General features: G+C 30.3%; 38 protein-coding genes and 1 long non-coding RNA gene across 48 annotated transcripts; 18 read left to right on the top strand and 21 right to left on the bottom strand.

The window, feature by feature from the left end:
- Nucleotides 1–1,029: 1,029 nt before the first annotated feature.
- On the bottom strand, nucleotides 1,030–4,419 carry LOC124927581 (ranBP2-type zinc finger protein At1g67325-like). Its single transcript, XM_047468026.1, has 10 exons — nucleotides 4,255–4,419; nucleotides 3,976–4,021; nucleotides 3,389–3,504; nucleotides 3,038–3,308; nucleotides 2,792–2,862; nucleotides 2,362–2,407; nucleotides 2,155–2,264; nucleotides 1,956–1,980; nucleotides 1,729–1,877; nucleotides 1,030–1,505 (listed from the first exon to the last, which is right to left on the bottom strand). The coding sequence occupies exons 1-10, from the start codon at nucleotides 4,261–4,263 to the stop codon at nucleotides 1,503–1,505; spliced, it is 846 nt and encodes a 281-aa protein (XP_047323982.1). The 5' UTR covers nucleotides 4,264–4,419; the 3' UTR covers nucleotides 1,030–1,502.
- A 1,983-nt stretch (nucleotides 4,420–6,402) lies between these two features.
- On the top strand, nucleotides 6,403–7,071 carry LOC124927994 (chaperone protein DnaJ). The gene has a single exon (XM_047468508.1). It carries the CDS (start codon nucleotides 6,600–6,602, stop codon nucleotides 6,903–6,905), a length of 306 nt encoding a protein of 101 aa, XP_047324464.1. The 5' UTR covers nucleotides 6,403–6,599; the 3' UTR covers nucleotides 6,906–7,071.
- A 2,217-nt stretch (nucleotides 7,072–9,288) lies between these two features.
- LOC124924067 (chlorophyll a-b binding protein, chloroplastic) lies at nucleotides 9,289–10,748 on the bottom strand. Its single transcript, XM_047464116.1, has 5 exons — nucleotides 10,595–10,748; nucleotides 10,298–10,492; nucleotides 10,174–10,211; nucleotides 9,587–10,101; nucleotides 9,289–9,497 (listed from the first exon to the last, which is right to left on the bottom strand). The coding sequence occupies exons 1-5, from the start codon at nucleotides 10,648–10,650 to the stop codon at nucleotides 9,480–9,482; spliced, it is 822 nt and encodes a 273-aa protein (XP_047320072.1). The 5' UTR covers nucleotides 10,651–10,748; the 3' UTR covers nucleotides 9,289–9,479.
- Nucleotides 10,749–24,374: 13,626 nt separating this feature from the next.
- LOC124926877 (F-box protein At1g67340) lies at nucleotides 24,375–26,007 on the top strand. Its single transcript, XM_047467187.1, has 3 exons — nucleotides 24,375–24,638; nucleotides 24,725–24,887; nucleotides 25,012–26,007. Exons 1-3 carry the CDS (start codon nucleotides 24,430–24,432, stop codon nucleotides 25,750–25,752), a joined length of 1,113 nt encoding a protein of 370 aa, XP_047323143.1. The 5' UTR covers nucleotides 24,375–24,429; the 3' UTR covers nucleotides 25,753–26,007.
- A 1,715-nt stretch (nucleotides 26,008–27,722) lies between these two features.
- On the top strand, nucleotides 27,723–29,072 carry LOC124926550. Its single transcript, XM_047466799.1, has 3 exons — nucleotides 27,723–27,815; nucleotides 27,891–28,175; nucleotides 28,782–29,072. Coding segments are annotated over exons 2-3 (276 nt in total). The 5' UTR covers nucleotides 27,723–27,815; nucleotides 27,891–27,901; the 3' UTR covers nucleotides 28,784–29,072.
- Nucleotides 29,073–29,831: 759 nt separating this feature from the next.
- Nucleotides 29,832–31,086, bottom strand: LOC124926224 (REF/SRPP-like protein At1g67360). The gene is made up of 3 exons (XM_047466416.1): nucleotides 30,967–31,086; nucleotides 30,641–30,878; nucleotides 29,832–30,496 (listed from the first exon to the last, which is right to left on the bottom strand). The coding sequence occupies exons 2-3, from the start codon at nucleotides 30,866–30,868 to the stop codon at nucleotides 30,026–30,028; spliced, it is 699 nt and encodes a 232-aa protein (XP_047322372.1). The 5' UTR covers nucleotides 30,869–30,878; nucleotides 30,967–31,086; the 3' UTR covers nucleotides 29,832–30,025.
- A 579-nt stretch (nucleotides 31,087–31,665) lies between these two features.
- Nucleotides 31,666–38,381, bottom strand: LOC124926222 (CTD small phosphatase-like protein 3). Of its 2 annotated transcripts, none has more exons than XM_047466415.1 (8): nucleotides 38,165–38,381; nucleotides 37,195–37,375; nucleotides 35,356–35,498; nucleotides 34,669–34,765; nucleotides 34,435–34,566; nucleotides 33,983–34,249; nucleotides 32,954–33,291; nucleotides 31,666–32,149 (listed from the first exon to the last, which is right to left on the bottom strand). In XM_047466415.1, the coding sequence occupies exons 2-8, from the start codon at nucleotides 37,349–37,351 to the stop codon at nucleotides 31,934–31,936; spliced, it is 1,350 nt and encodes a 449-aa protein (XP_047322371.1). In that variant the 5' UTR covers nucleotides 37,352–37,375; nucleotides 38,165–38,381; the 3' UTR covers nucleotides 31,666–31,933. The 2 variants fall into 2 exon arrangements, with proteins under 2 accessions (XP_047322371.1, XP_047322370.1); XM_047466414.1 differs by having other exon boundaries at nucleotides 33,983–34,255; nucleotides 38,165–38,380.
- Nucleotides 38,382–43,155: 4,774 nt separating this feature from the next.
- LOC124927060 (ELMO domain-containing protein A) lies at nucleotides 43,156–45,153 on the bottom strand. Its single transcript, XM_047467400.1, has 8 exons — nucleotides 45,013–45,153; nucleotides 44,651–44,719; nucleotides 44,454–44,569; nucleotides 44,296–44,350; nucleotides 44,081–44,201; nucleotides 43,875–43,922; nucleotides 43,636–43,730; nucleotides 43,156–43,540 (listed from the first exon to the last, which is right to left on the bottom strand). The coding sequence occupies exons 1-8, from the start codon at nucleotides 45,133–45,135 to the stop codon at nucleotides 43,442–43,444; spliced, it is 726 nt and encodes a 241-aa protein (XP_047323356.1). The 5' UTR covers nucleotides 45,136–45,153; the 3' UTR covers nucleotides 43,156–43,441.
- Nucleotides 45,154–52,263: 7,110 nt separating this feature from the next.
- Nucleotides 52,264–60,010, top strand: LOC124927408 (endoplasmic reticulum metallopeptidase 1). The gene is made up of 21 exons (XM_047467813.1): nucleotides 52,264–52,577; nucleotides 53,016–53,101; nucleotides 53,197–53,298; nucleotides 53,557–53,663; nucleotides 53,751–53,851; nucleotides 54,844–54,931; nucleotides 55,026–55,114; nucleotides 55,404–55,543; nucleotides 55,646–55,811; nucleotides 55,914–56,049; nucleotides 56,141–56,237; nucleotides 57,103–57,232; nucleotides 57,469–57,528; nucleotides 57,634–57,752; nucleotides 57,867–57,991; nucleotides 58,089–58,313; nucleotides 58,399–58,559; nucleotides 58,680–58,843; nucleotides 58,976–59,058; nucleotides 59,315–59,400; nucleotides 59,646–60,010. The coding sequence occupies exons 1-21, from the start codon at nucleotides 52,365–52,367 to the stop codon at nucleotides 59,787–59,789; spliced, it is 2,622 nt and encodes an 873-aa protein (XP_047323769.1). The 5' UTR covers nucleotides 52,264–52,364; the 3' UTR covers nucleotides 59,790–60,010.
- A 505-nt stretch (nucleotides 60,011–60,515) lies between these two features.
- On the top strand, nucleotides 60,516–62,415 carry LOC124925860 (60S ribosomal protein L17-2-like). The gene is made up of 7 exons (XM_047465978.1): nucleotides 60,516–60,687; nucleotides 60,775–60,811; nucleotides 60,987–61,027; nucleotides 61,442–61,672; nucleotides 61,825–61,927; nucleotides 62,026–62,093; nucleotides 62,173–62,415. Exons 1-7 carry the CDS (start codon nucleotides 60,685–60,687, stop codon nucleotides 62,239–62,241), a joined length of 552 nt encoding a protein of 183 aa, XP_047321934.1. The 5' UTR covers nucleotides 60,516–60,684; the 3' UTR covers nucleotides 62,242–62,415.
- A 61-nt stretch (nucleotides 62,416–62,476) lies between these two features.
- Nucleotides 62,477–63,712, bottom strand: LOC124925859. 2 transcript variants are annotated; one of them, XM_047465976.1, is made up of 3 exons: nucleotides 63,378–63,712; nucleotides 63,168–63,251; nucleotides 62,477–63,109 (listed from the first exon to the last, which is right to left on the bottom strand). In XM_047465976.1, exons 1-3 carry the CDS (start codon nucleotides 63,589–63,591, stop codon nucleotides 62,736–62,738), a joined length of 672 nt encoding a protein of 223 aa, XP_047321932.1. In that variant the 5' UTR covers nucleotides 63,592–63,712; the 3' UTR covers nucleotides 62,477–62,735. The 2 variants fall into 2 exon arrangements, with proteins under 2 accessions (XP_047321932.1, XP_047321933.1); XM_047465977.1 differs by having other exon boundaries at nucleotides 62,477–63,103.
- Nucleotides 63,713–69,272: 5,560 nt separating this feature from the next.
- LOC124927852 (receptor protein kinase-like protein ZAR1) lies at nucleotides 69,273–71,907 on the bottom strand. Its single transcript, XM_047468339.1, has 2 exons — nucleotides 70,243–71,907; nucleotides 69,273–70,168 (listed from the first exon to the last, which is right to left on the bottom strand). Exons 1-2 carry the CDS (start codon nucleotides 71,723–71,725, stop codon nucleotides 69,582–69,584), a joined length of 2,070 nt encoding a protein of 689 aa, XP_047324295.1. The 5' UTR covers nucleotides 71,726–71,907; the 3' UTR covers nucleotides 69,273–69,581.
- An 11,512-nt stretch (nucleotides 71,908–83,419) lies between these two features.
- Nucleotides 83,420–87,462, top strand: LOC124927861 (U-box domain-containing protein 45). Of its 3 annotated transcripts, XM_047468350.1 has the most exons (6): nucleotides 83,420–83,661; nucleotides 84,213–84,309; nucleotides 84,409–84,594; nucleotides 84,672–85,945; nucleotides 86,048–86,835; nucleotides 87,325–87,462. In XM_047468350.1, exons 2-6 carry the CDS (start codon nucleotides 84,250–84,252, stop codon nucleotides 87,333–87,335), a joined length of 2,319 nt encoding a protein of 772 aa, XP_047324306.1. In that variant the 5' UTR covers nucleotides 83,420–83,661; nucleotides 84,213–84,249; the 3' UTR covers nucleotides 87,336–87,462. The 3 variants fall into 3 exon arrangements, with proteins under 3 accessions (XP_047324306.1, XP_047324304.1, XP_047324305.1); XM_047468348.1 differs by lacking the exon at nucleotides 87,325–87,462 and having other exon boundaries at nucleotides 86,048–87,013; XM_047468349.1 differs by lacking the exon at nucleotides 87,325–87,462 and having other exon boundaries at nucleotides 84,205–84,309; nucleotides 86,048–87,013.
- On the bottom strand, nucleotides 86,976–88,822 carry LOC124927862 (AAA-ATPase At3g50940-like). Its single transcript, XM_047468351.1, has 2 exons — nucleotides 87,719–88,822; nucleotides 86,976–87,654 (listed from the first exon to the last, which is right to left on the bottom strand). Exons 1-2 carry the CDS (start codon nucleotides 88,772–88,774, stop codon nucleotides 87,154–87,156), a joined length of 1,557 nt encoding a protein of 518 aa, XP_047324307.1. The 5' UTR covers nucleotides 88,775–88,822; the 3' UTR covers nucleotides 86,976–87,153.
- A 1,394-nt stretch (nucleotides 88,823–90,216) lies between these two features.
- On the bottom strand, nucleotides 90,217–91,846 carry LOC124925150 (AAA-ATPase At3g50940-like). The gene is made up of 2 exons (XM_047465121.1): nucleotides 90,811–91,846; nucleotides 90,217–90,738 (listed from the first exon to the last, which is right to left on the bottom strand). The coding sequence occupies exons 1-2, from the start codon at nucleotides 91,810–91,812 to the stop codon at nucleotides 90,217–90,219; spliced, it is 1,524 nt and encodes a 507-aa protein (XP_047321077.1). The 5' UTR covers nucleotides 91,813–91,846.
- Nucleotides 91,847–98,342: 6,496 nt separating this feature from the next.
- Nucleotides 98,343–105,139, bottom strand: LOC124927759 (AAA-ATPase At3g50940-like). Its single transcript, XM_047468225.1, has 3 exons — nucleotides 104,546–105,139; nucleotides 99,227–99,745; nucleotides 98,343–99,162 (listed from the first exon to the last, which is right to left on the bottom strand). The coding sequence occupies exons 1-3, from the start codon at nucleotides 105,080–105,082 to the stop codon at nucleotides 98,665–98,667; spliced, it is 1,554 nt and encodes a 517-aa protein (XP_047324181.1). The 5' UTR covers nucleotides 105,083–105,139; the 3' UTR covers nucleotides 98,343–98,664.
- Nucleotides 105,140–107,956: 2,817 nt separating this feature from the next.
- On the bottom strand, nucleotides 107,957–109,793 carry LOC124927760 (AAA-ATPase At3g50940-like). The gene is made up of 2 exons (XM_047468226.1): nucleotides 108,652–109,793; nucleotides 107,957–108,579 (listed from the first exon to the last, which is right to left on the bottom strand). The coding sequence occupies exons 1-2, from the start codon at nucleotides 109,648–109,650 to the stop codon at nucleotides 108,067–108,069; spliced, it is 1,512 nt and encodes a 503-aa protein (XP_047324182.1). The 5' UTR covers nucleotides 109,651–109,793; the 3' UTR covers nucleotides 107,957–108,066.
- Nucleotides 109,794–109,954: 161 nt separating this feature from the next.
- LOC124927741 lies at nucleotides 109,955–113,697 on the bottom strand. 3 transcript variants are annotated; one of them, XM_047468204.1, is made up of 7 exons: nucleotides 113,575–113,697; nucleotides 112,582–113,490; nucleotides 111,778–112,514; nucleotides 111,441–111,699; nucleotides 110,983–111,366; nucleotides 110,675–110,875; nucleotides 109,955–110,572 (listed from the first exon to the last, which is right to left on the bottom strand). In XM_047468204.1, exons 2-7 carry the CDS (start codon nucleotides 113,227–113,229, stop codon nucleotides 110,132–110,134), a joined length of 2,670 nt encoding a protein of 889 aa, XP_047324160.1. In that variant the 5' UTR covers nucleotides 113,230–113,490; nucleotides 113,575–113,697; the 3' UTR covers nucleotides 109,955–110,131. The 3 variants fall into 3 exon arrangements, with proteins under 3 accessions (XP_047324160.1, XP_047324159.1, XP_047324161.1); XM_047468203.1 differs by lacking the exon at nucleotides 113,575–113,697 and having other exon boundaries at nucleotides 112,582–113,505; XM_047468205.1 differs by lacking the exon at nucleotides 113,575–113,697 and having other exon boundaries at nucleotides 111,778–112,502; nucleotides 112,582–113,505.
- Nucleotides 113,698–114,534: 837 nt separating this feature from the next.
- Nucleotides 114,535–120,565, bottom strand: LOC124927519. 2 transcript variants are annotated; one of them, XM_047467947.1, is made up of 6 exons: nucleotides 119,547–120,565; nucleotides 119,290–119,398; nucleotides 118,283–118,403; nucleotides 117,396–118,139; nucleotides 115,463–117,158; nucleotides 114,535–115,276 (listed from the first exon to the last, which is right to left on the bottom strand). In XM_047467947.1, exons 1-6 carry the CDS (start codon nucleotides 119,740–119,742, stop codon nucleotides 114,822–114,824), a joined length of 3,321 nt encoding a protein of 1,106 aa, XP_047323903.1. In that variant the 5' UTR covers nucleotides 119,743–120,565; the 3' UTR covers nucleotides 114,535–114,821. The 2 variants fall into 2 exon arrangements, with proteins under 2 accessions (XP_047323903.1, XP_047323904.1); XM_047467948.1 differs by having other exon boundaries at nucleotides 114,535–115,273.
- A 6,163-nt stretch (nucleotides 120,566–126,728) lies between these two features.
- Nucleotides 126,729–127,550, top strand: LOC124927616 (TLC domain-containing protein At5g14285-like). Its single transcript, XM_047468064.1, has one exon. The coding sequence runs from the start codon at nucleotides 126,817–126,819 to the stop codon at nucleotides 127,546–127,548; it is 732 nt and encodes a 243-aa protein (XP_047324020.1). The 5' UTR covers nucleotides 126,729–126,816; the 3' UTR covers nucleotides 127,549–127,550.
- A 3,460-nt stretch (nucleotides 127,551–131,010) lies between these two features.
- On the bottom strand, nucleotides 131,011–132,178 carry LOC124926324. Its single transcript, XM_047466525.1, has one exon. The coding sequence runs from the start codon at nucleotides 131,964–131,966 to the stop codon at nucleotides 131,181–131,183; it is 786 nt and encodes a 261-aa protein (XP_047322481.1). The 5' UTR covers nucleotides 131,967–132,178; the 3' UTR covers nucleotides 131,011–131,180.
- An 861-nt stretch (nucleotides 132,179–133,039) lies between these two features.
- Nucleotides 133,040–133,841, bottom strand: LOC124927311 (photosystem II core complex proteins psbY, chloroplastic). Its single transcript, XM_047467709.1, has one exon. It carries the CDS (start codon nucleotides 133,750–133,752, stop codon nucleotides 133,147–133,149), a length of 606 nt encoding a protein of 201 aa, XP_047323665.1. The 5' UTR covers nucleotides 133,753–133,841; the 3' UTR covers nucleotides 133,040–133,146.
- Nucleotides 133,842–146,696: 12,855 nt separating this feature from the next.
- On the top strand, nucleotides 146,697–149,282 carry LOC124925149 (protein terminal ear1 homolog). The gene is made up of 5 exons (XM_047465120.1): nucleotides 146,697–147,456; nucleotides 147,552–148,134; nucleotides 148,433–148,609; nucleotides 148,689–148,830; nucleotides 148,971–149,282. The coding sequence occupies exons 1-5, from the start codon at nucleotides 146,724–146,726 to the stop codon at nucleotides 149,280–149,282; spliced, it is 1,947 nt and encodes a 648-aa protein (XP_047321076.1). The 5' UTR covers nucleotides 146,697–146,723.
- Nucleotides 149,283–160,195: 10,913 nt separating this feature from the next.
- Nucleotides 160,196–161,832, top strand: LOC124926383 (GDSL esterase/lipase At3g27950-like). The gene is made up of 4 exons (XM_047466595.1): nucleotides 160,196–160,553; nucleotides 160,638–161,005; nucleotides 161,069–161,339; nucleotides 161,411–161,832. The coding sequence occupies exons 1-4, from the start codon at nucleotides 160,220–160,222 to the stop codon at nucleotides 161,737–161,739; spliced, it is 1,302 nt and encodes a 433-aa protein (XP_047322551.1). The 5' UTR covers nucleotides 160,196–160,219; the 3' UTR covers nucleotides 161,740–161,832.
- Nucleotides 161,833–171,523: 9,691 nt separating this feature from the next.
- LOC124925526 lies at nucleotides 171,524–174,999 on the top strand. The gene is made up of 15 exons (XM_047465551.1): nucleotides 171,524–171,865; nucleotides 172,303–172,427; nucleotides 172,523–172,619; nucleotides 172,723–172,848; nucleotides 173,021–173,125; nucleotides 173,232–173,315; nucleotides 173,403–173,518; nucleotides 173,598–173,699; nucleotides 173,778–173,894; nucleotides 173,970–174,026; nucleotides 174,111–174,177; nucleotides 174,297–174,350; nucleotides 174,452–174,526; nucleotides 174,619–174,654; nucleotides 174,737–174,999. Exons 2-15 carry the CDS (start codon nucleotides 172,339–172,341, stop codon nucleotides 174,851–174,853), a joined length of 1,242 nt encoding a protein of 413 aa, XP_047321507.1. The 5' UTR covers nucleotides 171,524–171,865; nucleotides 172,303–172,338; the 3' UTR covers nucleotides 174,854–174,999.
- Nucleotides 175,000–176,721: 1,722 nt separating this feature from the next.
- Nucleotides 176,722–177,636, top strand: LOC124925148. The gene has a single exon (XM_047465119.1). The coding sequence runs from the start codon at nucleotides 176,722–176,724 to the stop codon at nucleotides 177,634–177,636; it is 915 nt and encodes a 304-aa protein (XP_047321075.1).
- Nucleotides 177,637–179,160: 1,524 nt separating this feature from the next.
- LOC124928123 lies at nucleotides 179,161–182,510 on the bottom strand. 2 transcript variants are annotated; one of them, XM_047468653.1, is made up of 5 exons: nucleotides 182,252–182,502; nucleotides 181,853–182,168; nucleotides 181,216–181,342; nucleotides 180,167–180,800; nucleotides 179,161–179,409 (listed from the first exon to the last, which is right to left on the bottom strand). In XM_047468653.1, the coding sequence occupies exons 1-3, from the start codon at nucleotides 182,415–182,417 to the stop codon at nucleotides 181,339–181,341; spliced, it is 486 nt and encodes a 161-aa protein (XP_047324609.1). In that variant the 5' UTR covers nucleotides 182,418–182,502; the 3' UTR covers nucleotides 179,161–179,409; nucleotides 180,167–180,800; nucleotides 181,216–181,338. The 2 variants fall into 2 exon arrangements, with proteins under 2 accessions (XP_047324609.1, XP_047324608.1); XM_047468652.1 differs by lacking the exons at nucleotides 179,161–179,409; nucleotides 180,167–180,800; nucleotides 181,216–181,342 and having other exon boundaries at nucleotides 181,482–182,168; nucleotides 182,252–182,510.
- Nucleotides 182,511–188,603: 6,093 nt separating this feature from the next.
- Nucleotides 188,604–192,246, bottom strand: LOC124926314 (protein DETOXIFICATION 30-like). The gene is made up of 8 exons (XM_047466512.1): nucleotides 191,904–192,246; nucleotides 191,278–191,819; nucleotides 189,741–189,827; nucleotides 189,573–189,629; nucleotides 189,268–189,506; nucleotides 189,063–189,181; nucleotides 188,857–188,943; nucleotides 188,604–188,768 (listed from the first exon to the last, which is right to left on the bottom strand). The coding sequence occupies exons 1-8, from the start codon at nucleotides 192,189–192,191 to the stop codon at nucleotides 188,688–188,690; spliced, it is 1,500 nt and encodes a 499-aa protein (XP_047322468.1). The 5' UTR covers nucleotides 192,192–192,246; the 3' UTR covers nucleotides 188,604–188,687.
- Nucleotides 192,247–198,610: 6,364 nt separating this feature from the next.
- Nucleotides 198,611–201,048, bottom strand: LOC124926838 (lipase-like). The gene is made up of 7 exons (XM_047467149.1): nucleotides 200,498–201,048; nucleotides 200,308–200,402; nucleotides 200,117–200,220; nucleotides 199,916–200,016; nucleotides 199,280–199,821; nucleotides 199,064–199,195; nucleotides 198,611–198,973 (listed from the first exon to the last, which is right to left on the bottom strand). The coding sequence occupies exons 1-7, from the start codon at nucleotides 200,741–200,743 to the stop codon at nucleotides 198,817–198,819; spliced, it is 1,377 nt and encodes a 458-aa protein (XP_047323105.1). The 5' UTR covers nucleotides 200,744–201,048; the 3' UTR covers nucleotides 198,611–198,816.
- Nucleotides 201,049–208,459: 7,411 nt separating this feature from the next.
- On the bottom strand, nucleotides 208,460–218,944 carry LOC124925147 (F-box/kelch-repeat protein At1g23390-like). The gene is made up of 4 exons (XM_047465118.1): nucleotides 217,812–218,944; nucleotides 209,002–209,053; nucleotides 208,599–208,683; nucleotides 208,460–208,494 (listed from the first exon to the last, which is right to left on the bottom strand). The coding sequence occupies exons 1-4, from the start codon at nucleotides 218,942–218,944 to the stop codon at nucleotides 208,460–208,462; spliced, it is 1,305 nt and encodes a 434-aa protein (XP_047321074.1).
- A 2,903-nt stretch (nucleotides 218,945–221,847) lies between these two features.
- On the top strand, nucleotides 221,848–222,493 carry LOC124926711 (ubiquitin-40S ribosomal protein S27a). The gene has a single exon (XM_047466992.1). The coding sequence runs from the start codon at nucleotides 221,900–221,902 to the stop codon at nucleotides 222,368–222,370; it is 471 nt and encodes a 156-aa protein (XP_047322948.1). The 5' UTR covers nucleotides 221,848–221,899; the 3' UTR covers nucleotides 222,371–222,493.
- A 393-nt stretch (nucleotides 222,494–222,886) lies between these two features.
- Nucleotides 222,887–224,695, bottom strand: LOC124927250 (RNA-binding protein 48). Its single transcript, XM_047467638.1, has 7 exons — nucleotides 224,529–224,695; nucleotides 224,040–224,174; nucleotides 223,872–223,955; nucleotides 223,717–223,797; nucleotides 223,486–223,625; nucleotides 223,184–223,410; nucleotides 222,887–223,084 (listed from the first exon to the last, which is right to left on the bottom strand). Exons 2-7 carry the CDS (start codon nucleotides 224,099–224,101, stop codon nucleotides 223,007–223,009), a joined length of 672 nt encoding a protein of 223 aa, XP_047323594.1. The 5' UTR covers nucleotides 224,102–224,174; nucleotides 224,529–224,695; the 3' UTR covers nucleotides 222,887–223,006.
- A 1,352-nt stretch (nucleotides 224,696–226,047) lies between these two features.
- Nucleotides 226,048–228,594, top strand: LOC124923952 (probable polygalacturonase At1g80170). The gene is made up of 8 exons (XM_047463963.1): nucleotides 226,048–226,526; nucleotides 226,608–226,736; nucleotides 226,836–227,006; nucleotides 227,097–227,117; nucleotides 227,207–227,414; nucleotides 227,484–227,565; nucleotides 227,726–227,951; nucleotides 228,030–228,594. Exons 1-8 carry the CDS (start codon nucleotides 226,095–226,097, stop codon nucleotides 228,339–228,341), a joined length of 1,581 nt encoding a protein of 526 aa, XP_047319919.1. The 5' UTR covers nucleotides 226,048–226,094; the 3' UTR covers nucleotides 228,342–228,594.
- On the bottom strand, nucleotides 227,953–233,973 carry LOC124923953. Its single transcript, XR_007098282.1, has 3 exons — nucleotides 233,767–233,973; nucleotides 230,147–230,243; nucleotides 227,953–229,327 (listed from the first exon to the last, which is right to left on the bottom strand). It is a non-coding gene; the product is annotated as an uncharacterized LOC124923953 (long non-coding RNA).
- Nucleotides 231,110–233,526, top strand: LOC124923950 (polygalacturonase At1g48100-like). The gene is made up of 7 exons (XM_047463962.1): nucleotides 231,110–231,581; nucleotides 231,684–231,815; nucleotides 231,899–232,126; nucleotides 232,203–232,247; nucleotides 232,344–232,551; nucleotides 232,649–232,839; nucleotides 232,917–233,526. The coding sequence occupies exons 1-7, from the start codon at nucleotides 231,195–231,197 to the stop codon at nucleotides 233,307–233,309; spliced, it is 1,584 nt and encodes a 527-aa protein (XP_047319918.1). The 5' UTR covers nucleotides 231,110–231,194; the 3' UTR covers nucleotides 233,310–233,526.
- A 1,689-nt stretch (nucleotides 233,974–235,662) lies between the features above and the next one.
- LOC124927208 (transcription factor ABORTED MICROSPORES-like) lies at nucleotides 235,663–238,377 on the top strand. The gene is made up of 8 exons (XM_047467579.1): nucleotides 235,663–235,977; nucleotides 236,062–236,244; nucleotides 236,323–236,407; nucleotides 236,662–236,730; nucleotides 236,807–237,220; nucleotides 237,297–237,509; nucleotides 237,806–237,982; nucleotides 238,073–238,377. The coding sequence occupies exons 1-8, from the start codon at nucleotides 235,856–235,858 to the stop codon at nucleotides 238,142–238,144; spliced, it is 1,335 nt and encodes a 444-aa protein (XP_047323535.1). The 5' UTR covers nucleotides 235,663–235,855; the 3' UTR covers nucleotides 238,145–238,377.
- A 378-nt stretch (nucleotides 238,378–238,755) lies between these two features.
- On the top strand, nucleotides 238,756–240,457 carry LOC124926048 (2-methylene-furan-3-one reductase). Its single transcript, XM_047466209.1, has 4 exons — nucleotides 238,756–239,249; nucleotides 239,352–239,675; nucleotides 239,758–239,917; nucleotides 240,004–240,457. The coding sequence occupies exons 1-4, from the start codon at nucleotides 238,830–238,832 to the stop codon at nucleotides 240,270–240,272; spliced, it is 1,173 nt and encodes a 390-aa protein (XP_047322165.1). The 5' UTR covers nucleotides 238,756–238,829; the 3' UTR covers nucleotides 240,273–240,457.
- Nucleotides 240,458–240,840: 383 nt separating this feature from the next.
- Nucleotides 240,841–245,412, top strand: LOC124927238 (carbonic anhydrase 2-like). Of its 2 annotated transcripts, none has more exons than XM_047467623.1 (9): nucleotides 240,841–241,025; nucleotides 243,403–243,470; nucleotides 243,788–243,928; nucleotides 244,002–244,050; nucleotides 244,340–244,456; nucleotides 244,558–244,611; nucleotides 244,727–244,812; nucleotides 244,887–244,992; nucleotides 245,070–245,412. In XM_047467623.1, the coding sequence occupies exons 1-9, from the start codon at nucleotides 240,969–240,971 to the stop codon at nucleotides 245,232–245,234; spliced, it is 843 nt and encodes a 280-aa protein (XP_047323579.1). In that variant the 5' UTR covers nucleotides 240,841–240,968; the 3' UTR covers nucleotides 245,235–245,412. The 2 variants fall into 2 exon arrangements, with proteins under 2 accessions (XP_047323579.1, XP_047323580.1); XM_047467624.1 differs by lacking the exon at nucleotides 240,841–241,025 and adding an exon at nucleotides 243,125–243,189.
- A 4,743-nt stretch (nucleotides 245,413–250,155) lies between these two features.
- LOC124926333 (spermidine synthase 1-like) lies at nucleotides 250,156–252,745 on the top strand. The gene is made up of 9 exons (XM_047466536.1): nucleotides 250,156–250,439; nucleotides 250,860–250,936; nucleotides 251,024–251,146; nucleotides 251,243–251,347; nucleotides 251,463–251,535; nucleotides 251,607–251,678; nucleotides 251,959–252,154; nucleotides 252,247–252,364; nucleotides 252,453–252,745. The coding sequence occupies exons 1-9, from the start codon at nucleotides 250,229–250,231 to the stop codon at nucleotides 252,516–252,518; spliced, it is 1,041 nt and encodes a 346-aa protein (XP_047322492.1). The 5' UTR covers nucleotides 250,156–250,228; the 3' UTR covers nucleotides 252,519–252,745.
- Nucleotides 252,746–267,355: the final 14,610 nt, after the last annotated feature.

The following is a 267,355-nucleotide window of genomic DNA, read 5'->3' as shown; positions in this document are numbered from 1 at the left end:
ACAATCATGAGTCTACGTTGCTCTCCTCCATATCTTATGACTAGCCCATGAGCTTTAGTAATTATGACTCGGTTCTTTTGACAAGTCTTTACTTTAAATAGTCTATATCTATCTAAAAATGATGATTATTATTATTTATTGTCTATTTTTATGAATATTAAATACTTTTATTTTTTTTAATCTAACAATAAAATCTCACTGATATTCTTCAGAACTTTTTATTTTATTATTAATTTGATATTTCTTTTACAATTATTCAATTCTATTTCATTAAATCACTTAATTTACCAACAAAATACTCATATTTTAATTTTATTAAATTTAAACTCATACTACAAACTTCTCTATTTTTTATCAAATAATTTTTCAATAAAAATCAAACAAGCTCAAATGTGTTTTCTTTTCATAAAGACTTGGATCAAGCATATTTTTATTCAACAATTCACTTTTAACTTTTGATTCCAAAATAAACTCATGATAAAAAAACTCAAATAATTCAACAATAAAATCAGTCTTACTTAACTTTTAAAAAGATTGGAAAAAAATCTATTAATTTGATGTCTTATCAGAAGAAAAGGGAAAACATTATATGAGTTTGAATAGAAAGATGAGAAGAGACTTGTAATAGTAATGACTAATAATGATTATGTTTGTTGAAAACTAAGGCAAGGAATTATTCATTTTCTCCAACTAGGAAAGAGAAGCTTCTTCGGAGTGGGTAATCAATAATTGCTCATCATGATCATCATCAATGATACCACAGTATGCTTTTCTTTTGAATTATAAGACCACTATAATTTCATTTCAAAATGGAGTCCAATCCCATTACAAAGCTTGCTTGAATTATTAACCTTTTTAACATATGAAACATATTGAAAGAAAGCCTTACTTAGATATAAAGAACAACATGGTTTAACCATCATCACAGTGATGTGTCTGCATTTCACAGGTTTGTCAGATGAAGAAGCTGATCAGGAATACAAACAGCAGCAGCTTGTGTAGTTAACAACTTAAATGCAAAGCAGATAAAAGACAAGGTAAAGATTGTTGTTGTTCACTTAATGGACCAGCACTAAACCCTTACTTAGACATTTATTTGTTACAGTCTACATAATATAAACAATCAAAAATGAAAGAAGTTTTCACAAAGATGTCCTAATTAAGGTTTAAGACCAAAAATGCAGAATAGATGATAGACCTTGTATTCTAAGACTGGACCCAGAACCCACGAAAAACAAATGATCAAGTAAAATAGACTCTAAAACAGATACCATTCAAGAACCTACTGAAACATCTAGCCAGACAGACACCTGGTTAGACACACTGCATCAAAACAATAGTTCACATAGACCAAACACCATTCAAGTTGAAACAACTGGACACAAATAACGAGAAGATGGATTACTGGACAACCGCTGCGACTTTACTGACTTTGACAACCTTACTGAGCAATGCTGGACGACAGACCTGAACCTTCTGAACCCCCCAAACATTCCTAGTACTCACTGGAACAGTAGACAGTGCTAAATCAATATAAATGCAGAAAAAAAATAAGTAATGCAGCATTTAAACAGCAAGTTGTGAACTGTATATTATTATAATGACTAAATATGGGAGAGATAAGTAAAACTCAGTTTGTGGATTTTCGGAGCACATATAACTCACTAAAATTTTTAATGGCGCTTTCCAGCAATGAATGAATGATAGTAAACTAACCACATAACTTACCTGGCCATTTCCATCACTTCCTGAAAGAGATTCCTTTTCCTCAGAGGCTCTCTCAGCACCACAGTTCTGTCTGTTACATTTGGTTCTAAAAGGAAAATTGATATTATTGCATTTGTCACATTTCCAGCTTCCCTCAGGCATCTTCTGTTCTGGAATTGTAAAGTTCGTCATTAGTATCATGTTTAAAGAAAATGCAGGCAAACCAGTTGAGGATTCAAGAAACTCACTAGAATTTCTATCAGATTTAGCAGCCTGTATTTTAAAGATGAAGTGGATCAGTCATAGAACCAAAAAGTGCCATAAACATTGCAAATTAGGGAAATAGATATTCAAATAAAGAAGAAATTTCATGCAATTGTCTAAGAAGTGAATGACAGAAAACATTTGGTATAGTAGAAAATCCTCCAACACAGTAAGTATCCAAACCTGAGATCCAGGCTTTGCAGTATTGCACTTCCTCATATTACAAACAGTTCTAAAAGAGAAGTTCACATTGCCACACTTGGGACATTCCCAGTCATTATCACGGGTAGCATCTGAAAGAATGTAGATCAAGAAAAGAACACATATAAGTACAATGAAGTTTCATTTATTTTGAATACAAAAGCAGCAAATTAGGTACAACAACATCACCTTTCTTATGATGCATATCATCTGGATAAAGTAAAGGCCTTGGACCCTAAACAAAGAACAATTTGTGTATCAATGGACAACTAAAGGAAAATCTTACTGAAAAGTACCCTAAACAGTAAAAGCAGAAGGTGTCACAGATGGGGAAACTTCCAAAACATACGTCTTTTTAGTCATCATAAATTGCAACTAAAATCAATTTGACATTACTGCATACAAGTACGGATAAATGCTATGAAGTGAAAATAAGTGCACAAGGCCCAGTTCAAAACGCTTTATGGAGCTAGAGCTGGGCAAGAAAACATCGAGACTATATAATTTGTTGATGTTTTCTCGTCGAGCTCCAGAAAGTGTTTCCAAATGGGCCAATAAATGCAAATGACAAATGCATGGAAAATAATACAAATTACCAGAAGATGAAATATTGGCATACCATTCCAACAGGGCCCATGGGCATACCCAGGCTATATCGATCTATCAGAGGTGGTAGTCCATACATCCCACCTGAAATGGTTATGGCCATTAATAATGACAGATTAATGGGAAGGAAGCACATCAATAACCAGAGGGGAGTTTATTACAGCCCATATTTTGTACCTAAACATAGTTTATTACAAAATTCCTTTGGAGCAGGTTTCCCCCCTAGAAACTATCATAAGAGAAGACAAAACACAATTACCATTTGCAATCATGGAACCCCTAGAGTACAGTGAGGGCCCCGATAAAGGCAAAGGCCTATAGGGGCTGCCTCCAGAAAAACGATCTCCGTAGTTGTAAGGATATGCTGAACCTCCAGCAAAGGGAATATCATAAAGAGGCAGTGGAGAACCAGTGTACATTGAAGATCCATAAGGTGGCACACCCACATACATTGAAGGAGCTGCACCAATTCCTGCATAAGGACTCGACGGAGAGAAGTGTGGAGCTTGCATAGGCTTAGCCGCAGATTTCTGAAAAAGATGATGATTAGTTGATACTACGATGGAGGAAGTTAAGAAAAAATGAAAAAAAATACAATAGCACGTATTACTAAGTTGTGGTCAGCTGGCCTAGACTGGGTGCAATTGCGCATATTGCATGTTGTCCTAAATGAGAAATTGACATTCCCACAGCTGGGACAGGTCCAGTCATCTTCCCTGCGTCCACCTATAACCATGATAAAATTATTAATTTCTCTACTAGTGACAAATCGACAAATCAACAAAACAAAGTAATAACTAAGCCGTCAGCATTTAGAACCACAGATACAGCTTCAGTTTTGTTTAAGCCAAAAGATGAAGAGGACATGGATTATCATCAAAGATATATTGACATGATGGGTTAATTTTAGTGTTCCAAAATTCAACAGTGTCGGCAAAGAGACTTGCTGGTTCATATTTAGAAACACAACCATTACCACTCTTGGAATGAAGAACCACTGCAGAGATTCCAAGGAACTAAACATAACTGAACTCCCAAAAACTATTTGTGGGGCATAAGCAATAGATGTCAACTCTGGTCTGCTTGTGGGGGTTGGGGCATCAGTCATAAAATGTAACTTGATAACAATAATTTCAATAACCTATGCTGACATTCGGTAGGGTGCAGACATAAGAATCAAATATTAGTAAAACATACCATCAGTCCTAGCTCGCTTAGTTGCAGAGGAATTCCTATTATCAACCTGAAATCAATTATATGAACATATAATTCATGTGTTTGCAAATACAACTGACATCAAATGAATAGCAAGCGATCAGGTCAATCAGACGCTTAATATAAACTACTAAAAAATCGTGTTTTTGAATGAATTAGATTCACCTCGTATCTATCAATCAATCAAACAGTAAATCAACGACCTGAGTAAATACCCAAATAACAAATTGAGAAAGGGATAGAGATTATAGTCGGTCTAACCTGAGACATGGCGAAAGAGCTGATATTTTGTTGAAAGATAGAGAGAGAGATATCTACGAATTATAGATTTTGATTCGGCTGTTTAGGTTTTCGATCGAACAGATAGATAAAGTTGGATCGCTGGAAACGAAAATATAGAAGAACAACGATGGTTATCTCCTTTCCAACTTGTCATACAATTTAGGCATCATTCATTTCCCATTATTTTTCCGTCAAAATTTACTTTTAATTTAGTTAATTAAATAAAATAAAATAAAATAAATTCAAATGCTAATTTATTAGAATAAAAAAAGAGATAAAGTTTAATTCTAATTTCCGATCTCATTAATTCTTTTTAAATTAGAATAATTTTAATAAAATATTATTTCTATCTTATTAAGACCTTGTTTAATGAAGTTTTTTTCTATAGATTTTTTTCTTAAATATCTTATTTGATAAATATTTTTAAAAAACTAGTTTTTGGGTTAAAATATTCTTATATTTTGATTTTCACTTTTTTTTTTGAGTTAATAAAGAATGATTTTAGTATTTAATAGATAAAAAGTAATTAGATTATAAAATGATGGAGGAATGGACGGTTGAATTTGAAGTAAAAAATATGAAAAAAAGAAGAAAAAAAAATCTAGTGAGTTTTTTTTTTTTTTTAATTACTAATTATATTTACTTATCTATCTATATATATATATATATATATATAATGATGCTTAATTTTTAAAGTGTCCCCGGGTCGTCGAGAACTTTGGTTAATTTGAATACTTGGGTCGGATTGTGGGTTGACCCACCTTTAAATTTAAAACGGTTAAAAACAAAATTAAAAATGCTAGAGGTATGTTTTGAATTTGCAACATAACAAAACAAATATAACTCTTTAACCAATTAGGCTATAAAGACTTTATATTTTAAATTCAACACCAAATTTGATAAACGCGAGACGTTTTAATATTAATATAAGTTCAACTTTTTAACTAACTAATTTATATATATATAATGATGCTTAATTTTTAAAGTGTTCGGATTGCCGGGTCGAGAGCTATGGTTAATTTGGATACTTGAGTCGGATTGTGGGTTGACCCGCCTTTAAATTTAAAACGGTTAAAAATAAAATAAAAAATGCTAGAGGTATGTTTCGAACTTGCAACCTAACAAAAACAAGTACAACCTTTTACCAACTAGACTACTAATACTTTATATTTTAAATTCAACACCAAATTTGATGAACACGGCACGTTTTAACATTAATATAATATATATATATATATAAAATATGATGTTGAGTAAGTGGATATTTGAGTCGGATTGTGGGTTAACCCACCCATAAACTTAAAACGATTAAAAATAAAATTGAAAATGTTATCCGTAATTTTTTTTAACGATTTTTTATATTATTAATCCTGGGCTAAATACTAGTTCTCAATTATGTTATTAGTTGTTTAGTATGTTGGACATCCACCAAAAGCACACCCCACTCTATCCAGCATTTATCTAGAATATAAAAAAAATCTTATAAATTTCCCAATTGCCCAACTATCATATATTAAACTTACATAAATAACACTAGTTGGGCTTACCCACTCTTTGTCCCTAATTATACATGGGTTTCAAATAAAATAAGTAAAAATTATTCAAATAAATAAAAAAGAAAAAATTATTCAAATAACTGAATATAAAACATAATATATTATTTTTAATTATTTTATTAACTTAATATTCATCTCATCAACTAATTACATATATTTTATTATAGAGCATGATAGACAAAGATTGTGAACAAAACAAGACAATGAATACTTGACTTGTAATTTGTGTATGGGAGAAATAAAAAATATATTTAAAAGGGTATTTTTCCAAAAAAAATAAAAATAAAAATTATCTTCTACACATGAAAATATTCTGGATAAAAAAAAATTACTTTTCAAATTCGTGGTGTTAATTTCGTTTTGAATCATTGATTTTTTTATATATTATAATTAGAAGAAGTCGGTATTTTTGATATTTTCAAACAAACAAAGTGTTTTGGTGAGTGGCATGTTAGTTGCCTCAAAAGAGAAATCCAAATGGACTGGGTCCACTTTTGGCTGGCTGGCTGGCGGCTGCTCCACAGACCTCTATCACACAAAAATCCCAATTTTCAAATAATCCATCACCAAGATCTCTGTAGAGAATTCTTGTGGAGAAGAGAGAAAGAAAGATTGAATACAAGCCTACGTGCACGCCGCAACAACCACTCCTTTGCTTATTCCTTCTCACAATTCACAATTCACAAAAAAATCTACTGCTGAAACGAAAACGAAAACTACAATCTTTTCCTTAGCCTCGCCTCCCCCTATCCTACCTTTAATTCCGAAATGGTTCCTGTGGTCTTGACCCAGCTGGCGACGGGTCTAAGCGTGTTAGCCGGTGCGGCCTTGGTCAAGTCTGTTATCGACCGGAACCCCATGGCCGGCGGACCAGGTCAATTCCCAAGGTGCCCGAGTTGTAATGGAACAGGCCGCATCCCCTGTATGTGTAATCGCTGGTCCGACAGTGACGTTGGGTGCCGAGCTTGCTCTGGATCAGGTCGAATGCCTTGCAATAGCTGCGGAGGAACTGGGACAGGCCGACCGATTCCGGTTCAGCTCGCTGTTCGTCCTTCTCCAAATCGACCTTCTTAACTCATCTTGATATGTATTCCACATCTATACATGTAACAATTCTATCTCTCTTTCTCTTATAAATATATCCACGATACCCCTTATAAAGAAAGCTTGTCGTTTGTAATCCAATTTCATTTGTATTAATTACTGTAATCAAGAAGAAACACCCATAGCTTAGTATTAACATCTAATGGGTACTCGAATTCCAAGTTCGATTGCATTATTATCCCATCCCATCTGTATATCAATTCACTTAGCCCCAGATTGTATTTTACTGAGAGTTGTTGGAGTCCGCTTTGATGGATAGGTTCACAGCTAAACTAAACCAGCAACATAGTTTAGGATACCATGTCTAACAAGTCTAATTGGTTATTGGAAACTACACAGAATTCTTTGCAGAAAGTAATTTCATCTGGTCTTGATTGTATATGAATTTGGATTGGGATAGGACTTAGAAATTGCCAATGAATACGTGGATACAGATTCAAATAAGTTTGATAGATATCTTTCAAGACTACCTTTTCAGCCCTAATAGTCCAATCCTTCCATTTGGAGCAGCAATTCTATTGTGAGGCGTATATGTATCTGAGCCGGACTAAGTTCAGATACACCGTGTTTTACATGAACAAAATCAGGTGTTTCCAAATCAAGCATTGAACATTGTTTCCTCTTTGATTCAATTGCTTGAGACACTTATAAAATCCAAGACTTGTATTATGATGTTTCAGACTGTTTAGCTTTTGGTTATGTTGTTGTATGTTATTTCAATGTACTGCAGACTCTCCTCTACTAAGCTCAAATGATTTCTTCTTTTAAGTAACAATTTATTTCATTTTTATGATTTTTACTACCTATTTGAGCCTCGTGGGAATACACTAGATAAATTTCAAGTTATTTACTAGGAGTGAATCAGAATATACATTTTCTAGTCGTAAACAGAAGTTAAAAGATATTGAATATTTGATATATGTGAGAGTACGATACAGAATCAAAAGCCCTTCACATTTAAGTTATTTTAATAGTTTACTGTACAAGAGTTGGATATAATCAATAATTTGGTAATATTAGAATTTGATTATCTTGACTACATTGCAAGTCATATACTTGGTGTTATTGGAAGATGAAAACTTAGTGACATTAGATTCAAACGTGAATTAATGGTGGAATTGGGAGAAGATAACATTGGAAGATAGCGACATAATGACTTTGAAAATGGATAATGTTTAAGATCTTGTTCTAGATTTCTCTACTGAATCCCATCTATAAGACCGAGTGTCTCAAAAGCAAGCTTATCGGTGTCAAAAAGGCTCAACAGCTTGGGTGATATTGAAGCAATAACTTAAGGTAGGGAGAAAACAATGGCCTTAAAACTTCAATCATAGTGGAAAGATGTGACTGTATATGAGTTGATATTTTGTGTAGCACATGAAGCAAATAATTAATTTAAACAAGCACAGAAAGCATTTTCAAGAAGTTATGGAGACTAGCAATAGAGGCTCAAAAGACAATTCAAAAAATTCTTAACAAGTGAAGAAAAATGAGAATGCGGTCACTTCGAAAGACAATACACAAAAAAAAAAAAAATCGTATCTTGGTAGCGATGCAGCAACATGACAAAAAGTTAAAGACATGTCTGTGAAGTTGAACTCAAACATCAGTTCTAGCATCATTCTTCTTATCGAGATATACAAAGGAGCCATTGTTGTCCGAACTCAGAACTGAGAACTTCCGAGAAGTAACAAAAAGTTGATTACGAATGTTTTATGTCCTTAGTGTTTCATATAATCTCCTAAATATTTGACAACGATGATGGAAGTTGCAAAACATGTCAAAACAAAGAAAATTATTATAGCGACTGCTGAAATGAAGAACAGACCTTTTCATCTCATGTTTACAATAAAAAGTGATGTGCACTAAAGGTTGAGAAATGAGAATGAAGATTTGGGATCTGGGTTGATGAATCCATCCAACAAACAAAATTCTTCCATCTCCCAGATGTTAGGTGTGATGAAAAACCTAATTGGGATTGAAAGGGGAAAAAGTTGAAAGACTTGAGATCAAAACAATTTGTTGATCTCCAACACAAGACTTTCTCTCAAATGAAAAATCTGATTTAGGAAGTCCTCCAAGAAAGTATATGGTTGCTTAGTGACATCTATGATGACTCAACTTTAAAACATGAACACATAATGAATTTTGGAGAAGATTACATTGGAAGATTGTGACATTATGTTACTACTTTATGATCTAGTAGTGTTCTAGGTTTCTCTATTTTGACATTCTTTTGCATTGGTCAGTTAGTAATTAATGTGCTGGAGTTGATCCTGTTTTTACATCCATTTTGTTGCAGTTGAATTTTGTTTTGACAACATTAATTAATTCGAACAATCAAATACAAGGGTCTAGAAACTCTTACTGTTGTTATAATTAGCTGCAAATATATTCCATATTTAGAGGTATTTGTACAATGCATGCTCTTCCTACAGCAGACGAAGAAAAAAAACAACAATATATAACGTGTGCCAATTACAAACACCAAATTTGTCAAACAATCGACGAATTTCCAGCACAATAAGCACGCCAGATTCCACATCACTTAGGGCTGAATGTCTGCAACCACAGATAAATTCAATTTGAGTTAAATGTCTGGTTTTGTTTGTTGGATTTTGAAAAAAGAAAGAAGAAAAACTTGAACTTACAGCAAAGATGGTGGCGTGACCAGGATCAGCAAGGTGAGCAAAAAGGTTATCAATGGGTCCAGTTCCAGTATAGATAGCTTGGAACCAGGCCCCCATAACAGCCAACATGGCTAACCGTCCGTTCTTGATCTCCTTAGTCCTCAACTCCTTGATTTTCTTAGGAGAACCACTTCCCCAGCCTAGAGGATCGAACCAAAGCCCACCCGGGTAACCAACATCTGTTCCGGTAAGCTTGTTGGTGGGGAATATTGGGTCAGTGTTAACACTTCCAGGCTTGATGATGTCAGCCCATCTTCTCCCTTCGGCCCATCCGATGAAAATGAGCTCGACAATGAACAAGGTTGTCTTGTCAGTAAAGTATTCCTGCTCACCGGCTGTATACCATGAAGGAGTGTTGAGGATGCCAATCTTGGTTAAGAATTCTGGAATGAAGATTCCAGCAGCCCCCAACATTGCCCATCTGCTGTGAACTATCTCAGCCTGATGCATCCATCTCAACGTTTCAGGGTCAGATCCTGTTAATTTTGAAAATGGTTAATCATTAGATAATCATTTTTTTTATTAAATGCAATTGTTATTCATCTTACCAAGACCCAATGGATCAAATCCAAAATCTCCAGGTAGGCTGCATGTAGAGAACAGAGGGAATTGAGAAAGAATGAACATATATATATGAAGAATTAACAGAGGGTGGTTTGCAGTTAGTTAGACCTGCCGTCGAGCCATTCAGGTGGAGTGCTTCCGGGGAACCAGAGGGGTCGATCAGGGTCAGCAAGAGCGGAGACAGTGACTGATCGTGCTAATCCAGATGGTGTGGTCTTTTTGGTTATTCTAAGCTTTCTTGATCCACTACCACCAAGGAAAGAAGCCTTGGGAATTCCAACAATGGCTCCAGCCTTCTGAGAGCTGCAAGTAGGAGTAAATTCATTGATCAGAACTCAGAAGAGTTAGAAAGTAAGAAGAAATGAAAGAAAGAAAGAAAGAAGAGGGGAAGAAGTGGTTAGTTGCCTGGGTGAGGAGGAAAGGGCAATGGCTGAAGAAACACAGCAGGAAGAGGAAGCCATAGTGTTAATAAATTGTTTTCTTTGGTTTCAGATGTCTGCTGATTTCCTTGAAGAAATTGGTATTGTGGTGGTAATACACAAGGAAAAGAAGATGGAGGAGTTAAAGAATGGAATGGAAATATGGAATGGATCTTAATTCTTATCCTAGAGGATAGGAGAGAGGGTCTCTAATTGGTTGCAGGGATGCCACGTAAGCATGCAGAATCTAGTTGTAATTTTCATGCTTCACCGGAGGAAATGAAAAATCCAAGCTGGTGGTTCTCCTTTGCTTTAGACTTGAGGCCCTCTTGTGTCTTCATTTTGCCACTATTTTGGCATCAGGGTTAATAGTGTCATTTCACTTTCACTCTTTCTCTTTTTTGTTCAATTTTTTTTTTTTTTATTATGGGGGTCAATTAACAATAGTAACTAATAGATCTTAACCATTGATCAATGCCTCTTGTGGCTTCCATGCAAATATTTTCAAGATTATCTGTTTGAGTCTTTAGTTAGAAGTCATCTCTTAACGGTCAAAGCGAGTCTTTTCATTCCATTCTGAATTAAAGATGTTGACTAATCGGTTAACAGTCGACCGCTCTACCACTGAGCTACGGAGGAACAACGCCCGACTCGGTTATTGATAGATTGAAAAGATCTACCATTTTTTTGAAATCTTTTCTGATTCAATATCGGATCATATCAACAAAATCCATTTGGATGTAGATTTATTTCAATTTTTTCCCATAACAAATCAAGTTTAAACAATTAATTCATTGCCCAGCCCAACATATCATCATGAAACTAACACTATGGTTGGGCCATATGTTCTGGCCCAGGATCGGCTGAGCTGGATTGAAATTTTCTACATCTTGGCATATATATATATATATATGCTCTGTGAGATATTAGTAAAAATATTTTGAGTTTTGATTTGATTTTAAATAATACATGTGTGAAGACTTTACAGACATGAGTTTTTACGTTCAATACTTTGAAACTTTTGTATGCGATGATATTTGAAATTGCATCAATTTTATAGAAAGTTAATCAGTTAATTTGGTTAAAAATGTACTCGGAAAGTAGCTCAACTACGATCTTATTTCATTAGATACAAGTGATTATAGATATCATTGTATGTTCAAGAATACTCATTTTTTATATTTTGGCTATATTTTTAATTTGCTCTTATTTTCATGTAATACATTATCATAGAAAATATCTTGTTTCATATGGATGAACAATTTTGTCTTATATCAAATTGATAGTATTCATGTTTCTTGTCCAATTTTGTTTATTTATATATGTTTCATTCTTGTTATTTGATTAAGTTAAGTTATATTCATGATGTTTGAAATTTAAGAAATATTAAATTAAACTATTTAATAGTAAAAACGTTGGTAATGCAAAAACTAGTTGATAAAATTGTGTTGCTAAGTAATGAAACAGTGGCTAAAAGTGTGTTCAATACAAAATCAGATATTTAAAAGCGCTGACTGAACAATTGTGGCATTTAATGCGTCAGTATATAAGAGACGATCAATTCCTTATTACCGACGCTTAATAAAGCGCCGCTATCAAATATTTGTGCATTTGTTGAATTGTTTGAAATGAGTATTTTGAGTTCCAAATCTCATTTAGGCAAAATATGAGGCTCACCTTTTTATTATTATTATTATTATTATCCCGGTGTAAATTTCAAACTTATGACGGGAGGATCAGTTGTCTCTTTGGATGTCCCACAGAGAGTGAGTCATCATTTAAAATTAATGTATTTTAAAATTTTCTGTGAGATCCACATACATTTTTATGTGATTTTTTTTTTATACTTTTGAAAAGTGGCTCAGCCTTTAGGATATTCATTGAGACAGCATATCCACGCCTTACATATATGAATTTTTATATCAATTAATTTTTAACACAAAAAATTTATTACATTCCATTTCTATGACATTATGATTCTATATAATTTGAGTTTTCTCAATTTGATGAAGAAGTTGTTCCTTTAAAACCGTCATTTTTTTAATATAGGAGGCTAGCAAGACCCTTATATCAATGACACTTACTTCAATTTAAATTGTTCTAATTAAATTGTTCTAATGGAGAATCGAACTATTGATTTCTCTTAGAAAATCACCCTGTTCTAAAGCGATCACTCACAATTTAACATCTAAGACACTGTCTTGACATAAAGCATAATCATAAATTTAGAAAAAGACAATAAACATGAATTTTAACTATATATATGGTTTATCATGCAAAGAAATTGGAATAGTATACATATACTTGTCTGGTTATTCTAAAAATTTAGGAAGAGAACAAATTGAATAATTAACATTCAAAGTAAAAAACAATAATAGTAATAATAAAATAGCATATGTTGTTGCCAAGTCAACAAGCTAAGGACTAAAGAGTGCATAATCGACAAAAAAAAAAAAACATATAATTGACTTAAAAATGAGAAGTATATATATGATCATGATTAGGTCTTGGCTATTCATTCCATAGCACTACCACCAACATCAATAACATCCACTTTTGTTCTTATAAATGATTGCATTTTCCAAAATAACCAGCTCCACTCCTCTTCTCCTTACAAAGAATTTAAAAAAACATCCTCGTGATGAAACCAAAAGAACACAAATATAACTTTACCTCAAATATTGAATCAATAACCCCACTAAATTAATTGTTCCTTTATTCGACCAACATAATTATTCAATATGTCTTTGTTCATAATTAGAAGTCTCAAATTGTCTTTTATTTTGTTCTTTCCAAACAAACAATATGATCAAGTTAATTATAGTTCTTCTTTATAAAGGAAATATATACTGTTCTTGGACTATGTATATATACAACCCAAAGAAAGAACTTAAGTAATTGTTTTGGCATTAGCAATGGAAGTATTTGATATTATAATTAGGCTAACCCAAAATAATTGATTTATCCGGGACATGACCCGAGAATAATATTTTTCATGTAAGAATTTTGTTTTATACATACAAATGTGCTATTGATTTGCACATATTATACTAATTTGACATATTTATGTTTTTGTATTTAATTTTGTTTATTTTATATTTCATTCTTGTTATTTGATAATACAAATTGATGTTAGAAACTTATAGAATATCAAGATAAGCTACTTAAAAGTAAAAACGCTACTAATACAACAACCAACAGCTAAATATCGTCACTAAATATTGAAAATCAGTAGCTAAAAGTGTCGTCAATACTATAATCAGCGGCTATGAAGCTTGAAAATACAATATTGAGTGTTTCCCTACTAAGCGACGGTAAATTCTCATTTACCGGCGCATTAGTCCTCCTTCCTACCACTCTATATTAAGCGCCACTAAAAAGCTTAATCTAGCGTTTCTTTTCCCATAAATTTATGTTATATCCTGTTATTTGATATGAGCAGTGATATGGACAACTAAATTTAGAATGAAAGCAATGTCACAAATTTGACTTGTGTAGGAAAAAAATAAAAATAAAATACATACTAAAATAATAAATAAAAATGGCCATGTTAAGGATATTTGAATGGAGTGTAGACTGAAAATCAAATTAAAAAAAAAAATGTCTTGAACATGGCCATTTTTCCGATTTTTTTTTCCTGCACCACATATTGGATTTGTGGTATTTTTCGTTATAATTTCGTTGTCTAAATTATTTCTCATTTTGATATTAAGTCATTTGAGTTTTTTTGGATTTTTATGTCAGTAACTGTCATTCTAACTATTATCACTTATTTTATTTATAAATATCACTTTATATTTATTAAATTTAAATGTTAAATATAAAATAACATTTTAATAATTAAATCAATTAAAAATCCAAATAACCACTTTTTTTTATTAAACAAGATAACCAAGATTAAACAAGCTGTTAGTGATAGAAAAGATTGCGCATGCTCAATCTATCTATAAAGTAAGTGTATGCAAGAGGCCATGGGAGATAATTAATAAAACAAGTCAAGAAAAAAAGAAAAATAATTATAAACTGGGAACGTTAATTCTTTATCTTCCTAACTACTTTTGGACTTTCTAGAATGTCTAAATATGGATAATTTCATGTTAGTTAGCCGTCCACCCAAAAAATATACAGGATAAATTACCGGACCAAGAAAATTGGAGAACACAAACAAAAATTAATTATTAGTGTTGTCACTGGATCAGATAAATTCATCATGGATTAAATTGATTAATTAATCACCGCCCAAACTTCTTTCTTTATTATTTGTAAGATAAAAAATATCATTGATACAACATATATTGTTGCTCAAAGTTGTATATGTAAAGATTGATGTTATATATGATCTATTTTTTATTACAAAATTTAAGATTTAATTTCCATTTCGATGTCAATTATAATTAGCTTTGTGCAACAAATTAAAGATGAACTTATTAATTAATTGTTGACATCAATAATGTTATATTTGTGACGCATAAGCCTCTTTTAGGAGTTCAGTCATTCCACGAATGTTATTTGCGACATTAATTTAACAGCTTGGTTATATAAGGTGTAAGTCAAATTAATGTTGATGTATGGTTAGTTGATTGCAAGTGAAAATAAAAAATTATATTTTGAAAAAGTTAGAAAATCTTGTGTGAAAAGAAAAATATACAAAATTCATATTGATTTCAACTATACTAAAAATATGACATTCAATTTAACATTGATCCTGACTCTCATGAGTTTTGACTTTAGAGTATTGCTCTTTTGTCATCTCATATTTTGAACTTTAACTTAATTATGACAAATTATAAATAACTTAGCACATGTTTTCTTCGGAGACACTAGGTTGTGGTCTTACTCAGAATGCTGTAAAAAATTTGTCTCTACATAGAGGAAAGAAGTATCTAATTACCATAAACATATTATGATTAATATATATCCTTTTATTAAGTTCTTTTGACATGTTTAAATTTGATTTTGTTTCTTTATTTTTGGATGAACTTGATGTTGCTTTAATAGTTTTATTATGTTAAAGAAAGAGAAATAAATTGGTATGACAAAGGAACTTGTATTCTCATGGTCATGAGTTCGAGTTTTCACACTACTCTGAACTTATTTTCAAAAGAAAAATAAATAAAAGGAACAATTTGACTTATTTTATTAAAAATTGATTTTTTTGATAGTAGAGAATGGAAATTGTGCGTGTAGAGGCAGGTGAAGGCGTGCTTCCTATATAATAACAGTGAAAAGATAGCAAGTAATTACTTATTTAATTATATATATGGAATAATATTTTGCCAAAGTTGTTCATCTACACAGTGCATGCGTCCGGCCGGAGGAGGGAGACCCATGAAATTATAATTATAATTAATATTAATATTAGTTAATTAATTAGTCTCGTGACCTCATGATCGGTCGCGCCTGGGAACTTAATTATCTCATCATCAGATGATAAGATTATATATAATTAAGATTAATATATATATAGGTGGATGATATGATGATCATCATTATGAAATAACTATTAACTAATATATAATAATTAGATATATATTGTGCTGCATGGTAATTACTTGGTATATAAAATAAAATAAAAATGGGTTTAATTAGAAACTTAATAAGTTAATTTCAGTACTTCACTTGGCGTTTACGTAAAGAGTAAAAACATGGGCTTGTCTTAGACTTAGCAGACAATGAATTACCTCTCAATCTTATAACAACTAGCTAATTCACTTTTGATTAATTAACAAGGAACCCCTTACTTACTTTGTACTACCTTAACCAGCTCCCTCTCCCTCCCCCCCGACTCAATATTTCATCATTCCAGTACTTTCTCTCCATCTCTTAATTAATTACTCGATCTATTTTGCAAATTATAAACATATATAATCATGTAACCTTTATAACTTAACTATAATTAATTATAATAACACTTATAACCTAGCTTATAATTATTAATTTGTCACAACCCACTTGCCTTCTAATGTACGTACGTAGATGTGTCTATTTATTTGACCAAGTTTTTCATATCTTATAAATATAGTATTAATTAATTCTTCTCCATCACTTAATTATATATATATATATATATATATATATGACATTTTATCTATTAACCTGTCATGAGTATAATATTAATGTATATATTTAGATATATACCACTTAAATCAAATAACCATAATTTTGAAGGATATTAATTAAAAGTTTAGACTCATCTATCCTTGGTCATTATGGCATATTGATCATTTGCCTAATGCTATAAAAATTCCTCTTCATCAACTCGGATACAACATCTATGATAGGAAAGAAAGTGTTCGTTTTCCACCAGTTTGGGGTACTTTTAAGTGATTTTTTTTATTTTATTTTTAGATATATAATAGTTAAGTAGTTGCTTAATTTACTTGTGAGAGATCGAGTAAGTTTTAACCCTATTAGTATGTATATTTTAAGCCCTAGCTAGGCTTGAGACAAATAAATATATACTTGTTACATGAATTTAATACAAGTGGGTTAATCAGTAGAAATAATTTTTAATACAACTGGGTTAAGTTAAGTTAAGTTAATTTAACCTTAATTAAAACCAGATAAAAATTAATATTAGCACTGATACTGTCCTGGAACATTCCTTAATATATCAGGTAATTATATAAAGGATATGGGTAGCAGCAGCAGCAGCTAGCATGCATGCTGGGATGGTATATATAATTAGAATATATATATTATAAGTTGGAATTCATAAATTAAAACGGAAATAAACACATGGGCACTCATATATACCTTAAAAATGACTCCACATATAATTACATATTGAAACCTAAAAATTTGAAATGGGACCGGTTACGATCATCAAGTGCACATCCAATAAATAAATAAATAAAATAAATATTTCACTTCACCGGCACTCTCTCTCTCTCTCTCTCTCTACACGCCGAACGAGGTGCATGGGCCATGCATTCCAGGCCGGGCCAACCCAACCCGGCTGTATTATTTCTCACCTTTTGATGTATGAATGAATTGTCGTAGACGTAGTAGTAGTTAGTAGAGGCGGCATAACGTACACAATTAGCCAGATGCGTCAAGCAACCTAATTCCTTTCATTTATTTATATATCTTATTTATAATTAGTAATTCCTCCTCTTCCTCCATATATATCTTTATGGTTCGTTACGTTAAATCCTCCCACTCTCCCACGACCAAAATATATAAATATCATACATATATGTCTATTTTACAAGCAACTTATCTCAACAATTCCTTTATTTATTTAATATATACTAATTAATTAAAAAATAGATAAAGTCTGTATCTACGTGCCAACCACCATCATGATTCATGGTAGTACGTATATTATGTAATACATGTTCGATCGATCGAGCCATATATATTAAGGTTAATTAGACGCCGACATGACCTAAACACAGTTGATTATTGACAATGTCTTATATATATTATAATGTCGCTACCTTTTATTAGAGTAGTTATCATTCTGCCTAATCCGCCATCTCTATTAATTCTCACTCCTTTATTAACAACATATATTATTATATATAAATTCATTCTATTAATTGAGTTTCCGTCTTTTTCATCATCCATCTAGCTAGCTAGTGCTGGTCAATAAAGTCCAATTATTATTTCTTTTTCTTTTTATTATTTTCTTTTAAACATTATTGTCTTTTCATATATAATAATATAACTTATTAAGTTTAATTTTTTAGGATAAACTATATTAAACATTTTGAATGAATGAATCATATATACCCACTTAATAATGATTGAGTTATTTAATTTATATATAGATATTATTATTATTGGTACCATTTTCATTTTATATTAAAGAATAAACATCAAGCTACTTAAAAGAAGATCACAAAAACAAGTAAAACAACGCAAAAAGAAAAAATAAAGCATGATCATGTTTAATTTGAGAGATTTCGGCAAAAGAAAAATTAAAGCTTCAAATTGACTCTACCTCCGGCCTCAATTTGAAGCTGCAAGTTTTTTTTTTTTACCTTATGTAGTTTTGTCTAAATATTTCATCAAGGTTTTTGCAAAATTAATTTTGCAGAAAACAATCTACACATTTATTACAGGTTCAACAATATTTCGTGATCATAATATACGGGTCACACTTATTGATAAAAATATGGTTAAGATAATCACTCTAAAATAATATAGTTGGTGAAGTTTTGTTGTTAATGTAAAATATGTGATTTTTGTACCGATTTAACTTTACAAAAAAAAAAACATTTTAATAGATTTAATTAATTAGATGCAACTATTGAAAGTAAACCTATTAATATAAGCAGAGAACTTTTAATTAGTCTATAATTGGCGTGGAAAGCACATCAATTACAGAAAAATAAAACTTGAATACAAAATTAAATTATTTTCAAAAAAAAGGTCAAATGTTCAATTTAGTTGAGACGACAACAAGCAAATGATATCAACATAGTCTACAAAATTTAAATGACCGAAAAACTTATCTCTACTAGATTGAGATTCTGAAAATTAAGGACTCGTTTCAATATGAATTTGATTCTCTTATCACAATTTTGATCCGATTTTGGGACTTTCGTTCTGTTCCAAAAGATACATTACAATTCCATTTCTCTCACATTTCTTTCTCCGCATTTTTCTTTGGCGAGCTTACTACTTCGTCGTCTTACATTTTTTTTTTCCAATAATCCATAATCCTGTCCCAATGTTCCTGCACAAGTTTTGGATAGAATTTCTTAATTTTACAAACATTTAATGACACTACGATGGGATGTTGCATCTAATCAAACAACTTCTTCATCCATATCAAAAGAAAAACATTGTAATAGGCGTGCGCATAATGAAGTCTCCTAATTAAGGTTTCTCTTTTCACTTGATAGCTCTCTAATTAATATAATAACTTATTTAAAAATAAAAAATTGTATATATAATTAAGTAATTGAAATATATTGATAGCAAAATATTGCTACGACTAATTAATTGAATACAATTAAAATTTTGTGTTAATTAATAACTTAGTTATCATGTGTGACTTTTGAGATGAGTTAGTTGGGTTTGAACAAGTTACAATAAAAAAAAAATTATTCTAATTAAGGATCAGACTTCTTCCATATAAGGAGATTTAACTAAACACCATGAACAATATTATCTTGGTACGAGTAATAATATAAAAAAATCGTGAAAAAAAAATTACGGTAAAAATGTGAGCATTTTTAATTTTATTTTTAACCGTTTTAAGTTTATGAGCGAGTCAATCCACAATTCAAGTCAAATATTCATTTACCTTTCAAATATATATATATATATATATATATATATATATATATATATATATATATATATATATATTATTTTTGGGAGGGAAATTAAAAAAAAAATTAGCATCACACCCTACAGGCATGGTCCCGCTTAAACTCAAAATGCTTCCAAATTTACCTTTTAAAAACAATCAATTTATAAATATACGACAAAATAAAATAAATAACAAAAAGAAAAACATATAATAAAATCAATAATGAACAAAACATTACAAGAAAAAAATGAGTATCAATTATTTCTCATAGCAAGCAACTACATACCATAATCCAAAAAACAATGACCAAGTAAGTAATGAATGGTCAAAATTGCATTAAATAAGTAAATTTAGAAAGTAGGTTCTTCTATAATTTTCGAATGACAAGAGTTTCATACCGGTCAACTTGTGTATACAACTAATCCCTACTAAGATTAACTATGGAGATTAATATATCAACCAACTGTCATGATTCATTCCATTATAAATAATAACACTTTCAATTATATTTTAGGTAAGTCATTATTTAATTAATCAAAACCTTCTGTATACATATATATATACTTTTAGATCCTTCACTCCTTGTTGATTTATAATAGCATTACATTTTCAACATTCTTGATAGAAGCAAATGGGAGTATATTGTTTAGATCATTCTATAATTTACTATGACAAGAATTACCACACAAGTCATAATCCATTTCATTATAATTAGTACTTTCAATTATATTTTAGCAAATAAATAAATAAAAATAATAAAAGTTAATGTGTACGAAGATACTTAAAAAAAATAATAAAATTCAAATATATTTATTACACGTGTACTTTACCTTCATTCATTGTCGATTAACCATACATGTCAATTATATTCTCTGTAGAAAACCTTGATTTGGGTAATTAAGGGCATACATATACATTTTGAGGTTTTTGATAATTGAATTTTGTTTGTTTATGTAGGTATATATATTTATTAACTTTTTTTCAAACATATTAAACAATTTGACTTGTAATAGTTTTATTTTTGATGGCCAGTGTGACTTTACTTGTGACTATAAACAAACAAAAGCTTCTCGCCTTTTTTTTTTAAGAATGCTTCTCCTTTACTTTTTTTATTCAAAATAAACACTAGCTTGTCATTTTAACAATTGGTTAAGTTTAATTATAATTAAAATTATCCTACTAGAAAATTTGAAGTTAATTACATTATTAATAAAATTGTTTATAAGTTAGTTTTCTCAATAATTAATTTATAATTACTTAATTACAAGATGGGTCGGGTCAGAGTCAGACAACTTATTTAAAATGTTCTCTAACCTTTGCTAAATTTAAAAGGAAATATATATATTTGTAAAACCTTCCCCACTTTCTTGGGTCTAATAATTAAATCTTATTTTTTAATTTTAGTGCACCTGCCCACTTGAGAAGAAAAAAAAGTAGGGTAGCAAAAAAATAACTCTCGTTAAATGTATATATTATTTATTTATTTTTCTAAAAAAAATACAATATGGTTACTCCGATACTGGGACATCGCCAGGGCGGAGCCAAGTAAAAGTCGGCCCGGGCTGTAACCCGGGTTGTCTTAAACAACCTGTATGTGTTTTATCAATAACGACGGTAAATTATCATCGTTGTTGGTTATTTTCCGTCGCTGAGAGGCATTGGTGACAGCAAACTATAAAATTAGCCCGGATATATTTTTTTAATAAAAAATTAGCCGGGTAAGTTTCAAATCCTGGCTCCGCCCCTAGACATCACTCATCATTACTTGGAATAATCACGTCTTTTTATATTATTTATTATATGATACTAAGTTATTTTTATTTTAAAAAAAATAAGTTTCTATTACAAAATAATTAATTAATATAAACAATCTATTTTTATAGAGAACTTATTAATTTGTCTAATGAATTTGAATTCTCATATTCATAACTATTTATTAAAAAATAAAAAATAATAAAAACAATAAACAGTCCACTATTATTTGGTTATACAGTTGAGATGTGATTCATGATCATTAATGGAAGAAGTTACATGATAATAATAATAAAATTATTATTGATAAATTATTCATATTGTACATATAATTTTACACAATTGCCTTTTCTAGAATTTACATAAAATAATAAATAAAAATTTCAAAATAATATAAATTGACAAGAGTTAATGCTAACAGAGACTAAAGGTCACGAAAAGAATGTCGTTATTTCCAAAGAATACAAGCATGTTTGGATAATTGGAATTGAAATTTATATTGGAATTTTAATTCCAATTTGATGAGAATTAGCATTGAATTACACTTCAATTTTAATCTCAATTTTTATATTTGTAAAAAAGACTATAATAAAAAAAAATTAATATATATTATCTATTTTTATTAAAATTATTGATTTGAAATAATCAATTAGGATAACTTAAGGGTGAAGAGATTTTTTTTAGTTTTGATTTTCGTTAATAAAATAACGGTTCACCCTGTTAACTTTATATATTAAAAAAAATATCGGTTCGACATTTTAATTTTTAAAATTCAAATTAAACGTGTTAAATTTTAAATTAAAATATATATTAGTTCAAAATGTTAACTTACTAAATTAAAAAAAATATCGATTCGATATTTTAACATCCTAAATTTCAAAATCAAAATTATCGATTAAAAATTTTAATTGTGTTTTACATGATAAAATAATAAGTTATTTTCTTTAAAAAAAATTAAAATTACAATTCCGACCTAAAAAAATGAAATTGATAAATAAAAGTACACTAGATTGAATTCCATTAAAATTTTAATTTTAATTTTTAATATCAGAGGGACTACTAAATTTAAGAATTAAAATTGAACACTCTAATTCCAATTTCATTGTCAATTTCAAAATTACCAAACACACCCTTAAAAATATCTGTCTCATGTTCTTTTATAAACTATAAACGTCTTATTTTATATTTTGTATGGTTAAGATCACATAATCTTATGCTCAAATTTTATAATTCCTAATCAAAAGCTAAGTAACTAAATTTCCATAAAATAAAAAGAAAGAAAATCGTCAAACCTAAATATATTATATAATTGCTCTATTATAATAAAGATTAATATTATTACGTTTTTATCAAATTCATTCAGGAAAGTCGGTAAAATCAATTGGAAAATTAATCGTAGATTTTTGAGCTCGATAATTTATTAAGCGACGTTTTTGTATTTTTATCATTATTTTTATGTTTTTTACTTTTTTATTTTATCTATATGTCATGTTTGTATTATTGTGTTAATACATACTATTATTATTTTTCATTATGCGTAAATCATTTAAAAATTAAAAAAGAGAACAAAATAAAAAATAAAAAGTAGATATATTTTCTTAGGGGAACAAATTTTCTTCAATTACATGGATATATATTACACAAATGACAAGGGAAAAGGAAAATTCCGAGAAGGAGAGTGAAAAACAAAAGAACAAAAAAGAAAGATGAATATATCCTCCAAATGTTTTATTATCACATATTATTGTAAAATTATAATAAAATTATTTTATGTCAAATAAAATAAATATTTTTATTTTGAACTTCAATTTTTCAATATGTGATAATTTAGTTAGAGATTATAATAAATATTAGTTAATTTCCAAACATGCCGACTGTATTAAATAATAATTTATCTCCATTTCAACACATGCAATTTGAGAAAATCATATCATTTAAGTTGTACTCTATACTCTATAGTGTATATCATATAGATTTCCTGTTGACTTTAGAAATAACTTTACCCATCTTTTTAACACATAAATAGTAAGAAATTGTAATACAAATTAATTCTAAAAGCTAAAATAAACTCTTCATAAATTAAAGTACATAAAAAACAAATATGATTTTCTCAATTGTATTTTTGTTATACAAGATCATGTACTTCACCTTATAACTATGTTGTGGACAGTGGACTCATCATGAAGCACAATAACTCACATTATCATAAAAGACATATTAATCATATTTAAAATATTTAAGCGTCTTATTATTATATAAAGTAGCTACCCCGAATTGGACATTAATGCAATGGAGTAGACCTTTAATTAAATAAAAAATAGTAAATTATATATATGCACTAACAACAGAAGTTAGGAAATAAAAAGATTCCTCTAAATTAAAGAAGATGAACTCCGTTACGAAATATATATCTAGAATTATTGTTTAATAATTATATATATAGTTTGATGGTAAAATGAACATTTAGCGTTGGTTGCACCAAATAAATATTCCAATAGCATATATATTAGCAAAACAACAATAATAGAAAGATGGTAAACTAATATTCTTATTTGATCAATTATTTCAATTTCTATTTCTTCATCTTTAACTAAATTCCACGTCATTGCAATTTGGTCAGCGCCGTTGGACCAAAAGTGCAATACACATAGAAAATGGAGGGCTATTTTGGTATAAAAAAATAGTAGACTTCCCGAGGGCCTATTTATTCATTTTTCTCTGTATTCGCCTCCAATTGTCGCTTCTCTCTCTTGCTCAAACAGAATCAGGTTAGGTTAGTTATAACTTATAACTAATAAAGGATGAAAACCAGAAGCGGACTTCGATATCGAACGGAGGAGATGAATTGCGAACGGTTAATACTTAGAACGAAGAAGAGGATCAGAAGATTAGATATCGTTAGAAATGGCGATTGCTTCGAGAAATTGCCTGACGATCTCGTCCTTTCTATTCTCTGCAAACTTAGCGCCTCCGCTAAATCTCCTTCAGATTTCTTCAGCGCCTCTTTAACGTAGGTTTGATTTTGCTTTCATTTTTCGTTAATTTTGTTTTGAATCTGCATAAATATTGAATTCATACTTGTCTGAAATGAAACAGATGTAAGAGATTCAGAGATTTGGCTATGAATTCTGTTGTGCTTTCAAGAGCATCACCGAACATTGTAGCGGTTAGGGCGAAGATTTGGTGTGATTCTGCTCATCGATTTTTGAAGATCTGCGCAGACTCCGGCAATGTTGAAGCCTGCTATATGCTTGGCATGGTTAGTTAGTTACAGAGTATTTTAATATGAATTTAATAGTAAAATTGAGCTATATAAAGTTTATTATTATATTTACAGTGATCATTTGAAATTGATATTTGATGATATTATTATGCAAATGTAGATTCGATTTTATTGCTTGCAAAATCGAGGAACTGGAGCTTGTATGATGGCGAAAGCGGCGATGAGTTCTTACGCGCCGGCTCTATATTCCCTTGCGGTTATTCAGTTTAACGGAAGCGGTGGTTCAAAGAACGATAAGGATCTACGCGCCGGTGTAGCTCTATGTGCACGCGCCGCCTTCCTTGGTCACGTTGACGCTCTCCGTGAATTAGGACACTGTTTTCAAGACGGTTACGGGATTCGGAAAAATATTGTGGAGGGCCGTCGGTTTCTAGTCCAGGCCAACGCGCTTGAGTACGCGGCGGCGGCTTCGGCGAAGACAACGGTGCGGTTTCAGCTGACGCCGCCGTCTAATAACTCTGGTAGTTTCCCGCTTCTGAGCGATTTCGGATGTGACGTGCCGGCTCAAGAGGCACACCCGGCGAACCGGTTTCTGACAGAGTGGTTTGCGAATCGGGTTGGGAATGGTGGTGGTGATGAGGCGTGTTCGGTGCTCCGGTTATGTTCTCATGTGGGATGCGGTCGGCCGGAGACCCGACGGCATGAGTTCCGGCGGTGCTCCGTGTGTGGACGGGCGAATTATTGTTCTCGGGCTTGCCAGGCTATGGATTGGAAGATGCGACACAAGGTGGAGTGTGGACCGGCGGAATTTTGGGTTGAGGAGGAAGAGGACGATGGTGGTAACGGTAACGGGGAATTGGAGGAGGAGGAAGAGGAAGAAGAAGATGAAGTTGAAGAATAGGAAACAATTGACGGAGAGTTAAAAAGTTGACGGCGGCAGGTTTAAAGTGGTATGAGGTGGGTAAAAAATGGATTCACCTTACGGCCATATATTTGTATAGAGTGGATCGAAAGGGAAGGGAAAATACCTTAAAATTAAATCATGTGTAGGTGGTGGTGCTTTTCTCTCATGGTCATGGTTATTAGATAATAGATAGATATGTTGATTCATCAATTATGTATGTATGTATGTAGTTCAACTTATTTCAATGAAATACAGCCACTTTTTTCTATTCATAATATAAAAGTTAGAAAAAGAAAGTTGGAGAGAAAGTAATGTTCGGGACATAATGCTCTCGAACATGGTCATTAATGGACATCCCGAATATGGCCATTTTTGGAACAGAATGCTCCGAAAATTACTTTTTCATTTTAACTATTTTACATTTATAATTTTTTCTCTATAACTTTTTACATGATAAATTTAGTTTTTCAACCGTAATTTATTTTTTCTCGTGAGACTGTCAGGCAAGAGTTGTTAGTGAATTGTTGCCCTGAATATCGTTCTTCTATCTTTATTCTTATTCAAATAACATAAATTTGAGTGGGAGTACCCTGGACGAGTACTTGCATGCTACCCTGCCCTAATAATGGTTGGGAAAATGTTTGGTTGTTTTGTGGTTAGACTAGGGTTGTTAACAGCATTTAGGGTTTTCATTAAAAAAGATAACTTAATTTTAAGGATATTAGCTAGCTCAGCTTGTTTATTTAATATATAAAGCTTTGTTTGGTTGGTTTGAGATATATATATATATATATATATATATATATTTATTGGGATTAAATAAACTCCATAATAATGTAGTTTGGTGATAATTGTGAGGGAAAAAGACTAATATTAAAAGAAATAATAAAAATGAAATTGATTAGTTGAGGAGAGAATAAAAGGGTTGATGAGGATTATTAAATAATTACAAAAAAAAATAGAATTATATTTTTTTTATAAATGAAAAAAAGGAGGCCTAGTTGGGTTAAGAAGAAAAGAAATGTGCTTGGTGGTTGTTGATTTGTGGTGTTGTTTAGTAGTAGTAGTAGGAATAGTGGTCAAAAAAGGTGATAAATAGATGGTATACAGGGAAGGAAAGAAGGAAGGGGGGAAAAGACTAGTGGCAGCTTTCTTTCTTTCTTTCTTTCTCCTTTAGTGCTGAGTGGAAGACAGAAGGAGTTGAATCCTTTTTCTTTTTTCATAAATATAGTCTAATTGATATTTAATGAAAAATATATTGAATTATTCAAATAATTTATTACATATTTATTGAAAAAACCTCAAAAAAACTCTACTACATGTTTGTGTATTGGAGTAAGTAAAAAAAGGGTAGCTAAATATGGGGTTTAAATTGCTGCTAGCTGCTAGTTGAGTTGCTACCACGTTACTGTATATATTGAGGTGGTCAAGGTCAAATGATATATGATGAATCTTACATCTATTTATCTATCTAAACCTCCACTCCACTTCACTTTTCTTTTATATATTTATTTATTGGATTGAGTAAAATTCTACTAAAAGGGGGTGGTGGTAGTGTAGGGACTAGGGAATTCAATCTTTGAGGTAGGAGCCAACGTGTCATCGACCACCAAATCCTCCTTTTCATATAATGCCCTTTTCCCCCTTTTTCTCTCTTTTCTTCACTCTACTTTAAATTACACTTTACTTTAAATATAATAATAATATATTGCGTTACCTCCTCCCTTAAATTATATATAAAAAAAAATTATGATATATAAATACAAATAAATTTCTACATTTTTTTTTGTTTATTAAAGTTTTAAACAACTTTTGTTTAGATGTTTAGTATTGTTTATTGTAACAGAAACCGTTACAGGTCCATTTAAGGTTTGTTGGACCATATGTGGGCCGAAACTATCGTACTATATGGGCCTTACAAGCCAGCCCAACAAGATAGAATGGAAAGCCCAGCAACAAGATAAGATGGAAATGGGCCTTCACGCATAGAAGAAGACTATTACTCGTTGCTCGTTAATCACAGCAAGGAAGGGAGGGATCAATTCGAGGGCAAGATCGAGGTCTGGATTCTTTCTCCTTCTCTGATTTTCAATCTTCTTCTTCTTCTTCGTCTAATCAATCGATTTTCTTCTCAGGTACGATTAAGATGGGATTCATAATGGAGTTTGCGGAGAATTTGGTATTGAGACTGATGGAAGATCCTAAAGAAAGAGATCGTAAGTTCAGGGAACGTCTCTACGACCGCAAGGAGAAGTGCAAGAAGACAAAGGAGATGTGGAGCCTTCCTCTCCGTCCTTACGGATTCTGGAATTTGGAGCGCCATAACTCTCAGCTTTACTGGGATCCCCAAATCAGTCAGGTTCCTGGTCGCAGGGACCCTTATGATGAACTCCTTCAGGATAGCTCTTCCCCTTCCAAGTGTACGCTTCTTCTATCTCCCTCCCTCCCTCTCGGATTTGTATTATTAAAATCACATCAATAAATACAATTTGAAGCTGAATAAGAAGAAAAAAAAGCATTTTTTGTTTGCCCATTCCTAGTTTTCAGATGGGGCAATATAAGCACCTATAAAAAGATGAAGTGATCATGTCTGGATGCTAGTTAGTTACATTATCTATTTAGTTGAAAGCATTTGTTACTATCCATACTCATAGGGAGCAAAATAAAAATCTTTGCTTGGTTGGTTGGCTGGATAGATGTTTAAGAACTGTGATCAATGGTCATAATTTGACCTGTTATCATCATCATCATCATAGCGCTTCCTTCTCATGATTATCAAAATGCAGTGTGTACTTTATTATAATGAAGACTTTTGGTTAGTGTATATATTTTCAATGTGAAATGAAAATAATGTATGTTATACATTAGTCAGTTGCCCAAGGAGTATTGAGGAAAATGACACAACTAAAGTTAAAGAACAATGTTTGCACTTGCTGCCATTGTTGGTATTCCAAATGGAATTTGGCTAAAAGGTTAATGAATGTAAGCAGGATAATGAGGTTTTAATTGCATATTTACTTGTGCAGGATGCAGCAAAATCTAGCTCTTCTCTGAATTACAACGAAGAAGAAAGAATGACAGCAGCAGTCCCTTCAATTTGGTTTGATTTGGTTATATATGTAATTTGTCTACATGTTTGACATGCATCAAAATATTTGCTCAAATTGGAATAAAAACACTAGAGCTTGGAATTTATATTTTTATTATCATGTTTTTACCTTCCAAAACTCTCTACTTCTTTTGTAAGGTAAGGTCTGTTGTATCTGGATCTGGATCCAGATGAAAAACAATCAATAAATCTTCTTTGATTTTGTGTTTGAGTGAGTTTAGTATTTAAATATACACTCATCCATACATAGTCCAATGTCCATCAGATCACTACTTCCTTTCAGCTTCTCAACTCATTTTTCTATCATTTATATTTATCTTATGAATGAAATTCAGGTATAACTTAGCAGCAATGATTACAAAAAAAAGGGGATCATGTCTTGTTTTTGAACTGATGACACTTTAATCTTGTTGAGATGGTCCTCTTCATGGAACATCACCTTTAGTTATTTAGCAGTCTCAATGCATTCTATCAACTCTCTTGCACAAATTTGGAAATTCACTTTTAAATCTCAATCTACATTAGTAGTTTTGGATCCATCCTATCTCTTTAACTTTCAAAAGATACCTTTCTTAATTATGTCATTTTGAGAAAGAGTTAATTTAATGACACAATGTATTACTTGATTAAAGATCTTATTAAGTTCATTTAATAAGAATATGATATAAAATGGCTTAATTTTTTAAGGTTTTGTTTGAATAAGGGTTATTTAAATAACATTGTTTGGTTTGAATTTATTTAAAAAAATGGATTATTAGATGAAAAAATTTGAAGGGTATTAATTTTTCTATATACATTGAGTGAGGGTAAATGTGCATAAAAAATAACTTGAAATTATGTTCTTAGAATTAAGCTTTTTTTTTCTCTTTTTTTACATAATCTGTAAGTAGCATGAAATGAACCCATGTAGAGTCCCTTTTCATCTATTAGTAAAGTAATAATATGAGGCTAGCTAGCATACTAATAATATGGGAAATTAAAGTTTGCCTTAGCATCAAAATATACAGAGTGATTGAGCTAAACAAAACAAAACAAAAGAAAGGAAACTGAAGTAGAAAATCCACAGTAGTCCACACTTAGCAACCCCCATTATTTGTCACACTTAGCAAACTAGTGCTAATTACAATAGTAATAGTGGGGAATGAAATCATATTATATCTATTAATCTGCTTTGGTTCCACTTTTGTCACCATCATCATGAGGAGGAAGATCAGTTTCAGAAGAATTACCTTTCTGATCAGTTTCAAACTTCTTATAGGCATTAGCCATCTCATCAACAGGAACTAAAGGAAAATAAGCTATGGCTGCATAACCCTTTGAGGTCAAGCCAGTAAGAGTCTGGTTGTACTTGTCAGCACATACAGTGAGCACAGGAATAGCCTTGTGTGCAACTGCTTTACAAGGTTTTATAGTATTGGCTAAGTACCAGAATCTCACTGACCACCACACAAACAGCTCTTTGAACAACGCAGATGCATGTTCAATTCCTGCAGATGCTCCCCCAACCTGAACATCCTTCACTAGAACTTGGGCTTCTTCTGATGTCCTCTTTATCATATCTTTTCCTTGACTTACTACCTTCTTAGCTATTATTGGAGCATGTATGTTGAATTTGTTTACTGCCTCATCAACCTGAGGTTTTTATGCATAATCAAAACCAGTATATCTATCTATCTATCTAAAGAGAATCTGAAATCTAGGTTTTATTTGATTCCATGATTAAGAAACTATAATAAGGATGGATCTAAAGAAAGAAAGATCTGTGAATGTTTTTACCTTGTCGTCAAGGAAAACAAGAAATTGGGCAGGAAGGTCTTTGAATTTGTCGCGAACAGGGACGAGGACTGGCGTGACGGCGTTCTCCACTGTACCGACGGCCGATTTGAGTGGACCGGAGTTTTTCTTTGCGTAATCGTAGAGATTGGAGGCGCAGAGAAGAGTGTTGAGCGCGATAACTCTGACAAACCCTAGCCTCTTCAATTCTGGTTCATTTCTCTCATCCATATCTCGATCTCTGTTGATGAAAAACATAAACCGATGATTCAATGGAAAGGTAAAGAAGGATTGATGATGATGATGATCAAAGAAGAAGTAAAAGTAACCTTTAATTGTTTGAATCAATTCTTCTCGATGATGATGATTCTTCTTCTTCTTCTTGTATTCTATGAGAGCCGTGTTCAGTTATTCTTTCTTTCTAGCTCATTGATGAATGAATGAATAAAGCAAAGCATGTATATAAATAAATAATAAATAATATATTAAAAAATAACTAGATCTTACACGTGATGGACACGTGATCAGAGAAAGTGGGCCCCTATTACTTCATTCTTAAGGCGGAGAGATCTAGAGAAACCTAGACCCTTTCTTCGATTGACACGTGGACATTCATTCAACCGTCTTATTGATCAAATTGTCTTGTATTTCTTTTTCACACCCAACCCTACACTTAGCATAAACTATGAACCATCTATTTTATCTCGAAATTCTTTTTCTTTTTATTATATGTTATTAGGGATTTTAATTTTAAAATAAGAGCAAAGACTAGTTTAATTTGATTTATTAGTTCAATATTAAAAAAATATTATTCAGCTTATTTAATTCAGCTTTTATTGTAAGATTTCGTCATATTTTTTTGTTTCTTATGCCGACGTTATCTACCTAATTCAGACTACTTTTTCTGTAAGATATGCTTAATTATTTCATTTTATTATTCATATATATTTTTATTCGTTAAAATTAAAAATAATCATATGTCAAAGCTCATTATCACAATCAAATATAGAAACAGCAACATAAGCGAATAAAAAAAACAATCCAATAAATAAATAAACATTTTTTTTTTTAGGTTTAGAGATGAATTGTAAGGGGAAGTTCATACAATAGTAAAATCCGAGCAATGGTAATAATCCCCATCAAGATAAAAACTTGCAATACTACTACACCTTCATTCTGAAATATTACTATAACAAAAGACATCCACAAGCTAGAGAATGTTATGTCCTCCGACAAATCCCCTTATTCTACAACAGAATTAAATGAAATTTCCGAACTTTGTGAAAACCCCTAGGTTTACCTTTCAAATGGGTATCCACCGTTAGACTTGGAAGGACAAACAGCTGCAGCAATCCTTTCCCTAAGGTTGTACTTCTTTCCAATCAACGGACGAACATCTTCAACACCAACCAAACTCTCCAAAAACGGGAGAAGTAACAGAAGTTCTTGATCTGAACCGTCATCAAACCAGCTCTCTATGGGTATTCCATTGTCCACTTGAAATCCAAATGCCTTGAAATTAAAACACATACCATTAAGTATAAAACAATATGTTGCCAATATATGAATTTATTCAGATGCAAGTGTCATTCTACAGTTTCCTTTTTATGGAAATAAAACTTTCAACAAACAAATTATTTCTAAAATGTGTAAGTAATCACAACATTTGATTTCATCTGGCAAATTGCCCAATATGCCTCTAAATTTGTCCTAATGGTCTGTTTAAGATCTAATTTAAGACAGAATCGTTCTTAGAAATTATTTAAAATAAAGAATTAACACAAGAAAAACATCTCATTCAATAAAAATTAATTTGAAGTACAACGTTTTATCAGTTTGCTAAGATGGGGTAGAAAATATGTCAACATGAGAAAGTAGAGAGATTGTGAGAAATGTAATATAACTTATATAAGTATGCCTCATTTAGTAATTTTAATTACATGTGTTATAAAAAAATATCACCATTAAAACCCTATTAAAAGAATGTTTTAGATTTTTCTCAAAAAAGAAGAAGAAAAAGAATGTGTTGGGATTTTTCTCAAAAAACTAAGAAGAATTCATGTATTATAAGTTCAATAGAAGAAAAAATCACAGAATATTATTCCGTAAGCTCATGAGTTGAGAATTTCACTACAATATAGGGTCCTTTTGGCATAGCATATTTTGATTGTGATCCTATTTAACTCGATCACTACGAGCTTTCCCATACATACATATTCATCAATTATCAGAAAAATAGCATGAGTTGAATGAGGGAGGGTGCTAAAACAAAATGCAAGCAAATATTTAAAAAAAGTGCAATAAACAAACGCATACCTGAGGAGAGTTGTCAACGATAATAACTTTACTCAAGTCACGACCCAAAACAGATAGATCTTTAAGGTAATTCCCATCCACAAAAACACAAGAATCACGGTAAACACGGTGGCGTATTATCCTCCTCTTAGGATCCAGAATATTAAGAAGTTGTTCAGCATAAATGCTTTGACTAGCAGTAAATATAATGATCTCAAAAAGGCTGCCAACTCTTTCCATGAAGTCTTTGAGATGTGGACGGCATCGAACATAGATAGTGTGCTCTTTGAGGTTAAAATTCACAGGAAAGGTGAAATCTGCGCCCTCGCACGGTTCTAGAGTGGAATGCACTAATGTTTCTGTCAAATTGAGTTAGCAACACCATAGAATATGAGAACAAAATTGAGGACTTATTGTGGAAAATTAAACTGTACCATGCAATAGGCATAATAATGCTCAACTATCTGAATAGGAACTAAGATGGTTTACATGAATATTCTTGGTAAGCCCAGGCAAAAGATAAACAAACCTTATGCATTGAGCATATATTTGGAACTTGTTTGATCTTGGATTTTTAGCAAATAAGTTTGACATAAAAAGTGGTTAATTTGGGTAAAATGCCCAAAACACCTTTAGTTCTAAAATTTAAAATGTCATAGAAAATAAAGTACAGGATATTATGGTAGTTTAGTTGATGACGGGATACTGGTTCCACATCAAACAAACACTTGTTATGTGAATGTAGCCATGCACCAGAAAGAACATGCCTAATAAAGCTCAACTATCTGCATACACTTAATTACTTGAATATTCATGGGTGGGCATAGCTAAGAATTAAAAACAACTACATATATAACATGTGAATATACTTGGTAAGTGCATGTAAAGAGACAATCTAACAGTACTCTGTTTAAAGCAGACACAAGACCGATGAAAGTCAACTATAGCAACATAACGTGTTGCTTTCTTCTGACTCAAAAGCTCACAATTGGAAATCAACAATCAGAAAGAATGTATTCAAAACTTGAAAGACTTAGATAACGAACATACCATCCAAGTCCAAAACAAGAGTGGTAGAAGGGCAACTCCGTGTTTGCTTAGGTAGCAGCATAGGCCGAAAAGTTGGGACAACTAATGACAAGTCTGGCAAGTTTTTTATGAACAAGAATGGGTCAAAGTCATCATACTCTTCATTTTCATCGTTCTCCACACTAGCATCATTTGGCAAGTAATCTTGATCGTGCTCATCAATGCATTCCAACCTCGAATCTTGCATGGACAAGTATATGGTTGAAACTTCAGATGACATGTTGGCCCCTAAATCTGCATTAGACTATGTTTCAGACCATCATGGAATACTTAATACAAATAAAATATTAAACCACTTCTATTGCCCATATATATCTTCTTGCTTATTAATTGTTTGCAGCCATACCAAAGGTTTCATTTCTTTAACAACAAAAATAAAATAGTTTGCAGCTATATCCTGTCAACCACATTACCATGTGTTGTCGCCATCAATGCATCGTTGTGCTTGGTTATATTTTCTTCTGGTACCCCATTCATCATATGCAGGTCTGAGTTCTCTTTTATACACTCTCCATCCACGTTATGGAAGAACTGGAGGAAGTCAACTACATAAAAGATTGATTAGATCCACAAAAATGAAGACAGAAGAAAAAAAGGTACCAAAGACTATAATACACTATATGAACTTAAGAATATTTGGCATATACCTCCATTTGAAAATTGTCCGTGCAGGTTATTAGTAACATGATAAACAGGAGAAAATATAGTTTCTGTAATGCATTCAGCAGAACTTCCACCATTGCTCTGCAAAGTAAAAAATTATATAATCAGACATTGAACATTCAAAACAGAAATGAAGTGAAGAGAATTCTACAACATTATCAGCCTCCTATAGCAACCAATATGTTAGAACCCAATTGGTTAAGGTATGGGACTTTGATCCCACATCGAAAGTATGAAATTCTGTTGGGGTATTTAACAACTTTTGAGGTGTGGTTCTTCTAAGGGTTGTTACATAATTATGTAATAGGTCAACAACTATTAGGAAAACAGTTGAAATGCATACACAAATTGTAAAACATATTAGCATCTCCTCAAATCAGTGTCCTCATTGACATTAAGTAGTCAAACAAAAGGTTAAAAAGTTTCATTGCCTAATACCACAAGGCTTCGTAAATTATAAAATTTGTTGGAAGCCAAAATTTTCAATCATGAACAACTAAGACTTATTGAGAGATTCGTAAAACATTATACAGTATAAGAATAAATTAATGATATTGGACATTCTAGATTGGTAAGAGAAAGAAATTCATTTTTTTTCATATGCATATGATAGTAATAAACAAAATATACAAAGAGAAAATTATTCAATTCATTGACAATGCATAACATACATCTCGCTCAGCAACTGCGACATTGGTTGTATTCTGTCCCACACACATCATATTAATGTTATTGTCGCCATCCGGTGACCCATATAAGGTAGCCAAATTCGTTGCAGGAGTATGGTCCCCACTCTTTTTTGACAGAATTCCACCTAATTGGCAGGAGGAAAAAATCTATTTCAACAACTATTAGAAAGAGAAGAACCAAGGAGAATAGCACCTTCAATTAAAATTCTATTTCCTTGAAAATTCAAGCTGAAACTAAGTTTCATTTAACAATAAATTTAATGTTGTATATTATGACATAAAAATACAATTACTGAAAGGTATTTGAGTATGGTAGATTCTTCAGTGTCAATAAAACTAAAAGCAACAAATAAATGAGCTAATGATACAATACCCATTGTTATTGAAATTAAACAATTGCAAACATCCATCCATGTTTTTTTTGCTATCATCGTACTATACATCTCTAGACATTTTCACCTCTATTGCATCTTGTTCAAATTGATGAATTCTGTATAAAATATGTATGTACATATATAATAAGATAAGTAGGTCATGGAGTCTTTTTGACAGAACCCTCCTTAACATTGATGTCAGTGATACTTGAAATGGAGAACACAAAATTGGTAGAACTCAATCTTAATAGGAGAACTGGAGTTCCCAATGGGATAAAATGTCTAAGAAAAATTGGAATTCACAACTTTTGGCATGGTGTGGAGCTCAAGCATGTGTATAAGGATGGGAGTAAGTATACAGACACTATGGTCAAGTTAGTAATAAGCACTTGGATCAAGTAAATTGGTTGTGTATCTAATGAATTAAAAGAGTTGCTTATGGAACTTAGCTTGCATTTGAGTATATATGCAAGAAAAGAGGTTCAGACACTACTACAGTTTCTAACCACTTGAAAGAGATTTTAAATTGTCTTCGAACTCTTTTTTCAGCAATTTGTTTGGGAAGGAATTGTTTGTGTCCGGGTCAAGGCAAAAAACGGCCTATCTGCATTGAAGACCAATACACCAAAAGAGAGGAACTCCAGACCACTCTCTTCAAAGGAAAAGGCAAGTTTATGCCAAGAGAAAGCTTGGGCATCCTACCTCGCCAAGCATGACAAGATCCAATGTCTCTGCTTCAGCTGTACCTCTTTGATCAAGGCAAGAAGGGAATATAATGAATTTATTATATGGTAATTACTTTCCATTATTACACGCCTAACAGGACAGAAGAGAGACATTCTGAGGGATTCTATAGTTACCATGGAATGAATAAGTCATGGGGGCAAAAATATTGATGGAATGGGAACAGTTGTTAACAGAGCCATGACTGGCCAAGTGAGGGTGGTGAGACACACTTCTGGGTACAGAGTTTGAAGATTATCAATGATTTGTTCAGTGCAAGAATAAGTTTGAGCTGGGCTACTCATAATAGGTGAGAAAGGCCCTTACTCAATTGTTTCAGCTGTAGGAGAAGGACCTGCAACAGAAGAGACTGCACTTTTTGAAGAGATGGTGAGAATCAAGGAATGGGCAGCAATATATCTATCTTGTAAGTGAAAATACAAAATGAAGGTTCTATTAGGAAAAGTGGGACATAGGTCTTTTTTATCCCCAAAACATCAATGTCATGTAAAATAGCAAATCGGGGGTGGGGGGGGGGGGGGGGGGGTGTTGGTAGAGATATAGTTGGAGACAAGGATTTGAACTGTTGACATTATTCAACAATGAATTTTGAAACCACTGGATAATGTTTTGAATATAAAAATAGCAATCGCTAAAAGAAAAAACAATAGACAAATGGGTAATACCATCTACAAGCAGCAGTATGTGTTAACAATTAACTAACCATTTTTGGGCTTTCTTGCAGATGATGTGATCAAATCAGTAACTTTCTTCTCAGCAAGTTTTCCATTTTCTGATGGTTTCTTCTGATGTCTGGTAACCCTTGGACTAACGGGATCTCGAGCAGAAACTTTTGGTGCATTCTTTTTCCTAGTTTGCATTTCCGAGTTGGCAGAAAAATAAAACTGACAAAAAAATTGCTAGTTAACAAATATTGTTTGGCGAGACATGATAAGTATATCACATGTATGTAACAAACACACGAGAATTATTATTGCATTCCAGATTTCTAATATCACAGGAACAAGCTATAAAAAATTGACTAGGTCAAATTGATAAAGTTAATCTATCTATAGCATGACACATTCACTAAGTACGTTAGTTTAATCAAAAGCAGTTGTCATAGTCATGAACCTCATAAACTAACCAAGACAATCTTGAAAACTTACATCTCAACTAAAAGAGAAATCAAACTACTAATCTTGCTTGAATACATGTAACACAAAGCCAAACTGCAATGGGTTCAGACTGCAGAAGATCTTCAACTAAACAATGAAATGTCGAATCACAAACTAGATGGGTTTCCAAGTGACACTCAACTCACCAAGGAATCGAGGATTAACTCATTTTAGCTTTGAATTCAATACATTTTTTCTCATATAACCCAATCCTAATCATTCCATTCATCCTGAAACAAACAAGAATAGAGCCTAGACTACTACTTCAATCTTTGACCACACAGAAAAGTTTAGCAGACAATTTCCAAAGTTCTGGTAAACAAAGTGCAAGATATTCGAGTAGAAATGGCCAAAGATAAATCACGTAAGCAGTCCAGCTTAGATCGATCCATAACAGAAATCTATAGTTGAAAGAGTAAGCCCTAAAAACACAAACAAACACATCGTGAAGCCGATAATTGAAAAATAGCAGCAAGAAGTTCTAATTCGAGCTCGAATCAAGCTTGAAATGAATACCTCGGATAAAGATCGACCAGCAGAAAAACAGACAAACAAAGTTGAATCCGCTGCTTCAGCAAGTTGTGAAGAGAGCAAAATCAAGTAAGAAAGGATAGAGAATACACAGAGCAGAGCAGGGGAGTCTTTGAGCTACAGAAGTCTAGGGTTGAAACGGCGATTCAAAAATTTAGAGAAATGGGGATGTCGGAATTTTCCCTCCAACTATGCCAGAAATATTAAATCGAGAGGGAAATAAAGATACAGACAAAATATATATAATTATAATAATAATAATGTTTATCTGTAAGAAGAAAAATATTGGTTTGCGATTTTATCAGTATGGATCCGGATTGTATCGGCTCCCCCATCAGTCAAACTTTCTTTATTTCTTTTATTTTCTATTCTTATAATATTATCTATTTTTATTTTTTATTTAAGAATGTAAAATTATTTTGATATAAAAGAAGTATAATAAAATTATATATAAATTTTATACTTTTTGTTTGTATAAAGTATAAAACTATAGTTTATAAATAAAAATATATTTGGGTTAAAGTGATTATATTGTTTATTTATTATATAATTAGTGTTTTTAAATTATTAGTATATTTTGTAATTTTAGATAATATTGATCATTTACATTCTAAATAATTAATATATTTGATATAACATATAAAAGATAAATATAATATATTTTATAATTTTTTTTAAAAGAATTGTATTTTATTAGTTTGAATATTACTTGTAAATTTATAAATAACAGATAAAATAAAGTAATCATAATTTTATAAACATAATAGTAATAGTTATTATTAAAAATTTACATACTTTTTTATCAAAACTTTATATATAATAAAATTTGATTTCAAATTATTTAGATTCTCGCATCAATGCACAACTCAGTGCAAGTGAACTAGTCGGTAATTTACCTGTTAACATGCATACGAAATTTTGAGTAGGTCACTTAAATTGAAAAATAAAAAACTATTATAAAAGTCTTACACTAATGGCTTTTAAATTTTTAACACAAATTCTCTAAAACAAAAAACTTATTTCTTAAATATAACCTGAATATATTTTTTATTATGTTAATCTTACTTAGATTATGTACTTTTTTTTAAGACTTAAATTGTGTGTTATAAACTAAATAATAGTTACAAATTTTAAAACACATTTATTTAACATAAATATAGCAAAAACATAAAAACAAAATTATTATTTGAAATTAAAAAAAAAAAAACAAATCTCATGAGATGCAAAATACTTATAGTTAACAAATTATATCTCCAAGATTAACATTTATGAATTCAAATAAAAGTAATTTTGTATTTATTTAAAACCAAATTTATATTGGATCATGTAAAAATAATTATTATAACATGTATAATAAACTAATTACTCTATTATTCTTAACAATCTTATATGTTTGAATTTTAAACTTATTAATAAAAAGCATCTTGAATCTGATAAATTGTTAGTCACATATATCAATTAATTAAAACATTGTTTGGGTAGAATAAAAAATTAAGTCTTAAAACAATTTTTATATATATTTTTATAATTAATGATAAATATATTTTTATGTACTAGTTTAGGGTATTTATTTATGTAATTAAAAATTCATAATTATAGCTGGTTTTCTATCCAACACCTAAATATTTGTTAGTTTTCAAATGGCCAATTGACTTATTACAAACTGTGTTCTCGCTTAGGTTTATTTTAATTACTTATTTGTTATTATTAACTTTTTATAATAAATCTCAAATTATATACCCTAATGCCTTGGAGTTAACAAATATATATATATATATATATATATATATATATATATATATATATATATATATATATATATATTATATATATTTCAAAACAAATGTAACTTCAATCATCATGTTAAAAATATCATTGTGTTATAAATATCAAATAAATAACCCAAGACTAATTATTATATAAAAACACTATTCTAATATCCCAACAATGTTTATCCTTATATTTTTTTTTTTTTATAATGGACATCAAGTCATCTAATGCTTATTTGAGTGGAATCATTTAAAAACACTTTTTATTTTTATTTTTGAATTTTAATTTGTTTTCATATGCATAAATATCTTAACAAATATAATAAAAAATAAATTAATTAAAAATACTTATTTTTCATCGTTTATAATGCAACACTTCATGTTTACACACAAAAAAAAATAATAATTGAATAAATTGCATATGAAAACAGTAACACCTCCATTAATTGAAAATAGTAACAACATATTTTTTTTAGAGGTATGATAAACCCAACGAAGGGTTAGCGAAAGTAAGGCCACAAATCCTACATGGCATTGCCAGCTAAGAGAGAGAAAAAAAAAAACAAAATAAAAAAATTAAATATTTCAGTTTCCCCCTCTTTCTTCTTTCCTCTTTTTCTTCTTTCCTCTCTTTCTTATTTTCATTTATCACTTTCGGCGAACCCCGATTTCTTCTCTGGCGATTTTTCTCTCCGGCATCCCCGACTTCTTCTACTTTCTTCATCTTCTTTCGATCGAAAATGGTACTATCTTTTCAGGCTGGTGGTCCAGGTACATCTCCATACAAGACTTCAAAATCTCCCAGATCTCAAAAGACAAGGTAAATAACATTTTCTCTTTTAGAATCGTAGATCATTTTAAAGATTTGAAGATCGTTTAGCTTTTTGCGGTTAGGGTTAGGGATTTTAATGATTTTAATGATTTTAACGATAGAAAACTATGATTATTGTGTATTTGCTGCATTATGAGTCCGGAAATGGATGGTTTAGAGACCCGAAAGTATGATTGTATAATGTTTGGCTGTTATGGGTCCCAAAAATGTGATTTCGGGACCCGGAAGTATGATTATATAATGTTTGGCTGTTGTTATGGGTTTAGTTGCAGAACTAATTTCAATTAGGTTGTAAGAAAAACCATTTCTGGTCCCGAAATCACTCATTTCGGGTCCTGAAACCACTCATTTCGGGTCCCGAAACCACTAATTTCAAAAAAAAAAAAAAAAAAATTCCCGTTTCGGGTCCCGAAACTACTCATTTCGGGTCCCGAAACTAGCTTTTCTGGTCCCGAAACTAGCATTTTTTGTCCCGAAATCACCATTTTAGGGTGATTTCAAACTCCGAAATGGTTTCTATACGATCTTTTATGGCTATTTTATTTTTGTATAAACCAATAATCTTATTGTAATGTTAATTTGATTTGTAGGTCATGTATGAAGATCCAAATCTTCTTATTGATCAAGTTAATGAAGAAATGAGATTATTTGAGATCTCTCAAATTGTAGGTTGTATTTTAAATGTGATATAAATGACAGATTGTAACATTGTAAATAAATGTTTAATTATGTAAATTTCTAGTATAATAACATTATCTTCAATTATTTTTGATTTTCTAAGATTCATTATAATGTTTCAGATTAAAAAAAATTAAAAAAAAAAGTGTCCCAAAATCACTCATTTCTGGTCCCGAAACCACTCATTTCGGGTCCCGAAACCACTCATTTCCATAAAAAAAAAAAAAAAAATTTTTTTTTTTTGCCGTTTCGGGTCCCGAAACTACTCATTTCGGGTCCCGAAACCAGTTTTTCTGGTCCCGAAACCAGCATTTTTGGTCCCGAAATCACCATTTTAGGGTGATTTCAAACTCTGAAATGGTTTCTATACGATCTTTTATTGCTATTTTATTTTTTTATAAACCAATAGTCTTATTGTAATGTTAATTTGATTTGTAGGTCATGTATGAAGATCCAAATCTTCTTATTAATCAAGTTAATGAAAAATGAGATTATTTGAGATCTCTCAAATTGTAGGTTGTATTTTAAATGAGATATAAATGACAGATTGTAACATTGTAAATAAATGTTTAATTATGCAAATTTCTAGTATAATAACATTATCTTCAATTATTTTTTATTTTCTAAGATTCATTATAATGTTTCAGATTAAAAAAAATTAAAAAAAAGTGTCCCGAAATCACTCATTTCTGGTTCCGAAACCACTCATTTCGGGTCCCGAAACCACTCATTTCCAAAAAAAAAAAAAAAAAAAAATTTGCCGTTTCGGGTCCCGAAACTACTCATTTCGGGCCCCGAAACCAGCTTTTCTGGTCCCGAAACCAGCTTTTCTGGTCCCGAAACCAGTTTTTCTGGTCCCGAAACCAGCTTTTCTGGTCCCGAAACTAGCTTTTCTGGTCCCGAAACCAGCTTTTCTTGTCAATAATCTTATTGTAATGTATGAAGATCCAGATCTTTTAGAACTCTAATCTAAATCGATTCAGCAGCTAAACCATAAACGTTAAACATAAATATTGATATGACAATCATTTCGAACGGAAGATAAACGAAAGAAAGAAAAAAGACTTTATATTTCAATCGATCGGAAGATAAGAAGTCGATGAAACGTTTCAGTAAGATCGACAGTGGGTTGGGTTTTGGGAAATGGAAACGAAAAATAAAGAGAGAGATTGTCGTGGGGGTTTTGGTTTTGGGAAAAAATAAAACGTTTCATTAACAGAAGAAGTCTTACCATTTCGATCGATCGGAAGAGAAGTCGGTGAAAATGAAAGAAGAGAATCGCCGGTGGGTTTAGGAAAAATGAAACAAAAGAGAAAGAGAGAGAATGAAACAAAAGAGAGAGAAAGAATAAGATTTTGGTTTTGGGGGGAAATAGAAATATAGAAATAATAGGATTTTTGGTTTTTGGGGAAATAGAAAATTTTAATTTTTTAAAATTTTTTTTCTCTCTCCTAGCTGGCAAAGCCACGTAGGATTCCTTGCTTTCGCTATCTTGTCGTTGAGAATATCATTTCTCTTTTTTTTTATTTACGAAGTTAACCATTCTCGTGCATTATTCATTCTTAGTGGGAGTTACTAAAGACATTTATATATTGTGGACAAAACTCTTTCTGTGGTGGGGGGTAATAACATATTTCTATGATAATGTGTAGTAAATCATGATTATAAAAAAATGAACTAAAAACCACAAATGTTAAAAGGAGTAATAAATTAATTCTTACATGCAGCAGATCACTGAGAACTTAAAAAAAAAAAAAAATTGTATGAAAACAAGTATTTTTGTTTAATCAAACTAATTAGACCCTCTTCCTCTAGATAATTAGATCCTCTATTACTTCATTGTTCTAAATAATATACAGGGAAATTGGCCTGAGTTTGCTGATTTCTATTTCTACTTGCAGCCAGACTTTGAGAAGAAAGACTAAATTAAAGGCAAGTTCATGCTCCCCTTGTTGATCTAAACCAACCAATATCTACACGCAATTAACACAGAAGGCTATAGGAGGGCATGCCTTCAATCCTTATAACATTATCCATTAGAATTTCTTTTTCCAGCTGAGCTCGAGTACATTTCAGAATATCCTACCGAATAAAAGAACGTGTAAATCATTTTAACAACAATTATTATATTCTCAAGCCTGAATGAATACTTTATAAGACAATATTAATGCACTCACATTGAACTCCATATAGCTTGCATTTCTCTCCAGCCATTGCTTGTCCATGACCATGAAAGCTACACAATACAGTAGGTCAAAAGCCCACTCGTTTTCTGAAATATATTAATTCAAACCAAGTTTAGACCACCCACCAACCACAACATGTTATGTTGAAAAGCAATTGAACCTGACTGAACCCAACTACTGATGGCTAAACAATTAATTAGTACTGCCAATGTTTGAGTTTCTTTGCTTACCTGACAACATCTGCATGAAAACTGGCCTGACAAATGATCGGGGTTTTGCTGCAAATTTGGAAACTTATTACCATTAGCCTTCATGTACAATTTTGAATATAGTGAAAAGGCAGTCAGAAGGAGTAATGGATGAACTTTCTGTAATATTTTACTTGCTATATATGGAGAAAACATATATAGTCTTCAGAAAGTAGATTTATTCTTACTAGAATCTAGTTCAAGCATTTGCATGATCATAAATGTGATATTTACACCCGCAACAGCAAAAGGGTATTCCCATGTAGCTCGTTTGCCCCCCTGCTTTTTCAATACGTGCTGAAATGATATCTGCAGCAAATTTACACAAGAAATGCATCTCCTTCAAGGCTTCAACAAAGAAAATATGAAAAACAAAAACTCTTGGTACGTAAAAGGTACTTACTGGGAATGTCTTGGCAAAGAACACTAGGTTCTCCAGTGAAATGAATCCACCTCCTCTGTTATACGAGCAATATCATTATATACCAGATAATACATATTCTAGCGAGAATAAATAAACAGTTAGATAAGGACAGACAGAATAGAATCAAAGGAAGAGACCTGAAATCAGTAGACGGATCTTTGCCTTGCCAGCCCATTTCCTTCCACTGATCAGACACTAACCCATGGAGATCTTGGTCAGGATAAGTGGCAAACCATAAGGCCCTTAGTGCTTCCTGTAACCAGAAAATCTCATAAGTATTTAGTTCATGCAGGAATAACAAGAAAGTATCATATCATATATATAATATATGCACCTGGTGTTCAACTCTTGAGGCATCAAAACTAACTTTTGTGCGATGTTTGAGCCTTCTCATTCTTTCTTCCTGATCCACCATGCATATTTTGAGATTTATGACAAAATTATTAGCTTGTAGCAAATACAGTAACCGAACGACTATGAGTAAAAACTGAAATGTTAGGTCCGAAATTAGTCATACATGAATTAGTCAGAACTTGTTTGGATCATGACTGTTTTTAAATTTTAGTTTCTGGCATGTATAACTGTTCTTAACATGATAACAACCTAGCTAATTGCTGATATATATCAATAATAAGACTTCGCTTGCATATGCTTTAGTAATTTCTTGATATGTAACATTAACATATATATACTTGCCTTCTGTGGTGTCAAATTGATGCAAATTCGTTCAACAATTCCCTTACGCTTAAAGCAAACACAAGTGATACCTTTCCCCATCCACGTTGGTGCCACGCATGACGATTCATCTGGAACAACCATAAACCTTTTGCATTGAGCCTATAGATACATATAAGCAAAGCATTCAACTAATTTACTACGTACTTAATTTAATAACAAATGAATACAGAACTGTAACTGTTACATTAGAAATTTCAATAACTATATATAGAAACTGTTAGTAAACAAATAACGGATCCAATTGAATATGCTTGTACAAGAGAAATGTAATCCTGAACCTACTGAAGATCGATCGATCGAATAATTAGTGATCTGAACTGAATACAAAGGTTAACGAAAGAAATCTTATCAGAATTTTGTATTGCTCATAATGAAACAAAGCTTATACAATTACAAAGCAGTAGTGATTCAAACGATAGACACATATAGTAAGAAATTAACACTTGAGAAGCTGAGAAAACAATGAAATACCTGCAGCGGAAGTGGAAGAATGAGAGTATTGATCAGTGACTACAGTAGGATGGATCGCGAAGCATGTTGCTTCTTCTCTCATAGTCATGATTTCCAAACTGGATTAGATTAACCTTTCGATCCTCCTGCTGCTGCTAATGAAGATGATAATTCCATAAATAGAGAGAGAGAGAGAAGACATACCTCGTGAGCAGAGAGAGAAGCAGCTCGTCGTTTTCTTTTGGAATCGTTTATTAGTTGCAAAAGACGAAAATATCCCCCCACCGGTGCATGGCATTTGGCGGAGAATCGAAAGTTTGGAAAGACGGAAAAGCTATAGTTCTTTTTCTTTAAATAAGTATTTCATTAAATATCAAAACTTTTAATCCCAGTCATTTTTAATTATATTATTTGATTAGTTTATTAATTAATTTAAATAATCTATTCATTTTAAAATTAAGTGATAATTGTGTCAGAGTTTTATCCCGGATAATTTAAATTCAAAATTTTATTAATATTTTCTTTAAAATTTAAATTCAAATACATAAATAAATATTTTTTTTTTTGAATAATTCCATCCAAACATAATTTATGAATTTAACATATTTAACTAAAAGTGAGAATTAATTTGAGTCATTTTATTTTATATATAATATATCAAAGACTATAAAAAAATAGGCCCACTTTTTATTCATCACAGCATGCCGGCCGTCACTCCTAATATTGAATTGCTAGTGAACCCACAGAGGGAGCAGCACTGACTCTTATATATATTTTTAATGAGTCTCCTCTTAATCATATATAATTTAAATAATTTACTCACTACTAACTATTATTTATATATTGAATAATTGGCTAGTTAGACGTCACCAGTTTAATTACCTGATTAATTAGCATGTTTATTTTATTTTATTTTATTAAGTATGTTAGACACTTTATTTTTCATGGATCATCTTAAAAAAACTAAAAACTAAAAACTAAATGTTCATTTTATTATAAATATATTTTTGAAAGGTAAAAAAAAAAACAATAGAAAGATATTATCAAATTGTCTTATTTTTTGCAAGGGTGCTATTATAAAAAGATATATATATCTAATTGAACTTGCCCATAAAAAAACAAACTTACAATAATAAGAAACTAAATATAGCTTAAACTAAGATAATATGTATTCATTCCTTGAAATTTATAGATAGTCTACTCTAACATCTTCATATGCAATGAATATATCAGAAATTTAGGTGAACTTAAAAAATAATTGGAAAATTATAAATAAAATGAGTGGACCTATTTTTGTATAAATTATAAAAGGAAATAGTGAATTAAATTTAAAAAAAAATTTAAAAAAAAAATTATAAAATTTTGTCATTAATACCATAAAAATAATTTTTAATCTTTTTTTTTGGATTGGTCAAGCCTAATATTTATATGGATAGTGACCAATCTTTACATTTTTTATTATTATGAAACATATCGAATTAATGTTTCTAATACACAATTGTTTTAACGTGAAACAAATTATAATGAATTTTTGATATTTTATATTAAAATATCATTTTGATAGTCTTCCGTTTTAGATGACCTACCAAAAACCATAATCAATTTTAACTATGTATATTTTTTTCTCTATTCATTGTGTTGACTTACAACATTTTCTTTTTGTCAATCTTAATTATTAAATAATGTTTTAATTAAAATAAATAAATAGAAAAGGAAAAATAGAATCTAATTTACTTCGGTTTTTTCTATTCCTTACGGGCAAACAATGGATAATTTCCCATATTCAATTTTTTCCATTTTTGTTAGTTACCAATTTTAACATGTTTTCAATTTTTAAAAATAGAAGAAAAAAATTATATCATCTTCATAACACACAAATTCTTCACTTTAAACAAAATTATAACTTACTAATTTTATAAATGAATTGTTGTTCTCGAGAACTTACGAAATTAATAACCTATTGATAACATTATTTTTTTAATTTGTTTTCATTTAATGTCATGTTTTGTCGATGTGATTAAATGATTTTTATCAATTTTAATATACCTCAATATTTTTCAAAATAATAATAATAATAATTTTGTAAAACAATAGAAAATTTAACTCTAATGCAATCAATCATTATATTTAGTACTAAGGCATAAATATCACAAAATATAATAACTAAGAAAAAAGAAAAAAAACATAGAAAGATAAAATTTAGATGATTTGTTCGAAGCGTTTTTAATTGAAACGAGATTTATAATTGTGTGATGTCATGCTAGTTCCTTTTAATTTAAAAAATGTTTTCTTTCAAAAAAAAAAAAAAAAAAAAAACCTTCTATTCCTAAGCATAAATTTTTATAGCTGCCAAAATTTGTTTTGAAATTATTGTGTTTTTCATCAATTGCTGTTCAACTTCAAATTCTCCTCCTCTTCAGTTTAATATAAATAAAGTAATTTCATCTACCTAAGATTTAATTAATTATTGACAAAGTGTGTTATGTTTGCCCTTATTTATATCCATATCTAGCTATTTGATGAATTGAATTTGTAAATATCTAAAATCATGCACGTGGTGACCAATAAAGTGATTATCTTAATTAAATATGGATATAATATTATCACACCTTATCATCAAGTCTCCATTGCTTATTTTCTTGAACATTTCTTCATTGCTTTCTCCAATCCATTAAGAAAATGGTAGCTAGAGTACGTAACAATCACAATTTATTACAACAAACACTAACACATGACTTAGCAATTAATCTGGACACACGTCTCCTCCTCATTATCAATGACAAATAATTTGGTACACATCTACATCGACCTAACACGATTATAATCTTTAAGAAGATCTTAACTTACTGCGCATGTTTCATTATGCTTAATTAGTTTATGTATTGAGAGACATATGGACAATGACATATTACATATAATTAATTAGTAATAAATGACTCTCAAATAGGGGATAAGGGAACACTTAGATTCAGAGAAATGGTCCTCAAATATACATATACCGAATCTAATAGCTATTTTAAAGAACAACAACAAACAAGTGATCCATTAGAGGTTGTCTATCAGACCAAAATAATGATATAAGAGAAGGTGGTAGATATATCCATAACTAATTAATTATTTTGTGATAGAATAGTCGACGAGTGAAATTTAAATTAACATTGAAATTCGAATTTCAGTTTATTAAGAATTAATAGTGAATTACAATTTTATTTATTTTTTATTACAATTAAAAATGAAAAAACCAATTTAAGCTCAACGACAAATCATGACATAAAAATAAAAAATAACAGTACTTAAAAAGTTACCGAACTCGTAAATTCTCGAAAAAAATAATTAACTCTCCGACAAATTCTATTGGCTTCCCTAAACGAATCTCATAAAACATCATAATAATAATAGTATTATGAATGATACACATCAATTACGATCATTAAAAGTTCGACGATTTATCTCCAACTAGATAGTCCACCAAATAATAAATGTAATGGTAACTCAAATATGTAGGTCTGTCATATCAGCTGCATCAATCCAAACTTTTCAGCAACTACGTAAAGACTCGGGCATCACCCAATGAATCCCAATAATACTCCACAAAAGACCCCAAATACTAGTCACTCCTTGACAATGCAAAAATAAGTGATGTTTCGATTCAATCTCTTTTTGACACATACAACTAGCTATAATACAACATTTTTTCATGCATATATCATATGTTAGAATTCCACCATGAATAACACTCCATCAAAAGAACGAGATATTGGATGAAATATTTGACCTCCAAAGTTTTTCCCAATAAAAATGATATGGAATCATCTTAGTCGTCAATTTGTAACAATGTCTCAACATTGAATTACAATTCTATTTCTAAACAAAACTATAGAATTGTAATTCAATCACAATTGCTATATTTTTAAAAATATATGTATAATAAAAATAATTTTAATATATATTCTCTATTTTATTAAAATATTAGTATGACATAACCAATTAGGATATCTCGAGAAATTTGTAAGTTTTGATATTCATTAAAAAAAAAATATCGATTCAACACGTTAACTTTATATATTTAAAAAATATCGATTCAAAATTTTAACTTTCTAAATTCAAAACAAGATATTGTTTCAACGTGTTAATTTATTAATATATATATATATATTAGTCAAAATGTTAAATTATTAAATAAATAAATAAAAAAGACATTAGCTATATATTTTAATATCTTAAATTAAAAAAATAACTATTTTGAAAACTTTAATCGTGTTTTAAATGATAAAATAATAATTTATTTTATTTGAAAAAAACATAAAATTAATATAAAATTTAGAATTACAATTCCGAGTTAAAAACAGTGAAATTAAGAACTATAAAATTAGACTATGTTGAATTATATTGAAATTATAATTATAATTATAATTACAATTCTAATTTTTAATATTAGAAGGTCTACCAAATTTAAGAATTAAAATTGAACCTCTTAGTTTAATTTCAACTACAAATAAAATTCCAAAGTTACCAAACTAATATCTCAAAAATATATCAAGACTATTATACCCTTTTATATATATATATATATATATATATATATATATATATATATATATATATATATATATATATATATCAAATTGCAAAATTGAGGTTATTTATTAGAGGATATCGAGAATTCAGACATTTTCTTTCCAAATTCACAATTTGAGCCTTTAAGGGTTTTAAACACCGTTAACTTATTATTTATGTGATATTTATAAATAAATAAATAAATAAAATATTAATATCACTAATTTAACTACTTAATTTCGACAAATAAATAGTTTTACTCTCTCCATTCTTAGTTAACAACAAATGATGAAGAGTTATTTAAAATTTGTTTATCTGATCATTAATTTAAAATATAATTTTTTTTATATAATATCCTAATTTGAGTACACAAGTTTTGTGCTCAGCCATCAAACTAAACAATTTTTCTTCTTCTTCTATATAATCCAAATTATTTTATGATTTGGAAATCTTGCATCATTTCCTTTGTTTTTAGTTTTCTCCCTTAAATGAAATAAAAAATTGTTAGGAGATGCCCATGACCATGATTAGCTGGTAATGGTCACTATTTGTTTATCAAATTAAATTCACTATTTCTTATTGAGTTACATACACAATTACTTAAAAACGGAATATGTTAGAAGTGTTTCTTTTAAAATAGGTGCAATATAATAACCCAAGGTCATCATCAATTCTTGTATTCTTGACAATTAAAAAAAAAAACTATGCAATCAACATGAGAAGCTTAATCATAATTCATGAATTATGAAACTATTATAACAAGTTACTGCAATCATGGGATCTATTTAATATATAATATAGAAGAGAAGTGTGAATTAATTGATCTTATATCACCTAAAGACAATACAAGTGTCCTTCCCAATATCTTATGGCATACTGTGCCGTCGTCCTACCCTTGACAATGAATTTTATTCATTTTTAATAATTTGTCACATCATTATAACAAAGAAATCTGAAATAATTGCACATTCCTTCTTCCCTATTTATTTCCCACCTACTATCACATTTAAAGAAAACAAAAATATACAGAAACTATCAATCTTTATATAACATATCACTTCACTCCTTTGTCTTTCTATGACATCAAATATACCCTTATCTCAACAACCTTTCATAAATATTATGAATTTCTTATGAATCCAAACTGACCCTTGATACCGAAAATCAAAATATATTTGTTGATAAAGGAATTTTGATAAACATATATTTATTTTAAAATATCATTAAAAATAATTCAAATTAAATTAAGAGAATCACAATAATGAATCTAAGTGCTTATAATAAAAAGATGATTTTAATATTATTTTACATGTTTAGGGGCATATTTTTAACATATTGTTGTTTTTATATAAATTGAAGTAGAGAGTTAATTTTATAAATTATATATATATATATATATATATATATATATATTAATGATATACTTGGAACTTCTAATAAAATTAAGTGAATAATTGATGTAATTTCCATAATGTATAAGTTGTTTGACGAGATGTAATTTGAATCAAAATACCAAATTATTTATAAATATTAAATGATGGTAATTATGAAATTGGGATTCACGAATTTGAGATCTATTATTTTAAACCTATTAATTTCCGTTAATATATAATATATAATATTTATAAATAAATAAAATATACATATAATAAATTTAATTACCAAATTTCAACCAATCAAAAAATTTTAATACAAATTTTTAAAATTTAGTAATTGTTAAATAAATGACATAAATATTATATTTATTTATTGATAAATATCATGTATTTAATAAGCTAACAACATCTAAAATTGTTAAGAATGTTTATTTTTAAAATTTTATGAACAAGGATTACTAATAAGGTTCGAAAAAAGGGTTCAAAAATTATAATTGACCCCAATAAGTTCAAATTTAATAACCCGGTCAATATTGTCTTCACTAAGGTAGCTCATTGATAAAAATCGTCTTAAAATACCAAGTTTCACAAGTTTAATTTAATTTGAAAACGCTTTAAAGATAAGGTTCCTTAATTTATTAAATATATAAAAATTAATTATTTAACTTAAATAATTTAATGAGATTATTAGAAAAAAATAAAATAATTAAACTAAACCTATGTCAAACAAGCTCAGGCGAGCACATAACACGCGCTTCGACTCCAAGTCCCAACGACGGCCACTCAGCCGTAAAGGAAAATATATATGAAGTTTGAGCACGTTAAGGTATACGTATATAAATGTATGCATAGTTTGACCAACACACTTATGTATACTCGTCTATCTATCATCTAAGTATTCAAGCGGCTGAAGCTCAATATTCGCGAATGGCTTTCGGATTGAGCTCTGGAGACGGCTCCGGAGTCAAACTGTTGTCCGCCCTTGCAATTTTGTATGGATTCATATCTCTTCTCGTCTATTCTGTTCTTCACATGAACTTCATTACACCTCTCGGCATTGGTGCGCCTCCAGATCGATTTTCAGAAGCCAGGGCCATTCAACATGTTCGCGTTTTGTCCCAGGATATTGATGGCCGCCAGGTGAGTCACAATCGTCCATTTCTCATTTCATCTCATCTACTGCATATGTTGATGACGTTATAGCCAAAAACACTGTGCTGTACTATACTCTACAATGGAGAAAAATGTGCATTGTTGATTAGGTTCTTTTATTTTCAATCAGTATCATTTCACATAAAAAAATATAGTAATCAGTAGTAGTATAGTTTAGTTCATGTTCTTCTGATGCTGATTAGTTTTGTCCCTTTTTTGCTTGATTGGTGGTGTACAGAGTAGATCACAATGGTAAAAGATCAAAATTTATGACAGACAATAATAATACATGCCTATTGTTTCAGATCACATGCCATAAATGATATCAGAACTATTATAAATGCTGATTACATATGTTTCTTCTTGTTAAATAGATTTCAAAGTTTGCTTACTCTGTTGAAGTTTTAATAATGTTTTCCTTGGTAGGTAGGGAAACAAGGATACAAAGATGCTACTCAATATATTCTAACACAGTTACAAAATATGAAGGATCGAGCTGGGCCTAATATTAGGTTGTTAATGATGTCAAATCCTGTATTATCTACGATTCTACATAGAACTGAACTCCTTACAGGGAATAACTAATTTCTAAGCATCCACATTGCAGGGTTGAAGTTGAGGATACTATTATAAGTGGCTCTTTTAACATGATGTTTTTAGGACATAATTTGTCACTGGGGTATAGGAACCACACAAATATCATAATGAGGTAATTATGTAGTTATGTTGCCTTTTTGTTCTATCCTTTGAATAGATACATGTCAAGTAAGTTTTATACCCTGTAAATTAGACTTTTAAAATGACAATAGATTTAAGCATGTAATACTTTCATATAGAAATCTTCATTTAGTGACAAAAGCTTTATATAATCTTTAGTATGCAGTTATATACTGAATTTCTAGTGTTAATGTACTGGTAAATTTATAAGTGGTGACTGCAACCCTGAACTAATGCACTTACGTTACAGAATATCATCCATGGACGCACGAGACTCTGATGCATCAGTTCTTGTTAACGGCCATTTTGACAGCCCCCTTAGCTCTCCGGGTGCGGGTGACTGTGGCTCTTGTGTAGGTATGTTTCTAATAATCCTACATCTTCTTGCAGTGTCTCATTTGTCATGTATTAGTTGTCTGTGAAGTAAACCATTTTCTTTTGTAGCTGCAATGCTGGAAATGGTTAGACTTATTGTTGACTCTGGTTGGATTCCTCCTCGTCCTGTAATCTTTCTATTTAACGGAGCTGAAGAGCTTTACATGTTGGTAAGATAGGTCTATCCATCTTATCAGGATGGACACCTACCTACTATTTTCATCTATTATAGTTCAATGATATGTGATGAATGTGTTTTCATCTCTCATATCTCTGTTCATGTTTCTTCCCTTTTAATTGTTATAAGTTTCTCATCGATATTTAATGCATGACCTCCTTTTTCTGCATGAGTGCATAAATGGTGGGCCATATACCTCAATATCGACTTGTTAAACATGTGAATCTATAATAACCGGAGGATAGATATTGGGTTTTCGTGGGGTCGTGCTAGCTTCCTTCACTGAATTAAACCCTGGTTTTCAAAAAGAAGAAGAAAAGAGAATGGATTTTCTTGTTCTGTTCTTATGTGGGGAATAACATGCGCATACCATCTAACACTTGAGGAACTACTAGAAAGTCGGCATTTCAGTTTTGTAGGATGAAAAAAGAGAGTAGGATACTGTATGGGTGATGGATAACTACTATGTTGTGGCGTTTAGCTGGTGATGTTGGTTATCAAGAGCCCCATGCTACAATGTTAGTGTATTTTTAGTATTTTAGTTGGCTGAAGATTGTAATTAGACTGGTTATGGGCCTCGTATAAGATAGTTAGATAATATTGGTATAAATTGTAGAAGATTAGTATTGTAAAGGTGCGGAATAAAGTTGGAGTCTCTTTTTCTCATCCACTTCTTCTAGAGTTCATTACATTTTCTCTCTCAATTCGAGTAATTTTCGGGATTATTTGTATCACCCCACTCCATGATTTAGGCCTTCTTTTGGGTGAATGAGATTCTGGCCAAAATCACTTCTATGAAATGATATATTTTTGGCTTATATTTTGATTTATTATGAAGTTTCTGTTCAAAAGCACCTACTATACAGACACTTTGCATATATGTATATACATATTTCTCTGTTATGAATATTTTTACAACACTTCAGATTATAATCAAAATCCATATGAAATAACTCTTCATGTTTCCTAACCCCATTTTTTCAGGGTTCACATGGCTTTATAACAACACATAGATGGCGTCATACAATTGGAGCTTTTATTAATATTGAAGCATCAGGCACGAGTGGGCCTGGTAGGGGATCTATTTATGTATTTTGATATGAATACTAAGCCATGTACAGGAGTGGGGAATATCTTTCTTTTTTGATTTATTTCTCAACTAACAGATCTCATCTGCCAATCTGGACCTGGATCATGGCCTTCACTTGTCTATGCTCAGTCAGCTGTATATCCTATGGCTAATAGTGCAGCTCAGGTTATAAGTGAACACTTCTATTTATTTGCAAGCATTTTGTTGCAGTTCTTTACACACTTTGCTTTTATGTCATTTGTAATTGTTGAAACGGAATAAGTATTTATCGATATGGACCTTCATTACAATGAGAACTTGCTGCCTATATTTATGGGCGACATTAGGAACCCAAAATCAAATTGAATCATGATGTTATAATCAAATCCTATTTTAGGAATATAATTTTTACCTAAAATTCTATCAGTTGTAGTTATGCTTAATTGCTTTTCATTTACCATTTTACTGTCCACAGGATGTCTTCCCCGTTATTCCAGGTGATACAGATTACCGGATGTTTGCATATGATTATGGCCATATACCTGGACTCGATATGATCTTTCTCCTTGGTGGTTATTTTTATCATACATCCTTTGATACCGTGGAAAGACAATTGTATGCATTACAACCATGTTGGTACAATTAATTTTAGTTGAGCGTGTTGGACATATAATCCCTGCTTTCTATTTTTCTCTGATGTCTGCAAACTGTCAACAGACCTGGAAGTCTCCAAGCACGTGGAGAAAATTTATTCAGTGTTATTAAAGCTTTCACAGAGTCTTCCAAGTTAAGAAATGCGTTTGAGAGGGAATCTATCAATGTGGATGTTGAGGAATCTGATGATGAAAGAGCTATTTTCTTCGATTACTTATCCTGGTTCTTGGTATGCATGTATAAATTTGTGATTTTCCTCCCCATGTTTCATGTTATAAATAAAGTGATCTTAATGAGTGAGACATGCTGCTCTAATTTATGAATGTTGCAGATAATTTACTCCAAAAAGCAAGCTATGGTACTACATAGTATTCCTTTAGCCATCACATTCTTTATGCCTGTAATATTTCGCTTACCAAAATTTGGAGTACATATTTGGTTTGCAACAGTCTTTGACATCATGAAAGGTAGGGTGTGGATACATATATTTACTAAAGATGGATTCTTTTGTCAATTTATATCACCTTGTGTAATGTAATCGGTTTGCTTATTCTGCAGGAATATTTTTCCATGCAGTTGGGATCATACTAGCAGTTGTTTTCCCAATGTTATTTTCAATATTGAGTTTGTTTTTTACTGGCCATTCAATGAACTGGTAAAACAATTGATCTATTTTTTATTTATGTCTATTATAATTAATTAGCTTGACAGAATTGTGGGTGAACTTCACTATACCTCTAAAGGGTTGTTGGTTGTTTCTTTCTATTAGAGAAGGGGCAGAATTTTTAGAACAATGATTCAAACCTTTTCTGATCTCAATTCAACGAGTGTACAATTATTAAAATTGTTGCTGCAAAAAATAAATTATAGCACCTTCGTTCTAGTAATTCACTGCTAATGCACTTTCGTTCTAAAATTAGATGCATCTCTTAGTGAAGAAATGTATGTTTCTACAATGTTATATTTTGCACATGACACAACAATGTGGTAAGTTGTTAATGCAGGTGAGATTCTTTATAGGGCAATAAAGATATACTATACGAACCAAAACAACCACCAAATTATGGCTTATGACATACATGGTCTGATTGTGATTTGAACCTTGTAGAACACCATACTTAAGTTGAAAGTATTTATGGTTGTTACTAGGGTTGAAGTTAATCTATTGATTTTTAACCTATTTCTCATGAATAAGAAACAATCACTTTACAAAAAAAATTTGCTGATCTAAATGGAAGTCTATTTTTTTTAAATAACCAAACTGCGAAAGTTATCCTATCACAAGATAAAGACAAAAACTGCTATAGGTTAACATAATGAATTGACTTCACAATTTCATGGGGAAATAATAATAATAATAAATAAATAAATAAAAGTGGACTGGTGCTCACCTATGTTACAGACGCAAGTTGAACGTAGTAATATTAGCTTAGTTTGGATTGTGAGAGAGTTTGAAGGATACACATCTATGCAGAGGATTTACTTCTTATACCTATACTTATTTTGGAGATATATTGCAGGTTTGCTCATCCAATATTGGCTTTTGTGAGGTTTGTGCCCTGCTCAGTTATTGGTCTGTTGATTCCTAGAATTATTTGGAGAAGATTTCCCCTTTCTCAAGATGCTTCTGTTATCAAAGTTTCAAATGAGGTACATATTTTCACTAGGTGTCAAAACACTTGGAGAATTAGTTACCATGGCTTTAGATGGATTATATGTTCATCTTCAAACTGACATCTAGATATGTTTTGTTCGAAAAGATAAAAGGTCTCATTAAAAGAGTGTTGGAAAAAATGAAATGCATCACTTGGGACGTAGCTTTCTTATAAGGCCTATTTAGCTAATCTAAGCTTCCAAATTACATACAGTTCAAACAAATCTTGCAGGAACTTGCAGATGGAGCCTGGTTTTGGGGGGCATTTGGATTTTATGCTCTTGTGACCATGGTGTGTTTTCATTGGATGTCTCCCAATCAACATATATATGCGTGTGTGTTTATTTAACTGATTTACTGATTCTGTTTTGGGTGTATGTCATAATTTTAAAATTAGGCATATCTTTTGGCTGGATTCAACAGTGGGTTTATCACATTTTGTCTGTCAGTTTTCATGCTTCCTTCATGGTTATCCTTCTGCTTATCCATTAAGTTTTTGGGTCACCCTTCACTTAGGTATGGTTGCACCGACTCTTGGATTTATGTCATGAGTTGGATACACATTGATGACATATTTGTTGCGTGGTTAATTTATGACATAACATGTTTTATTTTTGTACTGATTTTCAGGTCAGTAGCTTTTTATGTGGTTCCTATGATTCCTTGTCTTACATATGCTGCCTACTTTGGGGCCTTTCTTGTGCAATTCTTAATCGAGAAGATGGGCATGATGGGTTCTCTACCACCTCCTTATGGTTTGTCTTCTATTTATGCAGGATTTTAGTCCTTTTGTACTCTAAATTTTCTTCTTCGGCAACATTAATTAAAACGCATTATAATTCATGTTTGCAGGGTATTTTATACCTGATGTCATCGTGGCTACAATTGTTGGTGTGGTGACCGGTTGGAGTGTGGGGCCTATAATGCCCGTTGTTGGGCGTTGGTTAGGCAAACCATCTATTATGAAGTTTTTACTGCATGTTAGCGTTCTTGCCTTAGCTGTATCATCACAGTTCTTTCCTTACAGCACAGATGCACCTAAAAGAGTTGTTTTCCAGCATGCAGTCCTAACTGAAGGTATCCATCATTTCATAGCATCCAAATGCTCTAAGTTAATGTACAATATTAGCCCCTCGAGCTTATCTTCAATTTGGATCAACAGATGGTAGTAGAATTGTTGATTCAAGCTATGAATTCGCTGTAGTCGATTCCAACTCCCTACTTTTTGTTCTCAAGCATGCACCTCTTGTGGCAAAGGAATTAGATATCAGTCAGAATTTATCTTTTGAATCAGCTCATTTTTCATATCAGGAGAACTGGATGGTATGTGAATGTTTTTTAAATCTTATTTTCCAAATATTGCTACTTGTTGCTTTTACAAATAATATTTCTTTCATTTCATCAAGTGAAAAAATTTGAAGTATAGGTCTTTTCAATCTGCAGGCAATTTATCCAATATCGTTCTTGTTTTCTAACTGTATGAAGTTCCCTGCAAGTAAATATGAAATAACAAAGCAGTACCCATATTTCCCCCACATTTCAAGTTATCAGACACAGGTGGTTTCTGACAAGGGACGTCGCAAGGTTTACTTAGAATTTTCCCTGGGGTGAGTTAGAATATATTATTTGTCTGGTTTTGATCTTCCTTATTTATTCACAAAACTCTTAAACACTCAAGTTAGCCAAAAGAAAAAGAATGTATTTTTTACTGTTTTTTCTTTCTTTTTGTCTTCTATCAGTTCTGTGAAGGAATTATGGGTTGCAGTCTTGAATATCACAGGTCCCTTGACTAATTGGTCTCTTGCAAACAATGAACTTCCAGGTGAGTGACGGATTTAGTTTCTTGTTGTCTGCTTAGCTTGTTTGATATAAGTTTTCTTTTTTCTAATTAAATTGTTTTTTTGGAAAAAGTGAATTATTTGGGTTAAATGACTAATATATTCAGTGTATTTAATATTTTAAAATGTTATATAATAAAATAAGGTATTTATTTTAGTTAATGATTTGAATGATTGTATTGATGATGAGATAATGAACTAAATCCAAGTACTTTTTGTGTGTTGGTAAATTATTTGCAGCTCCTGAAACATTCAAAGGCGGTCCACCTTCTTACATCTGTAGACTTAGTGGAGAAAGCAGTGATAATTGGACCTTTTGGTTGGAGGTAAACTTTCTGCCCTTCTTCTTCTTCTGGTTGGCGAAACACTATTTATGATAACATTGTTGAAATGCTTCAAGTAGAGGTCAGGTCAAACCATTAACCTTCTGCCTAGTAAACAAACATTCTTAACTATATATATTAATTTATACTACATTGGCTATTTATTTATGATAACACTACTAAATAGATTATCAGCATTTCTTTCATTTTCGATTTATGTCTATGCCCATGATTGTGGTTGATTTCAGGCCAGCAGCTCGGATGCCATAAGAGTTGATGTGGCGGTCTTAGATCAATACTTGGTTGAGCCGACGAGTAAATTGAAAGGCCTTTTCCCGGATTGGATGGATCTCACTACTTATACAAGCTTCATTTCAACCCACGTTTTCTAGATCTATTTATAAGTTATTCAGATTCCTCTATCAAATAGAATAAAAATTAGGAGCTGAAAAAAAATGGCTCTTTAGATTTTGCCTTCTCTTTTTGTTTTGCTTGGAAACTAGACAGGATCTCAATTGAAGTTGAATATACTTTTTTTTTTGGTTTCTTGATGAAATTGTGTGATGATCCTCTGGCTTGAGAATAATGAATTGAGTGTAATATAAACTTTGCATAATCATTATTTTTTATAAGAAAAAACATGTTATATAATAGTTTGAAGTGTTAAAAGGCTCGTCTAAAACAAATATATTATGATTGATACCAATTAATAACATCTTTTAAGTTAAATTGGATATTTCTCTCATACTATTATAAATGGCATAGAGTGATATTTGACTATAAATCACATTATAGATTTTTCATACATGTTTTGGAAGCAATGCAAGTTCTAACCCAAATATGAAAATTTTAAAAAATTTAGATTTTTAATAAGAAAGACTTCATCTCAATAAAAAGTAAAATAGCTTAAATTTAATTAATCTCTAAGATTTGATTTTCACTCATTTTAAATGAGGGACATATTAATTTAGTCGGTTAAAAAAAAAGAAAAAAGACCAAACCGGTTAATATTAATTAATTAAAATTTAAAATCTCATACATCATTTAAAAAAATATAGATATATTTTTTTTACCCCAAAATTTTACAATTGAACGGGCTAACATGTAAATGGGCCTAATAATGAACCTAAACTAGAAGCCCACCCCCAGCTGAAGAATTCCCGACTATTAGGGTTTTCAACTCGTGGTACATATATAACTAAAGCCCCTTCTTCTCTACAACTCTTCTCTTCTGCAAAAGAGGACGGACTAAATTTTCTTCATTGGATAATCACCACAGCAGAAGACATGGTAGCTTACTGTATAATTCATTCATCGTTATTTTGCTTTATATACGTATCATACGGCTGATCTATATCCTTTCTGTATGTTCTACAGGTGAAGTATTCCAAAGAACCGATCAATCCTACCAAGTGTAAGTACTTACTTGATTAACGATCCTATGTATTGGTCTACAGATCTTCTATCTCCAATCTAGGATATGAATCTTTGGTAGCTGGTTATTGGCCTATAATGTTAGCTCAATTTTTCATTTTTAGTGTATTAGCTTGACCTTATTCTCATTATGTTTCATGTCTATTTATATGCAGCCTGCAAGGCCAGGGGCGCCGATCTCAGAGTTCATTTCAAGGTATTTTGACAGCTTGATATTTTCTTGTTGTTTACTCTTACGAATCACGTATTTGATTTTATGCTTTGTACAATTTCTTTGTGATAAATGTGACCTAGTTCTGAGATAGTAATTGTTAAAAGAAAAAAATAGTTTCTCCTATTTAATGTGATTGAAGCTTGGCTATGGACAAAACCTGTAACTTAATGAAAAACAAGGGAAACCAATATGCCATGTTATTGTGTGAATTCCTTCTTAGTTGGTCGGCATATTACTTGTTATGATAGTTGCAATTACATGTACTTAAAAAACTACACTTTTAGCATGTCATATACTAAAGTTAGGTACTTGAATGAACTTGACATTTGTACTTTGTTCTTCTACAATTGTGCTTGTTTCAGTATATTTGATTTCGCTCTTATGTTATACAAACAGAACACAAGAGAAACCGCGCATGCTATTAGGAAGTTGCCTTTAGTCAAGGCAAAGAGGTACTTGGAGGATGTTCTTGCCCACAAGCAGGCCATTCCTTTCACTCGTTTCTGCAGAGGTGTTGGTCGTACTGCTCAGGCTAAGAACAGACACTCTAATGGCCAGGGTCGCTGGCCAGTCAAGTCTGCAAAATTCGTTCTTGATTTGCTAAAGAATGCTGAAAGTAATGCTGAGGTAAATACTATCTCATAGAGTTGTTCGATTTCCATTGGTCTTTAAGTTTGGTGAAGGAATCCAAATCATTACTAAATTACCAAACTTTATCTACAGCCTTTCATCCAATCAAACAAGCTCTAACCCATTTTTGTTAAATTTATTTTTCTCAGGTCAAAGGTTTGGATGTGGAAGCTCTTTTCATTTCTCACATTCAGGTGAATCAAGCCCAGAAGCAGAGACGCAGAACTTACCGTGCCCACGGAAGAATCAACCGTATGATATTCAAACCAACAATAGCCACGGAATTATTCTTGTTATATATAACATGTTCCAATAAGTCTTAATTTGTTTGTTTTTTCACATTGTGTCAGCTTATATGTCTTCTCCTTGCCACATTGAGTTGACTTTGTCTGAGAAGGAAGAGCCAGTGCAAAAAGAGGTAATTATTATTTTACTGATACAAAAGTTTTTATTTTTTTATATATATTTTTTATATTGTGCTCATTCTATGTTTGCAGCCTGAGACCCAGTTGGCTACCGGTAAATCCAAGAAATCTCAAGTTTTGCGCAGTGGAGCATCCTCTTAAGCAAGCCAGCCACAGCAAGGCCTATAAGAAAACATTAAAACCTGCTGCTGAGAAAAACTTGTACTAGTTGCTGCTTTTATTTTTATTTTTGTTTTGACTTTGTTTTGTTTACCCATTTTGACCCTGATAAGGATACTAGTTGATGAAATGTCTAAGTGATCGAACTTCTCTTTATTTGTTGTTTGCATTTTGAACGATTGTTTGAAAATTATAGTTATCTAATACAATTTAACATCAGCAGAAGAGTAAATGTATTTGTAAAAAAAGGTAGTGGCCCCAATTTGAAACAGTGGTATCCTGTCTTCAAATGGGTCCGGCTGCCTTAAGACATTTCACTTTCTATATGGCTGTCATAGATAGCTAAAAGAAAAAGGTTGCAATTCAACAACAAAGAAATAATTAGGCCTTTTTTCACATTGTTTTTCTTCCCTAAAAGCTAGAAAGTGGCCGTTTACAGTAAAAGAAAAATATGAAACTTGAGTTGTTCATTTCTCCTACAAAGTGAGCTGCTTCTGCCTTGGCAACTTACCACCACCAGCACCAGCCCTTCTTCTTCTGTCAGAAAGACTCATGTTTCTATTGAGGTTAGGAATGCAAGAAGAAAGGGAACGAGCCAGCTTCTGTCTCTCAGACTTGCTAATAGTCAGGGCATGTTTGATTCCACTTTTAAGAGATTGATCTCCCTTCTTGATATCATCAGTAGTGTCATCACTCAAACTCTCCACAAAGAAATCTGCAAGTTTCTTCTTATTCTTGTACTCAGCCGTAGAAGGAGTGCTAATTTGGGATTTATCCTCCTCATCAATCCCAACAACAGTTTCAGCAAATCCATTATTCTCATGGTCTGATGATGCAGCCAAATCTACATCTGATAAACAAGATTAGAAAGAAGCAAACATATAATAATGTTGTAAAAAACTTCTTACCACCACCATTGAAACTTAGATAATCTTCAGAGTCTTCGGAATCTAGACATTCTTGAGAATCAAAGAATATCTCATCCTTATAATCTGCAAATTAAAGCACATATTAATTATAAGAAGAAGAACCTACGTTCGTACCCTAAAGCCATGAACGTATATATGTATATGCAGAAGAAGAAGAAGATAGAGAATTGCATGAAATAGTTTGTTTACCCATGTTTTGAGAATGGATAGAATTTGGCGACGGCGACGGTTGAAGAGGCTTGAGGTTTTCAGTTACTGCGGGTGGCGATGGGTTGGTAATCCCCAGGAAGACATTATTATTATTATTATTATGGTCTTCTTCTTCTTGTTGTTGTTGTATGGATGATCCGATTCGACGGTGTTTAAGCGTTGATCCGGAACTAATGGAAACGCAAGAACCCATTATTGATGATGTTTTGGTAGGTACGATGATGATGATGATGATCCTCACATCACCATTTCATTAGTGTGTGTGTAACAGTTGTTGAGAGAGAAAGACTGGTTGCTACTTAAGAGGACTAACTGAAAACTTGAAAGGAAGGAAGCGCATTTTGATTTTGGTCTTCAAAGTGAAGTAATGTCGTTTCGCACTTCTTGTGGTCCCCACCCCCCTCACAGTTCTATTTTACTTTTTGCGGTCAAAATTCAAAAAGTTTAAATTTCCTAACCTCTTCCACATAGCTAATAAAAAAATAATATACATCTTAATTTTAATCTAACTGCCCTATTAATATAAAGATTACAATAATATTATAACCATATTATTATAAATCTCTACTACAGATTACAAAATAAATTGATTATATGTATACATCACAAATCTGAGTATAATTGAAAACCATCATTTTATATTTTTATAGCATTCTATGTATCTTATAATACAATACATGAGTATATTTTGAATATATATATATATATATATATATATATATATATATATATATAATCTTTTGAGGTTTAATTTTAGACAATTAAATCTTCAAAACGTGATTAATTAAACTATTTTTTTATTAATTTTAATGATAAAATATTATATCTATTTTAGTAAAAATTTTAAATAAATAAAAAGACATGAAAAAGAATGAAAGTTTGAGAAACCTAATTGCTCGAAGTACATTATCTACCTCAAATTCAGAGTTTGAATGTGCTTAAAAGAAGTTGGGATAATAATAAAAAATTAACGAGAAAATTTTAAATAAAACGATTGAATAAGTTTTATTATTTTTTTAATAATTAGATAAACAAACCGTGAATTATATTAAAAGATTTCAAGAAATTATAGGATAATAAAGATCCGTCCCTGCTCCGAATTACATCGTCTTAGATTTATTTAATGAATTTTAAAGGACATTCATACGAGATTATTATTGTTAGAATTTAAAGAGAAATATTATATTAAATGGTATATAAATTATATTATTTTTTGAAAAAAGTAAACCTTTATTAAAAAGAACGTAAAATGTGTTCAAACGTTATAAAAGAGAAGGAAAAACAAAATAATAAATAAGAAAACAATATACAAATTTTAAGTATCAATACGATCGAAAAATTCTCATCTTGTATAAGCCCTTTTTTTTCGGATTGAGGCGACGCGTGTAACATAAATCCTTTGAGACACTCGTATCCATAATTTTTCCCTTAAAAAACTCTTCTATTTCTTTCTTTACATATTGTCCACTATATGATGATGAGAATTGTTTCCAGTCATCTACGATTTTGTTACTAGAACACAATTCAATCCATTTAACCCAAAAGTCAACGACTTATGATGGTGTATCCCATTGAAATTGAAAGAGGTTTTGCAGAAGAGTCCACATACTCTTGACAAGATCATAATGAAGAAGAATGTGATCAATGAATTCTTCACTCTTCAAACAAATGTTGCATCTGCTAGCGAGATGAAATCATTTATTTTAGTTTGTTAAATGACAAGACTTCTTCATTGATAGCTTCCCAACCAAAAAACGAATTTTTGATGGAATTTTTTATATTCACACCTCTTTTTAAGGAAACCGGGATGAAGTTTTTTGAAGAGACACCTGATAAATGTAGCTAGTTTTAAAATTGGGAGATCCAGATAGAGAAAAATTGTCGTTAGTTTATAGGTCAATTGAAATGTTGGTAAGAGAATCTATGAGGAAATCTCGTCTCCCCTCCTCTTCAGTGGAAAGTCATATATTTAAAGAAATTCTCCAAACAATTTGGTTAGATGTGAGACGAAAACAATCTGTCACTTTAGCCTCATTTTTATTAGAGATCTCAAAAAGATCTCGATAAGAGTATGACAATTTTCTATTGGGATGTCACAAATCATTCCAAAAATCGATTTTCTTATTACCATCCGTAAAAATGAGAAGGGGCTGAGCTTCTCCCATGTTTTACAGATACAGCCCCATAAACTACTTTTTGGGAAGAACTAGGGTGGCATAATTAATGACGGACAACTTGATGAATCTAATATACCGAAAGAAGAGCGCGCCATTATGAGGCTAAATCGAGTCGATGGCCAATCAACTAATTCCATTGTAGTCTGATTTTGCTTATCTAGAAAGTCAAGGATCTCCAAGATGCTCAACCACATGGAGAGGATCTGAAGCTTACACCGGACCGCGACCTCTTTTAAGTAGGACTTTTGGGCAGTAGGGTTCTACCTATAAACTTTTTCCCAGAATGAGGCATCCATCGTTATCTCAAAGTCCGTACTTTGCGATAATTACTTTCTTCTAGAGATTTGTGTTTTCTTTGAAAAATCTCCACCACCATTTATAGATGAGTAAAGTGTTGAAGAGGGAGAAGTCATTGATTCCAAATCTGTCGTCAATAACGTTAAGCTTCGTTGTTTCTCATCTTACAAAATGAATGACTTTTGAGTTAGAGTTGACTCAGAGAAAATTTCTAATGATTGTATTTATTCTGCTAGGAGATGGTATATAAAATTATATATAATTTAGGTTTAATATATAATAATAATTTATTAAGTTTATAGATAAACTAATATAATAATAATATTATAATATTGTGATAATATATTATTATATATATTATAACATTATCTTCAAACTAAAATTGTGACAATTTGTGGTTGAAAATAAGATTGTGAAAATTTAATATTATGTTCTTCGAACTTAATAAACTTGTAAGTATTGATATCGATTCATCGACAAAATGACATTTGTCTTGACTAACGTATAAGGTAGAAGTCCACTACATAAACGGTTGGAGTGAAACAACTAAAAACGAAGTTAGTTGTGAGCGTTGTAATCTATCCTACAAGTGAATTAATTAAAAAAATCAGAAAATATGTAGAATTTCATCGAAACTAAATGTACTAAATGTTAGGTTAAACAATAGCTAAAAAAATAAATAAAGATATCCAATTATATCTTAGCTCAAGAAAATAAATATCAATAGGATAATCTATAAAGAGAAAATTACAAAAATATAATAATAAATATATTAGATTTTCCATTCATAACTAAAAAAAAATTATGACTTTGTGTGCTTAAAGAACAAAAATAATATTATATATATATTAGAATATAAACATATTGTAGTGAAGGATATTGTTTATGTTTAATATAAAATTCACTTTAACTTTTAGTTGAAAGTAAGAATCGAAAGAGTCACATTTGATTAATTAGAAATTATTCTTGCCACTTAACAACTTTATCACTACAATAAAAAAATTATTTTTTATTTTTAGAAAAATAATTTATAATTATTTCTTTAACAATATATAAAAATAGAAAAGACATAATCGTTTTAGTCGGAAAAATAAATGTATGCATCAATATATTTAAAATTTTCAAACAAAATTAATTAATACAGTGCCTCTAATCCATATATAGGATTAATCTTGGTTATGAACAGTCTGATTGACTTGATTTTGGAATTCATCAATATTATGAATTGGAGCCATTTTATCTCAACCACCCCTAACACTCACCCAGAACTTAAGACATTTTTGCATTTGAGTTTAATGCAAAAGGATTTGAAATGTTGTTATTATGAAAAAAGTGACAACTAAAAATGAAATATACCAAGAGGTGTTTCACAATTTCAAGGAAATGTACCAGGGTAGTATAATTAAGGGGATTTACCTCTAAATTTGAATTAATAACTAAATTATAATCATTATATATTTTGAAAACAAATTTTTTATTTATAATTAATTAGACCCAAACTAATTTCAATTTGAACTAATGAATAATGACATGGCTCATTGAGCCTAATACCTACAAGTACAACTAGCGTTGAATTTTTCCATATAACCAACAGTGGTACCGGTATATTGAAAATGATGGACCTAATATATCAGAAGGGCAAAAGTTCGATTCCTACGAACATAGTTTGGGTTGATCAAAACCTCAATCATATCTTAAACCCAAAATATTAATTTAGATAAGTTCAAGTTCGGTTAGAGTTATCTAAAATAATTTAATTCAATTCAATTCGTTCTTATTAATTTAAACTAACCATCTTTCAACTCTAATATATGCTCGTAATTTTCACAAAGTTGATCTAGTCGAACGAAAAAAATATTAATTATAGTCCACACGTACATAAATGACATATCATATTGAAGACCTTATGATTTATTAAATATTATTTAAATAATTCATATTCATTTCACCTATTATTTTTCAACTCATTTAATAATTAAATATTAAAATAATTTTAAACAAATCAAAATAATGTTAAACGGATAAAAAAGACATAATAATGTCTATTAGACAGAGCAAAAAATAAATTAAACGGACCGAAAATGTTATATTTGTCAAAAGTGTGTAAAATGAGTTAAAACGTGTTAAATGCATCAAAATATGTTAAACATATCAAAAACGTGTTAAACGAAATAAAACCAGTTACATACTTGTTAACACTAAAAAACGTATTAAGCAAGTCAAAAACGGGTCAAACAATTTAAACGAATCATATATTAGTTGAACGGGTTAAACACGTGTTGAATGAGGCAAAACAAATCAAATAATTATTAAACGGATCAAAATGTGTTAACTAGAACAAAATTTGTTAAATAAGTAAAAAAACGTAATAAACGTGTTAGAAATTAAAATTTAATTTGATATATCCAACTGACACTAACCCAACCCATATTATTCGTTAATATGGATTGACTAAATTTAATTTAAGTTAAATATGAGTTAAGTTACCCATTTACACTGTTACTAATACTCATAATTGTTCTTCTTTTTTAAAATAAAATAATATATATATATATTCCAATCTTTGGCCTCGACACTACCCTTATGTGTAGTTTGTTGATCCGGTTCCAAGTTTTTCAAGACTCGAAAGTTTGACAAGATGTTGAAGTTATTCTCTATTAGATGTTTTCGAACTAAATTATGAAATTTTAATTGTTAGTTATCTAGTGTTATTCACAAAAATTGAAACTTTGAAGTATTAAGAAAGTTTTGCAAGATGTTGAAGTTATTCTCCTTCAAAATCAAGGTTTGTTTTACATTTAGGAAGCAAAGCAAGTCATGTGTAAATTAATATCCAATGGTCGCTTTCAACATACCTTGCCCATGAAGGACATTTTCTCTATATTGTCTGTTTCTTCTTCTCTTTGAACACGTCAATGTTATTATAAGGAAGATAGCTAAGTTAGGATATCTCAATCATATCATATCATGTCCTCCCTCCAACGGCAAACCTGTTTCTGTTTTGTCTTCTTATTCCTTGAGACCAACAAAACTCCAAATTCATTCCTTAAAAACCCAATTGTTAATTTATTCTAGGATATTGTTATCAAACTTGAGATTAAAACATTATTAATTAAACACATGCTTTTTGTCTGCATTTAATAATGTGGTTGATGGTTTCACATATATATATAAATGAGATGGTCTTATTATGTGACAATACTATTGGCGACAGAAAATGGAGGAGATTGGAGGAAGAACACGAAGCTTCCGCTATGAAGATTATAACACCAGAAGGGTTTTCTTGAGAAGCTATCCTCTCAACTGGGGAGGAGATGAAAATCAGGATGACTATGAATATGATCATCATCAACAACACAAACAAGACGCAATCAAACACAATTACGATGATGATAAGAAAAAGAAGAAGAGGATGGTATCGATTCTCCAGTGGGGAGAAGGTAGAATTTTGGTCATGAAGAGATTCAAACAAAAGATCACATTCTACATTGTTGCCTGTCTCCCTGTTCTTGCTTTTAAGCCTCCTACTTCATTGATCTCAGCTTAAACAACTGCTTCAATATATAATGTACATCAACTGTTTTAAAGAAATAATGTAAATGTTGAATTTGGTTACTAGGAAACAAAAAGGAGGATACATTTTCAACTTAAATTATGAAACCTTTGTACAGAATCTTGTTTTTTAGACTCAAGGCAATTATTATTATTATTATGTTCCAGCCCTTCCAAGATTTTCTGAAACAGTCTTCATCCTAGGCCGAATTTCAGGGTCTATCTCCACACATTCAAGTGCTATATGGAACACAGAAAGTATCTCTTTTTTGGCATCAACTTCCGTAAGTAAAAATGGATCAACCATTTCTGATAATAAATTTTCACCTTCAAAACCTCTTCTCACCCATCTTATCAAATCTTGGACCTCTGTGGAAGTAGATGAACTTTCTGGCGATTTCCCTGTTAACAATTCAAGCAGCATAACTCCAAATGAATATACATCCCATTTTTGCGTGGCTTGTTTTCCAGTCCCAACCCGAGCCTCCGGTGCCTGGTAGGGATTCCACCGATCTTGCTGGGCTGCACCTGCACCCGTTATGTTAATAAGAGAGCCCAGTCCAAAGTCAGAAATGTATGGGTGGAATTCATTGTCTAGCAGAATGTTTGATGGTTTAATATCTCCATGAACAAACTTCCTTGGACTATATTCATGGAGGTATGTCAATCCTCGGGCTGTTCCCTTGGCGATTCCTAGCCTGCTTGACCACGAAAGGCTAAATGGCGGTTGAATACGAGTTCTTCCTGCAAGTGTTTCAGTTTCAATTTCAGTTTTTCTTTTCTTAAAGAGATAAACAAAACAAAAAAGTGTTGGTTACCATGAAGAGCAGAAGCTAAGTTGCCATTGGAGATGAAATCATTAATAAGAAGCTTTTCATGAGGAGACCAATAATAAGCTCTCAATTTCACTACATTCGGATGCTTTAATCTTCCTATCGTCTGAACTTCTGCTACAAACTCTTTGTATCTCTGTTCACCCCCTTCACCCAATCTTCTCACGGCCACCGGCATTCCATTTCCGAGAACAACTTTGTATACAATCCCCAATCCACTCTTACCCAGAACATATGCCGATGATCTCAATAACTCATCCAATTCAATTCTCAAACCCTTATCAATCGTTACAAGTTCAGCCTCCCGACCACCTTCAATTCTTCCACTCCCACTGCCACTGCCGCCGCCTTTCTCCAATTCCACTTCTGAAGCCGGATTCGGAAACCGACTGCATGGACAGAATGGGGATTTATTCTCATTTACACTCGAACTGCTACAAACATGGTTATCTTTCTTCTTCCAGTATAGATAGATTATAACCAGACCGATAAAACCCACTACGGCTGCATCAGCGGCTGCTATCAACACGATGGAGCCGGGACTCAGACGTCTCTTACTCGTAGTAGAACTGTTGTTTACGGTCTGATCAATTTCAGTACTGTTGATTTGGCAAGTTCTCTGCAAAGGAAACCCACATAGGAATGGATTATTGAGAAAAGCAATTGGACCCTGGTTTGAAAATGAACCCGTTTGAGGGATTTCGCCGCTGAGATTGTTGTTTTGGAAATTGAAACTGACTGTGAGGGGCAAATTACCCACGGATATGGGAATCATTCCGGATAAATGGTTGAAGGAGAGATTAAGTGTTCCTGAAAGAGATTTCAAATCTCCTATATCTCCCGGAATGAAACCGGTGATATTGTTAGATGATAGATCCAATTGAATCAAATTACTCAATTCCGAACAAATTCCGTCGGGAATTTGGCCGGTAAACTCATTCCGGGACAAGATTAGCCTCTGTAACTTCCGGCAACTGCCAAGATATTTGGGGATCTCGCCGGAAAGGAAGTTATTCGAGAAATCAATGTTCTGAATGAGACGGGGTTTACAGAGTGAGGGAGGAAGATGACCTGATAGATTATTACCGTATAAAAATACACTGTGGAGTGAAGAAGCGTTGAAGAGCTGGTCAGGAATTGAGCCATAGAAATGGTTGCCGTGAAGGTTGAGTCGGCGGAGATATGTCAGAGTTCCGAGCTCCGACGGAATATAACCTCGGAGCTTTTTGCCGGAAACAGCGATTCCGACAACTCGTAACTCAGAAAAACTTGAGATATTCATGCAGGAAATCCCGGTCCAGTGACACGGGTTACTGTCGCTCTCGTTCCAGTCAGATAAGGCATTGCCGCCGCCATCGTCAACAGCAGATTTCAATGAGAGGAGTGCGATACCGTCAGGGGTAAGGGAAAAGGCGGCCGTGAAGAAAAAGGAGAGTGGCAACAGAAAGGAAAATGTGGGCATCATCATTTTGGCCTCTGTTGTCTGAATGTGGGTTTTGGCTAGTGAAAAGAGGCAGAGATAAAACTATGGTAGAACATGATGACGGCGACGGCAACGGCGACGGCGGAGAGTGGCCATTATAGAGGAAGTTGAGGATTAGTATTTAAGAGGAGAAGAGGATGGAATGGGACCCATTCCCGCCAAAAAGGGTGTTCCGGGGAGTAGAAGAAAAGGAATGATTTTTTAGGTGAATACAACTTAATAATATATTCATTTCAATTTATTATAAAATCATCTAACATCTCATGTTAATACAAATAACTCTAACCATCAAATTATATGATCTAAGTTATTTGTGATGTGTTGTTATGATATGGAGTAATTTAATGTTATCCTCTTATTCGTTGTTTAATAAAGTTATCACGTTCATCATGTTTCATGTTTATTTTTATTGGAACTTGTTATGGAACTTTAATGTGTCTATTAAGATTTCATTATTTAGTTGGAGTGATATTTTAACCGATAACAAAATTAAGTGTAACATATTTATAATGGTGAGTTAATATTGAATGTCTTAAGGCGAGGAGACAGTTCAGTCCATAGTTAAGATTTAAAGCCTTTTTTTTGACTTTGATCGGGGTTGAATGAGTTATGTATAAATTCATGGGTAGTTATTGAGATGTTTCGGTGAGGCATCCAAATTAACTGGTCTAAAATTTTATGTATTTATTTTCGTTATTTTTTGGTGGATTATATAGTTGAAGCGGAACCGAAGAACTTTCGATAACTATAGACAACTGATGAGATAAATTCATAACGCTATCTGAGATGAGATCCGATAAGGACGTGAATTGAGCGGGTGATCTCATTGCTCTCTCGAAAGATCTTTTTCTTGGTGATTTTGTATTTTTATTTTTCTCGTTTTGTTTTTTAATTTTCTTTGCATTTTTCATGTAATGTTTTTGTCGTTGTTTAACGACACTTTAATTTTTATGGATCACTTTTTTAGTTACATAATTTGGAATATTTGGTTACAAACTTGATGTTATGTAACATATCATTACAAAATAATGTTAAATATACAATATGATGCTGTAAGTACATCATTGGCCCCTCTTTCCTAGTAGAGTGCATTGTTGTTTTGTTTGTATTATTAGTAAGAACTTTATATTATAAACATATAGCTAGGTATAATCTATAAAATAAAATAATGTTGAATCTGCTTGAAACTAAAGCAAATGACGAAGCAAATGACAGATACGATTAATTAATTTTAATCTCCTACAATGAATGAATGAATACTTTTAAAATAAAAAGGCAATTGTGCTCTAATTATTACTACACTTAATTAGCTTTTTCTCTTATAAAAGAATAAACGTGATGCTGTATTCTTTTGCTTCTACCTGATTTGAAACTTTAATACTGAGTATATATATATATATATATATATATATATATATATTTGAAAATGCTTATTATAACCATAAATTTGATTTAAATACTGTTTAGTAGACAGTAACATTAATCATTTTCAAAGTAGCCTAGATGCTAAAAAATACTTAGGAATGAGAAGATTTTATTTTGTTATAACTAAAAGAAGATACATACTTTTAAACCATGTTTATTCATTGTAAAATGTTAGCATGAATTTAGGTCTAATTTAAAAGCTTTCTACATTGTTAAAAATAGAAAGCTCTGAAATAAAGATGGACATTTGTCTTATATAGTAATAAAAATAGATAAAAAGATTCCCTCTTTTTTCGGCCATGCTTGTTTTTTTCTCTGAAATTGCAACTGTGACAGTTGAACCAACTTGCATAATATATAGTTATATTGTTGTTAATTAATAAGAAGACAAAAACCTTATCCTTGGAAAACTTGCACAATGAATTTATGCAAACCGGCCTATTTATTTCAGGCCTATTAACAGTTTGTTTGGGCCTTCATTCGTAGTCCACACGTTTCCTTTTTCTTCTTCTTACAAAAGCCCAACCCAATCTAAAATAAAAATGGTTTATAATCAAGAGACTGCCTAGTGCCTACCCAAACAATGTCAATGATATTGATATTTATAGTTTATTAGTTAGTAGTTTAAGATTTTAAGAATGAACTTAATATTTTAATTTAATTTGTTAAGATATTTGATAGATGGAACGTTGCTTTTGCAACATATACTATTTGTACAAAATTATTTTCAACATTTAGGTTTGTATATTTTGAGTAACTTCGATTATATAGATCAAAACATTTTATTCATAAAATTAGTAACTTGGACTCTTCCTAGGTATATATATAGTCGGCAACCTAAAATGCTTTTATTGACAATATATTATTATTATTATAATTAATTCTTTAGGGTAATTCAAGGGATAATAATAAGTGATTTAGAGACCAAATGTCACGATTCGATTCTCAAGTGAATCCGATGGTAGAGTATTATACCAAAACTTAAAATATATATATATATATATATATATATATATATATATATATATATATATATATATATATATATATATATATTATAAAACTTTTTAGATAAATTAGCCACTTTCTAGCTAGCTAGCTATAATTGAGTTGGGTGGCAAATTGGTACCATGTAATTAGTTCAAAAGTACTATATTTGGATCTAATCTCACTTCCTCATAATTAACTAAATATTTGGTAGGTGTTTAAGTTGACTACATCTCTTTTAATCAAGAAAAATCTATGTCGACACTAGATATTATAATAATAATAATAATAATATGGTTGTTATCAATTTCAAACCTCTGATTGACTTTTAAATAAAACTCTTATATGTAAATATAAATAAAAGTAGACTAATGTTAGGGACACTAACTATAAGGAAATTAAGAAAGTTGGAACTTGGAAGAAGCTTTATTAAAAGTTCTAATTAATTTGTTCACTTCCATAAGTTCAAATCAAACAAAAACAACCATGACGCTGCGTGAAGGATGACGAAGATCATTGGTCACCGTTTCGCCAATATTAAATCAACACATCTTAACCAAATGTTTTAAGTTCCATATCTTAATTAATTCTCCAATGTACGTACGTCTCTCCATAGAATATTTACAAAATCACTAGGTTATCTCCTATATATTATTCTACGAAAAGATCAAGTGTCCTGTATAATTAATAGTATTGATTAAATTAATCTTATATCTTTTTGTTTTTGTTTGATTTGCTATATATTAATTAACCCATATATGTTCTTTTATTTTTTTTTAAGAAAAAAAAGAAAAGAATGGGTTTGAAAGGGGCATATGAGTTGCACAATTAAAGCAAAGTTGGTCAATGGAAGACCAAAAAATAGAGGTGGAGCCCCAAAGCTTCATTATTGCAGCAAACATTTATAGGAATGCATGGCTGTGATTAGCTAGCTAGCTCTGATTTTTACCCTTTTTACTTGCCCCGTTTTTCTTTTTAATTTGAAAAAATAAAAATAAAACTTTCCCAAACCGTGTCACATGAATAATGAATAATCTTAGCTAGCTAGCTATAATTAATAGAATATAGACTATATATATATATAATATGGTATTGGTATATACTGTATAGCTCCCCCTCCATCGACGATCGATCGGTCCCTCCCCATGTTGTCGACAAACACAAATGGGAATAGAGAGAAAAGTCTAAATATTATTATTATTATTATTATTATTATTATGGTGATAAGCAATATAGGCGCCGCTACAAAAAAAAATGTATATATGATTATTATTATTATTATTATTATTATTTGACTTCCTTAATTTCCCCCATATTTTGGGATCTACACATTTAGGACTTGTTTGGTTTTAGTTACTTGGGATCGAATCTAATATATATACTAATTAAATTAACATACCTTAATTAAAGAGTGACACACAAACGTGCATAACAATGTTAATTGTTTAGGAACCAACAATAATGCCGACTATGTTGGAATCCTGTCAACTATCTCTTCAAAAAATTGTATTTAATTTATTGTTTTTTTAATATCCTTAAAAAAATCCAAGTTAAAAAAATATATAAAAATGGTGAAAATTTGAATTCATCGTTAATACATGGATTACTGCACTCTAACATTGAGATATATACTAGTCTATTAGAAAATTTGACAAATATATAAACAAAATAGTTTATATAAAATACTTAATAAAAATCAAAATTTCAATAAAAAAAATTAAATCACAATATGTAATATATCAATTATATATTGTTATATCTAGTAACTTTTATAATTTATTAGTCTCACTCTTATAAAAATATAAGGGTTCATATTTATTTTGATTTATCAATTTAAAACATCACAAAGCTCAAAATCTAATTATAATCATAAAAATAAACATAGTATCCCATTATTCGGCCATGAGCTAATTAATTAATTAATAATAAGACAATAGGGAATGGGGCATGTGAGCGTGAGTATACGTATTTTGCCACAACCACAAATAAGAGATGGAATATTCGCATGAAGGGATATGGAGACAACATCTATATATATATTATATATATAGCTACCCTTAATTAAAATAAAAATGAGATTCATTTCATTCTTGTCGCATGTAATAATATGTTATCTACAACCAATTCACAACGTATGTACACGAGCAGCTAAAATTTATTATTAAACAAGACAAGCTAATTTGTCTAATTCTTTGGAATTTTGTTTATGCACCTTTCACCCTTAGCTTGCATGTGGACGGATGAATTATTATTATTCAATGGTTCATTACAATATATATATACCTACATTGGACACTTGTAATATTATTTGTACATATTCACCATTGTTTGTCGTAAGGTAAGCCTGTTTTGTTTGTGCCAATTTCTTAATTGACTCTAATTCATGACATTTTATTAATAAAAAGTATATATAGAGACATGTGTTAATTTGAGAAATTACCAAAATACATTTTTTTATTTTTAAAAATTAAAAATATATTTCATTAATTTATTTAGTTACAAAAATTGTAAATAAACTTTGAAAGTCATCAAATAAAATAAAAATAGTTCATTACCAATTATGACATAATTTATTTATTTTAAAAAGATACTTAAAAAATACTCTCATCAGAATAAATTTAAAAGAAGGAAAATAATCCTCTCTTCTAACTTAGCGGCAACAAGATGTGGATCTCTCAACTTCTAACTTAGCGGCAACAAGATGTGGATCTCTCAAACCTCCTTGAGAGGTCCTGGGTTTGAGGCCGTTAGGCGGCAAATTCTGCATCCGGTTAAGTGTATTTGTGGATTATGTATTTAACCACTTGTGGCCACATTTTTTCCCTCTTCTAGCTTAGCGCGGCAATAAGAGGTGGATATTCCCGCCTCCTTAAGAGGTCCTGAGTTTGAACTCGGCAGGCGACAAATTATGCGCCTGATTAAATAATTAAGTATACGTAGCTAAAAAGAAGGAAAATAGATATCACATCCAATCTAGAGTAGTCAAGAAACCTCAAAACACACAGAAAACTGAGAAATTAGGAGACTATATGCATAGTCTTCTAACTAATTTAGTGCAAGATCGTTACAAATTTTATAAGTTTTCTAGCTCTCTCTAATTTGTCAATGCTTTTAATTTAATTATCGGCGTACTTATTTAAAAACAAGATATTGTTCGAGTAGCCGAAATACATAAATTAAAATTTTAACTAATTTCATATAATTACAATTGTATTACTCACTATATAAAATGCAGTTTTTATTTGGGTACTAAGAGAATAGACCCCCACTTGAACTTTGTGTGAAATAATATAATTTTTCTCTATGAATATTAAAATAAATTAACATTTGACTAAATAATGAGTATTTTTCCTATACAAATGGATTTAATTACTTAAGAGTAGTGGTAGCCACAACTTATTTTAATTATATAATATATATTGACATAAAGATTGAAAATTCAAGAAATTAAATGATTGGGATTCGTTCGTACTAATCTATCTTCTTAACCACTAATCTCAATTAGGTCAATCAATTGCCAAAGTTACTTTAATTCATCTTCCATGTGCAAAAATATCTCAGATCTCTCGCTCTTACCTTTTCAAAATTTACCGATCCTCTTTTACCGTACATTAATTAATTTTGAATGATAGATTGGAGTTGGTCCCTTTAGCTAGTCTATTTAATTATGTAGACATGTCATCGTAACAGCTAATTAATCATTATACTAATTCAAATATATATATTATAGATTTGAAGTAGGATTTTTACCACATAATTAAAAAAAAGTGTGTTATCATGCTTCTTAGTTAATTATGCTCCCCAGGACAGCGACATAACCATTAGCTGTCACCCGGTCGGACTATATATTTCCATTAATTGTTGCTACCTATCTACTTAATTATCATCATAAATAATCTTAGCTAGTATATATATCTTCATTAATTAATATATATCTATGTACAATTAAGTAAATAAACCATAACATGGACTATAGAAAATATCATAAAGAAATGAGACCCTCATTCTTTATAATTGCATATATATATATATATAGGAAATTAATTATATATAGCTTAAATATTAATTGGTATGTATTGTTTAATATGTATCGATCATTTTTAATTTAATTAAATTTGGTTACTGTTTAACTCTAATGGGTTTGACGAGGATAACAACTTGGAAATATATATTAATTAAAGTTTGTCTTCATGTACCAAAATGTCATCATTAAATCTGTTATCCTTTGTTTCAATGTAACGGTAAGATGAAGTAGTTTTTGAAAGACTTGTCATAAAAGAATATCCCTTATTAACTAACAATACTAAGAAGGTAAAATCTATGTGGGATAATTTATTTGAGTATGTGATATTTGTTCGGTTATATAGTAATTGAGTTATCTTTAATATGTTAAATATATATATATATATATAATTTAGTTGTGTAATAATCAATTTACTTTTGTAAAAGTGGTATTTTATCACATCAACTCACAATCTCATTTTTATTTAAAATAAGAATAAAGTTTTTCTTTTTAAGGTTAGGTAGAAATTATTTTTAGTCTTTTAAAAACTATTATTTACACTTAAACTATGATAAAATTTTTTTTAGGATAATGCTATTTTTATTTATTTAGTACTAAAAATATTGATATTAGAGTATATTATTTTTGTATGTAAAAAAATATATGAAAAATATTTTTTAACAAAAATAAATAAATTATGCTATCTAAGATTTTATTAATAATTAATGATTTTTTGCCAAATAATTTTTGTTTTGAAAAAGTAAAAAAAATCCAAATATTAGTTTTACGGGTACATGTGACAATGATTTATTTGGAATTTCTTTCAAATAAATCAATATCCCAGCTGTAGCCACATAGACATGTTTTTTTTCTTTCTTTCTAAAAAAAACAATAATTAAAGTTTCAAAATATTCTTGCTTGTTTTGATATATTTTAGATAAACTATTTTTCAATAAATTACATAAAATTAATAACATTTATTTTTACAGTAAACTTTTATTTATTTATTTCAAATGATTACCCTACTAGCTAAATCACAATTCAGACAAGGCCTAGCTAGCTAGAACAATATGAACCTCAAAAACAAATAAAAAAAAGGGTCATGGATTGAGACCGCAATTGGTGACACATTTGAAACTGGGATGAACTTAATAGAAATCATTAATTAAACTTATAATTAGTGGTTTATGAAACAAAATAAATAAATGTCCAGTACAATATTATCAGAAAGACAGGGTGTGTTGAAAGAGAAAGGAAGGATGGGACATCATTCAATTCTATAGATTTTTGCATGTGATGTGAAGAAGATGAGAAGCTTTCGATCTCAACTTTTCTATCTCTCTACTGGATCGACTTGTTTCATATACAATTATTATTTCGAAACAAAATGTTTTTTTTTTTTTTGAATTATTTGCATCATCATCGCTTATAAATATATCATCATCAAAAAATTTATATTTAAATAAAATCAAACAAGCCACTAAGGCCTCATTAAGGCATCTCACATCAATGTCATGGGTTCGTTCGTTCATTCTGGTGACAACTAATGAAGCCAGCCAGCCAGCCAGCCAGCTAGTCATATTTCCCCTATTTTGTTCCAACACTAATTGATATGTTTTATTATTGTCGACAAACTATTAATATTCGAATAACACCTCTTCCCTAATCAGAAAATAAATAAATATATAATTAATTAATTAGTTCTGATTAATAACTTTTAATTAATACTCCCCTCTCTTTATATATAGGTTATAAGCTAGCTGCATATATATTCTTAACCTCACTAATTAAGTATCAAATGATCAGCTCTTACTTAATAAATAAATATTTAATTCCCCTTAATTAAATCGTTGGAACTTGCAACTAATTTACTTTATATAAAATACAGTATCAATTGTTAGGGATTAAAAATATACAAATTCCAAGGTGCATGTATTAGTATGTACTCTACTGTGTTACCAAAAGTATTATAGTATTAAAGCTTATTTTATGGGAATTCTTTTTTTTTTTTTTTAAATAACTCCTCATTTCATAATTATCTACTTCTTTTCATCGTTTAGATTATTGACTAAATTACTTATTATTATTTTAGTCACAAAATCATGTTGCGTCACTTTAAAAGAAACTCCACGCGGTAAATCCAATTGTTGTTACTTTCTAAATTCTCCAAAAAGTGAGTAACAATATAGATTAGTTCTGCAAAGTTAAATCTTAAAAAGTTACTAAGTAAAAAATTAACAAATCTTTCATAGCATGTACTAGGTTAACTTGATTAAATTTTTTATTAATATAATATATATATATGTTTTTACTTTTACATGATTTTTTTACTTATAATGCTGAGTTAGGGATGCGAGAAACCTGACATTTCATAGCTAGTTTATATGTTAGCACATATGTGACGTGACAGTGAATGAAAAATATGTTAAATTATCGTTTTGTATTTAGGTTAAAAATATGACAAATATCTTACATGTATATTGTGTTTATGTTCGAGTTTTTCATAAGAATGAGTCGACGTATGAAATGCTCATAGACATGAGTACAAACTACAAACTCACGCCATAATGACATTGCAATATATTTTTATTTTTTTCTAAACAAATTAATTAATATTTGATATTGTGTTAGGCTCGTTTCATTCGTTATTGATTAATGTGATTCGACAAAAGTAATGTTTGGTCTAAAGTCCAATACAATATATATGTAGCAGGTGTGTTTATGTTTTCATAATCATTTGATCCTTACTAATGAGAAATTGATAACGTCGAAATACATTTTAGAACAATGAGAGATGTATAAACTACTTATTTAGTGATGACAACTACCATTGGAGAAAGATGAAGCATATGCATGTCAATGAAGCTATTGGTAAGAGAAATGAGCTTTGACTTTACCATTGATTTTGAGTTTTGATGTTTTATTGTGATTACATGAATAACATGTATTGTTTTCCTTTTTTGTTCTATTGGTGCTTTGGAGATTTCCCTCATTTTTTAAAATTAACCTAAGAAACCAAAATTAGATTTACATGTAACCATATCAATCACATTTTCCTTTTTGGAAACGCCTGTGGGTCTGCGTCTGGAGTTGAAACTGGGTCGGCTCAGAAAGTGTGTCCATTTCTTGGTTACAATTGGTATGAAAAAGTGTAACTAAAATTGATTTTTAATTTATAAATTTTATTTATATTAAATGTCAAAAACTTATAAAACAACACTCTTAAAATGATTTTCATGATTTGAAAATGAGAAACATACTTGAGCATCCAATGCCAAATTGGATACATACAATTGAATATAAAAGATTAGTGAAATCCCAGGCGAGCTATATAAATGTAAAATTGGGTAATGTTCTTTATTGAAAGCAAATGCCCACTTTTAACACTTTTAACACTTTGCAAATGACAAATGAAAACGACATTGAAAAGTTTCTTTCAATATCAAAATCTCATTTTAAAAAATGATAATTTGTGAAAAATGATAACATTACAAAGACTTAATAGAGAAATTTAAGGTAAAATAAAAATGTTTATTAATTAAGCAATATTTTATTTTGAATCCAATATCTTATATAAATTTTGCACTATTAAAAATATATGTTATAGTATATTCATGTCTATATATTTAGTTTGATAGTTTCTACACAAATTTATAATTCAAATTTTTGATCAACTTAAAATAACAAATGAAAACTAAACTTGCATTCATTTATAAACTTAAAATATAATTAATTATTTTGTTATAACAAATAATAATAATAATAATAGGGAAGAGTAAATCGTAGATGTTCCCGTGGACTACGGATCGATGTAAGCTATATATGTCTAACAAATCAACGGCCTACGAAGATCCGAGGCCAAAATATAACCACGTGGCTAATGCTGGTGCACCGATGACCAGACAGAATAGCCTTTCAGTCTCCGTACGGCTTCAATTGGAGACAACAGCTGCGGGGAAAATCTCACCCCGAGTCTCAAATTACCAAAAGACCCACCACCAGTTAATTAGATCTCAATTATTACCATATTGAAATTACTTTTTTTTTATTTTTTATCTAAAGGTACTATTTAATAAATTAAATCATTTCATTTGATAACTGTGAAAAATTGTCATTCTAATTCACCTAACACAATAGTAGAAGGATTACTTTATTTTATTATTATTATTTGGATTTATTATTAAAAATGATCGCCTTAAATTTGGAGATTTTTTAGTACAAATTAAATTTACACTTTTATTTTCTTTAATAAGACCTAATTTATTGTGTTTATATAGTACTCAAATTAATTAAGACGTACTTATCCAAAATAAAAATTTTAAGATTCATAAATAAAAAAGTTATAGTACTAAAGAATATATATATATATATATATATATATATATATATATATATATATATATATATAGAAGGATTACTTTATTTTATTATTATTGTTATTATTTGGATTTAAATTTGTAGAATTTTTTGTACAAATTAAATTTACATTTTTATTTCTTTAATAAGACCTAATTTATTGTGTTTATATAGTATTCAAATTAATTAAGATGTACTTATCCAAACATATAGGAATACAATAAATGTAATATTAATGAAATTTTTAAGATTCATAAACAAAAAATTTATAATACTAAAGAATTTATATATATATATATATATATATATTTAAAGTTTGTCGAAAACACTTTTAACCATTTAACTATATGCAACAAAAATTTTGCCACTAATGGGCTCGTACCTAAAACCTCATAGGCAGGAGATATCCAACTTTTATTGACTCTAGACTAAGAAAGAAAATACATTTATATTTATTAGGTATACAAAAGATGATATTAATTTAGAAAATAACCATAATTTTGAGATATTTTTTTATTTGTTACATCAGCAAGTTTTTGTTACAATCATTAGGATTGAAGTGTACATTTACACTTAAAAAAAATAAATAAATATTAGCACCCAATATTTATTATGTCTGAAAAAAGATAAAACCTTGGACATATAAATAAGATAAGATAGATAAAATTACTTGATGATGACCCTAAATGAGGTAATGTTTTATACTCTTGAGTGTCAAATTGGTAGGAGGGTTATTAATGTCATTTCGTTGACATTAATGACAGATCTACTAACAGACAAACGAGAAGGTCGGCAAATGTCGGCCAGTTAATCGGGGTTTAACAAAAAGGGGCGAGTATTTTAACATCGTCCACAAAACCTTGGTTCAATTTAAAAATCTTAATAATCATTTCTAATATTCCTTTCGCCATTTTAAGTGCAGATTTCTTGATTAAAAAAAGCTGCCTTCTTCTACATCTCGTTTCCCTCTCTAAAAGTTTCTTCCATTGCTGCGTGAAACTCGCTTTCTGGACACAACTCGATTCACAAGTCCAGACTGACCGTAGATTAGATGGCCGGCGGATCGAACGCAGATGCAAATGTTGTTTATAGCTCTTGATCAGTTGTTCGTTTAATGAAGCCCCCTAATTGGCTGACTCAGCCACTCACGGTATTTGTTTTCACTAGATACATGTTTATGTTTGTTTTCTTCTTCAAATAACTCATTTGAAGTTTCGCAAATTGGTTTTATTTTATTTGCTATTAGTGTGTGTCTGAGAGACAGAGAGAACATATACATTTGTAGCTTGATTTATGAATTGAGGTTGGATGTGGATTTGCATTGCGTTACGTGGATGTTTCTTAAGTTTATGTTTCATAACATATCTTCTAGAAATCTCCAGGATTGGATCTTGTGTTTTTTTATTTATTATTGTTATCTGTTTGTTGCGATTTCAGACATTGTTTGGTTGTAAACTTGAAATGGATCCTGTCTGTATGAACATAGAAGATTGTTGTATTTGATCTATATAACATTCATCGCTGGCTTGTTTTCCTTCCAATGCGTTTTAATGAAAAATTCACATGAATGAACAGGTTAGTTTAGGGCTAAATTGTAACTGATGAGAATTACTGGCTTTTTGAATCTCTTCATTTCTGTAATCTGTAATTTTAACTCTGACTGATTACTGTTTTTGTTTGTTTGTTTGTTGAGTTTTTCAGGAGATATATAAAGTTTAATTGCAGGTTTCTGTATTGAATGAAGAGGATGGATATGTCTGAAATTGAGGAGAATGTATTTGCAATTGGCGAACCAAAGGTACAAACATACATACATACAACACACGACAGCAAATGTGTTTTATGTTTTCTTTAAGGTTCTTATTACGTGTTGATAAATGAAAATCGTTGTTCGCAGTTGCACGGTGGGATGTGCAGGACACTATCCGTTATCTATTCCAAACTTCTTGGAATATTTCCTCTTCTAGAAGCAGCGCGTCCTAGGAGCACAACTGGAATCCAAGCACTGTGTTCTCTGCACATTGCCTTAGAGAAGACTAAAAACATTCTCCAACATTGCTCTGAATGTAGTAAACTTTACCTGGTAATGGTCTATTCTAGAACCATCCTTACCGTTCTTATTTGTTTTTGTCCAATGAATTTAGTTTTTCCATGATGCAGGCGATAACAGGGGATTCTGTTGTTCTGAAGTTTGACAAGGCAAGATGCGCCCTTGAAGACAGTTTAAGGCGGGTTCAAGATATAGTTCCAGAATCAATTGGTTGTCAGGTTTCGGATATTTCAAACGAACTAGAAGGAATTGCGTTTTTGCTTGATCCAGTTGAGAAGCAAATTGGCGACGACATAATTGGGTTACTCCAGCAAGGGAGGAAATTTGAAAGCAACGGAAATGACAATTATGATAACTGTGAGCTCGAATCATTTCACCAGGCTGCTACGAGGCTCGGTATAACCTCTTCTAGAGCAGCTCTTACGGAAAGAAGGGCTCTAAAGAAGCTGATCGAAAGAGCCCGCGTGGAAGAAGACAAGAGAAAAGAGTCTATCGTGGCTTATCTGTTGCACCTCATGAAAAAGTACTCCAAGCTATTCAGAAACGAATTCTCAGACGACAACGATTCTCAGGGGTCTACCCCTTGTTCGCCGACAACGGTTCAGGTCTCGTTTGGCGACGGCGGGCAAGCTTTTGAGCGGCAAATTTCGAAACTGAGTTCTTTCAATTTCAAACCAAATTTGAGGAAATCAGAACAAATGCCTCTTCCTCCAGAGGAATTGAGATGTCCAATATCACTGCAGCTTATGTATGATCCAGTCATAATAGCCTCTGGTCAAACATATGAAAGAATTTGTATAGAGAAATGGTTCAGTGATGGACATAATACATGTCCAAAGACACAACAACAGCTGTCACATCTTTGCTTGACTCCCAATTATTGTGTTAAAGGTCTGGTCGCCAGTTGGTGCGAACAGAACGGCATTCCTGTCCCTGACGGACCGCCAGAATCCCTCGATCTCAACTACTGGAGGCTGGTTTTATCGGAGAGCGAGTCCACGGTGAACTCTTCTTCTTGCAAGTCCAAGGGTATTAAAGTGGTTCCTTTGGAGGAGAGTTGTATACTCGAGGAGACTGAAGGAAACGAGGCTGAGGCTGATGATGTACCCGACCAAGAGGAGGATTATGAGGATCATTTGCTCAAGAGGTACGAGGATTTCCTGTTAATCTTGTGTAGACACGGAGATTTAAGGAAGAAATGCAGAGTCGCGGAACAGATAAGGCGCTTGCTCAAGGACGATGAGGAAGCGAGGATTCACATGGGCGCTAATGGCTTTGTTGAAGCGCTCATGCGGTTCTTGGAATTGGCCGTGCGTGAAAATAGTAGGATTGCGCAGGAAGTTGGCACTATGGCTCTTTTCAATCTTGCTGTTAACAATAACAGGTTTTTGTCGAGACTATCTCATCTTATTCACAAGTTTTTCAATAACCCAAAACAGAACAAGGACACATAACTTTATCTTCTGTTTTCATGTGTGTATAACAGAAACAAGGAAATGATGATGGCGGCAGGTGCGATTCAACTGCTGGAGGAGATGATCGAAAACTCCGTATCTCATTCCCCGGCTACTGCACTTTACTTAAACCTCTCCTGTCTGGACGAGGCTAAGCCCACGATCGGTTCGAGCAAAGCAGTTCCTTTCCTTGTGGGCATCCTCATAAACGAATCAGACCACCAATGCAAACTAGACGCTCTTCACGCCCTTTTCAACCTCTCTACGGTCCCTTCAAACACACCCAACCTTCTATTGGCCGGGATAATCGAGGGACTGCTCTCACTCATGAACGACTCAGTTGGGCGTGACTGGACAGAGAAGTGCATAGCCATCCTGGTGAACTTAGCTTCAAGCAGATCGGCTCGGGATGGCATGATAAGTTCCGCGGGACTGATTTCAGGGCTGGCCAGTGTTCTTGATGTTGGCGAGCCGGTTGAGCAGGAACAAGCTGCTGCTTGCCTACTGATTTTGTGCAATGGGAACGATAGGTGTAGTCAGATGGTTTTGCAGGAAGGGGTAATACCTTCTTTGGTGTCGATTTCTGTGAATGGGACTATGAGAGGTAAGCAAAAAGCGCAAAAGCTTTTGATGCTGTTTCGAGAACAGAGACAACGAGATCCTTCCCCGGTTGTGGGAATGAATGAGGAGGACGATGATGATACAACAGGGGAAGAAGAAGACATGGACTTGGCGACGGATGAGTCGAACAAGCCGAGACAGTTGAGCAAGTCGGTTTCGAGAAGGAAGCTTGGAAGGGCATGGAGTTATTGGTGGAAGAGTAAGAGCTTCTCTGTATACCAGTGTTGATTATTATTATTATTATAGTTATTTCTGTTGCCATTATTCATTAGCACATATTCATCTTCATTAGAGTAAATTTAACCAGAGAAGGAAGAAAGCTAGCTGTACAGCCCTTGTTTCATGCCAACCAGTTATTTCAGATTATTTTCAAATAACCCCCAAGTTTACATTTAAATTATCAAATTATTTTTTTTTATAATATTAAATAGTGGAATTCTTGACTGATTTATGATGTCGAGCAACCCTAATTCAAACACAAGGCATAAGTCATGTGTTTCAGTGGTAGTTGTTAATGCTATGTTTGTTCCTCAACCGTCTTGACCTCATCTCTTGTTTTCTTCACAATCTTGGGTTCGTCATCATCACCATCATCATCAGCTTGCTTCCTTTTTCCATTTTTACAGTTACTATCTTTTGCTTTTCCTTCATCAATGTCTGTCTTCTTTTTGTTCTTCTTCTTCTCCAGCAAAGCAATAACACCTTCCAGCACAATGTCAGCATCTTCGCTCCTCATGAGCTCTTCCGCTATCTCTGCAGGGGTTGCCTCGACTTCCATTATGAGCTCCTCGATCTGCACAAATCTCGGGTGGTGGGTTATTCCAAGATAGTTGGAACATAGGATTCTGAAGCTGCTAAAATTGCAATATGACATGTGAATGTGCTTGTCCATCCTGCCCGGTCTCAACAAGGCCGGGTCAAGTTTGTCTTTGTGATTGGTCGTGAACACAATTATCCTCTCATCTCCACAACTCGACCATAACCCGTCGATGAAATTCAGCAGTCCCGAAAGAGTCAGCTGCAAAAATATTTGAATTCATTAGATTAAATCTCACCTATTTGATTTCTATCAAATTACTCACCTGTTTATCCATAAAGCTGAGCCCTTTGACAGCTTGTGTGGTATTGACATCTTGTATGGCACAGAAAGATTGTCGTCTGGTATTGAATTCTTGTCTGGTATGGAATTCGGTGCTGCAATCAATGTCTTCAATGACTAAAATTGAACGATTCTCCGTCCTAATGATCAAGTTCTTGAAATCTGAATTCGATTGGAGGCTGGTGAGCTCCAAATCGTAAACGTCAAACTTGAGATAGTTAGCCATGGCTGCGATCAAGCTGGACTTGCCGGTTCCCGGTGGACCGTAAAGCAAATAACCACGTTTCCAAGCTTTACCGACTCTTGTATAGAATTCCCTTCTCTTGAGAAACCTATCCAGATCGTCCATAAGGTCCTTCTTGGTGGCGGGGTCCATTGCCATTGTTTCAAAAGTGGAAGGATGGTTCAGTTTGATTGCTCTAAAGTAGTTTCCAAGTTCGTGAAGCATAACCGTCTTCTTTTCTTGTTTCATGCACTTGGCCTTCTCCAGCAAGTGCGGAATGTACTTGGAAAGAATCTGGTGGTTAAACTTCTTGTGGAATTTGAGCTCCAGAGATCGCTTCTCCGATTTTTCACTAGAAAAGTTGCATTCATAGTTCAAGTTCTTACTTTCAACTTGCACTGAAGACAGTTCCCAGACGACATGAATTCCTTGGAAGGAATCCTCGATCTTTTCCCCCTTGAAGACAGAGAGTGAAGGCTCGTTCTCGTTGGGTCCCTTGAGGATCTTGACTCGAGCAATTGAAAGTGAAGTGGCGAGTTTAGATCTGAGGAAAAGCTCAGCGGCAGTAAAGATGTCATTTTTGGTAACCCCATCATGGGCGAATTCGTCAATGACGAGAGTTATGTGGGATTGGAGAGTTCCAGTAAGGGATTTGAGTTTGGAGAGTAGGTTGTGCTGAATCTCTTGGGGTATGATCTTGCCAGCCATGGATTGGACTTCGTTTATCACTGTTTTGGCAAGAAGGGCAGAGGCAGCAACGGTCGTGTATGCTGATATAAGCGTAGTGGCTGAGGGCAGGTTTTGGGCGGAAACCATGTTTTTTTGTTTGTTTGTTTGTGTAGGGTATTAACTGCAATTCGAAGATGAAGATGATGAACTTGGTATTATGTGTTTGGCCTCTGTTTTATAATACTGCTTCTTTGAAAAGAAGACATGTCTTGATGAGCAAGTTATCGGGCACCCAACAAAATGAAATGTACAAATTTATTTGACTTTTTGGTAATGGAATGTCTTTATTACTTTCCAGTTTTGTCACTACATTTTAAAATTGGTATAAAGTTATAAATTGGTACACTCTACTTGAAACTAATTACAAATTCATGCTTTGCATAAATTAGGTAAAATAAAGTTATAAACGGTATAGGTGAATTTCACCGAGATTCGTTAGAATGGGTGAAATATTCAATTTACCAAAATTTGACTTTTTAACTAATAATGTGAGAATAATGTTTTTACAAAACTCTTACCAAAATTTGACTCTTTAACTAAAAATGTGATAATAAAGTTTTTAGAAAACAGCAAAATTGTTAGATAGCATATTTATTTGTTGATTTTGAATAAATTTTATTTAAAATACAAATCCAACTAAATTATCATTTTAATCGATATAATAAGTTTATTATTTATTCAAATATAAAAATATTGTATTAATAAGTATAATATAAAAAAAAAATCACCAAAAAGGTCGATTCGATAAATGTGCTTAACATATTTTTTTTAAAGCTTAGGTTGAAGGTTTGTCGTAGATGGCTGTCTTATAAGATATAACAAGACCAAAAGAAAAACATTAAAAAAAATCACTGTGCAACGAACTTGACAAAGTTTTATGAATTATATGATCGGAATCAAAACAATATTGTATAAAGACACAATTAAAATAATCAATAGAATTTTTTTTCTAAAAATTTAGAAATATTTATCTTATTGTAATAATGAAAATGAATTTTTTTAAAGTTTATAGGATGATTGAAGGACAAAATAATCTAATTCTCTAATTATTAAGTCTTTTTAACTTGTATAAGAATTTATATATATTTAATATATATATATATATTTTTTTTCCAAAAAAAATTTATATATAAATAAATTAGTCTCGTAATCAATTAATTCCCTTAAATTATGAATTTTTTTATAAAATTAATTTTCATTTAAGTTAAGGCCCACTTAATTGATGGTTGAATTAAAATTTTAATTCAAATATATTAATTTATTTTTATACCAGCTAAATGTATTTTATAAATGAAATAATGTCCACTTGAATTAATGAAAACTAATAACAAATAATATTGTATTTTTTTATAATAAAATGTTTAAACTTTACCACTCTAATTTAATTCACATCATCATGGTATACAAGATGTATTCATTTAATATAAACATGCTGTTTTCCTACTTTTTCAATGTGACACAAACTCAATTAACTCTATCTTATTGTTGAGACTTACCCATTTAATTTATTCTTCAATTCTGATTTCCATTTAGTCCAAATTCCAACCGTTGTTAATGCTATGTTTGTTCCTCAACCGTTTGGACCTCCTCCTCCTCTTGTTTATCTTCACAATCATGGGTTCTTCATCATCATCATCATCAACTTGCTTCCTTTTTCCATTGTTAATCTGATCTTCTTTTCCTTCTTCAATAGCTGCCTTGTTCTTGTTCTTCCTCTCCAGCAAAGCAATAACAGCTTCCAGCACAATCTCTGCATCTTCGCTCCTCATGAGCTCTTCTGCTATCTCTGCAGGAGTTGCCTCGGCTTCTATTACGAGCTCCTCGATTTGCGCAAATTTCGGGTGGAAGCTTATTCCAAGATAGTTGGAACATAGGATTCTGAAACTGCTAAAACTGCAATATGACATGTGAATGTGTTTGTCCATCCTGCCCGGTCTCAACAAGGCCGGGCCAAGTTTGTCTTTGTGATTGGTCGTGAACACAATTATCCTCTCGTCTCCATAACTCGACCATAATCCGTCGATGAAATTCAGCAGTCCCGACAGAGTCAGCTGCAAAAATAGTTCAATTCATTACATTAATTAAATCAAATGGGATTATTTGATTTCGATCAAATTACTCACCTGTTTATCGTTATCATCGCCGAGCCCTCCGACATCCTGTCTGGTATGGAATTCGGCGCTGCAATCAATGTCTTCAATGACCAAGATTGAACGATTCTCCGTTTTAAGGAGCAAGTTCTTGAAGTCTGAATTCGATCGGAGTCTGGTGAGCTCCAAATCGTAGATGTCGAACTTGAGATAGTTAGCCATGGCGGCGATCAAGCTGGACTTGCCGGTTCCTGGTGGACCGTAGAGCAAATAACCGCGTTTCCAAGCTTTACCGACTCTTCGATAGAATTCCCTTCTCTTGAGAAACCTATCCAGATCGTCCATAAGATCCTTCTTGGTGGTCGGGTCCATTGCCATTGTTTCAAAAGTGGAAGGATGGTTCAGTTTGACTGATATACAGGTGCCAAGAGCGCGGAGCATAACCGTCTTGTTTCCCTGTTTCATGGACTTGGCTTTCTCCAGCAAGTGCGGAATGTACTTGGAAAGAATCTGGTCGTTGAACTTCTTGTGAAATTTGAGCTCCAGCGACCGCTTCTCCGATTTTTCACTAGAAAAGATGCCTTCATAGTCCAAGTTCTTCTTTTCAACTTCCACAGAAGACAGTTCCCAGACGACATGAATTCCTTGGAAGGAATCCTCAATCTTTTCCCCATGGAAGACAGAGAGAAAGGGCACGTTCTCGTCGGGTCCCTTGAGGATCTTGGCAATAGCAATTGAAAGTGAAGTGGCGAGTTTAGCTCTGAGGAAAAGGTCAGCGGCAGCAAAGATTTCATTTTTGGTAATCCCATCATGGGTGAATTCGTCAATGACGAGAGTCATGTGGGATTGGAGAGACGTTCCAGTAAGGAACTTGAGTTTTGAGAGTAGGATGTGCTGAATCTTTTGGGGTATGATCTGACTGGCCATGGATTGGACTTCGTTTATGACAGTTTTGGCAAGAAGGGTGGAAGCAGCCACGGTCGTGTATGCTGATAGAAGCGTAGTGGCTGATGGCAGGCTTTGGGCGGAAACCATGGTTTTTTCTGTTAAAGGTATTATTTGCAATTCGAAGAAGAAGAAGTGAATGAATGAATGATGATTATGTACGTGTTTGGCCTCTGTTTTATAGTCGTCCTTTAATACTGCTTCCAATGGAAGCTTTGAAAATTTCTAATTGTTGTCGAGGCGGTTGAATGTTGCCTGTTGTTATTAAAAAATAAGACATGTCTTCTTGAGCAATTCTTAAGACTAAATGACCCACCAAATATGAAATGCACAACTTGACTAACCCTTTTTTCTTTTGATGAAATTCATTTGAAAAAGGTGTGTTTATTTCTTTTATATATAAAGAGAAATGATTTTGATTTTTTATATATTTATATATTTATGATTTGGGGGCAGTCCTTACACTATTTGTGCATGTCGCTATTTATACGACACGGAATTTTGCTACCTTAAGACAGTTAGAGTTACTGGTTCACCAAACCTGTAACGTTTTGCCTTTAGTATATAGGAATTAATAATTTCAGTTACATCACATTTATTCCATAGTCATGCTTATTAAGTTAGGTGTTTTACGTTTTCTTTTTTTGACTTTAGATAGCTGTAATATTTTTTCATTAGTAATAATATGTTTTATCTTAATCTTTGATAATAAAATATATCTCTATTCATCTGTTTTTTCACACTTCATTGTTCATCACTTTCTTGCATTCCGCACAACAATTGGTATGAGAGCGGGTTAGATCTAATCAGATTATCACTATTTGTTTTCTGACAAGAGAATGTCTTCAATGAATCGAAAAATCGAAAAATTCAAAGGGAGAAACAATTTTGGTCTATGGCAGATCAAAATGCGAGCCTTGCTTAAACAACAAGGCGTCTAGGCACCATTGTCGAAGGAAAAGGCAAAGATAGTTGCAAGTCCTGCAAAGGAGTCTACCTTTGGTAAAATCACAGCTGAGCTTGAGGTCTTAGAAGAGAAGGTACACTCAACGATTTTACTCTGTCTAGCTGATAAAGTGATTACTGAGGTATCAGATGAAGATACCGCAATCGGTCTATGGTCGAAGTTAGAGGTTTTGTACATGACAAAGTCACTAACTAACAAGTTGTTATTGAAGCAACGTCTGTTCAGTCTTCGTATACTTGAAGGTAAGTCTCTTCGTGAACATCTTGATAAGTTAAACACTATATTACTTGAATTGAGAAATATAGATGTTAAGATCGAAGATGAAGATGCTGCATTAATTCTGTTGGTATCTTTACCCAACTCGTTTGAAAATTTTGTTCAATCATTCGTTGTGGGTAAAGACTCTGTAACTCTAGAGAAAGTTCGGTCAGCACATCATACTAGAGAACTGCGTCATAAGGCGAGCGGTGAAATTATAGACAGTCAAGCATCTGGGATGATTGTCAGCACAATCAACTACAAAGAGTCTAGAAAGAAAAATGATCAGAAATACAAAGTTAAGGGCCCTAATGCTAAAGACATCTGCAATTATTGTAAAAAACCTGATAACTGGAAAAATATTTGTCCTAAGAAAAAGGGGCAAATATTCTACGGCTGCGATAGCACATAAAGACAGAGACACCGACTCGGAGGAGGACATTGCCCTTGTAGCTAACGCTTCTCTACACCCTATTGATAAGTGGGTATTGGATTCAGGGTGTTCACATCATATGAGTTCAAACAAAGAATGGTTCGATACCTATGAAGATTATGATGGTGGAAACGTTGTCATGGGAAATGATGTCATATGTAGAACAGTGGGTATTGGGATTATCAAAATTCTGACCGATGATGGTAAGATACGGACCTTAACTGGCGTTCGGCATGTTCCTCAACTGAAGAAGAACTTAATATCTTTAGGCATTTTAGATGCTAAAGGTTTCAAGTTTAGCGGTGAATAAGGAACATTGTGCATCAGTAAAGGTTCAAAAATAATACTGAAAGGTATTAAACAGAATACCTTGTATATACTACAAGGTAAGACACTAACAGGTTCCGCTGCGGTCGCATCCAAATCTGTGAATCGGCACCCTGATATAACCAAGTTGTGGCATATGCGACTTGGACATATGGGGGAGAGGGGATGCAAATTCTGTCCAAACGAGATCTTCTATCTGGCCACAAGGTTACCAACCTTGAGTTGTGTGAACACTGCATTTTCGGGAAAAAGCATCGCCGTAAGTTTAGTAAGGGAGTTCACAAACTAAGGGCACACTAGATTATATCCACTCTGATTGCTGGGGTCCTGCTCAAGTTGAAGGTATAGGAGGTTATAGCTATTTTGTAACATTCATAGATGATTACTCAAGGATGACCTGGTTGTATCTTCTAAGACATAAAAGTGAGGTATTTAAGACCTTCAAACATTGGAAGGCACTGGTGGAGAATCAAACTGGAAAGAAGGTTAAGAGGCTACGAACAGATAATGGACTTGAATTCTGTTCATCTGAGTGTAATGAGTTCTGCAGAGATATAGGGATTGCAAGACATCACACTGTCCGAGGTACATCACAGCAGAATGGTGTAGCAGAAAAGGTGAATCAAACACTATTAGAGAGAGTTAGAAGCATGCTTTCTAATGCTGGATTGGCTAGAAAGTATTGAGGCTGTCTTAACGGCTTGTTATCTGATAAATCGTGCACCACACATTGAGATTGATTGCAGAATCCCTTACGAGGTATGGTCTGGTAACGCCGTTAATTATTCTCATTTGAAATTCTTTGGGTGCAAATCTTACTATCATGTTAATGAAGGAAAGTTGGAATCAAGGGAACAACATGGTATTTTCATGGGCTATGGAGATGGAGTCAAGGGATAAAGAATCTGGTCATCTTCTGAAGGTAGAGTAATCCTCAGCAGGGATGTCACCTTTAATGAGAAGTTTATACTTAACTCCTCTATCAAGCCATCACTTTCTGGAGAAAATAATAATACCGAGAAACAGGTGGAGCTTAAGGTGACTCCAGTTCAAAGGACAACTGACATGACACACGATACTAATAAGCCATCTGAAGAAGTTTATCAATTTGGAGCACCTGAAAGTCAATCTGACATTGCAACACGACCTAGAAGGCAAATTAAAGTTCTTGACAGGTTAATTCATTCAATCGAGGGAAAAATATCTCAACTGGTCCTGGAAGTAGGACAACCAGTCCCTCTATGAATGATACTGAAGAAATGGTAAGTTATGCACTTCAGGTAGCTAAAGATGTCATACATAACGAACCATCTTCTTACAATGAAGCTGTTAATGGTGCTGATTTTGCACAATGGATTGTTGTCATGTGTGAGGAGATGGAATCACTTCACAAGAATAATACATGGGAGTTGATTACTTTACCTAAGGGAAGAAGAGTCGTTAGGTGCAAATGGATTTTCAAAAGGAAAGATTGAACATCTAGTGCTGAAGGGACCAGATATAAAGCACGATTAGTTGCAAATGGATTCAGTCAAAAGGAAGGCGTAGACTACAATGAGATATTCTCACCTGTAGTCCGACACACTTCTATCAGGGTACTACTAGCTATAGTAGCACATCAGGATCTGGAACTCGAGCAATTAGACGTGAAGACGACTTTCTTACATGGTGAGATTGAGGAGGATATACTGGTGAGTCAGCGCCTGAAAGATTTCTTGTTCCTGGTAAGGAAACACATGTTTGTAGTCTGAAGAAGTCTTTGTATGGACTTAAACAGTCTCCTCGACAGTGGTATAAGCGGTTTGATAATTTTATGATTGAACATGGTTACAATAGGAGTGCATATGATTGTTGTGTCTATCACAACAAAATCGATGATGGTTCTTTGATTTATTTACTCATATATGTAGACGACATGTTAATCGCAGCCAATAATATGTCGGAGATTCAAAAGCTGAAAGACCTTCTCAGTTCTGAGTTTGATATGAAAGATCTAGGTGGAGCACGAAAAATTCTAGGCATGGAAATAGTAAGAGATCGAGTTCAAAAGAAGCTATTTCTTTCACAAAAGAGTTATATTTTGAAAATGTTGTCTCGTTTTGGGATGAGTACAGCAAAGGCTCTCAATACTCCTGCAGTTGTTACTGATCATTTGTCTGCATTCGCACCCCAGTCTGAAGCTGAGAAATTATACATGTCTAATGTACCGTATGCTAGTGCGGTGGTTAGTTTAATGTATGACATGGTATGCACTAGACCTGATATTGCGTATTCAGTTAGTGTTGTTAGCAGGTTTATGTCTCGATCTGGTAAGAAACACTGACAAACGGTAAAGTGAATATTTCGCTATCTGAGAGACACATCCGATGTTGATCTCATTGATGAGAATAATAATCAGTGTCTCGTAACTGGTTATTCGGACTCAGATTATGCTGCAGATATCGATGGTAGAAGATCAATGACTGGTTATGTTTACACCTTTGGTGACTCTGTGGTTAGTTGGAAGGTAACATTACAGTCGACGGTGACGTTGTCCACTACCGAGGCTGAGTATATGACGCTAACTGAAGCAGCCAAGGAGGGTATATGGTTGAAAGGATTAATCAGTGACATTGATATCCATCATGATCAGGCAATTGTTTTTTGTGATAGCTTAAGTGCTATTTGTTTGGCAAAAGATCAAGTGCATCATGATAGAACCAAACATATTGATGTTCGTTATCATTTTTTTCGTACTGAGAGGAGAATCAAAGTGAAAAAGATCAGCACACATCATAATCCTGTTGACATGTTCACGAAGCCGGTCTCACTTAGCAAATTCACTCATTGTTTGGATTTGCTAAATGTTGACAGTTGGAAAGTATCCTAATAAGGCTTTTCTTGTTGGGTGATACTAAGGCAAGGTGGAGATTTGTAACGTTTTGCCTTTAGTATAGGAATTAATAATTTCAGTTACATCACATTTATTCCACAGTTATGCTTATTAAGTTAGGTGTTTTACTTTTTCTTTCTTTCTGACTTTAAATAGCTGTAATTCTTTTTCATTAGTAGTAATATGTTTTATCTTAATATTTGACAATAAAATATATCTCTCTTCATCTGTTTTTTCACACTTCATTGTTCATCACTTTCTTACATTCCGCACAACAAAACTCCGCCTAGCGTCACAAATTCTCTAGGTCCGAAGGGATCCAGTGCCCAACTACCGACTCCTCCTGGAATTGCGTTGCGATTGACAGGCAATGAAAAAGAAAAGAAATTAAAACAAAAATTAAATAAAAGTTTGTTAGTAACTCTCTCCCTATATTCCTCTCCCTCAACTCAAAAGAGTTTAAATCATCATGACTCTTCCTCCTAACTCTTTTGAACCAAAGTAATTTATTCTGAGCGCTTTAGTAATTTTTTAACATTTTTAAGTGATGTTAGAGCTTATTTTTAGGGTTTAATTAAATGCATAATTGATAATACACAGTCAGAGTTCCATTTCTTGTTGTCTACAATGTTAGGACATCAACAACTGAAGAGTCTATGGTGTCAAGAATTTGATAAACTTGTCTTGGTTATTAGAATGATAAAAAAATATGACAAGTATTAATGTTTCATCTCATATATATATATATATATCAAGTACAATGTTTCATATTTATTCATATGTCAAGGTTTTCTTTAGAATCATATAAGTGAATAATTTTCTTGAAAATTAAAAGTTGTTATAATCATTTAAAATGTTTTTTAGTATTTAAAATGTTTTTTTAGTATTTAAAAATTAAAGTATATAGAAAATTTTCATTTAAATCGTTCAACAAAGCAATGTAAAACAATTTCCGCATTAATGTAAAATTATTTTCGCCTTATGTAAAGCTCTACCAACGCTTTCTTTTATTTATTTAATTTTATTTGTAGAGTTCAAGTAAAAAATACATCAAGAGAAATAAATTAAACAAACTCTCCACATAAAGCAGACACTCCACACACTTGAAAATTCTGACAACACCACCTAATTAAGAGTTTATTGTGCATTCTTTTACAATAAGAAAACTTTCTATTGAGAAACCTCCAATATTTAAGACTTGAACTTCTTCAATTAGCCTTCACAACCTCTTTCAACAACTATCCGATGAACAAAAAGATGTTGTGAAACTCTAAATTACTTATACATACAAACTCAAACCCGTTAATAATTAAATAAACCGTATTTGTATAAATGTCAATAAAGACCAACAACTTTTAATTTACTGACAGTTAATGCTTAGACTCACATGTAAAACGCTTTATATAAAGACGAATATCGTGTTACATTAACGTGTGAATAGTTTTACATGGTCATGTGAAAGGGATTTATATGAAAAATTGTTTTATATATTTCTTTTTTCAAACATTAAAAGTCGTATTTGCACTTTCTAAATAACTATAACAACTTTTAACCTAAAAGCAAAATCTCAAAAGTTGTTAACACTACATGAATTTTAATTTTATTTGTCGATACTATATAAATACAGTTTTAAATGCGTTATCTCCCAGTTTTATAAATATATTTACATTAAAAAAACAATTTGAATTAAAAACAAAACATTAATTTCATATAATGATTTAAATTTTATGAAATATTCAAACTACAATACTAAGAACAGGATTTCCTTATTAAGAAAATACTATTTTTCGAGGACAACTAGAACTTTGTTTCGCTTCGCAAAAGTTGGATCAGAGCTTGACGATACAAACAAGAGAATGATGCATTTTGGTTCGAAAGAGCTAGGAAGAAGAGTGACATGGAGAGAGAGGAATACGGGACGAAGAAGAAATGCGCAAGCGGGAAATTCTTTTTCAAAAGTAAAAAAGTATTTCTCTTTCATCCGTGCTATGTTGGATTTGCTATGTGGAACTAATTCATGATGTCCAGCAACCCTAATTCAAACACAAGGCCTAAGGTCATGTGTTTCAGTGGAAGTTGTTAATGCTATGTTTGTTCCTCAACCGTCTTGACCTCTTCTCTTGTTTTCTTCACAATCTTGGGTTCATCATCGTCATCATCATCAGCTTGCTTCCTTTTTCCATTTTTACAGTTACTATCTTTTTCTTTTCCTTCATCAATGTCTGTCTTCTTTTTGTTCTTCTTCTTCTCCAGCAAAGCAATAACACCTTCCAGCACAATGTCAGCATCTTCGCTCCTCATGAGCTCTTCCGCTATCTCTGCAGGGGCTGCCTCGACTTCCATTATGAGCTCCTCGATCTGCGCAAATGTCGGGTGGTGGGTTATTCCAAGATAGTTGGAACATAGGATTCTGAAGCTGCTAAAACTGCAATATGACATGTGAATGTGCTTGTCCATCCTGCCCGGTTTCAACAAGGCCGGGTCGAGTTTGTCTTTGTGATTGGTCGTGAACACAATTATCCTCTCGTCTCCACAACTCGACCATAACCCGTCGATGAAATTCAGCAGTCCCGAAAGAGTCACCTGCAAAAATATTTCAATTGATTAGATTAAATCTCACCTATTTGATTTCCATCAAATTACTCACCTGTTTATCCATAAAGCTGAGCCCTTTGACAGCTTGTGTGGTATTGACATCTTGTATGGCACAGAAAGATTGTTGTCTGGTATTGAATTCTTGTCTGGTATGGAATTCGGTGCTGCAATCAATGTCTTCAATGACTAAAATTGAACGATTCTCCGTCTTAATGATCAAGTTCTTGAAGTCTGAATTCGATCGGAGGCTGGTGAGCTCTAAATCGTAAACGTCAAATTTGAGATAGTTAGCCATGGCGGCGATCAAGCTGGACTTGCCGCTTCCCGGTGGACCGTAAAGCAAATAACCACGTTTCCAAGCTTTACCGACTCTTCTATAGAATTCCCTTCTATTGAGAAACCTATCCAGATCGTCCATAAGGTCCTTCTTGGTGGTCGGGTCCATTGCCATTGTTTCAAAAGTGGAAGGATGGTTCAGTTTGACTGCTCTAAGGAAGTTTCCTAGATCGTGAAGCATAACCGTCTTCTTTTCTTGTTTCATGAACTTGGCCTTCTCCAGCAAGTGTGGAATTGATAGAGATTAATCCCATGGTTATTATTGATAAACAATGTTACAATATATACTAGTCAAAAGACTCTTAATAAGGTAAACCACTAATCTAGGAATCTAAACAAGGTAACCCACTAATCGAGGAATCTAAACAAGGTAACAAGATATATACAATATACTAATACACCCCCGCAGTCGAAACGGGAGATTCTCGGACGCTGAGACTGTCTCTGAAATCTTCAAATAGTATGCGCGGAAGTCCTTTGGTGAATATGTCAGCGATTTGAAAACGAGAAGGCATATGAAGAATGCGAACTTTGCCTCTATCTACTTTTTCCCTTACAAAGTGTATGTCCATTTCGATGTGTTTAGTACGTTGATGTTGGACCGGATTTTGGGAGAGATAAATCGCACTTATGTTGTCGCAGTAGACCAGTGTGGCTTTGTCCAATGAGATACGAAGTTCTAACAATAAATTGCGAAGCCAACAGGATTCGGAGACAACATTGGCAACTCCTCTATATTCAGCTTCAGCACTAGAACGAGAAAGTGTGGATTGCCGTTTTGACGACCAAGACAGAAGATTATCGCCTAGGAAGACGCAATAGCCAGATGTAGAGCGACGGGTATCTGGACATCCTCCCCAGTCTGCATCAGTATATGAAACGAGTGTAGACAGTGAGGATTTGTAAAGATGAAGGCCATAGTGCTTTGTACCCTGTAAGTATCGAATGATTCTGTGTAAGGCAGCCAAGTGAGCCTCTTTCGGATCATGCATGTGGAGGCAAATTTGCTGGACTGCATATGAAATATCAGGACGTGTGAAAGTAAGATACTGTAGTGCTCCGGCTAAACTTCTGTAATGAGTGGGGTCAGAGACTGGTGGACTAGTTGATTTTCCAAGTTTGCCATTTGTATCGACCGGCGTTTGTGTTGATTTGCAAGTAGACATTCCAGCACGATCAATAATTTCTTCAGCATATTTCTTCTGACTAAGACAAAGTCCATCCTTAGTATACGATACAGCAACTCCCAAGAAATAGCTTAATTTACCTAAATCCTTCATAGCAAATTCTGCGCCTAAGCTTTTCATGAGAGTCTGACGTAACTGATCAGACGAAGCCGTAATGATAATGTCATCAACATACAAGAGTAGATAGGCAATTTCGGACCCATGTTGATAGATAAAAAGCGAATGATCAGTCGTGCTGTGTGTAAAACCGATTGTAGAGACAAAATCTGCAAACCTTTGATACCAAGCACGAGGAGCTTGTTTTAAGCCGTATAAAGATTTGCGCAATAAACAAACATGGTCGGGAAAGATTTTGTCTCTAAAACCGAAAGGCTGATGCATGTAAACTGTTTCGTTGAGATTACCATGTAAAAATGCATTCTTGACGTCCATTTGGTGAATGGACCAAGACTTCGATAAAGCAATGCTCAGAACAGTTCGTATGGTGGCTGGTTTGACAACAGGACTAAAGGTTTCTTCACAATTGATTCCAATCTGCTGAGACCTGCCATCACCAACAAGACGGGCTTTATGCCTCTCAAAAGAGCCGTCAGAGTTAGTTTTATGCTTAAAAATCCACATGCATCGTATAATATCAACACCCTGAGGACGCGGAACCAAGTCCCAAGTCTTATTACTAATTAAAGCGTTAAACTCATCGTCCATGGCGGCTTTCCAATTCGGGTCTGATAAAGCTAACTTTGGGTTTTTGGGAATAGGCGATGGAGATGTGAGTGTGTTTAGATTGAAAATGCGTTTTGGACAGACAATCCCATCCATTGCGCGGGTTCGTATTGTCCGTGTTGGATTGATGATGGTTGGTGAATGATTTGGACGGTTTGGTCTTGTGGACGGGCTGGTCGTGTTTGGGTTTGGGCCTGGTGAAGTGGTGATGGGTGATGGTGGGTTTGGTGGAGTGTGTTGAGTTGATAATGGGCTCGGTAATGGAGTGTTGTTTGGTGGGGAAATGGACTCGGTGATGGGCGGGGTTTGGATGTGTATTGGGATGGTTATTGGTTCGGATTGAGATGGGTGAGTTGAGTTTGGGTTTTGGACAAGAGAAAAGGGAAATTTTGTTTCGTCAAAAATGACGTGACGAGAGATGATAAATCTTTTTGAGGCTGGGTCGTAGCATTTGTAGCCGCGATGATTAGAGGGGTATCCTAAAAAGACACAAGGGGTAGAGCGTTTATGAAGTTTGTGAATAGTGGTTGGAGGAAGAAGAGGATAGCAAAGACAACCGAAAATTTTTAGGTGAGAGTAAGAAGGAGTTCGGTTATATAGAAGTTGAGTGGGTGAGAAATTTCGAATTTGTTTATTTGGAAGAATATTTAGGAGATAAGTGGTCATTTCGAGGGCGTGATGCCAAAAATTTAACGGGAGAGAAGCATGAGTAAGCAATGTTCGAATCATGTTATTTATGGTGCGTATTTTTCTTTCTGCTTTACCATTTTGAGGAGAAGTATAGGGGCAAGAGAGGCGAAATTGTAGACCATTTTTGTCACAAAATGTACGAAATTGACTGTTGTTATATTCAGTTCCGTTGTCACATTGGATTGTTTTAATGGGCTTTTGAAATTGTGTTTGAATTTGATTTTGAAGTGTAGAGAAGACGGAGAATACTTGGGATTTGTTTCCAATTGGAAAAGTCCAAAGGAAATTTGTGTAATCATCAAGAAACAGAATATAGTATTTATGTCCATTTGTACTTAGCACAGGCGACGTCCACAAATCACTATGAATAATATCGAATGGGGAAGTAGTATAAGAGACAGAATTGGTAAATGGTAACTTAACTTGTTTACCAAAGATGCAAGACTCACAGAGTTTAGACCCTAAAACGGGCTTACAAGAAATAGAATTTGATTTATTGAGAGAATGCAAAATATCGACACCGGGGTGTCCTAATCTATTATGCCATAAATTTGACGAAATTGCAGTAAACGAAGAATTAGTTGGGGGTTTTTGGCATTGGCTCGACAGAGAGAGTGGGTAGAGATCCCCCGAGCTATTGTTCCTCATGATAACCTTCCCCGTCTGGAAATCCTTTACAGAAAAACCAAGTGAGTCAAATTCTACAGAGACGTTGTTATCACGAGTAAACCGACGAATAGATATAAGATTTTTAATGAGTTTGGGAGCATGTAGAACATTGTTCAGAAGTAAGGGTGGTAAGGGTGGTTTTAAGTTAGTTTTACCAATACCGCGAATCGGGATTTCCTGTCCACTCCCAACAATGATATTTTTAACACAATTTAAATTAGAATAAGGCGAGAGACTACCTGAGTTGGGTGTCATGTGTGAAGTTGCTCCCGAATCCATGTACCAAGTATCGTCAGGCGGAGTAAGGGATAAAGTGTGCATCGCCTGATTGATATCGGTTGCAACGTAACTTTGGGGCTGCTGCTGGCTCGTCTCAGCCATGTAGGCCTGCTGTGGCCGAGAACCGAGTACGCCTGCTCCTGCTGTCCGAGTGTGTTGCTGCTGATAGCTAGAACCGCGCCAGGAGGCGCCTTGTTGCTGTTGACCAGATGCGTGCCAGGGGGCGCTTTGCTGCTGCGGCCAGATCTGTTGTGTCGGGTAGGGACAAGGGGGTGCTGTCCAGCCCGCAGGCGCCCACTGTGCCCATTGCTGTTGGCCAGGAGGTGCCCAGAATTGCTGCTGCTGGTGGTATGTGCGGCTGGTGTTGCGACCGCGTCCTCTGCCGCGCTGGCTGCGTCCTCGGCCCTGGCCGGCCTGTTCCTGCGCGCTAGAGGTGCCCTGCTGCTGCTGCTGGCCGGTAGCACGGGCTGATTGGCTAGAGTTGTTTCCGCGGCCTTGGCTACGATCGTCCGAGGCAATAAAAGAGGTGTTTGTGTGGACGAATTCATCCTTCCTTGTTTCAACAAGGAGCAAATCAGATCTAGCATCGTAGAAAGATGGGAGAGGCTTCTTTTGACCTATTATGGTGGCGATTGTTTCGTAGTTTTCATTCAAACCCCCAAGTAGACGCAACACCAGTCGATTTTCAGAAACGGGGCAATCAACATTAGCAAGTTGATCCGCAATCATCTTCAATTCAGTGCAATAAGCACTCATGTTTGGGAAATCATTGAGACGAATTTGAGAAAACCTATTTTCAAGATACATAGCGCGAGAACCTGTGTTATCTTGAAATATATTCGCTAAACGTTCCCAAGCCTGAGCAGCCGTCATACCAGGTTTTTGGATCGTGTTTAGTAGATCCTTGGATATTGTTCCAAATATCCATTGCTTGACAAGGGCGTCAAGGCGTTTCCACAGAAGAGAGTCGGTCTCGGAAGATGTTGAAGGTGTTTCGGAGGCGTTGGGAGTTTTTGGTTTGAGATGTTCGTAAACATTGTGAATCAAGCAGTGGTTTTCGAGAAGGTCTGCCCAAGAGAGATATTCCTCGCTACCCATCTCTAGGGTGATAGGAATTATGGAGCGGAGATTGTTAACAGAGAAAACAGAGTGGTATTGAGAAACAGACATGGTGGTGGGCGTCTGACTTTGATTGGAGGAGGAGTCTGAATTAGTAGGTGGGACAGACATTAGAAGTTTGTGCGTGAGGCAGCAAGGTGGGAGGAAGAGAAAAAAAAAATTCGATTGATGATCTTGAGAGGATCTTTACTCTGATACCATGATAGAGATTAATCCCATGGTTATTATTGATAAACAATGTTACAATATATACTAGTCAAAAGACTCTTAATAAGGTAAACCACTAATCTAGGAATCTAAACAAGGTAACCCACTAATCGAGGAATCTAAACAAGGTAACAAGATATATACAATATACTAATAGGAATGTACTTGGAAAGAATCTGGTCGTTGAACTTCTTGTGGAATTTTAGCTCCAGAGATCGCTTCTCCGATTTTTCACTAGAAAAGATGCCTTCATAGTTCAAGTTCTTCTTTTCAACTTGCACTGAAGACAGTTCCCAGACGACATGAATTCCTTGGAAGGAATCCTCGATCTTTTCCCCATTGAAGACAGAGAGAGAAGGCTCGTTCTCGTCGGGTCCCTTGAGGATCTTGGCTCTAGCAATTGAAAGTGAAGTGGCGAGTTTAGATCTGAGGAAAAGTTCAGCGGCAGTAAAGATGTCATTTTTGGTAATCCCATCATGGGCGAATTCGTCAATTACGAGAGTCATGTGGGATTGGAGAGTTCTAGTAAGAGACTTGAGTTTTGAGAGTAGGTTGTGCTGAATCTCTTGGGGTATGATCTGACTGGCCATGGATTGGACTTCGTTTATCACTGTTTTGGCAAGAAGGGCGGAGGCAGCCACGGTCGTGTATGCTGTTATAAGCGTAGTAGCTGATGGAAGGTTTTGGGCTGAAACCATGGTTTTTGTTTTGTTTAAGGTATTAACTGCAATTCGAATATGAAGATGAAGATGAAGATGTGAGTGATGATGATGATGATGACGATGACGACGATTATTATGTGTTTGAACTCTGTTTTATAAATGTCCTTTAATACTGCTTCCGATGGAACTTGTGTGAAAAAAAGACAAGTCTTGATGAGCAAGTCTTAGGCACCCACCAAATTTGAAATGTACAAATTGATTTGCCTTTTTGTCGTTGGAGAATGTCTTTATTAATAATGTATATATTAAAATTATTAATATATATATTTATTTTTATAAGTGATCCACCCTTCCATGAATTTTATATTAATTTTCATGCTATACACATAAATAAAAATATAATTAAAATAAATTTAATAATAAAAATAATAATAATATGTATTTAATATTTAAAATTCTTAATAAATCATTATACATGTTATTATTTACTTCGATATAACAACTTATTTTCTAACATATTTTTTCACTTTGGGTAATCAAATATGTGATTCATATTATACATTAATTAGTTAAAAAGTTGAACTTATATTGTTAAAATATTATTGTTTATCAAATTTAGTGTTAAATTTAAAATATTAGTTTAGTTAAAGAGTTGTACGAGTTGTGCTTATTTTTTTAGGTTCAAATTCGAAACACATATATAACATTTTAAATTTTATTTTTAACCGTTTTAAATATGCAAATTGTTTGTCCCCACCCACTCTTCACTCACCTCCAAAATTACCTATTTATCCTACCACTTTTATATATTTACATTTATTATTTTATTCTTTACTTATTTAATTTAATTATTATATTTTTTTTTTCTTTAAATTTAATTGATTATTTTCTAATATCTTTTATTTTATTTTTTTAATTTAATATTATTTATATCAGTTTTCAAATATTTATTTTTGTTTTCTTATTTCGATTAAGAATTATTTTTTATTTAAAAAAAATATGAATTCATATCGATAAATATTATTTGTTATAATTTTTTAAGTTATAAATAACGATAAATGAAAATATTAATAAGGTATTTGACAAGATACTGGTATGATTTGATTAGCTAAGGCATTGGTCCCTGCTCCTGAGAATTTTGGGCCTTTGAAATAGTATTTTTTTATTTTAATAATATAAATTGAGATATAAATGATTAATATATTATAATAAAGAAATAAGAGATTAAAAAGGAGATAAAAAAAATTTTATATATATATATATATATATTGTATAATATATATTTAATATTAAAAGAAAATAAAAATAAAAATAAAATTAATAATATAATAATATTTTTATTTACTTTGGTGTATTTTGTTTTCTATTATTACCTGTACTCCTAAACATGTTCAAAATACTTATAAACAAATCTAAAGAATATTAAAAATATATTAAAAATTAATTAATTAAATTAAATAAATAAAGTAAAAAAAATAAAAATAAAAAGTAATATATAAAGGTGGTAGAGGTAAATGGGTAATTTTGAAGGATGAATGGATAGTGGGGTGGAAATAGGGTGTCAGAGGGGAATTGTCCGTTTGGGACTATTTTTCCCTGAAACTAAATAGGGATGGGGCGGGGATGGTATTTGTGTCTCCTGCCCCGACTCGTCCTAATTTCACCCCGATCTGCCACAAACACCATAAACATAATTAAATATATTAAATTATCAATATATTTATTTATTCACTATATTTTATTATTTTGTAAGAGTAATATGGTTATTTCTTTATAATAATATAAAATTTTAATTTATTATAATATATATTATATTAAAAACTTGTTTATATAAATTTTATTTTATTTTAAATAAAAATAATTATTAACGGTGCCCAGGATTCCTCAAAACCGAAAAAATCGAACGGGGCGGGGATGGTATTAAAAAAATCCCTGAAATTAAAACGGTGCGGGAACGGTAAATGCATTGGCGGGGATGGTATTAAAAAAATCCCTGAAATTAAAACGGTTCGGGGACGGTAAATGCATTCCCCGCCCCGAACTGCCCATTGCCATCCTTATTTAGGATTTAGAGTTTAGAGTTTAAAATTTAGAGTTTAGGATTTATGATTTATTATATATATATATATATATATAATTTTTTATTTGTCTAATTTATCAAAATTATATTGTTTTTGATAAATGAGACAATAAGAGACAACTTCCCTTGGACAAGAGATCTGTCAAAGGGATGGAAAACAACAAAATTGTTAGATTTACTTATTTGGTGATTTTAAATGAATTTTATTTGAAATACAAATCCAACTAAATTATCATTTTAATCATATAAATAAGTTTATTATCAATTAAAATATAAAAATATCGTATTAATAAAGTACAATATATGAAAAACGGAATTATCTAATAAGACGTTGATTATAAATGTGTTTAAAACATTTTTTTAAAACAGTTTCACCATCTTCTTTTGTGTTAGGGTTTATCGTAGATTACTAATGTACAAAAATTTAGTATTGATTGACTGAAATCATTAAGTGTGTAAACTCAAAATTTAAATGATTAATAGATTTTTTTTAAGTAATTAGTTTTTTTTATGTTGAAAATGAAAAATTGTTAAAAATCATCCAATTGAGAATTTATATCAAAATAATTAGTCATGGTATTTGAAAGGTTCAACACATGCATTTATTATTATTATATTTGATTGAAAAACATTTTTTTTTTCATATTTCAAATATAATAATTTATTTTTATGTCAATTAAATGTATTTTTATAAATAAGTTAAATCACACGAAAACTAATAACAAATAAAATTGTATTTTTTATGTTGGAAGATAAAATGTTTAAATTTTACGACTCAATTTAAAGCTATTTAATTTAAATAACAAAATTATCACACTATTATATAAGATTTATCTTATTTATCATACATGTTACATTTTACTCATTTTTCAATGCCATACAAACTTACTATTTTAATTTTATTCTTAAATTCTCGATTTCATCCATATAAGGAACCTCTCTAGATAATCCAGCCGTTGTTAATGCTATGTTTGTTCCTCAACCGTTTGGACCTCCTTCTCCTCTTGTTTCTCTTCACAATCATGGGTTCTTCATCATCATCATCAACAACTTGCTTCCTTTTTTCATTGTTACTCTGTTCTTGTTTTCCTTCTTCAATAGCTGCCTTGTTCTTCCTCTTCAGCAAAGCAATAACAGCTTCCAGCACAATGTCTGCATCTTCGCTCCTCATGAGCTCTTCTGCTATCTCTGCAGGAGTTGCCTCGGCTTCTATTATGAGCTCCTCGATTTGTGCGAATTTCGGGTGGAAGCTTATTCCAAGATAGTTGGAACATAGGATTCTGAAACTGCTAAAATTGCAGTACGACATGTGAATGTGCTTGTCCATCCTGCCCGGCCTCAACAGTGCCGGGTCAAGTCTGTCTTTGTGATTGGTCGTGAACACAATTATCCTCTCGTCTCCATAACTCGACCATAACCCGTCGATGAAATTCAGCAGTCCCGACAGAGTCAGCTGCAAAAATAGTTCAATTCATTACATTAATTAAATCAAATGGGTTTATTTGATTTCGATCAGATTACTCACCTGTTTATCGTTATCATCGCCGAGTCCTCCGACATCCTGTCTGGTATGGAATTCTGCGCTGCAATCAATGTCTTCAATGACCAAGATTGAACGATTCTCCGTGTTAAGGAGCAAGTTCTTGAAATCTGAATTCGATTGGAGGCTGGTGAGCTCCAAATCGTAGACGTCGAACTTGAGATAGTTAGCCATGGCGGCGATCAAGCTAGACTTGCCGGTTCCTGGTGGACCGTAAAGCAAATAGCCACGTTTCCAAGCTTTACCGACTCTTTGATAGAATTCCCTTCTATTGAGAAACCTATCCAGATCGTCCATAAGGTCCTTCTTGGTGGTGGGGTCCATTGCCATTGTTTCAAAAGTGGAAGGATGGTTCAGTTTGACTGATATATAGGAGCCAAGAGCATTGAGCATAACCGTCTTGTTTCCCTGTTTTATGGACTTGGCTCTCTCCAGCAAGTGCGGAATGTACTTGGAAAGAATCTCGTCGTTGAACTTCTTGTGAAATTTGAGCTCCAGCGACCGCTTCTCCGATTTTTCACTAGAAAAGATGCCTTCATAGTCCAAGTTCTTTTTTTCAACTTCCACAGAAGACAGTTCCCAGACGACGTGAATTCCTTGGAAGAAATCCTCGATCTTTTCCCCATTGAAGACAGAGAGAGAAGGCTCGTTCTCATCGGGTACCTTCAGGATCTTGGCTCGAGCAATTGAAACTGAAGTGGCGAGTTTAGCTCTTAGGAAAAGGTCAGCGGCAGTAAAGATGTCATTTTTGGTAATCCCATCATGGGCGAATTCGTCAATTACGAGAGTCATGTGGGATTGGAGAGTTCCAGTAAGGGACTTGAGTTTCGAGAGTAGGTTTTGCTGAATCTTTTGGGGTATGATCTGACTGGCCATGGATTGGACTTCGTTTATCACTGTTTTGGCAAGAAGGGCGGAAGCAGCAACGGTCGTGTATGCTGATAGAAGCGTAGTGGCTGATGGCAGGTTTTGGTTGGAAACCATGGTTTTTTCTGTTTTGGGTATTAATTGCAATTCGAAGAAGAAGAAGTGAGTGATTGATGATTATGTGTTTGGCCTCTGTTTTATAGTCGTACTTTAATACTGCTTCCGATGGAAGCTCTTTGAAAAATTCTAAAGATTGTTGTAGAGGCTTGTTGAATGTTTTAATAAGACATGTCTTCTTGAGCAATTCTTAGGGAGTACTCACTGACCCACCAAATATGAAATGCACAAATTGATTGACTTTTTTTACTTTTGATAAATCCAATTGAAGATGGGTTTATATATACTGATTGAATTTTGTCACTACATCTCTAAATAATTTAATTTCATCAATTATTTAAATAAAATCAGATTATAAATAAACATCTTCTTCTGGTCAGTTGGAAGTTGGAACAGAGTTTGAAGATGCACAAATAATCTTAGATTATAATAAAATCTGTTACATGATAATGATTTATAGATAATAAAAAAAAAAGGAAAACTATTCAGCTTGTTCCCATACTTGTCGGAGGAGCTGATATCTAACAGAAGTGCGAGCTCCTGTAGGTATCCAGTTGGGTTTCAAGGAGCCAGGATAATTACTCCTGCGAGCCTTGTCAAGATTGATGGAGGTGAAAGGGGAGTCAAGCTCATCAAGTTCATCGTCGCTGGTGTATGACTTCTTAAGGATTGAAGATGTAGTCCTCTGTAGACTACTTTGGGCTGATCCCATTTCTGTGGCTAAGGGAGCCAAATAAATTGCAGCACCATTATTTGCAATGCAGGGGAAGTTTCTTATCATCATCATCATCATCATTTCTTCTTCTTCCTCCTCCTCAAGGGAGTTGAAGACTGCTCTTGGTATAGGCCTTGGAGAAAACTCATCAGGAACAAAATTTTGAAGAACCCTCTTGATTATCTTTGGACCCAATAAAGGACACACCTTCATTTCATTTCATTTCAAACAATTAGATTGATTTATCACTACTATAGCTAGACAGACATCGTAATGAATAAAAAAAAACAGAGAGAAAAGAAAAAACACCTCCTTTCTAGTGGAACCATCAGAAAGCATTCCAATTGGTAGCATCATCAGCTCGCTTAAAGCGTTCAGAAGTCGGAAAGACTTGAATGATGATGTCATCATCGTCGGTTTGTTGTCATCTTCTTGAATGTCGTTTTCCTCTAAAGAATCAATATCTTCAACACCAAACAGATCCGCCAGCCATCTTGACCAATTCCCCACCTGTTTGGTAGCAAACTAATTAAGTTCTGTTTCCAAACAATATCTAATCTAGATCCATATTCAGAAGAGATTATTGACAAAAAGAAAATTAATAATAATCTACTAACAGCATTCTTGAGTTGTGCACCAGCACCAAAACCCGACTTTCCAGCAGGTATTGGAAGAACTTTAGAGTCGGTTATGGGGTCAGAGACAGGATCGGTTGGCATCTCGTCAGCTGATTCACGAAGAATTGCATTAAACATCGCAACGTCTAGTCTGTTCACCAATTGCTCCATTACTAATCTAGAAATCACTGGCAAGCATGCACACTCATGTCCTCCTGCTCTAATTGGACAAAGTCTTTCTCCCGCATCTTTAAAAGCTTTCCTCCATAGCTCTATAGACGAATTCCCTTGTTCTTCACCACCCAAAACATGTCTAGTTTTCCTTGAATTCGAACCTTTGAGACTGTTCTTCCCTGAGTTAGGCTGCATGTGTGGTGTAAGAGTCTGCACAAATACAAATGTTAGTATTGCTTAGAGATTCAGTACTATAAACGAACAAGATGAAGAAATTAAACAACCTGCCACCATACTGATTCGACAATTCTCCAGAATATCCAAGCTTCCACTTTTTCCATTGCGATTATGAATGTTTGAGCATTTTCCCAGCCATCTAGTTCTTCAATCAAAGACTGGTCAATTTTTTCACGATTGCGCACAAATTTTGCACCTCCACAGTTGTTGTTGGCTTTCACGTTTTCGCAAGAAGATGAAACGTTTCCAACAGCTTGGTTCACAATGGTTCTCATCATGATCAAATTGGAGAGCCAAAAAGTTAACCTAAAAAAAATCACATTAACAAAAAAGAAAAACAAAATTTCAGATGAAACCATTATGAACACCGATTTATAATAATACCTGGGGACATCGTTTCCACATGATCTAGAAACCAAAATGAATCCCGAGACAGCAGCTTTAGCCGCACTTGCTTTAGTAACTAATGACATTGATTTGCAAGCATGGATATAGAATCGAGAGAGACGTCGAGCTGGAGAATGAACTTTATTTGTGGAACTGCAATGCTCTGAAACAATAGAATACAGAGCAGCTTCAAGAACAGCAGTTTCCTTCAATTCCTCCTCTAGCATCTCAACCTTGGACTTCCATTCATTAGCAGTCGCATAAGTAGAAGAAGAACCCTTTTCTTCCATCATTGTACTTTTGTTATGGATATCTTCCTGGTTATCTGTTTCCTTTGTCTTATCCGTTTTGTGACTAAAAAGTCCATTGATCCTAGCAGAGTTGAAACTTATCTGAACGGATTTCATGTGCTTAAGTTTACTACTACTTTTGCTCTTCTCTTCTAACTTCCTACTAGTAAGAGTCTCACTCCTAAGAGTAGTTTTCCTCGCGGAACTCGTACGTGAATTACCAAATAACAATTCTGGCGTATGCACATTTTCTTGCGGAGGCTCTTTTTTCTCTTTTCCGTAGATTAAATCGATATTCGCATCGTAAGATGTCATGGCCTCCAGTTCACTGTATATGCTCTCAGTAGGAATCGGTGTGGGTGTTTTATCGACACTACTGTATCTTGCTGACAGTTGAGAATTTTCATGAACTTTACCTCTTCCTTGAGCAATCTGTCCAGTAAACTAAACAAGTCATTCACTTTAGTTAGAAAAGAGACAAAAAAAAAGAGAAGGAATATAGCTTGTTTACCTCTTTTCTGAGAGGGGATAAAGAGGAAACGGTTTGCGAAGAATGAGAGGAAACAGTTCGCGAAGAATGAGAGGAAGTGTCATCATCTGTAAAAGAAGCAACCTCGGAGGATCTGTCATCATCGAACTCTCCTCCTCCATCATTTGACAAGCTTTCATTAAAGGATTGAGTAGAGCCATCCAAATCAGATGGCTGTACATTGAGAAATAAAACTGGTTGTGCAATGAATGACTTTTCAATCTTCTTGCAGTTCAAAGTAACAGAAATGTTTATATTTTGTTTTATGATACCATAATCTGCAAGATTGACGATAGCCGTACCCAGAAGTTGGCCTCTTCCCAATTTGTCCTGTTGGGATTCATACAAGTAGAATTCCAAGTTGTTCTTCAAGAAATTATCATGGGTTTTCTTTTGCTTACGAAGAGTAACCGGGAGAAGGAACGTTTCGTTGAATTCAATAATGCCATTCACAACAGAGGTAGATAATAACCCAGAACTCTTATCTCCATTTACCCATTGAAGCTGTACATAATTGATAGCTTTCAGAGACTGGGATGAAGGCGGACAAGGCTTAATCTCTTGAACATTCACATAATATTCCAATTTAAATTTAGTGCCATTCTTCTTTGACTTAATCCCCAGCACCATAATTGGATATATATATATATAGATCGATCAATCAATCAATCAATCAATCAATTATAGCAATTGATGATCTTCATCATGACTGTATTGGATTTAAGAAATAGAAAAACAAAACTAATGTGCTTCAACGAATACCTTAAAGGAAGAAGAAGCAGAAACCCTTTTCGCCGCTTGATCAAAGTGTGATGAAGCAAACAGAACTAGAAAGTCTTGTTCATCTCTTTGGCACGTCTTGTACTAGTCTCTCCCCACTCCTTCCTCCTCCTATACGAGATTTGACTAATGAAAAAAGCGATAATTGGTATATAATAATAAAGTAGAAACTACATATTTGCATAATATACACACCGCCGATTACGCGTCGGCAAATGTAGATAGCGCAATGCGAGATAGGAAAGAACTTCTTTTTCCATTAATTGATTCTCTTTCCTGCCAAACTTTCGATCCAAAAAGTCTCAATTTAAGAAATCTAGAAACTGATGCAAATTTGGGGGGAAGAAGAAGACTACAAGAGTCAATAATTTTTTTCTAATTTGACCACTGAGCTTCACTACTATCTTCAAATTACCTTTAACACTTACTATTTATATGAAATATTAATATTGTGAATTTGTTTATTTTATATAATATATCATTTTAATTGATAAAAAAATAAAAATTATATAAGTAAGTAATCCTAATTTTCTAAATTTTGATAGATAATAAATATATGAATCAAAAAATAATATTATGAATATCAATTTTGAGTAATAGATCTAAATTTTAGTTTAAAAGAAGAAAGTCAAAATTCTGTAAATATTTACATTTAGAATTTTGAAAATGCTTTTATAACCTATTTACAAAATATAACATTTGACTTGGACCTACCTCTCCTAAACCTATAATCAATATTTTATAATATCTACCCAACTAAATAGAATAATTTTGTTAATCATAATATATTTTTAATATAACATTAGCAACTTAAGCTTAAAAAATAAATAAGAAAAACAAAAGTTTTCATTTTAGAATGCTCAAATTTTTGGGCCTGATTTAACTTGCAATTTAACTTTCTTTTCCTAATTTTTTTTTTAATTTTGTACTCTTTTAATATCATCCCCTTCATATAGAATAAATAACACACCACTAATATTAAAAATGTTATATAGAATTTTATTTTTTGCTAGATAAACCAGTGTTTAATTAGTTTGAATTGTTTTAAATTATATTGGATAGTTTATTCACTTAAAAAAAAGTGTAACAATTTATTAAAAAATCACGATTTATATTTGTACAAAAGATGACTAAGAACAAATGATTAACAGTTAATAAGGCAAATCAAGGAATACAATTGCTTAACAACTAAGAGGAGAAGATCCACAAATTACAACTGAAGGGAATACTATATGTGCAACGAATTCCTCCTCTTTTACCATATCATCATCATCGTCGATGAACCACAAACTATTTTCACACTTTCTAAACAAAATATAGACGCCGACTAACAAGAATAATGTAACTTTACAATTCATAATAATAATAATAGTAATAATACCCACCCAATGCACTTCTTTCATACTCTACCACAACTAACCCAAAGAAAATCCCCTCAAATTTCACATAATGCTGCAATTGCACTTCGATTCTAGCTTAGGAGGCGGCGGTTTCATGCTGTCCGTCTGACTAGCCACCACCCCGACAATTCGTGTGGTAGTAGTAGCTGACGCATTTACATGTTTGCCATCATCTGGGGAATCGGGGACAGTTCTAGACTCTGTTTGCACTCGTTTCCGGTTTTGCTTTTGGGACCTCGGTCCCCGTTTCCCCAGAGTTTGTCCTCGAGGGTCCTTTCTATCGAGATTCATGGTGGGTCCCATTAAATGTGGCAGCATTGGGAGCGGTACCTCCAATTCAGTTGCCCTTTCTTTATCGATTGCAATGTTTGCTGCCTCGTTAGCTATGTTTTGGACTATAGAGTTGCAGAAAAGTATTGCTTCTGTTGCTTCCTCCAAAGTCAGGCTTCTCATCTTTGTTTGGCCATGCCCCTCCTCTAGCAGAACAGTTGATTCTTCTATCAGGATAATAAACAGAAATGTCAGATTAACTAACTAATAGCAAATCTAGGCATTTCATATGAGCCCATCTCACCTTCCCTCTAACAATAAATACAAGCAGCAGTTTTGTATAACTCGGTGTTTCACTTAATCTAAAATTCATTAGGTGATTATTTGAATTAATAATGAGAAGATGTACATACCATGGATGCTAGAACTATGATCTAACGGTTTGGTTTCTGTGGACGATGCAGTTGTATCCTTGTCTGGGGACAAAGCAACAGATTCAGGTATATCTTCTGCAGCGTTCTTTGAACTTGGTGAATCTACTTCAGATTCCGAGCTAGCCAAATCTGGAACACCATTATTTTCAACTTCTGTTGTGGAGTCAGAATCCGATGAGTTCTGGGTGGTTTCTACATCCTCAATATCGACCTCACGAAGGATGCTGTTATTCAGCTCGTTAAAGTCAACAGGTATACATTCTTCTTGGTCTTCCGTTCTTACAACTTTCTTTGACTCTCCATCATTAGGATAGGAAATTGAATTATCAGCATCTATATCAGATGCTTTGGTACAATCACCACCTAAGTTCCCACAAAGATTGTCACATTCTACCTTGTCTTCAGGATGGGAAATAGAAACACCATCAAAATTTTCTCTACAGGTACTAGTTGAAACATCCAAACAAGAAAGAACAGACAAAGAAGCAGAAGCCCCAGACATAGATGAACCTGTGCGCTGGTGTTTCCGGCTTATTTCATGCCGATAATTTTCAGTGTCGAGTTTCTTTCCACTCATTTGTCTCTGCACACAAGCCTCTGTTTGTCTGGATGAGCCCAAATCCATAGACGATGATGCAGATGCACTGACATGACCAATTGAGCTTCTCGTGCTGATTGAACTCTCCCTCACATACAATGGATCGTCATAAGAAACGCCAATTGCAGCAAAAGTCCTACCTTGGAAAACTGTCCCTTTGTTGCTGCTTGATCTCTTTAGCAGTATGGAAATGCCTGAACCTTCAGAAACACAACCAATTGAATTCAGAGTATCACTTAGATGCTGCATGTTTTGACGTCCATTGTCAATAGGAGAAGGATGATCATAGCCTGTGATAGGTTTGTTTATTGGTGGCTCATTTTCAAACATTTGCTCATCCTCTTTTAATGTTCTTACATTAGAATTTTCAAATGCTAAATTCTGATTTGATTTCAATGAGGATGATTGCTCATCCTTAACTTGAGCCACATGAGTTTCTTTAGAGGGTTGGGTCACAGCTTCCAGAAGTTCTATTTCCTCCAATAACCTGGATTTATCAAAATTCTTGATAGCCTCATTCCCCTTCCAGCAGTCTCTGCAGATCTTCACCTCACTATCTGTCAAGTCAACCAAACTATACCTGTTGCCACATATGGAACAAAGTATTATATCTACAAATTCCAATTCCTCACAAGTGTCCTCAAACTCAAAAAGTTCAGAAGCTGCTGCAGAATCCAGAGACGTCTTGAGGATGTTAACATTATCCGCATCAGTTATCTCAGAGCTCTCTTCAGTATGTACACTAAAATGGAGACGTTGGCCAACATGTGATCGACTATCAAAAACATCTTCATTTAGGTCATCTCCCTCGTCAAACGCAAATAAATCTTCATGAGTACCACCATATGCTACTTTCTCAAATTCACGAGCAACATCGTCCTGATTGTGGTTACTGCTTTTAGTTTCATGAGGACCGAACATACCCAGATGAGAACTTGTGTTACTGCTTGTTGCGACTGGGGAATTTCTTGAGGCCGTAGCATGACTTGAAATATTTGTTTTTCCAGCATAGAAAGTGGAGCTAGGCACACTAGATAAGAGTGGCCTGAACATATTCTGCGGCCCTTTTTTGTGATCCTGTGGAGAAGAGAAGTTCAACAGAGTACTTTTATAAATGTGGCCTATGCGATACAAGTAACAATAAAAAATTCAAAATATTATAAAAATATAAATGGACAATAGAGGAGATAAGATGCTACAGGACTTTCTAGGTATCTCCAGTTCAATTACATTAAGTGCCAAGAATTACCACCATTTGGAAGTATATTAAAGCTTTGAAAATCCGAATATATAAAATTGAGCAAATAGGTATACCTGTCGGAGTGCTGAGTCGAAGGATCTTTTTGGAGTAGAACTTGAAAGAACCGTCCTACTTGTTTTTTTGGACAATGTTGGGGATTTATTGTTACCAAATGTAATTACTCTTCTTGTCCGTGAGTAATCTGAGCTACCTACATGCATAGACTGCAAAGAATCTACATCTTCATCGCCTGAGGATGCCACAGATCCTTTGCTGTGAGTGCTGGACGGCTCTCTGTCATGACTGTGCGATGAACTTACACTTCTGGATGGAGTAGGCGACATTGATTGCCTTCCAGATCTAGAGGAGGACCCCTTACCATTTCTGGATGCTGGTGAAGAACCCCGTGCAAATGAGGGTGGTCGGTCTGATATTGATGTTCGCAGATTAGGAGGAGCCTCAAGGGAAAAACCTGGAATATTTGTTTGCCATGCCCTTATTTTAGGTGATGCAGAATTCCCTCTGCTTGTCTTCACGGGTGAGGCACTCCTTATCCCTGACCCTGAGGGAGATACCTTTCCACCCGATCCTCCAGCAGTCCCACGTGCAGTTGGTGTTGAAGACCTTGGAAGAGGTGAGGATGGTTTATTTGGTGGAGGAGATTGTCTTCTAGAAGGGGAATCTTGACGTAGACTATTAGTTGGACTCCTATGGGGTGCTGAAAATGGTCGGCCTCTTGACTGGTAGGAATTATTCCCAGAACAAGGAGACGGGCTTAAGTGATTTGGGCTTGCACTGCTTCTCTGACTCTTCTCCATCTGCAATAATTTACCAATGAGAGCACATCAGTTCCCAATTCTGCCAGAAAAAGTTACAAGGACTGAATATGCTTGAAGAAGATGACATCTATCAAATTGTAAAATTCTCATAGCATCACAATGCAATGTGAAAATGACTGTACCGTAGATGATCTTGATATTGTGATAGGTTGACTTCTAGGTCTTCCCCTTTGTGTAAGAGTGACTGAAGGCGTTTCGTCATCCAAAGAAGGAAACAATGGTGTATCTGGAGGAGTTAATAACCTTGCAGGAAGAAATATTTACCTGATATTAGGTGAATATAAAAACACTAAGGATGTCGTGGCATCAGAAGCTTTTAGTCCTAGTATGTATCCATCTTAATAACATGTTGAAACTTAACTATCTGACTTCAAGTAGTTTTGACAATATTAGTAAAATTGAGTTTAATACAGAAGCAGGATACAGTGGACATTTACTTTTATTTATAGTTTGATTTGAAAAGCTGTCATATGTAATAGCACATCTAAGCTACCTACTTCCATAATTAGAATTAAGTCAATCATTATTTTAGACTTATGTTTGACAATTTATATGTCAAACATTATAAATTTGATCAGACTTATATTAGACATTTATAAGTAAATCATTATTTTAGGTCCACTATGAACAAGATTGAACTCTTAGGCACAGCATATAATAAAAAGAACATACAATACACTTGTAACAATTCTATATAGAATATACTTGCATCATGAATGATGGATGAACCGCAACATTGCAACTTTCTTTGCAAAGGCAGTAATCCAAAAATATAACTATGGAAGGATTCCCCTACCACAAAATAAGAAGGAACACGGGAGACAATGATTTACACATCAAAATGCCTGTATATTGTTTGTCTCATGAAGTAAAAAATAAGTTCCAATGACATATCCTAAAACGGGCAATATCAGGGAGATTATAAACCAATGAAACAAAATTTCCATGTGAACATAAATAAGGACATCAAAAACATAGGTAATGAATAAGATCAAGAAACTCCATTCACAAACTCCATCAGGGTTCCATTTTCTTTATGTGCAATTGTTATAGCATCACTCTTTCAATTTAGTGCTTCAAAATCTTGATGATAACATTAGAGCTTTGCAAAGTTAAAATCATTACTAACCAATCGTAGTCATTCTTCTCTCCATCTTCATTTAGCAGCTCGCTACTCTCACCTCGGGCTGGAATAGAAACCCCAAGTTTGCACTCCGAGAAGTACCTTAGCCTGGATGCTGATACAAGAATCAAGTAAAATGAGAAGAAAAAATGGTGACTAAAATTCAGCATTACAAAACAAGCAATAAAATTACATGTTCAGCATTAGTAAACTCAGGAGATAAAAAGAAAAATCATTCCAACAGCCTGAGTAAAGAGAATTACAAAATGTGTCTTCAAAATCATCATTTGACTGAAGCAGAAAATGTTGTTTCTCTTTCGTCTGCATCTCATTGAACATGGTAAGATCATCATCCTTCTCCCTGAAAACTGTCGGGCCTTCAAGGCTACGTCCTCTTTTATGATTATCTCCTTTCAGTTCCCTCCCAAGAGAGCATCTCATTGCTGGAGAAGGGGGCATCTTCAAACTTGATTTCACTACCACTCAACAATCACTCTCTCAAACAGCATTCCCAGAGAACACAAGACATATTGCAAACACAGCATCCAACATTTATATTCTTCTTCCCCTCTGTCAAATGATATCAATCCAAAAGAGACCCCACTTGAATACTGACAAAATCAAATACCATGAAAATCTGTCCACTGAATTTCATTCCTTGACGTTATCATTTCCATGAAAGACATTCAGAACCGGCTAATTCCTTGCATTTAAATCTATTACAGAATCCGCCCTTTACAATTGACGACTCAATGTCACTGCCACTGCCACAACAGAACCCTAGATTTGCGGATTGGGCTCTAAGCTGAGAACAAACCTATATAGTCCACGTGAAATTGAAGTCCTCCGAGTGTAAGAACTGTATCTCAACTTCGAACTGTAAGCAGAAAAACGGGTCTTTCCATGTTAATGAAATTCTTTGACTTACCGTAGACAAAGAGTCAACTTGCTTGACGAAAGCTCTAGTGATGAACTTGAACTCCAACTTGTTGATAAGCAAATGCGAAACCAAAGAATCATATAATCTGAAGCGTAAATTGGAAAGTAACAAATGCAAAAAAAAGTTGGCTCAAATACTTGGATCTATCTGCTGGCATTCAATTCGGATCGAGAAAAAGAAAAATCAGATACCGGTGATCTGCAAATAAAGCATTAGCCGGCGCCGGCGTGTTTCCTCCGTGCGGTGATTCTAGAGAGAGAAAGTGAAGATGAAGCATCAACGCCACAACTACCGCTTTTTTCTCTCCAAATTTTGCTTCTTTCTGCAGCAACCTGTCTTCCTTTCTCAGATCCTCCTTTGCGATATATTTTCCTTTTTCTTTTATTTTGGCTCTCACAATAAATTCCAATAATTAATTAGTCTAATGATAATTATAGTATTTATTAAAAATTGAAAGTATTGTATATTTGTATTTCTAACCACTGTATTAATAAGTAATAAAATCTCTGATACATTAAAATTTTAATAATGTGGATTTCTTCAATGATTAGGTAATAAGAATATGAATTATGATTGCCTAGTAGTAGTAGTATCTTCATATATAAAGCGCTGGAATAATATGTTTACTTTATCATAGGTTTACTTTCTGTAAATAAATTAATTAATCTTAATAATACTTTTTAAGTTACTTGGAAAATAATCTCAAATTATTTATTTTCTCATTTTATATATTTCCATAAATCACATTATTTAAATTATTAATAAATATACTAAAATATACCTTTTTTATTTAATAAAAAAAAATTACCTTTATAAGTCATTTTATCCAACTAACACTCATTTTTCTAACTTTAAAATTAAAATAATTAACATTATAATATTATACTAAATTTTAGGCTTTTTTTACTTTGTAAATTTTCTTTTGATAATAAATTATTTTTTATTATTCCTAATATTTTTAAAAGTATGATCATTAAAATAATACTACAGATAAAACAAAACAACATTCAAAATAAACAAATCATATTTTCAACAACTTAGAGTGGTTCAACTTTTTCATTCTTATAAAATTCCTTTGCATGTTGAATATAAAATTGTTTTCATTTTTTTTCTGTTAATATTATTAATTGGAGACTAAAAATAAATTCACTCTTAGTTAATGATTTTTTTATCGTAAATTTACAATATTTTTTATTTAAAGTATTTTTATGTTAGTTTACATTCTATTGTATCATTATGGAGCAAATAGCAATTATATTTGTATTTTATTTTTCTATAAAACTCAATAATTATTTAAATATATTATCTTCCAACATTTTTATTTATCAAATACATAAACAAACTCTTCAAATTTTATTTATAACAAGTTACACAATTTTATACAGAAAAAATAATATAAAACTTGAATGAAATACTCAAATTATATTTAAAAACTATCATTTAGGGAGGAGTAATCACCTATCATAGTAACCATTTCAAATAAAACATTAGATTTTGAAAAAAAAATAGAGAGAAACTATCTCCTGCTCTACCAATATTCCTACAGAGACATGTATATTTCTTAAAAAAAATAACAAAGGATCTAGTTAGTCTTTTTATAGAAAAAAAATCTAATTAATTTTCTTTTTCATGAAAATGATAATCATTTTATTAATATGGTTGACAAAGCCAAAGTAACACCATCATCAATATTTAATATCATAAAAAAAATTATAACTCTGTAAGAATCTAGTAAGTATAGTTTAACTTGTTATATTGATATTATATAATAATTTATTAAGAGAGATATGATATTCGAACTATATAGATTGACTAACTGACATTTTTTCATGTTTAGAATGGTATTATTAATTTATCCATCCACAAAGCCTGATTAAGATAAGTTTGTTTCTGTCTCAATAATAATATATTATCAATGACCAAAATTGATACTCCTAAACTAATTTTAGATGTTGTCTGGTTACATTATTGGATTAATTATTTATATTTTCAACATATAAATTTTATCATAATAATATATATGGTAATTAAAAGGAATAATTGTTTCAAGTTTTGGTGTCTAATCATCATCCAACTATCGAATTTTTGTCAACTATAGTAATTATTAAGTGTGGAATGGAATCATTAATCTTCTGCCAACCTTGATGATTATCCTTAACTAACATTAATAATCTGATTAAAATGCCATGTGTAGGAGAGAATGAATCTAAAGATTATGTTTGGTGAATGTTGTTAGGTTTATTATAAGTATATTAAAATATTTATCCCAAATTTAATTAAGGATTTAGATTAATCATTGTATTTCTAGCTAATATGATTAAATTTAAATAACTTAATGAGTTGAGTTGTTGAATAAATAAAGTACACTTGCATATTTTATATTTTTATAGATATATATTATAATATATAATACAAGTTTTAATTATTAAATAATAATTTGTATTTTTTTCACATAACTTTTCAGATTCCTCTTTAAAGTAAATATTGTTTGATTTTACTTAAATATATTAATAAATAAGTATTAAAATCAATGTTGTTTGATTTTTAATTTAAATAAATATAAAATCTATTATTAACTTTAAAAGTAAACCTAAATAGTTAAATATATTTTTTAATTGATTTTTGTTTTACTTTTTTTTAACTTTTTAAAATTATTTTAAACTTTTTAAACTTTTTAATTTAATATTTTTAATTTTAACGTTTTTATTTAATAATATTTTTTTCAGAAATAATATAATTACTTTTCTATTTATAAATAAGAATATAAAATGTACAATTACAATAACATTATAAATTAAAATAATAAATATTTATCATTAGATATATTATATTTAATTATTTGTATTTGATATTTGAATATATATATATATATATTATAAGTATTTATATGTTTTATAATTTATATATAATTAATATTTTTAATATAGTTGATACAAAAATTTTGACATATTTTAATTAACTTATACATATTTTTTATTCCAATAATTAATATTATTATTTACAAATTTGAAATAACTAAAATTTATAAATGTTTCAATTACCAACCCCACAATAATTAATATATAGACTTAAAGTTTGACCCACATAAAAAGTAGCCTTATAGTTAGATCAAAGTTACTTCAAATAAACTCTTGGCCCTTGCGTGATATATTATTCAAATAGTTATTTTGATTTGGTCAAATTAAAATTCAACTTACAATTAAATTCACTCATAAATTTGTAAGTACATTGAATCTTTCTAACCAGAAAATTGTAATTATGATATTTTATAGTGAAAGGTCAAAGCTTAATTACTTTATATTTTACTTTTCTTAGGAAAAAATATAAAATTTGAGCAAGTTCTTCAAAATAAGTACCAAAAATGACAAGACAACCATAAATATATAATTGATCAAACAACCAATGTGTTGAAATTTGCAATACAACCCAACAAGTTCCAGCAAAATTATTTATTTGTTTTAATGATTTTATTGACTTATTTTAAATATATTTTTATATTTAACTTTTTTTTAATGCTATATTATAAAGATTAATAATTTTATATTATATTTAACTTAAATAATTTAGTTTAGTTTATTAAATTATATAATATTTTTTATAAGAAGTCTTAGGTTCAAATTTTGTTAAGGTATTTTTTTTTATAAAAAATTTTGAGACCTTACGATTGAAAGACACTGTGTGACTGCATTGTTGTGTTATTTTAGAGCCTGATATTTATATATATATATAAAAGATGATTAATTAAATATTTTTTTACATAATTAAATAGTTAACCCTATGAGTCATGAGTAGCTAGTGTCGGCTATAAATATATAGAAGTTGATATGATTCATGAATAACTTTTAAAACCCATGCACTGAGATGCTATGCTATGCAATCACTTATGCAATCACTAATTCGTTTGGACAATGATTCAATAACTTTTCTTAATGTTGAGGAGCCAATCATTAAATTACCACAACTTTTTTTTATAATTTTTTTACTTTTATTGTAATTTTGATGTAGACCCACATGATATTATCCACACCTTAATTTATGTTTTATTTATTTTTATTTTTTTAAAATTGGTCACAAAAGTTGAAATTCACAGTATTATTAATTACTATCATGATTATTGTGCTATCCGGCCATTTAATTTAATAAGCATCCATCTATACTATCTTATTCAAGTTCATTACAATTAAATATTAATAAGTTTTCTTTATCAGTATTATGGGCTCCAAAGTTTGGAGTCATAGGCAAAATTTAAATGATATATTTTACCTTATATTATGAAATTTATTTTTATTGTTTATTGTTTGATATATTTTATATTGAAAATATTTAATAGATTTATAATATAATTAATAAAAGTAATTTAATTGAATTGATTAAATATTTTAATAATATTTATTATGGTTTCAAATTCAAACATTAATAGAATAAATTTAAAAATAAATAAATTAAAGTTCCTGAAGTAGCTGAGTCCCATTTATAATTACCATACTTATAAACAATATATCAACATTATTAATTTTATGTTATTAAATATAAACAAAACAAATTATAAGTAAGGACTTGTTTGATGTTTAATTAGTTAAATAAATTTATAACTTTTTTTTTTTATAAATAATCTGTTTTTCTTTTCATTTAAGAAGTTAGCACAGTCGTAATTCATTAATTCATGATCATTCAAATCCAACGAAAAGATATTGACAATAACTAATAAGAAAATAATTCATATATTGGGAGCTCTCTCAATAAGAATAGAACATTTCAGCTTTGGTTATAGTGCAGGTCCAGGGGCGGATCTAAGTGTAAGCTTGTCCAGGCTACAGCCCGGATAGACCAAAATAATTTGTATGTGTCTGACAATAATAACGGTAAATTAGTGTCGTTATTGATGTTTCCCGTCTCTAAAAGTTTTTAGTGATCGTATACTTGGTTTATTTAGTTTGTTTAGCCCGAATAGATTTTTTTGATAAAGAATTAGCCCGGAAAGATTTCAAACCCTGACTCCGTCCATGTGCAGGTCCACCACATTAGTCAGCCAACTGAGAGTAATTCGTTTAAATCCGTTATTACTCGCAACAATAGTGGTTGAAGTCACTGATGATAGAGGCTATTAAAGATCACACATTATTATACATATTTTTGCATAATTATACATATTTTTGCATAATGATTTGATATTGAATTATAATTCAATTTTTATGTTTATATTTTAAAAAAATATAAAATTATAATTCAATTCTAATTCTTATGTTTAAAAAAAATAAATAATAAAAATAATTTAAAGATACATTATCTATATTATTAAAATATAACATAACTCAAATATAATATGATAACTCAAATGCCAAGAGATTTTGTCTAGAGATCAATTTTCATTTAGAATAAAAAAAAATATCGATTCAATATATTAACTTCTAAAATTTAAGAAAATAAAATATCGGTTTAACATGTAACTTTCTAAATTAAAATATATATATAAATATATATATATATATATATATATATATGAGAAATGATTGGGAGAAAGAATTTGAGGGAGGGAATGATGTGGCGCAATATTTGATTAGCCAAAAAAATAACAAAATTTCTCTCTTCTTCTTTTATAGTGACACATCATTCCCTCCCTCTATCACTCCTCTCTATATATATATTTTAAATTATAATTTCAATTCCAATTCTTAACTTTTACTGATTTATTAAACTTAATAATTGAAATTAAACCCTACAATTTTAATTTTTACTGATTTATTAAACCTAATAATTGAAATTAAACCCTACAATTTTAATTCCATAATTATTAAACACACTGTTAGAGATTTTTTATAAGTAGAAATCATTTATCACTTTAGTTACACCATTAAATTACAAATAATATGTTTTATTGAAAGGATGAAACCATTTCATAAATTCATATTTAGTCTTGAAAACTGAAAATATTCAAGAAAAAACATTTAAACAAAAATTTAGGCTCACAAAATATCCAGTCAACAACACAAGAAGAAAGTTCTAGCGGAAAAGTGGGCATGGGTACAGATAGACTAGGTTAAGTAATTATTCCTTATCTTTAGTTATGTTCAAATATAAAATGTATAATAAATAAAGTTTAAAATAGGAAGTATATGTTAAGTTTTGAATAATATCCATGAAAAAGTAACAATTGGTTGGATAGTACATTACTTATAAATAATCTTAAATGACCCATGAGTCATGACTGACTTGTAGAATATTTTCAAAACAAGTTAAATAATATATCTTTATATAGGGTTATGTTTAATTTGATAACTTTAAAGCAATAGAGACAAATATCAATAATTGTAATCAATGTGGGACATTACTGCCTGCGTTCCTTCTAACCTTATCATCAATCTGCTGACCTGGCAATTAGCATCCAATCAGATTAGAGGTTGACGTCAATTAATCGGAAACTTCCTAAAGTTTAGTTCTTTACTACATGACAGAAATATATATATATATATATAACCCAATTCCCGACTCTTCTAGTACGATTAGGAATAGGACCCGAATCCGAATCCAAATCCTCTGTTTCAAGAACCCTAAACCCAACCCAAAACCCACCATCGACTGTGGCCTTGAATAAGATGGATATTTCAAATCTTCAATCTTTCATACTTGTCTTTACTTCCATATACTTAACCGGATACTTTACAATTTTCCGGCAATGGAAAGCAAAACACAGAGCAGAAGCTTCAAGCACTGTCATGTCTCTTTTCCATGGAACCCCTGCAGTTATTTTAGCTATCAAATCTATCATGATCTCACAAACCCAACTCGATTTAGCGTCAAAGAACACGGCTTTTCAGAACACCGTACTAGAATTCAGCATCGCCTACTTCATCGCCGACTTATTGCACTACATTCTGTTCATTCCGACCGACTTTCTCTACATCGCACACCATTTGGCCACTCTGCACGTGTTCCTCACATGTAGGTACGCGGTCGGACATGGGGCTCACGCGGTTCTAGTACTCCTCGTACTAGCGGAGTCGACGAGCGCGTGCCAGAATGTGTGGTGCTTAGTTGGGTACCGGAGGGAGGATTGTCCGGCGGCGGAAAAGGTGTATAGGGTGTTGTCGCCGGCGTTTTATTTGTTTTATTCGGTAATGAGGGGAGTTTTAGGACCGGCGTTTGTTTGTAAGATGTTGGTTTTTTATTTGAGTGGGAAGGCGGATGGATTGATTCCAATGTGGGCTTGGGTTTCTTGGATGGTTGTGATTGTTGGGGCAATTCTTGTTAGCATTTTGTGGGTTCTCAATCTTTGGATGGTTCTTTTCAGAGACAGGAGAAGAAAGCAGCTAATGAAATCAAATTAGAATGTGATTTTTAGTGTTATTTTTTAATGAAATTTATACTATAAATAATAATATATAATCAACTATATAAGAATTTGAACTAAACTTTCAGAATTTATGAGTTTATAATCGATGAGATAATATTAAATAAACTCTCAATATGTTCTTAATTAATAATTAAGCCTCACCCTCTGGCCCATAGCAGCCACTAAAAAAGGTGGGTGGCTCGAGCTGAAAGGTCGTGTTACCCATCTTGGGTTGGGCCTAGCTATCTAAGATTGGATTTTCCAATTGTGAAAGTTCTGTTAGGTTGTATTAAGAATTCTTGAAAAATATGAGGGATCGTGAATTACATCTATAATCATTCAGAATTAAGAATGAAAAAATAAATAAATAAAAAATGTATGCACATGTAATTTTTTTTTTTTCGGGATTTAAGTAAAAGAGTTCAACCGGCTTGTTAGATGATTTCGGTTTAGTCCGATTTTATCTCTCACACCAATATTAATATCGGTTTTACCGGTTTTTGTTCGACTGTTCCGGTCGAATAATTTAATATTTTAAATTAAGTATTAAATTTTTATTTTTTTATCAATGTTATAATATATTATAATAATATTTTATAAAAATATTTAGAAATATATTATAATAATATTTTATAGAAATATTTAGAAATATATTATAATATATTATATTATTATAACACTATAATATATTTGAAAAGTTTATGTTCTTAAGCTATTAGTAATAACTATAAATATATATATATATATATATATATATATATATATATATATATATATATATATATATATATATATATATATATATATTAGATTTGTTTTTTAAAATATCTTTATATAAATTATATTTTAAAAATTTTAAAATAATTAATATATATTATTAAATATTATTTATAATACATCTAATATTTATTAAAAAAAATAACTAATATAAATTATAAAATATAAATATATAATTAAATTATTACCGGAAATGAAATAGGTAACTACTGTTCAGTTATCGAATTTTTAATTTTTTTGAAAATCCTATATTTAAAGATTTATGTAAGAATCCAATCATGACATAGTTTTATTTAAATCTTTAAAAAAATTTATACTGTAAATTCAAATATCAACTTAATATCATTCCATTATAATAATATCAATTAACTTAATAAGAAAAATGTAGCAGTGTAAATTATTTATAACATAGCAAATATGGTTTTTAAGCAATAAGAATTAATAGATAGTCTAGATAATCTTGTAACTAGTTTTTTCTAAACATACTAGATTTATATAACTAGTTTTCTAAGCAATAATTTTTAAAATTCTAAAAATTTTAATTTGTCAAATTAAATTTCAGACTATAATAATCAATTTATACACGAATATTGATATTCAAAAGTAATAATTTATACGTTCATCAAGAGAAACTAGGTACTATAAAACCAACAATTCTTCACGTCAGTCCATATTATGGTTGTGGTGAAGGTCACGATGGACCAACTATTGTCGTGGTCAAAAGAATAACGACGACGGCCGGTGGTGAAGAGGGCGATGACGACGACGGCGGGTGAAGTGAGGAAGGGAGGTAAGTTAGTTTGTAAAAAAAAAGATAAGGTAATTTTATTTATTTACTGAGTTAGGTTCGTTTTAAATGAAAGGAAACATAGCTTACAAAATATTAAATAAATACGTGGATGTCATATGCATACAAATATAACCCCGTTAGATGACTTGCGTTATTTTATTTATTTTTGACACTTTTTTAACAACTTTATATATAAAAAAAAATATAATTTTACGACTTTATAAATAAATTTGACGTACCGCTCAAAACCTCCAACCTTGTATATAAAATTGACATTTTGCAAAACTAAGTTTATGATAGGAGATATCTTAGGCTATTGCATTTTATTTTATTTTCAATTTTATGAAATTTAAAACTAGAAGCACCACGAATGCCACCATCATAATTAAGCTAAAACCTTACCAACCCAAATATGGTGTTCAAGACTGTAAACACAAATTAATATCTTGGAAAGTATTTTTTGACTTAGAATAAATTAATTAAGCTTAAAATCCAATCATGGTAGGAAAAGCGTGGCAGTATGGAATAAAGGCGCTGGAGACAGGAGACAGCAGGACGACCCCACCGCGCGCACCACGGGCAATGGCTGCCTGCCCTAGTATTCAAGAACATGCATGACTAATGAGAAACCAGACATTAACTTGCTAGCTAGGTAGTCCTTAAGTCCTTGATCCATATCATCGACTTCACATGGAATCAACAACTTGCGCCTTATTCGGCTGACAATTAAAAAAAAAATTATATAAAATTAAATTTTCAATAATAAAATCACTTATTTCATTAACCAAAATATTAAAAATACTTTCTCTTTTAAATGATTATTTTTTATTTTATTTATATATATTATTATTTTTTAAATATTTTATAAAAATTAATCATAACCTATTCAAAATCATTTACATTGTTTTTTTTCTTAATACAAAACACAACATCTTGCATCTATTTAAGTTCGTTGCTGATTATGTCAGCAATCCGACACCTGACATCATTGGCCAGGACGAAAGGGACGTACACTTTGTCATTGCACTCAGAGGAATTTGCTGCCGACGAAAATGCGTCCAGCCAAATATATGATTCATAATTGTTTAATAGAAAAGATAAGACATTTTTTTTATTAATTATTATTATTTTAATTAAACTCATCAACTTCTTTCTAAAAAAATGTGGCAACGCATTAAGTATGTGGCTCGCAAACACACTTAATCATTTAACTCGACGCAGAATTTGTCACATGACGAGCTCGAACCCAGAACCTTAAGGTTAATATTCTCTTCTCTAGCGCTGGTTGGATGTTGATTATTTTGAAGATTTTTAATAAAACTTTATTTGTTGAAAAGTTGGCTATTTAGATTTTAAACTATTAAATTGTCTTAATGTCTTTTATATTTAAAATTCAAATTTTATAAAAATAAATTAATAATATTTTAGTATTTTAGGGTTTGAGTTTTAGATAAAATAAATTTAAAAATTATACGACATGAAGATTAATATAATATGAAAGAAAATAAAACACTAAATGAATAAATTGTGAGATTATCTATCTAATTAATACTCTTTTTATTAATTAACTAATTTTTAAGTTAAATAAAATGATACTTTAAATTTGAATCATACAAGAAACGAATAAAATGATATAACAAATCTCGTTAAAATGAAATATTTATATATATTACTAGGAATACTCCCTCGATCCGTATACAACTCTCAAAGTTAAGCTCACTCTTGAATTGATAAACCCTAGAAGATCGATTAATTAGAAATTTAGGATCTTGAGCTAGAATCGGTTATTACTACTATTAATTAATTAATTATTATTATTTGTTAAATGTGAATGATATATTATATATATATATATATATGTGATGTGCCAGCAATGGGTGGGTTGGCAAATAGGACAAACATACCGACATTATTATACATATATATAAATTGCCAGCTAATGACAGTATAATACGGTGAATTATTGGAAGCTTCTACCAACTAATTAACAAAACAATTAATATTTATATAATAATCCATGAATTAATCAAATAATATAACATATGAATGATCGGGTCGGATCAGAACCGTTTGATTAACTCTGAATTGCCTTTCTTCCTGAATACAACCTCCGTATCCAACCCGAACCCATCAATTTTACGGGTTCGGACAAGCTCTGACCGTTGAAACAAAGCCTTCAAGGGTTCGACGCTATACAAGTCATTTGCAGAGTACTTGTCGGCCCGTTTAGATAAAGACACGTGTATGACGCATATTCCACCGGGTTTCAAAGTCCGTTCGATTTCTCCGATGAACTTTTCCGGATAAAGCGCGTGATCGAAAACATTAGAGAACTCGAATTCGAAGGTATCGTTGCCAAATGGCTGGTTATGAAAATCGCCGCGGATTACAAGGGGCGGGTAGGGGACGAGATCAATGCCCACGGAATTCGATACGCCGACCCGTTTCAGAGCCTCCACTTCTTGCCCGACCCGCGCACCGATGCAGAGAGCCCTGGAAGAATTTTGGAGGAGTCGGTGATCCTTCAATTGAGAAAAGAATTTGGAAAAGACGTTGATTTTTCGATCCCAATCTCGGGTTGTCCAGACCTGTCGGAGTTTCGGATTGAGGGTCTTGTTTAGTTGTCGTTGTATGTAAGCGTCGTATGTTTTATACCCGGGTCGTATCCGTAGATCGGAGTTGAGAACGGGACGGTTATTTTGTTGTTGTTGTTCTCCGGCGCCGGTGGTTGTCGGTGATTGTTTTTGGGAGGAGGATGAGAGAGAGAATAAGAGGATGACTACGCCGGAGAGTAGAAGAGAGGGAATGAAATATTTGGGTGCAAGTATGTTGGTGAATTTCTTCATGATTATGTCGGCAACTGCATCACCGATTCACCGCCGGCCACTGGAAACTGGAACCTCTGATCTCTCTATCTCATAATAGAGTTTGTAAATATGAATTTAGAGTGTTGTGGAATTTGGTTGGAAATTTATTGAAATTTAATGATCGCATGAATCGTAGCTGGATTGGATTTTACGCGTAATGTAGCAAAAAGAGAAAGAAAGAAAAAGGAATGGGAACAAATGACTGCTTTTTCCTATGTGTCATTTGGTCAACTTTTCTATTCATCGCTGCCGTCCAAATTATTTAATACAGTCTCAATTGGGTTGCTAAAATATTTCTTTTCTTTTTTTTATAAAAAAAAACAATAATTATTAAAATATATTTTCAGATCATTAAATCATTGTAGATAGTAAGTGGGGTGACAGTATAATTTACATGTCTTTATCAAATTTTACTTAATTACTCAATGTAATCCATTAGTATGACTAATTTCAATAATATATATTCTTATACTAATCTTACCTGTCACGTTTTTATTCCGTAAAGTATAATTAAACTCGACTGAGTGAGAGTTGTTAGCAAAATTAATTATATTTGGCTCCACCATGCAAATATTGCTTTAAAATTAAATTTGATCCATTAAACTGGTCAGAATAATGAACAATGGTATATCTTATATCCTTGATTTCTGAGGGAAGAAAGAATATGTTCTTTTTGTAAATGAAGAATATGCATCAATTTTGATTTTCATTTAAATAATATGATTCTCTTTATAGGTTCCTCTATAAAAGAAAAAGAAAATTGAAATAATTTGTTTGCATTAATAGTTATAGTAAAAGAGAAACAGAGTGATTTGGTGCAAACTGTCCATATGTTACTCTTTTCCATATTGGATTAAATGAATACAAAGAGCAATTGAAATAAAAAATGCTAAAAATCATAATTCACCAGGATCTATGATAATTTTGTATATCCCAAATTATATTTGATTTTCTGCAAAATGTTAAATGTTTCCTTCTACTTTGTTACCATCTTTTCTTTTATTATAAAAAAAGAAGAAGAGAATTAATAGAGAGTTTGGTAAAAATGGAAGAGAGGAAAGTTTCATGAATTACACAATTTAGTTTCAAAATAATAATACAAAGGGGAGAGGAGAATTTATATATGCATAATAATAATTAATAGTCTTTCTCCCATGAATCAATCAGACCTCATCTTGTTAAGCTGATTGAGAGCTGGCTGCAAAATATTGTAAAGCACCCACAAAAGAGCCGGAGTGATCACAATCAACAAAAGCTGTCCCCTGTTGTCAGTTCCGGCAGCCGCAGCAGCATCCGCCGCAATTGTTGCCATCTCCGCCGCCGTAGCCTCCGGCGACGCCATCATCCCCGCCGCTGTCAATCCCCCAAGGCCTAATCCAATCATCACCCCTTTGCTGGTCCTCATCTTGTTTATCTGATTCAAAGCCGGCTGTAGAATGTTGAACAAGACCCATGCGATTGCAGGTATAATCGGCAGCAAAAGGGCAAGTCCCCTGTTGTCACCTTCTGCAATTTCTGCTATCTGTTGAGCTGCGAATGCTGCATCGCATGAACTGAGGGTCGAGAACACCACTCCTGCTAGAGCGGCTGCTGCTGCGGGTGCTAAACTAGAATTAGATGAAGTGGAAGTGGAAATGGCCTTGGCGGTTGAAAGGCCTTGAGGTAGGTTCTGTAGAGAAAAGGGTTTTTGAATTTGCTTGTTTGGGATGGGAATCTTGTTGCTGTTTGTGCTTAGCATAGACATGGTTGCCATTGTTGCTGCCATTTTCTGCTGTTCTTTGGTAGCTTGATCTCTGCTACTTTCTTCAGATGTGAATTTGGGATTTTGGTAAGTTTAGCAAATCAATCTGCAAGAGAAAGGAAAATAGAGAGCCAATAGGAATCCTCAATCATGGATTGTTTTCTTATCCGGAAGATTAGGTGACTTTGTTATGGACCTCACATTCCATGTCCAACCAAAACTTCTTATCTCTTCCTTTTTATAAATTTTATTTTATTTTTTAATTTTCAGAACAAAAGAATATATTTGCTATTAATAGTACCATGACTTAAAAAGTTGTACAAACTAGCCAATGTTTGTGACCATTGCAAGCAAAAAAAAATAATAATTAAATAATTAAAAGTAACATGAAGAAATGAAATTCTACAATTAAGGATAGCATTATAACTGGTCTAATATTGGCATTTTTATTTAAACTAATGGAGATTGATACTCCACAATAAGAAAAAGGAACGGATTCTCCATGAACCTCGAGTAGAGCCCGTGAGCTCGTAATCGAGGTTTAAGGGATCATTTATAATTAAATGTTTCAAAATGCAAAAGTGGAGGTCACTGCAGCCACAACAACAGCAGTGATTAGGGACAAGTCTAGCGATGCAGCTCCGGCAACAACAGGTGCATAGGCTGGAGCGTGTTGCCCGTCTTGAAGACCTACAACTTCCGGTGCAGCGTCTGGAGCCGTGTCTGCGGCACCATGTGCTGCAGCTGGTTCTAGAGCGTTTGCAACCGAGCATGCCATGCCCATGAAGGCCACAAAGGCTATAAGAGCGAAAAGAATGACTTTGCTGGCCATTTTCTAGGTAACTTTATTTAGTTTAGGGATTTTTTTGTATTTATTTATTGAATAAATAAAAATGGATTGTGTAAACAGAAGACAAATGAATGGATTACTTATATGTAAGAAAGAGTTTTTTATGGAGAAGAATTCGGACATTCCATCATCATTACCCAATGTTTTAGCTTTCATGTGGCGCCATGCTTCATCAGTTATTATTAGCCTCTTTTTCTTTAGCTTTTATTTGTTAACTTTTTTATTGGGAAGTTTCTCAATTGTCAAAAATAATTAAATTAATTAGTTAGGAGGAATAATGTGAACTAAGAAATAAAGTCATACTTAATCTGAGACTAATTAAACATGGCTAAATTGTGACATTCATTAATCCATATTATTATGATTGAATTTGACTTACAATTGTCTCATCATTTCACTCCTTGTCATTTATTTAGGAAGATGGGTTCAAGCAAAATATAGCAGTTTCAAGATCTTCTTAGATGATCAATTTATATTTGTTACAATTAAATAGAATTATTAATTATTAAAATGTAGCACCAACAATTATGAAAAAGAACGGATCAAGGAATTCGGTGGACTTAAAAATTATGAATAAAACGAGTGGAAAAAACGTAATTTTATCAATTTTTTATAAATTTGATAAGAAAATTTAAAATATAAAAAATGAAGAAGTTATTTCATATTTACAAGATAAAAAAAAATTCAGCCCATGACTACTTGGTTTAACTATAATAAGTATAATTTTATTATATAAATAAAAAATATTATTTTAAATAAATAAATGAAGGGGTAAGTAAACCAATAAATCAAACCGCTAAACTATTCATGAGAACCAAATGTTTAAAATATAATATTTAAATAAGACATTAATAAAAATCATTTTTACAAAAGCTTCTTTTAAATTGAACATTTAATTATTTTTATAATTGGCATATATTAATGATTTCATAAAAATTCTATCGAGAAGATCAAAAATACTTTAATTTTTTTAGGTTTTAAAAAATTAAAAAGAATTTTTAAACTAAACTTAATTATATATTTTACAGAACAGATATTCTTAATTATATATTTTACAGAACAGATATTCATATTTTTTTGAATCAATATAGCTTTTTGCAGTCAATGTAAATTGGTATATATTAATAATAAATAAAGAATTTAAGTATAAACATTTTAAAAATTACAATTTTTATATATCTAACAGTTTCAATTATAATTTTAACTCCAATTAAAAATTGAATTCAGCAAATTCAAACACACCACACCAACAAATTTTCATCTTATTGTTAGCTAAACTAAATTTAGTTATAACTTCTTTTGCTTAAGTTGATTTTATAAAAGGCTAATTAAGCCTTAATCCTAATTCCTATCTCTTCAAGAATTAATTAATTAAGAGAAAACAGAGGATATGGGTTTTCTTATTCTTGATTATCTTCCTGAGTTACATTCTGAAAACAAGAACATTCAATCCATGGAGAATCAATCAGCGACAACAACGACCCAGATGTTCCCCATTCTTGAAAAACTCAACAACAACAACTACCTGATGTGGAAATCGCAGATTATCAATGTTCTAAAAGGGCATGATCTCTATAAGTTCATAGATGGTACCTGCACTGTCCCAACGGAGAAGATAGATTCAGTTTCAGAAGATGGGACGACGAATGTACAAATTGATAACCCTAAATTTAAGAACTGGCTAGTACAAGATCAAAGAATCATTTCCTGGCTCATCTCAACCGTCACAGACCAAACAATGGGTTCAATTGTCGGCACATCAAGCGCAACATCAAGGAACCTCTGGTTATCATTTGAAAAAATGTTCGGTTCAAAGTCTAGAACACGATTGTTACTACTTAGAGGCCAATTTCAAAGAACAAAACAGGGTACAACCTCAATTGAAGAATACCTGCAGAGATTCAAAACTGTTTCTAATGCTCTAATCGCGGCAGGAGAACATATCTACGATGAAGACTTAATTATGCATCTACTTGCTGGACTTCGACCGGAATACGAAGCGTTCATCACATCAATCACAACTCGAACGGATCAACCCACGTTTGACGAATTGACCAAAATGCTCATAACTCACGAAACGATAATGGACAATCTTCGACGATCTAATGCCGTCGCCGTGATCGGAAAGAATCGACATTACTCCGGTCTTCCATGGCAGCGATGTATTGTTGATGCACCTAGCCCTAATACAAAACTAGATGGGTCTCCAGGAATACTTGGGCCGAATCCATCTAACATTCTTTTAAATGAGCCCATCTCAACAATCGGCCCATCTCTACATTCATTCGAGATTCATCCCCGTTGTGGAAAAAATGTGTCAAAATGCATAGTATGTAATAAAATTGGTCACACCACGGAAAATTGTTGGTATAATCAATTGTGTCAAATCTGTAACGGGCGACAACATTCTGCCAAAAATTGTAAACATCGCTTCGATCGCAGCAGCTGCAACAACGTTAATCCTCTTACCGTGCTTGTGCCGAGTTCATCCATTGTTACCAATACAATATGGTACCCTAAATCTGTTCCAACCGGTAAACTTCTCATTGAATTAAATCATTCGTAAGCATGTAACATCTCGATTTTCTTTCCCTTTTTTTTCTATTGTCAAACTCTTAATCGGTTCATTACAATGTACAAAGTCCGTCCAACCTCGATGCAATAATATTCACGGATGATTACAACTTACAACCCGTTATGATTTTTTTTTTTTAAATAATTGTATAACATGGCTGTGAATGAACGAGAAATGTTAATGAATGGGGACTTGAATATATAAAAAAGAAAAAATATGGGTCTGCGTGTGCATGTTGGAGACTGAGAATTAATTAATGAATGAATTAGGGAAAAGTAAATGACTGACATTGGGTTTATACCCAACCACATAATTTTGTCTATTGAACAACATCTCTTGATAAAAGAGAATATGTACGTGTTTATATATATATATGTACTAGCTATATAGCTTGTTGTTATAACTAGCTAGTCTCAATTTAAAATAAAATTAATTCCATAACTATAAATATATATATATATATATAAATAAATTAAAGTGGGGGGAGACGAGAAACATGCCATTGTTCAAGAAGTCATGTTTCTCTTGCGACACTATCGATGGGACAGTTGGGCCGGGCACGACCTCCCACACCCTATGTGGTGGTTTATTCATGAAGGGCGCACTTGGCAATATTTATTTAATTTATTTTAAAGGATCCATTACCAATCTTATCAATAATATTAATACATTATTTGCATGGTCATCTCATATATAAATATATATTTATTTAACCAGAGCACCCTATGTCATGGTTTTTTGAATTTTTAAATGATTTTCGAGTGAAACTCACCTCTAAGTGTATGGGTTTATGTACTATATATCATTTAGTTACGAGTCTCCACTATAATAATAGTTGAATCAATTAAACATCATAAAAAACGCGATATCAAACAAGGTGGAAAGTGGTGTTAGTGGTGGTGGCAGTAGAAGTGGTAGCGCAGCCCCGGACAGAATTTATGGGGAATAATATATATAAGAGAGTGGAGGAGGAGGCAAAGGAAGATGGACCCATTGCACTCGATGTCTCAATCAAAGCTTGCTTTTTTTAATTTGCTTTCTGGCACATTCTTTTTACTGTTGTATCTCTATACAATATTCTCTCTTTTTCCAATTAAACAACTATTATTCTATATAGTTTAAGCCCTTTTAACAATCTGATTGAATCTTCAAATAACATATATCTAGATCATGCATGTCTTAGCTACTTTGAATATATGTTTTATAACTTATGTCCTCATGATGATAATGCATAGACATTATAAACAGATTACAATTGAGGCCTGAGGGAATGAGCTAGCTAGCTAGATAACCCTTTCTTAATAATTAATGATTGAAACACAATTAGTAACATATATATATATATATAGGGTTAATTAGAAAAACCATATATATATATATGAGTAAAATATGAAAAGCTAATCTTCTTTTTGTTAGAGGCTAGTGGGAGGTCTGTCTGGACGAGTGAATAAGGTAGGTATATATATAAATATGAGAATGTCTCATGTGATTGGGACCTAAAATGGCAAGAACACTCTTTTAAAGGATGATGATTTACTTTTCTGTAGCCATGAAAATGAATTATTTGGATCCAAAGTCCAAACACAAATACTCTCACATGATGTAATGCTTGGGGTTGGGGAGCACAACAACCTGGGCAATACATTAAGATAATAATATATATTTTTTAAACTTCCTTCTTCATGTTTATATATAATAAATTATGAAATAAAGTTGTAAGAAAAAGGCATGTTTGCAACAATTAAAATATATGTTAGAAATTAGAGTATGATCTTAACTAATTCAAAACCCCAATCCCAATTGGCCGATGCAGGATTTCTAATAAGTTTTGGATAAATAAATCTTCTTACATACTTGGTCATGCGTTCCTTGTGCTCAATAACAAAAGAATATATCTCATAATAGTGGACCTAAAAAGGACAAAATTCATTTTCTTTTTCTTTTTTTTTATTTTATTGAGTTTATTTATTTAATCAATTTAGGTTACAATGAGAGACGTTTAATTTTTAATTAAAAAAATATATATAAATTATTAACTTTATTTATTTTAAGAGAAAAACATGTACAACAAAGCCTTCTTACAAAGACATAAATATAAAATATAAACAAAATATATTTTTTAAAATAGACCATATATATATATATATATACATATATATACATATATATATACATATATATATATATATATACATATATATACATATATATATACATATATATACATATATATATACATATATATACATATATATATACATATATATACATATATATATACATATATATACATATATATATATATATATGGTTATACTAGACATCACAAACCCTTTTTTTTTTATAATTTGACTTCTCTAAAAATTTCGTCCTGAATTGTTAGCTCTCCACCCAAATAAAGAAATATTGGTCCCATAACCTAGTCAAACACGAATATGGAACATCTGATCATGATCGAATTCGAATAGTAAATGACTAAATGGGGACATGAAATAATTAAATCATGGCTCTCCCTCCTTTATTCTTTTGTAATGTTTCATATAATTAATCTAATTGTTAAAAATTATAATGTTTTTTATTTTAAAAAGATTGTGCAACCCATGTTATTCATATATAAATCCAACTTAAAACGTTTTAGATAGAATCAAATCAGTGACTTTTTGTCGATTTATTAACCTTGAACTAATTTAATGAGTTAAATTAGATGATATCACACTTATAATTACAATCACACATTTAAAATTGTAACATTTATATTTACTAAACTTAATTTACAATTTTGTAATGAATTTTTAATTTGTTATATATGTTCTGAACAAAAATCAATATTTAATAAAATATAATTTCATTATTGCGTAACCTGCATAATTGAAAGAAAACTGTATTTAAAATAACCCAAGTTACAAGAGTGGTTTATAAATCAAATGTCACAGATTTAATTTATATTTAAATGAAAGTAAGAACTATACTAGTTCATATTATAAAAATTGAATTATAAACAAAATGAATGTGGACTATAAATATTAAATGTTCTGTTATTAGTGTTACCCAAATGAATCACTAGAAACAATATGACAATAATAGTTCATTCATCTTTAAGACTTGCCACACTAACCACAACAGTCCATGTGTTCAACATGTATTGTATGATCCATTAATAATTAAATTGAGCTTTTATAAAGTGATATTTTGATTATTTCATTGAACACATATATTTAGTTTATACAACTAGCTAGAATGAACAAATACAATAAAATATATGTTTATATAATGACATTGGTAAACAAATTAAACTCAATCTATAAAAATAAACAAAAAATAAAATAAAATAACATGAACCAAATATAATAAGTACTTGTAAAACATTTAATTAGAATTATTAGAATGACAAGTATGAATTATTTCAATTATGAGATTAGTTTCTTAAGCACATGATGAACCAAATATAATAAGTACTTAATTAATATATTGTTATTTTCTATGTCACTCGTGCACACACCTAGTTAGCCAGATCATGTTATACATTTTTAATTTAATCTTGATTAGCTAAAAACATTGATCTTAAAATATAAAAGATTTACACAAAAACATATAATTAATAATTGTAATAAAAAATTCAGGCATCCAACTCAAATTTTATTTTACTTTCAACTTAACTCGTGACGTTATCTTAAAAATTTAACTTTCAACAAAGTGGACGAAAATTTTACTTAAAAAATCTTAATGGGTATAAATAGCATCACAAAATTAAATAACAAATATATTTTAGATTTAATTAATTTTCTTTTAAAGAAACAATTCTTTAATAGAAGAATAAACTATAAGTTTATATTTTGTTCAGTACTAATTTAAAAAATGTAACATAAAAATTTGTCCTTTTACAACTACTTATTTATAAAATGATTTTTTTTTTATGAGAAGAAGATGTATGATCGTGACAAAAATGTAATAATTTTAATTGAAATGATAAAAAATTATTAGTATCAATTTATAAATAGAAAGAGAAATAAGAATATAATATTATAATTCCAAAGAAAGAAGCTGTGGGCAAATAATGGAATTAAATGGCAGAATGATCCAAAATAGGCTCCAAGTCCAAGTAGTCAAAGTGCTGGATGACAACAAGTACAAACGCATCCCCCACAAAAAAAAAAAATATTATTGGGCAAATCAATAGTACAATATTCAAATTAAATCTTTTTCATTTAGTAACGTAAAATAAATTCATATTTTAATTTTTACATGTACTATAAATTCAAATATAGAAACAGAATTATGATGAAAATGTTAATAACCTTATATGAAGACTATCTATAGGTTCGTCCCATATCTCTGTATATATTCATTTCATGTGTTGTTGAAATGTGAAAAGAAATATAATTATTTTGGATGAGAAATGTTATTTAGAGAATATGATAAAACATCATTATTTTTATTAATTTGTTTTTTTATTTCGTTTTTTTATTTCAAAATTTAAAAGGTTAAAAATAAAGAAGAATATAAGATTTTCTAAATGATGACTTAGATGGGAATATCATTTAATTGATGCTATATTGGATTTAAAATTTGGATGTATAATTGAACTAAATAAAATAATCAAACATTCTTATCTATATATATATATAATGATGCTTAATTTTTAAAGTGTCCGGATTGCCGGGTCGAGAGCTGTGGTTAATTTGGATACTTGGGTCGGATTGTGGGTTGACCCGTTTTTAAATTTAAAACGGTTAAAAATAAAATTAAAAATGCTAGAGGTATGTTTCGAACTTGCAACCTAACAAAACAAGTACAACTCTTTAACCAACTAAGCTACAAAGACTTTATATTTTAAATTCAACACCAAATTTGATAAACGCGGGACGTTTTAATATTAATATAAGTTCAACTTTTTAACTAACTAATATATAATGATGTTGAGTAAATGGATAATTGGGTCGGATTGTGGGTTTACTCACCCATAAACTTAAAACGGTTAAAAATAAAATAAAAAATATTATCCGTAATTTTTTTTCACTGTTTTTATATTATTATTCGTGCAAATGCACGGGCTAAATGCTAGTTTGTATTTATATAAGGTGATCAATAATTTCATTGTTGGGTTTGATGGGGATTTGATTGTTTTAAAATTATGGGTTTCAATAACAAAATTAATGACATTGGATTCATATATCATAATTTATGGATCTTGAGAAATCAGATTAACTAAAATGGATGTTTTTATCAAGATCTTTGGTTATTGCAGTGACTATATTTAATATTTTCAAAGAGCTCAAATATCGGTATTTTTTATTTCTTACCTTTGTAGTTTGTACATGTGTTATTTCATTTTGTTAGCCTTAAGACTATTTATTTTTACAAAATATATTAATTGAAAGTAAAAACAATAATGATTATTATAATTAACTATGTTCATGCTTTTAAATTTAGTTTTTTTAAACATTAAGGAATACATTTAAACTTCTTTCAAAATAAGACTGTTACTCTGTCCTTTTAAAAAGAGAGAGACTATTGTTTACAATCTGGATCTCACTACCTTTTGAGATTGGTTCAACAAAATAATAATTTTATTCACTTTTTTTTGTTTGTCATTTGTTATGGATTCTATTTCAAATTTGTTTTCAATTTAGTATGTTTTAAATGTTATTTAGGTTGTGTTATTTAATTTAATTAAATAAATTGTATGTTGTAGAAAGACAAAACAAAAGCTAAAAATAAAAACATGCACAATACTAGCTAGGTTTAATGCAAATAAAATAAAATAAAAGACCATGTTATTTCATGTTAATAAGTGGTTAGCCGTAATCCTTTTTTTTTCTGATAAGTTTTGTTAACGTGTAAACTCATATATATGAATATTTATTTAAATTAATATATTTGTAATGCTAATTTATTTATAATTTTTTATTTAAAAAATAGTAAACGCAATTAAAATTGATTTTAATTAAAACCTATCTTAAATAATAATAAAAAAATTCTACTTAAATTCTATTATCAATTCGTATAGTTTAAATTCTCTTAAAAAAACATTATGTATATTTCTTTATTGTATACTTATATTCATAATAGTTTTTCTTCTATATAACTCACTTTTCATAAACATATAAAATTATTTTAAAATTCATAAACAAAGACTTAAAAAGTCAAGCTTTCCTTTCTTCAAAAGAGCAAAAATAGTTTGGAATGATAAAGAAACTAAGCTTGTCACTGAAATAAATTTATTTCAAAATTGACTTGAAAATAAATATCAATGTTCAAAATTTTATTTTGTTCTCTTATTAAATAATGTTGATAAAAAATGAACTATTTGACATTATTTAATTAAACCATATTAATAATTTGATCCAATATTTAATCAATCTTATAATATTAAAATATTCATTTTTTAGACTGTCCATCAAATATTATAATATAAAATATTATAATATAAAATGCATTTAATAACAACCAAATAAAATATCATAACAAAAATTAAAATTTATTGAAAACAAATAAGAGAGAAAATAAAGATTACAGGCCTTATACACCAAAAGAAAGTCTTTCAATGCATTCATGACCACCCTAACTAATTTTACGAATATTCGAGAACGAATTTCACATAACGTAATAACGTAATAACGTAATAATGATGATGTTATGAATATACGTATCGATTTAATACTGAATAATATGCAATAAATAAATACAATTATTAAAAGAAAATAAATATAGTATCCTAACAAATCGCCAAATTTAATCTCATCTAAACCTCTATTCAACTACCAAAAATGGCAAATGAATCACCTAAAAAATTTGGTAATACTCACACGATAATTTAAATATCTGCTAGAACATAAGAAGTTCATAAGGTCCTACTATATATTTAGAGCTCATTGCTCTTCCATTTCATGTTTTTATTTTTATCTTCATGATTAAAGATTTAATAATGATTGAATTTATAGAAATATAGTATACTTACTGTTTAAGTTCAAATCAACTGATTATTTCGTTAATTATAATTATTAAAGAGGGGAAATATAAAAATATATTATAATTTGGAGCAGAGGATTTAAATTGATTAGAATACTTCAATTTTTAATGGATAAAGAAAATATATATCCTATTCTTTAATTTTAAACTTTTATAATAAAAAAATAATTTAGTAAGGTTATACATATCGTCTATTCAAATAACTAAACAAGTATGATTTACACCAAAAAAAAAAATATTAATTAATATCATGATAATTTTTTAGTTATATCAATTCAAAGTCCTGAAGTTTTAAATATGATTTTAATTAATCAATATTTATAATATTTGATTTATTGCAAATTAATTTATTATTATATTTTTGTTTAATTTGAGAAGATGTATGTATGTGAATAAAAAGAATTTTTTTTTTTTATTGTTTTGAGTTATTAAGTAATTTAATTATTTTTATTCAATTAAAAGATTTTTATTTTTTATTTATTTAATTCCAAATTAATAAGTTATTATCATGACTTATAGCTTTGATTTTTACTATTTTGTTTAATAAGAAATTATTAATTATTACATGAGATTTTGTATTTAATTTTGTTTGATTAATTATATTATTTTTTTATTATAAAATATCCATTATCATTTATTTGAAAGTATAAAGTGATATTTTAAAATTATTAAAGTAACTCAATATTTTAATACAATGATTCATAAAATCCTTGAATAAAAATATAATCTGACATATTATATTTGAATTTAAATTTATTAAAAAGATCTACTTAAAGGCGTTTTTTATTAACATTAAATGAACTAATTTATTGGATATGAAATTGTTTATTTGAGAATAAGTGAGTACATTATTAAAAATATATATTTAAATTTTATAAAAATAATAATAAATATAATTTGTTGTTTTTATGAATAATTTTTTTAATAAATGATTTTGATCAACAAACAAGCTTAAATAAAAAGTACTTACATACATATAGAACAAACTATTATTATTATTGTTAAAAAATAGCCCTAGCTGGTAGCTAGTTCTATTTTTATGGGTCAGAAGCTACTACTTTTTTTTCTTAGAAGGTAAGCCGTTCGATTTCTTGTTTTACTTTTATATTCATGATCTATCTTATTTATTAATATAATAGTAAGAATTATTATTGATCCAGTTTATAAAATAGTTGCTGTCTCCACTATGAATCTAACATTTATTTATTTTTGGTTTAAGCAGTTAGTGAAAATTGAACTGAATGGATATTAGACTAAAGTCCAGTTTGATTCGGTATATAAACACAAATAAATTGTAATAAATTTATAACTAAAATCAATAATATTTTAGTGTTTAATAAAAAGTTAAATAATTTAAAATAATTAACTAATAAGTGTAGCAAACATATTAAGTAATAAGGATGAGTTATATGGAAATTTTATCCAATACTTAACCATCACATCTCATTTCTTATTAATTGTCATCAATCAAATCATTATATTTATTAAATAAAATATCAAATTACCCATTATTTAAATATTTTTATAATTTTATTATCTACCAAATATATAAGATATTTAGATAATATATATATATATATATATATAAACATTTTTTTTGGATAATATAAAACTGTTTTTTTTTATTAAATCAACATCAAAAGATAAGTTAAATAGTGAGTGATTAAGCTCAATAGTATGCAAATAATTTAAAAGTGTAAATAAACTGAAACAAACTAGACCTAAGTGCATTTTGAAATCAAAATCTGTAAAATAAATATATAATTGTTTAAACGCGTGAATATGATAAGCTTTATTAAATATAAAGTTATCTAATTAAAAAAAAAGATTACATAAATCTCTATATTATAATTAATTTAGATTAAAAAAAACTTTATACATTGTTTCTTTTTGCTATTTTTTTTAAAATCTCATTTTGTTTTCTTGACATGTATTAAGACTATGTTCTATATTTTAAACATTAATTAAAATTCTTTCTAGTCATTTTTATGTTATTTATTGATTTGTTAAATCATATTCAGAATTTCAAAATCAATTATTAGTTAAAATACCACTTTATTAATGAGGCGTTAGATGAAAAAAATATAGAAAAAAGAAGTTTTAGATGTAAGTTAAGGAAATAATCCTAAATTGGTTTTGTAAACATTAAATAGTTAAAATATGAGAAATCCTTAAAATAAATGAGTATTTTTATGGATTAAACAAGGATTAAAATAAAAAAATAAGAATTAAACTTAATAAAGTAATATAAAAATATTTGGTAAACTATCCTGAAATGGTAATGATAGAGCTATATAGAAAACTGAGTTCATTTGCATACATATTATAAACTTTAACCCGTGGAAAGAGACTAGACTTAGACAGAGAGTAAGCCTAGAGAGAGAAACTGTGTGCATAGATATAGAAGAAAGGAGGAAAGGACTAGTCTATAGTGTCTGCCTGCCTGCCTGCCTGCTTGCTTGCTCGGGAACCCAAGCTTTAGAAAGTGAGTCGGAAACAACAACCCATTTCCATTTAAAGCCCCCTTCGCCGGAGAACAAACTTTCCGATCAGACCTTGTTTTTCTTAGTTTACTCTGTCTTCTTTTTGGCGGGAACCGCCATGAGCGACGCTGGAGCGGCGAGGATTTCAGGTGGAAGTTTGGACCCCACCGCCCAGGAGTTTCGACCTAGGACGACAACAACATCATGTCCCCCAAATCCAATCCATTTGCATATGGTCCAACTCCAACCTCAAATTTATTATTCCTATTCTACCCCTCTACCCGAATTCCAGCTCTTCCCCTCCTTCTACCACCACCACCCTTTTCCATCTCCATCTCCTCCACCGCCTCCGCCGCCTCCGCCGCCGCCGTCTCAACCTCCGCCGCCGTCACAGGCGCCGACACGAGCGCTTCTACTGACATCCGTTCCTCACAACGTCAGCGAGTCGGAGGTTAGAAGAGAATTGGAAATCTTCGGGGATGTAAGGGCGGTTCAAATGGAACGTTTATTGAGAGAGGGAATCGTGACTGTTCATTTCTACGATTTGAGACACGCGAGGTCTGCTCTAGATGAGATTCGAAGTCAGCATATGATGCAACAGAGCCGGTTAAGGCATCATTTTGAGTCCTTGTTTATACAGAATTCGATTTTCGCTCTCCAATCACCTCCACCTCCTCCTCCCCTTCCTCCGTCGGCTCCCGGACTAATTTCCGGTCATGCCGTGTGGGCCCAGTACACGATTCCTGCGGCGGCTGAACTTCCAGACGGGCTGAATCAGGGTACTGTCGTGGTTTTTAATCTCGACCCTAATGTCTCCACCGCTAATCTCAGAGAAATTTTCCAAGTATTCGGTAATCGTATTCTTTTATGAATTGATAAATTTAATTAATTAATTAATTGGAAGAATAGCTTTTGATTCATTCGGTGTTGGGATTCATTGATTTAGGTTCGGTGAAGGAATTGAGGGAGACGCCAATGAAGCCAAACCAGAAGTTCGTGGAGTTTTACGATGCTCGAGACGCGGCGAGGGCGCTGGCGGTGATGAACGGAAGTGAAATTCATGGTCGGCAGGTAGTGATAGAATTCAGTCGGCCTGGTGGGGGATATGGAAGGAGATCATTTTCTAAGCATCAGAATAATTACCACCCGTTAATTAATTCTAGGAATTCATCAAGATTCTCTCCGCCATCACCACCGCCCCCTCCGCCGCCCCTATTGCGTTCACCTCCTCCTAGGTTTTCATTGAGAAATGCGGAGATTGTCACTACCGGTACTGGTCCTGGCGAAGAAGAAGATGAAGAAGACCAAAAGATTAATTTCGGGAAATCATCTTCTGCTGCTTCTAATAAGAAGAATGCAAAGAAATGTCAAAGCAACACGATGATGTCCAAGGAGTCTAACAAGGGGTTTAAAGGGGGTAAGAATTTGGATCCTCGTTTTCTCATAGATGAAGACGCGATCATGGACCCAAGCAATTGCAGAGATCCTAGGACCACTGTCATGATCAAGAATATACCCAACAAATACAGGTACTAACCCATGCATGTTCTTTCTATTCAAATTATATATAGTCTATATGGTTATAGTTTGAAAATCCTCATTCGTCACGAATTGGATTAAATTACTAGTATCTTTTTTTATTGTCCAAAATAAATTAACATTACTAATTTGATTATATGGGTTATTATTTGTGAATCAACCCATCATGGCCTTGTTCGTTCGAAATTATTATATATTATAGCTAGAGAGAGAGAGAGAAAGATCAGGGTTGAATATAGTAGTTAGTAGGGTTGTAAGAGTGTGATTTCATGATGAATATTTATGCAGTCAGAAGCTGCTATTGAATATGTTGGACAACCACTGCATTACCAATAATGAGAAGATTAGCAAAGCTGCTGCTGCTGCTGGTGGTGGATGCGGCGGCGGCGGAGGAGGAGAAGCTGGGGATGGGGGGGACCAACCTTTTTCTGCATATGACTTTATATACCTTCCCATCGATTTCACGTAATTATTCTAATTTATTTTTTTTTAATTTAATTTGTAAAATATATATCACAGTTAATTTTGTTGGTATGGTTTACAGAAACAAGTGCAATGTGGGATATGGGTTTGTCAACATGACAACCCCACAGGCGACTTGGAGACTCTACAAAGCATTTCACCATCAAAATTGGGAGGTCTTCAACTCCAAGAAAATCTGTCAAGTTACTTACGCCAGATTGCAGGTAGGTACAAGATTGTTGTTTTTTACTCATTTGATGATATCGGTTTTGTTAATTTTGAAGTTATAAAAGTAATAAAAAATGGTGGGTTTATCTTAAAGAATGGGTCTTGATTCAGTTTCTGATGTTAATTAAATATATAGGGAGTGGAAGCACTGAAGGATCATTTCAAGAACTCCAAGTTTCCATGCGAGTCTGAAGATTACCTTCCGGTCATCTTCTCGCCGCCTCGTGACGGGAAACTGTTGTCGGAGCCTCTCCCCATTGTCCATCTTTCTTCTTCTTCTTCTGACTGTACTACCAACTCCAAACAGCCTGCAGCTGCTGTAGCCTCCAGTGATTTCCCAGCAGAAATGAATGCTCAGAGGGGGGGCGGCGGCGGCGGCGGCGGCGGCGGCGAGAACGATCATGATGATGACGATGAGTGTGATAGCCCCAAGGAAGAGGAGGAGTAAAAAAGAAAAAAAGAAAAGAAAAAAAGAGGGTTGAGTTTACAGGTGTAGCCAATTGGAATGAAAAGGTTTCTGTAGAGGTTTGGCAGATAGGGCAGGAAGATTTGTAATTTGTTGAGGTTCGAGCCTAATATCGGGTCTCTGTTAGGGTCTATGATCAGAATAAGACCTCCCCCCTCCCCCGCCATTACTACTACTCCTACTATAGGATACCACATTTATGTCATTCCAAGGTTAGCTTTTTCTCTCTCCCTCCTCCCCTCCTTCTTTCCACCACTCAAGATCTTGTAATCTTCAACTTTTTATTTCATCCCTTTTTCTTTCAAACCCTAAACTCAAGTTAATAATACTTTTTTTTTTTGGAAGACTACCTAACAACCTTATATCTTCATTTCATTACAGTATAAAATTATTCATGTGAACAACTATGATATCATGAATAGACTTATATGGATATATCTTAAGAATTCATGTACACAAGAACTACTGTTTAAGATAATTTTATGTTCATAAATACAAAAAAATATGATTAATCTAATTTGGGAGTTTCCCATTTTTTTCAAATTGAGTTTTCCTTTATGGAAGAATTAACCCCCTAGCTAGACTAATACAGCGCATAATTTTGTAAGACTGCAATATTTAGATCTATCAAAAAGTGAAGAACAATTATTGGAATAGATAATGTCAATTAAATAGTTGTGAGGGTTACTTTGATACTAGCATTTTTTAAGGGTAGGTTTTTATTTTTTATAATTACGTGACTTAACTTGTTATAATTCATGTAATAACTTATTTTATATTTTTCACATAAAGTGTAATCTTTATATATGAGATATGACATGAATTTAAAGAAAAATAATTCAAAATGTTACATTTGTAACTTTTTGTGATCTTAGATTTATTTAAAACAATATTGATTGGTATGATACTGAGGAGTTAGAGTTTTTTTAAAATACTTATTTTTAAAGAAATAGAAACAATGTTATTTTTTTTTTGTTAATCAATTAAACGATGTTTGATTTAAAAAAAAAATCAATCAATCGAATAAGATCTTATACTATACTAATAAAAAAAATCAAAGTTTGTGATAATGTACATAGTTATTCATGCACATTTGTTAATAGTGCATTTTTTTAATAGTGCATTTTTACATGTAGATCAGATGAAAATCTACAAAGAAAATAATTGTAAGTAAGCAATGCAATATATATTTTGCGAACTTCTCAAAAGTCTTAATGATTTAATACTAGTTTTGGTGAGGAAAATATTAAAATATAAATAAATTAAATAATATTTAAAAAAAATAATAATCTTATCTCAAGTAATTAGCCTATAATTGTTTTTAAAATATTCTTCTCATTATATTGAAGATTTTTTTACTATCATTTTGCCCCCAATTCAATTTCAAAGAATTTTTGCATTGTATCAATATAGCATATTCTCTATACAAAAACAATATTTTATAAAAGAATTATAAAAAATAAAATTTTTAATATTATATATATTGAAATTATATATTATTATAAATAAATAAATTTAAAATTACTATGAGATGTGAAAAATAAATAAATTCATAGCGATTTATATATTTAGTTTTGTTTATTAATATTGGGGGTACATTATCATCTACGCCTAACATCGATCAACTACTGGTCAAATTAGGAAAAAAAATCGCTCTTTAAATTTAGGGTGAGTCAGTACAGTATATCTTAATTTGTTATCTATATTTTATACTTTATCGAAAATTTCGGTATAGAAAAATGCATACATTATTTTATCTTAATTTCGGTATATTTTAATTTCGGTATGACATTGATATTATATATTTGATACATAAAAACATATTATTTAAAAAAAAATATTTTAATATGGTTACTAAATAAACGTTACACAAAATTAAAAATTAAAGATATTTATTATAAAATCTAACATTCTTACATACTATAAGAACTATGACATGTCTATAATTAATTTAGTTAGAAAAACTGGAGTTAAAAAAAATAAGCGTAGGTATAATCTTTGAGTTATATTAGAATGAGGTGAAAAAGTGAAATTTAGAAATATTTTCAATAGCATTTACATTTACAATCTTTTTTATTTTTTATAAATTTATAATACAATTCTGATTAGATAATATTAAGAAAATAATTTTGAGTTGTCTTTAGCAACATATCATATTCTATTAAGTCTATTTTGAAGAGAATTTTTTATTTTTTATAATGAAATAAAATTAATTTTATATATAATTTCTAATGATCGAATATATTTAATAATATTATACTATAATTATATTTTGATTTTTAAAAATTAGGTTTATATAATTAAATTAGTATTAAATTTATTTATTTTCTTATCAATATTATATAATATACATTTATTTAATTTATAAATATTAATTTGGTATTTCGATATATCCCGATATATTAAAATTTTAAAAATCTCAAACATTTACCGTAACAATAATTTCGGTATCGATACTCTACCTTACATTTTTTGGTATACCAAAAAATTGATATTTTCAATATATTACGGGTACATTATTATTGATATACGTATAATACCGATAATTTTTCTCATCCTACTCAAAAATAATTTTTTATAATCCTTCAAATGAAATCATTCTGAAATGAAAATGTGTGACTTTCTATCTGTTTAAAAGGAACAATTCAACAAATTCTTAAACTATATCCAAATTAAGATGAAACACATCCAAATTAAGATGTACATTTGATTTTTTCTGAGATTTTTGGTACATAGGTACATTAATGGTCAATTTGAAAGCATTGGGTTTCCTGCTAATGTTTGCTTCTTGTTCTCATTTTATTCTCATCCTCACGGGAGAGAGGCAAAACAATAATTTTTTTTAATGATTGTTTTGCCCCTATATGAAGGAGAATAGTGGTAGATGATCTTCCCATTAGAAAGTGTTTAGTATTCATGTTTACAATTTTTCCACCTTTCCTTGTAACAAAATTGAATTTTCTTAGTTATTTTTTTTTTTAATTTCTTTTACATATAATTTATAATTTTAAAGTAAACTTGTCTACCTCCTATCGTTATGTGTTGTCGTGAAACAATATTATAAAATAACATTGTCGTTGGCTTCACTTCGTGCTAATGACTTTTCGTCTTGTAATTAAACGCGAAACACGACACAAATAGACATCTTTAATCCAAACTCGAAATTCTTATAATTAAATCAAATCTAGATTCATACGAGTGTTTGAGATATTTTTTTTTGAGATTTTACTTATATTTTTAGAAAATTCCTCTTTATTATTTTAACGATCAATTCATTTATTTAATTAATTAAACTATTTTTATTAAAATTTATATAAATAAAAAACATTTTATTAATTAAAACTTATACAACTTATTCTTATTTTCATTTTGTTTTTTTAACAAAAATCTCATAAAACCCTAAAATAACCAAAATTAAATAAGCTCTAGAGGGTGTGACAAACATAAATGAGTTTGAAACTTTCAAATCATCCAAACAAAAAACAAATCAAGAGAGATAGATCTGGAAGTGGTAGTGGGAGTGACAGTGGGGGGAAAGAGAATGACATGAAGTTGGTGAGTGATATATGTGTCCAAAATCATTAATGTCCAATGGCTTAAACCCTGTTTTCTTATGACCATCAAAGTGGTAAATGCTAGCTGGCTCGGATCTCCACAAAACTCTCTGCTTAGCTCCGGCTAGATGCTAGGCGAGAAAAGCATGTGACACGTATGCTACTTTTGCTGACGTGGTTAATCCCCTCTGTTTTTCTCAGGGCCTTTGACCTTGACCGTAGCTTTTACCCTCAGATATAATTATTTGCCACTTTCTCTGCCCGTGGACATATGCTAAAGACAATTTTTATTTGCTTTTTTCTTGTTATGTTTTTTGTTTGACAGAATTGAGCTTGACAAACATTTTTTTTACTTTGAATCAAATTATTTAATGTTTGTATTATTATTTTTAATTATATCAAACAATAATACACTCTCATGAAATTAGTGTAGTTGAGCGAAAAAATATTATTAAATTGGTTAATATATATATATAATTAAAATATATTTAAAAAAATTATTTTATTTAAATTAATATCTCACAAAATATTTAATTCTTTTTTTTAAAATAAATAAATAAAAATAGAAGTTCAAACCCAACTCCAATTATTTCCCAAACAAAATATTCTTTCCCTTAGAAAACCTGAGTAGAGTTATTTAAAATGAAATCATAAATCAGTTAGATCATTACATTCTAAATTTTGAACTAAGAGTTTGTTCTATATTAAATTTAAAAAAAATAAAATTTATTTAATAATTTTTTTTTGTTAGTTATTTTGAAGAGATATGTCTTTTTGTTTAAAAAAAATTTAAAATGTATTAATATATAATAATAAAATAATAATTTTTTTAAAATTAATTGAAGCTGAATTAATTAATATGTGATTGATGAAAGAAAATATGGAATGGTATTTGATTATCATTATATTTAAAAAATTGAGTGAAACAATATCTAAATGGAAAATTATCGGTATTTTTTTATATCGAAAAATAACGTATCGCAAAATATCAAAAATATTAATTTTTTGGTATAAAATAAACGATAATGTATATTACCGCTATCGAAATTATTAATACGATAAAGATATTAAATTTTTAAAATACAATAAACCTATATACAATAATTTTTTTTATAAATAAAATATGTATATATAATTGTTAGGATCGGTATCAACTATAGAGACTAGGGTCTTGTTATGTTGAACGCTTACACATTTCGATTGATATTAACTCTATTAAAAGTTAATATTCATTTTTATTTTTCACAAGTCGTCACAAACTCTTGAACGAAGTTTAAGTGCGAAAGTATTTGTTTAGACATGAACCGGCAAATAAGGGGTTGGAAGATTCAGAAAGTAAAGAACACAAGACACAACTGTTGTTTATGGATGTTCGGAGTAAACTCTCCTACGTCACCCTTCTTCTCGACCTCGAGAAGGATATTCTTCTCAACCTTGGGAAGAATATTGACTATAAGATTTGGTTTAATACAACACTTGTACAAACCCAGTCGAACAACTAGGACTTAGTTATTGTTTGTTTTCGAACTCCTAGCACACTCACTATTGAACGAAGTTTAAGTGCGGAAGTGTTTCTTTAGACTTGAAGCGACATATAAGGGGTTTGAAGATTCAGAAAGTAAAGAACACAAGACACAAGGGTTGTTTATGGATGTTCGGAGTAAACTCTCCTACGTCACCCCTTCTTCTCGACCTCGAGAAGGATTTTCTTCTCAACCTTGGGTAGAATATTCACTAGAAGATTTGGTTTAATACAATACTTGTACAAACTCAGTCGAACAACCAGGATTTAGTTACTGCCTGTTTTCGAACTCCTAGCACACTCACTCTGTTGAGTATAAATAAATTCTATCAACTTACAATGCTAACTAATTCACACAAAAATGGGTAGTATGTAATACAAATTTAACACCCTAACAAACTTGAAAGCTTATAGGACTTTGAGAGCTTGAGAGAGTTGTAAATAACAACATTTCAAGAGACATTTTTGCTTGTATGTCTGTTGTAAAAAAAAGTTGTGAAGCAAGTTGTCCTTTTTCTTCTTAAGTAGGCAGGCTGCAACGAGAAAAATTTGCTTCACCAACGGATATATATGTTTCAGATGACACTAGTCATAATTTGATTGGTTGAGTTCCAAAAGGGTACATCAGAGAAGATCCTCTTTGATCTTGTCTGTATTTGAATGTTAATAAGTCAAGAATTCATTAATGGAGACTATTGTACTAAGAATGTTCATTGTAGAGGATTTGAATAATCTTATTATGTGGCAGTCTTCTTTAGATTTGTCTTTACTGTTGTGTCAGACTGTCCATCCCAAATTGGTGATATGTTGTTTTGTTAGACTGTCCATAAAGGATGTATGATCAGATGCTACATTTGATTAATAACCGGTCCTAATATAAACACCAAAATCATTTAATACCGGAAGTGCTCCATTAAATACCGAAGTCATTTAATACCGGACGCGCACATGCACATAATAAAGCGTGTGATAGACAGGAGTACTTACCACTATACTACAACACTTTGTTATTATCTTTAAATATATTAATATACTTGATATGAATTAGCAATTATATATATATATATATATATTAACTTATATATATAATCGAACTTAGTTTTATCAATTCATTATCAAAACCATTTCATAAATTATAATCTAACAATAATGCTATAAGGTAGTGTTTGCTACGTACTACTAATTATATATGGTATAAGTTATATAGAAGTATAAATTGTAGTAAGACATTTTATGTAGTGTCAAATGTCTAGCTAAGACGTATCTTGAACTTGTTTCCATTGTTATAGGTAGAAATGTCATCGTTAAGGAAACGTTTGATCCTCGGTCTAGTGGTTTAAATTAAACATTATGGATAGTTCATCCCATAATATAGTTTTACTTTTTGTTAGACACAAGCAAGTGTCTCCGTTTGAATAAGACGTTATATATTGGAAAATTATGTATAGTTTTCATATAGGGTATTATTATAAATTGTCCGCTAATATAATTTTTGTTGGAAGAAACTTTGAGAGTCAAAGACTCCATCCAAGATCTCGTACTTTTGATGTTGCGTTATTCACGGTGTAATATTTAGTTGTATGTGTAATATTTAGTCGTATGTGTAACGAGGAGGTTGAATCAATAACTCACTTGCTTTCGCATTGTCAATGAGTGAAAAGTATATGTAATCTTTTATGGAGTATTAATAAAATTAATTGGGTGTTGTGTTGTTGATAAATTTTTTTGAATGATGAGACCGATATGAAAGACCTACATATTTGGATTAACATCCAAATTATTTTTTGGTGAAATATCTAGTTGAAGAGAAATTGTCGAACTTTTAATGATCATAGTCGTCGGATGCGTATCATTCATAATTATATTATTATGACATTTTTTAGATTCATTCTAAAAATAACTAGAGTCCGTCGATGAGTTAATTGTTCTTTTTTAGAGTACTTACAAACTCGATAACCTATTATGTAACATTTTTTTATTTTATTTGTTAATTTTTATTTTAATGTATATATGATTTGTTATTGTGTTTAAACAATTTTGATTATTTTTATTATATAGGTTTAAATTATAAAAAATAGTATAAATTGTATATGCTTTGTAATTTTATGTTTTTTATATATTATAAATCATACTATAAATATGAATTTTAGATTTATTATTCTTTTAATTTAATTATTATTATAAATTATTCTACTATTATTATTTATTATTTTCATTATTATATTTAATAACTAATATAATTTTAATTAAAATATAAACGATAAATTATATTTACTTAATTTTAAAATTATTAATAAATATAAATTTAAATATATATATATATATATATATATATATATAATAAACAATATTATTTATAATTTAATTATAATAATAATTATATTTTTTTTATAGGACTTGTTTGATGAATGAGTTATTGGATAGAACCTAATTTTTATCTCAAAATTTAATCATCACATCATCAATCTAATCTATTTATTTATCTCTTAAATTATTTCTTATATTTTTTTAATATAAATTAATTATTAAATAAAATTCTAAAGATATAAATAATAATTTAATTAAAAATAAATAAAAATTAATTTTTTCTTATTTTTAATCAAACAATATTTTTTTTCAAAACCTAAACAAAACCCAAAAAACCATCTCGTCAGCCAAACTCTATAACTATTATAGATAAACGAAATAAATTATATTAAACTCCACGAAAATAATAAAATAATAAAATTAAAAAAAATAAATAATTAATCGAAGATACAATAGAAATTGATATAAATAATATTGAAGGAGATATAATTAATACTATAACTATATTATAGATAGGTAGGTAGTAGACTAGTAGGCATTTGTTTGGAGAGAGAAAGAGGTCAAAGATATGAGAGAGAGAGAGAGAAGTGTCTGCGTGGGGCGTCGAGCTAGCGCATGCACAATTTATATTTTCTTTCTTTGCTAAAAGCAAAATTTATGTTTCATGTCTTGTGTTTTATTTTTCCTTGTCGAGAAGATCAAGACCGCACGGTTGGCCTAATGTTATGTCTCTCCCAACTTTTCATTTTAAAAACAAAAAACATCCCTTAAAAGTTAACATAAATACATACAGTAGATTCTTTTTTTAATTGAGAAAAGGAACTACTTTATTTTGAATCGTTTCTTAAGTAAGAATGTAACCCAAGATTTGTATTCTCTCAAAATACACTAAGTTACAAAATTTGAGTATTGTTTTTTTTTTTTTATATATATAGTACAATTCTTATTATCATAATAAATTGAGTGAACTTTTATTATTAATTAAGAAGGGTTTAGATTGATAAAAAAAAAAAACTATTTCAACCTAGCTATGTGCCTTTAAGCCAAATTCTCAATTTTGAATAATATGGTATGGTCGGTTGGGAAATATGATATTGAAAAGTCTGATGTGTAATTGGCTAGACAGACAGCCTAGGAATCAAATGTTGAAGCATGATTTTGATAAATTTCTCTTATTCACGTTTAGGATGTCTTGGAACTGCAATGAATGAGTCCATTTTATAGACCTTTTCGTGCCTATGTTTTGCTTTATATAACATTGGGAATATTTTCCAAAAATTAATTTATGGATTAAATTATTGGGCACTATCAAAACATGCATCTATTGGTAATTAAAACTCTAATCCATCCAAATAATTATAATTATTTTTTGATTGATCCAGGTTAACTAAGAAAATCGTTTGGAATATACATATAATTTTTTCTTTAAATGATCATGCAAATTAAATAAAAAATTATTTAAACACAACAATAAAAGATAAAATTAAAAAACATAAAAAACAATTATTACAATACAGATTGTCACCTAATTTACTAAAATAAATATATAATCAATATACACGTCACACAAGTAAAACTAATCAAAATGAGGAGATTCTTAAGAAAAAAAAACATTTTTAATTTTACAAACTGTAATGGGCTTCCTTGCGGATGATCTATTCTAGTCCAAGCGTTTATTGGGCTTACCCAAGGGCAGCCTGCATGGATCTGAGTTAGTTCTTTCAATGGTTATAATATTGGTGGTTCTCTCTTTCTATCTTGAATTTTACTTTTTCTTTATTGTTCCTAATAATCTTCAATAATTTTCTATTTACATCTAATTTAATATTTTTTCAGAAGTTACACTATATAGAAGATACCTGGGATAGGTCATGCTGTCATGTTAGACTTAAATGTACAAAGCCCATTAGTGGGTATGTACGATGTGAGTCTGTTGCCCAACAAAAAGTGTCTTCTAGCTCATGTGTAAATTGTAATTATCATCTTATTAGTTTAATTAAATAAATGATAGTTTCTTATTTATTGATTGGTCATTGGTGAACAATCCCTACTTATATATGAAATTGGTCATATATCTGCCTGCCATAGTATGTAAATACATTTTTTTTTCTACATATTAAGTTTTGTTAAATGGATACAATTCTATTTTATTAAAAAAATCTTGACAATTATTATTTATGCTATTATGAAAATTGATTTGTGTAATTAAGGTTAATCAAATTTAAAGTAAAGAGTTTATAAAGGCGGGTGGCGGTCCTATAAAACCGATACATTGTTTGGTACCTAATACGGTTGGAATATGGGCAGGAGCAATAAAACTTATAAAAGGGTACTAGTGGAGTTGGATCGGGTGGGTATATATTGTGCATAAATAAATGATTATTGCTTATTAAATTGTTAATAATATGGTTGATAACAGGATTGAGTTGAGGTTGCGTTTCCCATTGCCAAATTATACTATGTGATTTTGTTTTACTCTGTTCGGTGACACATGCAATTTTTTCGGAACACGGTTATACCATAATTTAAAATAAATAAATATATTTTTTATAAAATTATATAAAACAATTTTTTTAATATTATATATATTTGTAATATATTAAAAAATTATATTATTATCAAAAATAAATTTAAATTTTTATAAGAATAATAAATAAATATATTAGTGAAATTATGTGTTCAATTGTGTTTCTATCTATCCTACTCATTTTTATTCAAAATATCTATCAATCTCATTATTATTCTCATTCCCTTATTTGAATTCAGCCCACAATTAAAGTAATATCAAGACGGGTTTTTAAATCAAACTGGTTATATATTTATTTAGTTTTTACTTTCTATTGATCATTCTTATTTTTATCCAAATATCTATCCATTATACTCATTCTTATCCAAATATCTATCCATTTTATTCTTATTCCCTTATTTAACCAAGCATCTGTGTTCAGGCCAAAATCAAGATAATATTGAGTCGGGTACAAATTAAACAGATGAAAACAACCCTAACGTGACAATTCAAATTGAAACAGGAGGATGAATTATAATTTTATAGTTAAACATAATCATTTCCTTTTTCAATAAACAAATATTTTTGATGATCTTATTAAAAAAAATCCTCCTTTAGGTTGGAGAGTGGAAATTCCCCGTTGGATGAAAACTGTTGTTTTGAAGGAGAAAGAGATGAGCCGTCTTGATCGTCATCATCTTTGGAACTATTTGGCTGTTGATTGAATGATTGTACTCTCGCCTATCATTTAACGTCGTCTGTATCGATCATCAGAAGAAAGTATGGTTTCGTTTCTTTATTTTTGTTTCCTTCCCGTCGAATAGAAGTAAAGGAAGCTTCGTGCACGACATCAAACATTTGGATATGTCAAACTTGAAGTAAGTTCTTTCTTAATTATACGTTTTCATGACTTGGATTGTCCAAACTAATCATCGTACGCCACCACATATATGCTGTTCTCATGCCTTTCCATTTTAAGAAGAAGAAGAACAAAACAATTTGATCATCACTGCTTTCAAAAATCGTCTTAATGCCCATGAGAATAACTGATGCTGAGGAAGGCCTGCTGAAAAAGGCAGGTCCTAGTAGTAAGAGTTTTAGAATAGTTGTTATCTGGGTGGTGACTATTGGACTTGGATTAGCTATCTCTACTTTTGTTTCATTAAAGCTGTTGAAGGAATTCAGAACCATACAGCCAAATTCCAGGTGCCAATTTCCAGCCATTTTCAACTTTGGCGATTCAAATTCTGACACTGGAAGTGAATCTGCCGCCTTTGGTAGGCTTCCTCTTCCTTTCGGACAAACTTTCTTTGGTAAACCGTCTGGACGCAGGTCTGATGGCCGTCTCATCATTGATTTTATGGGTACTGTCACTTTTTTTCTTATTTTATATCGTCTCTGCATGTTTGTTTTGCTCTGTTTCTTTAACCCATCATCTTTGATTGCAGCTCAGAGACTTAGAATTCCATATTTAAGTGCATACTTGGATTCAATCGGATCAAACTTCCGACATGGTGCAAACTTTGCATATAGTGGTTCGACTGTAATGGAAATGGTTTGTATGAATCAACCGCTCCATCTTGTTACACAAGTTCGCGAGTTTCAACAATTCAAACAGCGTATTGCAGAATTACATAACCAAGGAATGAACTTGTATTTAAGAAATTTCCTTCCAAGGACTCAAGATTTCTCCAAGGCCCTTTACATGATAGATTCCGGTCAGAATGACTTGTATTATGGGTTGACGTCAAAACCGGTAAAGCAAGTAAAAGCATACATTCCCAGCATCATTGATCAACTTGCTTTGGTCATACAGGTAATTCATGTGTATTTTTCTAGTCAAACCACAGTTAGCCTTTTAATGATGCTGTTTTTTCAGACACTGTACCAAGAAGGAGCAAGAACATTTTGGATTCACAACACAGGCCCCATAGGTTGTCTGCCTATCATGGTCAAGAACAATCCTCCAAGACATAGAAATGCAGACAAAAACGGTTGCATTGTTTCATACAACAAAGTGGCAAAAGATTTCAACATACAGCTTCATGATAAGATCTCCAGGCTCAGGACTCAAATGCAAGACGCATTGATCGTTTATGTGGACATGTATTCCGCCAAATACTCCATCATCGACCAAGCAAAGAAACTAGGTAATGATTAATAATCCTTACGTAATACAATTCATTTTTTATCAACCTCCTTAATTTCTATTGGGTTGTAGGTTTAAGGGATGGTTTAGAACCCTGTTGTGGGCCTTTGAAGGAGGGTAACATAAGAGGAAAGGAGATACAAAATGGAACTTGTTGCAGTAATCCCAATGAATACATTAACTGGGACAACACCCATTACACTGAAGCTGCTAACAATTGGGTCGCTAACTTTATAATAAACGGTTCTTATTCAGAGCCCCCAGTAGCCTTGACCGAAGCAGCTTGTACAAAACCTATTCAAGAAACTAAAATTATAATTAGAAGTAGTACTAGTACCAGAAATGAAGATGGAAACTTAGGTTCCTATTTTAAACAGAGGTGGAGGAGAATTCTTAATTAAGGAATTTGCCTTATAGTTAGTTCACTTAAATATGATTAGTCTAATACCATACTTACAAGATTAAGAATGTGTTAGTGTTGAAACACCAATTAATAGTAAACTCTTTCACAATTTTACTTGTTTTTATCCAAAATGCGACCAAACTTGTTGAGAAAAATTGAATGGAACCAACAAAAAAAAAATGCTGGTTTTGAATCCCTAAACGTTTGTTCAGAGTATTAATGGGAAAAGATGTTGGTTTTGAATCCCTTAGCGGTTGTTCATAGTATTAATGGGAGAATGTATTCTTAAATATAATACTTTCCCAATTAATGAAGTATAAGAGATTAGCCAAACATAATGAAATTGAAACGCCATGCAAATAAGTTTTAACGTAAATAAAAACTCTTTTCAAATTGAGAGTAAAAAATTACGGGACCTAAATATGTCACTTAACAATTCACTATCATCAACAATGTTACAATTCACTCTCATCAACAAGGTTACAAGTAACGATTCAATCTAGATATAACTAAACTAGAGTTGTCAATTGCAACAAAATTACACAACAATGTTGGTAAATAACAAAGACAAGAAATAGCAAGATTAATCAACCATACCAATTTTGCAATTCTGATTTTTCGTCGGACTAACTTAGAAGATTCAGAATACAGATCTTCACTATTCAGAACGTATCCCTAAAAATAATCAATAAGCTGTCAAAGTTTGAAGTCAATCAAACAGTGCAAACTCTGATAAACGAAAATCTTTTCTAACCCTAAATCTATTTTTGCTATGCTCTTTTTTTTTAGGTAAACCCACTAAGAACCTAGATAAAAATAATGTCGGTCTAACTCACACCAAATTGGGTCTTTCCAATTAGTAGAACAAAATTCAACAAGTAATTTATGATGGGCAAAGATTAGTCCATGAAGCTGAATTTTTATATAACAAATTTAGACTTATTAGAGATGATCATTTTGTATTATTATTATTTGGCCAAATTGTTAAATTGGGGTTATTATTTGGGGCCAATTTGGATTTTGAATATTTTCTTTAAAATTTTATATTTTAGGGTCCTTATTATTAATGTTATACAAAATGAGATATTGACTTAACGATTTTAAATATCGTTAACTTATTATTTACATGACATTTATATATAAATAAATAAAAGATTAATGTCACTCATTTAACTACCGAATTTTAGTGAATTAAGGGTTTTGACTATCAAAATTTAAAAAATCGGAAGTCAAAATTCTCACTTCGTTGAAATTTAATAGTTAAATTAGTGATTTTTATTTATCTATAAATATTACGTAAAATAATAAGTTAACGACTTTTGAAATCTTTAAGACGAAACGTCGTTTTATATAATTTTAACAATAATGAACCCCAAATTGTAAATTTTGAAAAAGAAAATTGAAGATCTCAATTAGGACCCCAATTTATCAATCATTATTATTTTATTTATTTTGTTCTCTTTTAATTGAAATGAGTTGTTGGTTTCTTGTATTGCAAACATTTTTATATGTGTAAGATTTTTTTGGTTAATTATGCATGCATCAAAAGTTTGGAGTTTGGCCAAAATTGGAGAAGGAATAGGTCCATCACCTAGCTAGTATATTTCTCATAGCCATATTGAATATCACCTAAGCTAGTTATATCTCATAGCCATATTCAATGAGTTCCTTTGAAAATGATATGTAATTTGACTTGGATCATTATTAGGACGCGTAAATTGATTTTGAGATATAGATATAAATGTATTTTTAATTTGATAAATAAATTATTGGCAATTATGTATTATGACTCCATACTTGTACATATCTTTATTTTTTTACAATCAAAATTTATTTAGAGGAGATTATGTTAAAATCAAATTTGAAATCAGAGTCTATTAAAAGCTATATAAGTAAGTGCGATAGTATTAGTTTAAATTTTGAGTTATTTGAATAAATAATAGCTTAATTTTAAATAATTTTGTTCCAATAAAATTTTATGTAAATAATATTAGAGATATAAATATATAATACACTTTTAAAGAAATTAAAATATTTTATTTTAATATTTAAACAATATAATTAATAAGGATTTATATATATATATATATATATATATATATATATATATATATATATATATATATATAAAAATAAGACGTGAGTTAAAATAAAATCTAATTGAACCTAATTATTGGTGATTATATTATATATATATATATATATATATATATATATATATATATATATATATATATATATATATATATATATATATATATATATATATATATATATATATATATATATATATATATATATATATATATATATATATATATATATATATATATATTTTTCTTCCTTGAGAAGTCAAATGGTCAAAGTCAATAATCAAAACCCACCTCACCTAATTAAAGCCGTCCTATTGACGGAGAGGAGGTTCTTGCAACACGTCATCTCTATTTTTTATTAGTGTAGGTTTTATCACACGTATATTAAAAAAAATTGAGTTTTTAAATAAGAATAAAGTTCAATATATTTTCTTATTCTCGATTTATTCTATTCCCCTTCTATTAAAAAGATTATTATTATCAATGTAATTTTATTCATTAAGCATAAATTGAAATATTAAATAATTTATTTTATAAAAATCCCAAACAACTTATTTTTTAATCAAATATTATTTTTCTTCAAAATATCCTAAATAACCAAATATGAAAAAGCTATGATTGTGCATCCTTGATGAAGTTAAATTATATATATATATATATGAAAATCTTAAATAATTATATACTTTTTTTTAATGTTCATATATTAAAATGTAAGCAATAATAAAACATGACATAAGAAAATAAAAATAAATAAAAAAAAGAAGAGAAATATAATACAAACACGTTACCCAATAGGTTATCGAGATCGTAGGTTTTTGAGAAAACGATTAACTCTATGATAAACTCCCCCGACTTTTCTAAATGAATATCAGAAAACGTCATAATAATAACATTATAAATGATACGCATACGACTATGATGATTAAAAATTTGATGATTTCTTTTCAACTAGATAATCCACTATAAAATAATTTGGATGATAGTTCAAATATATAGGCTATCACATTAACCGCATCAATCCAAATTTCTCCGTAACTACCTAAAGACTCTAGCATCACCTAAGTGGTTCTCAGTAATACTCCACAAAAAAACTCTAAACACTAGTGACCTATTGACAATGCAAAAATAAGTGAGTTATCGATTCAACATTCTCGTGACATATACGATAACAATTTACCATATTAAATATTTTTTTATGCACATATTATCTATAAAAATTTCACCATTAATAACGCTTTATTTCAAGGAACGAGATCTTATATCAAAATTTGACTCCCAAAATTTTTCCCAATAAAAATTATATGAAATTATCTTAACGAACAAATTGTAGCAATGCCCCCCACATGAAAGTTATATATGTTTTGTAAACACATAATATAATGTTCAAATGGAGATACTTGCTTGCGTTTTATCAAAAGTAAACTCTATTATATGAATAACTCTCCATAATTTTAATCTCTTTCCATATTTAGTTTGTCCAGCGAAACAATTAGACAAATGATCAAACATTTTCTTAATTGTGTCATTATCAAATATTAAGCTTTGATTTACTAATTACACTAAAGTCTTCATGAACTTAAGTAAGGAGATTAAAACACTAACACTGAAAGTCTTAAAGTCATTCCATCATCTTTGTTCCTAGTCCACACAACAACCATGCTTTTATTTATTGAACTTTGCATTTTTTAAAGTTAAAGTTTGATCTAATCAAGTTGTCACAATATCATCTTAATTTATAAATTGATCATTCTTTTGAACTTGCTAGATTATATTCAAAGGATTTTTGTCTAAATATCATTTAAAATCAATTTTATCTAGGAACTAATAACTCAACTTAGATATTCTCTATTTTAGTGGTGTTATAGTTTAATTAATATTACTTTACAAACCTCAAAAACAGTATAATTTTACAAAACCAATATAGTAGCCAAGTGGCCTTTCTTACTTTCAATTTTTTTTTTAAATCTAATTTATCTTTAAGAGAGAAATTATCTATGTTTGTAGTAATGTGGCAAGATAGTCGGTCTTAGTTGCAGCCTTGCAGGTTGACTTGACGACTTGACTTTTGACTTGTTCAATTTATATACGTACAAAAATTATCATTTGGAAAAGGATTAGTTTTTTCCAACCATTTTTTTGTGCTAAGTTGAAATATTATATTGTCTATTAATTATTATATATAGCACACGTAAAAAAAACTAAAACAGTTCTCAAATTAAAATATTTCTAGAAAAATGTATGTTAGTATTAAAATACGTTTTAAGATGAGTTGATGAATCGTATATCATTGGCCGTACTAGTTTAGAAATAAACTATTTAAGGATTTTTGAAATGTAAACATACTTACTAATTTTCTTGATAAATAATATATATTTAGTTTTAACTTTTTAATTTGAAAAGAGACATTATTATGAGATTGTACTATTTTATTAAATTTAAATATATATATTTAAAATTGTACCAAATAGTTTTAATTTGTGAGAATTTAGAAATAGACATCCATGACTTGGAATTGCCTGAAAAACTGGAAATTATTGAATTACAAGCTAATAGTTGACTTCCAACTCTGAGTTTTTAAAGTTATCCTCTGATTATTGCACTCTTGTTTTAAAGCTAATAATTTGGTCTAACCACATTTTTTACATTTATGATATTTCTAACCGTGAAGAATTAATATGAAGCATAACCCGAAAAGAAAAGAAAAATGATATGACCTCATTTCTTTTTAATTCAAAAAATGTCAAAATTTACATTAATTTTCTCTCATTTTATTTATAAATTTTCTCTTTATTTGTTATTTAAGTTCACCGCAAATTTTTTTATAGTCAGCACTCTAATTTCTGGTTAGTAAAAACTCGACAAAATGCATGGTCTTTATCAATTTTCATTAACAAAGGTAACACACCTAATTTGTTACTTGTAAGGAAGATATATTTTTAACAATGATGGTAATTTCCCTTGTTAAGGACCAATTTCACTTATCAAATAATTTAGGATTTATGGCCTAGACAAAAATAACACTATTAATAAAAGGCTACAATCACAACCATTCACTTCATCAATTGAGACGTCACCAATTATAATTAAATATAATAAATTTAGTACTTAAATCAAATACATTCATTTAAATTACTAGGTTAGGGTAACAATATAGAAATCAATATAAATAGAATTAATAATATATTTTTTAAATGATCAAGGACATTACAATTTATACCAAATAAAAGTTTATATATATATATATATATATATATATATATATATATATATATTATCTAAAGAAACATTTTCTCAATAATAAAATAATTACCTGAATATTCACACTATCCCTTATAAATTGTCATTATTAGTCTTAAAATATAAGATATTATCACAATATTGAAATAAAATCATTATTATATTATATTAATTTTCTTATAGATTCATTATAACGTCTATATAATATAATATATATATATATATAATTTATATACAACTTCTCTGATTATTCTAACATGGTATCATAGTCAAAGTTTTTGTTATTAAGCCACAAAATTTAGTCTTCCGCTGTCTCTATCAATTATTATTTTAGTCATTGATGGAAGACTTTATTATTATATTTTAATAATTTATTTTTCTTCAAATAATTCTGTTAGTGTTTTTATTTTTTCATCAATTATATTTTTTAACTTTTGTTTTCAGTTGTTTTATCCTAATAGTCGATGCCCATATTTTTATTGGTCTTAATCCAATCATATGTACTTATTTACTGATTATTTAGAAAACGCATTGTCATTTTTTTTTGTTAGGATAAGTTTTTCAGATGTTGTTTCATCCCTAGCATTCTATGCCCATGTGATTCTATCTTCTTCGCTGCTTTTCTTTTATCCAACACAATGTCACTCCGTTGTTGGATGGATCTTGAGACTCACGAGTAACTTCGAAGTTTATTTGGTTGTTGTTTCATCCCAACATTCAATGCCCATAAGATTCTACCTCTCTGATGGTTTATCAGTCAACACACTGTCATCCTGTAAATAGATGGAGCTCACGAATTTCTGAAGCTTGAAAAAAACATCATCAACATTTCAAAATCTCATCTTCAACTTCCTGAGTTTGAGGAGGGATGTTAAAATATAAGATAATATATGTGAGATATTATCACGATATTATAAATTGTGATAATATTATTATTATTATATTAATTTCTTTATAATCATAATGTAATATTTATATAATAGACATAACTTATATAACTCTGAAAAAATCATTTCATAATCTTTTTCTGTATACGTCGTTTTGGGACATTGTTTTATTTTATTTTTGTTCAAACATCAACTCCATGTCTCCAACCTTAGTTATTTTCGATTTAAACATTCTCATTTGATAATACATTAATAGTCCTAATAGGGCCTTAGTTTTATCTCTACTTTGTTATTTATTTACATTTTTTATTTATCAATATAGTCTCAAATCGTAGATATGATATTTTTGTTATCATAGTTTTAGATTAAGTTTGATGGCAAGATTTGCTTTTGCAAAACTGATTTTTCACACATATTGATTTTAGATTTAGAGTCTCCCGTTCTTAGATCTGATTTTCTTTTCTTTTTCTTGCTTTACTTTGTTTAAAGTTCTCAAATCCGTTTTCAAATTTTTGTTTTGTTTTATTTTTAAGTTTATGGAATCTTAATATGTCTGTTCTCTTGGTCCATATGTTCTACTGCACAAATAGAAGAGAATGAAGGAGAAAACCCAGAATAAAACTTTGATACTTATATTTTTATTTATTTAGTACTTAAGTATTATTAATTCAAATCAAGAAGTTACAAATAATATAAAAGAACATTTACAAAATAATACAAAATAAGAATTTATATATGTTAAAATGTATAACAATTTTATAAAAGTTAAAATTTTAACAGAGGAAGATTCAACAATTAAATATTTTTTTTAAAACCATCAAAATATATAGTTAATAAAGAGAAAGAATGAGACAAATAAGGAAAATATACACATAAAGAGTCTCCGGTCATGAGATTTCGAGGCCTGAGGCGAGCACAAAACATGGTGCCCTCAAAGCTTAATATTCATACATATATTTTTTTTATCGATTTAAATATAATAGTATTTGTAACATGAATTCTAGAAATAAAATATTATCAAAACAATATGTCATAAGTAAATATTAAAAAAATAAAGAAGATCCAAACAAAATATAAAATTCATATTCCGAACTAGTACATAGTCACTTGAATATTACTCGTCTCCAATTTTTTGAAGCGAAAGTATTGATCAAGTTTGCATAATCAACTTTCTCAATATTTTTTTCTCGATAGATAACATAGTTAACCCATTTAGTCTTTCTTGCGACATAGTTGATCGAAGATAAGTTTTAATCAACTTCAATTTAGAAAAACTTATTTCCGCAGATGCAACATTAACTGGTATAGTCAGCAAAACTCGATATGCGATATAGGAATTTGGATAAAAACCATCCATTGTTTTCAAATAATTCAGCACATCAATCGCTCTTTTTGCTTCTCCGGGTAATGAATGTCTTAACAAATTTAGTTCTAGAAATAAATATGATTCATCAATATCGGAGTGCCCATCATGTGTTAAAGATTTTTGAAGATTGACACATGAGCTCAAGAGACCATCACCATCAATAGACTTCAACTTATTATCGATGTCATTCTGGTTCACTTGTTCTACTATTTGATCGCTTGTGAAATACTTATTAAGATTTCTTACTTGGCTTTGAAATACAATTGTTTTCTTATAGGAGGCATACTTGATAAAACTCTAAATGCTAATCTGTATTGAAAATTTATAGATTAACCAACATTCTATGAATCTATGATTAACCACAATGTTGCACTTCCGCTATGCAATAATGTAAGATACAGATTGTGAATCCACCATTCCACCAGACAAGTCCTCAACAACCAAAAATAATCAAGTAAATCGAACCAAAATCTCACCAAAATCGGAGGAAGAACTCTAGTGGGCAGTGGCGTAGTACCGAGAAACAAGGCTGGAACGAGCGAAAAAGGCCCAAGAGCTCGGGGAAGGAGATGACTGAGTTTTATGCTCCGATTCTGGCAAGCTGGAGGATCGACGACGGGCTTGGGGTTTGGGGGAAGTGTTTCCTTTTCTTTTTCCTTGATTTTGTTGATAAATGAGAATTCTTTTCTCCAAGTAAAATAGTGTTTTTTATTTTTATTTTTTTGGATACAAATTAAGTTATGGTTTATCATTGATAGGTTATCAATTATTATTTATGGATTTTTTTAAAATAAGCCCATGAGCATATCATTATAAATTTTTTTTAAGATTTTGGTGCTCCAAAAATATTTGTGCCCGAGACAATTGCCTCACTTATTACACAGCAGGTCCGGGCCTGAAGAATCTCATTAATATACAATGTCTCTTTAATAAAATATAATTTTATATTCGACAACATCTTATTAATATTAACAAAGAGACAACCAAAAACTCAAAAAATTATGACTAACATAATGAAAAATAAGTAACAAATAACACGTTAACAATTAAAATATTATTCATATTAAAAAAATTCGAAATGACAAATTTAGTTCAACTAATTATAATATTAACTAAATAAAAGAAATATCAATTCAAATTGGAGTGGTATAAAAATAAACTAGACAAGAGACCCTTTTAAACTAAAAAAAAGTCATACAAAAATAAATAAAAAGTTGACTTTTCAATTAAAATGAAAATATGCAATTTAATTTTGTTGATAACATGTTAATAAAATAATGTAAAATTAATAATAAAATGCATAAAATTAAACCAATAGTCTATAACTATATTGGAAATATTATAAAGAGGGTTTGACAAAATTTATAATTGAAAAAAAATAAATAGTTAGGGTTAGGCCTAATTCGGGTTGGGTTTGAATTATTTAAACCACTCAACTAATCAAAACGGTCGTTTTACACTTTATCTTGTCTATCCTATCCTTCAATTTATTAGTAAAATATTATAATATATTTTATTTTAAATTATTATTTATTATTATAAATTAATACTATTTAAATTTTCTACCAAAAAATTCCAAATCTCTTAAAATCATTAAAGTCAATTATTATTTTCTCTCTCCAACACCCAAATATGTTAAAGTAGATTATTATTTTTTTTAATATGGCCTAACTTTTATAAATAACTATAAATTAAAATAAGTTTCTTACCAATGTTAACTTGATTTGAATATTTCAAAACTTCAAGTCACATTTAGATACAAATAAAATTTGAATCCCATCTTAAATATTTTACCATATTTAAGTTCCATTTTGATATAATAGAACCATTCATTTCATCAAAAAGTTAATTTCACCTTCTAACGTTTTCCATTTAAAAGGTTGTTACTTTCACTCGACCTAAATAATTACTCCACTTTTTTTACCACATTTATTATTATTTCTTTCTTTTGCCTAAAGATTGTATTTCCCTTTTATTTTCAACAAAAGATTGACAAAATACCAAATATTATTTCATTCCCCCCTAAAATAAGTTTATGTAATTAATAAAGAAAAAAAAAATATATTTTGGGAAAAAGATGGTAAAGTTGGTCAAAGATAAAAATCTTAAAAAATAATTATAATTTGAAGATTAAAATTTCTCTCCAAAACCTCAAATTATAAAACCTCCATTGTTCTTCTTTGCTCGAAGAATTGAGAAATTAGGAACTTTCTTAGCAGAGCAGTATTCCAATTGGAAGCTGACTTCTTCTTCTTCTTCTCTCTCTGCGCAGAATGTTTAGCGTAGAATCTGGTTGCTCTTGAGCATTATAAAATTGTATTCTATATTCTCTGGGAGTTTTGTTCGTGTTTTGCGTTTTTACTTTTACAAAAGTTCTTCTCTTGCTCAAGATTTTCATATTTCCCGGGAAAGTAGACTGCTTTTCGCTTGATTATATCAGCACCAGACTTTATTTCCGCCTTTAGAAGCAGCTTCAATTAAGCTATCGGTCTTTGAGTCTTCTTCCCGGCCGAGGTTTCTATTCCTCTCTCTCTGTTGCAGGTACTCTCTCCCTGAATTCGATATTGGGGATTAGGTAAACTGAGATTCTGATCATCGTGATGAGAATTGATTTGTTGCATATCATTAATTATTTCTTTATGTTGAACTAGCTGGATTTAGATGGTGTTGTATGTTCCTGAATCCGGTTGTGTCATTTTTGTTGACTCCATCGGTCAGAATTGATGATCGATTATATTTTGGGTCAAGAACAGATATTTTACACGATTCAAAAGAACCCATTTCTATACACATGACCTGTTATTTTATTGATGTAGATGTAAGACATTCACTTTGATTGCCAGGAAATTAATTGCTCCATTTCTCTTAAATTTAGGACTTTTCTTTTGCATTTCTCATTCAGGAGCTGTTTAAATTGGTATACAGATCTGGGATATGTCAAAACTTCTTTACATTAAACAATATCCCTGTTATTCCAGGAATTTCTGCAGTTGTGAAGCAGTGATTTTCATAGTATGCTGAGTGATTCAAAGACCTTTTCACAAGTCTCCCTCTCTTTGTGCATACAAGGCCGGAAGATTGTAAATAACATGGGGATACGCAGGTGCTAAAAGCCTCGGCCAATCTCAATTTCCTAGTTAATGTCTCTAGAGGTGCTATCTAAGATGATTTGATCTGTTTTTGTTAATTTGTTGCCAGAAAACCAAATGAGAGCCTGAGACTTATTCTAACAACGTTTATTGGAGTTGTTTTGGGCTTCTTCATTGGATTGTCATTTCCAACATTTTCTTTACAGGTTCGTATTATATGCTTCTTTTCTATTTGATTTCTATCCCCCTTCTTTTTTCACCTTCTCCATTGATGATGATCTTAGTTCTCTTTTCTTGTCTATTAAGCAGCTTAGTTGGCAATCAAACCACCCTTGTCAAGTTGGTAAACTGAACTCGGCTATCTCCAACCAAACAGCTTGTGTTAAAGGAAATGGAAATTGTTCAATCGAAGCTCCAAAGCTGAATAATACAAAGGTACACCCATTTATGTTATTGCCAGGTGGCTTTTTTTTTGCCACAGATGTCGATTTATGTTATTTGAATCCTGTCCATTTTCCTGGTTTTGCTTGGAATATGTTATTTGTTCTATCATAATGCTCATGGAAAATCTTTGATGATGACTTAATCCGAATTTGAATACTTGCAGGTTTGGGTCTCAACAAATCCACGAGGTGCAGAGAGGTTACCACCGGACATAATTGCTGCTGAGTCAGATTTATATTTACGCAGATTATGGGGTAATCCTAATGAGGTATGCTTCCCTGTCATAATTTCTGGATCTTTTCCGTTTATTGAATATTTGCTCTTTCAGTCAATGCAAGTATCTTCATTTGAATTTTGAAATTTTCAATTTGCAGGATGTATTAATCAAGCAAAAGTACCTTGTCACATTTACAGTAGGCTACGGACAGAAAAAGAATATTGATGCTGCTGTTAAGAAGGTTCTTTGAATCTTCCCGTCTCCAGTATTGTCTTATTAATCGAGAAATGTATACCACCTTTACTGAATAATTTGTCCTTTCCTTCAGTTTTCTGAAAACTTCACTATCCTTTTATTTCACTATGATGGCCGGACAAGTGAATGGAACGAGTTTGAGTGGTCAAGGCGAGCTATTCATGTGAGTGTTGAAAGGCAAACAAAGTGGTAAGTAATTTATTCTTTCAATATGCCTGTGGTGAATAAAATCTTATTATTGTTACCGATGATGACATAACTGATGAAGGTGGTATGCCAAGAGATTTCTCCATCCTGATATAGTTGCTCCATACGATTACATATTTGTCTGGGATGAAGATCTTGGGGTTGAACATTTTGATGCTGAAGAGTAAGTGTTTTGATATCATCATATATGTTTCATATTTTGATCAGTTGAACAACATAAACTCACTGCCATTGGTTCCAGGTACATTAAGCTGGTAAGGAAACATGGCTTAGAGATTTCCCAGCCTGGTTTGGACCCCAGCAGCAGAGGATTGACTTGGCAGATGACTAGAAGAAGAGGCGGCATTGAGGTTCACAAGTAAGACTGATCAATTACTTCTTCTTTAAATTGAAAGAAATGTTTGGATTTCTAATGTAAAGAGTTTCTAAGCAGACAAACAGAAGAGAGACCAGGTTGGTGTTCTCATCCACATGCACCTCCATGCGCAGGGTATGAAGAATCGGTTCGGTTGTTTGATTGTTAAATGTGATTAGGTTTTCAATTTGCTGATATAATTGATCGGTCGGTCTGCAGATTTGTTGAGATCATGGCTCCTGTGTTTTCTAGAAAGGCTTGGCGATGTGTGTGGCATTTGATTCAGGTTCTTCTTCTATAAAGCTATCACAAAATTATTTGTAAAAGGAGATAATCATCCATTCCTCCCTCTTCTCTATTATTATGCATATATCTAAATGGATATAGTTTGGTTATTGATTCCAGAATGATTTGGTTCACGGGTGGGGCCTTGACTTTGCCCTCCGATTGTGTGCCGAGGTCAGTCACATGCTTCAGTCTTTTGTAACTCCTCTATCTATGGTTTGCCACTTCACATGATAATTTTTTTAAACTTTTTTGTGGGAATTTTGCTTGAATAGCCTGCACATGAGAAGATTGGAGTGGTGGATGCTCAGTGGATTGTTCATCAATCTCTTCCATCACTTGGAAACCAGGTCTGAATCAATTCTGTTTAAAAAAGATAATGCTTCAACTTGTATATATCCAGCTGACAGAATTAATCGTTTTTCTTCCCTATTATTGGCAGGGGCAATCAGAAGATGGTAGAGCACCATGGATGGGGGTATGAATGCGATTAATAGCTGTTTGAAATCGCGTTTTTAACATCCATTACTAAAATAACTAACTTGTGGTTAACCTTGCAGGTAAGAGAGCGATGTATGAATGAATGGAACATGTTTAGGGGCAGGGTTGCCGAAGCAGAAAGGAAGTATAATGAGTCAATTACAATTCATTCAACACAAAATAAGTTGCAGTCATAGGATAGGCCTAATGCATATACATCAACTTATGTTACTCTAGGATTTATTATTATATCTTTTTTATACTAATATTTTGTTAGTAATAAATTTTGATATTGAAATGTAACTATATATTTTTATGTTCAAATAAATAAGCCAATTTGAGAACAATACTGATCAATCATAAACTTATCTACTTAATAGATAAATAATAAACAAGCATATTTACAGGAAAAAGGGTAATATTAACTTGACTCCTTTTCCATGGTGAATAATGGATACTAATAGAAATGGGGTAAGTTATATGGATTTTTTTCTTCAAATTCCATTTCATTAATTATATGTCAATAAAAGAAAAACTGGCTTTGTCACGTAGTGACCCATGATTGTGAACGTGCCTAACTAGTGGTGGTGAAAGAAACAACATCATTCTTTTAAATTATTGAGTAGCAAACAATAATTTATAAGATTTAATTTGAATAAATTAGTAAGTTAATAATAATAAATTGCATCAAAACTCAAAATTTATGGACGTTAACTCGTTTAGTCTCTGGCAGTGACGTTGAAACTTCAAGAATTATAAAGCCCATCCCTAAGTCTAAGTCATTTTATAAAACTGTTTTGAAATGTTGATTACAAAATATTTTTTTATTATATATTAACACAATTTTTATCCCCGTCTTCTAGTATAGCGACAATAAAAGTTGGATATCTCAAACTTCCCTGACGTCGAACCCGTGACAGCAAGTTCTTTGTGCTTGTTAAATGGTTGAGTGTGTTAGTGAGTTATATGCTTAACCCGCGAAGATTAGTTTTCATAGGAGTAAAGGAACTCGGCGTTCTAAAAAAATAAAAAATAACACATTTAAAAGAAGAAAAGAAAAAATGTAATTTAAATAAATCAATAAATATACATATTTTGGCATTAGGGCTCTTAGAGCATTTGTACAAGCTTCCCTATTTTGTATCCCTAAAAATAATATAAAATAATAATATCCCTATTTTAGAGAATCAAAATATAAATTATTATACATCAGCTACCTTATCCTTATCCATATATCATTTAAATATACATTAAAACAATCAACTTTTCAACTAACTTCAACCACTTAATTACTTATTCATATATATTTAAATATTCATTAAAACAAACAACTTCTCAACCACCTCAATCACTTAATTTATTTATAACCCTTAAATATTTATTCATAACTTTTCAACCACCTTAAGAACCTAAAATATATATAAGAACACATTCCCATAAGGAAATGGCTACTTTCACTTTAAAAGAAAATTCTGATTTGTACCAAAAGTTTCAAGGTGTGTGTTGGATTGATTTTTGTATTTATTTTAATAGTTCAAACTTTATTTTTTTTTACATGATTTGGTGGTAAAAATGAAAACAATTGTAAAACACAAATTATATGCCTTCATAGCAATTGTAGAAACATTTGATTCTTAATGTCACTAATATACATTTTTTTATACTTTACAGGTAAATTCACACATAAAGACTATTAACAATGACTAATGACGAGAGTTTTTAAATGATTTTTTAAATGAAAGCGATGATGAAGATATAATTGAAATTCTAGCCTTGAGCCGTGAAAGGAAAAAACAAAACACACATGGTGAAAGCTCAAGGAAATCACGAAGATATATTGATCGGAACACACTAGAAGGGCATAATCGCTTATTCAAAGATTATTTTGCAACTCTACCGGTTTATTCATCTCAAATGTTTCGTAGGAGATTTCGAATGAGTCGTGAACTATTTATGAGGATTCAATCTAGAGTGGAAGCACATGAGCCTTACTTTTAACACAAAAAGAAATTCTGTTGGCAAATTAGGTTTATCATCACTTCAGAAAATCACTGCAGCATTGTGAATGTTGACTTATGGGATAACAGCAGATTTCATGGATGAGTACATACGTATTGGAGAAACCACAGCTATAAAAAGTCGAAGGTATTTTGGTCAATCAGTCATTGATATTTTTGGTCCTGTCTATCTACAAAAACCAAACTCAGAGGATATTATAAGATTACTTAAAATTGGTGAAATTCGTGGCTTTCCTGGAATGTTGGTTAGCATAGATTGTATGCATTGGAGGTGGAAAAATTGTCCAACCGCATGGAAAGGTATGTTTATTAGTCATTATCACGAACCTACAATTATATTGGAAGCAGTGACATCTTATGATTTATGGATTTGGCATGCATTCTTTGGGCTACCAGGGTCACATAATGATATTAATGTTCTAGAACGATCTAATGTGTTTTGCGAAATAACAAGTGGGGAGAGTTATCCTGTTAACTACTATATAAATGGTCACAACTACAATATGGGGTATTATCTGGCTGATGGTATATATCCTCCATGGGCAACATTCGTCAAATCAATTCCTTTACCTATGAATCAAAAGACCAAACATTTTACTACTGCTCAAGAATCTGCAAGAAAAGACGTTGAACGTGCATTTGGTGTGCTCCAAGCTAGATTTGTAATTGTCCGTGGTCCAGCAAGATATTTTGATCGTGAAACACTCAATAAGATCATGTTGGCATGTATTATTATGCACAATATGACCGTGGAGGATGAACGTGAACTTCATCCACAACCAGATATATTTGAATATGAACAAATCTCTAAAAGTTCTCCCATTCCAATAATATCACGCACTCAAACTACAGAACTTATGAATTTTATTCAATCACTCCACAAAATTAGAGATAGAGTAATGCATAGTCAAATTCAAAAAGATCTGGTTGAACATCTATGGAATGCATACAATATGTCATAAAGTTGAGTATGTGTTTGTCATTTTTATATAATATTTTTGATATATATATATATATATATATATATATATATATATATATATTACCATATCCTTACAAAATACACAAATAAAAAGAGGCCAGTAGATCTAATAAAGAAATAACAACTTCAGTTTGTCTCCAAAATATTTAGTTAATCAAAAGTTCTAAAATTCACATCAATAACATAACATAAAGTACTAGTTTGATCTCCTAGATAGAATATCAGCTTGTAGTCTTGTAAAATATTCTCTTTGAACAAGATTCTACATTTTGCTTACATCAATTATCATAGTAGCAATATCTACCTTTTCTTGATCAGCTTCAATTTTAGCCTTTTGTATCTTTAAGTGTTGCTGAGCAATTTCCATTTTGATTCCTTCGTTCTTCATTTTTTTCTCCGTCCATTTGATAATAGTAGCATCAAATTCAGATATGTTACTTGATTTATCTTTCCCTCTCTTAGCTTCTTTTTTTGCTTTCTTTTGTTCCATGGGCCTCTCCAAATCAATAAAATCAGCACTAGTATTCTCTTCATCATTCAAATTAGTTGTGTCACTTGAAGATGTTTTTCTTTTTGTTGGTCCTTGACGCATTTATTCTATCCACTTAGCATTAAATCTCAATTTATTTCAGCAGTTTTCTAATCGAAACGGAGTTTTCTGAATCTCATGGTAGATCTTCTTGGCATCCTCAAACTGAAAGATAAATCTCAAACTTAGTTCTTCAATTTGCACTATATAAACTAACCAAGATAAAGTTAAATAGAAAATAATATACCACGTCTATGCCTGTATCACCAGATTTACGGAGGCTTTCTTTTCACTGTGTGTAATAGCCGCAAAACTTGTTTACAGCTTGCTGGATTGTGCTCCATCTATTTGTGAGAGATTTATCTGTTCGTTGCCCATACTTAGTCTTTTCTATGACTTCCTTGAATATGCTCCTACCTTGTTCCAGTTTTGACTATTGGTTTGATCCGTTCCATAAATTGGATCAATACTTGTGTTGAGCCAAGCAGAAACTAATATAAGGTCCTCTTCTGAAGAGAAGTTCTTACTTCGAGCCTTTTTGTATTGATTTTGAGTCTGCAGCTCATTGAACTCATAAGTTGATCATAATCACCACCACTAGTTTGAGATTTAAATGTTTCATTATACACTTCATTATCTACTCCTCCCGCCATTCGTATAATTGGAGAAATATTCATGATAGAAAAAGGAGAAAATATATTATTGATCTAAGAAAAATAGCAATAAAAAAAATGGCGAAGAAAAACAATGGCGGAATCGTTAAAAATGAAAAGAGAAATGACGGGATGGTTAACCATGAAAGAAAAAATATATTATTTTATTATTTAGGGATGCTACAATAATCCCTAAATATAAAATTCATTGTAAAGATTCTGTTACAAATGCCCTTACCAACTGAAAAACAGAAATAAGTCTATAATATTTTATTTAAAATATTATACATAATTATGAGAAATATATTTTAAAAAGCAAAAATACACCTGCAAACATCAGTATACCCCACTAAACTTATGTTGCCTTTCCCATTTACAAAGATTATGTGCAGACAATACAACTCTATTAAAAAAATAAAGTTTGGGAGATGAATAAATAATAGAATTACAAAAAAGAATGCAACATTTCTTTAGCTTCTCATGTGACTGGATCTGCAACTTCTTATATGAACTCTGTACTTTTGTAAGGAATCCATTGTTAATGATGATAATACTTGAAGATTTTCATCTTCTGTAAATCAGCAGTGGCCATTCAATGTTTTTGAAAATAGGATATTTCCATGAACATCAAAATGTTCATCACAAGTTCTCTATAGCTGAAGAATCATATCTAATAAAGTTTCTATGACAAATGAGAATAGTGCTATAACCCTATCTAACAAAGTTTTGAAATGTGGAAAAAACAATGAATAATATAAGGATACATATTGTAAGGTGCACAAAGAAGCCAAGTAATAGAAGATCTCCCTTTCTTTTATCCATCTATAGTCACATCTCCCTCTATAGTCACATCTCCCTTTGTTTATTCATTACTATCATGTTCTAGTATCATCTATACACTTTCAAATGGTATATGATGATATTGAAACAAATTAGTAAGGATAAAAAAAAGGGAGACAAGACTATGAATCTATTAAAAAGAGAGTTACACTTCTATCATTACTATTCGATTATTTAGGTAAAACAATGACAATTATCATTATTAGACCTTGTTCAGTTTGGGTGATTGAAATAACCCAAATCCAAAAAACATTCTTTTAATTCCACCCTCATTCATCACATCACTCAATTTATTAACCAAAATTAAAATACCTTTTATTTTAAATTATGGTTTTTTATTTTATCATTATATTTTAATACTCTTTAAGTCTTTTTACCCAAAATATCTCCATCTCCTCAAAATCACCACCATTCATTATTTTTCAAATAACCCAGGTTTTCTTAAAAACCCTTGTCCGAACAAGGCTTTAGCTTCTATGTCAATATACCTTACAGTGTGACATGTTGTGAGTTACTCTTCTTTACTTTCCCCTTATATCATGTGATCTCCTCCTCAGTTAGCTAACCTGGTCCAAAAACACCAACAAAAGAAACACCCATTATTTTTGGTTAGGTGGTTAGGTTATTCCAAACTAAAACATTTTATCACACACAAGTGACTATACAATAGACTCGAAGAAAAGTATCAAATCTGTAAGAAGCTAAAACGTGAAATGATGTAGTCAAGCAACCCTTCCATTTTCTTTGGGTCATTCATTCCATAAATACATAATGAATAAAAGAAGAGCATATATGTGTTGGAACAAAAGCAGCCAGCCAATTTTCAGCAATTCAAACATTGTGTGACTATTAAACTTGAGGGAATAACTTTCCATTACTAATTCCCCTACGCATCATCATTCACTTTTGACATTAACACATCCAAATACCGGGATATGTCGATGAATCACAAGTTTAGAAAACTTACCCAGTTCTAAGATAAAAGACAAATCCAGTTAAACTTACCACAAGTGAATGACTTAAAAAAACAAAGAAACCTCAGTCAATGTTCAGTATAATCTTTCCTTCTGACACTTGATGAGCAAAGAAATAGTCAAATGTGAAATCCACTTGTTCAGTTGCCTATCAAAACAGAAAAATTGAAAATGTATGAATGGTAATACATAGCCAACAGTTACAACCATAAAAGTGAACATATGCGTCGTAACGAAGTAATCGATTAGATACCTCAGCAACTACTTACAAAGACTACACAAGAAAAAGTCATGGCTACTGCTAAAATTTAAACTATGTTACAAATACAACTCAAGTCAACCATTACTCAAATCTTTAATCTATAATATTCCTAAACATTTTCTCTAATCCACAAGAAATACATATTTGCAATAAATTGGACATAATTGCTTTAATCACATTCTTTTCTAATATATATACCTGGACAGGATGAAATCTTACAATTCCTCAAATCTTAATATCAATCATATCGAAGAAAATTCAAGCCAATTGGTCAAACTATCTACCTAAGATCTATTATTACCTCAAATCTTTAAATCCATAGAATATTAACTGACTCAACTCAATCAGGTTAAAGGCATTAATTCAATCTCCAGCAGCCAAATTTGTTCTACCAATCTCGGGTGGGTACTAGGATTAGTTTTTTTCACCTGCAAATCACCAAATAAGAAATCAATTCCTGTAAAAAAAAACAAAATTACCCCTTGTACATAAATGTATTCCTAATGTATGGTTAAAACAGGGTCAACAATGAGACAGAGACCACAACTGCGACGGGAAGACGAAAGCATATGCGAAAATGGAATTGCAGATGACGAAAATCGATCGCCATTACAAAACACAAAGAATCCAAATGGAAAAAAGGGTTTGAAAAAACATTAATCCACTGCTCTCTTTCTTGGCGAATTACAGTTACATCGCACTTTTCTTGTTCTTCCACTTGTTTTAAGTTGTTTAATTTTAATATATATATGCATATAATGTGTCTCTATATGATTTCCAGGTAGCAAGCAATATTGCTAATTTGCTATTCCCACTAATGGCCACTAGTATCAAGTATGTACATCTGGGCAGGATTTCTGGTTTCATGGCAAGCATAGGAAGGAGGAGTTTTCATGATCGGATAAACTGGAGGCCTTGTAGTCGCACGATTAACGCACCTATTTGCAGCGGCGGCTGCTATCATCAATCGCGGGGTTGGAGTACATCGGGAAAGTGAATATGAAGCAACAGGGGAGATGATTGTGGATGCGGAGCTGATGGCAACGGATGGAGAGTTTGAGATTCCTTTTGTGGAGTTAATGGGCCAAATGAAAGCTCGGATCTTGGGCAAGTTGATCCGATCGTATTCCTCGATGATATTGGCGAGATCTTCATCGGAAGTAATGGAGACTAAGGCGTCCAAGTCTTCCTTTGGAAGCTGACATTTGAGTCTCACCGACGTCCCGCAGAGTTCCCCCATCTTGATCAGTAACTCTGTAACCACATACATATATTATATAAAACGGAGGAGATGAATGAATTTGTAGTAGAGTAGAGGGAAGGAAAGAGTGACCTACCGGAAAAAGTGACGGAGCGATCGACGGCGATAAGACGGGTTACGCCACCATGGTAACGGAGCTTGGCGTCGGGAAAACGGGGGAAAATCTTTCCACCGTAGCTGCAGAGGAACTTGAGAGTAGGATTGTAAATGGGTTCGGGAGAGGTTATAGGAAGGCCCACCATGGTCAAAGAAGAAGTTGAAGATTGAAGAAGAAGGTTTGAGCAGCTGCTGCTTCAAGCCTAACAGAAGGACAAATGGATGCCTAATTTATAGATAGGGAGAGGAGAAGAAGAAGCAGAAGACGTAAGGATGGGCAGCTGGCGATTGGAGTCTCAGAGATGGAGGATTCAGGAACCTCACCCGTGGGCCCGGTCGGGCATGATCGGTGGTAACAGGGGATGATGATCATCATTCATCATGATGAATATAATACAGAGATAATTTATTTATTTATTCTTTAACCGATTAATTTAATTAAAAGAAGTAATGATAGATGACCAATAAATTTTGTAAAGAAAGTATTATGATACATGATAAAAGACACGATGAAACATAATTTCTTTTTAGAGGACGAGAGTAGGGAATTTGACGGAGGAGAGAAAGATGTGTCACTATATTGGTCGGAAAAAAGATAAAAGGTGATGAGAGAAAAATTTTGTTATTTTTTGTCTAATCAAATTGTGCCACGTCATTCCCTTTCTCAAATTTTTTTGAATATTTATTTAAAAAATTTATTTTAGGTTAATTTATTTTTATATATTTTAAGAGTAATAATCTAGAAAATAAATAAATTAAATAATAAAGAATTTAAAATATATATATTATATTGGATTAGATATATCTATATAAAGAGAATAAAAAATTATTAATTAATTTTTTTAGGGATAATTGAGAGAAGAAAATTGGTGAGCGAATAAAATTTACGTGGCACAACATAAGTGGTTAGAAAAATGAAAATTTTAAAAAGAAAAATAAAAGAAACAAAATCCCTTATTTTTTGTCCAATCAAATTGGCAGGTCATTCAATTTTCTAAATTTCATTGACCAATTATCCTACTTATTTTATTTTATAATAATAATAATAAAAATAATAAATAAATCAAATTAATAAATTAGATTAGTGTACTTGTCACTAATTATAAATATTAGTGGACCTATTTAGCAGAAATTTAGTTTTTTTATTATAAAATTAGTTATTAACATAATTTGAAGATTTATAATCTGTTTAATGTAAAATATTAGCATGATCTAATTATTCAATTTAAAATATAGTTAAAATTGAATTTATAACTTTTGCCATGGTGAGAAATTTTTTTCACTTAAATTATTTATATTAGTAGATTAAGATTCATGGTAATTATTGGACCAGGAAAGGATAATAATATCATTATATTTATTTATTTTTTATAATAGTGTGAATTTTTAATATTTTTTATTACAATTGTGATACCATACCTTATGTTAAATTAAAATAATGTAAAAAAATTAATAAGTTTTAAATTTTAATTTAAAAGGGAAAAAAACTCACTTGTATATACTTATACAATTAGTTCACTTAAAATATCATTTAAACATATGTACTTTCAAAAATTGGCTCATTTAGCCTCTTTTAGTAGACGGTTAACTTATATTTTTAAATTTATATATTTTTTAATTAAATATTAATATATTTTCTCTCTCTTTTTTTTCATTAATTAAACCAGTTAATTTATTTTGTTTTTAATTTTTTTTTAATATTAATTTCTCTTTTATATGTCATTTTCCTTTTTTTATTAATTTTAATTTCTCATATTTTTTAAATTCTTATTTTTGAAAAAAATTTAATAACTTTATGAATTTTATATTTTACTGTAATATTTTTTTGAAGGATTTTTTCTTATTTAATTTAATATAAACAAAATGAAATTAATAATTTTTTATTTAATTTTTATTCACGACTTATAGTAGTAGGTGCATTGTTTTTGTCTATTATTTGATTATTATTTTTTTGGTGTTTGATAAATGAATTTTTATTATTATCTAATTTTTAATTTTTAATTAATTTATTTTTGTGTTGAAGAATTTTCATTGTTGAAAGGATTTTCATTATTATATTCAATCATTAGGACCAAACAATTTTAAAATAATTAATAATCAATGTGAATATAAGAAAAAAATATATAAAAAAAGAAAAAATATAAAGTTAAAATAATTAATTATAAATACTCGTATATATAAAATAAAATAAAAATAGAGGGTTCATTTATTAGTAATAAATGAAAAGGAATGAAAGAGAAAATATATTAATATTTAATTATTAAATATATAAATATATAAATTAAAAAATAAAAATTAATCATGATTTACTAAAAGAGGCTAAATGAGCCAATTGTTCATAATACATATGTTTAAATGACCTTTTATTAGTACATACGTTTAAGTGAGCTAGTTGTACAAGTACATATTTTCAAAAAAAAAAATAAAAAATAAAAAATAAAAAATAAAAAAAAATAATTCAATGGGAGGACAAAATAGTAAAAATTAAAAAGTTTAGTGCCATTTTATATTTTACACCTTACGGGACCAAAATTATAGGAAACAAAAGTGCATGGACCATTTGATTTATATTTTTGGTTTCCAAGTTGGAGGGCCAAAGTAAGCATTTACAAGCTTAGAAAGTTCATTTTTTGACCATTTTAAACGATGACCCAATCTGTTATTCTCAATGACATGTTTCACAAAAATTAATAATTTGAAAATAATGGAGAGAATAAAAAGTTCACATATTTTTGTGAAGGTAATATAAAATAAAACATAAATTTTGAAATAATAGATTTAAAATACTCAAATTATAGAAAATAGTTTATTTAGTAATATTTTTAGAATTAAATACGCTAATTCTAGGTTATAACCTAAAAATGTCAATAAAATTTATAAATATAGGGGTAATTAAATTTTATTTTAAAATATTTGACAAAAGAAGTATTTTAAAAAGAATTTAAAGGCATTTTCTAGTCAAATTAAGACCTAGATCTAATATTTATTTAATTTATGAATAAGACCATTTTTTTTTGTAAACTTGTAGCAATATGCATGTACTTCCAATTCAAACTTCATGCTATCAAACTTATTTCTATGGTTGTATAAATTAGTGGTTATTATAATTAAAAATATGTATAGAATGTGAAATTAAAATATTAAAATAAATAATAAATTTAATTTTTAAATGTTAAAATTTATTAATAAAATTCTCGAGAATAATTTTTTAAAATAATATAAGATTATCTGACCAAACAAAAAATAATATCAAGGCTTTTTGGCTTTTTTCAATAACGTGATAGATGTCATGCTGTGATTGGCTGATCTATTATTCATTACTAAGAAACGCGGGTATCCACACAAAAATTGACAACAGAGTCAACCGACCTTGGAATTATGTTCAAATTTTATTTTATAATTTAAATATGTTTGAAAATAATATATATATATATATATATTTCATTTGAATTTGAATAAAAATACAAAATTATAAATATTTAAAATAAAACCAATAAACAAGTGATTCATAAAATTACAATAAAAAATCATCACAGCTCAAAACTGAACAACAAAACAAAATATATCAATTATCAATAGTAAAACAGTAAAAATAAAAAATAAACCCAGTAATACCATGTTGGGATTAATAGTTTAATATTAATTATCATTGGCATGCTAGTAATCACACCTTGTCCTTGTCCTTTTCTCTTTCTTGTTTCATTTATAATAATAAAAACTACATATAAGAGATTAAATATTAAAATTTAAATTCACGATTAAATTAAAGTTAGAATAATGTATATATATAATATTCTTGCTCTGAGTGGAGTGGCTGGAAACGGATAACTGACCGTGTTTCATTTGTTCAGCTGGGCCAACCATGTAGGCTTAGTCAATAATGGGATTTAAATTATATGTTCCTGTCACTTGGCCTTGTTAGTTTTATTTATTTACTTTTTTTTATTTCAGTTCAAAAGAGAAAACAAAATAAGAACCAAACCTCATAAAAAAAAAGAGGGAAAGAAAATGATGATTTTTTGAATTATTTGAATAACCCTAAACCGAACTCTACCCTGCATTAGACAGAACATGTGTTGGGGGAGATTAGGATATTAAGGTGACGTGTTCATGTATAATAAAGTAAAAGATACTAGATATGGACAAGTGGACAACTAATTGGATGGGGATAATGATTAATTCATGTCTAAGTGTACGTAGATCACACACTTATTCATCAATTAAACTTCAATTAGCTGACATCAATTACTCATTTTAAACCAATCTTTCCTTCTTTCAAAAGCCACCATCTTAATTATATATTCTAATAATTTTCAGATGTCATCCTGAATATATATTATTAAACTTCTTATTAGTTCCGCCAATTAGATATATATACCTAGCATGTTTAAATTAAACTGTTTCTATTGCCCACTTTCTTCTTTTGTTTGTCCTTTTTTTTGTTTCCCTTTCTATTAATGATACATCATTTTGAAGGATATATTATATACTCATTTTTATTGTTCATTTTTTATAAAAAAAAATATGATTCAACTTGGTTGGTAAAAGTGAGTGGATTCCAACTCAAAATGTTTCTCATATCCTTTATAAATGGAATAATCTCCCTGGCCTAATTCTTCTCAATTTCTTTCCTTTGGGTATATATATTGATCAGATGTCATCCTAATTATATATATGACATAGCATTATCCACACCACAATCTCCTTATCCGTTTGAAAGGAGTACCATATATATGCAACTTGCACTTAACCATATAATTATATTACTAGAATATGCAGATTTGAGAAAACAAAAAAACAAAAACAAATCTCAACTGTATACCATAATTAATTATAATTTGCTTGTTGAAAAGTATATAATCAACTACTGCTGTAAATTTTACATTGTATATATAAAGAGTGACCATATATGCATCTACTAGCTAATTAAATCTTTCTTTGTCTTAGTATCCAAACAACTTTCCAATTGGCATCTTCACTCGTTGATTTTATTTATTTATTTATTTAATATAATGTATTCACTTGCAGGTTAACATCTAGGTTACTTTTCCCGGTGGGTTTTATTGTATAGACAATTTGAAAGAGGGCATCGACTATGTATTAATTATAGGACAGTGTCATTGAATCGACATTATTGATCATCTTGCTTTTAATATATAGTACTACCGAGGGACCCGTCATTTCTAATTTTGCGATTGTGACATCATGGATAAGGTAAGGGCGGGCCTTGTATTATTATTATTGCACATTATATTTATATAGATATATATAGCAAGAGCTTAATTCTTTGAGTTTGGTTTATTAATTTAGGAATTGTATTGACCCATTAATAATAATTAATAGATTAGCTCAACTAAAGTTATAAGTTTCGATTCCACTAAAAAAAATACTTTAAATTAAAGTTAGAAGTGAAAACAAGATTATGTTAACTCATTCTAGATAAAAAAATTTAGATTGAAAAATAAAAATAAAAATTAGAAATGAAAACCTAAAATCTCTTCATTCCTTTCATTTTTTTTTTCTTTTCAAAATTACAATATACAAAGTAGACCCAGTTAAGGTTAAAGTCCAGGCCTCCAAGGGTTAGCTGTAATTCCACCTGACGGGCTGATAGTATGATTGGTGGGCCTTGGGCCCAAAGTGTTTTTAAAAAAATGAGGAGGAGAACTAGAGAAGGGATTTATTCCATTTTCTTCATAAGCATAGAGCAATATTAGAAAACCCTAGTTGTCTTCCTTCCATCTGCCGATTAAGCTGGTGGAGCTGTTGTTCGGACAAATTTGACGAGATGACCATAATAATGACGTCATTTTGGGAAATGACTCAAGCCGGATAAAGTTTAAAAAAATACTCTTTGGGACGAAAATACTCATGGAATGGTCGATAATGTTTGCAAAAATGACATAGCTTGCGTGACTTTGCAAAAATGATCTTGCGTGACGCAATAAAATTTGCAAACATTATTGGGTCATCATTTTGCATGACGTGAATAAGTATTTTCATTTTTAGACCGGCCGAAAAGATATTTTTGTAAACTTTACAAGGTCTTTTCCAAAATTATGTAAAATTTTCCCTGTTGACTGTTGTTCTAACTGCTTAATTAGGTTTTGATATCATTTTTCTTATAGATTTCATTTTCTTCTATATTAATGAAAACGTGACTCTTTTATTTACAGGCTTTGAATAAGCTTAGTTTCTTAACACAAATTGTCCCATCTCTTTCTATATTGTTAATTAAGATAATTATTTTAATTGCCATTTCAGAACTCCGTCTCATCAACATCTTTCTTTATTTTTATTTTAGTAAAGAGTACCAGCTTGCAAATAAGCATGGAACTCGTGGATATGTTGAGGTAGCTAGAGTTATTTATTGAGAAAAAACAAAACCATTACATATATATTCTTAATTGCAATTTTCATGCAACTACTTGTACTTTATCCTTATTGATCTTTTGATCAGTACCCCACTCTTTGATCCTTCCTTCAGCCATGGATGCCTGCATGCATTTGATTCAATTCATTTTAAAATCGACCATTGGACTAATTAATTAAATTTAATTAACATATATATATATACATAATTACCTCTTTGTTCCAATTGGTTCTGTAGATCATCCAGAACAAGAAACACGTTTGTACCCCCGTTCCACCAATCATTCCATACCATATTCCCTGTTCATGACAATCAAAATGTATATATTTATTAATAATTCATGATCCAAGTCTATCTTCTTTTTTTTTTTTAATTTTCTCAAGATATATAGAATATTTAATTAATTAAGAAGGATTGCCTTTACGCCCATGTCCATTATATAAGCCAATAACAAGCCCAAAGGAATGCCGAATACATAATATGAGACGAGGTTCACGTATGCAACATAAGCTTGCCATCCTGCTCCAATTGCCACACCTATATATATTCATTGTCGATAAATTTAATTAATTCCGTACTAATTAGTTGATTGATTGTGAATTTGAATGTGTCGAGCTAGGTACCTGAAAGCGTGGGCTGAACATTACTAATGACGATGCTTAACGCAAGCAAGGGTGTAATCTCGTATACAAGTTGTTGCACTTGTATGCTATTTGCAAAAAGAGCTGGATACTGTCTTCGGAAAACCATTAACACCAATGCCATCAACAAACCGAACACCAGCGATGTTATTGTCGCTACTATCACCGAGAATTTTGCAGTTCTCGGGTGTGCCGCCCCCAGTTCGTTTGATACTCGTACGCTGCATATTGCATAACATTAATATAAAATTAATTTAAAACTCCAATAAAATTAAGAATTAACAAACCTTATGGCAGCATTGAATCCAAAAGCCACCATAACCGTCCATCCCAATATGTTCATGCTACGTACATGAATATATATATATATATATATATATATATATGAAAATATGTACCCAAAATAATTAATTATATGATTTTATTTCAGATTATATATAATTAATAAAACTAACCACACTGATATAGAATCCACTGCAATTTCTGCATTCTTTAGGTAACCGGCAAAGAGAATCAAGACGTTGAAGTACCAGAATTCCAAGCTGCGTGCACCATGCAAAATAATTATTACAATAATTCCAAGCTGTTTTTCTTTAATTAGAACTTTCTATATTTTTGTTTCACACTAAATTATTTGGGTTTTACATACTGAGTATTTTTAGAATAACATTTATTTTATAAATTAGGTATTGAACATGCATGATTGGTTGATTAGAAAATTCAAACGTCAAACCGAGATCTGAAATAAAATATGGTAACTTTTTAAATTCAAACTATTTTGTGTATAATAAAATAATTATAATTAAAAAAATAGATAATAGGACGTGATTGGGCAGAAGTCAATCTCAGTTTCTAGAGATTAAGATGTCACAACCACTCCATATTGTAAATTATTAAAAAAAAATTGTTCGGATTACTTTGATTAACTTTTATTCCCAGTTTTCGCTAATAGACAACATTCAACTTAATTATTAATTATTAGCTAATGTTTAAAAATTGTAGCAGAAAAAGAAAATCTAGACCTGTTTAATTAATTCAATTGATCAGTTCATGTTATTCACTCTCTTCTTTTGGTTTAAAATATATATATATATATATATACCTAAATGATAATCAAATACTGTGGTGGTCATATCGAATAAATTTTTGGCAAAAAGAAATAATAATGACTCAATAATTTGTTTTTTCTTACAAAAACAGCCAAACAAGACCTAATTGACCAACCATTTGTAGACAAAGATCTGGCTAAATTAAATACTGTCCTTTAGTTCATTAGTTATCCTCAAGTAAGGGCCAAAAGATTTACTTCGTAACTTGGATTGATCTTATTTTTGTCTTTTACATTTGTCTTGTTTAATATTCTTAAATAATAATAATAATAATACGGGTCCTATAGCAAGACATACCGCGTAGCTTATAAGTTGAAAAGAAATATAAAACTACTGTTAACTTTGTGTGTGTGATATGAAATATAAGATTATAATATAAAAATGAAAAGACGTATTTATCTTGTTTTCTAATATATAAATGATTTAATTTTTGTTTTCAAAAGTGACGTTGCTAGCTAGCTCTTTTGATTTTATTTATTACATATTATTAGTTAATATTTTTAATTATTACATAATTCAATTAGATTTTAATATATATTTTTATTTGTTAAAGAAAAAGATAAATATTTTATTAATAATGAAAAAAAAAGTAATGTAATATATCAACAAAATATATACTTTTAAATTTTGAAAAACCCATTATCACTAAATTTATTTTAATTAATTTAAATTACAATATAAAAGTAAATCAATTGGTTAAATAGTAAAAAAAAAAAAAAAAAAGTACTTGTACTGTTGGTCAGTCCTCCAAGGAGTGTATTATTAGGGCCTTAGGGGTCCTCCCTAAATTAATTTTGTGTGGGGGAATTCAAGATAATTAAAATTGTAAAATGGATTAATTAAAACAAAAAAATGTAATAAATTAAATTAATTAATTACTTACCAGAGCATGACAGCAGAAGCTAGAGATAATTTGAGAAACCCCCACAAATTCTGAAAGGCTTTCCAAGAGAACCCGGACCAGGCATCTCCACATGTCCCCGAAAGTATGTACACAATCTGTGCCGCCACTATGAACCACCACGAGCCATTAAGCACCACCGCCGCCCCGGGCAGGCCCATGTCAAGCTTCAACATCAGCAACCAGCTGAATATTATATGCAAGATCAGGGCTGCAGCCGCTATAACCGCCATGGCGATCATCTTGCTCTGAGCCTGGAGGAATTTAGCAAGTGGGAAAACCATGGCGTATGCAAACAATTGGGGAATCATCCAGATCGAGAAACTCCCTGCCGCGGTTGAGATCGCGGGTGTTTGACCGATCAAGAGAAGAATTGGGGCGGCAAAGATGTATACAAGCATCATTATCATAGCGGTGGTGAGAAGAATGACCCATGATCTCTGCATGTAGATCCCAAGCATTTCTAGTTGCCCTGCCCCGTATGCTTGACCACAAAGTGTTTCTAAGGCACTCCCCATTCCCATCTTATATAAACATTAATTCAATAAAACTATATATATATGGATCAAAGCAAAAGATAGTTAATTAATTAATCACCCCTTAATTACCAGGATGCCGAAAGAGAAGCCGGCGATGACCGAGTTCTCGACGGAAACAGCGGCGAGTTGGATAGTACCGACATGGCCGGCGAGGAGTTGAGTGGTGGCGCCAAGGGAGTATTGACAAACGGAGGTGAAAATGGCAGGGGCAGCCAGGTACCATAGCTTAACCGACTCGACATAGAATTGTTTAGTGAAGTCTTTAAAATCGTTAATTGGGAGAATGTCGTCTTCCCCAGCTATGAAAGACCGCGCCTCAACCAACAAAAGTGGAACTAATTCATTGTTATCCTCCATTTCCAAACTCCAACTAAACAGAGTATCTAATCAAATAGAGAGAGAGAGTGTGAGACTTTTGTGAGGAATTGGGCTCCAAATAAGATACAATTCTCACCTATTTATTTATTTTTGTGTTGATATAGTCACATGGGTGATATATATTAATTTAATTTATTTATAAAATTTGAAAATCAACCCATCGGTACAAGTGTTAACATGTAAATAAATAGATCATCAATGTTGTTTGATGAGAAACTGTGACCAATTTGACATATTATATTCTAATTAATTAATTAATCTTACTTAACAACTGTAATAAATATAGATTAGTTAGTACACATTTTCAAAAGTCTTAGTTACTTGGATCGGGGAATTAATTGAGTTGATATTTTAATAATTCCCATTTATTTTAATTTATAAATTAAGACAGCAATATGCATTCTTGATGGAGAAGGATGTACGTACAGAGTGATCTTCTTACAGACCAAATCGGGAGGATGTGTAATAGTGTGGGAAGAGTAAAACTAAAATTAGGATAGTCAAGAACAATTTTTGTAATTAAAATTAGGGTAGTAAAAAAAAATCTACTTGATGCTGGGAGAGCCCAAAACTCAGTCAAACTGGGCAAAGTTATCTTTCTGAAATGAAAGTAAAGAAAAAATAATAAGAAAAAAAAGGCCAAGTCATAATGGACTGCATTATATTTTGAATACAGTAAATATCAAAGATAATGCTTGTCTAAATCAAATCAAAATTAAAAAGGTTGAGGCCTACATACAAAAAAAAAAAGCAAAAGGGACCAGTTGTAATAATTATTCTCTTTTGTTGAAGGACATGTTATTTCAATATTTTGGGTATCATTTTAGTACTGTTCTTCTAGTTAAGCGTAACTTTGGTAAGTCCTTGAAGGGTTAACCACCGATCTAAACTTTTTGGATAGATCATCACTAAAATAGAATACAAGTTCAATATTTGTAATTATCTGCTCAATTATACAATGTCTTTATTCCACTTAAAAAACTGAGAGAATATGTAAAATTTCCAAAGATCTCCTCACTCATCCTTTTGTTTTGTTGTAATAAAGTAAACTCCTGTAAGGATTAGGGAAATCATGTATGAAAAAGATCTTATTTTCTTTAATAAAATTATTATTTTTTATTTATTATTGAATATTGTGTTTATGATTAAATTGGTTGGCTGATAAAATAAAAAAATATTATCCCGCAAGCGCGGAGATATTTGTAGAAGAATATATTATATGTGGAAGAGATTTCGCAAGTAGTAGAAACTCATATTGAGGGATGAGTTTTCAATTAATTTTTGGGACAATATTCAATATATTTTTTTTTTGTTGAGTTTGTCTCTGTTGTTATATTAAAAAATGTATCGGTTAACCATATGTTTGATCACTAGTTTAGTTTACTGATTTAGTTAGTCGCATCATAGATTGTTTAACAACGACGTTTTATCTTATTGGACTTAATCAATTAAGCACAATAATAAAAACATAACAATGTAGAAAGAAAATCAAACAAATAAATTAAAAATCAATTAATGCGAAGATCTTATAAAAGGGTAATGAAATTTCGACTGAATCTATCGGCTTCCCTAATCGAACCTCGTATGATGTCAAGATGATAACATTATGAATGATGACTTCCCTGGTCGAACCTCGTATGATGTCAAGATGATAACATTATGAAAGATGACTTCCCTAGTCGAACCTCGTATAATGTCAAGGTTCTCTCTTCTAGTTTGACAATATTCTCGATCTTCTTGATTTAAAATTCTGCCTTTAAAATATTAAGTGTTCTTGGGTTATATGTTTTAACTTTTTTATGACCATATTTTATATGAAAAATGATAGAGAGGCGACTTGAGACAGTGAATGATCCAGCGATGTCTAGGCTTTACAAGTAGAATATTCTCTCTCCTATTATTAATTATTTTCTCTCTCATATTATTAATTATTTTCTCTCTCCTCTTATTAAATAATTTTTATCCTATAATTCCAGCGACTGGCTAGCATCGTTAGTTAGCGGGGTGAAATTAAAAAAAAAATTAATAATAATAATTAAGGGTTTAGGGTTTAGTATTTTTGATTTAGGGTTTAGAGTTTAAGGTTTAGAGTTTAAAATTTATTTAAACATATTATTAAAATATTTAATGTGAGAGTTTGTTGTAAATTATTGAGTTATTTTAACCGTTAAATGTTAAATGAGAGATAATAAATATCAAATAAATGAGTAAAAGTTAAATGAGAGATAATAAATATCAAATAAATGAGTAAAATAATAATCGTGAGAATATGGATAAATGAGATCAATTAATTTGTATAGATAGAGAGAGAAATTATTTAATAAAAGGAGAGATAAATTAATTAATAAGAGGAGAGAAAATATTCTATGTTTTAATTATTATTATATTTTTATTTATTTATTAATTCCACCTGTTGTCAACCAGCCACGTAAACCATTGCTCTCCCAGTCGCTGTCTCCCAGCTGCGCTCTATCATATATATATATATATATATATATATATATATATATATATATCACATTAGAGTTTTAGTTAAAAATAGTTTTTTTTTCGGTATTAAAACTTCTAATGGACTTTCATAGTAATGGGGCTGCTTAGGCTGGTTGGGTTTACCAGGGACCAGCCATGAATGATGTACAGAGTTATTGAGATTTTTTTTTAAAAAAATTATTCGATAATATGTGATTCCAGCAGTCACCTCCACCCTAACTTAAAATTTTATAATTGTTTCTAAAAAATCATTCTTTATCAAATAATTATTGGTCTACATTAATTTTTTTTTTGTTTTTTCTTAAGATCGCTAGTGAATGAATTTAGACGGTGAAGATATAGCTAGGTAGCATCGAACAAACCAACGAATTTAGGATCGAAAATAATGTTATAAATTTGACGTGACATACCACTTTTGTAGGAGAGAAAAAACAACTATATTCACGACATTTAATAAATGTAAACTGAAAATCAATTTAAAAATAAAAAAAAAATGTTTCGAACATGAACATTTTCCCGATTTTCTCTCTCTCCAAAACATGACATTTTATTTGGATTTGTTTTCTCTCTTCGACGTGTGACAGACCTTCACACCTTACTCGTTATAATTTCATTGTACAAATCAAAGATAAATATTCTAATCTGCTTGAGAGATACTGAGTTCGAACACATCTCCCAGTAAAGTGTATCCGCTTATTTTAATATATCTCAGTTTGAGAGGGACCATAGGAGATACAGTCAAAGATATATAACTCTAGATAGATTCACCCATAAAATCATACATTTATAATCTTATAAAACTAGTACCAGACATATCTAATTAGACTAAATTGGTATAAACCTATTTTTTTTCTTTCTCATTTCTTCTTTCATATTTAATTTGTTTTTCCACTTAAATAATAACAATTATTATTATTATAAACAATCTAACAGATTTAAACCAATAAAAAACAAATATTTCTAGCCAAGCTGAAATTAAATAACACATCAAAACTTAACCTGCAGTATACCAACATTAATATCATATTTATATCATCATCAGTAAATAAGAACAGAATAACCAAAGATAGATCTAAATTAGCAACATAGACCAAAAATATATCTAAAACATATTTATCAGCACGAAGATATAATACCATATTGAATATAATAATAAAAGCTAAGTAAATTGAGAGAGTTATCTTTCTGGAATGATTTATGATTGAATATCATAATAAAATCAGAAAAAATAAAGTTAATAAAAATAATAAGAGAAAAAGAACCAAGTCATAAAGGACTGCATTATATTTTGAATACAGTTGAGTACATATAAAATTATAATATGCTTGTCTAAATAAATAAATAAAACAATTAAAAAGGTTCAAGCCTACCTACAAAAAACAAAAGGAATCAATACTAATAATTATTCTTGTTTGATTCTGTGTCGTCTGATTGTAGGACGTGGTTTCCCAAATATTTTGGGATTCATTATTTGTGTTTTCACGAAACTTGGTAAGTACTCGCGGGTTAAGCTTCATCTAAATTTTGGGATTTGATCATCAATCAAATGGAATACAATTAGTTATATATTTAGAAAAACAAAATTATCTTGTGAGGTGAATTACTATCATTATTCATTAATAGTGTATTATACATTAATGTAAGATCGCAGGTCATAATGCGTCATGCTAGCTTCTTATATATGTTAATAAAATAAAAAATAAGGCTAAATGTTGTAACATCTGGAGATTAAGTATTCAAAGTCTTATTTTCTTTAATAAAGCTTTTCTATTGAGATGTTGTTGTAGATTTGTTTCGAAGACAGATAATCTTGAACACCGATGATTAGATATCGTATGTATGATTGTTCTATTTGGTTAATCAAAAAGTCTAATAATCCCGGGAGTGATAGTATCATGAGGAGAATATATTATATGTGAATTATTGTGGGATGAATTTTCAATTAGTTTTTTTGGACGATATTTAATATAATGTCAAAAGTTTAGTTGTGCGATTTTTTTTTTAACTTGCTTTCAATAATATATTACATAATGTGATAGTTAAAGAAATGTTTAATCATTAATATGTTGATTTTATTAATCGTAACAGATATAAAATAAAATTAAACGTTATGGACATTGCTTAAAACAAGGTTTTGATTTTGTTGGTAGCAAATAAGTGTTACTGTAGAAAAGAGGCTATAATAATGATAGTTTTCGTAAAATATTGATAATTTAAAATGTTTCATATTAAGATTTTAAGAGGAAAAATTTAGAGTCTACAACTTCCCTAAATATACCGTGTTTTGGGTAAGACGTCATTAATGATTTTGATTCTTTTTAATGATGTGTATGAAAAAAAGTTGTATTACTTATATTCTTTTACATTTATATTGGGCGGTTAAATGATATCTAAGTTCTTTGAGAGTTGTGAATTTTTTTTTTGTTTATTCAATAATATGTGACCACATTATCATAACCTTTAATTAAGAGGTTATAAATGAGAATGAAGTCCATAAAATTTGACTTATAAGAATCAAACTTGACTACATAATTATTGGTTCTATCTTGAAAAAATAGAAGTTATTAAATAAGATAGGTATTTGATAAAAGTAGTGTGTAATAAGTATGTATAAGTGTGCTTTATATATTATTTCTCATATATATATATATATATTAAACCATAATTGACTATGAAATTTTGAGAGGGTTAATAGTATCTTTTATTGTTTTTGTATTTTTTTTTCTAAGTTTGGTGTTTTTGTTTATTTTATTTTTATTTTGTAGGTCATGTTTTGTTTTGTTATAATGTTTAAATAATTTTTATTATTTGTAAAATAAATAGACCATTTAAAAATAATAATTTACCGTCAAACTTATATAAATAGATTTTAAAAAAAAAACTAGACTGTAAAAGACAAAATCAAATAGACTGAAATAAAGACATATACAACTAGATAGATACACCCATAAAATCATACATTTATTATCATATAAAACTAGTACTAGACATATCTAATTAGACTAAACTGGTATTAAACCAAACCAACTCAATTTTATTTTTGCTTTCTCACTTCTTTTCTTCGTTCATATTTAATTTGTTTTTCCAATCTAACATATTTATACCAACAAAAATATACATATATTTCTAGCCAAACTAAAACTAAATAACACATCCAAAACTTAACCGTTTATACCAACATTAATTATAACATATTTATATCATCATCAGTAAATACGAACGGGATAACCAAAGATAGATCTAAATCAACATTAGACATCTAAAACATATTTATGAGCACGAATCTGTACACTATAATGAATATAATAATATAGAGAAAGATCAAAGCCCTCAAGGACTACATTGCATGTATTATAAAAATGTAAATATAAAAAAAAAAAATAGATTAAGAAGGACTGAGCCAAGACATAAAAGGGGCTACTACTAATAACTATTTTAACCTAATAATTATTCAAACAACTTCCACCATAAAGTATATATATCTTTCTTATGCAGTTCACTTAGTTGATTAATTGTTCAAGGATTACACTTCCCATTCAAAGTTTTTGATTTGCCGCTAATAAGTTGCTTACTATAGTAGTTTCGACAAACTATGTTATTGTGAATAAGTTGAATCAAACCCGCCTTGGCAAACAAACCACCAAGTTTGTGAAAGTTTTGATGGATTGAGCTTATCAAATAGACTTTTCTAATAAGTTAAAATGAAACTGACAATATGCACACTATCAGACATGAACTGAAAGATCAACGTGCAGTCATAAATGATACATAACTGATAGTATGATATATATTTTTTTAATTCATGCACACGAGTCTATAAGATATGTAGAACATATCCCTTACTTAGATCCTTACATTTTTAATTACCCATGATTATCAGGTAGGTTAATCTTATCCGTTTGGCTTGCTTGGTTATAATTATGATTCTTGTTTAGAAACAGACAGGCAGACAGACATCCACCAGAATATGGGAGAGGAGTCGCCACGACATCAAACTGAATGTGACAGAATTTTACAAGAAAAAGTGAGCAGACTACGATTTTTATCTTCATTTCTACCCCTAAATCTTCTTCTTCTTCTTCTTTCAACAGAAAGTTGATGATGGCTACTACAATTACAGAGTGTGGTTAGGTAATGTTGGGGGAGTCTTTCTGAATGCGTGTTTTCTGCATCTCTCAAATATGCTATCGTAGATCAGATCGAATTGAATTCCCGCTCTTTCCCTGTTCACAATGAAAAGAATGTGATCCCCTTCCACAATCTTGTAGTACCTGCAGCAGCAGCAGCATTCAACATCTTATTCAATTCAATCCAATTCAATAAATAATGATAATAATAAGAGGTCTATTAATCTATCTAACCATATTCCCGGTTGCAATGGCTGGCAGTCCGAATCCTTCACCACAAGCTGGTTAGGATGTTCAGTTGGAAGCCGAGGGTGTGTCATTGATATGGTGTTTAGAGCTCCGTCGTTGTCCCACCAATCCTCATCCCTAACGAGATCAGAAATGGGAAAAACTTCATCAAAATAAGACCAAACAGAGCAATTGATCAAATGGGATTTTTGTTTTGGGTACCTATAGCCTTTGTAAGGCGGAGTGGCATCGGGTGGGTGTCTCCATTGGCTCATTTGCAGGACCCTTATGAAGAAAAGAGGATGAATTCCTAGGATGCTAGAAGGTACGGTGATCCCCATTATCTTCATGGTTCGTTTGGTGGCATAGCTGAAATAGAAAGTATTTGGGAATGTATTGATACGGCTGTTGAGAATCATGGAACCTTGAATGGTGAGATCAGGAAGAATCCAATCCCCTGATGCAAATGGACCTGTGTTTCCCATCACTAAATCGTAAAGCCCACGAATTCCCACTTTCTTCCACGAAATGTTGAAGTGATTGAATCCGAAATTGTAGTAGTCTTTCAAGTATGGGATGTCTAGCCAATCATATACCAACACTCCTAACCGGCAAATCTGAAGCAGGGTCATCGGTTTAATTGACATCCCATCTTCTGCCTGCATTCCATCCAAGTATGTTCTTGTAGTTCCATTGAAAGCACCAGATAACGAAGTTATACTCAAAACCCAATTCTCAGATGTGTTCTCATGGCCTTCGAACGCCTGAAACAAAAGATTCAATTAACATCTTTTCTTTTTGTCTTTTGTTATATTTGGACGTTGGAGGTGGGAAGTTAGGTTAGGTTAAACTATCTACCTTATCAGCTAGCATTTGCTGCAAGAGGCGAACGACCTGCGCTCCAGTGGAATGGCCGACAAAATGAATGGGATGATCGTCGTCCCATTCAGGGTAATGACCTGCAATTTGCCAAATTGTAATGAATATATATATATAATGAAAGGAGATTAATGTATATTTACTAAATGAAATGAAATGATGATACTATGCTAATCTAACCCTTCTCATAGATTCTTCCATACTGAGAATGCCCGCAAGCTTTGCTATGTTCTTCACCATAATCAACCCGACCACCCTTTAAATAATAGAACAATTCACGTGACCTGCAACAAAATAATACCCACGTTTTGATTTTGTAAGCCAGACAACTAACTGAAAAGGGCTAATTGAGTTTAAAATAGGTTAATTACCTGTCGTGGATGCTAGTCAATGAACCCAAATCAGGGACGAATACTCTGTCATCCTTCTTCTCGGCACCAGCAAAATACGACAATCCTCCTAATCTCTAAAACCCAAATGCCAAGAACAAGAAAGACGATTCAAAATGAGAATTACACAAAGGAAACCCGAGTCATAAAAAAAAACGAAAACGTGAATTACCCCTTTTCCGAAACCAAAGATTCCATGGATGAGAACTATAGGGGGCAAATCGTGGGCGACAGTGGAAATCTTGTTTTCATCTTTGAAACCAAGATTAAAATTAGGTTTGAAAAACCAGTCATTGAGTGCCTGAGAGAGATCGCCGGCTAAGGCAGTGCTGAATATGTAAAACGCGTAAATCAGATGAACAATGGAGCTCACGAAAACCTCGCATAGTTGGAGGGATGTTATCCATAATCTAAACATGTTGAAAACTTAATACAAAAAAAGAAACAATTGAAAACGGGTTTTTATCTAATAATACATATGAACAATAACAAATTTTCTAGCAAAAGCGGACTCTTGAGCAAATGGAGAAGGCGGCTTTTGTTCATCAGCCTCCTCCTTCTTCTTCTTCTTTCTTCTTCAAAGAAATCAAAACTTGATTCAGAAAAGGGTGAATATCCAAGAACATCCACCCTTTTCTCTCTCTCTCTATCTTTTCCTTTTATCTCTCTCGCGCTGCTTTTTCTTTCTCTCCTTCGTCTCTCTCCTGCTGTTGGGTCTTGTGAAAATTGTTTGCCCGTAAATCTCTCATAACAAAATAACAAATCTTGGCAAAGTCGCCACCATTCAAAATGCCTTTTTTACTTCAATATTCTGTCGTCCTTCTTTCCTTTCTTTTTCCAGCTCCGGTACGCGTTCGTGCCACGTCTTCATTGTTTGCTTCAAAATTATATCCACTCTCCCATTTTTTCTCATTCAAATTCAATAAATTAATTTTACAATAATTAAAAATTAAATTATTCGAATTTAATAAATAGTTTTATTTGACACAGTATAATATAAAATTAATTAGGATTATAATTCATAAAATAATTTATATACCAAATCAAATAAACACTTTGATTTAGAATAATTTAGAAAACAATCTTCTATCCATATTACAATCTAATAGATTTGCCAACCTTTTTAAAGAAATTGCTATGCTTAATATGACAAAATAAAATTAGTGTTAGTTCAATAAATACACCTCTCTTTTATAAGTATAATATATTCAATTCTTATCTTATTATTATTTCTTTTACTGAGATAGATTACCTGTATTCCAGATTTTTGAAGAACTAATCAATTTGATTTTTAAAAATATGTCATAAAATGAGATTTAAATTACCTTTAGTCAAATAAATTCTAGATTTTCACAACCACAAAATCTTAATCCTAATTTGCTTTATTTTCTTTAATTTATAATTTATGGAGGGTTGGTATTCTAATCTTTCTTTTTTAGTTAATTGGCGAGCTATTTCATTCCTAAAAAATGGTATCCTGTTCAAAAAAACTAATATCTTAATCCTAATTCGGGTCTACTAATAGAATATATATTTAAAAAAAAATAAAAAATAATTGTTCGAGAGATCACCTCGCAAAAAAAAAATAATAAAAAAAAATATTTAAAAACACAACAAAATAAATATTACATTAAAATAAAAAAAAATAGTGTTACTCTAGAACTCGTAAATATTCTAAACGAACGATTAACTTATCGACAGACTTTACTGATTTTTCGGAACAAATTTCAGAAAACATCAGAATAATAACATTATAAATGATACGAATCGAACGATTACGATAATTAAAAATTCGACGATTTCTCTCCAACCAAATAGTCTAAATCATACTTATATTTAATCATTGATGTTCAATGACTATTAGAATCCGTTGCAAATCTACTACATCATTTTGATATAAAAATTTTTGTTAAAGAAAAAAAAAATAGATCTTGAATATCTAAACCTCCTTGATCTTTAAAACATTTAACCTTATCTCAACTAACTAGATGATAAAACAATAAGTTAGAAGATCCCCATAAAAAACTATACATTATTTTCTTTATTTTCACCTACACACTCTTTGGAAGAATGAATAAAGACATAATATGTGTGGGCATAGATGACAACACACTTTTAATGAGGATTAATTGATCCCCTTTCGAGATTATTAATTTATTTTTCTATTTAGATGGTTTACATTCAATTTTAGTGATAATCGGTTTCAAAAGACATTGGATCGTAATTTAGCACTAAATGACATACCAAGATATGTTGACATCAGTTCGTCAATTCAAAATTCCAACACATTGTCAGTCTCACCCTTCTTCTATTCTAAATAAAATTTAATAAAAAAAATGTTTAACTTATTAAGATTAACTCAAAGACCGAAGCATTCACCGAATAACTAAAAATATCTTGAAGGTGTTTAAAATTTATGTATGTAGCTTGAACCATGTAGAGTGTGTAATCAGCGAAAAAAATATGATATGGAAAAAATATATCTTCTTGACCCACAACTCACTCCACAGATTAGTCTTAAGTTTTCTACGAAAGCCATCATTTTTAGAGTGATTTCATAACAATAACTAACAAGAAAGGAAAGAGTGTATCACCATGTTTAATCCCTCGGGATCTCTCAAAAAGTCCATGAGAACTCTCATTAACAATGACAGTAAACTTAACCATTGTGAGACAAAATATAATCAAGCTAATCCATTTCGCACTCATTCTCATTTTGTCCATTACATCAAACAAAAACTCTAAATTGATGTGATCATAATTCGATATACAACTTGACAAAAGCATACATTTGTCACCCTTAAATTAAGTAAGTTTATGTAGTCATTAGTTATTAATACAACATCATAGATTTGATGATCTTTGATTAACGTCATGTGATTACTATATATGACTGTCTTTAACACTTTTCGCAATCTATTGACCAAACATTTTGGGACAATCTTATAGAAATACAAAACGAGACTGATCGGTCTAAAATTTTTCACATCAATAGTTCTTAGAATTTTAAAGAGACATATCAAAGTAGAGTTCCAATTTTTGTCAAATATTGAAAAAAGATTTTTAAAAAAATGATCAATTGTTTCCATTATTCCAGTCTTAAAAAAATGTCACGCCTTCTTAAAAAAGCCAAAATAACTCGTCGCACTCTGGCACTTTATAACTTCCACACCCCTTAATGGCCTGCTCAAACTCCTCCAATGGAAAACAGGTTTTAGCATATCTTTTTGCGCTATACTAATTGAATCAAAAGTAATATCGTTCAATTTAAGTCTGACCTTAAATGACTCCACAAACAAAGCCTTATAGAATTTGACAGTAGTGACAGAGATTTCTAGTTCCATATTATGAACTTCTCACTCGATTGAGATTAAATTAATCACATTATTTTTGTTTGCGCGTTAGATATCCAATAGAAAAAATTGGTATTTCTATCTTAGACTCTTAACCATGTGGTTTTACTTCGCTGGCGTGTTTCAATTTCTTTCTCCTTACACATCAAATAGCTTACTAACAATGTGAATCCGATAACTAACTTCATTATTGAAGAGTTTACGAATCTCCTCAACCCCATCAATAACATTAATTTCATTACATAAATTATTAATTTCAGCACAACATAAGGCACGATCTCTCACAAACCAACTTTTGAGAAGTTTACGCAAATTCTTTAAGTTCACAAAGAGGTTACTTGACGGAGACCCAACCGATGTCTAACACATTCACCATGTTCGCACACGTGGTATAAAGTCTTCTTTGATCAACCATTTATTTTCGAATCTAAATGGTCGACATGTTTTATGAATCATTCGACATTTCATCAAAATCGGTCGGTGATCTGAATAACTCCATGGAAGAACCTTTTAAAATATATTAGCAACCCTTCAAAAACTTGATTCACTAATTAAAAATATGTCGATACGAGAATAAATATGACACGCATTGTCATTACATTTCTTAAAGGTGAATTGATCGCCTTCCAAAGGCACGATAAGTTCAAAGTCTTCAATTGTCTCTAAGAACTCGCGCATTAGACTACTTGGCTTATTGGCCCCTTTTTTAGACAGGATCTAACTTTGTTAATGTCGCCCGCAAAAACAATTGGTAAGTCTTAGAGACTAACCATGTTTTCCATTTCATTAAAGAATTATATTTTAAATTGTGAGAGAACCGATCTATAAACCGCATAAATTACTTATAGGAAATTATCTTTCTGATTTCTTAATTGAACGTTAACCGAATATCTATCCAAATTAACATTCATTTTCTCATATATTTTTCATTACATACCACAAGAATTTCACCCGACACCCCTGTAGAATCAAGAGCATCACACTCGCATAACCGTCAATTACATAGATTTCTAATTATTCATTAATGTATCTTCTAAAATTTAATCTCACTAAAACAATATATATTATATAAAAGAGTTCTCATTAACTTAATTCACATGAGTAACTTAAGGATACATCTCTTCAAATCATCATTTAACCCATACAAGTCTTTCTAATTGATATTAAAATTTAGTCCAGAAATAGTTTCATCATTTAACCCATACAAGTTTTTCTAATTGATATTAAAATTTAGTCAGAATAACTATTTCTGGACTTTGAAACACGTTTTACTGATTGTATATAAAATAAGAGTAAATTAATAATAAATTAATAATGATTAATGAAGGTAACTATTTATTTTAAAATGACTAAATAATTGTCTGCTTGCCATGTGCAAATTCGGTGGAACAGAGCTGGCCAGTTTTTTTTGTTTTTTTACTTTTTTTCCTTTGGACCACAACTACTTCCCCACCACCAAATGCCTTATCCATATCTCCACGTCACATCATCCGATGTACGGCACGCGCTTAAATGGATGTGTAGAAAACGCGTGATCCAACTGCACGTATTTTACCCTATTTTTTTAAATCACACGAAAATTAAATATAGTTAGAGAATAACTATGTGTAATTACTGTAAAAAAAATCAATAAATCTTATATTCTTTTGTATTCCTCCGCTCAACTAGATTGAGGTGTCTCATTAGTCAATAAAACATCCATACATTGAGATTGAGGGGATTAGAATAACTAACTTTGCATTTAGTTGCATTCAATTACGTTGTCGAGATGGATTCATTATTTAACGATAATCATATGATAACTCGAACCAAACAAAAAAAATCACACAAGATTAATGTTGTAGTCTTTAACTATTCCGAATAATTTAGTATAGAGATAATACGAATCACATAAAAATAACGTTGTAAAGTTGAGCATAATAGAATACATATTGAAAGGAAAATCATTATGCTGAAAATTATTTATTATTTTTTATAATAAATAAAAATGCACAATGAAACTATAAGAAGAGATACTTAGACTATGTATTTTAGTTAACTATAATATTTGGAAATGAATAAAATTTGAATACACTTTGCGGAAATATTATCATATAAAAAAATTATATATATAAAGAATATATAATCTATTATGTTTTAAATTTTAAGTTTGGAATAGGTTAATAATTATCTGCAACAACACTCACATTTTTTTATTTTCTATATTTTATTATGAAACAGAATCTTTTTTATTTTTAAAAATCTTCTCAAACTTATTTACTCTATTTTTTTGCGTGATTAAGTTCTCTAGTTAACTGTGTTTTAAGTAAATCATAATAAATATATATAATAATAATAAATATTATTAAAAGATAATATTTTTATAGTTATTGTATATTATTTCGAATCTTCATTTTTAAAGTAATGTTTTAAAAGGAAAATATAATTGTAACAGTCTTTAAAATATGGTAGCCATATAAAACACACAGTTAAAAAATAAGATATCATGCTTTAATTTGAAGATAATATTTATAATAGAGTATCCATATAATGCAAACAGGTAAAAAAGTAAATATTAATATTCTAATACAAAGATAACTAGCAAAAAGTCCGTGCGTTTGCACGAATGTAAGTTTGCACGAATGTAAGTTAACACATATATTAACTAAAAAAACATGGAAAATAAAATTAAAAATCAACGTCGAAATGCCACTAAATGCTTGTAGTTGCTACTTAAATCTACCATTCAAATTAATTTCTTTGTATTATTTTTTGTAAATTCTAATATAAATAGATATTATAATAGTTAGTCTAAGTTGTAAATATAAAAAAAAAAAAATATAAGATGAAATAAGAAGTGGAATGAATATCGATAATTTGACAATATTTTTTATTACATTTTTTTTAAGGTTGTAAGGATCGTAATTGGACACAACACAAGGAATCAGAAGTTCTAATTTCTCAAAATTTATGACTATAAATATCATTTAAAAGTCCTACCAATTTGAGACTATAAATATCAAACAAAACTCTTATTCATAGTGTCGATCATCCGATAAGAATTTAGTGGTTCTACACATTCAAACAATAAAATTGTTGTTCGAAATTTCTCTTTTTATGTTTTGCAGATAATTTCATTTTAAATGGAATAGATGAAAAAGTAATAGAGAATAAAAAGTATAATATCAAAAAGGCTAAGAATTTGATAATATTCTCAATAAACATCTTATTATTTTAATTTCATATCACCAAAATATAGAATAGTGACAAAAAAAAAGTTTATTACCAAATGTAAAGACAAATACATATATAAATATCAAAATAATGTAGATATTGAACAACCACCAATATAACATTAAAGTTAAAATATGTCAAAAAAATAATAATAATAAAGTTAATAATAATAATAATAAAAATAAAGTATCAATTGTTTATGAATTTACTTGTACCACCTAAAAATTTGTCTAAAATTTTGTAAAATGAAACTCATTTTTTGTTGGTGTCGAATACTTGAATTAATTAGTTATAAATTATGACTGAAGGGGTTTGTTTTATTTTATGTTAATTATTTGAATAAATTAATAATATATATGAATTGAAGGTTGTAATAATATTAATATCCGTTAACTTTATTTCTATTAATTAGTTATAAATTAGAATGAAACTGAATGATTTATTACGTTAGTGAATTAATATTAATATTTAATGCAAATCTCAAATAGAACGGAGAGAGTTTGTTTTATTTGATGGTAATTATTTGGATAAATGATTAATATATATGAATTGAAGGTTGTAATAATATTTATTATCCGTTAATTTTATTTCTAATAATTTATTTTATGTATGGGAGGTTATAATAATATTTATTATCCGTTAGTGAACATATTCAATGTTAGTATACTTTCTTACCATTTAAATCTCCTAAATAGTTTTCATAATTAATATTAATATTTAATACAAATCTCAATAATTTTAGATGAGAAGGGTTTATTTTATTTGGATTTATTTATAAATAATCAAATTATTTAGGTTATATTTGTTAAGTTTATTTTTACTAACATTTAAAAAAAAATAAGAGTATCAAAAACTAAAATATACCAAAAAATAGTAGTTGCACAATAAAATTAAATTCATAAAACAAATTATTATTTTATTAAAATTAGGAGGATTTATTTTATTTGATGTTAATTATTTGAATAAATTATTAATATATATGAATTGAAGGTTATAATAATATTTATTATAAGTTAATTTTATTTATAATAATTAGTTATAAATTAGAATGAAACTGAATTAATTAGAGGTTATAATAATATTTATTATCCATTAGTGTGAACATATTCAATGTAATGTAAGTATATTTTTTTTTACAATTTAAATCTTCTAAATAGTTTTCATAATTAATATTAATATTTAATACAAATCTCAAATGACTTTTTAGATGAGAAGGGTTTATTTTATTTGAATTTTTTATAAATAATCAAATTATTTAAATGAAATATTTAATAAAAAAATATTAATATATATAGATGGTAGGTTATATTTATTGAGTTTATTTTTATTAACATTTTTTTAATAAAAACAGGAGTATCAAAAACTAAAATATACCATAAAATTAGTAGATAAAAATAGTAGTTGCACAATAAAATTAAATTCATAAAACACATTATTATTTCATTAAAATTATGAGTATTAAACAAATTATTTCAAGTTAGTGTATACATAAGAAATCTAAAGCTAAACACAATTATCTCAAAATTAAAATATTTTAAGTAAACAAACATTCACATAATAGCTTGCATCTAGAAGTATAATGGCATATAATGGCTGAAAGTACCTGAAATAAACCAAATAAAATCAAGAATTAATGTAATAGAAAAATTAAAAAATCTTTTTACAAATGAATTTTATGATAAAATGATCTAAATTTCACTGACTTACCAATGCTCACACCTTCAGGCATGATAACACGATTATCACAAAAAACAACTTTGCATAACCATGATAGCACCATTATCGCCAAAACCTAATAAAAAAATCAAAGTTGTTTAATCTTGAATCCAATGAACCCATCATCTCCATCAAAACATCAATTGAAATATTAAAAATCAACATATTAAAGTGATGACTAAAAGGACTTGAAACCAAGCAAACAAATCGGGAATTATTATATATATATATATATATATAGTCTCTAGATAACTTTGCTCTCATCTGTCTTTGAATAACAAAATAAGACTTAAGGAGAGACGAAACATAATAGAGAAGAAAAGTTATATTTCAAGAACTAATAAAAATAAAAATAATTGATAAGAAGTTTAGACTTGAGCTCAAGAGTTCATACCACATTACACAAATATGGATCTTCTTTGAAATAACTGAAAGCCTCGTTCTCCCTGTGAAAATGACAACATTACGTCTACAAAAACTCAAGAAAAAAATAGTCATTGCATCTATAACAAATAAAGATCTTTTCAGAATATGTATAATCAACCACTTTCTATGACAAATAAGCCTGAGAATGAAAGAAGAGAGAGAAATATATATATTTAAGAAAGAGAAAATACATATGATGATGATGTTGATCATTTTGGAGAGAGCGTGATTAATATATATAATATTTTAGACGAGAATTATTAGGTTTATTTTTAAAGTAATTAATAAAAAAAATATTAATATATATGTATATATATAAAAGAGTAACAGACATAGACATAGAATAATTAATGATGAAAGTTAATAGAATTATGAAAAAATATATATTTTATATATTATTAGTGTGAATATATATATGGTAAGGGATAGAAAAACAATTAATTGATAAAGATAAATGAAGAGAGAGAAATATATATATATATCTAAGAAAGAGAAAATACTATGATGATGATGTGAATAATTTTGGAGAGAGCGTGATGCACACCTCCAACCTTTTAAATTAAGCGTTATTAGGCGTTATTAGATATATATAGATATTTATAATGAATACCTAGAGATGCCCCAAATGATTGTGTTTATTGTTAAATGATTGCTTGGTTTTGTTGTCATTTTTTTTTTGTGTTGTATTATTTTTAATTAATTATTTTACCAGGGTGTGTTGATAAAATTAATTTACCTTAGTGATATAAACTTGTATAATTATCTAATTAAATATATTGTTTCATTCATTTTTTTTTTTGTAGGTTATAAACGCATTTAGTAAGTCAGGGTCATTGTTGTCTAGATCGGGTTAATTTTTAATTTTTTTTTTAAATAAATTAATTAAATAATAATTTTTTCATTCATATATAATCATGATAGCTTAATAGATAATCCATAAAAAACACATAGAAAGGCACGTTTTATATATTAAATCTAGTCACAATTTCTTTTTTCATTTTACTTAAAAAGGATATAAAAAAGATTGCTTTATAAAATAAAGTAATATATAGTCACACTCTCATAAGATAAACTTTTAAAATTATTTTATTGGAATGTGTTAATATCTTTTATCATAATTTATATGATGCTTAACCTCTCAAGCTTGGTCCGTTATTAATTATCTTTTCAAAAATATATAGAAAATATTAATGGCCCAAATATTAATAATAGCTCAAAATAGAGTCCTATTTTTTTAATTTAACTTTATAGTATCTAAATCAATTAAATTGATTATATATATATATATATATATATATATATATATATATATATATATATATATATATGAGGAGTGATAGAGTGAGGGAATTTGGTGAGGGAATTTGGTGAGGGAATTTGGTGAGGGAATGACGTGGCATCACCTTCATTGGTTGGAAAATGTAAAAGTGGGAGGAAAGAGAGAAAAGAGAGAAATTATTTGATTTTTTCATCGAATAAGATTATGCCACGTCATTCCCTCACCAAATTCCCTCACCAAATTTCCTCACCTAATCATTTCTCATATATATATATATATATATATTAATATTTTTCATAATATAAAATATATTTTGGGTGTATCTCTATTAATTTACTGAGTTTATAAATTATTTTAAAATATTTTCTTTCTATTTTGTATTTATTTTAATTCTTATTAAGAATGAGTGAAAATATTTTATTTAATTAATAGACAGTTATTTTTCTTCAAATGACTTGTGTATTAATATAAGAAAAATAAAAATTTAGTTGTTTGAATTTTTATATGAGTGTAAATGATATACATAATTTATAATTTATGACTAATGAGTCAATAAATAAACAAGTCAACTTAAATGTTATATTAATTTTCTTTTCTTAGTTTAAAAAGTTACTTACAACACGTTTTTAATATTTGGTCTATTATATAATATCAAAATATTAAATTAACAATTTTAAACGAGAACTTTTCTGATAGGCAGTATTGAGGTAGAAACACTACACTTAAAAATCAATAATATTCAAATTTTGTTATAAATTATTAAATCTTTATACGAACGATTACTCAAAGGAGGGTTGAGATAACAAACATATCTTATTCATATTTTGGATAGCCTTATAATCATTAAGGCTCATGGAGTGACTAATTCATATGTTAAGACTCAAATTCATGCTCTTAATACATGAGTTATTGTGTTTTACCATTTACGAGTCTCATGATTAAAAATAAAATATGATATATAAATTTGAAAGAACTTAATATTAAAGTTAAATATATAGTTATTTAAAAATATAATACCTAAAAAAGTTATTTGTTCAAATTAGTGTGGTATTAGTAAAGATAAAAAAAATTAAGTTCAACTAAAATTTTAAATTTATTATATATATTTTTTACTAAAATTTAAATTATATTTTGTTTTTATGATGTACATAATTCTGTTAACAATTTTTTTTATTATCTAATTAAATTTTTAATAATTATTTATTTCAATAAATATAATACAAAAGCACTCTATAATATATTTTTCGTGAACTATCAATTTGGCATGTGGTCTGCCATAAATTAATAGTACAAAGGACAGACAGAATCATTAGGAAAAAGTTTAGTAGTATAATTATTAATTGATAGGAACTAGCAGGCTTTATATATACTATAGTTTAATTAGTTAAAATAATTTGGGTCCTCTATTGTGAAGGCTAAGCTGGCTGTAGAAATGGAATGAATATAATTAAGCTGATAATTATAGGGTAGCTTTAATCATTACAAATAAAATAGAGTTTTTTTTATTATTAAAATAAAAATATGTTAATCATATGATGGGGGAGTAAGCTTAATCATAATAAATTGGAACTGCATTATTGCAACTGTTAAATAGAATAGTTTTTTTTTTTTTTGCTTCTGATGATTGACAAAATATCAATCTCAATTCACAACAAAATAGAATTTCAAACAGAAACAAAACTAAAGAGCTCTCAGACCACGAAGGAAATCCACAATAACGGTTAGAATTATCCTAATTAGATCCTAATTTAATGTGTGAGAAATTAAAATCTGAATGCGGCGAAAACGTACCTTAATTAATCGAATCTTCTCTTTCCTTGTAATAGAAAAAGTCTTAAATCTTCTATTTCTTTAGACTTTCTTTACGTGGAATGGTTCTTTCCATTTGATGAGCAAGTCAATAGATTTCTCTATTTGTTGATGGGGACGCAAAAGAGAATTGACATTACTTCAAATGGGGACCATTACCGTTACATATAACCAACAATAAGTTAGTTATTATAGTTTGGCAATTTCTAATTTAGTCCCTTCATAAAATTAGAAATGTCACTTAGGTATCCTCACTTTATATTCATGACAAATACATCAATAAGCCATAAACTTAATTTCACATTAGATCACATTATATTGGCTTATATGCACAATTATTTATTATACAAGTGACCCTAAAAATTCCAACAATCTCCCACTAGGTCACGTATATACAAAAATAAATGTATCAACCATAATGCGTCTAAAATTTTATGTCATCTCAATCATATGTTGTATAAACAATTTTATCAATTAATTATATCAATATAGGATCAAAGAGCTCGTCGTTGTATTTAAGCACAACTAGACCCAACAATGATCACATAAATCAATACAATTAATTGACAAATCATATCATGAATGTGAGGAATGAAAATTCCATGCAAGGTGATCTTTTCATGTCAATTTTCAACTGGTCCTACTTGACTTTAGTGAGATCATACTTTAAATATAATTATACAAAGTGTAATGAACTGAATAATACTTAATTTCTGATCAGAATAAAAACTTTATAAATATCTATAAAATAATTAAACTGAAAGACATCAAAGTTACAAACTCCCACTGAAGTTAGAGATCGTTGATCTCTATAACACTCATACGAGCAATATCCTAATGAAAGACATTAGATGATAAACTTATTTCCATGAGGTTCATAACCATAGAGTTTGTACATATATATTTTATAGAAATCTATCCACTTTGTATCATTTCTTTCATAAAATAAACTTGATGTCAAAATCACTTAATTTGATGCCTAGTAACATGTCATAAATTTCGCTGCAATAGTGGATGACGCCATAAGTGTTTGTTTGACACTTCTTCAAGAAACGACAAAACCAGCTAGCGAAAAATATTATCCGAAGTAGATTTAATACTATTTTGGCATCTCGTAATATCGGAGTCAGAATACTCAATGATCTCAAGACTTTCCGACTTCTTATATGTGAGCATTTAAATCTTAATTCTTTTCAAATATTTCATAACAATTGGGCTACTTAATGTCAAGCAAAGTTTGTGACAAACAAAATGTCACCCATATATAAAACCATAAATAAACATTTACTCCCACTGAACTTGTGATACACAAATAATCAATTAAATTCACCTCAAAACTAAAAGAGAGAATTGTTATTTTGTGAAACTTATGGTATCACTAACGAGACGCTTCTTTAAGTCTTTAGATGAATTTCTTTAATTTGCAAACCATATTAATTTGGTCTCTCGACACAAAGTATTCTCATTGCACCAAATTGTTTTTCAATGTCTCTATTGAAAAACCCCTTGACATCTATTATGGTGAAGCTCTATATCAAAATATGCAACGAGTACCATAAATTATCCTTAAAGAGTAATTCAATTAAACTGGATTGTCATAAAGACACTTGATTTTGAGGTTGTTGAGTTTACTTAATGAATTTGATCAATATTGTCTTGTTACTCTTGATTTTTTAACATTATCATAATATCAATAAAATCCTTATCAATGTCAAAAAACACTTGAGATATAAATCAAATATTCCACAATAGGAATTATTAATCTAAATCATTTTTAAAGACAAAATCATTTTTCCCCTCAAACTCAATATCCTCAAAAAAATATTGCAGTCTCGTCTAAAAAAAACTATCTTTAACTTGACATAATAAAAATTTATAGCCCTTAATCACTTAGAATATTTAATAAAATAGTTGCTCACATTTATAAACTTAAATAACAATTAAATTTAAATAATGATTTATCCCATCTCAAAATACTTAATGCAACATTAATATCAAGTCTTTGGACAGTAATATTAATTGCTATTAATATTTTGGTGTAATGATCAAACATTAATAATAAGAGACATGTCAAATAATCAATCTATCTTTGGATCGATTAATTATTCACATTAATAAGACTTTGTAATTATTACATATTTATCATCACAACTATTAATACAATTATGTCAATTAATTATCAGCCTTTGGGCCAAATAATATAATCAATGAATTACACAATACTACCATTCAAAATTGTCTTGAATTAATTTCAACAAACATTGTCACTTTGATGATTATTTGTATCAATCAATACAATCCAAATAATGTACAATAATATCATTATTTTAAATTTAAATGTACCCAAATTAATAATATATATTTTTCCAAATAAACATATAATTTATTTTATTATAAAAAATAAAGTTATACCGTAGGTCAAATCTTCCATTCTTGAATTTCAAATTTGTAATATCTTATATTAATTAAATTAAATAATAAATCTTCAAGATTTATTTGACCAAATTTTAAATATTAGTCTAAATCCAATTATTAATTTATTTATTAATAATCATTAACCTTAATCTTTTAATCCTAAAATAAATGATATAATTAAAATTTTATTATATATTAATATATATATATATATATATGACCTTAAACATTATTACTTAATTCTCTTTTAATTTATAATATATATTATATATTATTTAATCCCTTAACAACAAATATCAACCGTCAATTTAAAACGGTCAATTTAAAAAGAGAATTTCCTCTTTAACGAGAAAATCTAAATTAAAACAGAGAATTTATCCCTTTAACGAGAAAATCTAAACCAATATCAACCGTCAATTTAAAACAGATAATTCCTCCTTTAACGAGAAAATCTAAACTTTAAAACAGAAAATTTCTCCCTCAATTTAAAATGGATAATTCCTCCTTTAACGAGAAAATCTAAACTTTAAAACAGAGAATTCCTCTTTAACAACTTTAACAAGAAATCTAAACAAGAATCTAATTATCCATAAATCTAATAAACATTATTAAATAAATCATTTAACCGATAGAATCTAAATATCATATATAGAACTTAACCGAGAGAATCTAAATATCCATAAATTTAGGATAAATCTTTATATTTCGTACTCAATTATTCCGTATTATAAAAAATTCAATTATCTATATATTCCGAAATCATGAGAAAAAATTCAAATATTCATTTCATGATCTTATCTTAATCATGGTATTAAATTCAAATATCCCTTTATCTATCATCAATTTTCATATTTTTATGATAGACTTCATAAAATTTAATTTTAATTCAGAATATATAAATCTTGAAAGATATATATATATATATATATATATATATATATATATATATATATATATATATATATATATATATATATATATATATATATATATATTATTTGAAATTATCATAAATTCATGTATATATATCTTAAACCGAATGATATAAAATCTTCTCACATAATTAAATTAGGATGGCTCTGATACCAATTGTTAGATTTATCCTAATTAGATTAATTTAATGTGTGAGAAATTAAAATCTGAATCTTCTCTTTCCTTGTAATATAGAAAAAGTCTTAAATCTTCTATTTTTTTAGACTTTTTTTTATGTGGAATGGTTCTTTCCATTTGATGAGTAAGTTAATAGATTTCTCTCTCTGTTGATGGGGACGTAAAAGAGAATTGACATTACTTCAAAATGAGGACCATTACCGTTACATATAACCAACAATAAGTTAGTTATTATAGTTTAACAATTTCTAATTTAGCTCCTTCATAAAATTAGAAATTTCATTTAGGTATCCTCATTTTATATTCACGACAAATACACCAATAAGCCATAAACTTAATTTCACATTAGATCACATTATTTTGGCTTATATTAAATATGACATATGCACAATTATTTATTATACACGTAACCCTAAAAATTCCAACAATAACTCTAAACATAACTCATTATAATATATAGATGACAAACTTTTGAAACAAATATATAGTTGTTGAAATATTCATATGAGGTCTGTTCACCATTGTTATCATGAGGAAACACAACTTCTCAGCTCTTCTATCTTCTCCAACGGTCACACATAGTTATGAGCTTTCACGAATCACGATGAACACCTCACAAAGATGTACATATGAATGACAACAAATATTCTTTTTTATATTCCTTATAAATATTGTATAATCTTTTCAATTCCGTAAACCCTAAATTTTGTTGTCATTTGAATTTTTGTTGTGCATATAAACAAAGATTGTCTCAATGAAATAAATAAGAAATTATAATCATTCCTTTTCCTTTGTTTCCAAATATATATATATAGTCCATCAAAATGTTTGCAGACAATTTACTAAGTTGTATAGATTAATATAAAATTAGGTGATAATGAATAAGATTAATCAGGATATATACAGTTATTCGGATCTAAGAATTTTAATTGGAGTGAGTTTGAAAATTAGATAAACAAAATATGAATTAAATTAAAAATAAATATATTATCGAGTCATGTTACGTTTGTGATGAAGCCCACCTGCTCTGATCCAGTGAGTATCCTGTATCCCTGTATCCCAACCTTATTCCAATATATAAAAAATCACACTACCCAACCCAAACTATAATTCCAAAACCCAATTAGAAAAAAATATTTGTTTGGTAAACCCATTACACAAAATATAAACTTTAACAAGAATCTGAAGTGTTTAATAAATATCATATAAACTTTTTCAAAAATAACCATGAGTCGATAATTCTTTTATATAAAAGCAAATGAAGTGAATTTTCAAATAAGCAAACGATGTCCACAGATAAAAAAAAATATATATATATAAATAAAATAAATTTAATAAAAAATTAATAATAATATGTATTCAATGTTTAAATTTTTTAATAAATCAATAATAATATATTAAAATTAAAAATATAACGCTCTCATTCCACATTTTATTCACTTCGATGAAACAACTTACCTTCTCACATATCTCATTACATATTTTTTTCCGAATGAACCTCTCATATCGTGACCTTATACTTTCAATTTGGTCGATCAAATATTTGATTCATATTTTCAAATATTAACATCGTGACCTCACACTTTGGTTAATTCTAATTCATATTTTTTTATTTAATCACTTTCAATTTATACCGACCTATTATCTCTCAGCAAACCACATTCCAATCATACTTAATTAAATGATTGTACTTGTTTTTGTTAGGTTACAAGTTCGAAACATACCTATAACATTTTTAATTTTATTTTTAATCGTTTTAAGTTTATGGGCGGGTTAACCCACAATCCGACCCAATTATTCATTTACTCTCGCATATATATTCAAATTAACCGCATCTCTCGACCCGACAACCTGAACACTTTAAAAATTAAGCATCATTAAATTGTTAAAATATTTAACGTTCATCTAATTTAATGTTAAATATAAATTGTTATTATATATATATATATATTTTTTTTTTCCTTAAAAAATTTGACACACATATAGATTGAGCTGAGATTAGAAATTAAAATTTTACATATGAATTTGTGCTTAATAATATTTTAAAATAATGACATTATTAAAATACAACTGCAATTTCATTTTACTACATAATATCCACTGCTCCTCGACCTCGTTCGTTTATATGGTTAAGTTAACTTTCAATGGGTCGGGTCGGGTCGCACTTCCGATTCCCCGCCATCAAATCCAAAGCCTTTCCGATGTCATGAATCCCCACTTTAGAACTCGTCACCACCATTCTATTGTCCTTGCCCGCCGTCGCAATATTGTTCTCTCTCATCCACCTACATCCCTTGCCGCCGCCGCCGCCACTGCTGACGACCTCGCAAATATAGACTCCTTTTATTTGCGAAGAATTGTATATGAAAACCCAATTCTCTGCAGAGGAAACGCTTAAAGAGTAAGCTTGAAAACCATCTCTTCTTATCTCCTCCATCATCTCCTTCGGCATCTCCCCAATTTCTTCTTCAATCTCTAAACTTTCCAAATTAAGTGACCAAATCTTCAATTTCTCCATATTCCCCCTCTCCCCAATTAGACCGATTAAGAACAGCTTGTCACCGGTGAAGGTGATAATTGAGCTGAATACAGTTGGGTCCCTTGGTAGATAGTAAGGAGGGGACCATATTTTAGTTTCCGGGTCGAATACATGCATAAGTCCGGACTCTTTCTCCGTCACGAACAGTCTCCGGCCATCGGTGGCAGTCGACAGCCACGTGGACGAACCGGATTCCTTGAGTCCAATTGGGATTGACCCAGCGTCACTCCAAGATCGGGTCGGAACATCGTAGACTTCAACGGAAAGAGGATCATCCTCGAACTCGCAGCCACCGCCCGCAACTACTAGTCGGGTACCAACAAGAGAAACAATCGGGTCGACCCGCCAAACCTTGGGACCGGTGGATTGGTGCCAGGTGAGATGCAGAGGATCAGAGGAGAAGGTTAGGCCGGATGGTGATATGGAGTAGAGGAGATTAGAGCCGTCGGATCGGAGTGCGGATGAGTGGGTAGCGATTGTATGTGGGGTTTCAATTCGGTTCCAGATGTTTGAACGTGGGTCATAAGAATGGGATATGATTGAATTGGTACGAGGAGGGAATTTAGGGTTTAAGGTTAGCCATGGCTTTGGACTGTTTTGGTGGCAGAGAGAGGCGGCGACGGCACAATTCCATGAACTTGACACGCGCGACGCCTGTACTAGGTCTATGAGCGGCACACGTGAGAGTATCGATTCCAAGATATCTCCATGGATAGAAGAAGAAGAAGAAGCTTCATCATCTCTAACCAAATTATTCATCATAATAATAATAATCAAAATCACACTTTTGTAGAGTTTATACTATATCCATCCAATCTCCACATATATGTATATATATATATATAGTGAGAGTTTGAGCTTTATAAAAATAAATTATCCAATCATAGAGAAGAAAAGGTCAGCAATTTCATTTTTAGACCACTCAAGAGAAATTTAATAATAAAATGAATAAGAAAGTCCACATGATGAGATCATTAGTTTATCTTGAATGTAGTTAGTAGCTCAACAACAATAATGATATCAACTTAAGCCGCAATTTGGCTTATGATAATATATATATATGTGAATATTGGCATGTTATGAAATGTGCAAGGAATTATTGCTTTGTTTTGAAGAATAATTATTATTATTATTATGATTTGTAAATTAAGAAAGACTAACTTTAATTGAAGTTTACTTCATGGACCTTACTTAGATCATACAAATTTAATATATAGCTATATATTATCAAATCATATTATTTTTAATATTATTTTTTATAAATGGAAAATATTGAAGCAAATTAATCTGACTAGGGTAGATCAACTAAAAAGAATCTTACCTAAAAATTAAATCTTACAAATTAGATACTAATTAGAATAATCTCTCCAACTAATATTAGTAAGACGTTCTAAATAAAAATTGAATCCGTTATTTATGTTTAGTTCACTAAAATGAAAACTATATATTCCTAATATCTTATAAATAAAAAAATTGAAACACAATACTTTTAAAAAAATGTTGTTAATAACAAAATTAATAATTTTTTATGCGTTTTAATTGATAATTGAACTTGTGACATACAATCTTTTAAGAAAATATCATATGTCACGAGTTTTATTTAAACACTTTAATTGAAATGGAGTACCTAATACCTTCAATTGAATATTCTTATTTGAAACACTGAATCATTTTTTGGAGTGCAATGTTATAATAATTCCATAATCTTGCACCGGCCCACCACCATTCCACAACCATATATAAGGGATTTGTAAATAATTATAGGTATGAATATAATTTAGAAATACCAGTTGTGGTGGAAAAGAAGATGATTAATTATCATATTGTCTAGCTAAGTTTAGCTGGTACTTGATTAATTTAATTCCTTGATTAGCTTCTCTCCAATTATTCATCATTCCTAATTGATATTTAACAAATTATATAAGCCAGATGGACATAACGTGTAATTATGAAGCAATTTTCTCGTTTTTTCTCATCTGGCACTGCCCATTAAGTTAACCATGACAGTGCGTAGTCATGCATCATGCATTTCTTAAAAAGTGTCATTTTTATTTTATCAAATAATGTCAATATTTTAATATTAAAATGTTATTTATGGTCAACAAGGGCGGATCTTCCTTATTGTCGAAAAATAAGAAGATAAAAATGTGACCTTACTCTTCATTTTTTAATTTTTTAATTTCATTCAATATATTTTTTTTAAATCTCAAAAATAGGTAAAAAAAAAAAAAACGCTAATATACATGTTTGATGTTTCATTCATAAATTTCTCAACAAAAATTTAAGTCCATCATAATTTTTTTTTCAAACCCACCATAACTTTAAATCTTACGGACATTCATGTCGTCAATTCAGTTATTTTTGTATTGTATTGTCGAGGTATGATTTGTATGCGGCGTCAATTCAGTTACTTTTGTATTGTCGAGGTATGATTAGTATCTGAGCCTTTGTGGAGTATTAATGAGATTCAGAATTTTTTTTTAACTTTCTTAATTTTAGTTTATAAAATTGTTAAATAAAATATTTTTAAGTAAGATTTGAACTCGTAACTAAATAATTTTTTTAATCTTAAACTATTATGTTAAACTTTTTGTTAGAAAAATAGTAAAATTAACTATATTTTTTTTTAATAAATAGTCTATCCCGTGGGCTTACTGAGGTTACCTAGGGTCGGCCCTATCATGATTCAATAGGTGATATTTAAGTCTTTAGATAGTTGTTTGAAATTTTGATTAATGCGTTTAATATGATAATGTTACATATTTGACTTATCATCTCAATTATTTTCTAGAGAAATCATCGAACTTTTAATGATCGTAGTCGACCGATGAGTATCATTCAAAATGTTATTATTATGACATTTTCTGAGATTTGTTACGAAAAGTCGGTAGAGTTGGACGGTGAGTTAATCGTTCTTCTGGATGACCTACAAACTCGATAATTTATTAGAAAAAAATTTAATGTCATGTTTTGTTGTTTAAACATAAGATTATGTAAGAATTTTATTTCATTTTCTTTAATATACAATTTAGAATAAAAGTTCCATATTTTTGTTTAATACAGAAAATACTGAAATGTTTCAATTTTTTTGTAAAATAATTAATAAAATCTTTAGAAAAACAAAATGAGCCATTGAAAGTGCTTAGTTTGTCGAAAATGAGCCCCACCAGTATTGAGGGGGTCAAACTTGTACAACTAAACCTTTGACTAAGAACGAAATTAAATAAAAGTCAAACTTGTACACAAATATTTAAATATGACGCGAATATTTTTAAGGTGGTTGAGGATGGAATTTGTGTCCATCTAATATGACTGGACACATATATAATATTTTAAATTTGGATTCGGATATTAAAATTGTTTATAAATATGAATAAATTAAGTTTCGAAATATCACATCATATTAAGCTTATTTGTTATATATATATATATATATATATATATTATTTTATTTTGTTAAAAAAAATTATATATTTTTTTATAAATTTTAAACTTTTTTTATGTACTTTTAATAACTTGCTTGAAGTTAAAACTTTTGTTTTATTGGAGTAGGCCCATCAAGAGAGCAATTAAAAGATAAATGGGCTTATAAGCCCGCCCGAATACCTTTGTAGCCCAAGTTTTAAACTAAAAACCCTAGTCAATCAACCGGATATAAAATTTTGTTGTTCAAGATTTTAGGGTTTCTGCGTCAATCGAATTCCAGGCATAAAGATGCAGATCTTTGTGAAAACCCTTACGGGGAAGACGATAACCCTAGAGGTTGAATCTTCCGATACGATCGACAATGTTAAGGCTAAGATTCAGGACAAGGAAGGCATCCCTCCTGACCAGCAGCGACTAATCTTCGCCGGGAAACAACTTGAGGACGGAAGGACATTGGCCGATTACAACATCCAGAAGGAATCGACTCTTCATCTTGTGTTACGTCTTCGCGGTGGAGCGAAAAAGAGGAAGAAGAAGACCTACACCAAGCCAAAGAAGCTCAAACACAAGAAGAAGAAGGTAAAGCTATCGATCCTCCAGTTCTACAAGGTGGACGATTCTGGAAAAGTTCAGAAGCTCAGGAAGGAGTGCCCCAACGCTGAGTGCGGTGCGGGAACATTCATGGCTAATCACTTTGATCGCCATTACTGTGGAAAGTGTGGTTTGACTTACGTCTACCAGAAGGCCGGCGGTGATTAATCGATTCTCTGTTGCTATTATCTATCTTTTTAAGACTTTTAAATAGATCTGGATTTTGTTTATTAATTCTGAATGTTTTGAACCCTTATTTTTGATACTAGAAATCTTTTGAATTTTGCTGAATTTAATGTTTCAACTTGAATAATTCAAATGACAATTCGATCAGTTTTGTTTATGTACTGCCTGTTATCATTCATGGATGATGATACATTCATCCATTTAGATCACCTTAGGTTTTACAGATCTTTAACAAGAGCAATTCAGATCATTCATGGATGATGATACATTCATCCATTTAGAATCACCTTAGGTTTTGCAGATCTTTAACAAGAGCAATTCAGATGGGCTCATTCAATATTTGAATGATTTGGTTCACTTGAAAACACAATTTCAATTAGATTGATTACCCATTAGATATATGTGAAGAATATTTATAAAATTCACTAGGATTGTTTTATAAATGCTCTTAAACTTTCAATAAACGAAACAAAATAGATCTCGAAAACATTCTTGCTAATTAAGTACATCCACCATGATCTTTGGTGAAGCAAATCTAACATTGGACATAGGTTATATGAATATTCTTCCAAATTGAAGGAGGTTGTTGGATTGATTCTAGAATGGAAGGATTGGTTGTCAGATTCTTCTTCTGTTGTCTGGTTTAGGTTTCTTCAAAGGGCCACCACCTTCCAAATTATCAGAGCTTGATTGTATCTACAACAACAATACATTTACATTCTTGAGTTAGTGTTCTTTACATCTACTATATGACTTCAGAGAAAAGCAAAAGGAACCATAACTAGTTGGTCTAACCTTATTCAGTTTCTCCCTAACCATGTGGACAGTTTTATTCATTGATTGGGATGGGAAATAATCCTGATTGGAGGAAACCCTAGCCATGATCAAAGGATCATTGCTAGAGACATGCTCTACTTGTTCAGAATTCCTGTATTGAAATCCTTTGTGGTTAGATTTCTTTGGTTCGGAACTCCCACTTGTCATTGATGGAGAATCTGCCTGATGAACACCAGATCTTTGACCTGAAACAGATTTTATTAACTATTATCTTACAATAGCAAGCAATTTTATTAGTCTAAGTTGATGTCTGTCTTAACTGTTTAATCTTGCCATTACTTCCTTTCTTCTGCCTTCTAGTTTCTCTTTTGTGTCTGGGAGACTCTCAAACTGAGGAGCATATGATACCTGCAGTTTGTTTCCTAGGAAAACAGAATCGTCCAATTTCCTTTTCGCAAACCTATATATATTTTCACATATACAAACAAGGTCACACATCATCATGTCTTGACAAAAACAACAACCTTCGTCACAACAAAACCAACATTTACCTGGCATTGCTAACATGACGGAACTTGATCCAGAAAATGTCAGTGAAGGGCTCACAATCTTCAGCATCCATGGGTTTGCAGCTAAAACGAAATTGAAAAAATAAGAATGTAAAATCATTTGAAAGATGAAATTAGGTGGGAGAGAAACGGCTTACTCTTCAACCTCTCCATAAGATTCAAATAACTTAGACAACTCATCACCACAACCCAGGGATGGAACATTGTGCACAATCAAATATCTGCAGCGAAAGACATGCAATATTCATACAGAATCTGAAATATTCATAAGCGTAGTGATGCTCTAAACATAAGATGGAACACACTTGGATTCATCGCAAACAGTGTATACGCGGACAGCAGGTAGATCGCCTCTATAACGAGGCATCACAGATAACAGATTTCGCCTACTTTATGAAGTCTGATCGAAATTGAACCTCCAAAATATAAGTTGTTTTTCTCTGCATCAAATGTGGAGGTAAGAATGAGCTATAACTGCTACATAAGAGATTCAAGCAAACATGGATTATCATCAAGTTTGATCATACTGTTATTAACCAGAACATGAATTTTATGAAACAAATAAAAGAGTTTAAAAACATTTACATTTACATTTGCAATTCAAATCTAACTAGAGCTGCTGGATTCATAAGCTATTTGCAACTTAAAAACATCTAGACGATTACAATATAACCAGAGCTGGATTCATAAAGCAATTCAAGTTTAATACCAGCACAGCGCACTTATATTTTTCTTCCGATTTACTAATTATATTTTCTGCTTCAAGTTCTTCCGATTTATTCTTATTTATTTACCTGGATAGCTGGTTCTCCTCCATCTTTACTCAATTAAAATCGGCATAGGCTTTCAGTGATTCACCATGCTTGTGGTGCAATAGACGTAGGCAACGGCCACGGCGATAGCGACGGCAACGGCGAGGGTCAGAGGCGACGGAGAGCGGCGAGGGGCAAACGGCTACTAGAGAGGGTCGGGGTTTCAAGATCTCTTCTCTCTTCTGTATTATGTTTTCTAAAGTGAGAATTAAGAAAAAAAAATTAAATGACTGGATTTTAATTAAAATAATTTGGAATAAATAAATAATAATAAAAATAAAACCAAAAATAAGTGTAAATAAAAAATCTAATTATCAAATATGTCTGATTTAATTCTCCCCCAAATTTTATTTTTTTAACTCGTATACTCATAATCTCCAATAATTTTTTATTTATAATTTTAGTGAAAATAATAACAAATTACATTTTCAATTCTCCGATCTTAACTTAATACAAAATCATAATTCCTCCCTCAAATATATTAATTTGAATAAAAAATCACAAACTTTCAATTAAATATTTTAATTTGAATACAAATTCACAAATTTTCACTCAAATATTTTATTTTTAATACAAAAATCACAACTAAGAATAATAATAGATGAAAGTATACCTAGTTGTGAAAAACAAATATGTTGGTGATGTTATATAGTTAATTGTGTTTATTATTGTTAGACGAAAAAAATCGAAAAAAAATTTGATGCATAATTTAGATAAGATATTAGCCGAGACTTAATAGAAGTTGAGGCAGAGAAATATTAATTATCTCTAAATACTGGGTTCTTCCAGCTTAATTATTTGTTCTTATTTACAATAAATTAGTAGTAAAATACTTTTTAAGATAAAATCCCTTATAAACAAAACCTTCATATATGTTTAGGAGGAAGGGAATGATTTTTCGATATGGGATTAAGGCGTGAGAGATTGGATGGGAATATGTAATTCAGTTTGATAGCTTTTAATTTTTAGTGCTCTTTAAGTTTATAGCTATTTAGGGTATGTCTGTATTCCTAAGCTGTTTAATAAGATGCAAGTATTCTAAACATTTATAGGAGATTTATTCCAATCTTATTTGACTGAATAAACCCGCTATTACTAAAATCATAGAAGGAAATGATTAAAGCCCTGTTTAACTTCAGCATAATTACTCAAGGTAAATAAAAATATAATATGTGTATTATGGCACATTTAGTCTGATCTGGATTCAATAATTAATTAATTAATTAGCGGTTTAATTTCTCTATCAGATTTCAAATAAGACGGGAAATGAAGACACTCGTTATGAAAATTCTTCCTAGACAAGATTATACTTTATTTGCATTTTATCATAAAGTTACAATTAATATTCTCATATGATGTAGACTTGCTAGTCTTTTTTTGTTGTGATTTCATATTTGATCAAGTGTAATTCTACCAATAAATACAAACAATCATCTTTTTTATGTTAGTGGGGGAGAAGGAAGTAGAAGTTTGAAGAGTAAAGCAATGTCCTTCCAAAAGATCTTTAAACTTCAAGAGTGGGTTTTGTTGAAAAAATAATACACCTTCATGTACTTCCAAGCCAAGCCACATTCCATTAAAATCATACCACTATTTCTCTTAATTTCTAATCCCCCTCACCATATCTATATTAATACACCTTATGTCTTCACTTCATTTATACAAATTCAACTTACAATTACTCCTATAATAATAATAATAATCATCATCATCATCATGGATATTAAATTCTTGTTTGTTTCATTATTTCTATTTGGTTTACTCTTACTGCCTCCTCCTCCTGCTGCTGCTGCTGCTAGCTATAGTACTTCTTCATCATCATCATCATCATATGATGATATTGACATTGAACAAGTTATTGAAGAGTTTGACTTTGATCTTGAAGGTTACCCTTTGCCAGAATTTCTACATCGCGGAAAAGTTCATGTTAATGTCGACTCATTTGGTGCTGTTGGAGACGGTGTTGCTGATGATACTCTGGTGTGATCATTTGATTCACTTAATGTTTTGTTTTTGTTCTATTTACTTGAATATATATTAAAAAAAGTTGTTGTTTGGCAGGCGTTTATAAGTGCGTGGAACAAGTCTTGCTCAACTGCAAGATCGGTTTTATTGGTTCCTGCTGAACGCAAGTATTTGGTGAATGCCACGAAATTTAAGGGGCCCTGTGCCGAAAGGTTTATTGTACAGGTATTCTCGCGAAAAATGTAGTCAAATCTCTGTTTTTTTATGTAGTGATGGCAAAAGCTTTCTCTATTTAATATTATCGAGTTGTTTTGACAATAACAGATTGATGGAACAATAGTGGCACCCAATGATCCTAAAACATGGGATCCAAAGTTACCGAGAACATGGCTCGAGTTTTCGAATCTAACCGGGGTACTATTTCAAGGAAGTGGAGTAATAGATGGTTCTGGGAGCAATTGGTGGGCAGCATCTTGCAAGAAGAACAAGACTAATGTATTATTATTATTACTATTATTATTATGCAATTCTCACAATCAATAAACAAGACTAATTTGATTTATTTTGTTGGTTTCATGATTGCAGCCTTGCAAAGGAGCTCCAACTGTAAGTAATTGGTAACTAGATTAACATATGTTTTCACTAGATTAAAAATACAAATAAGAGCTTTTTTTATATGTATATGATAATTGCAGGCATTCACCATAGATTCAAGCTCGGCTATAAGGGTGAAAGGGCTGACATTAAAAAACAGCCAGCAGATGCATTTTGTGGTATCGCGATGCGATTCTGTTCGGTTATCTGGTATTGAAGTTTCTTCTCCGGGAGACAGCCCTAACACAGATGGAATCCATATCACTGCATCAACCAATGTCATCATGCAGGACTGCAAAATTGGGACAGGTCAGTTTGCAAATTTTAGTTAAGCAGTGATAAAGATTTGGTTTAATTCTTCTTCTTATTTGCTTGTAGGGGATGATTGCATCTCAATTGTTAATGGAAGTTCAAATATCAAGATGAAAACATTGTATTGTGGACCTGGTCATGGCATAAGGTCCAAATTTGAAAAATATATATAGAAACTGTATTATTTATCTGCACTTATACATTATTGAAATTTGAAACTGATCCTAATAAGTGCTTATTTCTTATCTTTCCACTAAATGGATGAGTTTAAATAAAAAAAACAAATTAAATTTTAATCTTGTTTGCAGCATTGGAAGCCTTGGAAAGGATAACTCAACAGGCATAGTAACAAAAGTGGTGTTGGATACAGCCTTCCTAAGAAATACAACCAATGGCCTTCGGATCAAGACATGGCAGGGAGGGTCTGGTTACGTCCGCTCCATTCGCTTTCAGAATGTCAGGATGGAGGACGTCTCAAACCCCATTATTATCGATCAATTCTACTGCGACTCACCTAAATCTTGTCAAAACCAGGTACCAAAAAAACAGAAACCTTAATAAGACAAAAAAATTACATAGTATATAAGCAAATGAAAACTTGTTAATTTGCAGACATCTGCAGTGGAGATAAGTCAAATACTGTATAGGAATATTAGTGGGACATCGAAGACGGAGAGAGCAATGAATTTTGCGTGCAGTGATACAGTCCCGTGCGAGCATATAGTGTTGAATAATATTAACCTGCAGAGCAAAGATGGAGTTGCGGAGACATATTGTAACTCTGTTACAGGGTTTAATTATGGATATGTGCAGCCTTCGGCCGAATGCATAACTTCTTCGGACAAGGCTTACGTGGGAGATGAAGATGTGGAGCTTGTACTGAAACCAACCGCTGGGGAGGATTTCTTGCATACCGAACTTTGATGTGTCTTTCGGTCTGCTTATAGTAACTAGTAATGACAGTTTACATAGAGCTAGCTGATTGAGAAGTTGGCCATATATATTATACAGACAAGAAAAAAAAAGTTACTTATATATGATTTTATAACAATTAAAGATATCTCCCATCGAAGCCAAGTAAATTTAGGATGAAAGATGGGAGATTTATACTATGTAATTTTGTGTGTGTTTTGAGAAGAATAAATCAATTAATAGTATGTTTGCTTATTAATAACAATATTTATGATAAGAACATTAAATGAGAAAAAATAATTGCACATACATATAACCAATAATGCATTTGGGTACACGTAAGTACACACACGGGTCATTGTGATTTTGTCATTATTTTAGTTTAATGATAAGATGTAACACCAGCCCTAGATTTGGGATCATATATATTCTTGAAATTTAAAGGAGTACTGACCCATATCCCTGTGGGTCAAGAGAGAGGAGTTTTCATGCAGCAGAGACAAAAAGGGACCTGACCTTATCATGGTCTAGTCCAAAATAATCTTAATAATGTGGTGAAGTGTAGGGTAGGGTATATGAAATTAAAGCTAGCTATTCTTCTTTTTTTTTTACCGGCCGGCCGGGCTAATAAATACGGAGGAACCCATTCTGGTCCGTGAAGTCCTTGTTCATGATCAATTTCTTGTTCTGTTGTGACTTTGAGAAATTTAAGCAAATATGCAAGCAAACAGCCAGCCAGCCAGCAGATGCTGACAAACAACCAAACAGATCCTAATTTGTAATTAACACTATGAATGAAGGAGAAACAAACAAAATATACCTCAAATGACAGTAGTGGCTGGCCGGCAGCAGCTTTAGATGCTTTGCTAATTGCGACAGCGCAACAGTTTTTTCTTTCCCCCACCCCCATTTTCTTCATAATTCATCAATGCTGAAATTCTTGCTCCTCTACGTACAATTCTGACCACTGTCTCTAAAGCTGCTTATTTCCAATGCTACTACGGAAAAGCAACATAATTAACTGAAACCCTTCTTCAGATGCCAAAATATTGCATGCCATGCATCAAGATTATTTGAAAATAACCTTGAGATTACAAAAAGTTAATTGATTATTATTTGAATTATATGATTTTCATGAGATAATTAAATGATGAGTTTGGCTCTAGACTAAACAGTTATTTTGTCAAGTAGTTAAGCATTATACTTCAATAATTGTCACGGAATCATAGGGAGGCTAGAGTTCGTTTGATTCCTAAATGTTAAGACAAGTGGGGGCAATTAATTATTTACATCAACTATGCAAAAACATTTCTGTTTATTATTTGATTCGACGGATGTACAATAATCGTACATTTGAAACAAGTTCATCATCGCAACATTACAAAAATAACACTACAAAAACCATGCTTGTGGACAGAGACAAGGATTGACATGGGTTGGGTTCTAGCTAATCAAATCCAGGGGAAATTAAGTGTCTTTTAGCTAACTCTTCAGCTAGTAGTTTCTCATATAAAAATAAAAATTACCTACAGGCAGGCATTTTAACGTTTGTTGTGGACCTATTCTTGTTTATTATTACTGTGATTTACTTAGTAATCTGGTAACTGGCCAGCTGTCAGAACCGATACAGGACAATAAAGATGTAATTAATTAAAACTTAGCCACTTTCCTCCCTTTTTTTTTTTTTTGGTTAAACAAGTCATAATTTGAAATGGGTTTTTCTTAGTTTTGCTATTACCACCAACAAAAGGGATTTAAGGCCATGGTTAAGTCCAATTAAAAGTAAATAGCAAGAGAGAGGAAGAGAGCCTACTTACAATCTATCTGAATCTGGTTTGTTCACGAGAGTGTTGTAAAGGTTCACGAGAGCTTCTTTTCCTTGTCCCACTACAAGACGGCTTATAGAATGTCCCACTGCACCAAAAATGGAATAAGAAATCAAACATGAAACAAGTTGGGACTTTATGATCAACTAATAATAATAAAAAAAATATTTACATGTGAAAATTGGTAAAAGCAATTGGCATTGGAATTGGAGATAAGTAATGCAGATTTTGGAAAGCGTAGGTTCCAATTAAAGTAAAATTGGAACAATTAGGCATGTATTATATTATTATTATTTTAGGGAGGTAAGAGGGGAGAGGAAGTCATGGGCCAACATTGCTGGTTAAATAGACAAAACTACAAAACAGAAAACTATATAGCCCGTGAAGGGGTATGCATGTGACATTAAAAATGAGCTCTTGTGATCACTTTCACAACTTATACATCTCTTCCCCCACCCCAATCACGTGCGTGCTTTTGCTTCAATTATTCACTAAAACATAAGTTTTTACCATACTGTCCCTTCTCTCTCTAACCCTATCACTAAGGTGCTCCTTATCCTGCCCTAAACCCCGCCACATCGTCCAGCTTACCTAACCGATCCCAATAAGTAAATAACTTTCCTTTAAGTGCTTACCTAGCGCAAGCAAGTAAAACTCAAATGAAAGCCTTCAAGTAATCTTGCAAACAGACCCATTTGGAAACACTTATTCTTGTTTGTACGAATAAACATTTTCAGAAACAGAAACAATAAGTGGTTCCACTTCCACATGGGTTAGAGTCTTGATGAATGTCCCTATTATGCAAGCTGGGTTATTGGGTTCAATGGCTATTGTTTGATTCACATGCAACCAAACAATTCCATGTGTTGAAATTGGGACCCATCATGAAGACATGAATTAAAAAAAGATTCTCAATAAGGAAAAAAAAGTTGGGAGAGTCACCTTCTTTATTTACAACTTCATGGCTCTACATTCTACAGTCCTCCCATAAGCTCTGTTGCACCCCTTGCTATATAAAAAGTGATCCATCTCCTCTCCAATGTGGGCATCCTTCTATTGCTTTCTCTCTCTATCTCACTCACACACAAGCACAAAACTATTAAGGATGAAGAAGACGGGATTTAGCTTTAGAAGCGTGATGTCCATGTTTCTGATAGCCTTCCTTGTTTGGTCATCAAATATGGAGGGTTGCCATGCCAGGAAAAGAAGGCATTGGGCGCAAAACAGAGGAGACACAGTTTCTTTGTACAAGAAGAAAGGGAAGAGCCACGGTAGTAAACAAAAATCCAAGACTCCGACGACTTCCCCAAAGGATCATCCTACATTAGCTCCAGTTCCAAGTCCAAAGCAAAGCCCCTCCTCTTCCTCTGTCTTTAATGTTCTTAGCTTTGGTGCCAAGGGAGACGGAACAAGTGATGACACAAAGGTAACACTAGTTCAAAATTTCCACAATAAATTTCTTCCTTATCATATAGATAAATTGAGTTGAAATTCCTAAAGAAAAATTGCATTGCTATGGTGCAAACAGGCATTTCAGGCAGCATGGGCAGCTGCTTGCAAAGTTAAGGCATCAATGGTTTTGGTTCCATCAGAGTATGAGTTTCTTGTTGGCCCCATTTCATTCTCTGGTCCCTACTGCCAACATGACATTGTTTTTCAGGTAGATAATGCTTAGTTTCTTTCTTGAAGAAACAATAAAGGTAATAAACTCACTGGGGATAAATTGGTGCTTATGACCTGCAGCTTGATGGCACCATTATGGCTCCTACGAGCTCCAAAGCTTGGGGCTCAGGTCTACTACAGTGGCTTGAATTCACAAAACTAATAGGACTCACAATCCAAGGGACGGGAATCATAGATGGAAGAGGCTCCGTCTGGTGGGACAAGTATCCATATATCGATCCAGAATATGAAGAATTAGATCCACTTATTCCATTTAATGAGACAACGGAAGAAATTCCGCCTATACCAGTAAAACTTGTTTCATGCCCTTTGACTATAGTTCCACCATTATCTAGTTCCTTATAGTGAACAATTTGTCTGGCAGATAAGCAGTGCAGAGACAGGGAAAATGCCAAGCATTAAACCAACTGTAAGGACCCATTGTGAGAATTTATTGACAATAGTAATGGTCCATACTCCTCAATAAAACCTTTTTGTAACATTACCAATTTGGCATTCAATGCAGGCAGTAAGGTTCTATGGGAGTTTTAACGTGACAGTCACAGGCATTACCATTCAAAACAGCCCTCAATGCCACCTTAAGTTTGACAACTGCATGGGGGTGTCCGTACACAACATTGCCACCTTATCTCCAGGTGACAGCCCCAATACCGATGGAATTCATTTGCAGAATTCAAGGGATGTTCTAATCCGAAATAGCAATCTTGCATGTGGTAATAATTCCTTCCTTCTTTCCAGTTTTCATCATCATCATCCTCTCAAACTTAATTGTCTTAATTACAACATTTGTTTCCCCCCTCCCTCAATTAGGAGATGATTGTGTGTCAATACAAACTGGATGCACAAATGTGTACATACACGATGTCAATTGCGGACCTGGACATGGAATCAGCATAGGAGGACTAGGAAGGGACCAAACAAAAGCTTGTGTCTCGAACATTACTGTCCGGAATGTAGTAATGAAGAACACAATGAATGGTGTCAGAATAAAGACCTGGCAGGTAAAATAAAACTGAAATTGAGTATGAAATTAATGAATTCGTCCCCCCCCTGAAAGAAAGATTGACTGATTTTGCAGGGTGGGTCAGGGTCTGTGAAGGGAGTATTATTCTCAAATATTCAAGTTTCTGAAGTTGAAGTGCCGATAGTTATAGACCAGTACTACTGCGACAAAACCCAATGCACGAATCATACATTAGCTGTGGGTCTTTCAGGAATAACCTTTGAAAACATAAGAGGAACGTACACAGTGAAAGCAGCACACCTTTCCTGTAGCAACACAGTGCCATGTACTGATGTTACCTTGACCAATTTACAACTTAAACCTCTTCAAGAACATAACCACATGTATGATCCCTTCTGTTGGCAGAGTTTTGGGGAATTGAATTCCCCCACTATCCCTCCTATAAATTGCCTACAACTCGGAAAGCCATCAAATGATCATGCTCAAGTTGATACTGATATTTGTTGAACTTAGCATAATATATCTATATATATATTTATATTTATAGATTCTGGTGTATGCAGTTGTGTGGTTGGCATGATTTGTCCAACCCCCTTTTACACCATCATCATCATCATCATCCATATGATATAATTTTATATATGTAAACAATTAGTGTTGGAAGATATGATTGTTGGCCACAAGTAGTGATTTAAAGACTTCAGCTAAGTTAATATTGTTATCACCCAGAAGAATAGAATGAGAAACTCCAATTCATACTTGGTGCGGAAGAAAGAAATATGAATCAAAACCGATACGGAATCAAAACAATTTAAGGATGGTTAAGTTTAATTAGGAGAAGAATGAAATCACGAATAGTTCATGGAGGCTCAACTAGAAACAAAACATAATTACATCATGAGGTATTCAATAAGCATAACTAATTAAGATAAGAGGAGGATCATGAGTCGTGAATACTGCATACCTTCTGGAATAGCAGAAAACGGAACATCGCGCTCCATTAGTATGATTTCCATTGTTTGCAGAAATGTCTCCAGAGATCTTCTTCTATTCTTCTTTCTTTTAACCCTCAAAATTCAATAACGCGGCGGCGGGATCGAATTGGTTAAACGTTTATGACATCGTGTGGCAGAGGCGACAAACATCTATCATCCCAATCCTCACTGTCATCATTATCAACGAGAGGACCGTTAAATTTTATCTAAAAGCGTTTTGAGCCGGTAAGAGTCGGTTTAAGAGCGTTTTGAGCCGGTAAGAGTCGGTTTAAGAGATCAAAATGTCATGGTTTAATTCCATCGGTTTAGAGCGTTTTGAGCCGGTAAGAATCGATTTAAGAGACTAAAAGAGCACTATTCATCTATTATTATAAAATAAATAATAAATATTCCCAATCATTTCATCTCTTATTATAAAATATATTTCATAGTCACTTATTTCTTTTAGTTACTTCAATATATTTTTGTGAATTTCCTTATTATGGGAGACCAAATACTTAAACCCTTATATCTATACCATCGGTCCATCACAACAAAATAAATATTATTTCCTTTGGATACATGGTTTCAATATTTGAAGTATTTGAGAGAATTTGTGGAAGTAATCAACAAATCTCTACAATAAAAAAAATTACTATACATACCAATTTAAAGTATTTATTTAATAAGAAAATTTAAATAAAATAAAATTGTCATGATTGTTCAATAAAATCAGTGACTTAAAAGACTAAAATGTTACCATTCATATAGTTATTAGGTATAATATTATTTTTTCTTAATTAAAAAATATAAAATTATTTATTACTTTTTTTTTTGTCTCTTATATGTTAATATTTTTTTAATTAATTTTATTAAATTAATAACAAAATTGCTTAAAATTAGTGAATTCACATCTAAAAATTATCAAAATCAATAGATAAATATCTATTACATTCAATTAGATGGATATTTGATTAGATGCATGATGATATTGATAAAGTATAACTGGTTTAATATGGTAAACACCAAATTTAACTTTTTCTCCTCATCAATTGATAAACTATCTATTGATGAGTAGATTTCTTTTAACACAACTTAGGAGTCCTTTCTCAATTAAAGTTTTCTAAGATAAATAAAGAGAAAATAAATTGAGCCAAATTTTCAAAAATATATATTTAAACAAAGTTAATTTAATTTAAGAATACCTTTAAATCAAAAGAAAAATTAATACAAAGAAGATTGAACAAGAAAACAAATAATAATTCACTGAGTTAATAAAATATATTAATTTTAATTTGTTATAAATTTATAATTAAGAAATATTTATTTATTTGAGAACTACTTAATTCACTATTTTCATCTAATTTTGATATTTATATTAATAAAATTATTTTGAATACTAACTTATAACAAATTAAATCAATGTGTGTAATGTTATTTCTCACTTGAACATAATAATAATAATAATAATGACTTTAAATATACTCATTGAATTAAAATAAAATTTTATTAAAAAATATTAAAAAAAATAAAAATAAGAAGCTAAAATAAATCCATGTATTAGTGTTTGTACCAAAATCCATTTTGGACCATTACTGACCATTTCTACCATCTTTGACTCACTTTTTTTCTCTCACCTTATTTGATCTCGGGTTATTTGATTATTTCCTGAATATATAAATGTGATAAAACCTGGATTAATGGGAATTTACTGTTATTTTTCTGTATGGAATATTGCTCAGTGTCCATTTTGCTGCTTTAGTGTTAGAGATTAGCTATTTCTTAAGCAATTAAATTATTTAATTTGCAATTATTTTTATTTTTCATTGATAATATTTAAATTAACAATTTTAAAAATAATCAAGATGAAACAATATGAAGAGAGAGAGAAAGAGAGGGAGAGAGAGAGAGTACAATATTATTCTTCTGACAGAGATTTGGTACAGACTCAATCAAAGAGTCTGTTATAGTCTAGACCTGCCTTTTCACCTTTCACAGGAAAAAACTGTTAAATAGGCTGGCTGGCACAACGGACCGCAGACAGACTGCTCTCAGGCTTAACCAAGGAAAGGAAAGGAGATGAAGGGTCCGGTGGTCTCCTCGGAGGAGCCGGAAGGAGTTCTGAAGTTGATACAGCCCCTCATCCAGTCCAAGACTTGGGATTACTGTGTTCTTTGGGAATTGGGAGAAGACCCTTCTAGGTAACTTACTAACTCATCCCACATTATAATCTCATCTCCACCTTCTTTCATTGATTTATAATTTTGAAACTACTGATTTTGCAGGTTCATTGAATGGAGTTCTTGCAGTTGTGTTGGCAGCTATGGTGTTTGTGAAAATGTCAAGATGGAAAATGGAGAAAGCACTGTCTCAGTTCGTTGTAGAGATACCCATGTTCACCACCCACTATGGACCACGGCTTGTCAGACACTTGCTCGTTTCCCTTCCTCCATCTCTTTGTATTCTGGGTACCTTTCTACTCTTGTTTTTATGTCAATTCTCAACACAAACAAACGTTTAATGATAACTTTGAAACTACTTATCAGTACTATTCATGGGGAGGTAGCCATATCGAACCAATCAAGATGGATTGTTATTCAAGACGACAATAGTAATTTCCATCCGTCCAAGGTACCTAATTTTTATTACCACCAATTTATTTACCTGTAATATTGATCTTGTTTTGGATGAAATAACCAGCTTGTGAGGCAATTGAGCAATGTTTAACATTTTAAGATTAGGGTTGTTGGTCTCTTCATCAACATATATATATATAGTAGCTGATGAACTCGACATCCCACTCTGAACTCTGTTTTCTCAATTTCTTTTGACCACATCAAAAGCCTAAAAGGATTCGGTTTTGCTCTCATTGTTCTCATGGGCAGGAGTCAGGAGGAACTCGAGTAGTGATACCGGTTGTTGGCGGTCTTATTGAACTCTACAGCAGAAATCAAGTACAAAAACTGGTTTCTTCTTTGTCTGTCTTAATTAACATGCTAATGTGTTTTCTTTATCTTTTTCTTCTACTAGATCCCCAGGGATGAAAGGATGATCAAACTCATCATGAGCCAACATTCCATTATGAGCAATCAATGTCCCGATCCTTTTAACAGATTAATGGTTGTTCCAAGCCCACATGAAGAAACCACCTGTTTGAAATGTGAAGGATCTTCTATTAATTCAAGTCCGTTGAGTCACAGTGATCCTAATTCATTCGTTTCCAATTCAAGCCATCTCTCTCTTGCAATCCATCTGGGACCTAAGAAGATTGATTTAAGTAAGCCTGTCAATGAACTACTAGCTGAGAAAGATGTAAATTTAAAGTCAGTCCAAAAGACCCAAAAGGAATATCGGTCAAAGAATCTGGTCACAGAGAGAAATAGAAGGACGAGGATCAAAGATGGGCTCTACAAGCTTCGATCTGCAGTACCCAATATCACTAAGGTAATCAAATCCTTCACCTGCTATTTAATTTTTCGGCAAAAGTTTTGGATATTGATATGTGAACTGATTTCTGCAGATGGACAAAGCTTCCATACTTGGTGATGCAGTCAAGTATATAGAAGACTTAAAGAAAATGGCAGTTGAACTTCAAATTCAACTTGATGAATTGGATAAACAAGACGATTATTGTGATGTAATCAGGAATATGGAATCCAAGGATGTTATTAGAAGCAGGGGAAATTTGCAGACTCGCAAACAGAACCCTCTGGGTGGAAGAAAGGCGATGAAGGTACGGACATAGGGTGTGTTTCATCAAACTGAAAAATTAAGACTTAATAAACCAAATGAAAATACCTGAAATTTCCGTACACTATATCTAAGTTGAGTTTATAATATGTGGAACTAATATTGGAAAAGTACTTAAAGACTATTTTTCTCTTATAGTAACATAATTTGATTTAATTGAATTGAATTTAAATCACAGTTATTGAATGAACTTAATTTAAAACAACCTTATCAAACATGATATCATTAGAATGTTGATAGTTTTTTGCACTTTCCATAATTTGGTGTTTGTTTGAGTAGCCGGAAGTGGAGCTAAGCCAGATTAGTGCAAGAGAATTCTCGCTCAAGGTCCATAGCGAGAAAAGGAGAGGCGGCCTAACGAGGCTTCTGGAGGCAGTATGCTGTTTGGGACTTCAAGTAATAGATGCAAATACAACCAGCTTTGATGGGAAAAGCTTGACCATCCTCACATTGCAAGTATGCAACTTTTCTTCTCTATAGGCTTACTTTGATTTGACTTCTCTAAATGACATTAAAAGTGTGTAAATTTATCCTTTATTTTGGAAGGTGGTGAACAAAGTAAACAATGTCGAGCTGAAGAGTTTAAGAGATTCGCTTAGGAAGATGATAGAATGTTGAATGAAGTGACTGAGTTACATTCTGAGACACTAGTGGTGGCATTTTCACTTGTATATTTCTTGATGGAAGAAGTTTTGAGATGGTATGTATGATTTTGGACAAACTGAAACATGGTTTATATATGTGACCATTTCAGGATCTTCCTCTGTTTTCATATATGTTAGTTTGATGTTATCAAACACCCTTATATTTTGACAGATTGAAGGAAATAGTTAAAGCTCCATCTACTATCATTATCCTTAATTTTGTTTTGTTACTATATTGTTCCTTCCACGCACTAATTTGAAATCTGGAGTACCAAGTTGGTAAAAAAATTAAAAATTTGGACATTTTTTTAAGAACTTTGTAGAAGTGTAAAAAATGAAAATAAACCATAAATTTTCTTAATAATAAAAAAAATAATGATAGAGAGATTAAATTTGGTATAAGGAATATGTGACAACATTGGACTTAAATCTAATACGATAAAGACATTATTTCCGACTCTTATCTCCGACTCAATTCATGACACCGAATTTTCGTTTTATACTGTTACTTGTTACTGTAATTAAAAAAATGGGGAAAAGGAAGAAACACATTGCCACCACACAAACAAGGGAGAAAGAAAATAGAGAAAGTGCAGAAGAGATAAGAAGAGTAACATCAACCAAGTTGATCATCGAAGAAGAAAGCTAAAGAAGATCAAATGGAAGCCATTCTTTCATCGACTACAACTCTACCGCTCAGAACAACTCTACAACATTCACTTTCTCTTGCATCTAATCTATCCCCATTATCTATAATCTCCATACCCAAAACTAGATTAAAGATTCCATCTTCTTCTTCATCCTCCTCTCCTCTTTTCGCTCCTCTCAAAATCTCAGCAAATTCGCAATCTTCCCCTGCCTCTACTGAAACCGTCACTAGCGCTTCAACTCCGTCGCTAATGAAGGCTTGGGTTTACGCAGAGTACGGTGCTGTCGACGTTTTGAAGCTCGAAAGCAACGTTTCGGTGCCGCCAGTGAATGACGACCAGGTTCTTGTCAAGGTTGCTGCTGCTGCTTTAAACCCAGTTGATTTCAAGAGAAGACTTGGGAAATTCAAGTCCTCCGATTCCTCTCCTCCGGTAATTCAAATGTCAAATTTCTGTTTAATAACCTAGTTTTACTATAATTATCTGAGTATTCAAAACCTATTGTAAATTTGTAATTGCTTGAAATCATTGTAGACTGTTCCTGGGTACGATGTAGCGGGTGTAGTAGTGAAAGTGGGAAGCCAAGTGAAGACGCTTAAAGAAGGAGACGAAGTTTATGGAAACATAAATGAAAATGCATTGGAAGGGCCTAAAAAGTTTGGGTCTTTAGGTGAATACACATCTGTTGAAGAGAAACTATTAGCTCTTAAACCTAAGAACATAAGCTTTGCTGAGGCTGCTGGTCTTCCATTAGCAATACAGACTGCCTATGAAGGTCTTGAAAGGTCTGGTTTTTCTTCTGGGAAATCAATCCTTGTTCTTGGAGGTGCTGGTGGAGTAGGATCTTTAGTAATTCAGGTACATTACACACCTTTCTTCTTTACAAGATTAGAAAACCATAATCTCATTGTTATTACATATCATCACTATGGCTGGTCAGCTAGCAAAACAAGTCTTTGGTGCTTCAAGAATAGCAGCCACTACAAGCACTGGTAAACTAGAGATTGTTAAAAGCTTTGGTGCTGATCTGGTTATTGACTACACAAAAGAGAGTTTCGAGGACCTACCCGAGAAGTTTGACGTTGTCTACGACACCGTTGGTAATTAATTAGACAGATATATGTATGTTATAAAGAGTAGTTTTTGATTGAAATGCTGAAAATTTATCACTTTATGTTATTAACAGGACAAGGCGAGAAGGCTGTGAAAGCTCTGAAGGAAGGTGGGAGCGCGGTTGTTCTGACAGGGGCGGTCGAGCCTCCTGGTTTTAGGTTTGTGGTTAAAGGGACAGGCACCGTCTTGGAGAAATTGAATCCGTATTTGGAAAGTGGAAAAGTGAAGCCAATTGTCGACTCCAACGGCCTTTTCCCATTCTCACAAGTTGTAGAAGCATTCTCTTATCTGGAAACTGGCCGAGCTACGGGGAAGATTGTTGTGTACCCAATTTCTAGTTAGGCTTATTACTCTATTAGCCACACTTCTATTTGTAATCAAATATGAAATAAACGACGCTGAGATTTCTGCATTCGTGTTTATTATCTTCATGGATGATCGAAAACCTGTTTTATTTAATTGCATAATCACGTTATTTTGATCAGTAAAACCTAGCTAGCTAATATATTGGGACTTTATTTTATTGATCCATTGTCTTCCCTGTTAAAACACAAAGAATAAACAATTAATATAATCCAATACATGATTTGTCAAAACTAGTAATATTGAAATACTAATGTTTTATTCCCTTTTTTTACTAATATGTGATGATGTTGTATTTGTCTATCCATTTAAACAAACAAAAATAAGAATAAAAAATACAAGTTTATCCATCTTTTTTTTATTCTGTGAACATGAATTTGAGAAAAATAAGCTAGGTGTAAATTGTAAATATGTAATTAAGAAGATAGAATATTTAGAAATGAGACAAAATAAAATTAATGTGATGAAGATGAAGCGTAGACATTTACCCACCTTTCGCTTTCTTTATCCTCAATACTTCTCCTTATTTATCATCATATTCTAAACCTTCTCTCTCTCCCTCTCAAACGGAGGAGACGGCGCCGACGACGGAGGGGAGGACGGTGGAGACGGCAGTCGCCGGCGACGGAGGAGAAGCTTTTATCCGAAGAGGAGAGAGAGAGAGCTTGAGGTGTAATGGCTGCCAAATTTAAAAAATGCATGATGCTATGTTGTTCAAAGAATATCATGACGGTACGTTATTTCATATTATACATTAATTAATTAATTATAAATTATATTCTTTTGATTTTGACTTGTTTATTTAATTAATTAAACATTGACCGTTGAACTCTTATATTTATATAATATCTCTTCCAATTTATTCATTCTCATAAACCCTAAACCCTAAACCCTAAACCCTAAATCTTAACCACATTTGGAAAATACACGAGCACTAATTGTAGTTTATATGGAAAGTAGTGAAACAATAAATCTATTTATTTATTTAAGCACAACTTCAAAAACAAAATAAAAATTAAAATAAGAAACTCAGAAAAATTAAAACCCTCACAAAACATTTTAGTTTTGATTTTTCTTTTTCCCTTTTTGTTTTGTTTTTGTACATAATTTTGTTTAAAGATTAAACAAAAGTTTTATATTAAATAAATTAAATTTGTTCATATGAGATTATATGAAATTTACCATAGATTTAGCTTAGATTTAGCTTTCGGATTATATATATAGTCAAAGGAAATTAATTAATTAATTAATTACCTTTTGATGACTATTTTTTCAATTTATTTATTTTTATCACACCGAAAGGCTAAAAACTTTGCCCAATCAAATGAAAGAAAGACTAAAAAGCTGTGTAGTATTAATCCCCCATTGACTGTCTATTATTATTTTTTTAATGAATGACTAGTCGGTCTATTCCCCTAAATAATTATTAATCACTTTGGGTGATCTTAAAATCACAGCCGTTCATCCCACAGAATTAACTCCCCTTCCTTTAATATATTATGTGTTGTTCTTCATTCATTTTTTTTAGTATAGATAACATTAGTATTATCCTCATACAGTCATATATTTAATTTTTTTCTATTCAGAATAATTTAACTGTTTCATTATTCTTACACCATGGACATTTGTCACTCTACATCAATTTGATATTATAATTGGATAAGTTTTGAATTATTTAGAATTTAAAAAAAAAAAATAAATAGAGATATTACGTCTCATTGGTTAAGGGTGAGTAAAACAATAAACCAATCTGTTTTACCCTATTTAAATTAAATCTAAATTATATTAATCCATAAGATTTTGATTTTGATTTGGATTTAGATTGACTGAGTATGATTCGGATAATTCAATATAATAATTTTTTTATTTAATTGTTTAATAAGATTATTTATTTACTTTTTTAAAAAAAATTAATATTTAATATATATTTTTATATAAATCACTTACTTATAACAAAATTAGTTTTATAGTTACCAAAAAAAAATTTATTACCTGAATGATGTGAAAATGTAAAATAATAATATATTAAAAAAAAAATTGCTTAATGGTTTTAAAAAAAATTTAAAAAAAATAATATATTGCAATAAAATAAGTAAAAATATGAAAAATATATCTTATTTGAAATTTTGGATAATCATAGTCCAATCTGTATTTAATTAAATCCAAACTCAATCTAATCTAAATTAATATTTCAGTTTCATATTAGATTTCGAATTAGTCCGTTTAATGTTCTATCCTCATTAATCAATTAATCAATACAATATCATATATACTTCTTAATATCTAAGGCAGATAAAATTATTTAAAAATAACTTAAGAATTATCTTAAGATGACAAAGTTAGTAGATTGTTTGTTACAGACACACTTGAGTTAACTTAATCAGTGAGTTAACGTGTTTCATATTTTTATTTATACAAAAGAAGTATTTTAGTTAAATAATCTAGTAATTTAAAATTGCTTTAAATAGATATTCATTTAAACTTTTGTGTCTATCTTAGTGATGCAAATACTTCAGACGATGAAATTAAAAGTTTGACTTTTATACTATTTTTGTTAGACTTGACATGTAAATATCATCACATTCAAGTACTGGTGAAGACATTAATGCTCGAGGATCTGAAGTAGGGAAAAATGAAATTAATTTTATAGTAACACTTTAATAACAATAATAATAATAAATTAGTTTGGCTTGAAATAATAATAATAATAATAATAATAATTCGTTTCCTTGAATCTTGGATAGAGTAATTAGTGGGGGTTGGGGAAGATAACCATGGTTAATTAGGAGTGTCTATAAAAGGCCTACTGGTTCTGTACCAGAAGAAATAAGTTAGGAAAAGAAGAACTACAGAGAGAAAGAAAGAGAAAGAGATCCAGATTTCATAAGCAAAAAAGGTCCGTTCGTAAGCATGCAGAACTTCTGATTTCCTTCTTTCTTTCTCAATTGTGCTTTTGATATTAAGAGGATCGATCGTGATCCATTTGATTCGATCTTATCTATGGATCGAGCTTAATTCATCTATAACGTTTCAATTCTAGAGATAGAGCATGAACATAGGTAACTGAATCTGAATTGTTTATTGTTTAATTTGATGTTGATAATAGCAGAAAGAAGACAATAATATGTCGACGGATTCGTACGAAGAGGCCATTACAGAACTGCAGAAGCTTCTCAGGTCAAAATTCGATTTCGCTTTTCTTTATTCAATCGCAAGTACATACAATCTGACAGTGGATCCGAGATTACTCTATCTCTAATCTCTTTGTTTATTAGTTAAGCTATTATTACTGTATTTATCTCACAAATGGAAATGGAGATAAGTTTTATTACTTCTATGAATATTTTAATTTTATTTTCTTATCCGAGTAAGGCGGGACCGAGCTTATCTGTAAGGCGGGAATGGCGTATTTCGTGGGTGGGGGTCCCACATTTTCTTCTCCATCATCTAACCTTTATTTTTTTATTTTTTTATTTATAATTATTGATCAATAGTGAGAAAAACGATTTGGAATGGGTGGCTGCGGCGAAGATCAAGCAATTGACGGCGGATCTGGAGGCTATTGCCGTTAAACAGTTCGATCCGGTCGATAGGCTCAAGACTGGATTTGCTCGTTTCAAAACTGAGAAATATGAGTATGTTCTAATCATTCAAATTCTTCAGTTGCATAACTGAGAAATATGATTATCATCTTCTTTATTGATGCAGAAAGAATCCTGCTCTGTTTGGAGCACTAGCCAAAGGCCAAAGTCCCAAGGTTTGAATCTATTTCTTCAATTTTAATGGTTTTGCTTAATTGGGGGAGCCGCAAGAACAAGGACACACCTCTCTATCTAGTAAAGTAGTAGATATGTCCTTTCATTTTGTTATGAATGGTTTTCAAAAGAGAATCTCTGAAAGTCATTAAACATTTAGGGGAGGACACACCAAGTACAATCTCCAGATTCCTAAGCATAATATTTGCTTAAAAAAGAATTCAATTCTTTCTGTACTTTCTTCTTCTCTCAAGGGTTTATTGACAAACAAACAAACAATTGTGTTTGCAGTTCATGGTGTTTGCATGCTCAGATTCCAGAGTTTGTCCATCTCATGTTCTTGACTTTGAACCTGGTGAAGCTTTTGTGGTCAGGAACATTGCCAATATGGTTCCTCCTTATGATAAGGTTTGTTCTACACTTGAATACTAATGAAATTTTCTTTGTTATTATTATTATGGTCAAAAAATCATGACTTTTTTTTGCAAAAATAAAATAAAATGTGGCAGACAAAGCACTCAGGGGTGGGAGCAGCCATTGAATATGCGGTACTGCATCTTAAGGTGGGCTTATTATATTGTCAATTACACATCATATGATGATTAAATAAGTTGGGTTGAAGGAAACTTGAGAGTCCTCATTACAACTTTTTTTTTTTTGCTAAACTTTGTATCTTAGGTGGAGGATATTGTGGTGATTGGACACAGTTGTTGTGGAGGGATTAAAGGGCTGATGTCTATTCCGGATGATGGGTCCACCAATAGGTATTAAAAAAAAATAAAGTTGGTTTATTTTCTTCATTATGAAGTTTGATATTGACATTTGGGTTTATTGAAAGTGAATTCATTGAGAACTGGGTGAAAATATGTCTGCCGGCAAAGGCTATAGTGAAAGCAGAGTATGATGGAAAAGATTTTGCTGAGCAATGCACTAACTGTGAAAAGGTAATAATAAAAAGAAGAGCCCCTGTAATTATTTGTTTTATAATAAATTATGATCATTAATTTATTTTTGTATGCAGGAAGCTGTGAATGTATCACTTGGGAACTTACTAACGTACCCATTTGTGAGAGAGGGTGTTTTAAAGAAGACACTTTCTATCAAAGGAGCACACTATGACTTTGTCAAGTGTTCGTTTGAGACTTGGAATCTGGATTATGGCGTTTCTCCCTTTCACTCTATCTGAGAAACAAAACTAAACAAATTCCATTTCGCTGTTTTGCTTTTCATAGCCGTTTTTTTGTTTGTTTGTTTGTTTTGTGTGTTGTTATCTTCTTATTATTGCAAAAGAAATAAACAATCAAGTAGAAGCTGGAATGATGGATGGATATGGCTTCTTAATTTATTTAAGGATTTTCTTATCATAGTATCGTAATCCTATCTTATATAAGGTTCATCAGGCAAGAACAGAGATAAACCTTCATATGCAGAGAGACAAGGATTACAGCAGCCTCTTTTCTCCTCCTAGGGGTGTCTGTTTTATATTACAAAATAAGTTGTTTATCTTTTGCCAACTTTATGAACTGGAAAGTTTTCTTTTTCATTATAAAAACAAAGTTGTAATCTTTTTTCCTTTAAATATTGAATCTTGAAGTTTATCATACTTTATGAATATGATTGATTATTGGGTGTTGACGTGGTGGTCACTTGGTTGTGACATGGTGATCATCTCACAACTAGTATTTTGGCTTATGTCATTCTCCATTTATGTTAAAGCCTTATTTTCTGAATCCCATTGAAATAATAATAATAATAATAATAATATAAAGTAGCAATAAGAAGAGATAAGACAGTAGTCATTAAATTTATTAGATTTAGGGGTTTGAATTTGAGAGACAATCAACTTATAAAAGAAACTAAAAATTTTAAGTTGAAGACAATGGGTTGATTAAGTTTAAAGTGTTGTTTCTTAAATATATATATATTTATTTACTAGCGTTAAAAGAAAAAGTAATGAAAAGGTACTTGTTTTGAGTTGACATTTTTATAAGTTGAAAAACTAAATTGAAAAGAAAATTTGAAAAAGTAACATGATCCTTTGTTGCAAGTTTAGCAAACAAAACCAACTTAACTTTTTTCATATATATATTTATTGATGTCAATATTACAAATTAGAGGTCAACTGTGAACATTATTAAGCGATAATGTCTAGCAAAGGTGTTGTTTAACAAGGTACTTCACCAAAATGTGGTACAAAGGTTATCTCTAATGTTCTCCCTTACAATTACAAAGACGAATTTATTTTTTATTTTTATTAACGAATTCGTTGATTCTATGTTAGTGTTGAGGTAGTTTAAGTCCACCACAAAATAAAATATTTATTTTAAGTCCACTCAAACTCTAATTTTTGAATATTCTTGTCATTTGACTGACTTACTTTAGTTAGTGGGTACTATTTTCTTTTTTTAATTATACAAATAAAGGTGTAATAGTTATAAATAAAATTATGCACCAAACTTTTAAATCAATTAGTAATTCAAAATTATCTAATTACTCATTTTTAATATCAATATCCATACCAGTTCTATAGGATTTAGAATTTAATATTTAGGTAACCAGATGTAACACTAGACTGGGATTTTTGTATCAGAACTGGAAAAAAAAAATGTGTGTATTATCAGATGCGAAGATGCGGAAAATTATTTGAAAATACTAGGTTAGGCTACCGGGAGGTAAGAAAATCAAAGAGAAAAAGAAAGAGAGGTGGGCTGGGCTGGGATGGGCCGGGCGTTGGTCCTTTAATTTATTTTCCTTTTGGGCCGACAAGGGTCTGCCTATAAGCCCAGGGGGCTGTCTAAACGGACTCAAAAGTCTTGCAACTTAAATGGTGTCGATGGTCCATTCAAAAAACAATTAACAATTACCAGTATTACTTACTAAGCAAAGGTGTCAATTTTATTTTTTTAACATAGGAAGCTAGTCATGACTTCCACTCTACGTTTAAGGCGTTTTATTTTACTAAAAGAAGCAGCAATGACTGAAAGCGGACTAATGTTGTTGATTTTTCCAAAAAAAATAATCTTAGTATTTCAACTAGTTTGTCTTTTAAATGTTTCAGTTTGACCGTGTTAGTTTAAGATGTAAATTCCTTTTGAAAATCTGATTAATTGTATGATTGGGGTAGGTTAGAAGATGTGATCGGAGATATAATGACCCAGATGATATTTAAGGTTTGAATCGGTGTAATTTTCATAACTTTGTGTATAGTTTATTAATTTGAACGTATTGTGTGTTTTAAATTGAGTATTTTTTAAGATATATAAGTTTAAAATTGTCGGTTTAAATACTTAAAAATGTGTAATATGTAAGAATAATTGAATAAAATTGAAAAAAAAAAAATTGTTATTTTAATTTTACAAATATAATAAATTAATTCTGTAAAGGAAAATATTATGTTAAAATAAAAGACACATTCATTCATTTTTAAAATAGCTTAAATCAATGACTAAGTTTGGGATAGTTTGAGCATATATACATAATTCAAATTTCGAATTTCGTTTAGTAAGAACGACTCAATTTCGAGTCCTCAAATAGCAATTGTACGAGATATAATGAGTTAATGACCCTTTAAGAATCATTTTGATTTGTGTATTTTCTTTAAATTTGAGTTTGAATAGGAATGAAAAATCGTTATTTTTAGTGAAGTATTTCATTAGAATATTTTAGTCATTAGACAACATTTTAAAACAAAATTTTAATCAAATGTAGATAAATAAATTTATGGATGTTTTTTCATAAATAAAACTAAGACCTAAACTATATGATCTTGATATGATTTGATTATAATTAACCATGCTAGCAAGGAAATTTGACTCATTATTATTTGATTATTTAGTACTGTAGAAGAAACTCTAATTATATATATATATATATATATATATATATATATATATATATATATATATATATATATATATATATATATATATATATATATATATATATATATTATATTTGATAGTTAGTCGTGTACAAAATTTACATACTAGCTAATAGGAGGATAAAATAAATCTACATTTCTATCAATAATATCTATATAACCATATATAAGAAATTAAGATTGCTAGATGGAAGGAAAATATTCTAATTTTGAAAAAAAAAATATTCTAAATCAGTTTTGAGACTTAAAAGAATCCTGCCATTTAAAATAATGGTGATTAATCAATAAAAAAAATAAAGTTATTTAAAGATTGTCCTTTCCTCTAGCTAATTCTTTATTTTGACAATTCCAAAAAATGAGCTCTTTAGCAAAATTTGTTGTCATAGTCAATTCATTTTATTATATGTACATTGATATTTCTTTTTATTGAATTAGATGTTAATACAATTATTAAACATGTCTTTTACTCCCTCCCTCTTTTTATTGTGGCTTCCATATATTGTTCAATTTCTTCTTGTTAAACTATTTTTTTTTTTCAATCTTTCAATTTTGGGCCATTTTACATTTTAAAAGATAACCCTCCACCAACTAAAATGGTTATGTCAACTCACTGTCGACCTACTTATTTGTTATCCTTTGCTCGCAAATTTACATTACAAAGTTAAGATAATCTTGTATTTTATTTAATTTAGTTTAGGTTCAACCATACAGGACCTAAATGAAGATGGAATAATTGAATCATGATTATTGTTATAATTATTATGGGTAGGAACAAACAAGTATAACAAAAGTTAAAGAATCAAACTTTATTGGAATTGGGGGAAGCCCAATAACTATAATGCATTTCAATTCAATCCCCATGATAGTGGTCTGACATTTTGGGAATTCCTAACCCAAACAAAAGGAAACCCTAATTGAGATCCTTATCATTTTTTTATATACACAACAGTATAATCATATGCAATGTGATGTAGGGCTTGTTTGATCTTAATTATTTGCATACTTTTAATCATGGCTAAATTGATAATGTATAAAGTGAGCTTAAAAAAATATATGGTATTAAATTGATTATTGGAATAATATAATTAAAGAACAAAATGATAAATCTCAAATAACTCACATCAATCAAGGCCTTAAATCTCATAAAAAGAAGAAGAAGGGTTTAACTTAAAAGATTTAAAAACTTGTATGTGACAATCAAGGTGTTTATATAATTATCTATCATTTTTACAATAAAAATAATAATAATTTATAACCATTACCCAAACTCAAACAACCCCTAAGGTTCAAGGACAGTGCATTCTTTTCCCCTTTTGTGGACTAGCTAACTTTATTCCCCCTCCATCCCTTTTATGCTTCTCCTTTAGGCCGATTCCTTATGCCTTGTTTGGTTACCACTTAGGAACAGCCTCATCATTGTTTCATCACACACTAGGAGCTTGTTTGATCTTTGAGTTTTTATTCATTTATTATTTAAAACCTAACTATCACTTCATCTATTTCATCACTTTTCTAATCTATTAAAATATCAAAATTATTTATTATTACCCAAATAAATAAATAAATAAATTATCAACACAAGAAACTGATTTTTAATTTATTTTTATCAAAAGTTTTTTTTTAAGAAAATAATACTGATAAAACCCAAAAAAAACAACTTCTCAAACAAGCTCTAGATTATAAAAATAAAAAGTTAATTGAGAAAGTCTGATTGAGAAAAAGAGAGAAGAAAAAAGCCACACTTTCAAGATAGCTTTTTAATTTTTTTAATCTAGTGTGATGAAAAAGAGAAAGATGATTTTGGGCTAGTTTGATATTGTTTTTTTCCAATAAATATTAGAATATAATATAATATATAAATAAAATATTATCATAATTTATAATATTAGGATAATATCTTACATATATATTATTTTATATTCTAATAATAAATTATAAAATTTTTAATTATTCAATTCATTAGCTAAAAAAATATTAAAATATTTTATTTTTATAAAATTTTAAAATAAAAAATATTTATTTTTTACTCACAAACAACAATAAAAACACCAAATAACCCAACATGAAAAAGGCTTTTTTAATGTAACTTTGAATTTTGAAGAAAAAATTACAATAAAGGTAGAAATAGATTTAGGGCATTATCATCCCAGCCAAACGGAACGTGTTTAGGTACCCAACTTTTGAACCAAACAAGCCCGTAAGTCCGTCAATAAAATCAAGAGGAATTGATTCGCAGTCTGCCAGTGCCACCAATCCAACTTCGACGTATCTTAGGGTTTGGAGATAAACAGAGAACCTCCATGGCGGACGAGAGCGGTGTCGCTTCTATTGCTGTTGATTTGCCAGTGAAGAGAGCCAGAGAGGAAGACCAGACCAACGATAACACTCTACCTGTATCCTCTGTTCCCGTTGGAATGGAAGAGGACGACAACAATAATGTCGGCAAGGACTCGAAGTATATATCCACAGTCATTCCCGGATGGTTTTCTGAGATCAGCCCAATGTGGCCTGGTATGTTATCATCACGCTTCTTCACACTATGCGCTATTCCTATGGATATGTTTTCTCCTGATCTAGATTTTTCATTCTGCTCTGTTTCTTATCATACCAATTTGACCCAAAGCTCACATATTTATCTATGAAATCGTCAATACTAGATGGGTTTACGGTGTTATTTACAATAGCTAGACGTTTTATTGTTTATAGTCGCGTTTTGTATGTTGATTCGTGTTCTTGCTGAAAAATTGTCTCGCCATATACGATGGCTCTTTATTACATCTTATATACGAATTGATTGAGCAGAAAACCGTTAACTTGTTGCTTTAATTATTTTAATACAAAGAAGTACATAATAATGCTGTTGCTCCATTGATAATTAGCTTTCTTGTTGTCCTTTGATTTCTGTATTAATATTTAATGGGCTTCCTTCAGGCGAAGCACATTCACTGAAGGTTGAAAAGATCTTGTTCCAGGGAAAGTCTGATTACCAGGATGTTATGGTCTTTCAGGTTCTTAACATTTACACGTTCTTTGGTATATAGGCTGTTGTGGTCTTAGTGTGTTGTATTGAACAACTTTTTCTCCCACTCTTGCAGTCTTCAACTTATGGAAAGGTCCTTATTCTGGATGGTGTCATACAATTGACAGAGAGGGATGAATGTGCATATCAAGAGATGATAACCCATCTCCCACTTTGCTCAATTTCCAACCCGAAGAAGGTAAAATTTAACTCTTAATGTAAACAAACTTAATCTCTGCTAACTGAATTGCCACATATTTACTGATTTGCAAACTTGTGTATGATTATTTTTCAGGTCTTGGTTATTGGAGGAGGGGACGGTGGTGTATTGCGTGAAGTGGCTCGTCATAGTTCTGTTGAGCAGATAGATATCTGTGAAATCGACAAGATGGTAGTCGATGTGAGTTATACATCCTGTTTCTCTAGTTCCTTATGTTCATTGTTAGATTATAGGGGTAAAATCAAGCACCTTTCAATTAGCTTTGTGTTGTCTGATTTTGAAATATCCTGTTTAGGTCTCTAAAGAATATTTTCCAGCTGTAGCAGTAGGATATAATGATCCCAGGGTGAACCTACATATTGGTGATGGTAAGTAAATATTGTTATTTCTCCTGAAAAAATGCATACATGATGATGACTCGAGTTTTTCTCCTTTGTAGGAGTTGCCTTCTTGAAAGCTACTCCAAAAGGCACTTATGATGCAGTCATAGTTGATTCCTCCGATCCAATAGGTAACATTACATCTGCAGAATGTAATATCTGTTTCTCTTTTCTTGAGAGCAGGGCCTTGTTCGACCTTGGGTTATTTGGATATCCAATAGGTTATTTCAAAATAACCTTGTTCTGAGTATGTGTAGGTTATTGAAATTGGGTTATTTGGGTAAACAATAGCATTACTTGTATAAATAATTTGAATTATGTGATTGATGAGAAGATAGTTGTTATTTCAGATTAAATTAATTTGTGTTTTGTTGGAAAGATTTGACTTGTATGGTGTGTTATTGAACTCAGGACCTGCACAAGAGCTGTTTGAAAAGCCTTTCTTTCAATCTATATCAAATGCTCTTCGTCCTGGAGGTGTGGTTTGCACACAGGCTGAAAGCATATGGCTTCATATGAAGTTAATTGAAGATATTGTGTCGAACTGCAGATCGGTTTTCAAAGGCTCTGTAAACTATGCATGGACAACAGTTCCTACTTACCCAAGGCATGCATGCATGAATTTCTTCTCTTATACTGAAACATAATAAATGTTAGATTTAAATGACTCTAATAATTATCATGTTTTCATTATCTCAGTGGGGTAATTGGTTTCATGCTTTGCTCCAATGAGGGTCCACAAGTGGATTTCAAGCACCCCGTGAACAAGATAGATGATGATGATTCAAAGGGTCCATTGAAGTTCTACAATTCAGAGGTGATTTAAAGTAGCAGTGGTCCTGGTCTTATGTTATTTTATTCTATTATTTCTTAGTTTTATTGAAGAAATGTTATTTTAATTTCAGATTCATGAAGCTGCATTCTGTTTGCCATCCTTTGCAAAGAAGGTGATTGACTCCAAGGCTAAATGAGGGGTATGACTTTCATACAAGGGAAGAAGGGAATTGAATAAGTTGAGGTATTATTTGGAAGGAAGATTATCCGACCATATGTCTTTGAGAGTTGTATGGTTTATTTTTTAAGATCTGCTTAGAGACAATGATTTATAGTATTTATCTATGTTTAATTTGAACAATGCTGTCAAACTAGCCATGAATTATTTATTGATCATGATGAGAAACAGTTTTGCTTGCGTTTCCCCAGTAGTAGTTTATAGCAGTGCACTGCACTTCACTTATTATTAGCTCCAAGTTTGATGGATGAGAAGAGAGAAGGCAGAGATAGTGTTAATGATTGAAACAGAATCATTACATAAAAGGCTGAAACAGATATTTTTGAATTGAAACATCATCATTGAATATTGCATAAAAGGCTGAAACAGAATATTACTCATTTCAAATATGTCAACTTGTTGCTAGTGTGTGTGACTTTATTAAGTTTCTTAAGCAATGGTGTAAAATGATACATTGCCATTGACTGATGAATTTCAAGATACAAATGGTTGTGCCACCTTCAAACTAGTAGTCTGATTATCATGAAGTTTTAACATTTTGGGATCTGGGTATGGCTGATGAAAGTTTTTTCATTAATGGATGACTTCTTTAGTGTTTTGTTGAAGATTCATTCCATTTCAAGTATATCATTTTTACTTTTTTATGAAGGTAAAGATTCAATTTTGATTATCAGCTAGTACTCAGCAGATTTATCCTACTTTGTCTTTGAACCTAACAAACATTTTTATTGATGCATATACATTCATGTAGTAATAATACAAAAAGAAAAAAAAAATGATTGAATTGGCACATATTCACATGATTATGTTAATAATAATAATCACTTATCATATTATCCACACATCCACCAAAGTACAAAGATTAAGTGGGTCACCAGTACCCCCAACCCAATCAAATCAGAGAAAGTATTGACATAATAAACCAATTATTGGTCTGTTTATAATCTCAATCACAAGGATTATTATGTCCTTGGTCTTAATTTCTTCATAATGATTAAATTTTTTATTTTTATTTTTATTAAGTAATTAAGCTTCTCTTCATTATGTTACGTGCTAACTGGTAAGTATGCTTATTAATTATACTATATATCTAGATCATTACAAGGATTTTCCCCTTCATATATAAGCATTAATATAATATAATATATATTTTATAATTTTACTAGTATAATTGCTCAGTCTCTTATTTATGAACTTGACTAATCAAAGTTTAATATTTTCTCTAAATATTTCTTCTTCACGGTATCATTATATATGGAAATTTCAAAAGCTTTTTTTATTCTTTCTTATTGAGTGGTTGGACACAACTTTTGAGTCTTGACAAATTGATCTTATTTGAAATGTTCTTTTTTGTTTGTTTAATTGTTATGGTTTTAAAAATAGAAACAATGAATGCTAGAAGGATTTGAAACGAATTATGACCATGTTTGAGACACACAATAATGATATCTCAAGATGCCCCTTTAGTGAATATTGTGGCTATGAGAAAATGTATAATTTAGAACAGGGAGTGTTAAAATAAATAAATAAATATTTCTCAATACTAACTATTTGGCATATATATTGGCATGTCTTAGAATTTATTAATATTGATGATATATGAGGCACCAATTAATTAATTAGCTCTCTCTTGTTATTAATATATTATTCTTAGAATTTTCATCCGACATGTCACAATCTCTCACCCAAACAGCTCTGATTTGTCAAATGATTTGGTCTAAATTCATACTTAGTCAAAAATGGAAAGCTTCTTTTTTGTCAAATGAGTTTGGACATGTCCATGCCGCACAAAACACGACCGACCCTCCTGGCAAGATGTGAAAAGTAATGGGTGAAAGCTTAGTAAGCCTTAATTATTGGTAAATTAGGTATATCAGCTAAGTTAAACGTTTTTAGTATATATCATCATTTATATATATATATATATGCCCAATTTAGTGTTTAATTAGATATATGCTTTAACCCAAAAATAAAAGTATATGTCAGCTTATTTATTTTTAAATGGAAAAAGAGTATAAAATAATCCCAATTATTAATTTAAGGATAAAGGATGATTTTGAGTGAGTGAACCATAAACAAGCCCTCAAAGAATCATCAATAATTTGAAACCCACCACATTTTATTTTTTGTATATATAAGTTATTCAACTACTGAATCTTAATTTTTATATGAACTATTTTAATCGGTTAGTATTTTTTGGCCAACTCTTAGCCACGTAATCCAAAATTTTCAAAGGTAGTAGACCTTATTTTGTTTGCCACATAGACCAATTTTATTTAATTTGTCTTTATTAGTTATGTTGTGAAATTTTAAATTAAAATGATATGATGGTTGAAATATTTTAATTACAGAATCGTTCAGTTAATTATAGATTTGTTAAAAAAAAGAAAAAAGTTAAAACTAAAATTTATTTTTTAAAATAGGTTGACATTATAATCATATCATATTTTATTTTTTTTATCCACTTCAACTTACAGTGTTTTAAATGAGAAAATGTTAATTTCGATCTTTTTTAAATGTTTTTTAATTTCTTGCAAAAAAAAATAAATATAAATTAATCTACAATCACCCCATTTGTATAATTAATGTATACTCCTTATAATATTCTAAATCCTTATAAGTTTCATCAATATATATCAACTTTCACCATGTTGACATGACAATTCATTTAATTTAATTCATGATATATGTTTGTTTATAAACGTGTGTTACTTAACTTATTCAATAATTTCATTTATAGTCCTAATATATAAATCAAGATATATAGACTAATTATGATGGAATTGAAATCCTAATTAATAAATTAAGATTTTATTGGGAGGTTGATAAGAAGCCAACAACTCCATCGGATGATAGAATAGTCTTACCAAGTACCAACCAATTCGTGAATAGACTCCTAGCAAGCAAAAACATAAAATAATAATATCTATTGAACGGGACAAATTAAATATTATTAAGTGTCAAAACATATTTTATTTTGTTGATTGCTTAAATTAACTTAATTATATACTGAAAGCCCATAAGATTTCTTAAAAATTTATTTGATTGATTCATATAATTATTATTCAACTAAAATTGCCATTTAAGTAATCTCTAACTCAAAATTAAATCTCATTCTGAACTCAAAACTAAATCCATACAACTATTCGGACAGTAGTACTTTTAGCTTAAAATATTTAATATATATGACAATAAAAATTTTATTTTATTTTTTGATATTATTATATTTTAGCATGAATTGATTTGGTGAATTTTTTAGTTCGAATAAATTTCAAATTCTAACTCCGTAGTAAGTGTCACATGAAATAATAAATTCATTTTCAACCAAAAAATTCTTTTTTAGACTTAAAAATTATTTTCAAAATATTCATTTTTAGACAGACCTTTTATCTTTTTTTTAATAATATATATATATATATATTTATTTATCAACATTTGAATTCTAATATTTTATCAATTATAAATCAATAATTTATATATTCATTTAGTAATCTACATATAAAGTAGATCGAATTTCATAGCTTGTAACGTATTATTATTTTTTAATTTTACTACTTTGTGTTTTATTTTAATAAAATTATTTTATTATATTTTTACTTTTTATTTATCAATGTGGTTTATTATTATATATTTATGATAGGTAAGAAAAATACGGAATAAAAAAGAATTAAACATATAAAAAATTAAATATATAAAATTGATCTACATTAATAATTAATTAAAGTATCAAATTATAATTAAAAAATGAGTTAGTTAAAATGAAAAACTGCCTTGAACAAAAACAAAATTATGGTGGTGAGAATTCTACTGTAAGTAGGAGTCAAATAATGTTACAGTCTTATAAATTATATATGATGGGAAATCCATTACCCATTCTTTTGCGATCTATTTCACGTTACATCTAATTAATTTTGAGTGTGATATATGAAAGATGTCAAAGTATTGGAGTTAAAGAGGTTCATATATATATATATATAACTTTTTTTTTTAATTTTATCTATGAACTATTTTCCTTTTATTTTTTTTGAAAAACAACAACTTTAATGGGCAATCAATATAACAAAACATTAATACAACAGTGACCGACTGAAACCATTCTGTCATGGCCGGCCTCGTTTGGATTGAGTTTTTAAAAAACAATCTAGATGAGGAAAAATTTAATTATGAGTGATGATTTTGAGAATGTAATGATTATTTTTAGTAAAAAGACTTAAAAAAATATTAATATATATAAATAAAATTAATAATTTAAAATAAAATATATTTTAGTATTTTGATTAATAAAATTAATAATTTAATTATTAAAAGTGTTTAATTAAAAAAATAATTTTATTTAAATAAAAAAAAAGAAAAAAGCCAAAGATGGCCCTGATGCATGCAGCATATTAATATTCATTGGGAACAGGCGAACTTCTTAATAATCACTGATAAATATTTATTTTTTAACTATATATAAATATATTTGTTTTTAAATTTAAGAATGACGTACTCCATTTAACACACTTTTTTATTTGGTGGAATCGAAACTCATAAAAAAATGGTTGATTTTGAGTTATGAGATCAATTCTCATAAATTATTTAGAATATACTTAATTAATATAAAACATCATAAATATTTTTGATAAAAATAAAATAAACTCACCCGTATATATAGCATAGAAAATTACTACCCACAGGATGAATCCCGAGGGTGGATAATAACTTTCTCGTTTGATAGTCTAGCTACTGTCTTTTCAGATAATCCATTTTAAGAAATACACAATTTATTTTTAATAAAAATTAAATTTAAAATTATTAAATAAAATTACTTCATTTTGAATTATTTATGGAGTTCATAATTTAATATATAGAAAGATTTCTGTTTGATGTTTGATAGGTTGTGGCTAAACGTGTGAACGAGAATATGGGTGTATGTTAGTATGTCCCGATAAATTGATCCAAATGAAACTAATTATTTAGACAGTTTTGTCTTGTTGTTGACTAAGAATTATATAAACAAAGTTGTGTTAAGTATAATAAAAAATTAATAATATATTAATTATACTAGGGTAAAATTAACCGATATTATAGATATATCGAAATTACTGTATCGTGATATATTAAAAATGTCGATTTTTAAGATATATACTGGAAAAAAAGTAAGGTATGACACCGATACCGAAATTATTGGTACGATAAAAATATGAGATTTTAACAAATTTGATATATTAAGATATACCGAAATAGTATTTATAAATTAAAAAATATATAATATATATAATATTTAAGAAAATAATTAAATAAATTTGATATTAATTTAATTATAAAAGTATATATTTTTTTAATAATATCAAAATATAATTATAGTGAAATATTATTTTATATATTCGATATAGAAATCGATTTTTTCTAGGTATCAAAAGTATAATACCGATACCTTTGATAAATTAAGGTATACCGAAATCAATGTAAGATAAATGTATGAATTTTTTGTATACAAAAATTAAAATATACGGAATCAAGGTAGGATAAAAGTATAAATTTTTTGTATACCAAAATTTTAAATAAAGTATACCATACATATCACCCTTAATTATATATTTATAATCCCCTTTTTTTATATTTACAATGCCATTAATATATATATATATATATATATATATATATATATATATATATATATATATATATATATATATATATATATATATATATATAATAATAATATGAAGATTTAAGTTACTATATTTTTTATTTTCATTTTGATAATTATTATTATAATTATTAATTTTAAATTATTAAATAAAAAGTGAATAATTTTATTTGTTTCAATTAGTTGGATTCAATTACAAGGTATAATTTAAGTGATTTAAAAAATATAAATGTCACCATTTTTATTTAAAACACCCAAGTTTAAGTAGAATTTAGTGTGTGAAGTTATATTAATTTTTTACATTCAACCACAAAATAAAATAATATATTGTTTGAAAAAAATTATCTTTGGATAAAATAAAAATCATGTTTTAAAATTATTATTTTATTAAATAAATAAAATTATGATTTTTTTTTTAAACATGAGTTAGGAATTATATATACTAAATTTAAATCAAGAAAAGCATAAATAAAAAATAGTCAAATTATAATTTCTTTTTAAAAAAGAGTTTATACAATATGATATAAATTATAATTATAGTTGTTTAAGTTTAACGGAAAAAAAAAAAAAAAAGGTGTTCAAATTATCATCAATCACACCCGGAATACAATAAAATTAATCATTTAAAAAATAACAATAAATTAAAATACTCGTCAACAAAAATCATAAAAAAAAAATTAGCACTAATAAACTTAAATGTTTTTAAAATCAATGAATTTACCAACAATTTTAACATTTTTCCCAAATAAATCTCCCCTCCCATCATAATAATAGTGTAACAAAGAGTAAATATACTGGTTAACAATAGCATCAAATTATAAATTTTTCACAATAATTTTTTTTTTTTTTTTTTTATTACCAAGCATTTTATCATTATTATTAAAAACTAAAAAATATGTATAATATTTTAGCAAGTAAAAATGTTGTTTTTTAAATAAAATATTTGTGTTAAATCAATCTATTTATAATAATAATAATTTTTAATTTAAAACAAAATTTATTTATATTTATATTATTTAACTATGTGCAATAAATTATTTGATAGTCTACTCCCCTATGTACAAAACTTAAAAGCACAATTAAACCTTAAATGTGTGATTTCTTCTTAACCTCTTTATTTAACATATATACTTTATTGCATATTTTTAGTAGAAAAAGAAATGAAAGAATATACCCCATTGACTTTCTTAAATTAGAGCATTAATTACACCCCCAAGTCCCCAGTAAGACCACGTTCACATCCACGCGTGGAATCACGATGATGATGTTCAAAACCAATTTTGATTTTATTAATTAATATAATATTGACTTTAGATGAGCCCAACCCATGTCTTAACTCCCAAGTCCCAACCTACATAACACATCAATGTGAATTCTTTTATATATATGTTATTTATTATTATTATTATTATTTTGACAATGACCTTGCAACCTCCTCTTTTAACTTGGTCCTTATTTTTGTTATTTAAACAATTTTGTTGAATTTTGATTATAATTAAAAAAAAAATTGTGTACTATATAATTTTATTTTAAAGAGTATTAATATTTAATAAAAACAAGATAGATATATCATTTTAGTTTTATGTTTGATAAATTTATTAATTTGATTGATAAGAAAATAGATAAAAAGATGATGAGTTATTTTCAAAATCATATTTCAGCATGGGTCTAATGATATAATAACATTTTTTTAAAATTTTCAAATTATATATATTAATATATATATATATATATATATATATATATATATATATATATATATATATATATACTTTTTGCATCATATGTATGTGTAAAATGTACTCAATTAGTATATTTATGAGCACTTTTACCTTTAAGTATTAGTCAATGAAAGTATATAGGTATTGCAATGTATAAATTCTCTTGCTTACCTAATTAAACTCAAGTTTGGATCCATTAGTTGATCCTCTAGAAGCTTTTCATGTCTCACAGCAATTTTTTATTTATTTATCAAATACATTATAATTTAATATCCTAAATTCATTATATATATATTTATATATTAAAAATAATTAACAGTTTAACTAATGTTCTAATAACATTTTGCAGTTCTTTTAATTACGTTAAGCAAATACAAGAAAAAAATATTTTTAAAAAATTAAGAATTTAAATTAATGATAAAAACTAAATAATTTTTTTTCAAATGAAGATTTATTCAACTTCATACACATTGAAGTGAGATCGAACTTAACTCGATTTAGTATTTATTAGCTATACTCGAACTCGAACGAGTTTATTAGTTTGAGTTCGAACTTGACTCAATTATTTACTTACAAACTTGGCTAGACTCGAACAATTTGAACAAAAATTAAAATTTCAAACTCGAGCTCAAACTCAAACTAAATTTATTTTTAAAATTAAAATATTAAATTATTTAATATTTAAAACATAATATTTCAAAAAAATATATAAAACAATCATAAATATTCAAAATTTCAAAACGATAGGATAGTCCAAAACAATAAATCACTATTACTAATCAAAATTATAAAATATAAAATTTCAATCAAATTACAACTATATATATAATATATTAACCACTTTTATCTTTTTAAATATTATATATAATATACTAATTATTATATTTTTAATATTTACTTTTATTATATATAATATATTACTCTTTTTTTATCTATTTCAATTTTATATATAATATATTTTTATTATATATATTATATTAATATTTATTTTTATTTCTTTTAATATTATATATAATATACTTTTATTATATATAATATATTATTTTTTTAATATTATATATAATAAATTAGCTATTATATTCTTGATATTTACTTTTATTATATATAAATTACTTTTCTTTATCTCTTTTAATATTATATATAATATTTTTTTATTATATATAATATTAACTTTTTTTTATCTTTTTGATATTATATATAATATTTTTTTATTATATATAATATTAACTTTTTTTATCTCTTTTAATATTATATATAATATATTAATTATTTTTATTTTTTTCAATATTATATATAATAAACTAATGATTATATTCATAATATTTATTTTTATTATATATAATATATTATTTTTTGTTATCACTTTTTATATTATATATTTTATTATATACATTATAGTAATTTTTTTATATATCTTTCAATATTATTGATCGTTTTATTTTTTTTTATCATAAATCAGTTATATTTTACTGGAAATTTATATATATTATAGAAAAAAAACTCACTTAAACGTATATATTTATACAACTAACTCACTTAGACATATATATTAATAAAAGAACATTTAAATTTACGCACTATCAAAAATTGACTCATTTAGCATCATTTAGTAACCATAGCTATTTTTTTATATTTATATATTTATATATTTATTAATCAAATATTAATATATTTTCTCTCTTTTCTTTTACATTAATTAAATTAGGTAATTTATTTCATTCTTAATTTTTTTATTATTTTTATATTAGTTTATTTTTTTTATTTCTTTTTTTTTTTGTCAGTTTTATTTCTCATAAATCTTAAATTCTTATTTTTTTTAAAAAAAATTAGCAACTTATTTATGAATTTGATGTAATATGAACAAAACTGAAATTAATAATTTTTTATTTAATTTTTATTCATGACTTATAGTAATATTAAGGAACATTATTTTGTCTAATATTTGATTATTACTCTTTTTAATGTTTGATGAATGAGTTGCTATTATTATCTAAATATTAATTAATTTATTTTTGTGTAAAATGATTTTTTTTTGTTGAAAGTATAAGTCATTTTTATATTTAATCATTGAGAACCAAACAATTTTAAAATAATTAATAATCAATGTTCATATATATATATATATATAATTAAAATAATCAATATTAAATATTCATAAAAAAATTATAAAAAATTTATAAAAAATATAAAAAAGAAGTAGACAAAAAATATATTAATATTTAATAAATAAATATATAAATAAAAAAATAAAAAATTAATCATGGTTTACTAAAGAGGCTAAATGAACTAATTTTTTATAGTATATATGTTTAAATGAACTTTTATTAGTACATACGTCTAAATGAGATAATTATACAAGTTCATATGTCTAAGTGAGTTTTTTTTTATATTATAATAACAAATTTTTCTTAATACATGAAAAATTATATATAAACATAATTTCTCCTAATACATGTAAAAAGGATGAACAAAACATAACAATGACTTAATCAACGTAGATTTTTTTATTCTTTGTTTCTGGATTTCTTTAAAATAAAAAGAAATCAAAATTATCAAAAAGTAAAAACAATAGTTACCGTAAAAGTGAACATAAATTTTAATTACTTGTAGGCCCTTTTGTGAATGAATAAAAGATAAAGACCGTAAAAATAAATAAAGAGTGGAAAAATTGTAAAGACCGAAGAAAAGAAATAAATAGTGAGAAATGTTAAAAATGAATAAATAAGAGATAAAGAGTGACAAATGAAGAACAGATGAAGAGTCACGTAGATACATTAGGAATTAGGTTTTACTTTTGAGATTGTGAGCCTTCATATAGACTTTGAAAAGAAAGAGAGTGAAGAAAAAATATTATTTAAATTTTAAATTTTAATATTAAATAAATAAATAAAAATGATATATTATGAGGCTCGAAAAAGCTCGACAATCCATCGAACAAATATTATATAAACTCGAGCTCGACTCGAGTATTAAAAGAGTCAGCTCGAACTCGGTTAAAGTCAAGTTCAAATCGAGTTTTAACTGAACGGTTTGATTCATTTGCGACCCTAGATTCACCCCCCCTGAAATTTGATCAACATAAGTGAATTATTTCTATCTAAAATCTTTGAAAAGATCTACCAAGAAAATTGTATTTATTCTAAATATTGATTCACCAGTAATTTTTTGTTTTTAAATTATAATTATAATTTTGTAGGTACAACTAAATTTGAAATAATATTAATTAATTTATCAATTAGTGGATGGTAGTAGACCATATGTTACTTATTTTATGTTTTTAAGAATTGTCACAGAAATCAATAAATGTTCTTTTCAGTATAAACTTGATTGTATACTCTCTTTATTATGAAATTTATGTTCACTTATATCTTTCTTCTCTTTAAAAAGTATATATGATGAAGTGATTTTTAAATGGTAACTTCTCAGCTGATTTAATTGTTGTAGTGATTTAAAATAACCCAACTAGTAATTTATAATAATTGGGTTAATTGAAGTTAAATATATATCTTAAAAAATTGGGTTACTTGCCCCTTAACCACAGCTAGTTTGATATTGTTTTTTTAATGATCTACATATTGATTATATAATAATGCCTAGTTGGAATCATAAGATTTCATTAGGTAAAAAATAATGTATATTTATTTAGTAAAAATAATATATCAATATTTTTTTAACATAATTTAAATTGTATCAAAAAAATATTTTTTTACCTAAATATATTTTATCAAATTAAATTATTTCTTTAAAATTAAATTCAAACAAAATCATTTTCACTTAAAACATATATTGCATTATGACAATCTAAATACTAGTTGCAAAAAGTTTAATTATGTTATCTTAAAGAAGTTTTATTACATAGCTGACTATGAAATGTTGACTGAGTCTAGATAATTTGGAGTATCTAATTTGACTTAGGGTTATGTTTAACTAAGGTGTAAGTTTATATGAACAATCTAATTAATAACAAACACAGTTTATGGATGTTAAAATGTTATAGTATTGAAAATTCAATATTAGAATTATTTTTTAAAATTATATGTTTACATAGATTAATGTAAGTTTCTTTTTGTGACCAAGTTTATTCTCGGTAGCCCAAACTTCAATGTTATAACTTATAACCACCATTATTTAAATACAACTACGTACTTTTATTATATATTTGACTACTTAAATGTATACTTTTATTATATATTTGACTACTTAAATGTATCAACATTGAGTCGGTTTAATAATTTGTTTTAATATCCAAACTTATACGTCCAATATTTTAACATGTTTGTAAACTAATTTTAAAATAATTAATCAAACAAAATATCAATATAATTAAAAATCAAGCTAGCTTTTGGGTATGGTTATAAATTGTTTGTTATAATTTTTGTGTAAATTTTTTGGAAATTAAAGATTTTATCAAAAATCTCATTCTTTGAATGTAATGTTATTCACGATAGAATTTTTATAGATATATATGCATGAAAAAATGTTGTATTATGTCTAGTAGTATGTGTCACAAAAATATTGAATCAACAACTCACTTATTTTTTTCATTGTCGAGGGTGAGTAGTATGTGAAGTATTTTGTGAATTATTTTGTAATTTATTGGGTGATACACAAGTCTTAATTGGGTAGTTGCTTAAAAATTTAGATTGATGCGGCTGATATGGTAGACCTATTTATTTGGGTTACCGTCCCAATTATTTTTAGTGAACTATCTGATTTGAGAGAGATCGTCGAATTATTAATAATTGTAGTCGTCTGTTGCGTATCATTCATAATTATATTATTATGACGTTTTATGAGATTCGTTCAGGAAAGTAAGTAGAGTTTATTGGGAAATTAATTATTCTTTTCGAAAATTTACGAGCTTAATAACTTATTGAGTACTATTTTTTTTTTATCTTTTCATGTCATGTTTTTGTTATGCTTCCACTAGGTTTATTATATATATATATATAATTTTTCAAAAAAAAATAAAAAACTTCAAACAAATTCTTTATTAAACAAATATAAAATAAAGTTTAATAATAATAAATAATATTTATTTAAAATAAAATTTATATATTAAATATGCATGATAAAAGATATAACATAATTAAAAAATAAAACTTTCAATTAAATAAAAATAATTGAATTGTTTAACAAAGTAAATAATAATTTTAAAAAATACATTTTCTCGTATTTTAAATAAAATCAAATAGTTATAATGTTAATTACAAACATTAAAATTAATGGGTTTATATTTATAAATATTAATATATTTATTTAAGGAATGGATTACTAAGATATTTGAAGAGTATTTTTCAACCTTAACATTTTAATTCTTATTATATCAAAATTATATATCTAGCAAAATATCCAACTAAACATATTTTTATTTTTATTTTGTTAAAATGCACTCTACTTATAAGTTTAATCATTTTACATTCTCATCCCTAATACTGAAACACATAAAATTGTAAGAACCACACATAATGTTAACCTCTCTTAAGATATAAATAAATTAACATGGTCAAACCTCATGACGTGTCTTGCATTTTTAATGCATAATTTATTCCTGAATAGTAATATACTTGTTTCCAATTTGATTGAAATTTAAGTAACCGATCCAATATGTATTTATATTTATTTTCACATCTGGTTGATTACATCGATGGGTAATGTTCATCTTAATACTTGATGTATTGTTTTAAAAATAATATATTTTATCTTTTATTTTTAAATATATTAGATATAAACAAATAATATTTTAACCCAAACATTATATTTTTAAAGTTATATTATATATATATATATATATATATTAATTACAAATAAAACTATATATCAATTTTATTATATATAATTATTTAAAGAAATATTTTACTACATTTATTCAAATTTATAAAAAATAATTATGTATTTAATTAAATATTTATAATATTTATTTATATAAAAAAATTGAATGTAAAAAATAAGTATGTGTAGTTTTTTAAAAAATAAATAAATAAATTCAGACACTATTGTTAATTTATTTTGCGTTGGCAAAGATAATTATATATATATATATATATATATAGTTTTCAAGTGAGGCATTACTACAAGTTATTCGTTAAAAAAATTTTGAGCGTCAAATTTTTTATTCAAGATCTCGTTATTTAAATAAAATGTTATTAATGGTGGAATTATAACATATTATATATGCATGAAAAAATATTGTATTATGGCTAGTCATTGTCGTATGTGTCAAGAAAAGTTGAGTCAACAACTCACTTACTTTTACATTGTCGAGGAGTGACTAGTATATAGAGTCTTTTGTGGAGTATTACTAAGATTCATTGAGTGATGCCCGAGATTTTAGGTAGTTGCTTGAAAGTTTGAATTGATGCGGCTAATATGACAGGCCTACATATTTGGGTTACCATCTCAATTATTTTTTAGTGGACTATCTAATTAGAGATAAATCATCGAAATTTTAATGATTATAGTCGTCTAATGCGTATCATTCATAATACTATTATTATGATGATTTTTTAGATTTATTTAAAAAAGCTAGAGTCTATTGAGAAGTTAATCGTTCTTATCAAAAATTTACGAGTTCAATTTTTGATTATTTATTTTTATTTGTTATTAGCATGTCATGTTTTCTCGTCGTTTTTGTTAAAACGATGTTTTTCCATTTATATATATATATATATATATTTCAAAAAAATAAAAAACTATTGTTAATTTATTTTAAAAATAATTATTTTATTAATTTCTTCATTCAAATGTAAGTAATTACCTTCCCTTTCCCTTGAATTTTAAGTGAGATATCTCTTAGTATATACTTTTGATATTTGAGTTAATTTCAAATTTCATAATATTAGTTTCATTCATTATAAATATATATATATATATATATATATATATATATATATTTATTAGTGATTATAATTTTTTTTATATATAATTATGACTATTGAAATTTGTTTTATAAACATAATAATTTATTATAATCTTTAAAAAAATATATTAATACACAAAATATAAAATTGTATCGAAATTGTAAAATGATTTGATTTAGTATTAAAACACAAATTATCATGTAATTGTATTTGTATTTCAATAATATAATAATAATAATAATAATAATAACAATTTATATTTTTGTTTTATAAGTTAAGATTATTACACAAAAATTTAACATGATATAAAATTAATACTAAGTTATAAAAAAAATACAAATTATTATAAAATCTTATCAAATTAAACTATTAATTAAAATATATAATGACAATAATTAATAGGAATAAACTTAGTTTTCTTTATTAATTTTTTTAAGCTGTAAAATATATAATTTTGTTATTTGTATTAAAAATGTCTTAAATATTTTATTGTTTTTTAATTTTATTATTAGTGTCATTTTTATAATTGATGTATGATGCCTCAAATAATCGTTACAAGAACAACTAAACACGACAGAATAAA

This window comes from Impatiens glandulifera, chromosome 2 (genome assembly GCF_907164915.1).
Source record: "Impatiens glandulifera chromosome 2, dImpGla2.1, whole genome shotgun sequence".
NCBI lineage: Eukaryota > Viridiplantae > Streptophyta > Magnoliopsida > Ericales > Balsaminaceae > Impatiens > Impatiens glandulifera.
Note: the sequence above shows the minus strand (reverse complement) of the source record. Positions and strands in the feature narration are given on the sequence as shown.

Excerpts from the sequence above, each read along its gene's own strand:
- LOC124927250 (XM_047467638.1), bottom strand. The coding sequence starts at position 224,101 with ATGCCTCGTTATAGAGGCGATCTACCTGCTGTCCGCGTATACACTGTT. Across the intron at positions 223,626-223,716 it reads CGTCATGTTAGCAATGCCAG|GTTTGCGAAAAGGAAATTGG; the intron begins GTAAATGTTGGT and ends AAATATATATAG. Across the intron at positions 223,085-223,183 it reads TTAGGGAGAAACTGAATAAG|ATACAATCAAGCTCTGATAA; the intron begins GTTAGACCAACT and ends TTGTTGTTGTAG.
- LOC124924067 (XM_047464116.1), bottom strand. The coding sequence starts at position 10,650 with ATGGCTTCCTCTTCCTGCTGTGTTTCTTCAGCCATTGCCCTTTCCTCC. Across the intron at positions 10,493-10,594 it reads GCCCTTTCCTCCTCACCCAG|CTCTCAGAAGGCTGGAGCCA; the intron begins GCAACTAACCAC and ends TCCTACTTGCAG. Across the intron at positions 10,212-10,297 it reads CCTGAATGGCTCGACGGCAG|CCTACCTGGAGATTTTGGAT; the intron begins GTCTAACTAACT and ends CTCTACATGCAG.
- LOC124927519 (XM_047467947.1), bottom strand. The coding sequence starts at position 119,742 with ATGCCCCCTTCTCCAGCAATGAGATGCTCTCTTGGGAGGGAACTGAAA. Across the intron at positions 119,399-119,546 it reads TGATTTTGAAGACACATTTT|CATCCAGGCTAAGGTACTTC; the intron begins GTAATTCTCTTT and ends TTCTTGTATCAG. Across the intron at positions 117,159-117,395 it reads TCGACTCAGCACTCCGACAG|GATCACAAAAAAGGGCCGCA; the intron begins GTATACCTATTT and ends TCTTCTCCACAG.
- LOC124925860 (XM_047465978.1), top strand. Across the intron at positions 61,028-61,441 it reads ATCTCAGAGTTCATTTCAAG|AACACAAGAGAAACCGCGCA; the intron begins GTATTTTGACAG and ends TTATACAAACAG. Across the intron at positions 61,673-61,824 it reads ATGCTGAAAGTAATGCTGAG|GTCAAAGGTTTGGATGTGGA; the intron begins GTAAATACTATC and ends TATTTTTCTCAG.
- LOC124923950 (XM_047463962.1), top strand. The coding sequence starts at position 231,195 with ATGTGGGCATCCTTCTATTGCTTTCTCTCTCTATCTCACTCACACACA. Across the intron at positions 232,248-232,343 it reads TGCCAAGCATTAAACCAACT|GCAGTAAGGTTCTATGGGAG; the intron begins GTAAGGACCCAT and ends CATTCAATGCAG. Across the intron at positions 232,552-232,648 it reads AAATAGCAATCTTGCATGTG|GAGATGATTGTGTGTCAATA; the intron begins GTAATAATTCCT and ends TCCCTCAATTAG.
- LOC124927208 (XM_047467579.1), top strand. The coding sequence starts at position 235,856 with ATGAAGGGTCCGGTGGTCTCCTCGGAGGAGCCGGAAGGAGTTCTGAAG. Across the intron at positions 236,408-236,661 it reads GTAATTTCCATCCGTCCAAG|GAGTCAGGAGGAACTCGAGT; the intron begins GTACCTAATTTT and ends TCTCATGGGCAG. Across the intron at positions 237,510-237,805 it reads GTGGAAGAAAGGCGATGAAG|CCGGAAGTGGAGCTAAGCCA; the intron begins GTACGGACATAG and ends TTGTTTGAGTAG.
- LOC124927759 (XM_047468225.1), bottom strand. The coding sequence starts at position 105,082 with ATGGTTTCAGCCCAAAACCTTCCATCAGCTACTACGCTTATAACAGCA. Across the intron at positions 99,746-104,545 it reads ACCAGATTCTTTCCAAGTAC|ATTCCACACTTGCTGGAGAA; the intron begins ATTCCTATTAGT and ends TAATCTCTATCA. Across the intron at positions 99,163-99,226 it reads TCAGCTTTATGGATAAACAG|GTGACTCTTTCGGGACTGCT; the intron begins GTGAGTAATTTG and ends ATATTTTTGCAG.
- LOC124926314 (XM_047466512.1), bottom strand. The coding sequence starts at position 192,191 with ATGGAGGATAACAATGAATTAGTTCCACTTTTGTTGGTTGAGGCGCGG. Across the intron at positions 189,630-189,740 it reads GTGGATTCTATATCAGTGTG|CATGAACATATTGGGATGGA; the intron begins GTTAGTTTTATT and ends TCATGTACGTAG. Across the intron at positions 189,507-189,572 it reads GGATTCAATGCTGCCATAAG|CGTACGAGTATCAAACGAAC; the intron begins GTTTGTTAATTC and ends TGCAATATGCAG.
- LOC124926711 (XM_047466992.1), top strand. The coding sequence starts at position 221,900 with ATGCAGATCTTTGTGAAAACCCTTACGGGGAAGACGATAACCCTAGAG.
- LOC124927311 (XM_047467709.1), bottom strand. The coding sequence starts at position 133,752 with ATGGCAGCAACAATGGCAACCATGTCTATGCTAAGCACAAACAGCAAC.
- LOC124927760 (XM_047468226.1), bottom strand. The coding sequence starts at position 109,650 with ATGGTTTCCAACCAAAACCTGCCATCAGCCACTACGCTTCTATCAGCA. Across the intron at positions 108,580-108,651 it reads GCGATGATAACGATAAACAG|CTGACTCTGTCGGGACTGCT; the intron begins GTGAGTAATCTG and ends CTATTTTTGCAG.
- LOC124927060 (XM_047467400.1), bottom strand. The coding sequence starts at position 45,135 with ATGGTTGTTCCAGATGAATCGTCATGCGTGGCACCAACGTGGATGGGG. Across the intron at positions 44,570-44,650 it reads CCTCAAGAGTTGAACACCAG|GAAGCACTAAGGGCCTTATG; the intron begins GTGCATATATTA and ends TTCTGGTTACAG. Across the intron at positions 44,202-44,295 it reads TCTTTGCCAAGACATTCCCA|ATATCATTTCAGCACGTATT; the intron begins GTAAGTACCTTT and ends AATTTGCTGCAG.
- LOC124925148 (XM_047465119.1), top strand. The coding sequence starts at position 176,722 with ATGTTGACTTATGGGATAACAGCAGATTTCATGGATGAGTACATACGT.
- LOC124925859 (XM_047465976.1), bottom strand. The coding sequence starts at position 63,591 with ATGGGTTCTTGCGTTTCCATTAGTTCCGGATCAACGCTTAAACACCGT. Across the intron at positions 63,252-63,377 it reads TATCCATTCTCAAAACATGG|ATTATAAGGATGAGATATTC; the intron begins GTAAACAAACTA and ends TTTAATTTGCAG. Across the intron at positions 63,110-63,167 it reads TCTAAGTTTCAATGGTGGTG|ATGTAGATTTGGCTGCATCA; the intron begins GTAAGAAGTTTT and ends CTTGTTTATCAG.
- LOC124926550 (XM_047466799.1), top strand. The coding sequence starts at position 27,902 with ATGGGATTCATAATGGAGTTTGCGGAGAATTTGGTATTGAGACTGATG.
- LOC124925149 (XM_047465120.1), top strand. The coding sequence starts at position 146,724 with ATGAGCGACGCTGGAGCGGCGAGGATTTCAGGTGGAAGTTTGGACCCC. Across the intron at positions 147,457-147,551 it reads AGAAATTTTCCAAGTATTCG|GTTCGGTGAAGGAATTGAGG; the intron begins GTAATCGTATTC and ends TCATTGATTTAG. Across the intron at positions 148,831-148,970 it reads TTACTTACGCCAGATTGCAG|GGAGTGGAAGCACTGAAGGA; the intron begins GTAGGTACAAGA and ends TTAAATATATAG.
- LOC124926222 (XM_047466414.1), bottom strand. The coding sequence starts at position 37,351 with ATGCAAACTAGGAAAAAGAATGCACCAAAAGTTTCTGCTCGAGATCCC. Across the intron at positions 34,567-34,668 it reads CGGACAATTTTCAAATGGAG|TTGACTTCCTCCAGTTCTTC; the intron begins GTATATGCCAAA and ends TCTTTTATGTAG. Across the intron at positions 33,292-33,982 it reads TCTTGTTTTGGACTTGGATG|AAACATTAGTGCATTCCACT; the intron begins GTATGTTCGTTA and ends TCAATTTGACAG.
- LOC124927616 (XM_047468064.1), top strand. The coding sequence starts at position 126,817 with ATGGATATTTCAAATCTTCAATCTTTCATACTTGTCTTTACTTCCATA.
- LOC124928123 (XM_047468652.1), bottom strand. The coding sequence starts at position 182,417 with ATGGTGGGCCTTCCTATAACCTCTCCCGAACCCATTTACAATCCTACT. Across the intron at positions 182,169-182,251 it reads TCGCTCCGTCACTTTTTCCG|AGTTACTGATCAAGATGGGG; the intron begins GTAGGTCACTCT and ends ATGTGGTTACAG.
- LOC124927994 (XM_047468508.1), top strand. The coding sequence starts at position 6,600 with ATGGTTCCTGTGGTCTTGACCCAGCTGGCGACGGGTCTAAGCGTGTTA.
- LOC124926383 (XM_047466595.1), top strand. The coding sequence starts at position 160,220 with ATGCCCATGAGAATAACTGATGCTGAGGAAGGCCTGCTGAAAAAGGCA. Across the intron at positions 160,554-160,637 it reads TCTCATCATTGATTTTATGG|CTCAGAGACTTAGAATTCCA; the intron begins GTACTGTCACTT and ends CTTTGATTGCAG. Across the intron at positions 161,340-161,410 it reads CGACCAAGCAAAGAAACTAG|GTTTAAGGGATGGTTTAGAA; the intron begins GTAATGATTAAT and ends ATTGGGTTGTAG.
- LOC124923952 (XM_047463963.1), top strand. The coding sequence starts at position 226,095 with ATGTACTTCCAAGCCAAGCCACATTCCATTAAAATCATACCACTATTT. Across the intron at positions 226,527-226,607 it reads GTGTTGCTGATGATACTCTG|GCGTTTATAAGTGCGTGGAA; the intron begins GTGTGATCATTT and ends GTTGTTTGGCAG. Across the intron at positions 227,415-227,483 it reads GGACTGCAAAATTGGGACAG|GGGATGATTGCATCTCAATT; the intron begins GTCAGTTTGCAA and ends ATTTGCTTGTAG.
- LOC124926877 (XM_047467187.1), top strand. The coding sequence starts at position 24,430 with ATGAAAACCAGAAGCGGACTTCGATATCGAACGGAGGAGATGAATTGC. Across the intron at positions 24,639-24,724 it reads TTCTTCAGCGCCTCTTTAAC|ATGTAAGAGATTCAGAGATT; the intron begins GTAGGTTTGATT and ends GAAATGAAACAG. Across the intron at positions 24,888-25,011 it reads CCTGCTATATGCTTGGCATG|ATTCGATTTTATTGCTTGCA; the intron begins GTTAGTTAGTTA and ends ATGCAAATGTAG.
- LOC124925150 (XM_047465121.1), bottom strand. The coding sequence starts at position 91,812 with ATGGTTTCCGCCCAAAGCCTGCCATCAGCCACTACGCTTCTATCAGCA. Across the intron at positions 90,739-90,810 it reads GCGATGATAACGATAAACAG|CTGACTCTGTCGGGACTGCT; the intron begins GTGAGTAATTTG and ends CTATTTTTGCAG.
- LOC124926324 (XM_047466525.1), bottom strand. The coding sequence starts at position 131,966 with ATGAAGAAATTCACCAACATACTTGCACCCAAATATTTCATTCCCTCT.
- LOC124927861 (XM_047468348.1), top strand. The coding sequence starts at position 84,250 with ATGAAGAGGATGGATATGTCTGAAATTGAGGAGAATGTATTTGCAATT. Across the intron at positions 84,310-84,408 it reads TTGCAATTGGCGAACCAAAG|TTGCACGGTGGGATGTGCAG; the intron begins GTACAAACATAC and ends CGTTGTTCGCAG. Across the intron at positions 84,595-84,671 it reads AATGTAGTAAACTTTACCTG|GCGATAACAGGGGATTCTGT; the intron begins GTAATGGTCTAT and ends TCCATGATGCAG.
- LOC124925526 (XM_047465551.1), top strand. The coding sequence starts at position 172,339 with ATGCTGAGTGATTCAAAGACCTTTTCACAAGTCTCCCTCTCTTTGTGC. Across the intron at positions 172,428-172,522 it reads AATAACATGGGGATACGCAG|AAAACCAAATGAGAGCCTGA; the intron begins GTGCTAAAAGCC and ends ATTTGTTGCCAG. Across the intron at positions 173,700-173,777 it reads GAACATTTTGATGCTGAAGA|GTACATTAAGCTGGTAAGGA; the intron begins GTAAGTGTTTTG and ends CATTGGTTCCAG.
- LOC124927741 (XM_047468204.1), bottom strand. The coding sequence starts at position 113,229 with ATGGTGCTGGGGATTAAGTCAAAGAAGAATGGCACTAAATTTAAATTG. Across the intron at positions 112,515-112,581 it reads TATCCCCTCTCAGAAAAGAG|TTTACTGGACAGATTGCTCA; the intron begins GTAAACAAGCTA and ends TGACTTGTTTAG. Across the intron at positions 110,876-110,982 it reads GTGCACAACTCAAGAATGCT|GTGGGGAATTGGTCAAGATG; the intron begins GTTAGTAGATTA and ends GCTACCAAACAG.
- LOC124927862 (XM_047468351.1), bottom strand. The coding sequence starts at position 88,774 with ATGGTTTCCGCCCAAAACCTGCCCTCAGCCACTACGCTTATATCAGCA. Across the intron at positions 87,655-87,718 it reads TCAGCTTTATGGATAAACAG|CTGACTCTTTCGGGACTGCT; the intron begins GTGAGTAATTTG and ends ATATTTTTGCAG.
- LOC124927238 (XM_047467623.1), top strand. The coding sequence starts at position 240,969 with ATGGCTGCCAAATTTAAAAAATGCATGATGCTATGTTGTTCAAAGAAT. Across the intron at positions 241,026-243,402 it reads GTTCAAAGAATATCATGACG|AAAGAAGACAATAATATGTC; the intron begins GTACGTTATTTC and ends TGATAATAGCAG. Across the intron at positions 243,929-244,001 it reads TTCAAAACTGAGAAATATGA|AAAGAATCCTGCTCTGTTTG; the intron begins GTATGTTCTAAT and ends TTATTGATGCAG.
- LOC124925147 (XM_047465118.1), bottom strand. The coding sequence starts at position 218,944 with ATGAATAATTTGGTTAGAGATGATGAAGCTTCTTCTTCTTCTTCTATC. Across the intron at positions 208,684-209,001 it reads ATCCATATTTGTGTAATGTG|GTTTTGGCGATAATGGTGCT; the intron begins GTATGAACTCTT and ends TTTTTTTATTAG. Across the intron at positions 208,495-208,598 it reads GCCTGAAGGTGTGAGCATTG|GTACTTTCAGCCATTATATG; the intron begins GTAAGTCAGTGA and ends GGTTTATTTCAG.
- LOC124926333 (XM_047466536.1), top strand. The coding sequence starts at position 250,229 with ATGGCGGACGAGAGCGGTGTCGCTTCTATTGCTGTTGATTTGCCAGTG. Across the intron at positions 251,147-251,242 it reads CAATTTCCAACCCGAAGAAG|GTCTTGGTTATTGGAGGAGG; the intron begins GTAAAATTTAAC and ends ATTATTTTTCAG. Across the intron at positions 252,155-252,246 it reads ACAGTTCCTACTTACCCAAG|TGGGGTAATTGGTTTCATGC; the intron begins GCATGCATGCAT and ends TCATTATCTCAG.
- LOC124927581 (XM_047468026.1), bottom strand. Across the intron at positions 3,505-3,975 it reads TAAGCGAGCTAGGACTGATG|GTGGACGCAGGGAAGATGAC; the intron begins GTATGTTTTACT and ends TCATGGTTATAG. Across the intron at positions 2,408-2,791 it reads CCATGGGCCCTGTTGGAATG|GGTCCAAGGCCTTTACTTTA; the intron begins GTATGCCAATAT and ends TTCTTTGTTTAG.
- LOC124926838 (XM_047467149.1), bottom strand. The coding sequence starts at position 200,743 with ATGTTTAGATTATGGATAACATCCCTCCAACTATGCGAGGTTTTCGTG. Across the intron at positions 199,196-199,279 it reads CCGCCTTACAAAGGCTATAG|GGATGAGGATTGGTGGGACA; the intron begins GTACCCAAAACA and ends TGATCTCGTTAG. Across the intron at positions 198,974-199,063 it reads CCATTGCAACCGGGAATATG|GTACTACAAGATTGTGGAAG; the intron begins GTTAGATAGATT and ends CTGCTGCTGCAG.
- LOC124927852 (XM_047468339.1), bottom strand. The coding sequence starts at position 71,725 with ATGATGATGCCCACATTTTCCTTTCTGTTGCCACTCTCCTTTTTCTTC. Across the intron at positions 70,169-70,242 it reads CTTAGCTTCTGCTCTTCATG|GAAGAACTCGTATTCAACCG; the intron begins GTAACCAACACT and ends AAACACTTGCAG.
- LOC124927408 (XM_047467813.1), top strand. The coding sequence starts at position 52,365 with ATGGCTTTCGGATTGAGCTCTGGAGACGGCTCCGGAGTCAAACTGTTG. Across the intron at positions 56,050-56,140 it reads AGTCTTTGACATCATGAAAG|GAATATTTTTCCATGCAGTT; the intron begins GTAGGGTGTGGA and ends CTTATTCTGCAG. Across the intron at positions 59,059-59,314 it reads TGCAAACAATGAACTTCCAG|CTCCTGAAACATTCAAAGGC; the intron begins GTGAGTGACGGA and ends AATTATTTGCAG.
- LOC124926224 (XM_047466416.1), bottom strand. The coding sequence starts at position 30,868 with ATGGATGAGAGAAATGAACCAGAATTGAAGAGGCTAGGGTTTGTCAGA. Across the intron at positions 30,497-30,640 it reads TTGTTTTCCTTGACGACAAG|GTTGATGAGGCAGTAAACAA; the intron begins GTAAAAACATTC and ends TAAAAACCTCAG.
- LOC124926048 (XM_047466209.1), top strand. The coding sequence starts at position 238,830 with ATGGAAGCCATTCTTTCATCGACTACAACTCTACCGCTCAGAACAACT. Across the intron at positions 239,250-239,351 it reads CCTCCGATTCCTCTCCTCCG|ACTGTTCCTGGGTACGATGT; the intron begins GTAATTCAAATG and ends AAATCATTGTAG. Across the intron at positions 239,676-239,757 it reads TAGGATCTTTAGTAATTCAG|CTAGCAAAACAAGTCTTTGG; the intron begins GTACATTACACA and ends ATGGCTGGTCAG.